Genomic DNA, 288,358 nt, shown 5'->3' with positions numbered 1-288,358 from the left:
TGAGACGGGTTTCATTTTCTCTTATTTACACTCTCGATCTGGTAATTGAGAGAGACACAGAGTGCACCAGGGTCAAGGATGTGTTTTTTTCCATCTCTCCGGTGTGGTGAGGAGAGACAAACATCCGGTGTTGCATTGAAGAGGTAATCACCTTTATCCGTTCTGCCACATAACCCTCTTCACGTTATTGATAAACAGCCAGTGCTCATTACCTCTCACCGGAGGTTCCTTTCCGTCCGCTCTGCCTGATGAAACAAGGGACACCTTAAACACAGAGACCTACTTTCTTGTATTTGGGCTCGAATGTCTCTTTAACTTAATCTGGGCTGTCAGAAAGGGAGCTCTTGTTTGGCTAAAGACAGAGAGGGATCTATCCGAGCTTTTTTGGGGCTGGGTGCGGCGCGGGTCAGAGCAAATGTGGATTTGTGCTGGCCGGCCCTGATGAAAACAAGATAAACCCTGCAGGAAGAGCCTCCTCCACAGACAGATGGAGAGAACAATCACTCAGCTCAGCTCTTGTGTAGCAGGAATGCTTTTTCATTAGTCTTTGGGAATAAAGCTCTCACAATACCGTGTTGTGATATTAATTTCTCGCACCAAAGCCTCATTCTAATGTTCCATAAGAATTTGCTTTAAAATAAATGATTCTAAGAATGAAAAACATCTCAATCAATTCAGACTGTGTGTAAATATCCTATTAATATATAAACAAATGCAAATGAATAAATGCTAACTTTCATTTTTTGTGTCAAAAAACCCATATAGTTAAACAGGTTCAGTAATCTCTGCACTTTATTTTGTAAGTATGACAAAACACAAGCCATCTCACCCTTTTACCACCTCTGAAGTAATGTGACAAATGGTGCCACATCCATCTCATTTTCCCTGTCAGTGATTGCTCGTGTCTTTAAGCCCTGGAGTGTGTTTGATAAGAATTTGATTACTGTTTCTTCTTGCAGAAATTGAACACTGATGGCTATGGGCACCAAAAATTCCTTATCTGGGATTCTGGCTGTGGTCGTGTGCCTATTTCAATTCCCCAAAGCAATGGATCCTGGAAACGTTACTTAAAAAACAATCAAAAATAGATAACATTAATTTGTACAAGCATGTTCAGGGGAGAAAAGGAATGATACCCTTGAAATGAGATATTTGCCCTCAAAATGTAATGATGTTTCGTGTGCAAATTGCATTTTATCGCATTTTCATTTTCACTTTTGAGTCCAGGGGAATGAGAAAAGACCGTAACTAACATTTTTTTTTTTCTTTTGACATTGACCCAACAATAAATATAACTCATTATTAAAGACAGAACCACTTGCATAAAATATCTATTCGTGACCCTGGCCACAAAACCAGTCATAAGGGTCAATTTTTTTAAATTGAGATATATACATCATCTGAAAGCTGAATAAATACGCTTTCCATTGATTTATGGTTTGTTAGGATAGGAAAATATTTTGCCGAGATACAACTATTTGAAAATCTGGAATCTGAGGGTGCAAAAAAATCAAAATATTGAGAAAATCACATTTAAAGTTGTCCCAATGAAGTCCTTAGCAACGCATATCCACTCACAAAAATATTTTTTTTATATATTCACAATAGGATATTTGCTAAATATCTTCATGGAACATGATCTTTACTTAATATAGTAATATCCATGCGACTTAAGACTGGTTTTGTGGTCCAGGGTTACATATATGACATATTTCAATGTTGAAAACAGTTGTGCTGCTTAATATTTTGGTGGAAACCGTGATACACTACAATTCAAAAGTTTGAGGTAAGTAATTGTTTTTTTGTTTTTTAAATGGATACTTTTATTCAGCAAGGACACATTAAATTGATCAAATATGACAGTATGACATTTATAATGTTACAAAAGATTTATATTTCAAATAAATGCTGTTCTTTTAAACTTTCAATTAAAAAATTCCACAAAAAACAAAAAAAAACAAAAAAAAAAACAGCACAACTGTTTTAATATTGATATTAATAAGCAGCAAATCCCGAGCAGCATATTAGAATGATTTCTGAAGATCATGTGACATTGAAGTAATGATGCTGAAAATTCAGCTTTGACAAAAAATATAAAGATTTTACTGTATTTTTTTGATCAAATAACCACAGCCTTGGTGAGAATAAAATACTCTGCTGTGAACGCTGCTGTGAACATGTAAGATATGCTGCTGCATAAATAGACAAACATAAATCCTGTAGCAGATCTAGGCAGGTGGAGCTGGGGAGGTGGAGGGTTTCAGTCCAGCACACTGCAGGACCAGCTTAAAGCAAACACTGAACCAGACTATTTAAATGTCGAGGAAGCAATCTCATTGGCTGCAGGATCAGCAGAGGCTGATCAGCTTGTGCCATGCAGTAATGATATCAGTGATTTTAGCATGCGCCCTCTAGAGTTTCATGACTGAACTACACACAAACAAAGTCTTACCATCTTGTAGCTTCTGGAAACTTAAAGAAGTTTGTAAACTTGATTTTGCACTTGAGAGGTTTGTCATCCATAACAACTCAAAATAGGATAGCTGGAGTATCAGGACAGCTTGTCTCTATTAGAAAAACACTCAGTTAGATCGTGCCTTCTGGGGAGAGGGGATGTGGAGCTCAGTGGTAATAGGTTTGGACACAGTTGTGTGCACAGTACCAAACTCCACAGGCTGTGCTTATCATGGCTGAGGAGATTTGGTTTTGTAGGACACATACGTCCGCGGTTCAGGAGAAGGTTTTTCAGAAGTTTGCTTGTCACACAATGTGAAAGATTACAAGTGCCGAAAAATTTTCCTACACACCACCTGTAGGTTCAAGCCTGGAGGGTTTTATGGGTTCAAATTCAGGCTGAGAACTGAGCAACCATTATAAAATAACAATAAAGTGACAAATTTAAGACAAAACAGAAGACTAATTACATTATTCCACATAACTTATATTTAACTGATGCTCCAGATTGTGACTGCATTTTAAAATATATTAACTTATTCAAACATACATTCACAACGCAATGCATACATGCAATAATTTGATTTATTTTTCTGTATAAAAATTCTAGATTTTTATATTAGTAAAAAATACTGAGGTGGTACAACTTTCATCATATAATCAATAAAGAAAAATAAAAGAATGAAATTCCTTAAAGGATAAACATTTGAGTAATTTATTGGCATATTGTTAATCATAATTTTAAACAGTTTAGTTAAAATATTATGAACATTTGAAAAACATTTGTCATATGGTGCAGAAAAAAACAACAACACAAAACAGGAAATGATATCATTTATAGATGCAAACATAAATTTCATATGTTTAATATCACATGACATGATTTTCCCTTTTTATAACAAATTAAGGTTATAAAATGCTTGTAAAATATCATGTGCATGTGACTCCCAAAATCAATGATACTTATGAATCAATAATTCATGATATTTGGGGGGAAAATTCAAATTTTTGTGTTAATTTTGTGTTAAAAATGGTATAATAGTATATAAACCTAAATACAAATATTACATTTCTAATGATTTAGTGAATGATTTTCAAATAATTTGTAAGTTTTAGTTAACTACATCAGATATCATGTTCTAAAACAAAACTTTATTAATATTAGTTAATTAAATGTTAATAACATGTTAAATGCACATTAATTACAACGTTTACTAATATATTATTCAATTAAAAATCAAACAGCACCTACATCCCCACAAGTAGTTTGGGAGGGTTTCAAGAAAAAACCTCTGCTCTCAGCACATTCAGTTGTCAGACATGAATGGAACTTAAAATGGGACTGGCTTCTGTGGTCAGATGAAACTAAAAAAAAAAGAGCTTTTTGGCAGCAAACCCACCAGATGGGTTTGGTGCACACATGGATAAAAAGTATCCCATGCCCACAGTTAAATATACTGCTGGATCTTTAATGTTGTGGGCCTATTTTTCTGCTGGAGGTCATCATGGATATTTTGTTCAGATACATGGTGTCAAGGATTCTATCAAATACTAACAGATAAAAAAATCAAAACCTGACCGCTTCTGCTAGAAATCCAATAATGGGCCGTGGTTAGATCTTCCATCAGGACAATGATCCAAAACAAACATAAAAATCAACACAAAAATGTGTCATTGATCACAAAATTAAGCTTCTGTGTGAACTGAAGAGAAGAAGCACCAACATGGAGCTGAAATCTGAAGGATCTGGAGAGATTCAGCATGAAGGAATGGTCTCTGATCTCTTCTCAGGTGTTCACTAAACTCATCAGGCATTATAGGTGAAGACTCAGAGCTGTTATCTTGGCAAAAGGAGGTTGCAAAAAGTATTGAATAAAAGAGTGCCAATAATTGTGGCCAACGTGTTTTGGAGAAAAAACATTTATTTCATAATATGATTTTTCTCCCAATTTCAATTCTTTTCCTTCAATGAAAGGTTAAAATTTTTGCTAATTTTTTTAATTAAAGATCAAAAGGATAAACAATGCAGATTTTTCATCTTTGATCATATTTATCAAGGGTGCCAATCATTTTGACCACAGCTGTATATATATACACATATCGTTTTTACGGCATAACATCTCATTATTATGAGAAAAGATGCCATTTAATGGCATATCTCGTTATAATGACATAATTTAGTGGAAAAAATATTATGTATGTGGCAGCAATGCAACAATGCAAGATTTTTTATTTATTTTTTTTTACAAGTGATGCATGCAAATCTATTGTACGAGACTTTACTATAGCATAATACTTATTTAGTGCATTAAATTAGTTAGTGCATTAACTAATGCTAACAAATGGGAGTGTTTCTGATTTTTCTTTATCTTTTATAGTCTTATTTGTGACCCTGGACCACAAAATAAGGGTCAGTTTTTTTTTTTAAATTGAGATTTATACATCATATGAAAGCTGAATAAATAAGCTTTCACCTTTGTCCAAAGTTGTCCAAATGAAGTCCTTACCAATGCATATCCACTCACAAAAATACATTTGATATATTTACAGTAGGAAATTTACAAAATATGGAACATGATCTTTAGTTAATATCCTAATGATTTTTGGCATAAAATAATTTTGACCCATACAATGTATTGTTGGCTATTTCTACAAATATACCGTGCGACTTATGACTGGTTTTGTGGTCCAGGGTCACATTGACCCTTACTATCTTAATCTCTTGCAAATAGTAAAAACACGTTTTAAGTTTTCAGTTCCCTTTTAGTCGGTCACGTTCGACGTACGTCAGTAGTGACCGACGAATTGATAGCCCAAGTCGTCGGTCACTACTGACGTACGTCTCCGTTCCCTCCTTCAGGGAACGAGGGTTACATACGTAACCGAGACGTTCCCTTTCAGTCGGTCACGTTCGACGTACGTCAGTAGTGACCGACGAATTGGGATATCAATTCGTCGGTCACTACTGACGTACGTCTCCGTTCCCTCCTTCAGGGAACGAGGGTTACATACGTAACCGAGACGTTTTATAGAGCTTTCTGTCTATTTTTTTTTTTTTTTATTCATGTAGTTCAGCACGACTTCGTTACTTTTAATTTTCATCCACTTTCATAAATTCATCTGAGTGTGTCCAATCAAAAGCATGCATGCTTGTTTACTTGTTGCAACATGTTGTGGATTTTAGTCAGAATGCATGTGGGCATATCTCTCAGGACAAAGGAGTTTTTTTTTTTCCTTCTAAAAAAGTTTGTTTTTGCTGGGAGCAATCCCTGCTGATGCTCAGTGGGGCTGAGGTTTTTGAACCAGAAAGAACAAAGACCCAAAAAAGGCTGCTCTTGACAAGGAGAGGGAAACAAGGAGCGAGGGAGCGCGAGGGGCCGCACGCTATACTTGGACATGAAAAAGAAGCTGTGCAGATGAGAGGATATCGCTATAATTTGACATTTGCAGTCGGAGATGAGGTTCAATTTAGAGAGGGTTCTTGAGAATCGCAAATTGCACTGCCTCCTTTGGATGAGCTCCCTTGCTCTTTCCAATCCTCTTCCAATCGCTTATTGCTTGCCTCCGGAAAGGCTGGCTTTGGTTTTTCCTCAGCTGGGGATGTTGCGCACTATCTCTTGCAGTCCACACGGCCCTAATGGAAAGCTTTGCCGATGTTATCTAATTCTAGTATAGAGACGGCTACTTTATCCTCGATACAGCGAAGAAATGCGGCCATTCCGCAGACCTGAATTCTCTCTAGGTTTTTTACATTCACCAAATGTAATTGTGATATAATGGGGATTAGAAACTTTCATCTGTTCGCCTCTCCGTTTCGTAATCTGTTTGTTAGCGTGTTTCAACGCAGCCCTGGTAAGACATTAGTAATTAGTGGATGTGGCCGCTGGAGATCCTAGAACAATATTTGATCTCTCTCTCTGCTTTACCTCATCTGCAAACAACCTGGCTACGATAAGCACGTCTCGGTGGGAAAATTGGAGAGTTGTTATCGGAGCAAACAAACGAAACAAAAAAATTCAGGACAATATTGGCAGCGGCGTCAGTTGCTCTCATATGTAATGATGACTGTAAGGCAGATAAGAAGTAATATAGTGAGAATCATGAATGCATTGAAAATAAGACCTTTCTTATTTAAATACTTAAATCACAACAGCACTTTCCAAAACACCCGTTTGTCGGTGTGCATACATTTTATTACATGGTTGCACAATAACAGAGAACTGATAAATAGCCAATATTACATTAAACATTCTATACTGTTTATATAAAACATAAAACATTAAAAACTTAAATAAATTGTTTTCAATGCTACAAGTGAATTTGTCCATTGCACTATAATGTATGTATGAATACTAATTTTGACTTTTGCTAAATATTATGTGGTAAAACTTTACAATAAGGTCCCATAATTTAATGTTAGTTAATGCATTAACTAGCAATGAGCAATACATTTGTTACAGAATTCATTAATCTCTTGTTAGTTAAAGGGATAATTCACCCAAAAGAGAAAATTATCCAATGATTTACTCACCCTCGATCCATAGGTGTTTATGACTATCTTGTTTCAGATGAACACAATCATAGATATTTTTAAAAACAACCTTGCTCCTCCAAGATTTATAATGGTTGTGAATGGGGGGGTGGGGGGGGGACATTTTGAAGCAAAAATAAAATGCATCCATACATAATAAAAGTAGGTTAATAAAGGCCCTTTGAAACAAAGTGATGCATTTTTTTAAAGAAAAATATCTATATTTAAAAGTTCATAAATTCAATTAGCTTTCGGTGGACGACCGTACGCATACTTGCGCAACTCAACTTGCGCCAAATGAGTAACGTGACGTATGCAACAAACTCAAGCTCCTCTTCTCTTATATCAAAATCCTCTGATTTCTATTTAAATTTTCTCATTTTAGACTTTTAATTCATGACCAGTGTTTTGTTTTGCTCTATCCTCTGCACTTCCGCGTTTGCCATTGCATTGGGTCAGGGGTTACTCTTCTGCTGCAAATCGAGGCATATGGTCGTCTGTCAGAAGCTATTTATTATAGTTAATAAAGTTTAAATATGGTTATTTTTCTCACAAAAAACAAAAACAAAAAAAACATCGCTTCACTTCAGAAGGCCTTTATTAACCCACTGGAGCCATATGGAGTAACTTATGGATTTTCTTGGGCTTCAAAATGTGGCCCACCATTCACAACCATTTTAAAGCTTGGAGGAGCAAAGATATTTTTAAATATATCTCTGATTGTGTTCATCTGAACGAAGAGTCATATACACCTAAGATGGCTTGAGGGTGAGTAAATCATGGGATAATTTTCACTTTTGGATGAACTAAACTATCCCTTTAATAAATATACAACTGTTCATTGTTACTTCATGTCAGCTCAGGTCCATTAAATAATACTGCGTTTGATGAGAGGGCATGAACAACTAAATCAATCAACAATATCAACTGATACCAATGAATAATAATAAAAAATGTCTAATATTGGCAGATAAATGATATTGTACCGATCATCCTGTATCATGCATCCTGAATTTTGCAACAAGCATAAATGTTAGATGACCTTTTTATTCAGACAAATCAGCTTTTTGTTGTTAACTAAAACTGAAACTATTAAGTCATCATGAAATCATAATTGACCATTTACTTTGTAAGCGCACATTACTAGTCTTGTGGTGAACGAAAATTTGTTTGTATTGGTAATCTTTAATAGAAATCTGAAAATTTGCTTCCACTCTGGAATGGCATTCCTTCACTGATAACATCTGGGACTTAGGTTGAATATCCTTAACCACTCCCCTCCAAACATCAGTGAGCGAGGCATGGAGAGGAAGTGTGCTACAATAAAAACCTGCACTGTAAAACTCAATAAGTTCAGAATACTCAAAACATTTGAGGAAACTTATTACCTCAAAACGTTTAAGTTAACTAACTTATTTTTTTTAAGTTAGTAGAACTTAATTTTTTTGTGACAAGTGGGGCGGGGCCGAGAGCCATGGAAGTGGAGCAATGCTAGTGTGGTGCACAGGTGTCTCTCATTAACAATCACATCACTGGCATTCCTTCGCTCCCACAGTTCTCAGCCTCGCCCTACTCAAGTACATATAGTTAATTTACATAAACATCACATTCAAATCTTGGTTAAATGTTAGTTAGCAAAAAACACATGCTATTATAATTATCAAAGAGACTGTCAATATATACTTGCATGTATATAATCAAACAACATACAGTATATGTGGTCTTAAAAGTTTTGCAGCCCATCCTCAACCTAACCACACGGTCTACTCTTCACCACAATGGTAACCCTACAAAACTAACATAACAGAACCCCCTGTCAATCCCAACATAACACAACATTAAACACTAACTTATGTCTCCCTATGTCAATCTTATGCAAAAACACACAAAATAACACTTTATTTCAACATTTATACAGTCTGATGCAAAGCATGCTGGGAATTAGAAATCTGCTGCAACTAAAACAGTTTAGTTTACTTGAAATATGTCAGTGCTGTGAACTCAAAAGTAAAAGAAAGTTTTAAATACTCATAACTGTTAATTTAACTGAACTAATTTGTTTAATTTAAGTTTGTCCTACTCAAACGAATTAAGTATTTTGAGCATTAGGGTTTACAGTGTGCCCTTTTTTCAATATTCTGTTTCACTTGGAAATACATCACAACACAGAAGTAAAGTCGGTTGCAACCTTTGGTTCACTGAGACTTTAAAATAAAGCGGAAAGGAAATAAAATATAATTTTTAGATGAAAAACTTCAACTCAAATGAAGATTAGAAATCTTGCCTTGGCAACTAACTGAAATAAGTAGATGTTTAAGTAGTAAAACTAAAGCTGAAAAAGAAAAAAAAAAGAAATATAAAAAACTAATAAGACATATAAACTGACTAATAAGCACTGACTAATAAGCACATAATAAACTGACTAAAACTTAAACTAAAATGAAAATGTTAAATATAAAAATAAAAGCTGATGCAAAATATTAATACCATAATATTATAGAAATAATGCAAAAACAAGACTAGGTTCTTCCAAATTTGCAATGCTGCATCCAATTCTGGATTAGACAGTTGAGTATACAGTGCATAGTATAAAGGCATACTGTTAAGTGTATCATTTGGCACACAACTACTGTTTCTCTAATAATTAATAAAAAGAGAAAAAAACACTAAAAAGCCTATTTACAGTACACATGCATATCTTCTTATAGGTAAGCATTATAGCTTTGCTAAAAAGAACTGGCCAGGTCCTCATAACCAAGCTGTCTTCTTCAGTTTGCAGTAGAGATATATGGCCTAATGCTAAACAAGCTAAACATGACGAGACAGCAGCAAACAAGACCATTTCAGCTCAGGTTCCACCACAGAAACAGAATAAGCAAAAAATCAACAAACGCCTCAACTATACAATCAAATCATTGTTTGACATTAGTAGCTGTTGACAGAAAAATAAGTTGAAAAGTATATTTACAATACATTTATGCATGTGGCAGATACTGTTTTCCAGACTACAGAGTGCTCAAAGTATAGATATTATCAGTATGTTTGTTCTCTGGGAATGAATGGATCCTATGACATTGGCAATGTCTTATCGGTCGAGTTACAGGAGACGGTTAGCATTTATGGCTGAAAGAACGTGATTTGATGCATTTCACCATGCACCATGCATGTGTAATCTGCTAACTTTAGTGAGTTAGCTTAGCATAGGAGGCTAGTTGTTTGTTTTGTTGTTTGTAATGAAATATTTTTGGATATTTTGACAAGAGCTCTGTAAGATATGAAATCTAAGAGTCCTAAAAAAAGATATTACACCCAAAATAAAGAAATGTAAAGATCTACAAAACAAGATTAGCATGAGTTTCCATGTTGGCCTACACTGGTTTATGCTAGTTAGTTTTAGTCAAACTAGCTTAGGTTAGTTTTTCTTTTTACAAACAAGCTCCCAAACAAGACTGTGCACAGTTACTTCTGTAGTTACTCCTCTCTATAACTACACACTGTAAATTTTAGCATCTTCCGCATCTTAATAATGTGCAACAGTCAGATTCCGGAAGTAAAAACATGAATTTTCTCCACAGGGAAATAGATTTTTAACAATAACTTATAAATAAAGTCAGCCCTCTGAGCTACATGGTTATTAAATGATGGTATTTGCTTCTGTTGAAGCCATCAGTTTGCATTATATCAACTCATTTTTTAAATTATCATGTTTAACAGTGGAGTTTGTGGTGAAAAACTACATTACCAATGATGTTGTACAAAAAAATTCCACCAATCAAAGTCAAAACAAGCAATATGCGCCAAAAGACTCTGCCCCCTCGATTGAAGCACTGCGAATGACAGGGAGACATGCTGGTCTCCCTACATCTTTTTAATTCTATTGTGCTGTTATTTTGGTTCTTTCTATCATTAAGGCCATTAAGTGCTTGTACATTTGTATTTTTATCAGATTTTTGCTTCAAATCAAACTTTGTAATGTTGTGATTCTCATCATAGCTGGTTTGTTTGGTTCTTGGCTTAAAAACGCTTTAACCAAGACTTTAAATGGGGGGGAAAAAAATACTTCTGCGCTGAAAAAAGTGTGCAGGCACTAAATTAACTCTTTATCATGTTGAACAAATTAAAGTGGTTAGTATGCACTATCCATGACTTGAAAACCAATTTTTAACGTCTATAGGTCTATTGTGCTTATTCCACAGTTTTGGGTCTCCATTTCTGAAGTAAACAAATTACAGCAGTCATAGCGCTCAATCTCAGTACATCATGCGCTGGAGATCTGCAAACCTTGCAAACACCCTCATATACTGACACTCTCCAAATGTTGAAGCAGTACATTATCTGCCGGACTCCAACCAAGGCTAAAGTGAAAAGATGGCAGCAGGATACAGATATAAAAGCAGTGTCAGAAAAGGAACTAAGGATTGAAAACCAAAGAGAAAGAAACCTGACAGTCTGGAGGCTCTGGGGAGCAGCATGTCGCCTGAATCTGCTGCCAATACTTGGAAAAAAGTGTCAGTATCTTCATCCTTTGACAGCTGTCTCATATCTGACTGACGGGTGGCCCAAAACAAGCAGTAGCACAGATAACACAAAAAGAGATGAAATTTACGGAGATCTCTTTACCCTGAGCGTCAAATTCCTAATCTTACTTGGATAGCGATGGCATTTGCTTTTTGCCTTAGCTTACATTTTTTTCTTACCCGCTTGCTACGTTCTACAAAAGGCCTGTGGAAAACAAAGGCTGCATTTGAAATCTCACAAACCACTTTCTGGCTCAGATTCAGAATAGTGTAGAGCAAAAGATTCCCTTGTGACAAAAACCTCAGCACAAGCATACAGCTGTATAAAGCCTGATAATACAACTCTTTCTAATGCCCAAAGGTGACTTAAGTTTTGACGCAAACACTAGCTTATGCATAAAGCTGAACACATAGCCTTTCAAAGTATACAATACTTCATCTGATAGCATTCACAAACATAAGTGTTTGACACATGCGCACTAGAAAGTTTCCTTCCTGTCAAGTGCCTTCGCTATTTCTCTCCAGAAGTTGAGAGCGATAAAATGTCTTCATTCAATGTACTCATTTAAACAGTGGTGTATAAAGTACTCGCAAACCATACTTGAGTAAAAGTATAGATATCTTACCAGAAAATGACTTTGGTAGAAGTTAAAGTTGCTGTTTAGAATGTTACTTGAGTAAAAGTTTTAAAGTATTTGATATTTTTTGTACTTAAGTACGAAAAGTATATATTTTTTTTATATTAAACGTACTTAAGTATTGAAAGTAAAAGTACAAGTAAATGTAAAATACAAAAGGAGCAAAACATATTATTAAGTTTGAGCAGCAAGGTTGTGTTCATTTTGTTTCTCTAAATAAAAAAAAAAAGGCTAAATGTTTATTGTAATTTTTATACATAAAAAATACTAATATATTAATTATACATTGATCGTTCATGTTAATTCATAATGCATTATAACTAATGTAAGAGACAACTTTAAAATGTTAAAATGTAAATGTTGAAATTATAAATGAACAATACTTTTATTAACCTTATTTAATGTTACAAATGTACTCTTATTGTAAAATGTTACTATTTCATATAAATCCAAACAGTCATGCTTAAAAATGACCATCTTTACACACAAAGGCATAGCATGGGTCCATTATATGTATACTTTCACACATTATATGGCTGTATTTTAGAAAAATCGATGATTATCTAATCAAAATATGTGTTACAGTGCCGATAAAAACTGAAATTGAATAGGCTACATTTCTGATTTGTTATGCTTCTGTCACTGTATGATGAGAATACAGTTTAAATATGCAACTTCGCCAGATAATGAATGCATAACAGCAAACAAATAGATATAAACTAATGCAAATGAATGGTAACAATCGTGGCATACAGTTTTTTTTTGTTTTTTTTTTCACACTTGAGGTACTGCTAATGTTAGCATCCTCTGTGCCTCGACGGCAAACATACTGTTCTCCACTAATGCAGCATCTATTCAACAAACTAATTACTTTATAATGATATGAAAACATGTACTGTAGTGTACACTGTATAACATACCGTTTCTTTGTCCATTTTAAATCGTTTTTGAAGTGACCCGCTCAGTGCAGCACGCAGCCTCACATCACGTGTCAAAACAAACTCTACGAGGCATCAGTGATAGTTTTTATTTCGCCTCTAGAGGCCGCTCTCGTAATGTCTCATAATCTATGCTCGTAATGACAGCGCACTTCTCAGCCGCTCCAGCAATGGACGCAACCCGGAAAATGAAATCAACCGCGGTTGTGCGAGCACTTGTTTGCACATGCTTGCTTGCAGTCTGTGTTCTTCCAACTTTATTTTGTAGTAAGTAACGAAAATACTTTGGGAAAATGTATCGGAGTAAAAGTATACATTTTATTTAGGAAATGTAGTGGAGTAACTGTAAAAGTTGACAGAAATATAAAAACTCAAGTAAAGTACAGATTCTCCCCAAAAATACTTAAGTACTGTAACGAAGTATTATTACTTCGTTACATTACACCACTGCATTTAAACTAGAGTTGTGTGGATTTTATTACCCCCCCACAGAAGCGCTCAACGCGGACATCAACTGTTCACTGTAAACCCTAATGCTCAAAATACTTAATTGGATTAAGTAGGACAAACTTAAATTAAACAAATTAGTTCAGTTAAATTAACTGTTATAAGTATTTAGATCTTTTTCTTTTGAGTTTACAGCACTGACATTTTCAACATAGGCTCATTGAAAAAACATACCTGTGTCAACATTTTTGCAAAAACGCAAAATACGTAACAATATGTCCATATCACTGCAGTTTCTAGCAGAAATGAACACTAGACGCAGTAAAACAGCAAGCACTTTTAATAATTTTTGCATCTTGCACAATATTATGTTATGACCTCAAAACACTTTTTACCATAGTGCATGATTTGTAAACATATATTCTGGAGTTTGCATCACTAAACCAGCTCCAGATATTCAGTTTTACTTGCAATGCGAAGAGCTTGGGTACGAGTCCTGTGAAAGATGAGTCACGGTAAAAGAGCTCAAAGACAGGTTCAAAAACAAGCAAAAATGCCATGGTTACAATTGGGTTTTATGTAACTTTTTGCTTTTGTTAACACTATTGGGGTAGGTTTAGGGTTTAGTGTAGGTGTACGTTATTAAACATGATGGAGCATTAAGCTTTTAGCGTGACTCATCGGACATTTCAATTCTGAACTGCGGTGATACATATAAACTCCAAAGTTTGACATATTCATGTTCATCTGTCCTGAAAAAAAAAAAAAAAAAACTAAACATGCCACTCAATGGAGATTTCACTTTAAAACTGTCGTGAAACGTGCACGACGCAATGTATTTTGTGTTTTGCAGAAATGTTGACACAGGTATGTTTTTCCAACGAGCCTGGGCTGGACATATTTAAAGTAAACAGAACAGTTTAATTGTTTTGAGTTGTATGAACTAATTTCTTTTAATTTAGACTATCTTAAATTTAAACAGGGCTGGGATTTTTCATTTCCCGGCTTTGCCCATATTAAGTGTGCAGTTTTTGTTCAAGATTAGTCTTCAGTAGTTTACTTGCGTTAAAATATTTGAACTTTGCTGGCTAGAATGTTCAGTGAAACCATGAAGCTCCTACTGTATTTATGAAATAGTTAGTCAATATTACGACTTGATCAAGTCAAAACAAGATTGCTTCAAAACAAGGGAGCAAAACCCAAAAGCTCAGGAATCATTGGCTAAAGCATTCAAAACCTATACATAAATAAATCCAAATAGAGCACAGAATAAATCCAAATAGACTAAAAGGAATGAAACATGACCAGCCAGACAGATTGATTAGACAGAGAGAGTGAAAACACAAAATACCAGAAAAACAAGAAATGTAAAAACAAAGACCGGACAGATGTTTCCAGATCCTGACAGGAAACTAAATTCTGCAATAAACCAAAACAAACAATGCCATTTGTATTTTTTTTAAGCAATTTAAAGCATACCTAAAATATTGTGTACATTTGTTAGGTACCATGTACATATATAAGTACATGGTACCTAACAAATTGCAATAAAATGAGCTTAGGCTTTACATTACCAGACTTAAAATATTTCTTACTCTGTGTTCGAATATGGCCAGAAGTCATCTTAGGATACTCTTGTGGAACAAAGCTTCCACTTTGTTCAAACGGCCTGGAGAAAACAAATGCTGCATTTGAAATATCACATGTCTCTCTCTCACAAATCTTTGCGCTTTATGGCTCAGATTCAAAACAGAAGTACAAAAGATTCCCTTGTGACAGAAATCTCAGCACAAGCATACAGCTGTATGAAGTAAAAAATTCTTGCGACAAAGGCTTGAGCAACCCAAGGCATGGAGAATACGGAATTAAATTGCATGAACTTTGTACTCGCAAACAGCTTCTAATTTCAGCCGTGCACTTGATGTGACCTACGCAACATTTTGCAATCTTGTTCCCTTTGTGAGTTAGTGATGATGGCATTGTGCTGGGAAGTTTGGAGCCTATCATCGACTAAGGCCTGGTCTGTGGCAATCACTGGGCGGCAGGGTTTAACAGAGCTCAGTGGTGATTGGAGCCCCCTAAGAGATTAAACCACAGTCTTTACATAATGAACAGTTTAATGATGGAATTACAGAGGCACTTAATGGCATCGTAAATACCGTCATCGCCCATGCCGACTATCCCGAAAACGTATTAACCAACCGTAATTGGGGCATTAAATAATGGTCAGTTTACAAAGCTCATTTATACAATAATGTTACCTGGGAAATCCTCAGAAATGGTTAATTATTGACATTATAACAACCTGTAGTGCATTTAGAGTGATTCTGGGAGTCACATAAAATGGCATTTCTAATGGACATGCCAGCCTCCCTCAATGTGGCCAACACAGCAGCTAAAGTGCTTAAAAAAGCAGCCATCATTCTAATACAGGCTCCTTAGAAGAACGCATCTCTACCTACATGTTTGCAAAACTCCAAAAGTGGACCTATACATACAATTCACAGCAGTTTCCAGTTGAAATGACCACTAGCAGTGGTAAAACACCAACATCTTTTATTTCTTTTCACACAAATTATGGTCAGATTATTGATTCATAAAGACTTACTTTCACACAGTTTGTGCATGTTATGACCTCAAAACACTTTTACCATAGTGCATGACTTGTAAACACATTTTGACGTTTAGCTCATCTGGTACAACACTGCGTTTGATGTGGAGACTTGTAATGTCAAAGCCTTGTTGAAGGAAGCTAAAATAGAATGGTAGCTTTGGAAAAACATTTTATCTCATGTCTGCTTTTGTTAACACTATTGGTTAGGAGTAGGGTAGGGTTTAGTGTATGTGCTATGTTATTTTATTAGTGCCACTCACCAGATATTTCCAAAACGCCAAGATATATAACAAATGACGTAATATATCATTGCTACATTTACGTTCATACACTTAGTTCCACTCACTTGACATTTCACTTGAAATTGAAAAGTGCTGCGAAACGTGCACGAATCAACATAATATCGTTTTGCAGAAATGTCGCCACAGGTACATTGTTCCAATGAACCTGTGTTGCATTATTCATAGCTATTGTGATAAAAGAAAATGGGACTGATTTCGGTTTCAGATTTATACACAGTATAGTACAATCTGTTTCTGTAATCTGTTGTATAAACAGAACTATTCAAGAGTCAATATGGGTGTTTCTTCAACTTTTTCAAAAAGTGCTTGTTTACCAAAAAGACAAGTGAAGAGCATGCTTAAGATGTAAAATGACTTGTAATGTGTGATGAAATGTCAAGAAAAATCAAGGTAAATATCAATCCGCCACCTAAAATTAAGCTTTATAAAATAAGGCTACTTTGATAATCCTATACAGGAAGTCTGAAAAAGTGCCCATAGTTGAAGAAACGCCCAAATATGGCTGTCAATCCCAAACACTACATGGCAATATATGGAAGCTAGACCGAACAAATGTGATGGATGAAAATGTTCAAAAAGGATCGGTTTAGTTAAAGCACTTGCAATAGAAGTTCGATTAAATGAGCCACAAGCCATTCATTTACTCTATGCCACATTCTTCCTCTTGACAACATCTTTTCAGCTCATCCTGCCTCCATTCTTCTCGAGCTGTCTCGCTGCATTGAGTGTGCAGTATGTACCGTGTACGCCTCCAGATATTTTGCCTCCCTGGGGAAATCCGGCTTCGACAACACACACACAACCCTTCCCCTCTGTTCCAGCTGAAATCCTTGCAAGTCGAACCTCAAACAGCTCAGCGCTGAGCGCACGTACATACAGCCGCACATGCAGCTTTTCCAAGGTCAGCGGCTCCCTTCCTTCCGCTCGACTTCAGCGACTTGCGACTGGCAGAATTGAAAAGGTTTGTCAGGCTGATTAAACTCGGAAGGCGTTATTGTAGAAGGTGTCTGATCCCTCTTTGACAGACAGTTAGAATTTTCTTCTATCCTCTCCCCCACTCGTGCTCCACGCTCTTATTTAACAAGATCAGATGTTATGTCACAGCAAGGTGCAATTTTCATTAACCTCCAGCTGCGCTATGATTTGAATGTGCCAGCCCTGCAATTAGTTGATTGTGATTGATTGATGAAGTCAGAGACTTACCCCCCCACCCCCTCACCCCTCCTACTTTAAGGGCTCAGGTAATTCATTCGGACTCGTTCCCTCCTCCCCCTCGCAGCTTGCGCATTATTCTTCGACAGGCTCGGCTCACCAGAACGTTCTCTGGCAGATTTGTGGTCACGGCATGGGGCAAATGCAAACGCTCTCATCACAGCATGGCCGCGACACGCTAAGCGGTAATGAAAGGGGAACAGGTGACATTGGACAAAACGCTGCTTGACATTTGTCGCCTTTTTTGTTACTTTCATACAGAAATGAATGTACGATACAGTGTGAATATATATATAAAACATAACTAATACCATTCATGTATTAATAACAATTAGTTTTCTGTCTATAAATATATCCAAACAGTTGTTCCCTTGCCTAATAAAATGTGTAATATATTAAAGCGTCTTTGGTGTTTCCATGGTTTCTACAAAATAAAACCGGAAACCGAGGGTAACGCGGATATGACGCCATTGACAGGCGACTCCCGTATACGTCCCGGAGCCTTGGTTAAAATTGCAATTTTCTCACGATTTACAAATAGTTGGAAACATTTGTGATATTGTAAGTACTCAACTGAACAAAATTTATAACACTTGCCTAGTGGTTTTTGGATATTTTACTGCGAAAAATCTTACATATTGTAGCTGTAAGGTTGAACCACTGCAGACTTGTCGACAGTTTTAACAATGTCTTTAGTATCTTTCTGGACCTGATTATGGACGAGTCATTTACCTCTCGAATTTCATCAAAAATATTTTAATTTGTGTTCTGAAGATGAAGGTCTTACGGGTGTGAAACGACATGTGGGTGAGTAATTAATGACACTTTTTATTTTTGCGTGAACTAACCCTTTAAGTGGAAACATTTCAGGATTTTCGAAGTCGTCATCTGGTTGGTTGAGTTCTACAGGATGTCCGGGAGACGTGTGTTGCGTTCTTTAACGGTCTGCCTGGAAACAAATGCTGTGATGCCAAACCCCCTTGTGGAAGAAGAATGCCGTCGTATTCGCAACTGTGACAATGAGCACTTATCAAGATCAACTAAACGCTGGATTTTTAAAAGTATGTGAAGTTCGTGGCTCCATTGTTGCAGTAAACTTACACAACATTCTTGAATTAACAATTTATAGATGCACGTCGTCTGTTATTGTAGGGACATCGACTTTACATTTTCAGGCCTCTAAACATGACGCAAAACAAAACGAACGGTGATTGGTCACTCAAACGTCCTCTTGGGGGTTTTTTAGCCAATGAAAGCTACGAAAGAGTCCAGACCTTCTGCTGTCAGCCTGAAGGGCTGGCTACGCAACTGATTTGATGTGCGTTCAACTCATAAATTCGATCTTTCTGATATGAATTGAATTACCATGAATATTCAGGGCACATACAGAGTTCAGGTGCAAAAGTCTCTAAGTGCCGTCTGAAATTTTCTTCTAAAATGAGCATTTTTATCAAGCTCGTATGTTTGGGTTCAGTAATTTCACTTTAATGTCAATTAATAGGTTCCTTTTCATTGCCATTAAAGTGAATTAACTGAACATAAACATACAATAAATAAATTTTATTTATTGTATGCTTGATAAAAATGCTAATTTTAGGAAAATTTAAGAAAATTTCAGATGGCACTTAGAGGCTTTTGCATCTGAACTCTTAGGGCCCTATTTTAACAATGTAAATGCAAAGTGTAAAGCGCATGGCGCAGGTGCACTCAGGGCGTGTCCAAATCCACGTTTGCTATTTTAAAGACGGAAAAACGGTCCGTGCGCCGGGGCGTATTTTTTAAATGGGTTGTCCCTATTCTCTTAATGAGTAATGGGCGTAACATTCAATAAACCAATCAGAGTGTCATCTCCCATTCGCTTTAAGAGTGAGATGCACTCGCGTCATGGCGGATTGCTATTTACATGGCGGAATTTGTTCGCTTTTCAAGCGAAGAAACCGATTTGCTCGTGCGCGAAGTTAAAGCGGGCTTGCAAATGCAGGCTTTCAAATAGCTCCTCGCGATGAGTCAGTTAATATATATTTGTGTGTATTGGCACGATTGTTCAATTAATTAGCCAATTTCGTTCATCATTATAAGTAGTAATAGGCTGAATTAAAAATAGGTAGACTAATTCTAATACACGCAATGACTACTCATCATTACATTTTTGTATTTATGTAGCCTACACAATAATATTCTTTTACACTGTAATCCTTTTGTTTTTAATATTTGGCATGTTTGTATGATGCACATCCCTGTGTGTAATAAGCAAAGTCAATGCGCACAGTGGACGCGCAGTTTCTACCAACGCGCTCTAACAAAAAAATAGTGCGCCATTGACTTTAGACTTAAGACCAGGTTTGAGTTGGTCTATGGCGCAGTCTATTTTCAGCTCCTTAAAATAGCAATGCACCGGCAATGTGCCTTAACACACCTCTTTTTTTAGACCGGCACACCCATGGGCGCACTAACTGGCGCAAATGCATTTACTAATTTAAGGAAGTGGTGCTGAATGGGAAAACGCGAACGGCGCCGGACGCAAACTAGCAAACACACTTGCGCTGCGCCTTGCGTCGCATTGCGCTGGGTGTATTATAGGGCCCTTAATTGTCTAAAAGAGTTTGTTGTTAATTATACTAAACTTTATCTACACTATATAGCCTATATATATATATATAGAAAAGATTTTTAACAGTTATGAATAATACAATGATTACTGGAGTACATTTTTACAAGAAAATACCATTTCAGCCTTTCTAATTTAAAATTTAATGTTTAATTCAATGTGTTTTTTGTCCATTCTTAGACATTTCTAATAAATATCACAAAAAAAATACAGTGAAAATTGTTTCTACACCAATTTTTTTCAGTGCATACTTCTAACTATTGAACAAAATTACAGGTTTTATAGTGACTCATCTATAGTGACTTTTTTCCACAGAGCTCATCGCAATGCATTCTGGGATTGCCCTGTCGATATAAACGATATATGTGACGCTATCTTGGCATTCAGCCAAAATGAGGTATCTTATGATGCAGCATACAGACAGCTCACTAGGATTTGGAATGCAGGGTAGGCCTATATGAAAAAAAAAAAAAAAATGAAGCCAATTTCCATAAAGTATATTGTGTTTAATCCTGCTGTCACAGCTCGGGATGATTTTGCTGACATTTGAATATACAGCCTCAATTTTTTACCTTGCAGACCAGCCTGGTTGCAGAGAACTAAAATATTGAGCGTAGCTACCTTTATCACAGCATTCGATCGATACATCATTGCACAGCTGTCAGATAAGTCATATCAGCCACGTATCTCAGCCAGCTCGTCTGTATTCTTCCCCTTTTCTAACCTGGATTGTTTTCTCTGGCCCCTTTTAAAATTGGAAATAGCTTTGGTAGGAACGTTCGAACTGCTCTAACAAAAGGTGAACCATCATCTAGGTAAAGGTTATCAAACGTGGCGCTCTGCAAAGTTTCTGGCACCCATCCTGAGCGCCGGCCAATTCCAGGCTGAATAAGCAACGTAAAATGTGTCTCCTTCCTGCAAATGCCAAACAATACTCTAGTGCCAATTAGTTTGACACTGTTGTAAAACATGGACGATGTGTCCTGGAAGCACCCTGCTTGCATCATGCTTCATGCATTGGTAATGACAAAAGAACTTAAATTTAACTTCTCTGCTGCCCTTGAAATTTGAAATAGCTTGCTCTGTCTCATTCCATTTGTCTTTCATGGTTCTTGATCGCAGAGTCATACACTCTCAACAATATAAAGTGTTGTAAAAATGGCAATAAATAAAGCACCACATCTGTACAGTGGCCCTAGAAGTATGTTTTTTGCATTCGATACGAAATATCAAACCAAATAGCATAAGCGTGCACAGACACACACACGTTTCCTTTGAAAAGATTTTATTAAAGATAAAGCAATATATGCATTGTTCAAAATTGAGGCAAAATGTGTTTAGCTTATTAGAAATATTCATCATTTATTTGTTTTAGCAAGATGGGATAGGACCATTTTGTACATGATATTAGACTATCATAAGGACCCTTCACATATCCTATCTTGTCAGCAAACATCATTAGCCGATTCACCATGTGGTTTCATTATCATTAATATCGGAACATGTGGTCTATTAGATTAGCTCCATAAGCGTTTTAACATTTAAACTAATGTAAACATACGAATTACTCACAATGCATACAGTACAAATTAGGCTACTTGCTTTTATATAGACCATGTGTTATGTTAGAAAATTAGTTTATGAGGCCTGTTTCTAGCAAGCTAGTTAGATTTTCAAATGTCATCCCTTCATGAGAAATACAAATTTGCTTATTTCCAACAAATATCTATAACATTCTGGCACAGATTTTGCTTAATGACAGTAGCAAACCTACAAACTATCAATTTTCAGTAAAATGTCCAAAAGTGCCTTAATAAAAGATTGGGAAATGGTTTCATCTGACCTCACAGAACCCTTCACTTTGAGTTCTGTGCCTTTTGTGCTGGGTCAGGATAACCTTGAGAGAGGAGACCACACATTATGATGTAAAACAGTACTACCAGATGAGAAATGTAATTCAGATTTAGTTAGTTTGCCAATTAATGTAAGGTTAACGTGATTCTAATTGGCCTTTACAGAATGTAAGAACTGTTTACTTACTGTTTAATGCTATAGCCTATGTACGGCTACTCGCCAAATAAATAATTGATTGGAAATTAAACAAAAAAAGTCCATCATGGCGTACAAAACAATCGACAATCGTCACAACACAATGAAAGCAGCAACACTATTATGTACATTATTATTAACGCTTAAAGCTGCAGTCCTTAACTTTTTTGGGGTAAAATAATATCAAAAATAATTTTTTGAGCAAGTACATAATTAGCTAGTGTTCAAAACCTTAGCCCGATTCACAACGGTAAGCTTGTAACAATGTTTTATTATAAAATAGGTACTGGACTTCAGACTGCGGAGTGGGTACAGAAATTGAAATTGACAGGTAACGCTAATACACACTAAATACACATAGCTGATGTTGTTAACACTAAACAATTTGAGAACAAAGTATAACATTAATAATACTTTGCACCGTTTGATGTGATCTGAGCTAAGCAATCGTTAGATTTAAAGGTACAATATGTAAAATTTTTGCAGTAAAATATCCAAAAACCACTAGGCTAGTGTTATATATTTTGTCCAGCTGATTACAAACAATATCTCTAATGTTTTCAACTACTTGTAAATCATGAGAAAATTCCCATTCTAAACAGTGACACGGGGCAATGCAGTCGCCTGTCAGTGACGTCAGTTACCTTTGTTACCGCCTTTACTGACGTGGAAACCACATGACAACAGTGCCGTGGACAAATGCGGAAGTAGTGTCTAGTGTCCAGCAAACCACTAGCTTGCTTCAAGCAGTTCCTTATTTACTTCTTGAACGTTTTATGGTGGATTGTGTTACTTATTTATGGAACATAATTACTGTTTACCATCTGCCGCTGGATCTGTCGACAAGGACAGCTCCCGTAAACTCATGACCGGAAAAGCGGAAGCGGCGCCGGCGACTGTGTCATAATAAAAGTCCCGCTGCTCGTGAGGCGTGTGTTGATCAATCGCTCCAGCTCCTCGTTCAGCTCCCGCAACACTCGGTCCTGCTCTACTTCATACTACAGTAACGTTAATAATCGCATCCACAAACATGAGTTCTTCCAGACTCCAATCCCTATTCTTTTGCACCGTCCGTTGAGATGGAGACCACATGTCCCAAGTTTCCGCTCTAAAACTTGGCGTCATCAAACTACGCCTTTGTTTTGAATAGGCTTCTAAAAAAATATCACAAATTGTACCTTTAATCACTATTGGCAGGGCGATTTATTGAATTATCCACGCTGAGGAGCCGTGCTAATGCAAAAACCCACGTAAAGATTCCGCAAATAACTGCTATAGCAGGTTTTGAACAAAGATGGTGACAAAGAGGCAAAACTTATGGACTGCAGCTTTAAAGGGGCTATATGTAAGAATTTTCATTTATTGCTTTATCATTGCAAATCTGTGAACAGCTTGTCACAAAACATTTAAAAAAAGCATGACCTTCCCATATTCTTACATAGCCCCAGATTATAGTCTCAAATATACTTTATCATAACAGTGTAATTTTAATTACCCCATCTTTGAATAAGATGATGAATTGAAGACCTTGTGCAAACATATCCACATCGCTATGATCAGATGATTTCTTAACTGTCACTCTCTCACTGCTGTCATTTTTATTGTGTGTTTATGTTGTCATTGAGAGGAAAGTGTGCAGCACATATTCATCTAAACATCGCTGTCAGTCGCGTGAATGGTGTCTGGATGTTCGTTAACAGTATCTTGCTGCAAAGGTATTTCCAAAGAATGGAAAATAACTTCGCCATCTTCAGTCTCAGTTGTATATGTGTACGTCACGAGCAGTAAGTTGCTGGCTGCAGTTCACTTAACAGCCACCGGTGTCACTAATAATGAGAATTCTACATAGCTGCTTTAAGTCCTCTGAGGTAATTTTCACCACAACTGAGGCCTAACTAAGACACAAGATGGTGCCTAACGTGTTTGTATGAAATGAAAGTATGAGTTTGCGGTAATGTTTGAATTATGAGATTCTAGTTGTGTCCAAAATGATGCACATTTACACTATGTACTTATGCACTATGTACTATGTAACCGTATAGTGTATGAATTTTATAATGTTATTTATGTAAGAGTCTGATAACCCCTCCACTACGTAACTAGCTGCAACATTCCACACTTTGATTTTTTGATTAAGTGCATCAGGGTATTTAAACTAATGTGCACTTTTTCTTTTTGGAATTTTCAGTGTGAACACTCAACTACAAAATAGCATATAATAGTGCATAAGTATAAGTGGAAAGCACCTAAGGACTTCTAAACAGTGCTCACATTCTAGTAGAACTCACAGCTTGTCAATCTGAATTACAACTTGTAAATCTCAGAGCTCCGTGTTGCCACAGAAACCCGTAATTCTGAGTGTGAAGATGTGAACAGCTCAGAGTAGAACATCATGTGTTGTCATCTCGTGATTACGGTAATTACGGCATGGCGCGAATGCAGCAATACAGTAAGAAAGACATGAAAGTAACACCGGTTTTCGGTTCTCCGCAAAAGTGCTTGCCAATGACAATGGTGAATATTAATATCCTAACACTGAATGCTGCAACTGACCAATCAAAACCAAGTTATTCTATGAGCCGCATAATAAAATATTGATAAAGTACTTATTTGCAGGTCATCAAAAAGCTCATGTTTGCTCTAGGAATTAATCTTGCATCTCCAAAAAATAAATAACTTAAGCAATAAACTGCAGTATACACTATAATACATTATGTATAATGTGGTATTGAGGCATATTGTCTACTTGTGTAAATATGCTCTTTAAATAAGATCATTTCCATGCCGATATTGTGTGCTGATAAAATATTCCATTTCCACCACAACATTTACAATAAACAATAACAATCTCTGCATAAATGATGTTTATAAAGCATTTTCACACAGTATTCTGTACATCCACTTATATAGGTGCATATGGACCATAAACTCTGTTCTCTTTAATGATTAAAAACCCTAGAAAAGTGCCAGATGGTGTCAAAAAACAGGTGGCTAATTATCTTACCACAGCTTTGCACCTCTGCCTCAGACAGTAAAATGCAAGCACCATTTAGACACAGTTAAGAGTAAGTCAGCTTCTTCTTCCTGTGTGCGGTAATGAGCAATGCAGTGAAGTGAGAGGAGCCTTAAAGATAATGAGAACCTGGGCTCTACTGAAAACCTCCACCAGAGACATTTCTAAAACTCTAGGTGACCCCGTCTACTAGGAGGTACGTGATGTAGACCAATGGCATTTCTTGAAGGTGAAATGCCGTAAACAACTTCAATTAGATGTAAATACATTTGTTGTTGTTGATGAATTACCTTTGCCTGGAATTTCAATGACCGTGAAAAGTTTTAATAAAAAAATGGAAATAATAATTGGAGTCAGAGCTGGCGGCCCGCCGAGCATAACGGAAATGTTATAATCATATCAAAGTAACTTTAATGATTAGGTTGCAGTCACCTGTGGTCTAGATTATTGCTTTAATTATTTTGATCTGCAAGCCAATTTAGAACTTCATAACAGTGAAGCTGTTGCAGCCTATTTTTCATGTTTTCATAGGGACAACCTGAAAAATTCTTTGGAATGGATTAAAACATGATACAAAATTGATTGTAGTGAAAGTATTGATAGCTGAAAGCATTATAAAGTACCGGAAAATATTTAACTAGTCAAAATAGATATCAATTAGGAGCCAAGCACCAAAGGTGCGTATAGGAAACTATTGTATCCGTTTGTTCTTCTTTTGCTCGAGTCTATGGCAGCCCATATACGCGTATGGTAAAAAGTTGTGAAATTTGGCACACAGATAGAGGACAGTCTGAACATTAACCACAACAATTCTGGAGTCTCTAACTCCCTATAATGCCACCAACTGCCCAAATTTGCACTCATTTATGCTAATAACTTACAGTAACCGAATAACTGAACCGTAAGGGCAAGAAGCAAAATTTCCTCTGATTCCTTGGCTCAAGATGATTTGATTGCACCCCTTCGATGTCATTTTCCGTCATGAAGATTTTTTCTAACTCCTCCTAGACCAATGCTCTGATTTTCACGAAAACTGAACCAGATCATCTTCAGACCATCCCAACACAAAAACACGGAATTCAAGTTGATGCAAGTTGGTTCTGGAATAACTGGTGAATGAATTTGACAAAGCGCATGTCAAGATGGACATGAGGATATATTATTTGGTATTCAGACCAAACTTGTGTCTTGTCCAAATACCCACACTTGCGGTCTTGGCCACTTGAGAGTGTGTGCATGCGACAGGAAGTAAGTGCGCAAGACTGTCCCATGTCTTAAAAATGCCCAAGTGCAGTGCACACTAAACCCACACCGTCTTGAATACCGCTTCGGAGCGGTATTCGAGGTTAAGCGTATCCCATCATGCATTATGTTCGGGAACTCCTATGTCCCGAAATCACGAGATGTCAAGGAAAACATTCGCGCATAAGTTAAATTATATTTTACATATAATTTGGTAGTAAAATATAAAGTGTTGAACATTTTATTTATGCAAAGATGAGTAGGCTATATTATTTTGTACATCATTTGCAATTGCTTTTTATTACTTAAAGAAGCGCCAAAATTTTAAAATTGTCTTCTGTTAGTTACATAGAGACCACTGAACAGACATTTAGAAGTGTATTTTAAAATGCTAAGTACTGAAAATAATCATAAAAAAAAAAGAAATGTTCTGTAAACGCTTGCATTTTTTGCAAGGCTATAAGTGTGTCCCATCGGGTAATCAAAAGTTCTACACACACTTGCAGTCTTCATGCCTACTTGAACACTTAGGCCAAATACAGGAAATCATGTAAAGTAGACAAGTGGTCAAGTGCGAAGACCGCAAGTGAGGGTATTTGAACAGGGCATGTGTGTGTGTTATGACAACCATAACCAAAGGATACCTGCACAGTCTTGGCGCAGTGCCACCTAGTGGTCAGGAGATATGATAACTTCTTAGTGTTTTGGCCAGTCACATAACTGGTCTCTTTAGATTTAGTGCAGCATGCCAATTCAAACGATACCCGATTTTCCCATATTGGCTATTTTGGGCATCAGCCATTTTGAATTTTGTCATAAAAAGCAATATTTTATGAAAGCACTGGTGTGTCATCACGAAACTTGGTAAGTGTCATCGGCACTTTAAATGGCTACAGATAGTTCAGCATGTACATGAACATCTTCATGTACTCATTTGAAGTTTTTTATTTGTATTATTCATTTATTTATTTATTTTTTATTTAGGATTTGTTTTAAAATTTCAGTTTTGTTTTGTTATAAAGATATTTTATTTTTTAATTTCACAAAGAAAATTTTGTCTGAGAAATAATAAAAAGACACATTTTCTAAATTATACTTTTTCTTAAATCTCATTTTGTTAAAAAAAAAAAAAAAAAAAAAAATCGAGAGAAAATCGTATTGTGAAACCAATATCGTGAATCGCATTGCATCATGGGTTGAGTGAACTGTTACATCCCTATAGTTGGCCTAACTTCTTGTCAACCATTGCAATTTTCCTTAAAAACCTACTTTTTCGAACTCCTAGACCATTTGTCCAATTTTCGCCAAATTCGAATCAGTTCATCTTTAGGCCATATCGGCAAAAACGTATGGATTTCATATCGATGGATGAAACCATTTTCTTATACCTCATCAATGAATTTGATGCCAAACTACATCTGAGGCTGCATCTCTGGAAAGATTTGACACCAAACTGTGTCTAATTATTACCCAACACTGAGCACACCAGATTAACGTGGTGTCAGTGTCACCTATTGGTCAAAAGTAATAAGCAATTATGTCACATTACAAGTGATTGTTTTTATGGGCTTTCAACCATTTTGCTCAAAATGTCTTTACTCATTTTTGCAGCTGGTCTGATGCTTGCTACCTTGATTTTTAGCTCCTCATTCTGCTTCTGTGGTGCTTCGTCCCTTAATTGCTGCTTGCAGCTTCTATTTATCTTCACTTAATATTAAACTAAAATATAAGATTAAAGAATGCACCTGAAAATGTCATTACTCACTTATTTCATAACAATTTAAAACATTCAGTGCAACTCGATATAAATATTGGGTTGTTCTTCTGCACACAAAGCTGTTGAATAAGTCATTTGGACTATTTTTATGGTGCTTTTAGTGTATGAATGTTTTTTTCTTCATCTTCATCTCTTGACAGTCATGGTCACTTTTGGCATATAGAAAAAAGCTCTGAAAAGATTCCATTAAAAATTCTACTTTTGTTTTCCAGTGGAAACATAAAATAAATAGTAAAATAAAGAGTAATTATTTTTTTAACCATTTGTTAATTTCCTTAAAAAGTCTCTCTGATTGATACTGAGGAAACAACTATTAAAACTGAACAGGCTAAATAACAACATCATGAAAACAACAAATATAGAAGCACAGAAGAGAGTTTCCAATAAATCGTTCTTTAGGCGACATAAAACCGTAAACAATGCTGCATTCAATCTATCACATTTTAGTGTCCATCATGATTCCTTGTTGTAATGTAAAGCACGGAAACCTAGCCTGACAAAACAGCGGAGTACACAATTTCAGCAGAAGGATTTAAAGGTTTAAAGGCCATTTCCGATCCATGGGGTTACATCTCCATAATGGCCTCATTATTCATGACTATGGCCTGAAACACTGGGGTTGAGGTAATGAGCTCTTCACTAGTTGCTGAATATCACCTTTTTGGAAGCATTATGTTAAGAATACACATAGCTTGTGAGTACTACTTAAGAATTCAGGCCAATGGTGACAGTGCTGTTGTAAATGTTCTTTCATGCTTGCTATTAGTTAATTTTGACCAATGATCAGGAATGTTTTCACATATTAAATATATCTGAGAGTCAACATAAATAATGTATTTTTAAACTGTATATACATATCTTCAGCTTCAGGCCTTACACAAACCCTGCATAAACCAGTCTTACACATGTCTATACCAGATGTGACCAATGTCACATCACATCACGGCAAGTCAGTTTGAGATAGTTCACCCTACGAGCTTAAAAAAGGATTAGTTCACTTTCAAATTTCCTGATAATTTACTCACCCTCATGTCATCCAAGATGTTTATGTCTTTCTTTCTTCAGTTGAAAAGAAATTAAGGTTTTTGATGAAAACATTACAGGATTATTCTCCTTATAGTGGACTTCAATGGAGCCCAAATGGTTGAAGGTCAAAATTACAGTTTCAGTGCAGCTTCAAAGGGCTCTAGGCAATCCCAGACGAAGAATAAGGTTCTTATCTAGCGAAAGATCAGTCATTTTAAAAAACAAAAAACAAAAAAACAAATTAAAATTATATATGTTTTAACCATAAATGCTCAGCTTGAACTAGCTCTCTTCTTCTTCCTCTTCTTCTCTATTTGAATTCCAGCAGTGCAGATGCTGCTAAGTGTATTACTGCCCTCTACAGGTCAAAGTTGCACTTGCACAAGCATATTGTATATGACAATTTAGTTCAATTTTGTTTTTAGAAAATGACAGATCGTTTTGCTAGATAAGACCCTTATTCCCCATCTGAGATCGCCTAGAGCCCTTTGAAGCTGCACTGAAACTGTAAATTTGACCTTCAACCATTTGGGCTCCATTGAAGTCCACTATATGGAGAAAAATCCTGGAATGTTTTCATTTCTTTTCAACTGAAGAAAGAAAGACATAAACCTCTTGGATGACATGAGGGTGAGCAAATTATCAGGAAATTTTAACTAATCCTTTAAAAGCTGCAAACCACCACATATCACCTGCGAGATTTAAAGGGTTAGTTCACCGAAAACAATTTTTTTTTGTCATTATGTAATCACCCTCATGTCATTCCAAACTTGTACAACCTTAGTTCATCTTCAGAACACAAATTAAGATATTTTTAATGAAATCTGAGGGTCATTGCACTTTTCAAGGCACAGAAAGGTACTAAAGACATGGTTAAAATAGTCCATGTGACTACAGTGGTTCAACCTTGATGTTATGAAGCAATAAGAATACTTTTTGTGCGCCAAGAAAACAAAATAACTTTATTCAACAATATCTAGTGAAAGGCGATTTCAAAACACTGCTTCACGAAGCTTCGGAGCTTTTTGAATCTTTTGTTTCGGAGCACTGCCAAAGTCGCATGAACCATTGAAATTTCGAAACACTTATGATGTAACAAAGCCTCGTTTACTGAAATCACATAACTTTGGCAGTTTGAGATCGTTTGATACACGCTCTGAACCACTGATTCGAAACAAAAGATTTGTAAAGCTTCAAAGCTTTGTGAAGCGGTGTTTTGAAAGCGCCCTTCACTAGATATTGTTGAATAAAGTTGTTTTTTTGGGGGTTTTTTGCCACACAAAAAGTATTCTTGTCGCTTCATAACATTAAGATTGAACCACTGTAGTCACATGAACTGTTTTAAATAAGTCTTTAGTAGCTTTCTGGACATTTGAAAGTCTAAATTAACTTACTGTCAATGGAGACCTCACTGAGCCATCGGATCAACAATATATCAATTTGTGTTCTGAAGATGAACGAAGGTCTTACAGGTTTGGAACGACATGAAGGGTGAGTACTTGACAGAATTTTCATTTTTGGGTGAACTAACCCTTTAACTAATGTTTTACAGCAGGGTTAAAAAAGACAGTGTCTAACTTTTTTTTGTCTAACCTTTTTTGTGCAAAGAGCGGCAGTTGATGTACTTGGTCCTAACTCCATTTTTTTTTTTCAATTTAAGATTTAGGGAAAGGTAGGCTATTCGTAAAACATAAAGTTATAGTTTTACCATGCCTGCACACTTTGTGCAAAGAAATGCCAGTTACACCTATTTAATCTAGCCATGTAAGGGTACCGAAACACCTGTGACGAATTTGGCACGCCTGCCCGGCCCAGGGTGCCGTCTGCAGTTGTGATAAATATCCCAATAAACAGCGAAATCTCGCAGCCCCCGGAAGACGCGAAATCCGTGGTTGCCCTAATTAGGTAGAAGAACCCCAACTGAACGTATGATCAATAGAGCATCTCTGCACACTGTCACGTCCCATTATCGGCATGGCTCATCATTTACAGCAGTTTTTACCTTTATTCTTCAGCTCGCCGGAGCTCTCAACTGTCATTAGCTGTAAATCAGAGGCAGAGCGTATGGCAGGTTAGGGCGACGCTTTAATTACGCCAGCTACAATGTCGTTTCGGTCCTTGCCTGTTGAGGTCACATGGCAGCATCGCCATCCATCCGCGAGTGCAGCGACGGAAGGCGCTTTCAAGCCCACACGCTCCGTAGGATGACCTGTGCTCTTTCGTACCACATAAACAATCTAATTCAACTCAGTTCATCGTTCTAGTCAAATAAAAGTGAAATAATGAGCAAACTTCTCCAACTCAGAGTTTGAACAATTCTATTAACTTCTCGTTTTCTCCGACAGGTGAGCGGAGAGAGAAACAGTCTGTTGCTGAATTGTGAGCTATTGGTAAAATTAGGTCTAGTCCTTTCTCAAATGGGTGCAGAGGGAGGTTGTCACACCTTTAGTGTGATTAATTAATGTTTGCTTCTCAACGCAAGCTCGAACCACGGAAGGAAAGTGAATGCTTCTTCATTTGTGTTGTCAGGATTACAAAGGGGAAGGGTAATCCAAATCAGCTTCTTGGACGACAGCAGCTTTATCATCATTACAATAGGTTTACTGGTGTCTGTTTGGTGCGATTTCGAACAGTCTACGAGAAATAAATCTATAACGGAAGTTCCCGGTTGTTTGTCACTATTCAGAGACCACTGGGGAGCTACAAGAATAGATGGCCTTTTCTGGATTTAGGTCTACATACGAGCAGTGTGTAATTTTAAGTGCTCGGAAGATTGTGGGGAATCAAGACCTGGAAATATTAGGGAATTTTTAAAAGACTATATCAACTCAAATGTCTTATGTAATTGTTCTTTAGATATTCAATGAGTCTGCTAAACCAGTTCACAATATGGAGTGATTCATTAGCAAATCAGTCCAAATCTTAAATATCTGCAAATTCTGTGAATCATTATCAAAATGGCTGGAAAGATCATGGAAAGGCCATTAAAGTTATTCTTCCTTGAGTCCGTTCTTTTAATGAATTAAACTGATTCACAACCTGGTCTGAACTGAACCAGTGAACCAGTCCAAATCTAAAAAACAAAATGTGCGAATCATCCAAATGTCTGGAGTCGGTTCTTTTTAATGAATCAAACTGGTTCACAACATGGTCTGAATGACAAATACTACAAATACTTTCCATGAAAATACATTGGTTAAAAAGTTGTGAGAACCATGAAAAAAAAAAAAAAAAAAAACCTCAAACATTCACAACTCATTAATATTTCTTCAGAAGTACAAATCTGACTGAATGATATCGATTAGCTTTGAAAACTCCTTTGTTGTTTCACATTTGTGTTTCTTAAAGGTGTAGCTGCAAATATCTTAAAGTCAGAGAGAGTGTTGACAATGGTCATAATTTTAATTTTTTTCATAAGTGAACCTAAAACTTATATCACCCCTTTTAAGCTAAATCACTTGTTATGTACTGTGTGGCTCACCAACAATCTTGAGAGACGCCTCACAGAGATTGTCTTTTTGTCTGTTGGCTTGTGAAATTATACCTCTGTGATCATCACACCAGGGAAAGGAACATCTAAGACCATGCATCATCCTATTTTAGGCCCTCAAAACAAACAACAATAAAGCGTAGATCCTAGGAGAACTGCAGGGGAGGATTTCAAAGCAATAAATGCACCTCCTGCCTTGTAAATATTTGTTTAGTACCTCAGAAAGGACAACACACACACACACAAACACACAAATAGGCAGGACTGGGGCTAGTTGTCACACATAGAAATTTGTGTGTGTGTGTGTGTGTGTGTGTGTATGTGTGTGTATATGTATATATATATATATATATATATATATATATATATATATATATATATATATATATATATATATATATATAATGGGTATTTAGGTACTTATTTGACTTTGACAGCTTTTCAATTACACAAATACTGGTTCCAGTTATGTCTATAATGGCACTCAGTTAAATTTACACCCTTTAATAAAGCTGTCAAAATGTGCTTTGCTTCCTCATTCAGTTGACCTTTTCCACGTCTGCGCTATATATGTCAGACGCAACAAACAACCGACGACCACGTGCCCTTTCAGTCACCCCATGGTGGTTTATAACCAGTTTTTGTCTGGCAGTGAGAATAATAAACCGTTGATAAGTACTCTCTAGTTTCCCTCGGGACTTTTGTTAATGCTCAGCGGTCGTACAGTTGAGGGATTCATTTGCTCTATTGCGCTGTCTTGTCTCTCCTCATTAGATGTGTCACCATTGTTTAGCTCATGTGGATGTGTATAGGAGTGGAAAGTATTTTCCTTGATACATGTCAAATACAAACATTCTGTACAGAAACCCCAGAGAGACCTGAAGGGCCTTAATGTGTGAAGATTTCTTAAGAAAACTAATAGTAAGTCTATAAATACAATGGTTTTGTAATTAATTATAATAATAATAAATAACAATTCATAGGGCTAACAATTTCTCGCATAAGGTCTGGTCCTATTCTAGCCAATAATGACCAACTTTGATGTGAATTTTACATAATATGGCCAACCACAGTTCATTTTGGTTGCATGTGTCATTTAGGGGAGGGCGTATTTGAGCTATCATAAAAGTATAGTCCAGCTCTAATCTGCTCAATGGGACTACTAGGCATAGCAATATTAAGATATCATAAACATTAACATCAAGATTGTCTGTAAAGCTGCTTTGAAACTATGTGTATTGTGAAAAGTGCTTGACTTGAAATTTGCTTGATAAGTTTAGAATGGCATGAAGGTGGTAAATGGTGACTTTAAAATTGAAAATGTTCATTGTTGAGTAAACAATCTCTTTTAAAAGCTCACCAAAAATTAATCAGCTACTAACATCTAATATATTACAGTTTTTCTCCATTGGTTTGGCTGTGTGTGAATGATAATGGTTACAATTTCCTTGGCAGTATGAGTGCAATGTGTGATGTTGGAGGCTACTCTTACCCTAAAATCCTATTTCTTTTTATCAGTTTTATACACAATTGTATTCTGTTAGCTAGACAAAAAACAGTAGAGTTACCATTGTCAACGAAGGACTGGGCTAAGACTGAAAGGTGGACATGAGGGATATTTCAATGGTCCTCTGCCATAATGACAAAACATCTAAACATTTTGACTTGCAGTGCTTACACAATGCCAAAGGGACAAAGCATTTTGGGGGCACTGGCTGTTTAAATGAGAAGGAAATTTAGTTTTGACACATGAGTGAACTGTTTTGGGAGAGATATGAGCTTTTGCAAGCGAGCTATAGTGTTGTGCTGAACTGTAAGACTGTTTTGCCAACTGATCTTAGAGTTTTGAGAATGTAATTTCTGTTTCAAGAAATGAGCCAAACCAATGGAGAAAAACTGTAATATGAAATATTAGCGATATATCTTGTTTTTAAAAAATGTATTCTGTCAGAACGCACAAGTAATTTTGAATGGGAATCAATAGAATAAACCAAAAGGTGTAGTTACAACATCTACCAGCAAGGGAAAACTGATCCATGCAACTAGTCATATATTTCAGGGAAGAGAAGGGTTTTTGATGTCTAGTGTAGCCGAGAGTAAACTAGAGCAAGAGGGAATGCTGGCCGAAGGCTCGTGAACACCTTGACAAAATTTAAGCTGGCAGTGGTGTGTGAGGGAGAAATCTGATGATACACAGTGTGCGTCACCATCACTGTCGTGCTAGACTCCAGGGATATTTATAGAGAGCTGAAAAAAAAATGGTGTGAGACAGAAATTCACTGAACTTCAAATGATTCAGTTCTGTTATGTTTGTAAGGAACTTCTCAAAGCCATGAACTAAATTGGAACAGCATATATATATATTTTTTTTATGAATCAAATGTAAATTTATGTGCATTACTCTTAACATTGACACATCTTCCTTGTTAAATGAACATTACTTTACATTTACTTTACATTACATCAAAAAAGTAAAAAAAGAAAAGAAAAAAAGAAACCAAATACAATTATATTTTGTAATACATTAATAATGTGTTGTAATGTTCTATTTATCAAAACTAAGTCAATCTCATCAAGTTAGTTTTTTTTTTTTTTTGCATTTCTACATTAATTCCAAAATAATAACTAAAGGCTGTAACAATTATACAAAATATTGTATTTGTGTAATGATGTTTTTCTTTTTAATAGTCAACTTAGGCTATTTTGGATCATCAGTCATGCTCCGTAAACACCGTCTGTCACAGACACAAATTGTATTTTTAATTTCACCAAGCTGATTGCACTAAAAACCCTGCAGTCATCATGTTTTCAGTCCATTTCAAGTTTGATTTTGATGTGACATAAAGCAGTAATATCTAACTGGGTGATCTGTTTACATACTTTTCAATTAGTCTTCCCATTGACGCCATCATTTGTTCATTCAAACTGACGCACAAAACACGCACATAAACAAGAGGCGGGATTTATAACACAAACCAATCATATCCAATCATAACCAACTACATCCAATCATAGCGCGATGGAGACATTGCCTCCTCTCGCGTGACTTTCCTCCATTCATTCCCAATTACCCCCCACAAAACCCACCGCACGCCGAGGGTCTAATGGTTTTCTATGAGTGGAAAAGGAGGCATTACTCCTACTGTAACTTTACCAGTGGGTGTCGCTGTTGGGCAGTGTTCCTTTAGAAATACGAGTGACCTGCGCTCCCTTTATTGTCAATAATGCCTTTTTTGAGGAGGCACTGCCTCCTTTGCCTCCTCAGAGGAAACGCACCTGATATATATATATACACACACACACTCAGCGGCCACTTTATTAAGGACACCTGTTCAACTGCTCATTAATGCAAAAATCTAATCAGGCAATCACATGGTAGCAGCTCAATGCATTTAGGCATGTAGACATGGTCAAGACGATCTGCTGAATTTCAAACTGAGCATCAGATTGGGGAAGAAAGGTGATTTAAGTGACTTTGAACATGGCATGGTTGTTGGTGCCAAACGGGCTGGTCTGAGTATTTCAGAAACTGCTGATCTACTGGGATTTTCACACACCATCTCCAGGGTTTACAGAGAATTGTCCAAAAAGAGAAAATATCCGGTGAGTGGCAGTTCTATGGGCAAAAATGCCTTGTTGATGCCAGAGGTCAGAGGAAAATGGCCAAACTGGATTGAGCTGATAGAAAGGCAACAGTGGACCCATCTTCTGATGGCTACCTCCAGCAATTAAAATCATCTCAGACTGGTTTCTTGAACATGTCAGTGAGTTCACTATACTCAAATGGCCTCTATAGTCACCGGATCTCAATAGAGCACCTTTGGGATGTTGGAACAGGAGATTCACACCATGGATGTGCAACTGACAAAATCTGCAGCAACCAAAATCTCTGAGGAATGTTTCCAGCACCTTGTTGAATTTATGTCATGAATGACTAAGGCAGTTCTTAAGGCAAAAGGAGGTTCAACCAGGTACTAGCAAAGTGTATACCTAATAAAGTGGCCAGTGACTTTTTTTTTTTTACCGCTTCTGTTTTTCAGATTTTCATCCACAGTGGTCTGCTTTCGCAGTGATCTATACTATAGATCTGTTATGTTTGTTTTTGTTACGTTCACAACCATGATGCATGTTTGAAATGATCTACTTGCCAGACTGTGTAATAATTTATGACCATAAATTATGAAGTAATCATAGTGGCAGCACAGATCAAAATTCTTATACTAAGCAAAACAAACTAGTATTATGTTGCCTACATATATAACAGACAAAAACGAATATACAGATCAGCTTGTGCACATTTAGTTTACTTGCTACTAAGTGCCTCAAGCAAAAGTATCTTTGAAGATTTGATGCCACTAAATTGGCTAATTTTGGTAAATCCAATACTTGTGTAATAGAGGTCAGCTAGAAAGAGCTGTGCAAGTAAATTCCACTCCCCTGGCCTCAAGAGGCACACTAGTGACTGATGCTACAGGCTGTGGTCTTTAGACTCCTTGTTAGTGGACGCTAATGGACTCTTAGCCCATGCCGGAAACTCCAGTTCGAATCCCACTTGAAGCAGGGTGAAAGAACAGGAGGTTACATTGGTGCCGTGACCCGGATGGGAGTGAGGTTTAGGGGGGTGAATGTAACAGAAGCAAGCTAATATCAGCTGTGCATGTCAACCTCACTCCCCTGGCCTCAAGAGGCAGGGTTCAAATCCCACTCTGAGTGTGTTGAGTAGGACCGGTTACACTTGGTTTCCTCTACACAGGTAAAATACCACAGTTTCAGGGGCCAAGATTACCAAGTTACATTCACTAAGGACTTTATTGTGCTAAATTATTTGTTTTTTGTAAATTAAGTAAAATGCTTCTTGCTTATGACAAAAAAATTATGAAAAATTAAAAAAAAAAAAAGTTAACTGAGAAGTTTACCATTTGATTGATACCACTTTTGCGAGAGAACACAAGCATTTCACAAGCAAACAAAATTGCTTAGGGGAACGCAGGTTTTGTCAGCAAAAGCACTTTTCCTCCGATCTCATCTTTTTTTCACATCACCGTCTCACTCTTAGAATTCTACGGTAGAGGATTAGGGCCAAGCAATAATAAAAAAATAAAACCATCTTGAGATTAAAGTTGTTAAATTTTGAGAAAAAATTTCGAGATAAAATGTTGAGAATAAAGTCATTAAATTATGAGAAAAAAGTTGTTAAATTACGAGAACAAATTCGTTAAATTACGAGAAAAATGTCATTAAATTTCGAGAAAAAAGTCGAGATAAAATGTTGAGAATAAAGTCATTAAATTATGAGAAAAAAGTTGTTAAATTACAAGAACAAATTCGTTAAATTATGAATTTGTTCTCATAATTTAACGACTGTTTTCTCGTAATTTAATGATTTTTTTCTCATAATTTAATGAGTTTATTAAACTGCAAAGTTTATTTATATTATGTATTTTATTTACTTTTTTTTTTTACATTATTTCTGAACGTAATAATAAAATTGAACTTTTACGTTTTTTTCCCCTCTCAACAATGCAATTTTTTCCCGGTGTGACATGGTTAGATACAACTTATTTTCCAGAAAATACAGTCCTGGAAATGAGAAAAAAAGCTGGACAAATAGTATGGCCCTTCTCATGAAATAAATAAAGGACTGCAGATGTATGCAGTAACTTTCCGCAGAATTTACCTACTCCTCTAACATGGTTTCCATCAGCGGTGTGCCAAATCAATACTCTCCTCCTTTGATGAACTGACCACTCCTATACTTAGTCATATTGAGCTTTGATTGCATTCCCGTCATGAAGTCTTCACCCAGAGATGTCTTTCATGTTGAAAACAAATGATTTTAAAAAAGAAACGTGGCCCGAGGCAAATTTGAAAGGTTGTGCATCTGTGAGCCATGTGTGAAGCCTCCAGCAGTCCAGCGCTGGCCGTCCACCTTGTCAACATTAACTTGAAGCGAGACGTGATTCTCTCTGTCATACTGTATCTCCAAGCGCAGGGCCGTAGAGGAAGACCAGCAGTGAGGATCTGACAGTCTTGCGTCAGTGCTTCAGACACAGGAGTGTCGGGCTTCAATGCAGTGCTATTCCTGGAGGACAGGCTATCTCACTTTCTTCGTTCAACTCTCTCACGGCAGGCTGCGGACTCGGAGAGATGAGTGGCAGGTGGGCACGGCCATGTTTTAGATGATTGGAGGAGGCCTGACCCCGTGTTCCACTCCCTGCTGTTGTTTTCGGAGATGGAGAGACAAGGAGAAGGAGTGCTGGAGGAGAGAATGCTTACTAACTTGTCAAAGCAAGTCGGTCTGCTGGGCTTGTGTGAACAAACCACAACTATAGCTATGCTGGACCTCCCAGGATTGGCAGGAAGTGCTTCAGAGGCAATTAGTGAATACACAGAAGTTCCCATCAAAACATGACTGGTCAGATTTAACAGAGTTATAAGCAACTAAAGCCTGGAAAATGGTTGATAAACAATGTTTAGGTTGAAATATTGACATGGATCATTGTACCTACAGCATTTTCTATATTTTCTTGACCACTTTGGTTTTGATGATATTTTAATGTGAGTGTTACAGACTTGAACGTAAAGTGCCCCTATTATGCTTTTTCGAATTGCCTTCCATGCAATGTGTAATATAGCTGTTTGTAAATGTAACAAGCCTGCAAAATTTAAAAAATGCAAAGTCCACGACAAATTAAGTTACTGTCTCTTAAAAGAAAGAAACCTATGGTGGCACTATTAATCGGACGATTAGAAAAAAACATTGAAATCGAGCTTAAACAATTTGGCTTAGTGTGATTATGAAATCACAAAAGCTGCGATTATTTTTTTATGCGTGGCTTGTCAATTAAATACTAATCCATCTGAAAGCACTGCGAGTTTGAATCGCTTATAATGTACATTTGAAAAAGCAACACACGTCAAACATCTTTCCAGACATGAGAAGCATTTATTAACATCAAAAAAAAGGCAACATTTAATAACATCTTTACTCCAAATGATGATGTGGCTTCTTACACAGAATAAGATAGTCGTGTGTATATTAGTCATGTTTAATCAATCAAAACGTTTCAATCTTCTGTTTATTCAGCTACAGTGATAGTATGGGATTTCCTGGAATGACGCATGTTCTACTTCGGCAGCAGGGCATATTTGCAGTTTCTGCGTGGGAGCGCCCTCTAGCTTTCAGATGGAGAAGCATTTACTACTGATCACAGAGCCGTACAGCTCTGACAAGCTGTGCATAAAATAATCGCAGCCTAAGTACAATGTATATCTTTTATTTTGAATATATACAAATGTCATTTCTATGTTTTAGTTTGTCAGGAGATTTAAAGCACCGTTTTTGTAGAGCGCGCATGTGCTTATGTGCTCTAGTATGTCAGAACAAGCATTTGATTTAATCTGGAAATAAAGCAAAACAACTGAGGAAAATAAGAACAAGTCCTCTAATGCCATGCACGTAATTTATAGCAAAAAATCTAGCATTAATTCGATCTCAAACAAATTCATTTAAAGAAGTTATTACTCCACCACCTGCGTGACGTCATTCACCAACGTGTTTGATTGACAGGTTTGCGACAATACGGTTTCGGGAAACAGTCGTGACTAGCTAGTTGATTTGTTCAACGATGCATCGTACTATGGTAGTTCAGCAGCGAGTTACATCGTTGTTCGGGAAACGCACTCCAGAACAGGAGTAGGCTCCCAGAAAGCTGGGAAAGATTTGCAATGTATATTATAAGAAAATTACAGTTTTTTTTTTTTTAACCTTTGAAGCATGTAAAGCTATTTTAGGAGACCTCCAAAACAAAATTAGGAGCCTTTAAAGCATAAAGGGGCACTTTAAAGAAAGGTTTGCTATTCTCTAGGAAATCAAACTTACGTTTGTCACCTGGCGTAAGATAAAACGGGTGAAAACATCATTAAAGATTCACATTGACACTGATCACTGTTTATTTATTTATTAAATTAATACTTTTATCCAAGGATGCATTAAATGGATCACAAGTGAAAGTAAAAACATTTATAATGTGAATACAATTTCTATTTCAAATAAAAGCTGTTTTTCAAATAAATGCAGTATTCATTAAAGAATCATGATCAAAAATTATCATGGTTTTCACAAAAATATGAAGCAGCACAACCGTTTTCAACATTGATAATAATAAGCGATGTTTCTCGAGCAGCAAATCAGCATATTAGCATATGAGAATCATGTGACACTGACTGGATCAATGATGCTAAAAATTCAAGAATAAATTACATTTTAAAATGTATTCAAATAGAAAACGTTTGTTTTAAAATGTAATAATATTTCACAATATTTTGCTGTATTTTTAATCAAATAAACTGTGAACATACGAGACTTCTTTTAAAAATATTTTTAAAAATTCTTACTGACCACAAGCTTTTGAACGGTAATGTCTCAAATATTTTTGCACTAGTTGTGTCGAGAAAAATTGACAAAATTAATACAATATATACCATCAACAAGACAATGCATTTCATGAATGTATTTTTCAAGCTACATGTTCTGTCCCTTTAGAATCATCTGGAAAAATGTTAATAACATAAAATGATACCAATGCAGCTGCACAGCAACACCCTGGCAACCACCCACAATACCTTAGAAGTGTGTTAAGCTTTACACAGTCAAACACCACTGACATTTTCAGAAGGATTAACTTGTGCATATTTTTTCGCATTTACTTAGAGTTGATCACGCCAGAAGATAAATCTATAATGGGATTTCCGTGGAGCTTACAGGTTCATATGACATTAAGAATCTCCAAAATAATGGATATTTTCCTATATTAGCTGTTCCAGTTGAAGGTCTAAGGCCACAGTAGAGCAGTTACACTCTTTCCTTATTACCCTTCCTCTTCCATCCTTCCACTACTATGACCATGAATAACCAATTGTGCTTTTCACAAATGTCAAACAGCACTATAAGTAGAAACCTCCTGATGGGAATTCTGATGGGATCATCAGATCAGGCCAAAGCCTTGGTCTTTTTCGTAACTAGTGATACTAATTACAGAGTGAGAATTATGGGGGGTCTGTGGCTTTGAAAAAGTATACTTAGTAGTTGTCATTACTTTCTCATGATGTTCAAAACTTGTAAGACTTTCTTTTGTGGAACATAGATGGAGATATTTTGAAGAATGTACAAATCCATGCAATTAAAATGGGAAGCTTTGAAGGGGGGTGCTGCAGAAAAAAAGATTTCAGAATTTAAAGTGATCTTCAGAAAACAAAAGAATGTTCATTAAAAAAAAAAAAAAACACACACACACACACAGCTTGACATAATAGGAATTTAAATGCTCAAAGAAATAAATGATCTCTTTCAGGTGGCCTGTCAGTGCCTTTTGAAAAACACATAATTACTTGGACATCATCCACACTTGTACAAATACAGTTAGCACTTATGTTGATGCTTTATGACACCGTCATTAGCAGGAGCACACACTGCATTTTTCCTGTTAGCCTTAATAAAACAAAGAAGAGCATTATTTTTGTGTTATTTTCAAGCAGCAGCTTCAGTGTTGCAGAGCCGCCGTGCATGCTGGGAACAGAATGGTGATCCATATTTTAATAATGTGCATCCAGTATTCAGTGTGGCATAAAAAATTAAACAGCATGTCCTAGGGGAGCCCAGTAATGATGCGAAATATCACCAACCTCTTATGGAGGGTTCACTATAAAAATAGCCAGGAAGAGCGATGTACACCAACCGATCACAGGTTCAAACAGCTGTGGTTGTAAGAATACTCTCTATTATCATTCATTTAACAACAACAACAACAACAGTTAATAATGTATGAATCACAGTTAAAATCCCACATGTGGTGGGAATCCACTTTTATGAAGACAGCGGTTTAAATTAAGGAGGACAACTGGTTATTTTGTGCCATTTGCTTGCTGTCAAGAACGGGTGCGCATATGTAAACAGCTTCAAAGGAAGAATTATATAATACATAATTCAGCCTGGAAAAATCTTGAATAATAATACAAAAAAGATAAAACAGGAGGGGAGGGGGGGGGGGGTGAATTATGATATGCAGGAATAAAGAAACCAATCATTCAAATTCCCAAGATTTTATTCAAGGAAATATGTTCATGCATTCAAGGCCGGAGATATTAGGTCATTCTTATTAATGTTATTATGTTGCCCGGTAACAATCCTCCAAAGACACACAACTTGGCAACGGTCCTGTCACAATTCTAAGGACGATTGCTATGTGTGGAAACTTTCTTGGAATTTGCACTTCCTGTTTGGCTGAATTCCAGGCTTTCAAAGTTGCACAAATGTTAGCTTAATGAATCACTATCATTTGATATTTCTGCAGCGTTTGCTTGCCAGAAATCAAGGCAACAGACATCTGTAATCACAGAGAGACATCTGCAGCTCAGAAAATGCCAAACAAAATCTGAGCAACTGTGTGAGAGGACAATACTCCAGAGCTCTGGTAGCATCCATCCATCTATCCATCCATCCGTCTGTTCATCCATCCATCCATCCATCCATCCATCCATCCATCCATCCATCCATCCATCCATCTGTCCGTTCATCTATCCTTCTATCCATTCTTCTATCTATCTATCTATCTATCTATCTATCTATCTATCTATCTATCTATCTATCTATCTATCTATCTATCTATCTATCTATCTATCTATCTATCTATCTATCTATTCAACCATCTATCTATATAAATATATATATCTATATATCTATATAAAGGCAATGAAATCATTTTCTTTTTATTTCATATTTGCAATAATACTGCACTTTTTTACTGCAATTTTCTGTAACATTTCAAGCTTTCTTTAGCTTCAGAGTTTCTGTGAAATCAGGGTTAATAATTTTCTCTAATAGCTCTGTTCATCCACATATCTCATGTCACTGAGTAAAAGACTGTAATGAGTGGTTGTAAGCACACAGCATACAGCATTTGCACATATGTGGCCTGTCAGCTTACACAGATTTCTAAGAAAATGCCACTGTGTGCTCTTGACATGGAATATTTTTATGGCCCTGGATTTGTTAGTATGGATCCTTCCATCCATCCATCCATCCATCCATCCATCCATCCATCCATCCATCCATCCATCCATCCATCCATCCATCCATCCATCCATCCTTCCCTCCATCCATCCATCCATCCATCCTTCCCTCCATCCATCCATCCATCCATCCATCTGTTCATCTATCATTCTATCCATCCTTCTCTCCATCCATCCATCTGTTCATCTATCCTTCTATCCATCCTTCTCTCCATCCATTTGTCTGTCCCTCCATCCATCCGTCCATCCATCCGTTCATCTATCCTTCTATCCATCCTTCTCTCCATCCAGCTGTCTGTCCATCCATCCGTCTGTCCATCTGTCTGTTTGTCTGTCTGTCTATCCATCCATTCATCTATCCTTCTATCCATCATTCTCTCCATTCATATGTCTGTCTATCCATTCTTCTATCTATCTATCTATCTATCTATCTATCTATCTATCTATCTATCTATCTATCTATCTATCTATCTATCTATCTATCTATCTATCTATCTATCTATCTATCTATCTATCTATCTGTGTGTCTGTCCATTCATTCATCATCCATTTGTTTGTCTATACATCTATTCATCTATCTGTCTGTCTGTTCAACCATCTATCTATATATAAAGGCAATGCAATCATTTTCTTTTTACAAACCCGATTCCAAAAAAGTTGGGACACTGTACAAATTGTGAATAAAAACAGAATGCAATGATGTGGAAGTTTCAAATGTCAATATTTTATTCAGAATACAACATAGATGACATATCAAATGTTTAAACTGAGAAAATGTATCATTTTAAGGGAAAAATAAGTTGATTTTAAATTTCATGGCATCAACACATCTCAAAAAAGTTGGGACAAGGCCATGTTTACCACTGTGTGGCATCCCCTCTTCTTTTTATAACAGTCTGCAAACGTCTGGGGACTGAGGAGACAAGTTGCTCAAGTTTAGGAATAGGAATGTTTCCCATTCTTGCCTAATACAGGCTTCTAGTTGCTCAACTGTCTTAGGTCTTCTTTGTCGCATCTTCCTCTTTATGATGCACCAAATGTTTTCTATGGGTGAAAGATCTGGACTGCAGGCTGGCCATTTCAGTACCCGGATCCTTCTTCTACGCAGCCATGATGTTGTAATTGATGCAGTATGTGGTCTGGCATTGTCATGTAGGAAAATGCAAGGTCTTCCCTGAAAGAGACGACGTCTGGATGGGAGCATATGTTGTTCTAGAACTTGGATATACCTTTCAGCATTGATGGTGCCTTTCCAGATGTGTAAGCTGCCCATGCCACACGCACTCATACAACCCCATACCATCAGAGATGCAGGCTTCTGAACTGAGCGCTGATAACAACTCGGGTTGTCCTTGTCCTCTTTAGTCCGAATGACATGGCGTCCAGGTTTCCAAAAAAAACTTCAAATATTGATCCGTCTGATCACAGTTTTCCACTTTGCCACAGTCCATTTTAAATGAGCCTTGGCCCAGAGAAAACACCTGCGCTTCTGGATCATGTTTAGATAAGGCTTCTTTTTTGACCTATAGAGTTTTAGCCGGCAACGGCGAATGGCACGGTGGATTGTGTTCACCGACAATGTTTTCTGGAAGTATTCCTGAGCCCATGCTGTGATTTTCATTACAGTAGCATTCCTGTATGTGATGCAGTGCCGTCAAAGGGCCCGAAGATCATGGGCATCCAGTATGGTTTTCCGGCCTTGACCCTTACGCACAGAGATTGTTCCAGATTCTCTGAATCTTTGGATGATATTATGCACTGTAGATGATGATAACTTCAAACTCTTTGCAATTTTTCACTGAGAAACTCCTTTCTGATATTGCTCTACTATTTTTCGCCACAGCATTAGGGGAATTGGTGATCCTCTGCCCATCTTGACTTCTGAGAGACACTGCCATTCTGAGAGGCTCTTTTTATACCCAATCATGTTGCCAATTGACCTAATAAGTTGCAAATTGGTCCTCCAGCTGTTCCTTATATGTACATTTAACTTTTCTGGCCTCTTATTGCTACCTGTCCCAACTTTTTTGGAATGTGTCGCTCTCATGAAATCCAAAATGAGCCAATATTTGGCATGACATTTCAAAATGTCTCACTTTCAACATTTGATATGTTATCTATATTCTATTGTGAATAAAACATTCATTTATGAGATTTGTAAATTATTGCATTCCTTTTTTATTCACAATTTGTACAGTGTCTCAACTTTTTTGGAATCAGTTTTGTATTTCATATTTGCAATAATACTGCACAATTTTCTGTAACATTTCCACAAAGCTTTCTTTAGCTTCAGAGTTTCTGTGAAATCAGGGTTAATAATTTTCTCTAATAGCTCTCTTCATCCACATATCTCATGTCACTGAGTAAAAGACTGTAATGAGTGGTTGTAAGCACACAGCATACAGCATTTGCACATATGTGGCCTGTCAGCTTACACAGATTTCTAAGAAAATGCCACTGTGTGCTCTTGACATGGAATATTTTTATGGCCCTGGATTTGTTAGTATAGAATGACATTAGGGATTATATTTGATCATGTATTAGAAGTACAGAATATTACTTATCAACTATTGAACAAAAATATAAACCAGTTAGTTTTTGCTTTCTTTTCACAAAACACAACATAAAATGCCAACATTTTCTTGAGTGACAGCTATTGCAACGAGAAGTAGCAAGAGTAGGAAAATGAGCTGGTGAATGCAAAACAAGTATTCATAATACACTGATTGAAAAAACTCCATAGTCTATACTGTAAGGGAACAGGTAGGGTTTTCTCAGGGTTTTCTTTTTCAGAGCCATTCTCATGCCTCACACCCCACTCTCCAGGTTTATTGAGCTCCAGACCTCCTCTGATCTCAACATCTGTAATCTGTCTGGAAGTGATGAATGGCAGCAGGGCCAAAATGCTCACTCCACGGGGCAGATGGCTTATCCTGCAACCCCTCGTTTCCTAATAAATCAATCCTGAAGGTTTTCAGCCCACAAAAAAGTTAGCAAGAGGTGTCACAGTCAAAGAGAAAAACAGTTAGGGATACAAAACTCAAAATGAAAATGAATGAGTCAAAAAAATAAAAAAATACATTTAGCTGTAACAACTGGAGAGAAAACAGATTTAGAAAAACAAATCTTGAGTATTAAAGTGGGACCCCCCCAAAATGAGGCAACTTGCAACTCTTTCACAACCCAAATACGAATGTTTTATTTCAGTATCATGCAATATATATTATATTTCATCATAGGCCTCATCTCTTTGGAGTCACTTGAAGCAAACGCATGATATTTCCTCTGCATATTTCAACGTCATGGCTTGTCTGCCGGTAGTTAGAATTCAGAAGTTATTTTTAGAGGTTACCCTCATTATGCCACGGTCAAAGTGATGCTTTGAGTTAGCAAAATCATGGGGTATTAAATCCTGTCTTCACTGTTTTGAGAAATCTGTGTCTCTGTCTTGTGATGAATTATTCATGCTATGCTGAATAAGGCCTTTGAAACAGTCTCCACTGACATGAGCCATGATTTTTTAATAGCAAGAGAGTAAGTCTTCTTGCTGCACAAGTGAAATGTTTCTCCCGAAAACATTTTTTTTTATTTTTTTTAAGATGAACTCACAACATTCTCACTTATCAGATATTTTGCATTTTGACTGTGTGATGGCACCACCAAACAAGTGCTAAGTGAGATGAGAAAAGACTCAAGTGTGTCGCAGGCTTTTCCCCAAGATGCCAGGTGTCTCTTCACATTTGGAAACTGCCAAGTCTACATGTCTAAATGACAAAATTGATAGGATTACATAATTTCCCTATGAAAATCTGCCAATTTTCACGTGAAATACAAAATTGTTAGAGGAGAAATTGAGTTCTCTGATATATTTCATTTAATAACAATGGATATTACAATGTACCTCAGTGAGATTCTGCCTTTTGTCACAGATGTTTCTTGTAATATTGCTCAGGAGAAACAGCTGATAGAAATGTTCACTATACACTGCTGAATGAGCTCTAAAATAATTTGCTATAGAAAGAATTCAATGACAATGTTTGAACTCTTTAGGGCTGTGTAAAAATACTGGTACTCCAATTAATCAAGACCTTCATTTAAACAATCAACTGTATCACTTCTAAAAATTCTTTAAGAGGTCAATTTTTATGCTATGCCAGTATTTCTCAGCTTCTGGAGCAACAGCTTAATTCCAAAAGAGATCATGTTTTACCTAAGTTTGCAGTCCTAATTGAATGTGATGAGATAAAATGGTGAAATATCAAGAAAACACTTTTTTTTTCTGTTGAGTTGTCCTCACACAATAACATACAGTACATGTCAAGTCAACTTTTATAGCGATTTATACAATACAGATTGTTTAAAAGCAGCTTTAAAGAGATAAACAGAAAAAAAAAATGATTCAATCTTGATCAATGATGCAAACAGGGTTCAATTCTGCTGTAAAGCAGCTCTAAAAAGAAAACTGTCAAATCAATAATATTAATGAATATTAAGTGTCCCTAACTAAGCAAGCCAGAGGCAACAGTGGCAGAGAATCAAATTCCATCAGCTGACAGAAAGGGAGAAAAAAAAACCTTGGGAGAAACCAGGCTCAGTCGGGGGACCAGTCCTTCTCTAGTCAAATGAACCAACATTGTGTGGTTATGATTCCAGGCTGCATCACAAGTCAGATTATGTCACGGTGTAGGTGTAGTAAAGACGAGTCGTTCACAGATTTCCACAATAATAGGAATTTTAAAAACAAAAGAGCAAGGATTACACCAATACAAACACATAGATAAACACAAGAACTGACAAGGAGTGCAGGGAGTGAGTCCAACTTAAAGGGAGTGCTGATGAAGACAACAGGTGCAATGAATCCAGAGAAATGGTGGGAAGACTGACGAGGGAAGTGAGTTCAAGTGTGCAGACAAAGAGGATCGTGGGAACTGGAGTCCGGGAAGGTGTGGTTGTAACAGATTATGAGTTGGTGTCATTTAGATTATTTAATACAGTTTCTTCTGCTTGAAATTGGGATTCATCATGCTGGCATATGGTAGGGAGCAGGGTGTGAGTTACACAATGGCCTTCAGGTAGAGTACAGTTTGACCACAGTGTAATCTGATTAATGAACAAATTATTCTTTTAAACCGGTTCTTTTTAGAGAATCAACAACAGAGCACAACCTTGTCTGATTCACAAACAAATGACTCTTATGAACCGGGTCTTTTTAGTTAAACAACAACATACAGCAACAGCACAATCAGTGTAGTCCAATTAATGAACAAATTACTCTAATGAGGAGGTCCTTCTAATGAATCACTCAAAAAGACCTACAAACTCAGGAGTTAACGTTTTATTCTGCAATAAATTATTCTTTTGAAACAATCTTTCTAGTGAATGAAAAACGTAAAGAGCATCAAGGTAGTCCTATTCATGAACAAATGTCTTTTTTAGTGAAACAACAACAAAAGGAACAACCAAATAGTCAGATTCAAAAACAAATGACTCTTATTAGCCAGTCCATTTAATGCAGTGTTTCTCAACTGTGGGTCACAACACAAAAGTGTCGCAAGACCTTTTTCAATGGGTAGAAAAAAAAAAATCCCTGTAAAATTTACGGTAAAAATTTTTACGTGTGGTTGCCAGAACTTTACCGTAAAAAATATGGTAGCAATGTTTTAGGTTTTACGGGACAGCACTTAGTTTACTGTCTATTTTATAGTTCAAAACTATATAATTTAAAGGTTTAAATTGTAATAATTACAGTTCATAAAAAATCAGTAAAATTTACGAGAAAAAAACTTTTTCATCAAATGCGAAGTGTCACGCAGGGAATTGTGGGAATATTTTTTCACTGTAAATTATACAATGACTTGTTATTTTTCACTTCCAAAAACTGTAAATTTATTGGTATTTTACCATAAAATTACATTAAATGTACCGTTAGATATATTACAGTTATTTACCGCATATAGTACGGAAACTTTCTGTAAACATGTTGGTCAAAGAAACAACATCGCCACCACCACCACCACCAAAACGTAATTCTAAATGTTTTTTTCTAATTTTCTTTTATTTTGAAAGACATGCTTGAAAGTTGTTTAAAGAGCAATTTAAAGAGAAAAATGCATTGTCCTGATTCATTATCTGCGGTCAGATGAGTTGTTGTTAGGCTATATGTCAGTGTCATTATTATAAAATTATTTTTGTAATTTATTACGAAATAAGTCTTTCACCTCAGAAAAATGAATTTCCCTGTCCTGTGAGATGTTGTGTGCCCGTAGCGCGATCTCTTCAATTGCATGCGCAAATGTGAAGGAGCGTGCTGTATCACTTCACTAAAGAGAAAAATAAATCATGAGCATGCAATGTTGTAGTTACGTTGTCAATGAAATAAAAGTAAATTACCAGCAATAAATCACGATGTTCACATTCATCAGGATCAGTGGATCTTGGCTTAATGACCATGGGACAATGTGGGTCCCATGGCCAAACCAGTTGAGAACTACTAATCTAATGAATAATTCAATAAAAACCCACAAACTCAGGTTACTATTTGAATCAGCAAAAAAAAAAAATTTTTGAAACAATGAACAAATTACTTTTATGAGCCGGATCTCCTAATGAACAATTCAAAAAGACTCAGTTCCCATTTTAATCAGACTGAAGGATAGTTCACTGAAACTTTTATTCATTGGAGATCACAGACAGTTTTTGGCCATGTTGATTATTATATCTGAACATTCCACATTAGCATCTGCTACATCAAGTTAAAAAAAAAGGTAAGGCAAGGCAATTTTATTTGTATAGCACATTTCATACACAATGGTAATTCAAAGTGCTTTACATAAAGAGGAATAATAAAAATAGAACATAAGGAATAGAAATAACAGTAAAAACAGAGAATTTTGAAAAAGCACAAGTAAACATACTGCAGCACTACAGATGATCCATATCCTGAATATAGACTGACTCAGTTTTGCTGGGGTGCAGAACAAAGCTATACATCCATGCTCCCAATCTAGTGCCAGAGTGATTTATTACAATGTCTATTTTTGAATAATGTCTTCTGACATCTGCTCCAGTCCTGCCATTTAAATGGAGGTATGGATCTGTCCCGCTCTGTGATTAATTATGAGAAAGCCATGGGTTAACACTGACAGGCAGCTCTGAGCCGAGCTTAATTCGTACCGACAGGACATATCTACAGTGAGATACTAACCCCAGCACTCAAACCCTCACAGACACTCACAACATATATGCACAGAGCAATAGGGGTGAGACTATAGCTCATAGACATTTTAATTAGTGCTGCTTGCTGAGGCAAGCATCACTGTTACGATTGCTCATACTTGAATTAACCCCTATGGCTGAGTATTAAACTTAAGCGCATAACTCTTCACGCTTTGCCTGTGCTTTTGACATGAAGGATACCTCAAATTGCGAAAAATGAGAAGTGTGCTACTACTTTTGTAAGTGATTGTGATTTTTCGCCTGGTGGGGGGTGGGGGTGGGGTGGTTGAATGGAACAAATCACATAGGCTTTTACTGAATGGGCCACAGAACCTATCGTAGATCATAAATGGATAAGGCATCTTGTTTGAGAATCTTCTGCTGAAGATTTGCTGATTTTTAAATCCCAAAAAGGACATCCCAGTAGTCTCTCATGGTTAGCTATGAAAGATTTTGTTTTAAACCGAAATAGAACATTAAAAAAACTTCCCTGCAACATTCTTTGAACATTAGTTAAAGGTGTGTTATGTGAGAATGACAGCTAGTGGTTGAAATAGGTACTGCAGTCCAAATTCAAAATATGACCCCGGCCCCTCCTCCTCAGAGTCGACGCTCACGTGGGTTGCCAGTTTGAGGACACGCAACAGGAGCGAGCTCAATTGAAATTGGAAGGCGAGGAGACTAACACACTGTAAGCTGATTAGTTGATTTATTGATTTATGATGAGTTGGTATCACGTTTTAATATGCTCCCGTTCATAGAGAATTTTAGATAGATACTGAGGCTTCTTAGGTCGGGTAGAATCTGCGATCTCTGACCCAGTTTTTTTTGCTGGCTTCCATGGCTGCAATTCGCTGCATGTGTTTTCCGCCAACTGGCAACCCGGGGTGGAGAAATACTATTGGGTAAATTTGCAATGTGCAGTCTTGCACAGACCAAAACAAAAACAGACATTCTGACGCGGAACCCACATTTGAAAGTAAGATAACTGGCTGTAGCATACTGATGTACAATTTGAACAATTAAAAAAATATGCAATACAATAAAATAATAAGACACTCATTTGTCACCACCTACTGGCATAATTATGTAATCTGAAAACAATGGTCACTGAATGAATCAGTGAATGAATCTGAATTTCATATATTTTTGTTGAATGAATTCAAAAGTCACTGGGAAGAATTAAAATACACACTGTAACCAAAAAAAAAAAACTCCCTAGCAACCACCCAGAACACTTTAGCAACTGCATAGCAACACCCTAGCAACCACCCACAACAGACTAACTTTGTAAAAGCAAGCTTTACATGGATATGCACCCCTTACACCTTGATTGGCATGAACGGCGAAATGAAACTAATAAAACAGAACACCAAAAAACAAAACTTCTGGATCTGGAACTGAGCTTACTTGAACAAATTATGGCAGAATTTAAAGGTGCAATGTGTCAAATTTTGGAGTATCTATTGACAGAAATGCAGTATAACTGTTTTGAGTGGTGCATAAAAACGTTACATAATGAAACGTTATGTTTTTACTTAGAATGAACCATTTCTATCTCATACACCACGGGTTCCTCCTCCATGTCAAGTCGCCATTTTGCACCGGCATGTTTCTACAGTAACCCTAAACGGACAAACTGCTCTACAGATCGCGTTTTGTCACTATTACAGCTTACATCGTCCCTATGTTGAATACGCACAAAGTAGTAGTGGTAGTCGTCTGGTTTATTAGAAGCAGAGGTCGTTCTTTGATTAGAAGTACAAAGAAACCTTATTGCTTCACTGCTAATGTACTCTCTGCTGTCTCAGATGATGACATCTTTGTCTTGTGTTGGCCAGACGGCCACTGTAGCTTCTCCGAAATGGAGGGGTGTGCGCCGTTAGTTGCAGTTTGCAACCTCGCCACAGATGCCACTAAAATTTACACATTGCACCTTTAAACCCTTTGCCAATTGAGATGAATGGGAATGCTAATGGATAACTTTCTCCATTAATACTCCTTAGGCCTTGAGTGAAAGTATCGAAAAAAAATTAAGCTTTTTAACATTAAAAAATCAAACTCGCAAACGGTCTCACAGCAACATACATATTTCTTTAATAAAAATCCAGACTGCCAGAAAAAGTCAAGGGTCAAGAACATGGCTGATGAAAAGCTTAAATAAGTCTGACAGTATCTTTCATTTCTTCTATGCCACATTTACAATAATCATCTGAAACAAGTCTTTGAAGTAGCCTCAAATGCGCTTGATCTGAGCAACCTCCATTATTTAAAGGCTTGCTAAACTTTGCTTTCTCCTCAAACATGGCGAACAACGCAACAGCATTGAATCTAAATGTAAAAAGCGCTGGCAGAAGTGTTTATTTATGAAAAAGGCATCTCTCTGAGTGGTTTGCTCGTTGGAAATGCGCTCTCAGATGATGACCTGTTCTGTGGTTATTTTAATGAGACTCCCAAGTCAAGGCATCTTCTTTCATTCAGTGCTGAGGAAATGAAGGAAACGAGTTGGAATATGAATGGTAACTCACTTCAATATTTAGCCGTCTCACTCTCTCTGATCTGCTTATTAAGAGCACAATTACCACAGACTCAGTGAACTCAGTTGAATAAGAATGCGTGATTGTTTTTTTTTCCTCTGACAGTGAGTGTAATCTCTTCAAAAGCACTGCACATCATTAGCTTCTGCTCCAAAGACGTGTATTTTGTACAGGCAGCGGATTTTGTTTCACTGAAACAACTGTTTCAAGCCCAAGGGACAACTTTAACATGGGGTTAAATTTCTATATCACTATACATTAAAAACAACACATAAAAACAAAAAAAAATTTTTTTTTATTTTCTTTACTTATAAACTGTATCCCACCCTCAGGCAACTCGGTGCAACACATGCTAAATCACTGGCACATGACCTGCAACCATTCCTGGACGACTGCCATTGACTACAAGCTGGAATGGAAGTGATAAAACTTTGAACTGTGGGAGGTAGTACCTGAGCTAACGAGCTCTGATTTTTGCACACAGGAAGTTATTGCAAGAGAATAACAAATATACCCATTTGCAATGGCCCCTTTGCCTTTGACATTATATTATTATACTCACTACTCATTACAACTTATTTGATGAATAATATTAGATGACTCCTGGATTAAATAAATAAATAGATAAATACAATACAAAAAAAAAAAAAAAAATCTTATTTAATTTATTCTTATTTAGTGAAAAAAAAAAAAAAACGTATAAATACTTTTAATCCAATTCAAAACATTAAAATAAAAATATTTAAAAATAAAATATTAAAATAAATAAATAAGTATTAGATAAATTCTAGGTGAAATAAATACATAAATAGATAAATATAATTCAAATTAATGTGTTAATTTATTCTTATTTAGTATAAAAAATAAAAAAAAAATTGTAAAACATTAACAACCATAACTTATAGGAAGCAAATAAGGAATCCTTAAAAGAACAGCAAAAGATGACAAACACATATGAGTCATTTGTTTGTTTTAATTTTATTTCAAAATATAGTTATTTAAATGTTTTTAATTAGAATAAATTAATGTATTATCTATCAGTGCATATATTTATGAATTTATTTATTTTAATAATTAAATTTTGTTTACTATTTTTTTTATTAATTAATTAATTTATTTATTTTAGGTGTCTAATATTTTTTTTTTACATGTTTTATTTGATTTTATTTTCATTTCATTTTATTTTAAAATATTTACATGTTTAATTACAACACATTTATTTATACATTTTATTATCTATCTATTTTCTATCTGTCAGGTTTTCTATTTATGTATTTGTTTATTTTTAATGTTTTACCAGTTTTTTTTTTATTAAATAAGAATAAATTAAATAAGAATGAATTAATTTGAATTCTATTTATCTATTTTTTTCACCTAGAAGTTATCTAGTATTTATTTATTTATTTATTTATTTTAATGTTTTATTTAATTTAATTTTGTTTTTAAATATTTTTATTTTAATGTTTTTAATTGGATTAAATGTATTTATTTATTTATTTTTATTTTTTTTTATTATCTATCTATTTTCTATCTGTCAGTTTATCTATTTCATGTATTTTTTTATTTTTAACATAGACACCAGTAACTTTCTAAAACTGTCTTGGCACAATAGATTCAGCCCATGATATAAAGACCAGAGCAATCGATCGAAGAAAACCAAAGCTTAAGGAATGAGAAGAACTCAATTGTTGTAATATATGCAGTACTAAAGCCACAGTATATTTTATATAGTAATATAGTGCTACTTTTACTGAAGGTTCACAAGTTATTCTATCCTCAATTCATTCAGAATTCTCAATTTTTTGAAAACTTGAATTTTAAAGCAAACCATACTTTGAAAAGAAAGAAAAAAAGGAAGAAAAAACAGGAAAAAAACAGACTCATTTGCAAATCAAAAAATGTAATTACTTTCAAAGAGGCTTTGAATGGAGCATTCCTTTTCCTGAGAAGACACTCTGTTTGGTCCTGATAGGAACAGAGCTTAATTTGAAACTAAAACACTTTGATCACTGATGCATGCTCAGTCGGCATAAGCTTTAGTCCATAAAATGGCTTAGTTTCTCTTTATGAAAGAAATTAGGTAGTATTTTACAAATGACAACAGTGATAACCAGTGATTAGCTGGTTTTGTTTGGTATTAATCTCAGTAAATCCAGAGAGCAGTAAATATCAGCCTTTAAAAAATAATTAACAAAAAATAGCTACATCTACCTGTATATCTTTTCAGTTTAATGACAGCAGCATGATGTTTTCAAAAATAAAATAGCAACAAGCCATTTTTTTCCCATCTAGTTTCCACTGTACATGCTCAGATAATCTGGTCTACAACCCTCACACAAACAACAACAACAACAACAACAAAAATCTCCCCACAAGGTCAAAAATGTCAGGTATGTCACACACACACACACACACACACACACACACACACACACACACACACACACATGTTTGTTTTTGTGAATTGTGGGGACTTTCCATAGGCCGCCATGCATTTTATACTGTACAAACCGTACTTTCTATCCCCCTACCCTACCCCTAACCCTAAACCTAACCATCACAGGAAACTGTGCACACCTTTATTTTCTCACAAAAACATCATTTAGTATTTTTTTTAATTAATTTACATTGTGGGGACCGGTGGCTGGTCCCCATGATGTAGGTGAACTCAGGTTTATATTACATCGTGGGGACATTTGTCATACATACATATATATATATATATATATATATATATATATATATATATATATATATATATATATATATATATATATATATATATATATATATGCACCAATGTATTTTGTAATAGCACCAAAACCAAACCACTATTTACCTCATTTTTCAAGGACAGAGGAAAGCAAAGTGACATCATTAGAGCAGGTACAGTGCTCTTGAATTATTGCTTGGCTTTATCCGTTTTTTGTGATGTACTGAAGCACCCAAAGAGTACAAAAGCTCTTACATGGATAAGTTAGAGAATAATTTGACTGGAACTAATTTATTTATTGAAACGACAGAATGATATAGCACTGCTCCAGTGGAAGGGGGATGAGGCAGGTACAGATCAGGCAACTGGAACATTCAAGAATAAATGACGGTGAGGAACGAGAGATGGGGAAAAACAGCCTCCACTGACACCCACGAGTAAAAATTAATTATTAACAGGTTTGGCGAGTACTGGTGTGTTCAAATCATGCTAGAATTACCATAATTATGAGCTTCAACCAGGCACGTCTTTGTCAAATTTGTAATTATACGTTGCAAACTCTAAATTTTATGAAAGCATCGACTTCTCTAATTACAACTGCTTCAACTGTAAAAAGAATACCTCTACAAATATCTAACAAACCTCTAAAATATCTAAAGATTCTTAAATCTATTACATTTACCAGAGAAGCAACAATGCATAAGACATTTGGGCGTTTTATTTGTATCTTAAAGCTGCAGTCTGTAACTTTTTAGTCAATTTTTGAGCAAGTACATAACCAGCCGGTGTTCAAAACTATCTCCTTACCTTAGCCCAATTCACAACGGTAAGCTTGTAATAATGTTTTATATGGATGCACCGATACCGATACCAAGCTCATGTACTTGTACTCGTACTCGTAAAAATACCCCCGATACCAAAGACCGATACCTCACGTGACGTACACAGGCGGCAGCAGCAGAAACAATGTCAGCCTCAGAGGTGTGGAAATACTTCAGAATTAATGATGAAAACACACACATTGCGAACTGCATGATTTCAATCATTTGTTATCGATTAGTGAAGACGGGATAGGCGGAATCGCGCTAAATGACACAGACCAGAAGCACGCTCTCCCTCTCATTCTTGCGCGCGATCCCAGTTCTCTCAGTTCTCCTTGCGCCTGAATGGTCAAATGCACACATAGTTGTCAAAATGTCCATGGTATGGAGTATCTAATGTAAATACAGTCGGTTATGGCTTAAGTGGACATAACATTTCACCCAAACATTTGGTTGAAAACAGGATATGTGTCAGTATCCATGGATTTGGTCTTAAAGGGACCGTAGCTTATATTTGTCATTAATGTTAAAGGTTGAATTGAATTTATCTTGGCATAGTTAAATAACAAGAGTTCAGTACATGGAAATGACATACAGTGAGTCTCAAACTCCATTGTTTCCTCCTTCTTATATAAATCTCATTTGTTTAAAAGACCTCTGAAGAACAGGCGAATCTCAACATAACACCGACTGTTACGTAACAGTTGGGGTGTACGCCCCCAATATTTGCATATGCCAGCTCATGTTCAAAGCATTAGACAAGGGCAGGACGTCTGGACGTGCACAGCTGAATCATCAGACTAGGTAAGCAAGCAAGAACAATAAGGATTGCTAATGTGTCGTCATCATGACGTATTCCCAGTGGCACAAACATACATAAGGCGCCAGACTTCTTTGCATGGAGGGAAGAATGCAGTGTTCAAGATGCCGTCTACCTGCTGTGTTATACAATAACTTCAAGTTGCTGCAGCAGGCCCAGGTCTTTTTTACAGATGGATGGGTCCAGGACCTGGAGATTGTAAAAGTGGGGCAGAAAACTGTCGTCCGTTCAAAGGTATGCTAATGTTTTAAGCACCACACTCCTCGCTCTCTCTCATCTATCTGCATGCTGTCAAAATTCAACAAACCAGTGTATGTGAGTGTGCGTGTGTGTGTGTGTGAGATTTTGGTTGGGTGACAGTTGTAGGTTACAGTTTGACAAGTTTATAGTTTGACAAAAGCACAATGTTGTGTTTTATTGTGAGTGTACACAAATATAAGTAAACACTTTGCAGTTTGAAAGATGTCCTGTATGAACAAAATGACGGAGTATGTTTTATGTTTCCACTGTTCGATCGCGCCCGCGCCTCTCTCTCTCTCTCTCTCATACACACACACACACACGCTGGTTTGTTGTATTCTGACTGCAGCGACTTGAAGTTACTGAAAACTTTGTGTGTGTATGCACTAACACTTAATATCATGTAGTTGTGTGTGTGTTTTATATATATATATATATATATATATATATATATTTAATATGGGTGCTGGATGTAGGGCAACAGTTTGATGTCCCTTGACCAGTCGCTCTGCTCTTAAGGATCCAGTCCTTTGATTCCCTTTATTTATATCTCGTCTTTGCATTAGGATTTAGTTTTAGGCGGTATGGTCCGACAATGTTTTCTTTAGCCCGCTGCATTTTTGTAGGATTATATTCTGTTTTTCACACTAATTTTTAATTATTTTCATGCCAGAACACTAGCCTGCTATGCCAGCCCATGTAAACGGGCCAAACATACCCATAATTCTTTTCGTTCTGATGACGTTGCCGCCCAGTAGGTCACATGCCTTAGTGATCTCTATAGCGAAAAATGGCAGATGGAGTGATAGTAACTGACATGATCCATGATAACATGATATTTTTTGTGATATTTGTAAACTTTAGGTGCGTCCCAGTTCGCATACTTATGCACTTTTCTATGACGTTTTTAAGTATAAATAGTGCGAGTAGTGCATTCACACTGAAAGTTCCAAAAAGAAAAAGTACACTTTAAATACCCAGATGATGACCTAATTTAATGGAAAAAACTAATTGTGGAAGGGTGGACACTTCATGCACTCAACTGTCGCAGCTTTAATCACGTAGCGGAGGGGAAGTGAGGATCGGACTCTGTGGCGACCAGGGCGGGCGAGAGCCGTGAGGGAACGGCACGAGGCCGGTGGCGCGAGTGTTAATGAGCTTCACCTGGGAGGACCACCGGCCTTGAGTCCCTCACGGAGGAGCTCCGGGAGCATAAAAGGAGGAGCGACTACCGTGAAGGACGAGAGAGGACCAGGCCTGAACTTTATGTTATGGTTTTGTTATGTTTGTGTGGCCGGCAGACGTCCGCGGGGGTCTGCCGGCATTACTTTCGTTTTGTTTGTTTATTTTGACATTAAAGTTTGTTTGAACGTTCGCCGGTTCCCGCCTCCTTCTTCCCACATCTACTAACCTCGTTACATTGGTGCCGAAACCCGGGAGGAAGGAGGGACATGCTGTCGGAGAGCCCTCGCTGCTGAGGGGGATCGCGGTGCTGCGGAGTTCGGGCAGCGCGGGAGTGTGTGTAGACCGCGAGAGGCTGCCCAAGGCGGTGGTGCTGGAGCCTTGTGAAAGGTGGGACGGAGACCCAGATGCCGTGCTCCTGGGACGAGGTGGGGTGGCTGCCGTCCTGGACCTGGAGGGAGCGGAGGAGTCGCCGCTGTCTGCCGTGGGCCGGAGCCTGCTGCCGTCCGCCATGAAGGGGAGGAGCAGGGGACGGGGGACTCGCTGCCGGCTGCCCTCAGTCGGAGGAGCCATCGTCGGCCGCCAGGAGGCGGTCGAGGATCGGGCCGTCCACTGAGCGTCCAGTGCCACTGCATGGCACCGCTCTCTTGGCAGGCTGAGGAACGAGCGGCAGTGTGTCGGGGAACCGGACCAAGATTTTTTTTTTTTTTCTCTTTTTCCTCTCTCCCCTCTCTCGTCCTGTCGCTCCCCTTGCTGCCGTCTCCTTTCTCTCATCTCGTCTGTCCTTACCCCCAGGTGCTGCGGCCACCGAGACAGGCCCCGGGGGGGAGTAGAGCGCAGTCTCGGAGGTACCCCCCGGCCTGCGAGGGGCGATGGGGGTATGTGGCGACCAGGGCGGGCGAGAGCCGTGAGGGAACGGCGTGAGGCCGGTGACGCAAGTGATAACAAGCATCACCTGGGAGGCGCACCGGCCTTGAGTCTCTCATGGAGGAGCTCCGGGAACATAAAAGGAGGAGCGACGACCGTGGAGGACGAGAGAGGACCAGGCCTGGATATTATTTTATGTTTTATTATGTTTGTGTGGCCAGCAGACGTCCGCGAGGGTCTGCCGGCATTACTTTCATTTTGTTTTTTGTTTATTTTATATTAAAGTTTGGTTCAACGTTCGCCGGTTCCCGCCTCCGTCTTCCCACATTTACGAACTGTGTTACAGACTCCGTTGTTAAATGACAAAATAAACTTATACAATTCACGCACTACATGGATGAGTGCATAGTGCACAAGTACATAGTGTATAAGTGCATAGTGTATAGTGCGTCATTTGGGACGCAACTTTTCTAAATGTTTCGTTAACATGTTGCTAATGTACTGTTAAATGTGGTTAAAGTTACCATCATTTCTTACTGTATTCAGAGACAAGAGCCGTCGTTATTTTCATTTTTTTAAACACTTTCAGTCTGTATAATTCCTAAACACAACTTCATTCTTTATAAATCTCACCAACAGTGTAGCATTAGCCATTAGCCACGGAGCATAGCCTCAAACTCATTCAGAATCAAATGTAAACATCCAAATAAATACAATACTCACATAATCCGACGCATGCATGCAGTATGCATGACGAACACTTTATAAAGATCCATTTTGAGGGTTATATTAGCTGTGTGAACTTTGTTTATGAACTGTTTAAAGCAAGCGCAAGCTCCGTGGGCGGAGAGCGTGAGCAATTAAAGGGGCCGCAACATGAATCGGTGCATTTCTAATTATGCCCCAAAATAGGCAGTTAAAAAAAAAAATGAATTAAAAAATCTATGGGGTATTTTGAGCTGAAACTTCACAGACACATTCAGGGGACACCTTAGACTTATATTACATCTTGTAAAAAAACGTTCGATGGCACCTTTAATAAAACAACAAAATATGTTAAATAAATGTATACATGGTAAATAATGACCACTGTATCTGAAAAACAAGTTTATTTAATTTGTATCTCTATAGTATTTGTTGCATTGTTTGTAATGTGTTTGTAAATTTCTTTTTATATAAAAACAATTATATATTGGCAGGGGCGTAGTTTGTGGGGGGGATGGGGGGGAGGTCACCCCCCCAATATTCAAATGCTTCAGTTACAACCCCCCCAATATTTCAACATGAAAATCACAGCAGATCAAATGAAAAATATGTAGAATTCATTTATTTTGTAACAATAATTTTGTTTGTATTCAAATATGAGTTTGTCATAATAAATTAGACAAAAATATTCTCCCCCTCCATTGAACCGATTGGTAACGCCCAACCAACGCGCCTCGCTCTTTCACCAAAACAACGCGAGTGGAGCTGTACTGTTTGAATGAGACAGCGCGGGTAGCACCAAAAATGAAGAGAACCGCTGCCCAGAAAACTATATTAAACCGCTGGTCCGTTAAAAAGAATAAAGCATGTACTGAGAAGGAGGTATAAGAATGTTGTGTAATACACTCATATTTTAGCTAGCTAATCCATTACAATGTAGCCATAACTATCAGTGTAACTGTAACCAGTTACCAAAACAGCCGTCTGTTTTGTTTGTTCATTTTTCAATAGTGTCTGTAATGATCAATGACAAAAATATTCACATCGGTGTTTGTTTTCTTCCTAAATTAATCTGACTTTTGAACGAATTGGCTGAATGAACGATTTAAGTGACTCACTCAATAAAAAAGCGAATCGCTGCCGCCTACTGGCGGTTTCAATATTTAACATAATTTCTTTCTTTTTAGAATCACCGTTATGTTAGAATTTGATGAATGATTATACATACATTTCATAAAGTTCTGATAGATAGATAGATAGATAGATAGATAGATAGATAGATAGATAGATAGATAGATAGATAGATAGATAGATAGATAGATAGATAGATAGATAGATAGATAGATAGATAGATAGATAGATCTTTCAGGTTTGAGGATTCTTAATAGTGCTCTCTAAATATATTTTTCTAAATATATCTCTCTATTAAAATATGTTAAACAGTCCAATACCGCTTTTCTACAGTATTCATCATAAGTATCCATACACCGGCAGCGCTTTCTCTCTCTTCTCTCCGACAGCGCGTTCACGCACACCGCAGATGTACAGAGCCACGCCTCCTGTCACTCACTCAGAGCAGCGGCAGGCCTCGAGACGGTCGTTCGGTCCGGTTGAAGGGTTTTTGTTATGATATAACTACTAATATGTCAACTTTAGCACATTTTTCACCTAAACATATATTCAGTGTTTCCCATTAATGACACTGTGCCGCCGCCACCGTTTCATAATGAACTGAAAATTTAAAACATAGGCTACTACGTTGTATTTTACCAACAAACTAAAATCGGAACCGTGATAAGGCTTTGTGCCTTTATAAAACAGCAAAATACAGTGATTAAGTATATATACAGTCTGTCTGTGCTGCGTGTTTGAAAGAGAAGTGCGCACAAATGCTCACGTGATCAGCTGGTGATCTGGTGATCAAAATAAAAGCTCTAGGATTTATCTTAGAGATTAGTACAAAAGTGTATAATTTCCCAATACTGTTTTGTAAAGTAAGTAACTAATAAAAATTGTCATTTATTTTAGAGTGCATTTGTTACAATATATGGAAATTAGTGTCATGAATGATTATATAGTCTAGTATTAAAACATTATTATTGTCACGGATCCTGTCAGTTCCGGACTACATTTCCCATCATCCCCCCTGTCAATCACATGCACTCACTCCACTCCACATGCACGCACTCAAGCCGCCTGACCTGCCGTGGCTGCCTGAGCCACCTGACCAGCCGTGGCTTCCTGACCCGCCTTGGCTGCCCGAGGCTCCTGAGCCACCACGGCTTCCTGTGGCACCTGACCCACCGTGGCTGCTTGAGTTCCTCCACCCTAGCACACCACACTGATCACCACACCCAGCTGCAGCTCATTATCAGGACTATAAAGGACTCACACTCTCACCACCAGTTTGAACTCGAACTTCAATAAAGCTGCAAATGGATCTCTGCCTCAGTCCCGTTCCGTTACAATTATATTGTTTTATTGTAATAATTGTTTGGCATCCTAAAACACAATGCAGACTGAGACTCTATATCACAACTAAAAAGATGTTTGAACCTTTGTTAATGTCTAGGTACAAGTCAACGCTGTTTTTTTGTTCAATTTACACACTGTATGGGTTTAAGCTCTCAGATTTGAGCTCTCAAAGTGCCCCAGATTGATGCATTTAACCTTAAAATGTACAACATTTTCTTCCAGGGGGGCATGCCCCCAGGCCCCCCTAGAGGAGATACACTCAGTAAAGTTAATTACTTAACAAAAAATAACAGTGCCAAATAATGTACATTTTTGGAACAAGAATACTAATACAAAAGCTCCTTTTATGTCAGTAAAACTGTCAACAGAAAATTAAATGTCATTGGTCAAATATAGATTTGGGCTAAGCCCCGAATGTTTATAATGTCTGGCTCCGCCCCTGGTACAGAGTAATAAGAGTACCAATACTTTTTTTTCTAAAAAAAGTATTGATACTCTTATTACTCTGAATACAGCTCCCCCGGTGCATCCTCCGGACCACCGGAGGGAGCCATCACCCGAATACTGACTCACTACCATCTGGACTCCAATTCCCATAGGCCCGCATTTCTGGGACTGATCACTTCCGCACCTCATCACACTCACACTATTTAAGACACACACACACACTATCGCAAAGTCTTGATTTGCTGTAAGTGATCATTTCTGAACGTTTCTTTGTGGATTGATTTTCTGTTATTACCTGGACCATTTATCTCTGCCGAACCTCCGCCACCTGCCTTGACTACTGCCTGTTCTTTGACCCTGTGATTGTTTGCCGCCTGTCTCAATCCTTGCCTGTGACCTGACTCTGTCCCATTGCTGCCAGCCTCGACCCTTGCCTGTCCCTGTTCACGGTACTGTCTTGCCCCTGTCTGTTTACCATTGCATTCTTAATAAAGCTGCAAATGGATCCACTGTCTACTGACCCATCATTACATACTCGGTCCTTAAAAAATGGTATTGTTTTATAATAAAATGTTTTATAATAAAATCAGTACTGGTGGGTTTCCACAGGAAATTCGAGCATGCAGCCATTTGTCTTTGTGTCATTACGTCACGTCTGTTTACATAAAGAACAAGTCTCAGCTAGTAGGCTATATGGCATGTGAGGATGCTGCAGGGAGTGGATCATTTATAGCCTTTTCTCACAGCAGCTGCAATAATTAAACTGATCATTTTGATGGCAGATTGTAATCCATAAAGATCCAAATGGCAATCATCAGTGACAACTGGAGATGCACCCATAGTCAAAAGCAAAAGACTTTTCCACTACAGAAATTGAAATCTACAGGTAATGCTAATACACACTAAATACACAGTCATGCAATGCTGATGTTGTTAACATTAACAATTTGAGAACAAAGTATAACAAAAATAATAATTTGAACTGAGCTAAGCAATCGTTAGATTTAAACACCATTGGAAGCGCAATTGTAATTGTAGTGAAAATTCTTATTTTGGTCATACTTCAAGACGTAGACTCTGTGATTCCAAAGTTCAGTATCCACACCAATGTGGCGATTGACAGAAAATATTAGATTCATCCGCGCTCAGGAGCCGTACCGATGCACAACCCACGTAAAGATGATAATTCTGCAAATAACTGCAATTGCAGGTTTCAAACAGAGATGGCGACAAAGAGGTAAAACTTACGGACTGCAGCTTTAAATAGTGTGTTTTGTTAATATTTAAAAATAAGTGAAACAAGTCTAAGAAATAAGACAAAATACACACATTAAAGATGCATTCTCTTAAAAATAGTCAATCTCTTATGCAGAGCTGCCTCTCAAGTAAATTTTCAGACATTTTAACTGCAAAATTAGACAAAAACTCTTGCTAAGAATAGGAGAATATTTTTGCAGTGTTGTTATCAGCAATAATGGATCCATTTACTGTACTTTTAAGTGTAGCCTTAGAAACTAAACATTTCAGAAATGTGTTTAATCTTTACAAATGAACGGCAATTTAACCCAGATAGTTTTAGCATATTTTTTAGCCATAGACTATAGCTATATATAAATTTTGCTTAAAAATATGCTTAAAACTGCAAATAAAAAAACATAAAAAATATGTTGCAGACCAAATTGGTCCATCAAACTATTCAAAATTGATTTTGTTAAAACTATTAAGGATTAATACTTTCTATTCCCTAAGCATTCCAAGAAATGGTCAGTGAACCCCATTTTGAGGGTCATTAAATCCAGTTAAATAGATTATATGCTGTAGAAAATCGGCTGGGATGACAGTGAATCAGAGGAAAAGGATTATCCCAGTTCATTCCATTAGTAAAATAATGTTTTCAAAAAGACATAATCCGAGGCGTCAAACTCATACCATGCATATCATTGGTGTGAATGAGCAAGGATGGCCATACAAAAGAATTTCTTCTATTACACTCTGCACTATATCAATAAATGCTCTTTTTGAGTGGCTGCAATACTTCGGCACTGCAGATCCAATACATGGAGCGCATCTTTAATGAGCCTGACCTTTAAAGACAGGGAAGGAAGAGCAGACCTCGACAGGGTGCATATAAATAGCTCTAGCACCTCTTTCTCTCTCTCTCTCTCTCTCTCTGTCCAATATTCCTTCATTTTAAAACATCCAACTACTGTAAAAGACTTTTTGCAACACTGAACTGTGAGTCACCCATCTCCGACACATCTGTAATTTTTCTGACACAATGACAACACACCATCGAGCTGCGCGGAGCACCCCGGGACGGCACCTCCCAGGAGTTCATGGCCTGCTTTTAGCAGCTCTTGCGCAGGACAGCGAGTTGAGTCTGCCGTGGAGTCTCCTGATAATCTACGACATGCAATTCTTTGCCCTAAAACGGGCAAGAGAAAATAACATTTCCTTGCCTCTTTTTTTTTTTTTTTTGTATAAGCATCTCAGTTTGTTTCATAACATACATTTGGACCTTTACCATTCAGTGTGGCAGCCCAGGCACACATAGATATTAAAACATACCGTCTTTAGAGAAACAACAGTACATATGTATTGGTGGTACATCTTGTCCTGATTTGTCCTATCCCGTTCTGTCTATGTTCATCCATATGTGTGGATATATGCATGTCTACACTGTAAAAAAAAAAAAAAAAAAACAGTGAAATTAATTAAATTAAATTAGTTTGTTTCACTCAAATAATAATGAAAGTTCATTTTACTTAACAGAAAAAAAGTTGCTTGAACATACAATTTCATTGTAGTAAGCTGAGTTTAGAATTCCCAGCATGCTTTGCCTAATATTTGACGTTTTTTTAAATGTTGTTGATTTAAGTAGCAAATGAGAATCGATTAAATTAATGTTTGTATTTTCAGACAAAGGTCTTCTTAATGATTTTCAGTTTTGTTCTAGGTAATTCAAGCAACAGTTTTTCAATAACGGAAGAATATGTAAAAGTATGGTATTTGGGGTAAAAAGCCGCTGCTGTTGGGGCAAAAGGCACCATATTAAACATGATAATTAATAGTTTGCTGACTATACCATTTGTTGACATGACATGGTTAGATTCAGATGGCAAATATCATATATCAATCTTAGAGATAATACCCATATTTATAATGAAACAATCACATTTAAAAATATTATCTTAATCATATAATAAAATATTATTTATTGTTACTACTATAAATCTATAATAAATATTATGGGATCTCATTCAATGCTTTCAGAATCTTTACTTTTTAAAGTAATTTTTTTTCTGTATTTTTTTAAATATATCTTTATATTAACATAGGCTTATTTTAATAACAGTATATTTATTGAACAAAAATTAATTATTTTATCAAAATAAACAGAAAATATTTCAAACTTTGCTAAAGTGATTCTTTTCAACAAATATTAACCTAGACATTATTAAAAATATATTATTTTAGCTAAAGTATTTGTATGAATACTGTGTGCCTTTTACCCCATGTGTGGGGTAAAAGGCCCCCCTCACCACCTCATACATTTATAAGATTTTTAAACAAAATTAACCACTTTTATGATTTGTTTTCACACAAAATCTGATGCTCCATCAATGGTCAATACAAACATATATATTTTTCCTGTAATCATACACTTTGAGAGTAGTCAAAAGATCCTGAGGGGAGGGTCTGAAATGCATCAGAGGGTGAAATATGTCAGATATAATGTGATGTGCTTTCTTTATCACCTGAATATTAAACAAAACTGACAACCCATGCAATTTCGCACCCAATACTTTACTGCAGTTATTTACAACCTTTGATAGTGCATTCTTTTGTTTGACCAAACCAACAAATCAATGAAAATGTTAAATTCGAAATTTGGCAAATTTCCGCAGACAATAAAGTCTTTGTTGGCTCATCTTACACAGTCTATCACTATTCTCTACAAAATGTAATTTATCATCGATAATAGTGCATAGGTACTTATAACTTTCGACCAATTCGGTCGAATGATCATCGACAATCGTACATGGGACTGCTTCCTGATTTCGTGACATATCGATGAACATGTTCTTGGTTTTCTCAGCAGTCAGAAGTACATTAACATTGCCATATCCATCCATATCCAATCACCGAGATAGTTGACAGAAAAACAAAACAGTTTATTGTAAGTAGGAATTATATTTATATTCTAAAAAAAAAAAAAAAAAAAGAAAAAGCTGAAACATTGCTGCAAAAAAACTGAAAAACAAACAGCTTAGTGTGAATGCAAATTACTTTAAGATTCTATTTTTGTTGTTGTTATTGTTGGCTGCAAAAACTGAAAAAAAAAAAAACTAAACAGTTTGTAAATGCTAATTATGTTTAGATTTTAGATTTTGTTTTGTTTTTATGAGCTGAATCATTGACTGAAAAACAAAACAGTTTAGTGTAAAGGATATATTTCCCTTCTCAATATATATTTATTTTGTTTTTATGAGCTGAATTGTGGCTGCAACAAACTGAAAAACAAACAAACCAAAAAAACAACAACAACAAAAACAAGATTCTAAATATTTTGTTGAATCACAGCTTTAACAAACTGAAACTCCTTACAGTTCAGTGTAGTGCAAGATCGAATATGCGGAATGGAGAATGAGATTTAGAGGGGAAGGTTGTGGGTTCGATTCCCGGAAAGCACATAAACCGAGGGGCTGTTGTTTACTCAACAACTTTTTATGTGTTTTGGCTGTTAATTTACACAACTGCGTTTTGGTGGCCAGAAAACCCAAACTTTTGAAAATGGGTTTCAAAATGTACGTTTTTGAAAATTATACCGCTAGTCGTCTCTGTGTAAACGGCAAAAACACGACTCTGTGAAAATGGTGACGGCATGCACATGCGTATTACGTGTTTAGTCTATCCACCTTATCTGTCAATGCGGAATTAAAGTTTTTCTGTAAATGTGCCAGACTTACGATTTATAAGCTGATATTGGGAAATAATAAGAACTGTAAAAATTAGATGGATACCGTATGCGCGTTTGGCACGAGTGTGTAATCTTTCTTTACAAAGTGACATCGCCAACTACCTGTCTGGCATGCGTAATACAGCGTTTTTAGACATTTTCACAGATCTGTGTGATGTACATGTAAAAGACATGAAACATGACACATAATTGTATGGACTGTGAACTGTTGTTGGAAAAAAGAATGGAAAGAAGCTGTGTACATATTTGCACAACAAAATAACAGCATACAGGTTTGGAACGACATGAGGGTGAATAAATAATGACAGATTTTTCATTTATGGTGCACTGCTCCCGTAATGTCTTTCTCTCCTCACTGTTGATGGCTAGGTACTCCGGCACTCCCTCAGGAAAAAGCCACTGCGTCAAACACGACTGTGTAATCTAAAGAAACAGTCACAAATGTTCAACACATCCTGACATCTCTTACTTTTCTTCTTTATGGCTGATGAAAATGTATCTTGACATTACTGCTATAAGATGAGCCTATTGTAGTTTTAATGAGCTGCATATCTTATACAGGCCGAAACGAAGACATAATGTCTTAGGGCGTTTTGCTTTGATGTGTGTCCGACAGCAATGTGATTATTCTAGCGATTGTCCTTTCTTTGCATATTTCCACTTGGATTTTCTGTTTCTGTCATGTGGAAAGACCTGGATGCCATAGCCAATCAAACTGTGGCGGTAATGCAAAGTTTGCAAAATTCCTGAGCTCCCCTACCTCAACCGTGCCCTTGAGCAAGACGCCTAACCCCAGGTCGCCCCGAGGGAACCCGACTGTTCGTCGTTCCCAATAAAAATCATCTCTCGCATGTAACCGAGCAACATACTCAGGTGATTAAATTCAAAGTGTGACAGGAAGGCAATTTACAATCAGTTGTACACGTTTCACAGCTCTGACAGGGTGTCGTTTCCGAGAAAAGGCATCTGTCTTCGTGATATCCTCGAGGATGGGCTATGATTGGTCGGCCCGCCTTATAACTCCTTACAAAGTCTGACTAATCCTGACCTCTCATCTCACGGAGTCGCGATCACAGCTGAGCCCGTCAATCAGAAATACCACCGAAATATTCAAAAGCTTAGCTCAGAGATCTGTTTGTGGAAGGCCTTCGACCTACATTGTACATCGATCATTTAACACCTCTGTCTCTTCTGCGTAGGGTGAGAGGGTTCAGGCTAAACTTGGCAACAAGATTGACAGTTCGGGGAAATCAAAAACATAGACTTGTCTGTTTACATCAGGCGTGTTACCTCTCAAAAGTCAACTTTTGAATTTGTGCTGCATCTATCAACCCTGACAACTTTAGAAATGTGCAAGTGTTTACAAAGCCTTTGAGGTTCATAGAACATGTTATTGTATTTCTAATTAATTAGATTGTTGTGTTAAAAAAAAACAACACCATCAAGCCATTTAATACATTTACCTAATTAATTTTATATATATATATATATATATATATATATATATATATATATATATATATATATATATTAAAGGTGTGATATTTAAAGACTGGTTGGAACCATCATGATGGCACATTCAGACTTGTTGAGCTTTGATGATAATTACGTTCATACAAGAAGTGCAAATGATTATCAGGACCATCTGGATTTAGTTTCTAAGTACATTTGCCTCTTTTTTTTAATTAAAAAGGTCTTTTGCTGACAGTTTCTCCTATCATTTAATGATAAATAAGAAACCTGCGATGAGATTTCAGTGCTTCAAACAAAAATCCCACTTCAAACTATTCGTATTCTGCTGCTGTGAACATGGCCTGTATCTACAGATGTACCTTCTTTTTAAGATTCTGCTAGCCTATTTACATATAGCTTAGCTACAGATACAAACAACTAAAGAAATGTATACTTTTATTATCAAGAGTGCAATGAATTGATCAAGAGTGACAGTAAAGCTTTGTAATGTTACAAAACACTTCTATTTCAAATAAATGCTAGTCTTTTGAAAAATCGTATCATGGTTTCCACAATAAATAAATAAATAAATAAAAATTAATCCACACAACTGTTTTCACCCTTGATAATAATAAGTTTCGGAAAGGTTTCTTGAGCGTCAAGTCAGCATGTTAGAATGATTTCTGAAGGATCATGTGACACTGAAGACTGGAGTAATGATGCTGAAAACAGACCATCACATGAATTGATTACATTTTAAAGGTGCCCTAGATTAAAATTTTTAATTTACCTCGGCATAGTTGAATAACAAGAGTTCAGTACATGGAAAAGACATACATTGAGTTTCAAACTCCATTGCTTTCTCTTTCTTATGTAAATCTCAGTTGTTTAAAAGACTTCCGGAAAACACGCGGATCTCAACATAACACCGACTGTTACGTAACAGTCGGGGTGTACGCCCCAATATTTGCATAATGCCAGCCCATGTTCCCAACTTTATGAAAGGCAGCCAGTAACGTCTGGATCTGCACAGGTGAATCAACAGACTAGGTAAGCAAGCAAGATTAACAGCGAAAATGGCAGGTGGAGCAATAATAACTGACATGATGTTTGTAGTGATGTTTGTAAATTGTCTTTCTAAATGTTTCGTTAGCATGTTGCTAATGTACTGTTAAATGTGGTTAAAGTTACCATTGTTTCTTACTGTATTCACAGAGACAAGAGCCGTCGCTATTTTCATTTTTAAACACTTGCAGTCTGTATAATTCATAAACACAACTTCATTCTTTATAAATCTCTCCAACAGTGTAGCATTAGCCGTTATCCGAGCACAGCCTCAAACTCATAGAGAATCAAATATAAACATCAAAATATATACTTTACTCACATAATTCGAAGCATGCATACAGCATGCATGACGAACATCTTGTAAAGATCCATTTGAGGGTTATATTAGCTGTGTGAACTTTGTAAATGTGCTGTAATATAATCGAGAGCTCGTGTGGCAGGGAGCACGTGAATTAAAGGGGCGGCGCGCTGAAAAAATCAGTGCATAGTTAATGATGCCCCAAAATAGGCAGTTAAAAAAATTAATTAAAAAAAATCTATGGGGTATTTTGAGCTGAAACTTCACAGACACATTCAGGGGACACCTTAGACTTATATTACATCTTGTGAAAAAACATTATTGGGCACCTTTAAAATATATTCAGATAGAAAATAGTTGTTTAAAATTGTAGTAATATTACTGTCATTTTGGTCAAGTAAATGCAGTCTTGATGAGCAAGAGAGTTAAAAAAAAACATTTAAAAAATCACACCGACACCAAACCTTTGAATTATAATGTATGTTTATATGCACCAAAAAATAAAATTACAAAATGTTCCCCATAGAAACCCTTCAGATAACTGTTGTCCAGCAGTGTCAGTCAGTGTCTTGTCACAGGGTTTCTTGAGATAATAACAGTTTTAGTACAATAAAGATAATGCTAGTGGGACTCCTCTCATGTCCAATTCTCTGTTCGTTTCCATGGTACCTATGTCGAGAACAGTGAAAGCAGGCATACTGTAATTGACCACACTTGCAGGAAAATCAATCTGCTGTTTGAAGTCAGAACCCGGAGTCCAATCCGCACTCCCTCGTTAGGAGTACTTTCATCCCGGCTCCCATTTCATAGTTATTATCACTCTCTAACTCTGACACTAGCGTGAAAAAAAAGCCTGGTCCATTATTGACTTGAGTGTTTTTTATTCCGTGTTGAAAAGTAGTTTTATCTGCACAAAAAGCCGCAGGCTGGTTAAAACGCACCAGCCGTATGATGAATCTTTAGAATCCACTGATTTATATACTGCAATGCAGCTACGAAACTGACAAACGTCTGTTCGATTCCAGACATTTGGAATAAATTATACTTTACTTTGTTATTATTGATCGTACAATTGTCAAGATATCATTTAGCTGCTTTTTCTTTTGAAATATTTTAAATTAGTGCTGAATAAGAACTGTGTTTCTGAACAAATTAGTAATGCTATACAATAAGGTTATTCATTAAGATTAGTTAATGCTTTAGGCTAATGTGAATGTATAAATATAGGCTACAATGGCTCATTGTTAATTCTTTCATGTTTATGATGGATGGATGTGGATGGATGCACTTTCTTGAGCTTCATACTTCTCGTTCACTGCCATTATAAAGCTTGGATGCGTCAGGATATTTAATAATTAGGGGTGTAACGGTACATGTATTCATTCCAAACCATACGGTACAGTTAGGTGCATGTAATCAGACAATGAATACAGTCGATCCACGCTCCAATCCAGAAGGGGGCATGCACGGTAATGTAGTGCAGTTTGCTAACTGCCACAACAGGTAAAACATCAGAAGAAGAACAGCGTATAAAATGAGGGCTGCGTCCGAAAACCTAGGAAGCTGACTTGTTGCCTTGCTGCCCTATTAGGCAGTGTTTGGGCATGAAGGCACCTCACAAAACTGATTTCAGACAGACTCAGGCAGCGTAACGGTTTAATGATCTACCGCAAAATAGCTTGAGCTTTGGTGATAACTAAACAAATATTTAATTACTACAGTAGTAATTTCTCATTAGAAATGGCATCAAAATGTTGTACAACCCTTAATCCTACCCAATACCTAAACTTAACAACTACCTTACTAACTATTAAGCAGTAATTAGGGGTTTATTGAGGCAAAAGTCATGGCTAATGGTTAATTGGACCTTTAAAGGGTTAGTTGAAAATTCTGTCATCATTTACTCACCCTCAGGCTGTTCCAAACCTGTATAAATTTTTTGCTATGTTGAACACAAAGGAAAATATTTTAAAGAATGTGGGAAACTGAACAGTTCTGGGGCACCATTGACTTCCACAGTATTTTTTTTAGGTGAACTATCCCTTTAAGTAAAGTGTGACCATTTTTTTTTCTATTGTACTGAAATCGTACCTAACCGTGACCCCAAAACCAAGGTACGTACCGAACCATGACTTCTGTGTACCGTTACACCCCTATTAAAGGGTTAGTTCACCCAAAAATTAAAATTATGTCATTAATGACTCACCCTCATGTCATTCCAAACCCGTAAAACCTCCGTTCATCTTCGGAACACAGTTTAAGATTTTAGATTTAGTCCGAAAGCTTTCTGTCCCTCCATTGAAAATGTATGTACGGTATACTGTCCATGTCCAGAAAGGTAATAAAAAACATGGCTGAATGGAAAATTTGCAACAATATGGTTTCAATAATGGTTTCGGGAAACATTTGAAACTAGTTAGTGTATTTCTTTAACAATGCATCGTACTATGGTAGTTAAGCAGCGAGATATGTTCAGGAGTTTGTTCGGGAAAGGCACCCCTGATTTCGATTTGTGTGTCCCATGCCGCTCTTTTGTTTTCTGGAATATCTGCATTGGTTTTTATGGCAATGATATTGTGTTGGTAGGTATATGCCAAAAACAACAACAACATGGAGTGTCTGCAATACAGATGTCGTAAATGTGTAGCCCCCGTGCTGGACTACTGTGTCTTGTGGGGCAGCGGCAGAAACGTAAGAGGCTGGTATGCTCAGGTTGTTCTCTAACCCTAATTCACCCTAATCACATTTCATGTGGTTTTTTTGTTTGTTTATTTGTTTTTTTGCCATTCACACTTGCTAAATATGATCGAATTTCAATCGGATATGCAATAAATCAAATTTTATACTGACAGTCTGACCGAGGCAATGATGTAAACAGTCAGTCTCTAAATAAATAAGTGAATAAATCTGGTGAACTGAATTAAATGATCTGAGCCTCTGGGTAGAATAAATCACATCTACTAGCTCTTAATGCTATTCTGGGAAGTGTAGTAGTTTAGAAATCAAGGTAGTGGATTCTCAACACCTCTGAATCAAAGCGTCAATCCTTTTGGGAGGACTCCTAATCCTACGAATGTCCTAATAATAAAGCACATTAACTAAACAGTTGTGGCACTTTAACTTAATATTTTGGAGCAAACCTGCATCATTCACTAATCTAGGTGTTCAATGCACAAATTGCGTTAAGCAGATTTTTTTGAATGTTACCTGGCTTGCATAATCAGTGTTGCCAAGTCCGCGGCTACTTTTACACTGTTGCCTTAGGTTGTTTTTTGTAGTCTGCAGGTTGAAACGACCCTTGTAAGATGATTGGGCTAGTTTTGGATGAGATTGGGTGGGTTTCGAATAGCATTTGGACTGGTTTTGTCACACAAACCTGACAACCCTGTGCATAATCCCATTAAGGCAGAAACACACCAAGCCGACACTGACAAACTAGTGGCGACGAATGCAGACTGTGGGTTTGCATGGGGCTCATGTCGGCAGCGTCTCTGTCTAAAGTTGGCCTGACACACCAAACAAACGCTCGACAGTCGACGGCCAAGTAGCACGTCTGTTCTGTGCCTGCATAAGATGAAATGCCTTTCTGAACCAGCAGGTGGCAATTGCTGAACAGCATATCAGAATGATCAGATGGCCCGACGAGCTCCGACGCCGATTCTACACGTCGAATCGGCTGAAAAAAAGCCGACGAGGACCAACAAATAAATGCTACCAACAGCGCAATTGACCGTTCGCAAAGACCCGCCCCCTTTAATTACTGTTGCTATGTCCTACAAGCCACGCCGATCTCTCGCCACGCATCATGTTCTCACGCAGTGAAAAATACAACGCCTCGACAGACAAGACAGAGCAGGTTACTTTTGATATGAAACAAGTCTCAATTTTTTTCATTTTGTGGCTTTTTAATGTGTCTTGACATATCTCTGTAGTGCCTCGTGAACCAATCATCTCTTCTAGTTCATTTATAGCATCAAATAAACATGAATGAACTCCCCTGACTGCTTTGTCGGACAAAATGGCGGATTCTGTGTTATGACTGGTTAGATTGCCTGTCAATCAAACTTCTGGCGTAGGGTCAATTTATTGTTAGTGAATTCACCCCTAAGTTTCTTTCTGATAAAGAAACATACAGCATGTGACATCTAAAAACAAATTAAAAGGAATCAGGGAAAAAAAAAACACCTCAACATTGTTACAACCCTCATACTCACTAAAAATCTCACCAGATGTTGTAAAAATTTAAACAAATTGACTTGGGAGGAAAACAGTACATGTAAGTCAGAGGTGTACGTAGTCATGACATGTTTTTCAATGAAAGCTATTTCTGAGGCAGACATAATTAGCATGATTAGTCTGCTTTGAGTGATTTTACACTGCTGGACTGGCTTTTAACATCCAATGTCATTAAAGTTGGGGCCTGCGAAACGATTACTCAGCGATAAACTTTTAATAGCTCGGCCGTCTCCAGGCAGAGATGGTGGCTGCAATTAGTGAATTCAGGGAATACACAAAGCGCCACACAGCCCCATCATTTTTATCTCCTGGAGAAGTGTCACGTACTGTGGAAAAGAAACTCAAATTGAATTCGGCTGTAGCGTCTCCTAATCACCACAATACAATGCGGGAGAGCTCTTTTGAATGGCGTCCATTCAAGTCGTATGTCCTTGATTATGGATGCATTGTTTCACATTACTGGCAGACTTCAAAATACCTCTAGAATCCTAATAGGCAAAAATGGCAAAGGAAAAACTCACATTCATGTCATTCACGCTGCCTTCACCCTCTGCAGGACTCCAGCTGTAATTGTGAACAGCATTACTATGGTTCAGCTGATATTATTATTATTTTTTTTTTTTTTTAGAAATCCTGCTGAGTTTGAGCCTTGCATAATGTATTTATACTCATGAGGAAGCATAACACAACATCTTAAGTTGTGAATATTGTTAAAAGAACTGAAATATAATGCTTTGCACAAAAGTTTGGTTGTATATTTAGCTCTTTCTACCCAGCAAGATGGATATTGCTGAGTCCCTCTTTCCTCATCAAAGGAACCAGCCCCAAAAGTACATCTAAAGATGGCTACCTCAAGGCAACTTGGTTTCCTGTTCTGGAACATAGCAAAGCTGCAGGCTGGGCTGACTGATTATCTTTGGTCTTCATTCCTCATATATATATATAAAATATTATATTATATTATATTATATTATATTATATTATATTATATTATATTATATATTATATTATATTATATTATATTATATATATACATGGGCTGTCAAAATTAATGCATTAATGCATGCGATTAATTTAATGTAAATGTTGAATCATCCTGCCAATTGTAATGCAGGACCAGTTCTCAGTTCTCAAAACCTAGTGAGAAGTCCACATAGGGAGCACTAAATGTCATAAGTGGACTTTCAACATTGTTAAGACCAAATAATAAGGCAGAATTGTATGTATCATGCAGTTGAAAAGAATGGCAGACAAGTTGAAAGAAATGTTGTTTAAATATACCAACCTGATTTAATGAGAAAATGTGAAATGACAAAAAAAGATATTGTATGTTTCATACAAAAGCAAGAATGTGCATGACCCTTAAACCTAACTGCCAGTGTGCGTATCATGGCCATGCAGCTGGTTGAGCTTCAGAAATCTAATAAGGAGGCACTGTTATGGACTGCTGGTCAGCAAACACAACGATGGAGAAATAAGGGCTTAAATATAAGGAGAGGTAATGAGGAAAATACATGAACAACAGGTGAATGTAATCAGTAACCAAGAGAACAAACTAGCACACATTAGGAAAGCTGTGGGTGCTTCTCATTTCTTATTTGTGCATCCTCATTTCCTTGAAGGATGCAAGGAAAGGAAATGAGGCGGAAATTGAAGGAAAGCTTATTTGTATATTAGAATGTTCTTGAATACTCAAGTGTCACTTCACAGCATCATCAAGGTATCTGCCCTTATGTTGTTGAAGTTTGGTTATTTAAGAAATTCATAAATAATAATAATAAAACAAGATGAAAATATTGAATATTGAAATATGTGAGATATATGGTTCATTTAAATGGCAAAGGTAAATCATAAATTAAAATTATTGTGACAAAAGTGAAGGGGGAGGAGAATTTTCAAGTGTGTCAGGTTTTTTGACAAGAAAGACTGGATAGGATACACCTGTGCATCCTCGCTCAGCTCATCAGGAAGCTTCCTCACTCCTCGTAGCGTGTGGTGCAATTAGAGAATTGAGATGTCATAAATAATATTCTATTTACATTTATATTCTCAGTATATGCCTTCCTAGCAAAGTGACTTACATTAAAGTGCACAAGACACATTAAAGGATTAGTTCACTTTCAAATAAAAATTTCCTGATAATTTACTCACCCTCATGTCATCCAAGATGTTCATGTCTTTCTTTCTTCAGTCAAAAAGAAATTAAGGTTTTTGATGAAAACATTCAAGGATTATTCTCCTTATCATGGACTTCAATGGACTCCAAATGGTTGAATGTCAAAATTACAGTTTCAGTGCAGCTTCAAAGGGCTTTAAACGATACCAGATGAGGAATAAGGGTCTTCTCTAGTAAAATGATTGGTCATTTTAATTTTCAACTGTACATGCTTTATAAACACAAATGATAGCCTTGCATGTGCTTCCGCTTTCCGTATTCTACAAAAACATTACGCTGTATGTCCTACGCCTTAGTAAGCCCATCATTTGTTTATAAAAAGCTTATACATTTTTTTTTTTTTTTTCAAAAATTACCAATCGTTTCGCTAGATAAGACTCTTATTCCTCATCTGGTATCGTTTAAAGCCCTTTGAAGCTGCACTGAAACTGTAATTTTGACCTTCAACCGTTTGGAGTCCATTGAAGTCCACTATAAGGAGAATAATCCTGGAATGTTTTCATCAAAAACCTTAATTTCTTTTCGACTGAAGAAAGAAAGATATAAACATCTTGGATGACAAGGGGGAGAGTAAATAATCAGGAACATTTTATTTGAAAGTAGACTAATCCTTTAAATGCCAAGTACCAGAGCAGGTAGCTGATCATGCACAACGCCTGCGAGCCTTAAAGGGATAGAAATTATTCACCCTCATGTTGTTTAAAACCCATATGCGGTAATTTTTTCCTTAGACCACAGAAAAGAATATATTTAATAAGGATGACAGCTAAATAACAGGTAGATAATTCCCTAAATAGCAGAACAAGCACAGGACATTTGTACTACAGGTGTTAAACTTTCATGTCAGTTCAGTTGTCTAACGCAAGGGTTTTCAATGCCTTAAGGAGCCTTCACACTGACAGCAATCAGCAGGGACATAGCATCCTGAAATCATTTATTTTGAATGAGAGTTGGTGACTCAGTCTCCTGTGAGATGCTGTAGTTGAGTGTGGGCAAGACGGAGAAGTTAATGCTACTGTGAGTGATTTCACTGTTCTATAGGATTTGTCTCTGTCCACATAAAGCAATATAACAAACAAATGATTTGTGGAAAACTGTAAGAAACTGTCATCATTCTTTGATTTGTGCATTGATAATCGTTCATCTCGACACTGCTGCAATTTATATACACATGCAATCCCTGTAAAATGTTAATTCTGGTGAGTAACTTTAAGCACACAAATAGTTATTATTATTTAGCTCTCTTTTAATACATTTTTGACATTATAATAATTTTAGTTCAATATCAACCAATACCTGAGAGCCAATACTTTTTTATGCAGGTTTACTAATCAAACACAGAAGAACCAAAACACAAAACAGCTCTAACATGGTCGAATGGAAAGATGTACCAGTGGAACATTTTCGCGAGACGCAAAAATACATACCAATACGTACATATCACTGCAGTTTCCAACACAAATGAACACTAGAGGCAGTAAAACAGCAAGACTTTTAATCGTTTTCATACACAGTTACGATTACAGGGTCAGATTATGGATTAATAAAGACTTGTTTTCACGTCTCCTTGCACAATATTAAGTTATGACAAGTTGAAAGAAATGCTGATTATAAATATACCAACCTGATTTAATGAGAATATGTGAAATGACAAAAAAACATATTGTACGTTTCATACAAAAACAAAAATGCGCATGACCCCTAAACCTAACCGCCAACGTGTGAATCAAGTTGAGAATGTGTTGACAGTCTGTGCAGCTGGTTGAGCTTCAGAAATCTAATAAGGAGGCACTGTTATGGACTGCTGGTCAGCAAACACAACGATGGAGAAATAAGGGCTTAAATACACAAGGAGAGGTAATGAGGAAAATACATGAACAACAGGTGAATGTAATCAGTAACCAAGAGAACAAACTGGCACACATTAGGAAAGCTGTGGGTGCTTCTCATTTCTTATTTGTGCATCCTCATTTCCTTGTAGGATGCAAGGAAAGGAAATGAGGAAGAAATTGAAGCTTTTTGTATATTAGAATTTTCTTGAATACTCAAGTGTCACTTCACAGCATCATCAAGGTATCTGCCCTTATGTTGTTGAAGTTTGGTTATTTAAGAAATTCATAAATAATAATAATAAAACAAGATGAAAATATTGAATATTGAAATATGTGAGATATATGGTTCATTTAAACGGCAAAGGTAAATCATAAATGAAAATTATTGTGACAAATGTGAAGGGGGGTGGAATTTTCAAGTGTGTCAGGTTTTTTGACAAGAAAGACTGGATAGGATACACCTGTGCATCCTCGCTCAGCTCATCAGGATTCTTCCTCACTCCTCATAACGTGTGGTGCAATTAGAGAATTGAGATGTCCTTCAAGATGGCTCTCTTTGATTGGTTTCCAGGGTGGAGGAGCGAGGAATCGAGGAAGCATCAATTTGAGTATTGAGAAGCACCTTCTAAGCCCTGTTAGTGAAACCAGGCCTTAAAAGAATATTTAAACCACTAAAAAGACAAAAATAATCCTAAATCTCTTTTAAATCCATTCACAGATATGTAGGCTATCTTAAATATTTTAGCCTATATATTCACTTTATGAGAATTTAACATATTTCATATTATCTGTTTTAATAAGCATAAATAAATAGACACAACCAGTGAATGGATTTAAAAGGCTGTGAGATGGGATGGATAAAAATGTTTTCTTGTAGGTCTATATGTTCTTACATATTCTTTTATCATTTATTGATAATAACAAACTTCATTTGAATGCTGTCTATAGGCAACATCGTGCGCAATATAATAAATAGGCTATCATTAATTTCTTATTTGCACCCTCATTTTGTCATTATTAGGCTAGTTAAAAATAAATATTATTATAGGCCTATCCATTTCTGATAATTCCAGGTTGATATGGTCACGCAGGTTATTTACGCATTTAACCCGTGGCCATGAAAAAAAGATGCCGTTCCTTCAACATAGGATCTCGAGGCCAGAACATAAGAATGTCATTACCTCGGAAAAATGATCACGTGGCCATGACTTATTGTCATGTTCACATTAATTAATATGACTTTCCCACTAATTAATATTTTGTGGCCATGACATATTTTACGTTAATATGTCGTGGCCTCGACAAAACTAAGTGAACTGAACATGTACCGGTCACCGTACTTTCCAACTATGTTAAATTGTTACAATTTGAGTCAGTGGAATGATTTTCCTTGCATTTCAGCAATTACAGCTGTTCTGAAAATGCGGTTTCTGCACTCGAATTACCTGCTGAAATGGTAAGACTGCTTTTCAAATTCAAATATGACTCAGACCACAAAATTGAAAGTTCTGTGCCACTGTCATTAGGGGATATAATTTGACAATCGCATACGAATGTCGGAGACTACAGAAACTTAAGATGGCAGTTCCCAAATAGGCAGTAATGTTTTGAAACAGAACTCTGATGTTCAGCTGTTTGACTGAATCAGAAAATGGTATTTGTGAATTGTTAAAATCCAGAACAAATAACAAAAAATATGGTCAAATTTGAAATGTAATGCATTAGCGGTGCTTGAAATATTCTAGGAGACGGGAAAGATTCTCCAAATGTAGTTTGTTTCCTCAAATCAAATAAAGCTTGTCTCACAGAAGACAACACTCTAAAAAATGCTGGGTTAAAAACAACCTAAGTTGGGTTGAAAATGGACAAACCCAGCAATTGGGTTGTTTTAACCCAACTATTCAGTTAAATGTTTGCCCAACCTGCAGGGTAGTTTTTTTTAACCCAACTATTGTTTGAAAATGACTATATGGCTGACTTAAAATGAATCTAAAATTAAATTAAAATGTTCATTTATTAAACATATTAATACATGTTAATTTTCAAGATATTTGGGGTTCATTTTAAGTAAGCAATACTGTAATTTTTAAACAATAGTTGAGTTAAGTAAAACTACCCAGCAGGTTGGGCAAACATTTAACCCAACTGCTGGGTTAAAACAACCCAATCGCTGGGTTTGTCCATTTTCAACCCAACTTGGGTTGTTTTTAACCCAGCATTTTTTAAAGTGAAGAATTCTCCACAATAAAATCTGTTCAGGGAAATTACTCTCTTTCAGTAAGTTTTAATCTAAACATTGTTTTTTCTCAAAATCATGATTCAGTTCTTTGTGTAAATGTCTTAAATTAACAAAGAAAGCATCGCATGCTTATTCCAGCGTGACTGATTGAGACAGCCAAGCAACTGCCGTTGATATGAATGGACTGTTATTGTGACTTTCTAATTAAATTAATTTTCTAATTAAAAATTTTCTTTCCAACTATGTTTACATTTGATTCAGCATGAGTTTGTGGAATGATTTAGAAGGAAACCCTTAAATTCAGCAATTACAGCTGTTCTGAAAATGCAATTTCTGCACGGCCATTACCTGTTGGCTTTCAAAGCCAAATATGACTATTATTACCATACTACTTTTTTCTGTACACCACTTAAAACGTCATTGTGTTCACTTTCTGCTTCTGCTGTAGTAGCATTAACTGTTCTTATAGATACAAATATATCGTAGGTAAAGTTTCTGGAGAAATTATGCATAATATACTATCTGCAGGGAAATCATTAAATGATCAACAATAATAAATGTCTCTAAAGATTATAGACACTTGAGAAAATATGTAAAACAAGCTGCCAAAGAAACTGATTAAATTATTTCCGTTAATTTACCTTTGTTCACAAAAGTGTTTATATTCCAGTCTGTACAAATGTAAACAAAGCGACTTTTTAGATTTACTGCAACATAAGCCATATTACTGAACTAAATTAAGATGATGAGGGAGAAAATTATATTTATGCTTTAGCCGTATAGTTAGAGACATCTGAACATAAATTTATAACATTGCTCTCTTCATTTTGCGATCAAATATTTAACAAGCCCAGTCTCCAACACTGTATAGTTTCATGTCTTTTCTAGCACTCTATGGTCTTTCCTTCTCAAATAATAATATAATTACAGCTCAAATCAATATTTCATGGCCAACTTAATGAGTAAATAAATGGACATGTAATAAGCAGGATAACTTACAATAATTTGGCCATTATCACAAAACAAACCCCTTCAGTTTCATACTGATCAATATGTCAGGATTTATTTTGTAACTGTTCATCATCTGTGCATCATTATTATTAACCTTGTAATGTAATACTGAATAACAAACAAGTGCTAGATATTACTTTACATGTGTTTTAGTATGAAAGTCAACAGATAAAAATGTGCTTTGAACATGCTATCGATAAACTTAATTCTCCTACAACAAACATCAGTTCAATCTGATTTGGGGTGTGCCTGAATCAAATCATAATATTCCCTGAGGAAATTACTCAGGATTGATCTCCGTATAATAGTGACAAATTTTCAGAGATAATGCTCATATATCCCTCCATTGTTCATTCTGCAAAGATTCATTCAATTTGTTCGCAATGTCCTGTTACAAGCCAGCAGCTTAAACTGACCTTGGGTTGGACGCAGTATATTCCTCTTGGCACATGCAGAGAATCTGTGCAACTTGCATATTATATTTACATTTATATTCTCAGCATATGTCTTCCTAGCAAAGTGACTTACAGTAAAGTACACAAGACACGTTAAATGCCAAGTACCAGAGCAGGTAGCTGATCATGCACAACGCCTGCGAGCCTTAAAGGGATAGTATTTACTCACCATCATGTTGTTTAAAACCCATATGCGGTTATTTTTCCTTAGACCACAAAAAAGAATATTTAATAAGGATGACAGCTAAATAACAGGTAGATAATTCCCTAAATAGCAGAACAAGCACAGGACATTTGTACTACAGGTGTTAAACTTTCATGTCAGTTCAGTTGTCTAACGCAAGGGTTTTCAATGCCTTAAGGAGCCTTCACACTGACAGCAATCAGCAGGGACATAGCATCCTGAAATCATTTATTTTGAATGAGAGTTGGTGACTCAGTCTCCTGTGAGATGCTGTAGTTGAGTGTGGGCAAGACGGAGAAGTTAATGCTACTGTGAGTGATTTCACTGTTCTATAGGATTTGTCTCTGTCCACATAAAGCAATATAACAAACAAATGATTTGTGGAAAACTGTAAGAAACTGTCATCATTCTTTGATTCGTGCATTGATAATCGTTCATCTCGACACTGCTGCAATTTATATACACATGCAATCCCTGTAAAATGTTAATTCTGGTGAGTAACTTTAAGCACACAAATAGTTATTATTATTTAGCTCTCTTTTAATACATTTTGGTATTATAATAATTTTAGTTCAATATCAACCAATACCTGAGAGCCAATACTTTTTTATGCAGGTTTACTAATCAAACACAGAAGAACCAAAACAAAAAACAGCTCTAACATGGTCGAATGGAAAGACGTACCTGTGGGAACATTTTTGCGAGACGCAAAAATACATACCAATACGTACATATCACTGCAGTTTCCAACACAAATGAACACTAGAGGCAGTAAAACAGCAAGAGCTTTTAATCGTTTTCATACACAGTTACGATTACAGGGTCAGATTATGGATTAATAAAGACTTGTTTTCACGTCTCCTTGCACAATATTAAGTTATGACTTCAAAACGCTTTTTACTAAAGTGCACAATTTGTAAACAAATATATTTGGACTTTGCATCACTTAACCGGCTCCATATGTTTCACATTTCTGACATAACAAGCTTGCTCGGTAGCTCAGCTGGTACAGAGTTGTACTTACACACAAAATCCCCAGAGTTAAATCAACTCTGCTCAGAGTACATATGGTCCCTTTCTACAGAGTGTTAAAGTAACAAGCAGAGTTCAAGTTAATGAGATAATTAAGCAATTAATTAAGTGATGACTGAGTGAGTCAGCTGAAGTTCTTGCGTTTCTCTTTTCTTCAGTGATTCTGCTTGTTAACAGCAGGCGTTCATCACTAATTGTCAGTAATCACTTAATTAATTGCTTAACTATCTCATTAACTTGAACTCTGCTTCAGTGTTACTTTAACACTATATAGAGTGGGACCATTTTACTCTGAGCAGAGCTGATTTAACTCTGGGGATTTTGCTGAGCAGGACGAGGAAGCCTTGGGTACGAATCCAGTGAAAAACGAGTCACGGTAAATTAGCTCAAAGATGAGAGATCAAAAAATATATGTAAGCTAAAATATGTATAAATGATATGTATAAAACCAATGTAAAAAACAAAAACAAAAAAAACATACCATATTCACGTTTATCTGTTCCAATAAAAAAATGAACACGCTTTTAGCACGACTCAGTGGACATTTCTCATTGAAACTGTGGTATTGGTACGTATTTTGCGACTCGCGGAAACATTCTCACAGGTACATTTTTCTAAAAAACCAGGCTCAACATAACGTAGTTACATTTTAGACAATAATTTAGCAAGTGTATAGAGTACAAAGAGAACACTCCCTATAGTCGTTCATGTTTAAAGGCTGAAGATTCCCAGAAAGGAAACAAGATAGTTAATTCAGTCATTGATCTAGATATTGCTTTACCCTTAAGATATCTCAATAACCAATTTATCAGTGGCTTTAGCAGGTTTGGCATGTCTTAAGCCTCGCTGACAGAAAATCAATGGTCCCAATTAGTGTTAGCTGTAATTTCTCTGAGAGATGATGGCTCAAATAATAAGAACCTCTGAGATTAATATCCCAGTAAGTAATACTTAAGGGATTTGTGAACTAGCGACAGGTAAAACTGCAGTTAAAAAGTACTCCTAATGATACAGCAACAGAACTTCCCACCTTTGTGCCATTTAACTAGTTTAATCGGTCTTAAATTTAATTGGCTTCCCTGTTGCCGACACTGACAACGGAATTGTGCATAAATCCTCCTGAATTACATCAACATTCATGCAGATAATGTTTTGACTTAGCTTCCAAAAAGCATAAAATAAAATAAATCTAGATGTTTCAAACCTACTGATTGTGACTATGCATAATTTGCACTGCTTCTAAGCTAGTATGATAATTCTTTATTTAAATGGGATTGGGGGTTTTGTGCACTTCATAAACACCCAGACTCAAAATAAATGCAACAGCGAAGATTATTACTGCCGAGCTACAATGTAAATATGCAGGAGGCAGGGGCATGAGTGGGGTAGTGCTTCATTATCTATCTGTCTGGCCTACACACGGCCCTTCTTCAATCATAAAATATTGCAATTGCTGTCTCATTTCTGGCTATCAATCAACAGAGCCACAGTTTGCTCCACTAATGGACTGCTCTGACTGATTTCTCTCAGTGCAGTCATCTGGGCATGGCAGCATTACGTGTCATGGCAAATTAAATTACTGCAAGCCAAACTTCTCACACTCTCTATTGGGGAAAAGTGACACTGTGGGCCCCGGAGAAATGGGGGTTGTGGGAACGTAGCTTGGATTATTTTGAGATATCATAAATTCATAATGTTCACATGGCCGAAGTGCAGGGGAGTGTATCGAAGGGATACATAAGTCATGTGATTGTCAGAGGCAGATGGTGATACATGCAGTGGGGGTGGAACGCGAGGTGCTTCAGGCAGGGGGTGTGCGCTGTGGTTCGCCGTCAGATAAGGAGAGAGGCCTCCCTAATTCCATCCGCTAGTTTAATGTGTTTTTAATGCAGCCTGTGACTTATGTTCCTGTCAGAGAGTACTGCCGCAGAGGGATTCCCAGACAGTAGTGGGCAGCAAGCAAAGACTTGGAAAGGTGGCAAAGATTAATCGACTAGCAGGGGCAAACGCAACTTGATCAAATGTGCATTGATGAGGAAAAAACACAGAGGGGGCAAAACCTATGGAGTGGAGACAAGACACTACAGTCGTCTCAGCATTTTGCTAAATGGGTCCATTGTTCCACAGTGAATTGGTGCTACAATGCTGATTGACCCCAAATGCTTGCTTTGGGTCCCAAACATGCTAACATCCGCAACCCACATAGGAACTCGCTACCTCAATACACCATTGAGAAGGTACCTTGCTTTCCAAATACACAAAGCATTTTTGATTACATACAACCTTATCTGAACTTTCGAGACTAACTTATACACCTTTTTCCACCGAAATGTTGTTGGTTCTTTTATCAGAGCAAGCGGAAGACTGGAGGAACCACTCTCAGAACTGCACTAATAAAATTAACTGAAGTTTCCAGTGTAGACCACAATTTAGGATCAACTAGTTGTTGTTTTTTTGTTTGTTTGTTTGGTTTTTTTTGCATCTTGTCAGATAGCTGGTTTGAAAACCTTATTTGGAAATGACATTACCCTTCCCCCAATCCTGTGATATTCGAGTTTCCTTTTTTAAGACAAGCAGGAGACAAAAAGGAACAAGTGGAACTTTTAGTACCAGCACCTTATCAGTCAAAAAAGGGAGCAAGTTTGCTGAAAATGGCAGCTTTAGTGAGATCTTGGTCCTCCACAAGGTAAAGTTTACCCAAAATGTTTAAGAAGGACTTTGCTTACCTCTTTGATGTGCCTTCCTATCTCCCCGACCTGATAATACCCTTCCGCTAATCATTCAAGTAGGTGCAGGACGGTGCTGGGTTTCAAGCTGGGTTTTAAAATGCATGTATTCCTCTCTCGAAGGCCCCAGGGATCATCCTTCCCAGGAAGCCAAAAGTCCAATAAAACTACACACAGAGTAATGACATGCATTACTGCGGCCTGCATGCATGTGATAGATCAGCTCCTGAAGGTGAGAGCAGACCAGGAAAGCAAGAAAAAAGACTCTGCCACTGCCCTACATCTTTAAGCCTGCAGCAGTAGCTTTCCAAAGGTGAAGGCTTCCCAGTCAGCTGTGGCTGGCCTCAGCCTTGAGACTGCTCATAAATCTGTACCCATCTCACAGATGACTTCACACTAAGGTGTTGCTAAAGAAAGGTCACTCGCTGGCTGTGGTTTTACGATAGATCCCAAATCTGATACATGAGTGCCATTGTAGGCGAGCACTACTCTACATTACCTCTTGTCTATTATCACTATTATGGCCGAGTCATGATTAGTCATAGACTGATGTACCATAGACTGTAAAAAAAGATGGACGACGCGACGCCGCTTCCTTCCATTGTATTGAACTGAAGCCAAAATGGGCCGATGAATGGGTGCTGACACGTTATGCAATACGTCAAAAAAAAAAAAAAGCCTGGGCATGCGCAGAAGGAATCGTCAGTGGAGCCGGAAGGCGGAGTCGCGGTATCAAACTTCCGCCCAGACGACTGCGTCATCATTCATGTATTTTAAATAGACTATAAAAATTATACACAATTTAAAATTCTACCTATAAAATAATAGGCTATTCTGTTTCTAGAGCAATAATATTTTTGAAACAGCAAATTCAGTAGATAAAATCAATATAATATGCAACTAGAAACAACTCTAAATCGTCAGAAACGGTCCTGCCATTCTAAATCAAGTTCAACTAACGTTACAGGAGATCGACTGCTGTAATTAGAGTAGGCTATCATTAGTTTTGTCCTGCTAATTATTATTTTATACCCATAGAAATAATAAGTAACTGCCAGATAACGATCACCTGCTTTTTCCCGACATGGTTAACATTAGGTGTGTTATCTTCACTAATAACATTTATTAATTAGCTTATAACGCCCACATTTGATGTTACAGAAAAAAAGGTTCAGTGATCCGTCAGATCCTGTAGGTCGGTTGGTACAGTTTATGGCTGAACAACTCATTTTGTTGGTGTGAAATAACACAGAAATCGAAAATTAATAGTTAGTTAATACATCTTCAATCTCCCCTCGAAGCTCCGACAGTCCTCAGACAACCTGTCAATCAACTTCGAATCATGACGACACGCCCCGTTTTTATAGCATCAAATTGCTAGCTAAAATCTAGATTATCACAAAAACGAACAATTGAATATATATCAGCGTGATAACAACTACCTTAAATGACCAAAACCATCTTTCAGAAAGTTTTATTTGAAGCAGAATTTATTTTTAAGTTTTCACTGAAGTCTCATTCGACTGCATTGAGAGGGCGGGGTTAATGACCTGTACTGCATCCAGCCTCCAGGGGGCGATCAAAGAGCCCACGGCTTCACTTTTCAGGACATATGAGACATACCCGTGATGTACTGACTAAGTAGATGGTAGAAACAACCACAAAAAGGTTTAGAATTTCTTTTACAAAAGCATTATAATTCAAGTTGTCCTTACAATTGTTGCAAGTACTCTCTACAAGTACTAAAAAGTGCATTGTAAGTCACCTGCAGGACAACTGCAAAATTACACTACACTTAAAACAATATCAATTATTACATTTGCAGTATTTAATGCAACTTCAATTTCAGAATTATTTTATTAATATTTAATGGCCTTTATGTAATCAATAAATAAAATAAATGGATAAATCCTAAAAAGAGAGAGAGAGAGAGAGAGAGAGAGAGAGAGAGAGAGAGAGAGAGAGAGAGAGAGAGAGAGAGAGAGAGAGAGAGAGAGAAAGTAAATAAAACTCAGTCAACCACAAAACATGTTGTGGTTTAATTGGCTGATCTACATAAAAAAAAAAAAGCATAATCATACAGAGTTACAATGAAACCACATATATATGTGTAATTATAATACAAATCTAGCATAACAATATTCATTTACCCTTGTTTACTTCTATGAAATCTACAAATTGCCACTAATCGTAGGGCCATCAGTGCCTGGCAATGGCTCCTTTAATGTTCCAAGGCCAAATATCAGTTGCCTCATTGGGGAGGGTAATTATGTTTCGTTTCTGGGCCCCATCAAATTCAGTCAAGAACCAACGCCACGCCACCCCTTCCCTCCGCTCTCCGACTGGCTCATCTCTCCACTTATGGGGCATATGCTTCCAAAACCCATCTGAGGTTCAGAGGCTGATGAGCCATGTGGAAAGACTAAGCACAGCCATTCATTTAAAAAGGAAATTACAGAAGCCCAGCGCCCACACTGCCTAGTTCTTGCCATTTTTTTTTTTTTTGGAGCCAAAATGTGTCTGAGCATTTCCATAATTGGATTATTCACACCCATTTCTCCACTGTGATATTACATTTGATCTAATGGTCAATGCAGAACTGCAGGTTGCATATGGAGTATGGTAAAACAGACAAGCTCAGATGAATTTGTGAACAGCAGAAGCTTTTGAAGTGGGATTGCATGTGTGTCGGGGCAACAGTGGTGATGGGAAGGCTAAAGGTTACAAATTGGCCATGTGTGAGTGTTTGTGTGACATCGCTGAAGGCAGTTGATCCCAGTGCTGAAATACAAACACTTTTTCTTTTGTTGTTTTCCTGCTTTCATATGAGAATGTGATATTTGTGTTTTATTGATGTCTTTTTTCCTCTGTTTTACCCCTGCTGACCTCCTGGGACAGCACAGTCAAACCTGCCTGCATGCATAATTCAGAAATAGTAGCTCCAAAGGCCCTGTAACCAAGGTTTGCTTAAGAGTAAGAGTAAATGTCTTCCGAAAGAAATGTTGGTATCTGTAGCATAATTGTAGCTATATATAATGTGACAACACTTAATAACTGACAATTGAGAAACATTGAAAATGCGCACAGATCTCAAAGCTTTATGGACCACAAAGAAAATAACTGGATAGCATTACTTTTCTGCACCATTAGTCCAGTAACATCGACATGCTAATAGTTCTAATACTTTCAAAGTGATCTGATTTTTTTTCATGGTATACATTAAAATGACAACAAAATCCCATAGACTTATACTGATGGAGAAATCTGAGCCATTAAAATATCACAGAGACTTGGCAGTCTCTCTTTTAAGCCCCGGGAGGCCAATTCACACTACTCCGAGAGACACCGTCCAACGCTGCCAACGTCACTTCTCAGATATTTCACGACCCGACAAATACTGATTCAACCTATTCAGTCGGTGAAAACGAGAGCTGAACAACGCAGACAGGGGCAACACACTGATTCAACAAAACCCGACAAAGTGTCTGTTGCCATCTGTCAGTGCAGTGTGAATTAGCAAACTAGAATACTCTAGCAACTCTGAACACCTTTGCATCCACATAGTAGTACCCTGACAACCACCCACAACACCCTAGAAATAATAAATCTGATAATGAAATAATTTGCAAATCTAGCAATAATTTAGCAATAATCTCAGTAACTACTTAAACTACTCACAGTTTACTCCAGTGCTAATATAGATAAATTAACTAAATTAAAGGTGCCATAGAACGTCTTTTCAAAAGATGTAATATAAATCTAAGGTGTCCCCTGAATGTGTCTGTGAAGTTTCAGCTCAAAATACCCCATAGATTTTTTTAAATACATTTTTTTAACTGCGTATTTTGGGGCATCGTTAACTATGCGCCGATTCAGGCTGCGGCCCCTTTAAATCTCTCGCTCCCTGCCCTCCCGAGCTCTCGACTATAAGTGCAGTTATACAGTGCATAAACAAAGTTCACACAGCTAATATAACCCTCAAATGGATCTTTACAAGACGTTCGTCATGCATGCTGCATACATGCTTCAGATCATGTAAGTATAGTATTTATTTGGATGTTTACATTTGATTCTGAATGAGTTTGATGGTGCTCCGTGGCTAACGGCTAATGCTACACTGTTGGAGAGATTTATAAAGAATGAAGTTGTGTTTATGGATTATACAGACTGCAAGTGTTTAAAAATGAAAATAGCGACGGCTCTTGTCTCCGCGAATACAGTAATAAACGATGGTAACTTTAACCACATTTAACAGTACATTAGCAACATGCTAATGAAACATTTAGAAAGACAATTTACAAATATCACTAAAAATATCATGGATCATGAATCATGTCAGTTATTATTGCTCCATCTGCCATTTTTCGCTGTTGTCCTTGCTTGCTTACCTAGTCTGATGATTCAGTTGTGCACAGATCCAGACGTTAATACTGGCTGCCCTTGTGTAATGCTTTGAACATGGGCTGGCATATGCAAATATTGGGGTCATACATATTAATGCTCCCGACTGTTATGTAACAGTCGGTGTTATGTTGAGATTCGCCTGTTTTCCGGAGGTCTTTTAAACAAATGAGATTTATATAAGAAGGAGGAAACAATGGTGTTTGACACTCACTGTATGTCATTTCCATGTACTGAACTCTTGTTACTCAACTATGCCGAGGTAAATTCAATTTTTGATTCTAGGGCACCTTTAATAACTATTGATTCTTACAACGGAATGAATCAATACTGAATTTACTTCAGATGGATAATGACGCCATTTTCCTTAAGAGCTGCTGTGCAGCCAAAATTATATACCAGTTTATCACTGTAAAGCTGCTTTGACACAATCTGCATTGTAAAAAGCGCTATATAAATAAAGGTGACTTGACTTGACTTATATATATATATATATATATATACAAATGTGTCTGATTTCTCAACTTCCTTGAGACAAAACCACAGCAAACAAGCAGATATGATGGGACAGGGTTGGATCTCAATTAGGTCAGTTCTTGAGAATGTTTTAGATAAGCATTGTGAAAATAAGCAAGTGGATATTCATATATTCTCTTTGATGTTCAACCTCAGGGGAGAATCAAACCCCACGATGGCATATTTTGAGTTCACTGACGGAATGTTGCGCATGTTTTGTGTAACCCTGGAAGTCTATAGCTAATGAGTCACAGGTGAGCTCAGCCCCAACCCCCTTCGCTGTCACACGTTACCATGGTTATTTCTGGAGGTTAGGGCACATGGACATGCACACAGTCATTTTTTAACTCTAACACAGTCGCACACTCAAAAAACACTTATTGACACGTATTTATAATGGAACATCACAGAGTGACTCACAGCTGTTTACACATTTCCCAGCTGTAGTCACCCTATCACCCAGCACAAGTAATGTTTAATTACTCTAAAATAACTGGTCAGTCAAAGGTTCAGGCATCATTACAAGGTGACTTTAGTGCCTTTCAAAATATTGTTTCATATTTCAAAGCAGGCTAATTGATTTTTTTAGGTGCAAAAGGAGACATCTCAGATGTCTTTCACAGAATTCTACCCAGAAATCCATATTTCAAGAGCTGCTGGAAAGCTGAAAACTTGCTGTATTGCTTTTCAGATCGACCTCCCTGCTTCTTAACTTTGTACAAACCTAATAGGGACTTATCTACATGTGGATAGTGTTGCCTTGCCCTTGCGGATCTCACAGAGCAATTGCCGATTTTGTGAAGGTCATATCCTCACCTATTACGGAAAATAGTGGATAGATAGATATATCACTGTAAATAAGAAGACCAAACTTTGTAGTCTTTCACAGTTTGTAATACATGTTGTCTGTTAGCATACACGTGATGGTGAATTACAGGAAATGACTTATTAATGAAACTGAATGATAATGAAGAACAACAAACAAAACATTGGTTTTGCATCACTGAACTGTTTGAAATTAAATGGCGTTTGTCCTGCGTTAATGCATTCAACTGCCTGAATTTATGACTGATGGACCAGTCAGCCTTTCTGCCACGAATGGCAATAATGCATTGATTATGCTGAATAATCAAATTATTCATTCAATCAACTGCTGTTGGCAGGCAGATATGCTTTCATTTACCAAGAATTAAGAATTCTGCCTTGAGCAATATTGCATATTTATGGACTAATCACAAGATTATGGTTTGCATGCATTCCACAACAAATAAATAAACACATACATTTTCTAGGTATTACAGCCAAATTAGCATAAACAAACACAATGTATTTCATATTCATATTAGATGTCAGACATCCCACCCTGCAAAATTATTGTGCTGTCAAATAGATTAATCATGATTAATTACATCTAACATAAGTGTGTATATATGTGTGTGTGTGTATATATATATATATATATATATATATAAAATATTTAAAAACTTTTGTTAGTTGTGATAAATCACGATTAATCAATTTGACAGAACTAAATATATTATATTATATAAAATGGTTAACACGATTTCTTTGTATCACTACACAACACCCTTAGCAACCACTCTTAGCAATGTAAACTGTTCTCAATTGATATTGTTCATTGAAGCTTAGTGTATTATGTAGAACTAGAAGAGTGTTCGATTGAGCGAGTTTATTACCTGCATTCAGATTTAGCATTTTCCTTCAGGTCAGTCCTATGCTCATAATAAGAAAATATGTTAAAATGTCCAATGTATTATCTTGTCCTTTTAACAGTTAAGGGGTTTTCCTGTGACTGACAGCGCTAATCAAGGCATTTGTCAGTTGCGTCTTGTTCTGTGTTCACAAGAGTTCAGTCTTTTCAATGTAAAAGTCTTCGCTGCTGACTGACACACTCATAAAGACAGTCTTTGCCGCCATCTAATGGCGTAATAATGTAACTTCTGTTGCTGTTCACGGTCAGGGACTATTTTTTCTGGTGGAAGGAAGCTTTTAGTAAAAGTTTTAGTGATACATATTATTGGCTTTAATATTTGTATTGTGTGGTAACCGTTTTATAAAAGCAATAAGATACGGCTAGACCATTTGGCTGACCATTTTTAATTGGATCACCGAAAATGCATCTTAATACCAGGTGGAAACAAGGCTTCTCTCTCGCACGCTCAGTTTCCAGGATATGGGCGCCAGGGAGCCGTTATGAATACACGGAAGTATTTTAAATAAAGTTTTGTTTATCGCCTACTTTGTGAGTTTCTAATAAAGCACAATATATAAGCCTAATTCATAAATAAATTAAGAATGCATGTCCATGCTGAAAAAAATAAGTATGGTTTAATTTAAATATCACAGTGCAATCCCAGAGGTGGTTGGAGAGTAAAGTTGAGCCGAAATAAGCGTGCAAGTGACGCAACCATTGCTCATTCAGAGGGAACGTTGTAAGCTAAATTTAATTTGCATTTCTCTCCAGCAGTCACTACTTGTGTCTCCATTCAGTCCTAAGATAAGTTGAAAAATATTTAATTTCACGCCTTTTACAAAGCCAAGAATACAGTCGAGGACATGTTTCATCATTTTAAGGTTTCACATCTCTGCTTTTGAATTTCTATCTGAGTTCATTGTAGCATTTCTCAGTTGAGTGTTTGTTCATTTTGAATGCACTCACTTCAGGCAGACGTCTGGAAGCTTGAACGGTGCCATCTGTTGAGTCAGCAGCATGGAAACATTCAAAATGCAGAGACTGCAGCACACGACTCTTCAACTGGAAAGTCGGGAAGCTCAGCTTCGTTACGTCAATATGATTAGTTTAGAATCATTTCCTTTGGTAAATGTGGGACACCCAGAATGATTTACCTTCGATTGCTCTATAATGAGAAAACAAGGTCTTCACTAGCTGCCTGAATGACAATTTGAATAAGACCTTACTGAATCCCTCAGCACCACAGTAGGCAACATCTATCAAAAAATGTTCTTTATATCACTCCTTATAATGAGTCTACTACATTTTAGATGATGGGAGGCACTTCCAGTTTGGGGAAGTTCCAGTCAAATGACTGAAACAAATCATTTCAAATCACAGGCTGTGCTACAGATAATCCATATCCAACTGTTTGACTGAATGACTATTTATATGCAAGGGCAAACAAGCTTAACAAGTAACAAGACACACCTGGGGAGAATAATCAACATAAAAAACTACAATGAACTACAAACATGGCACTAGGACAGGAAATACATCAAAGGTCCTGACAAGACACGGGGAATATATGACAAGTGGATATGGACAAGAAAATAAAAATCTTTTTTGCAAAGGAATTGAGTCATTGCAATCCACTGGGTGACGTCAGACATTATAAGGTGAGAAGACAGCCCATTAGTGTAAAATTGAATGGGAAGAATCATAATTCCCACCCTGTCCGCAGTTGGAATAACCAATAACGTATTTGATAATCAAAGTCCTGTTCTAAAGTTAAAAAACCCAATTGTTTAAGCTAAAAAGCAAAATATAATGACAATATATGACATTTAAACATAACATTTACTAACTGTTATCTTTTGTGTTTGTTTTTTTCCTTTCAGTCTTTTCATTTTGGCAGGAGCTGTAATGACTGGAAATAGTTGAACTGCCAAGTGAACTGACTTGCTGCCTGAATTGCTGTTTAATCATCCAACATCAACATTATTCCAATAGAAGTAAAGTTATACTGATTAAAACATCAACCTGCATAATGCAAAGAACCTGTTTTCACTCATTCATTAAGTCAAAGAAACCTGATGTGAGATTTCAGATTTCTCCTGTATTCACAATAATACTGTGCAATAACTTTCAGCAAAATGCAGGAAAACATACACAATTAACGAATTCAGACAAATCAAATTACATTAAAATCAATATAATACATAATGTTTATCGACACATTTTTTCAAATTTTAAAAATCTAGCATATATGATGTAAATGATTTAAATATAATTTTTAATTTAATAATGTTTTTTTATAGCTAAATGATGGTAATCATGAATTCATAATGTATATAATTCAATATTTTATAATCAATCATCAGCTATTGGTCTTATTTTTCCTCATCAGCCAACATTTCCATCACAGGATTAATCAGTAGAGGGAACATAAAGGAAAACATCTGAATTTCTTGAAATAAAATCCTTCAAAATAGCATCTTCTACCGCATACTTTTGAAACTGAATTAATAATTGAATCTTTTTCTCCTCATCCACTCTCCTCTGCCCTAATCACTCAACTCAACAGGTGTCTTAGCACTTTTCTCTCAACAAGATGGCCGCCAACTGAGCACAACAGGACCACTGTACAAAAAAAAAAAATCGCCCTCTAGAGGTAAATAGGGTTACTGCATTTCTTCCCCACTTTTACTGTCAAATTTAAAGGGCTACAATTTTACATCTATTTGCTTTGAAACCAGATTATCTAGTGCTCTCCTAAAAGTTAAGAAACTAATATATTGCAGAAATAGACATGCATTTTGATGACTTGTTTTATCCAATCAGAAAGTCATTCTCCCTAATACTACCTGCATCTGACTAACAAGTAGCAAACCATGATGGTTCATGGCTGTGCCTGTGACAAAACTTGGTAATCCCTTTTAGAAATCTGCACTCATCACCTGATTTTATTATGCATTTATGCTTAGCAGAGAATAGAGAAAGACCAGAAAAGAATTGTGTATTAAAATGTCATATACTGCCGTTGGCAAGCCATCTCCCCAATGTTTGACTGCAGGCTATTAATAATGTGTTGAATAAGACAACTTTGTTCATTAATTCATATGTTGTTACCATGGCATATGTCTTGTGGGATCAAGATTTTGATAATTATTTATTATATTTATTTATTTATTTTTAGAAAAAAAAAAAAAGAAAATGGACCAAAAAGGTTTAGATATGGGTTAAATCTTAAATTTAAAATATTATATACAGTCAAACCAAAAATTATTCAGACATTTTTTATATTTTTGATATATTTTTACTAGTGGGTGCAGGAAACTATTTCATTTATGTAAGAGAGAATAGCAAAATAAAGTGCAACTTATTATACCCAAAAATTCTTCATACAGTGGACTATCAGCAAAATTGATACAAATTTGGGACCAAAAATTATTCAGCCACTTTGACCTGACCATGTTTTGCTTAAGTGTTATCTGACATAATTAAGATTAATTATGCATATGTATATATATTTATAAATAAACAATATTAAAATGCAAATTGCATTTTGAATAAAGCACAATCTATAATACTAAATGAAAAATGCTGCACTTGTGTAGTGTATTTGCCACTGTGTGTCTTATTGATTTTCATTGATTTCAGTTTGCCATTTAACACAACACACACTCAGGCAAAATATAAACCCTTCTACAGCTGAATCCTATGAGCAGCAAAGAATCATTGTCCATATAGGACTTGTGTTCTACCATTCTTTGCAATGAGTCCCCCAGGCCTCTGTACTAAGTCCAGTTCTGTTCACATTCTGACCCTAGAATGCCCTGCTCAACATTAAAGCATACCATCATTAACATTTCCTTTCCAGAGGTATTGGACTCATCACCTAGAATGAGATGTTTACTGCACTACTCCTGAATTTCAGCTTTCACTTCAAGTCAAACACATCTATAGACTGCGTTTAACTCTACTTTTACGCTTGCGAACTTCCCTAAGCACGTTCCCTCGGGGGAATCCCCACTGACATTTTGAAGTGCATTCAACTTCATCAAGTTTATTTGAACAGACCCTCGACTCCTCAATTTTGATCCTACTCAGTATGTTCACTTCAGGCAGATCCATAGACCACAATGCAACACTATTGTGATGTCACAGCAGATTGCACTTAATTTACCCCCACCCCACATAACTCTATATGAAATTGGAGTTATTTTGACATTTAACTATGTAATACTTGTAGCCACCCAAAGCTGACTGTTTTTTTACAGTTATACTTAATTGTATTGTTATAATTTTCTATAAATTTCTCCAAGCATACAGGTCTATAGAATAGAGCATAAAACAAATTCATAAGGAAAAAACTGTAAATGATAAACTACATTATGGATTCCAAGTGATCAAGGGCTTAGGCACATTTATCTTGGGCACTCGTGCAACGTAAATGTGATCAACACAATGTATACAATTGTTTTCTTTCTTTTCCTTTTTCTCTGAATATGTATAAGTTCAATGATTGCATTATTTTATTGTGCTGATGTGAAAATTAACAAATGTATATTGATTTTTTTTCCCATATCAATATATGGATGCGAAAGCTGGACTCTGCTGAAGAAAAAAATAAATAAAACTGACCGTAGAAGGATTGACGCCTTTGAATTATGGTGTTGGAGAAGGGTACCATGGAGGATACTATGTACACCGAGGGTTTCCAACAGAGGAGAGCATCAAACCAGAGATGTCGCTGGAGGAAAAATGACCAAGCTGCAGCTCACCTATTTTGGCCATGTGATGCGAACAGCTTCACTAGAAAATGCAATGACGCTCGGCATGGTTAGCGGAAAAAGGAAAAGAGGCCGCCAAAAAACACGTTGGCTCGACACCATCAAAAATGACACTGGCTTAGGCATAGAACAGCTGAAAAAGAAAGCAGAAGACCAGAAAGTATGGCAAGAGCTGGCCCATCGGATTGCCAAGAGTCGGATTCGACTGAATGGCTAATCATCATATTGATTTATATAGACAGAAGTAAAAAGGACTCTTATTTTGATATTCTGTCTGGAAAGTCACAAACGGACTGGTGAACGGTGCATGCTCCCTCATATCCACAGAGGTAAACTGTAATCTGTCTGACAGGTCTCCGTCGGTGGGGCCTGCAACAGATTCTTGGGGGCTCGTCCGGGATCCACTCCACGTGACACTTGGAGGCGGATCCAAAGATTCCAGATCCGTTGGAACCAGGCGGTGTTGGGGCTAGAGGCCGGCGTCTGCTACATCTGCAGTCTGTGGGGTGGCTGTCTTCATCCTGAGGTCGAGGCTACCATGGAAGAGACAACAGAGAGCAACAGAGGAAGCGGCTGGAGTGGGACATTGAGAGATTTAATTTCCTTACCTGCAGACGAACTATTCCGCATTGCCAAGGTTTCCGGGCCAATACCTGGACACGGCACCAGTGAACAGGATCTGTCTGACAGGTCTCCGGAGGCGGGGCCTGCAACGTAAACGATGACATACATGCGAGTGAACCAGGCAGAGGGAAGGGCATAAAAATGGACTTAAACGTAGCCCTAATGTCACTGGGTTAGGTTGCAGAACAATGATAGCACTAAAATGCTTAAACACAACCTACAAATTGCTTATACACTGTTGACTCAGGAAATTGAATTGTCGCGTAAACGATTGGCCCTCTGGCTTGTCAATCACTGACATTGTGAGAGACGTGCGCGGATTGGCCATCTGGCTTGTCAATCACTGCCATGACGTTCCTTATGAGAGAAGCGCGGCTGCACGCTCTAGTAACTTTCCACACTCTAAATGCGCCGCATGCAATGTTTTTGTCAGGAGACAGGAGTAACAACTGCAGATTATGAGTTACCTGCGGTGAGTCCGACATAATGAATCCACTAAGTGTGTGCGCGGCTTAAGGATTGTAAGGCCGATTATGAATGTAAATTGATACTTATGACTGATCGCGCTCAAACGCGTCCAGTCAGAGCCAGTTGCGTTCAGTCTGCGATTACAGTCGGTCTTCAAATTCCATGTGAAAGTATATAAATCTGCTTCAGGAGCAGGAAACTATCGCTGTATGTTGAGCACAGTCAGAATGTTTTAGCTAGTCGTAAAATGTGTGCTCGGCTTAATAACACAGCGAATGCCGGTGGTAAAAAAACAATCGTGCATGAATTTTGGGAGGCGTTCACTTGAAATGAGCTGTGAAGGAGGGGGGCTGTTCTTTTCAAAAACTCAGTTGACGAAAACATCCTCTGTACCACCTTTAATACTGGCTGCACTTGTGTAACGCCTTGAACATGGGCTGGCATATGCAAATATTGGGGTCATACATATTAATGATCCCGACTGTTACGTAACAGTCGGTGTTATGTTGAGATTCGCCTGTTCTTCTGAGATTTTTTAAACAAATGAGATATACACAAGAATGAGGAAACAATGGTGTTTGAGACTCACTGTATGTCATTTCCATGTACTGAACTCTTGTTATTCAACTATGCCAAGGTAAATTCAATTTTTGATTCTAGGGCACCTTTAATTAAAAAATGCTGAATCAAATAATATAATATATATAGTACAAATAATATATTTTGCACTAAGTGTATCTTGGGAAATTTTTTTTTTTTTTTTTTTTTTTTTTTTCTGGAGAATGAAATTATTTTTTCACTGACCTTTTTTCCTCATTTCCCTTCACGTGACCTGTGATAATTAACTACACACAGCCCTCCAGAGACATACAGATGTACGCTGTTGATTTTGCGCGCTTGTTTTTTGCTTGTTCTATTGGTAGTGTGGAACAGGCTGTAGGCAGCCGGCAAATTAGAAATCCTCTGTAAGCTCAATAATTAGCTGTACACCCTTGAACCTGAGGAAAAGTCCTCAGTGACATGAATGAATTGAAGTTATTTCCAGAAATCTTACCCAGAGAGTGTGGTGCTCTGCGAAGGAGAACCAACAGATGCCAGTCAAAACTAAGCTCATCGAAACATTTCAAGGACATCTGGACATAGCGGTATGTGCTATAGCAGCTTGGAAATGCTATATGGAGTGCATTGTTTTATTCAAAAGAAACAAACAAACAAACACACAAATGGTTGAACAGAAAATATAACATGTAGTTGAAGCTTTAGAAAAAAAAATGCCCTATTAGAAATATTATTTTACTCCGTCAGAAAGGTGAGGATGGGATTTACAAGCCTTTGGTACAATTACCCAAAAATGTGAAATATATAGAGAATATTAAGAAGAAAACATGCTCCGAGTGGAAGTTTAATATAATTCTGAATTGGATTCCAATATAGAATTACACGAGGAAATGTAATGAGGGTTACATACTGCAAGCTAATAAGATAAAATCAATATTTCATGTTTAATTTATTTGGTAGTCCTAGTTATCAGAGGGATAATTGATCAGATTGATCATGTTTTGGTTAATTCATACGGTCAACCTGTTTGAATAGCAAGCCAGCTATGCTGAATTTTCTTTTATAATAATAATAATAATAATAAAATATATTCCACTAATTTAAAGACTCAATTTTGCATCATTTCAGTTTAATGCAATTTTAAGTCGTTTAATTTTAGCCCATATTTTGCTATTCCAGTTCCATATATTCCCTTAAAGCTTCCTCAACTGTCCTCAAGTAAGGTTGTTGTTAGAAATCACTTTTCCTATATCTTACCAAAATGCCACTGTGGTTTGCTTAGGGTTTTATTGTACCTCTTCATCAATGCTGCCTCTTTGAGATAGGTTGCTCTCAAGGTACTCAGTTTAACAGTAACTTTCCCAATTTTCAACCCTCTTTGTATTGTTACAATGTCGATAGTATATGTAAATGAACAATGTTTACACACTCTGTGTTACCTCGACCAAGAAATGTTAAGTTGTCAGCAAAACTTTTGACAGCTCCAAGGCTTTCGTGAAAACTACAGATTGTACTTCCGCATTTTTGGACAGTCGGATTGACAGAAGGTTATCAACAGAACAGTTATTGTAAGGGTAGGTTTATCTTTGAAAATTGTAATGTACTATGTGTATTCTTTAAACAGCATTACGGTACAAACGGTACGCAACAGCGCTTTGCTTCAGGAAGTTGTGTGGAATGACGGTTTCTTTCCGTTTTTTTCTCCTATGTTTGGACTAAAACACAACATTTTGAAATGTTGACTACAAATACAGAGGTTCTCCAGATTTTCTGTCACGCCATTGTCTCCATATTTAAGATTCTTTGCAGCTTTTAGTGCGCTGGATCCTTCACTGAAAACTGAAAGTAACACACTTCCGCTAAATGTTTACACATTGAATTCTTGCTCCCAGGAACAATACAAGTCAGCACCATTATGACTTAAAGTTTGCTAAGAAGTATTTCCTACTAAACCAAGGCGTTATTTCACTCTGATCAAGCCTATCCAATAGGAGCAGACTGGTGGGATTGGCCTTGAATGGCAACATGCCTAGTGCCTAGTGGGTTTTCCTGCCTATTTGGCAAAAGAAAAAAGACAACAGCCTTTCTTTTTCTCTCCATTTTCTCTAGTCAGGTAGCACTGATTCAAAAAAAAAAAAAAAAAAAAAATATATATATATATATATATATATATATATCCCTTAAATGCATGACTGTTTCGCCAATCATTCTTACATATTCGGGTCTTTATCGACCCGGATCTATATCTAACACTGATGGATCTCTATCTGTCGCTATAATATAAAACTCCTCTGATATTAGAGTAACAATTACAGAAGAATAAAATAAAGCATATTTTGTTACCTTTTGGAGCTTGAAAGGGCTCCGTTTGAGCAGATGTTTTATGCCATCACCACTGTCCTCGTCAGAGCTCTTTTCCCAGTAAATTCAGCAAATAATAGGCTAGTTTTATGTTTGAGGTCACGAATATCAGCCCATTCGCGATCTCAAACATATTCTCAAAACTATATAATTTTCAACATCTTCAAAATCAATATTTTGATCGCTAACAGCTTCACCAGATTCATCCAGTAACAGTTACAGTCATATTTGATTGCATTCAGTACTTGTTCTGCAGTAAATCGCTGAGCCATTTCATGTTTCTCTTATTATTTCGTTTTCTGTCTGAATGAGTCGTCACTTCAGCATTGTGTATCAGACATTGCCACCTTGTGGAATAAAGGTGAATTGCACTTATTCCGTCATCTAAGATTCAATTATTGTTGTGAAGAAAAAATATACATACACTCATACACACCTCGGGTCGTTTGTGACCCTATACAATTTTTACAAAAAATGAATACAAAAATAGGCATTCTTTTATAATTTTATTATTTTTTTCTTGTTATATTCTTTATAATGAATTGATTGAGGAATACCAAGAAGGTTGATGTCTAACTTTAAAAAATGAACGAGGAAGAGGGTAGTGAATGACGTCCCGGGTCACTACAGACCCGAGGTATGCATTTAAGGGATATATATATATATATATATATATATATATATATATATATATATATATATATATATATATATATATATATATATATATATATATACAGGTTTGGAACAACTTGAGGGTGAGTAAATGATATTCATTATATTCATCGAACTATTCATTTAAATGGAGTAACATGTTTCTTAATATGTAAAAGACAAGCAAACTCAAGACATTAGAGATTATGAAAAAATGTTCAACATCAGTTTTAGCTGAAGCACAAGAAACTCTTTGGATGATTCTCAAATGATGATGAACATAATCATCAGATTTTATGCAAACTGTTCATACAGCTTGAGTGCTGCTGTCATTAAATTAAAAAGGGGAGCAAAACAAATACATTCTGAAATGCATGTAAAATTCTCAATTCAACACTATAATTAGCATGAAATCATTTGTATTAAATTAAAAAGGAATGCAAAGTAGCAGCATTTTCACTTGACTTTTGGACCCCACTGTAAATAAAAATGCATCAATATGCTGAAAATATAAAAGATCCTGACCTCATGAATCTCTATTCTGCTGGAGATAGAAGAGCAGCCCTGCTTTAGCTCTGGCTCTGCTGATACCTTCGCTTTCTAAATTGCAGTGGTGATAATGGGAGCGGATGCAGTCGTTTTCAAATGGACTTGCACTTATCATATTTTCGTTTGCTAGAGATGTTGCTTCTTGCATTGTCATTCACCTCGCGCGTCAGTCTGGTGGGCTTTTGATCGCTGGGCTGTGGGCCAGGTCAGAGTGTGCTTTAAGGTTTCTTTCAAAGTTTAAGAACTCCCGGTACATTGGATTTTAGTGTGCCGAGAACTACTGGAGGTCGTCCGTGTGAAGAACGTGTTGTGTGCTGATGTATTTATGCCAACTAACACATCATTAGAAATGCACTCCACACCGATGAACTTTGATAGATGGTTTTAATAAGCAATAAGCTACTCGGAGCCATGCATTACAATGAATTTTACCACAGTTTAGGGCTGTTAAAACCCCCCTTAATCATGGTAAAAATCAATGTAACATACGGGTTCAAGTGCCTTATGGCTTTCATTAAACAGAAGCAATGGCAGCATGATAAAAGACATCGATGTTCAATAAACCATTAAAAGAACTAATAATGCCAATAAACAATTGTTTTTGTTGGTGTAACTAGGCTGTTTTCAGTTGCCAAGCAACGTAGTAACTTGGCACATTAATATAGACATCAACTGATATGCTCACAGTTGTGTGTGCATATATATATATATATATATATATATATATTTTTTTTTTTTTTTTTTTTTTTTTTATTAACATTTTCTTTCATTATCATTTTCATGTTCATTCACATTTTCTTAAAATCCTAAAATTCTTTTAGAACTCCCTGGATTCAAGTTATTTTCATCTATTTGGAAATATATATTGGATATGTAAAATTATTTAATTTTCAATTGTCATACTTGTGAATCTTTAATTTTTTTACTGTTAATTTAGTCATGTGGGCTGTAGATTCTGACCATTAAATCAAATCACACTCATAATTTTATGACATCAATTACTGCTTTATTTATTCAAATATTTTGGTTTTTATTTTATTAGTCTAACATCACCCCCTACATAAATAAGACCAGTTTTTGTGAATTTGTATTATACTAATTGTTTTTAGGCTACTGTTTTTCGTACAAATACCATGGATTTACCTGTGGTTAACATGATCCAAATACTATGGAAGACCAAATTTTACCCTATAAAATTTTAACCTTTTAAAAATGAGGTTGTTACAATTTTTACAGATGTTACTATTTTTGTTAATGAACATAAATGTACATCTACACATCCCAGCTAAAGCTTCTGCTATTGTCAACTCAAGGTGCTGTCAAATGTGCATTTCTGAGAGAAAAAAACATGTAATATTAATTTGTGAATGCGAATGAACATATACAGGATAGCTTTTTCCAGAATTTTATTTTTATTTTAAAATTTTAAATTGGAAAAGCATGTACTCTACATCTCAAAAAAAAAAAAAAAAAAAAAAAAAAAAAACTTTGTAAATATAAATCATCATTTCATTATTGTTCATATTATTGTACTTAAGTTTATATCACAATTTCTTTTTTTATTAATTTTAATTAAAAGTAATTGTATCAGAAAAAGAGAGAAATTAGCTTTTTCACATTATTGATAATTAGGGAAGCTATAGGGGATGTGGTTAATTGTTATAAAAATAATATAACAATGTAAACATGGTTCAAAAATATGTCTAATTTTCTTTATAAAAAAACAAAACAAAACTTTTTGCCCCTTCTTTTGTTTTTGGGGTGAAATGTATCTGCCTTCAAGTCCTCCTGGGAAATCATTATAATATTATGTATTATATACTGTACCTCAAAAATATGCAAACTGAATATAAAATTTATGTTAATGTAATTAACATGATTGCAATTGCAACTTCACAACTGGCCTGTGTACTCAATTCATAAAAAAGATCATTATGATCAAGGCAGCATAAGACCTTGACAGTTTAAATTTTTGGGTTAGTTCACCCAAAAATTCTCACTCACCCTCATGTCGCTCTACACCCGTAAGACCTTTGTTCATCTTTGAAACACAAATTAAGATATTATATAATATAATATTATATAATTATATAACTACGCCTCCATTGCCAGTAATGTCACTGAACCTCTCAACATCCAGAAAGCTACTAAAAACATATTTAAAACAGTTAATGTGAGTACAGTGGTTCTACATTAATATAACGCGACAAGAATACATTTTGTGCGGCCAAAACAAAACAAATTAACAACTTTTCAACAATATCTAGTGATGGCCGATATCTAAACACTGCTTCAAAGCTTTACGAATCTTTTGTTTCAAATCAGTGGTCTAGTGGCGACGAAAGCTTCGTTTACGCAATCCAAACCTAACCCTAAGAGATTCAGCCAATCATATCAGGTAGAGCTGATAAATGTTGGCAGACCTCTGAATGGTAATTCTATGAGGAGAGGGTCACTTTAAAGAGTGATAAACAAAAATGTGAAGCAGTCGCTGGCAGCTTTGAGTAGGTACATCTCAAGATGAAGTTTTTGTCATGCTACAGACCATAAAGCCCCAGGGACAGGAAGCCCAATGAACTGCTCAGCAGGCCAGCATCATGTTCAAAGAGCAGTTATCTTACTTATGCTCTGTAACATGCTGTAAGCAGACACATAGCTGTCAAATGGTTTGACAGTAATCCCATATAAGAGCCACTATGTGCGTGTGTATCAGAAGCTACATATGTCAAATGGTAGAAACTCCCACTGTGTGTGTTTATGTTGCTGCACCTCATGGACTCCATCCATGTTGGGAATTAAACCAACATTGCAAACTATTTTAATCACATGCAGCCAAACTTTCACATGCTCGGTTAATCTCATCAACAAAATGATACCAAAAGCTGCAATGAGTGATTTTAAAATGTTTTTCAGCTTTTCATCAACTAGAAAGGACATTTTCATCAACTGAAGATATATGGCATGTTAGAGTAAAATTGACAAAATATAGACTCAAAAAAAAAAAAAAAAAAAAAAAAAAAAATACACTCTCATGGCAAATCGTAACTATTTTACGTTTTGGCAAATTATTGGCTAATTTGTACAATTTAATTTGTACAACCCACTTTCATGGATAGATTTTGGGGAGGACATTAATGCTTTTTCTTTTTTTCTAAAAATTGTAAGTTTGAATCATAATAACAACGTGTTTGTTCGTTAGCCAGAGGAGAACTTGTTCCCTGACGGAGCCTGATTTCTCCCAAGAATTTTTTTTTTCTTTTTTCTCCATTCTGTCAGCTAATGGAGTTTGGATTCCTTGCCACCGTCACCTCTGGCTTGCTTAGTTGGGAACACTTAAAGGGTTAGTTCACCCAAAAATGAAAATTCGTCATCATTTACTCACCCTCAAGTACTTCCAAACCTGTATGAATTTCTTTGTTTTGCTGAACACAAAGGAAAGATATTTAGAAGAATGTCAGTATCAGATCCACCCAATTGACTATCATAGTATTTATTTTTCCTACTATAAATGGGAGGGCGAGATCTGTTTGGTTATTAAACAAACAGATTATACACTTTATTATTAAATGTTAGGCATTTTATTTCCACTTTTCTAATATTTTCTTCATTTTTATTAAATAAATGGCTTTCTGATCTGATAAGTGATGGGAAAAGGGTCGATCGTGTCAAAAGATACTTCCACGAACCACACTCCCTATGGCCTATGTCACTGCAAATGCTGAGTGGCTTGTTTCTTTTTTTTAATCTTGTGTCCCAACCAGACATTGGTGGGTGGAGTTAGTGTGACTAGCCTTTTTCAGCAAGACAAGCTATTTACACTTAGTGTATTTAGAGCTGCTGTACAGTCAATGAATCATTGACTTGACTTGACATTTCTATATATGAATCACATCGTTCAAATTTATACGAAATCGCCTCCTCCTAAAATGATTTCTCATGAGATTGGGTTGTCTTGGAAGCCATTTTTGACTTAGACTGTTTCTGATTTACTAAGATGTTCTTTTGCTTGTCATAAAAAAGCAATGTTTCACTCAAAAGTGTTCTAAGTACCAACAGATCTCTGTTCATTGTTCATAGCATTTTTCACGCTGGCTGCTTTTCCTCTGTTACTGGTTTATAAAATACAGTCGTGTTTAGCTGCAGCTAGCGTGTGATTTTTCCTGTACCTAGAATCAAAGGCTAAAACCATCCACAGAGTCCAATTCAACACAGTAGGATGCAGCAAGAGGATGGACAACGTCTTTTTCAGACTCCAGGTCTGTCAGATGGCCCCATGTAATCTGTTCGAATGAGGCTGCTGGGGAAAACAACAGTGCTGCTAATAGTTTTAGCATTAAAATGTGTTATTATGATATTATAATGTGAAATAATGTGATATTATGATATTATATAATGTGATATATTGTCATTGTGAGACAGAAGGATATTTCTCTGTGCAAAGTTTCTGCTGATCTTATGTTCCTGAATGCTACTGCAACTTTTAATGGTCTAGATTAAGCCAAATACACTTTCAATGTCCACACGCTCATCAAACAACCAAGCAAACTGGATCAAACCGGATCCAACTGGATCATTTTCACAATATTTCCCTCTTTTTTTTTACCCGTCAAGCACTTTTATCCTAGTGGCGAGAAGTGTGGAATGTAAATGGACCGAATGGGACAGATTGAATTTCAAATTGAACTGCTGTTTTAATGGTTGGTTAGAGCAACTCTTTTGGTTGTGACTAAAAAAAGTATGTGTTCAAGCTTTAGATCCGTACCACAGAGGGAAATGAGAATAGATCCTTTGAACACAGCTGCTCTGTCATAGTTTATTGCTCCACATCGCTGAGAACAATTTGATCACATCAAGCACAGTAGGTTGACTGAGGAGTTTTTAGTAAGCCCAAATGAATAAAATTTCCATTTAATGTGACCCAATAATTGAGTTTAATAGCACAGATGGAAAAAAAAAGCATATGAGATGCTGTGAGATAAAAAAAAAGAAGAAGAAAAAAAAACATTTTATTATAACCTTATGCATCAGCGATCAAATGTGAATTCGAAGCCACACTTGCAAGTTTGAGGCAATCTTTCATTTTGATTTCACTCTATTTCCAAGACATTTGTTGCATATTTAATGCATGTCCTCATTCTGAATGAGGGGAATAGCTAATCAGGATATGAATATTTAATTCCTTCAGTTTATTCACCTTGAATCCCAATTTACAGGGCATGGAAAGACACTGACATGTCTAATAATTTATATAATTCCTGATTTGTAAAGAGAGAGAGGGGGGGACTTTTTGTTGCATGTTTAGGTTGAGATAAAGAAAAAAAAAACAGAAAGCTATCAAGATATGTTTCTGCAAAACAGCCAGGTTACGAGCAGCTTTCCTCATGCACCTGCTGTTTCCATGGTGATTGTGATTGGATAGTTAGCGCTAGGCCCAATCAGGGTCTATTGGTGGGGAGGGGTGCTGTAAGACAGTTAGCCAACACGCGGTTGACACTTCGATAAATCAAACGCCGGGCAATCAAAAAACGATCTGGAACTAATTGCTCTTGGTGAAGAGGAGACATGGAGAATCAATGAATTCTAGCAGTGGATGCAAAAAGCCTTGTTAGATCTAAGTGAGGTTAGCTTAGCATGATTCATATGACTTCATTATGAACTTTAAGTTCAGTCTGTGATGAAGAGCATGCAAACCATCATAGTTTAAGCAAATAATTAGAAAAAAAAAAAAAAAGCTACAGAAGTGGTAGAAATTTGAAAAAGGATACAAATGTATGTTTTCATTTTCACACTGCTGTTTAGAGAAAAAAATAGGGACATTTTCCAGCCTACGTTTTTGCCGATTAGATGACCATGTTGAAATATCATTGCTGTGACTGAAAAGAAAAGCACAATTACTTAAAAATCATTATGAAATCAGAATTGAGATTTTTTTTTTTTCTGCACATTGCAGTAGCCTACTTACACATCTTTTTTTTTTTTTTTTTTAATTCATATCCCTCCTAATCTTTCATCAAAATAACATCCCCTCTTCGCTGGTGATGCGTTTACTGGCACGAGGGCGGGGCAAACTGTCACTCACGTGAGATCGACCAATAGCAAACCGCAACCATTCAAGCAATCCAATCAGTTCCTGATGGACAAAATCAAGGCCCGCCCTACATTTTTATTTGTTCCAGAAGCTGTTTCACTTGGATATATGTCACAGACACAGTATATGTAAAAATTAATATTTTGAGTGCAGCTGAACTCATGGCAGAAGAAATATCATAGACAGTAAAAGAAATGGACACAGCGACCCCATTGGAACTCAATTGAGACAAGTGAAGCCCATTTTTAGCGATTTTTAGCACTTCCGTTTCTGACGCGCAGAATCAAACTAAGCTTGATGACGTCAGCAACCTGTCTGACAGATGTAAATCTTCTAGTAGCTGTGCGTGAAAACTGCCATCGTTAATCTTGCAGAGACGGCGAGCTTGAGCGGGGAGTTCTTTGGCGTGAGTGAGCAGGAGTAAGTATTCTGATTAATTATTTTGTATAGTATTTTAAAATGTAACGCCAGTACGCCATATTAAGTTAATGCATACTATTGCCTGCGAGCTTCTCCTCCTGTCTGTACGGTAATTTCTCTACTGTGCGACAGAGAGTCGAGTGGTTATGACGCAATCGTTAGTCTATTTTTATAAAAACTGTTTCTACGGGCCATAATGTAACATAGAAGGTAATGGAGCCCTTTATACATTGTCGTGTATCTTTAGAAATAAATTATGGACAAATGGAGTCTTTAAACGCCTCAGATGTAAAGTTATTCACTGTCAAAGTGACGCCAAAATGAATGGGAGTCAATGGGATGCTAACGCAAGTGAAGTTCTGCTACAAGATGGCGGCACGCGGCCGACTTCAACTTCCGGTCGACTTCCTTGGGCACTGAGAAATATGGGGGAAAAGGACCTATAAAGAAGAGGGTTGACTTCAATATTGCCTGATTTTGTATGAAACATTTACATAAATATCTGAACAAATTTAAGGACACTAAGTTTTTAGTGTCACATAGGTTAATTTATTTTTATTAATAATAAAAGTTTATAATAATAGTTTCAGCTCAAAGTACCACATAGATCATTTATTATAGCGTGTCAAACTTGTCCCTATTTGGGTGCGAGTGAAAACACGATGTTTTTGTGTGTGTCCCTTTAAATGTGAATGAGCTGCTGCTCCCGACTGCTTTCCAGAAGAGGGTGGAGCTTTAACAGCTCGCGCTTTGGTTGCTCAAACAACAGCAAACAGCAGCCTTGTTCAAACCGGAGTCGGACACTGATGGAGAGACTCAGGAATAAGTTACAACTTTTAGAATGAAACTGGACGTTTCTGAATGGTTAGTGGATGCATTTATGTAGTTGCTGTGGAGTTGATTCAACTCATCGACTAGCATGTGCCGTCATGCTAATCTTTTGTGCAAATCCAGCATTGAATTGACCCTCATTTGTGAAGCAGTTCGGCGTTGCGTTTCTGGGGGCAGGGTTTATGTAAATTTTAGGGTTTGTGATGTCACCAACTTAGGAAGAAGCTTGTTGTAGTCCCTACCAGCCGTTTGTTGTAGTCCTGAAAAAGTGATTTCTGTAAAAGAAAATATCTCCCTTTGCATTTAACTTTGAGCATCATAACTTTGCAGATGTTGTTTATGCTCAAACAGCAACATTACACACTAACTAAAGTTAAAAAAAAGTGAAATCATTATCAACCATCCCTTTAAAAGTTATTTTATTGGTCTTTTCCAATTTATGTATTTTAATCTACAACAGCTGGTGGAAATTTAGAAAATAAACAAAATGCAATGTTTAATTTGTGTGAAGAAAATTTCAGTGACCATCTCTGATTTCAAAGCTTAAATGTTACTATTTTCATATCTTAAAGGGATAGTTCACCCAAAAAATTTAAATTCTGTCATAATTTACTCAAGTTGTTCCAAACCTGTATGAGTTTCTTTTCTCTGCTGAACACAAAAGAAGATATTTTGAAGAATATGGGTAACCAAACAGTTAATGGGCCCCAATGACATCCATAGTAGGGAAAACAAATTCTATGTAAGTCAGTGGGGCCCATTAAATGTTTGGTTACCGAAATTATATCCCTCCGTTGAACTATCCCTTTAAACTTGCTTTTCCCCCATCTCAAGAAAACATTAGCAGACCTGTGTAAAGATCACTCCTGGTCATAATTTCATGATTCCAATAGTAATTTTATCCATTTAACTGTAGTGTTCTCCTTTTAAGTGGATATATTAACTGACAACCCCAGATAACCGATCTGTTTTTCTCCATTCTTACTAAACACAAAACATTCAAAATCTAAAAATACAATGATCATAAAAAGTAAAAATAACTGCTATGGATAAGATGGGCTTATCCAATGTGCAAAATCAGAAGGTAGAGAGGTTCCTCTGAGCACACAGAGAGACCACTGACCCATAGTGGGCTCTGATATCACTTTAATGACAAGCTTCCATGTCAACAGCGCTGGAGAGCACTTGACTGTGAGGGTGACTAAGAGATGCCCTCGAGGCCTGCGCCAGCACTGTGTTTTTCATTTATCTAAATGAGTGGAGGATGCATCGCGCTTCTGAATTTGCATTCCTGCCCCTCTCTGCTGTTCATTAATGGCTGATGAATGCAGCTGTGTACAAAAAAAGGTGTGTTAAAGTCCTTTAGCGCGGCTCATGAATACTTTCTCGCTTTCATTTTCTGTCTCCTCCTCCTCTCATGGCGGTGTCTAATGTAGGTCATCTGTCAACCACCCACCCATTATTCTCTCTTACCTTTATGGCATAGAGTGAAGCAGGAGTTTTCACTCTGCCTCCGGCCAAAGGAAACCTTTAGAGCGGGCTTGACGCCGAGGACCATCGTAGCCCAAACAGTGTGCAAATACCTCCCACATCTACGGCTGCCTGGACTTTGATGGAGCTATTAATCTCGCCATGCATTTACCATTTGGCTTCTGTGCATTACTTAGGCCATTGTTTTTAATTGCAGAAATGTAGAGTCATACAGACTAATAAAATGTAATCTAGGATTTCATTGTTAAAAATTACACTTAAAACAATTAATGACTCTTTGGTAATATTCCATGAGGGGAAAAAAGACAGAACTTGCTATTATCCATTGAGAATTGAACAAAAATCTTCAATATAGGCTTTCAAAAATAAATACAGACTGACAAAATAGCTAATTTTAAATAGTGCAGTTTATATATATATATATATATATATATATATATATATATATATATATATATATATATATTACAGTTCACTTTCAAATCTACACAATAAGAGGACATATACATTCACAACATATTTGTATAAACTGTGAAACATTTTATGACATGCTATTTTCTGTGGCTCAGATACTGTCAGTTCTTGTGGCATCAGGACAGTTTCTGAGGAGCCGATTCCAAAGGTCATTTCTGCCTTCTAGTGGCGGATATAAAGTACTACAACAACAGGGAAGACACAAATTAGCATTCCTCAGAGCATTCATTATAGTTCATCAACAACTAATTAGCATTATATTTGGGGACATTTATAAATGCAACATGGATAATAATAATAATTGTACAAATGCGTGTTTTTTTTTTTAAAGAAATGTATTTTATTCAGCAATGTAGGGGCATTTATAGCATTTTTCAACTTCAAATAACTTCTGTTCTACTGTATAACTACAGTTCATCAACAAAAATCTTGAACAAAAAGTAGGGTGGGTTTACATGGAGAATTGTAGGGATAAACCTTTCTATAAACCGAACAAAATAAAAATTCTGCCATGTAAACGCGTTAAACCGATTACCTTGCGTCGTCGGGGGTCGAATGCAAAATGGCGGCGGCAAAATCAAACTGGAGTAAAACTGAAACAACATATTCACTGAAGGAACTCAGTGTATCATTATGGACGTTCATCCACACGCTTCTGCTTTTCAAAGGAGGAAGGGGTATTGAGATGCTCCTTAGAGAAGCACCAAAGCCACCAAAAAGGTCAGTTTCCTGCGCCCGTCTTTTCCTCATACCTTCCAGCAGTAATATGCTACAAATTCACGCTGTTGCTTGATTAAGAGCAACACTTTACATAAAAATAGCGCGCATAAGAAATAATGGAACTCCATGTTGACAGGAATAAAGGCGGCAAACAGGACATACCCTTACGAAAAAGAAGTTTATTCAAGTGTGCAATTAGTATACTTCTTTTAAACTAAAAATAAGAAAGTATACTTTCAGTCTACTCTTTATATACTTCTCAGAAATAAACTTTATGTACTTCTGATATATACTCAAAATTGCACTAAAGTATACTTGTCAAATGTCTAAGTAGTAGGCTACGTGTTGTTTATGGACTCGATCTACTTTAAATAAAAAAAATAAAATAAAAAAAATTAAACTTACTTATATTTAAGTGTTGATAAAAAGGATTCATGAAGCTACAATAAAATATTTTTAAAATGGAAAGAGTTAAAGTACAGTTCAAGGTATTTCAAGTATAAAAAATAATACCTAGAACATAGAAGTATGCTTAAAGTGCAAAAATAATATATAAAAAGTAAACTATAAGTGTGATGTCATGTTCATTTAAAGAAAACTTAAAAGTATACTTGCACTAAACTAGCAGTTTACTGAGAGTATATTTCAAAGTGTACTTTCGTATACTAAAAATGTAGCTATTACTAGTATTAAAATAGTAAACTACTAGTATAAGTTCACTTTTAGTACAGATGCAGTACAAATGAGAAACATAGCTGTGAACTAGTTAAAGTCTACTACTGTTACACTTATAGTACACTTAAACGTATACTTCAATTGGGCCAATTTAGTCCCAAGCGGTATTAAAATAGTACACCTACAAGTTTACTACTAGTACATTGATATTATACTTACTACATAAAGTATACTTAAAAATATACTTGAACATTACTTTAGTATACTTGATCAAATGAACTTGAAGTATACTAGTTTTTCGTAAGGGTAGGCTAATGTGCGCATGTCACAAAGTCGTTCCGATTGGAAGCGCCGGAGCTTGTAAACACCATATCGGATTAGATAACGTCTCATATAAACAGTCCACTGAATCTTTCAATCGGAATGACAAAAAGTGTAAACGTGGCTGTTTCCATAAATATTAATCAGAACAACTGTTCTCAATATTGGTAATAATAAATGTTTCTTGTGCAGCAAATCAACTTATTAGGATGACTTCTGAAGGATCATGTGACACTGACTGGAGTAATGATCTAGAAAATCACTGAAATAAACTGCATTTTAAAATATATTAAAATAGAAAATGGTTATTTCAAATTGTAATAATATTTTATAATTTTTGTTTAAATAAATTCAGCCTCAGTGAGGACTTGATGATTTTGTTTCATGTCTTACTGAGGCCAGCAAAACATAATCAAAAACTGATTGCATCTTTAAGCAAGTGTCATTTTAAAAGTCAGTTGGACCAAAAGGGCCAGTAGTTGAAACACCCTTATATTTACGTGTTCAACAGCGGGTGATGCAACAAGTTTAATGTTTATTTTGTGTGGATGATCTAGGGCATTTATCAACACAGTATAATGGGAGAATTTAAGCCCCCTTATAATGATTTCTGGTGCCGTTAGTCAAAATCAATGAAAAAAAGTGAAAGAAAACATATAGAGAAGAGAAGACAGCCATTATTTTGTAACTTGCCCTTTGCTTTCTCTTCTGTTATTGTGTAATATGAAAATGGGAATCAAGAAGCTTGATTTCTCTTTTTGTATGTCCCAACTGACAAATGTAAACATTAGATAAACTTTCTTTTCTTTTAGTCAAAATATTTCTTGTGCATGGCAATGGAGTAGGCTAGTCTGGTATATATATATAAAAAAAAAGTCCTCCTTTGGACTAAGTAAATGATTAACTTTTTGATCCCCCATCATACAACAGAGACCAAAACCAGAAAACAAATATAGTTATTTGTGAGATGAAAATGAGAGTTCCAGTACAAATCATCTGCTTTTCCTGTTTCCTATTTTCTGTTACCTTTGTGCAAGGTCAAGGTGAGTTTATTATTTTTTACTATGTAGAATGTTGTACATATTATATACACTTCCAACACTTTTTAAATGACGTAAAGTGGATTTAAAGAGTGTTGACTGGTACATCTTTGTGTGCGTTTGTTTGTGCTTCTCAGAATGTCTTCGATTGGATATTGTAGGCTATATAAAAACATAGAACTAGTTGCGAAAGCTTCATACAACAATGATGAAACAGTGAACGTGAACTGCATGACAGGTTAAATAAGTTTTTATAGGATAAAGTGTAAAAATGGACAGTGGCAGACGTTCATTGCTCTAAGCTGCTCAAGTAAGAAAATTGTCAATATGATGACCACATCATTTCCTCTCATTTAATTAAAATGTTCACTTTTAGAGTAAAACTTGTTTGATTTCTGCAGAGAAAAAGTGTGATCACCCAGGGGAAACATCAAATGGTTATTTTAAACTTAGAGAGGGGAGAGATCATACTTACAGAGCAACAGTGGAGTATACTTGCCAGATAGGGTAAATGTGAGAAAAAAAAAAAAAAAAAAATTCATAATTCCCATCTGTTCTGTTTACTAATTTATAAAGTTCAAATGTGTCCTGTTTGATTTGACACTGTTTCCACTTAAAAAGTTTAAATGCATCTGTTCATAGGTATAAGATGGCAACCAGAATGAATCAGAATACTGCCTGAAAGATATCACTGAAATAACTGTTCTGAGAAATCACGTGATGACATGTGACTGTTTACATAGACTAGGGTGACAGCCATAAATAGGCTAAATGAAAGTAATGGAGCATTGGCCAAATTAGTCAGCAGTACACCGGGATTTTTCCTGACTGACTGTGGGGCTGCAGGCTGTGCACACATCAAAATGTTTGGGTCCAGTCAGGTTCAAAAATAGGCTAGGCTAAATGCCGTTCGGTCGGGTCTGCCTTTGGTTGGGTTTTTCTTTAAATAAAAATAAATAATTATGCATCAGGTTTGGGTAAAAAATGTTTTGGGTCGATTCTGGTCAAGTACAGAATTTAGGACCTGAGCAGACCTCTAGTGTTAATAGGGATTAAAGGTGCCCTAAACCCTATTTCACAAGGTGTAATATAAGTCTAAAGGCAGGAATACACCAAACCGAAGATCGGCAGTCGGGCAGTTTTTGTTCGTCGATCGACTAAGTTTTCTCAGTGTGTTCCGCACCGTCGGCTGAAGTTGGTCCTCGTTGGCTTTTTTCGGCCGATTTGAAATGTTGAATCGGTGTTGGAGCTCGTCGGGCCATCTGATCATTCTGATTGGCTGTTCAGCTACTTCCACCTGCTGGTTCAGAAAGGCATTTCATCTCATGCAGGCGCAGAACTGACGTGCTACTTGGCCGTCAGCTGTTTAGCGTCGGTTTGGTGTGTCAGGCCAACTTTGGACACAGACTTTGCTGACGTGAGCCAACCCCGCAGTCTGCTTTTGTCGCCACTAGTTTGTCGGAGTCGGCTTGGTGTGTTCTGGCCGTAACCCAGAATGTGTCTGTGAAGTTTCATCTCAAATACCCCATAGATTTTTACTATACAATGTTTTAACTGCCTATTTTGGGGCATAATTAAAAATGCGCCGATTCTGTGCTTGTCCCCTTTAAATGCTCGCGCTCCCCGACCCCAAGCTCGCGACTCTATAATACATTGCATAACCAAAGTTCACACAGCTAATATAACCCTCAAAATGGATCTTTACAAAGTGTTTGTGATGCAGCATATCAGATAAGTATAGTATTTATTTGGATGTTTACATTTGATTCTGAATGAGTTTGACAGTATGCTGCGGCTAATGGGGCTAAAGCTAACATTACACACTGTTGGAGAGATTTATAAAGAATGAAGATGCATTTATGAATTAAACAGACTGCAAGCGTTTAAAAATGAAAATAATGACATGGCTCTGGTCTCTGTGAATACAGTAAGAAACAATGGTAACTTTAACCAAATTTTACAGTACATTAGCTTACATAAGGAGGAGGAAACAATGGTGTTTGAGACTCTGTATGTCGTTTCCATGTACAGAACTCTAATTATTCAACTATGCCAAGGTAAATTCAATTTTAAATTCTAGGGCACCTTAAAGATATATGTAGTCCAGCTTTAATATACAACTAAATGCAGTCAATGTGTGAAAATAGTTTCTTTATTTAGTTTGCGTTGTGAGTATTTGCAGCACATGTATTGTCAAACTGATGAAGATGTTTTCTTAATTTGCTGGTGTATTTTTCTGTTTGCATGTGTTTTCTTCAGTTGTAGTTTGAGCTCTTTAGGCCACAGTACTTTTTGCTATACAAAACTGGTAATGTTACAAAAAAATATGTTTTGCATCACTATGTCTTTACAGTAACTTGCCGGCTTGAGTTGACCGTATCTGGAGCAGTAAGAACCATACCAGAGGGAAAAACAATTTTCAAAGCTGGAGAAATTGTGGAAATTATCTGCTCTGACAAAAACCAGGTCTTTTACAAGCAGAAGATATTTACATGCACAGATAATGGGAAGTGGGATTACAAGCCAACTTGTGAGGGTAAGAATGTAGAAGAACACTTCTGGATTTGGTGCTGAATTCCTTGTACATTATCAAAAGCATGTGAGTCTTGTTTCAGAGATTAAATGTGAAGTTCCACACAACCAGCATGTATATCTACCAACATATTACTTCAGTGGAGATCTGAATTTGAATGTAAAAAGATCTTACAATTGTGAATCTGGATATCGTAAAATGGCAGTCCAGGCCACATGCAAACAAGACGGGTGGACGCCAAAACCACTGTGTGCTGGTATGTTTTACTGTAGAGCATTAAAATCTTTGCTACTCACAAAATCACTTCATATAAATTCTATGATTATGTGAATGTTTGTTTTCTAGAAATTATGTGTGACCAACCAAACATCACAAATGCAGAGATTATGGGAGGTCAGAACCAAAAGTACAAAATCTCTTCAAGAATACAATATAAATGTCGTCCTGGATTTGAACCAGAGGAGCTTGTACGAATCACCTGTGATTCCCAGGGCCAATGGACAGACATACAGACCTGCACTGGAAAGTTACAGTTTTGATTTTATTGTATCATAAATTTATATATCATTTATATATATGATTGGATTATCCCTTTCCAAGCCATAGTCAATAGCTGATATATGTTTATATTAAAAATAATGTCCATATAAAAAGTAAGACAGACACTACGGTTCTGTTAATATATTGTTGAGTATTCAAATATAAATTATCTTCTTATATACAGATGGTACTTGTCAGGAACAAGAACTCAAAAATGTAGAAATTCTCTTTGGACATCCAGGCATCACTTCACCTTATAAACCTGGGCATATCTTAGTTTTTCGATGCACTAATGTCAACATGAGGTTTTACGGACAACGGGCAATTGAATGCCAACCAGACGGGAGGTGGAATTATCCATATCCACAATGTGGAGGTACAGACATATATCGACTACATGATTATATTTATATTAGTAGAAACATTTCTATAAATCAGTCTATCTATAAATCTTTATAATTAACTAATAGTATTTTTCATATAATTCTTTGTATTGAATTGTTCCTCTAGGCATAGTTCAGTGTTCTCAACCAACAACAAACTTGCGATTTGTGACACTGTCAGATGAGAAAACTGTGTTCAGCAACTTTGACATACTGACATACAAGTGCAATGAACCATACAATGAAAATGCAGGAGGAGTTTTGATGTGTCAAAATGGAAAATGGAACGGAACGTTTTTCTGCAAAAGTGAGTCTCCACAAAATCTTGCATTCACATTTAATTACTCAGCAGCAAATCCAACTTGAACTATGATGATTCAATCCCAAATGTGGATTATGGGTGCATCAAAAAATGTTACCATTGTAAGGTTCATGTCTTGTTTGTCACAACACCGTTTTCAACTAAAAACAAAAAACTTTTTTATATATTCAATGATAATGCCATTTTAGGGGCCTTAAAACACGTTTAAAGTGCAAGTTTTCAAAACAATACTTTTGTAATATCATGCTCATGCGTATTATGTGTTCATTCTATAGGCGCATAGTGTTTCCTTACAAAGTGACATCGCCAACTACTGGCCTAGCAGCATAAAGCAGCATTTTCAGTCATTTTTTGTGTTTCCGTATGAATGGAGATCATTTTGACAATGTTGTCTGTACGTGAAACTTTTCAAAAACATAAAGGAAAAACATTGTTTCATGCAAACATGTAAACAAAACGTCAACAATAATGTACTTAAAATGGAAATGTTTTTTTCCTCTGTGTTTTTCATGTCACAACTTTGTCAAAATGATCTCCGTTCACATGGATCCGCGAAAACGATTAAAAAAATGTTCCAGGACAGTAGTTGGCAATGTCTCTTTGTAAAAAAACACTACGCGCCTATAGACTGAACATGTAATACGCATGAGCGTGAAGTCACCGTTTTCACAAATTCCCATTTTTGTAGAGACAGAGACAATAACGGTATCAAATTCAAGAACTTGCACTTTGAAACCCGTAGGCGCGTATTTCTTCTTTACATAGTGGAATCACTATTTACCGACAACATAATATGTGTGAACGGAGAATGTTTTGACAAGGTTTTCCCTGTCACTGTTTTATCTGAGTTCTAGTTCATAGTTTGCTTCTATGGTTTCTGATTGCTGCACACCTGTTCTTTTATTAGCATCCTTTGTGTATTTAGCTCTTAGTTCCCTCAGTTCATGTGTGCTGCTTTATGAAGCACACACACACACACATACATATAGTCACTCAGAGACCAGAGATCATGCTTCGAAGCACAGAAACTTGTGAAAGCTGCCCCAAGACTTTTATAAGTGCAATTACGGACACTAAACTCTGTCTAAAGATGTATGTAAATGTAATATTTTTATTTGTTTAGGTGAGACCTGTCCACCACCTCCATATCTTCAACATGGAGATTACAGCATCATCAAGAGTACGGAAAAAAATGTGATTACAGAGGTATCTTACACTTGCCAGTCTTACTATGTATTGGATAAGCAACAGGAATCTTTTAAGTGTGCGGATGGAATATGGGAGGCTCCTCCGAAATGTCTGAGTGAGTCATTATAATATATAACAAGCAAACAAGGGGCAAGTATCTAATAGTTTTATACAGTTTTTCACTGGATGCTGTCTCTCTCATAGGACCTTGTGAAATTAATGACATAGTTGAGAAGTACAATCTGCAGCTCCCTACAGAAAAGGTTTATATAGCACATGCTAACAAGTATAGACTGAACTGTACAGCTGGATTTAATACTGGAAGTGAGATAAGAGCGTATGTGGACGTGTCGTGTTCTAATGGATATCTACAGATTGACGAAAGTTGTGAGTATTTGTCTCGTTTTCAGAACCTGAATTAGTCATGTTGGTGTTCTGGACATTTATATATTTGTTTGTTTCTTTCTTTAGGTGATACACAAAATAATTGAATGTAAACTGGAGTAGTAATTGAGGTAATGTAACCCAGTAAGATTTTAGGAATGACTTTTCTTTCAGATGTTTTTAGCACTTAATGTTGATGTTAAAAAATGACTATTGTCAAACCCAAACTGATGAATATTAACATTTTTCAGTGGCCTAATAATGTAAAAATGCAGAATGTAATTATGTGTTTGTGAAGACGGAAACACACACAGCTGGTACATATTCTCATTCATCTACAAATTCTATAAATCTCACAGTATTTTAATTTTTTTTTTGTCAACATTGCTTTAACAACCCTTGTGATTAAAAACATGTTAATAATTAGACCGACTTTGGTGTGGATTTTAGTTCAACATATTTCTTTCTTGCATTGTATATATGCATGTAGTCATATGTCCCACCAGACATGGAGTGAAGTAACATCTCACAGCAAGAACTGGCAAATCTGGTCCAGCAGTCCATGAGGATGAGATCAACTGTAGTACTTAAAGCAGCTGGTGCCATAACATATACTGACTGCTATGTTGATATTGCCAGCCTGAGTTTCCTAGTCATAAATACGATTAGAGAGGCTGTTCATGTCCATGTATTTAAACTAATATTTAAACTACTCAATAAAAGAAAACCAACCAATATTTAAATCTCTTAATTGCCTTGAATGCTCTGATATTCAGCATCACAGTAAGTGAAATTTAACTTGGTTTTATCAATTGTTACAAATATTGTAGCAGTGATTCTTTAAGTTTTGCCTTCAACCCTGTTATCCAAGTTTTAAGAAAATGTGACTTAATCAGTGGTGTTTTGAAATGAGAAAATAAACAATGTCCTCAATGATAATATCAGGTACTGTTTATGTGCTTTATTTAATGTTAAAAGTGTCTAACGTGAGTTTGAGTATCATTCTGTGTTCCCAGCTTTTTAGCTGTAATGAAAACAACATGTGCCCATTTATTTATTTACAAGATCTGAGGCCAAAGAACGTTCAAACTGTCAACTCAATGCGAACAAACAAGTGCACTCTATGCCAAAGATTGGTTCAGTCACACTGTATGTACTTCAAACAATGTTTAAATTGTGTAATATTTATGAATTTTATTATGTGTCAGATATATGAATCAGATTAGGGTTGGAGAAAAACTGCAGAGCTGTGTCACTTCAGGCAATGAGTTTGAGACCACTGCTTTAGGGGCTCTGCTCTATGAGCTCAAGAGAGGCGCGGAATCCCACCTTAACTTTACCTGCAGGTGTCGCTGTTGGACAGTATTCCTTTAGAAACACCAGACACTTGAACACTTTTTATTGACACATATTTTTGTAATATAGTTTGTTATCTCATCCTAATTTTTGAGAAGCCGCTGCCTCCCTTGCCTCCTCGGAGGAAACACCCCTGGACCAAATAAATTTGTTTTTCAGATCAGGTCATTACAAATCAACCTTTTGTATAAAGCTACTGTGAGGTTTAATTGTATGCTAAATGTACAGCCCTGTATCACGGAACACGAAGGCTTATAAGCATGAACAAACTAAGGATATTAATGAGTTAATTAACAAGACACAGGTGAATATAATGACAAATCAGACAACTCAGGAAAACTAGGATAGTCAATGGTGCAAACAATCACAGAAGACAAAATCCAAAATCACACAGAAAATATGACACACATTACAGCCTGTTGCTCATTCTGGATTATATTTATTTTTATCTTATGAATTTTGATTTTATAGGCTATATATATATATATATATATATATATATATATATATATATATATATATATATATATATATATATATATATATATATATATATATATATAATATGTAAATATAATATATATATATATATATATATAATATATATATATATATATATGTGTGTGTAAATATAATATATATATATAAACTCTGTTTTTTAAAATGTTTAAATTTATTGAATATGCCAAAACTCAGCTTCCACATGACAAACATTTATATATAAAGTTAAAGACCTTTGAGTTTAACATTTCAATGTTTACCAAAAGTCCACACTGTAAAATCCAGTAAATGACATCCAGTATTTACGGTTTAAAAAGGGATTTTTTTTTTTTTTCAGTGTGAGATAAGGAGGATCATTTAGGTCATTTACACAACTTGTTTTTCAGTTTTAAGCATGTTCGGATACTTTAAACTCTTTGTCTATCTCAATGCAGTGGCAGTTATATATTTTGCAATGTTTGAAAGGTTGATTTGTGAATATTTTGAAAACTTCTTACATCTCACTCATTGTAGTTTTTTTTTTTTTCTTTACATTGTCCCAAGGGACAGATTAATTAATCTAATAATTTTCTTTTTTTAAATGTAATTAACACTAGTCAGTGAAAAAAAAAAAAAATCTAACGGGTTTACCTGTAAAGCACAGTAGTGAACACATAAAATATTTTGGAACTTTCTTTTTGCTTCCTGGTTACATAAATGTGATTTAAGAAGTTTGTCTTTTTGTCCTTTAATTTGTCCAAATGACAGAAAAGCTACTTTTGATGTGAACCCAAAATGAGATTTCTGTAAACATTCTTGGCTTTTATTTGTCTTTTGGTTGTTTTTCTTTAGTTGTGCACAAAGTGAAGTTATTATTTTTGATGATGTTGTTGTTCATTTTAATGTCAATTACATTTTATTGACTTGAATTTAAATCTCATACATATTATAAAGCAGATCCAAAACTTAAATCCATTTGTGAAATACACTCATGATGAGACTGAAAGTGAACTGCATGATACAGTAGATTATCACTGTATTTTGATGTGTTCAGTTAACATCAGACAAAAAATACTTTTCTTTTAAACAAAATATCCTTCTGCACGCCATAAAGTGGATTGGTAGAAAAGAGTCTTCCTTTTGACTTAGTAAATGATTAACTTTTTGATCTCTCATCATACAAAAAGAGACAGAAAACAAAAGTTTCAGTCATTTGTGAAATGAGAGTTCAAAATGAGACTTCCTGTACAAATCATCAGCTTTTCCTGTTTCCTATTTTCTGTGACTGTTGTGCAAGGTCAAGGTGAGTTTATTCATTTTTAATATGTGGAATATTATCCATATTATAATCACACCTAAAATTTACCTTAAATGATTTTAAAGAGTGTTGACTAGTACATCTTTGTGTGACATTTGTTTGTGCTTCTCAAAATGTTGTTGAGAGGATATTAAATATGAAAATAGAGAAACAGTTTAGAAAGATTAATATACAATGATGATAAAACAGTGAACGTGAACTGCAGGTTTTGCTGGATTGTATAAGGGGAATTTACTGCTGGCAAAATGGACTTTCAATAAAAAAATTTCTGCCTATTCAGTAGAAAGGAAGGGAAAAAATGAAATCGTTGATACCTGACTAGAGAAAAAGGCCATGTCTTCCTTTTTGCCAAATAGGAAAAGTTTAACACCCATAATGCACCGGGCATGTTTTCGTCAGAGTCAAATAACACCTTAGCAGGAAATACTCCTTAGCACATTTTTAGCCATAATTGTCTAAAATAAAAATTCCCCCACAAATGATCTTCCTCATTTTGTCGAACACTGAGGTTCTGTGATAGTATTAGTCCTGTGCAAGAATGATCACCTGCACTGAAAGATACTGGATCTTTGTTACAAAAGAAATCGTCAGGGTAAGATTGTAGAGAAACACTTCTGTATTAGGAGCTGCACTTACTGTGTTATTAAAATATTGTGAATCTTGTTTTAGTTATTAGATGTGAAGTTCCACGTGACCAGCATGTGTATAACCCACACTCTTACTTCAGTGGAGATATGACATTGGGAACAAAAAAATCTTACTATTGCTATGATGAGGGTCAATATAAGAGAGGAGTGGCCACATGCACACGAGACGGATGGACTCCAAAACCACTGTGTGCTGGTATGAACTGATATTACTAATTTTTTTTATTTATATATATATTTTTTTGTGCAAATTATTAATCATATAATATTAATTCTAATTGATGTGATGGATATTTGTTTACAGAAAAAACATGTGCAGCACCAAACATCGAAAATGCAGAGATTTTGGGAGGTCAGACACAAAAATACTCCAAAAAATCAAAGATAAAATATCAATGTTATCCTGGGTTTGAACCAGAACAGCCTGTAGAAATCACCTGTAACCCCCAGACTGAATGGACAGGCATACGGCCATGCCATGGTATGGTAGTTATATCACAGACCTTTTTCAATATTCAATCAAAACACTATATATCTACACAATAACATCTCAAAAACATATAGTCAAAGAGGTGGACATTCCAGGGGTCAGAAAGTAAAAGTCCTGCCATATTTTTATCTCATCCACTGAAGCATTAATGAGATAAATAAGTGATTAATTGAGTGATGATTGAGCATTATTGAAGACACCTGATGATAACAAGCAGAATCACCAAAGGAGAAAATCACAATTTTTAAGTTACCATCATTGAGGTCAGGGTTTGTTTTAGTTGAGCTCTTGACCCTTGCCTTTTTAGTTTTAGATTTTGTTTGGGCAGTTTTAACTGCAGTAAAGCTAACTAGACAAGCAAAGTTAAAAGATGATCAGGTGTTGGTTGGGTCATTATTTGGTCTGAATCACTGAACTCATTTAGAGTTGTGTCTTTGAGAGAAAAATGTCTTTGAGAGAAACCTGGTCTCGGTATATTTGGCATGCATAGGTATAAATATGTAACTTTCAAAAACACAAAACGCAAATTTTTGTACATTTAGAAAGGTGCTGAAATGTACAATATCGACGTATTTATAGCACTAAAACATAATACTTTTTTTTCAGCAAAAAAACATTTAAAAAATATTATGACTCTTTCATGTCATAAAGATATGTGTAATTTCCCTTTTATCATTTTGTAGATAAATGTAATATCCCTAAACCCCATCCTGAACCTAAACAAACTACCCAACTAAAGGAAACACTGATCACCAAAATGGTGACCAAACATTTTCAATAAAACGTCAACATTTAAATCTCTGTTAATTCTCAGAAAGAACTTCTGCTGAGATCTTGCAAGATTTATTGTTTTCTTTTATCTTCTGTTGATTTCAGGCTGTGTGGTTTTAAGTCAGTTGTATTTGTGTTTCATTTTCTGAGAGTGTAAGCATGATGTTGAACCAATGTCACATTGTAACATTGATTCAATGCCATTACCATATATTTTTTTGTTGAAATGTCAACATTTTTTCAACATTAATTTCGGATACAAAAGTTATATTGATTCAATGCGTTTAACGTTGACACATTAACATTGATTTAACATTATTTTGATCATTGCTTGCTATGGGAATGACATGCTCTTATTCCATTGAAAACAAATTTAGTCATCCTCATCCTCAACTTAAATTCTGAGAAATGTTTGGACATTTAACTTACCACTCTAAAGCTGACTCAAATCTATAAATGCACACTATCAGCAATCATAATCCCTATTCGCACAGGGTTAGTATTACCTGGTGATCTCTAGTCATTTGTAGTAATTACGGAGGTTGTCTGTGTTTGTAATCCAGTGCACAATGGCCATGTCTGTAATTTGTAAAGAAAAAATTACCCTGCAAATGACCTACCACATTTTTGCAGAATACCAAGGTCTTGTGATAAAATTAGTCCTGTGTGAATCGGCATCTCTGTGATTTGGACAGGATTTGGCGGTCTCGTATATCATTTTTTCAAGGTTTTTGTTTCCTGTGCGCCTTTTATCCATCTTTCATGAAGAATCACACTCCTCTCTCATGCACAGTAGTACACAGCGCATACAGGCGTCAAATTCAAGATTATAGCAGACAAACAATCCAAACTGCCAATTCCTCGAGTGGCTCCTGCTCATAAAATAAAGACGGGTAAACGGAAAAAGACAGATGACGATGATAAAAAAGCCAAAAAGAAAGAATTAGATAGAGCCTGAAATAAAATGAGGGTAAATATCGGAGCGGCTTTTCCGAGGTGGAGGGAGCTACGTGTCCTGAAAGGATTAAAAACCGATGCAGAGTCAGCCACATTTCTGCTTGACAAGTACGTATCCCTGCTTGATTTGTTTCGTTTTTTAAGAACTACACAACTAAGATAATTTCAAAACAGGCCTGCCCGTCCCCTGCCTGACGCTTCCTCTTCTCCCCGCCTGTTGACTCCTCGAAGTCGCTGTGGGTGTGAATTCCTCGTCGGAGCCCATTGACTCGGTGTCAAAACTCTAGCCGCATAACATACAGATGAAATGTCACACACTGTGCAAAGCAACTATTGAAACCTACTAATTCACTGGCTTGTCATGTTGCTGAAATAATGTACTAGCAAACTTTATTTAGCATTACATATCGATAGAATAATTACTTGCATACTGTAATGTTAGTTAACGTTATATTATCATACTAGCTATTTATTACTTATAGAAATAGTGCAACGTCATATAGTTACATTACATGTATTGCAAAATACATCATGTTTTGAGAACCAAGTTTGTAGTCAAAGTATGAACAGGCCATAGTCAATGTAAATCATATTGATGTTTCGTCTGTACCAGTGAATGTGCCATAACTGTTTATCTGCCTTACTAGCCTGCGCGTTCACGGCAGGCTCCGCTGTGATGGGGGAGGAGCTGTGGAGGGAGGGCTGTAGCGCAGCATAGAGCAAGGTGGAGTGACCTGTGAGTTGTGCTTGTTCAAATTTTTTTAAGGCTAAGTCGGCGTTTTCTAAAAAGTCCCTACAGCAGCTTTAATCATGTGTTAAATGATGTTTTATAAAGCCAACTTCTTGGTGTACTCTACAGACAAACTTTAAATCTTAATAATTCATAAATGTTTAGGGTTATGCCGCGTAACGTTACTCGAGTTCATGATCAAAAATAGAGATGCAGTAGTCTGGTCATAAATCCAAAGGTTTTTTAGTTTTATTTTGGTCTTTATTCCGGGCTTGCAAACAAAGTGCTTTGTAATAATTTCCCAAAAATTCAGGAAATATTTACTAAGCCTGTCAACAGGACGTTAACACGGGCACACGCTGAATACGGACACAATGAGAACAGACGCACCAGCAGAGTATTTACTGCACCATGCACAGGCTCACTGTTCGCCAAATATAGGAAGAATAATACAAATATTGAATTGGAGTTGATATGAATGCATCTCTGAAGGGAATTGTCTTCAGAAAGGTTTTGATGGCTTTTCCTCTTATCTCCAGCACAGCGCTGCATTGTGTATAGCTAGCTGTAACCATGGAAACGCTATATCACTGCTGTTCCACAAGCGCCACCTACTGTCAGAGAGTGAATTTACATTTCATTCAGTCTGTCTGCTGATTGTGTTTTGTGCAGGTGTCTTATGTAGCATAATTTCACACAGCTAAAGTCAGACCATGCTGTTTTTGCTGTTAATCTGAAATTATATAATAATTTAAATGAAAAACAACTGATCATGCTCATGTTCATAACATCTTTGTTGGGACTTTGATAAAAATCCAGTGTTTGCCTCTAATATCAAAGAGCTACACATATTTTTTTAACAAATAAGCAACAAATAAATTTGCTTTAAAAACAATCTGAAACCAGTATCAGAATCTGTCAATTTGCTTATATTGGCCATGAAAAATCAAAATAGGTGCATCACTAATAATAATTAAAATAAATAAATAAATAAAGTATTATTTAAAAAATCTAATATTTTTGTTCTTTGCTGTTTGTTGTTTATATGGTTAATATTAATGCAGCTATCAGTGCACTAAGGTTAAATATTAGTATAAACATATTTATACTAGGGATAGTTCACACAAAATGATCATATGTTTTTTCCAAACCTGTAAAATGTGGTGGTGGAGAGATGCAAAAAACTGTAGGAGTCAGCTTTGAATATAGGCCTTCTCTCGAGATTATTGGGTAGATCATTTAATTTCATTTCATTTTCTTGATATACATTCTAAATGTTACAAACTTTGTTAATAAAACAATTTAAACCACTGTGTCAATTCGACTCTATACACCTATAAAACAACCTTTATTATTAACAACATTTTATTGCTATTTAATATTTTGTAATCCCTCTGATGCACATCTTTACAAATATAAAAATATAATTTAGGAATGATATATCACTAGTAATTATATATGGATGTGATGTTAAAAGAAACAAATATTTTCATAATTTGTTTATCAAGATATTGAAATTCTTTACCAACACATAGGTTATGTCTAATAAATTGCAGATATATATTTTGTAACTGATGTTAAAAATACAATTTAGTGGAAAACCAAATCCTGGTGGGTAGAGGTCATTTTTATTTACAGGTTGTAAACTTAAAACATAACATCAAGTTAATATGGTCATTTGTGTTAAGTATTTCAAAGTATTTCAAAGTATTCCAAAGATTAAGTTACTAAACTTGAATAATGTAACGAAATACGTTACAGATTACTTTTTAAAGCATGTATTTTGTAATCTGTAGTGAAATACATTCTAAAAGTAACCTTCCTAACCCTGCTGGTATGTTAGTTATATCACAGAACTTTTTCGATATTCAATCAAATCACTATATCTACACAATGATGTCTCAAAAACATATAATCATAATTTTGAAGTCTTGAAAATGTTTCCTCACAGCAAAACAAAAATTGTGCCCTGATCCATCTGTGGAAAATGGGTTTCACACCCTCTCCTCCAGTGAGGAAGAAATCTTTTACACCTGCAACACGGGTTATAAACCATTCAGTGGGAACTGGTGGGATTCAGTGACATGCAGCGGAGGCTCTTGGTCTGAAGAACCTCGGTGCATCCGTGAGTTTTATTATTGTCAGTCTCAGGTGTTAGACGAATGACAGGTTACTGAAACATCATCTGTCTTTACAGGGGAGGAAGAGTGTGGTGCTTTTCCCAGTGTTCACCATGGAAAACTACAGCAAACAAAACAGACCTACAATGATGGAGACAAAACAGAATTTAAATGTGATCCAGGGTTCAAACCAACTCCACGCTTCATAAGATGTGTCAGTGGTACATGGGAGACACCAGTTTGTGAGGGTGAGCTTCTCAAACTCTTATTATATTTTTGTGAGGAGCAGCGACAGCATATAGTGGACAATAGAATCTATTGATAATTTTAACCTCATTCTTACTGGAGTTCATGAATTTCCATACGCTTCTTTTTTTAGTGGATGGACGTTGTGACATTCCTCCAAAGGTGAAAAATGCACTCATAACATCTAAACCTGAAGAATTTTATGGAGATGGATCGAGTGTAACATACGCATGTCGAAGCTCATTCTTAATTAAAGGGAAAAGCACAGTTTTCTGTCGCAGTGGAACTTGGGAAGAAGCGCCAACATGTAAAGGTAAGATTCTGATTGGTGATGATAACTGTCTTTTAACCAGAGGTGTATAGTCCAGGGGTCAGAAAGTATACTGCCATATTTTTTATTCCACCCATTGAAGCGGTGTTAAAGCTAATGAGACAAATAAGTGATTAATTGAGTGATGATTGAGCATTATTGAAGACACCTGATGATAAAAAGCAGAATCACCAAAGGAGAAAATCACAATTTTTAAGCCACCATCGTGGAGATGAGGGTTTGTTTTAGTTGAGCTCTTAACCCTTGCCTTTTTAATATTAGATTTTGCTTGGGCAGTTTTAACTGCATTAAAACCAGCAAGAAAAGGAAAATTAAAAAATGATCAGGTGGTATTGGTTATGTTTTTACATAATCGTAATTTGACCTGAATTCATTTAGAGCCCAATCTCTGAATTAGATTTACATTATTGATTACTGCAGTACTGTGATTCTACAGCAGAAGATCAGCTTTATCAATACAATCTGAGGGATTTTGCAAAAGGTGTTCTGATCAAAAAAATAAATAAAAAAAATGCTTTCGTTTAGAGACAGAGACATCAAGAATCATCCTGTGAATCTCAACAGTGGTGGCCATCATAAAGCATGTTGCAATGCATTCTGGGAGCCACCAATCAAAATTCATCCACGGCTCCCATCGTGCATTGCTGTATGAATAAATTATAAGCTTAATTGTCTTAATAATTTCCTTTATTCTCACTATTTTAATTTTTTTTCTGTGACTTTTTAGTAGCTTGGTTTCTAATGTTCAGAGTTGATCTGTTGATCAGAATATGTTGCTTGTCACCATTGTTGAGATTCACAGGCTGATACTTGATGTCTGTGTGTGCCTAAAAGAAATATCCTTTTTTTGTTTTATTCAGAACAACTTTTGTGAAACCTTTTGGATTAATTTGATAGAGCTGATCTTCTGCTGTTATTAATAATGTAAATGTAACTCAGAGATTGGGCTCTAAATGAGTTCAAGTGATTCTGATCAAATAATGATTATGTGAAAACATAACCAACACCTGATCATCTTTTCTCTTTGCTTGTCTGGCTGTTACAACTCCGGTAACATCGAAAATAAAGTTAACATTAATAGTTAATGGTCAAGAGTTCAACTAAAGCAAACACTCATCTCCACAATGGTGTCTTAAAAATAGTGATTTTCTCCTTTGGTGATTCTGCTTGTTATCATCAGGTGTCTTCAATAATGCTCAATCATCACTCAATTAATCACTTATTTATCTCATTAGCTTTAACACTGCTTCAGTGGGTGGAATGAAAAATATGGCAGGACTTCTACTTTCTGACCCCTGGACTATACACCTCTGCTTTTAACTTCTTACAGAACAAAACAAAAACAAAGATAGATCAGAGATAGATCTGTTGTTCACATGGAGAATGCTTGATTGATCCAATCTTTCTGTTTTTAGAGGTAATGTGTGTTGCAATGCTGACAGAGAACATGAGATCAGACGTCACTGATGACGAACACCCGGGGCCTGAGATTTCAGTTAGACCTGGACGCACAATAACTCTTTCATGTGTTGGGAGGGGAGTGAAATTACAGGGAGATAAAAAAATCAGCTGCTTGTCAAATGGACAATGGAACTCCCCATTCTCTAAATGTGTATGAGGTAAGGTCACATGCTTAATTATTGAGTTTTATTAGCAGTGTTTACAAGCACCACTATTGCTCATATTGAAGTAAATGCTCAACTTTGGTACATAATACATGAACACACAAGTCACTTTTGACTTGGGATAAGAAGCAATGTCCTAGCAACCTAGCACTGTGATGGTGAGTTTTACATGGATAACCACAACATTAGACACAAATTAAAATCTAGTTATAATTTATTGTATAGAAAAATCCAACCCAGATCTTTTTAATACAGAAAGGCATTTTTAAAGCATCTAGAAAAATGAACACAAATTCTTGAAATTAATGATGTGCATTAATAACTTTAATAGCATGTTCGATTAGGCCATAAAAAAGGCATGTGGCTGATATTGAGATTTATTAATGCCATATTTTCTTGGAGATCTAAAAATAACCTAAAAATTAAAAATAACTTTGCTTTATTATCCACCACCACATGTGAACTTTGCAGATACAACAGAAATGACAAAAAAATTATATTCAGAGGGGAGAGTTGAATACACCTGCTTTAATAAATTCACACTGGTTCAGAGTCACCCCTACTCCAAATACTTGACCTGTGAAGACGGAGAATGGAGAGAGAATATTAAGTGTTTAAAGGATTAGTTCACTTTCAAATTAAATTTTCCTGATAATTTACTCACCCCCATGTCATCCAAGATGTCTTTCTTTTTTTCAGTAGAAAAGAAATTAAGGTTTTTGATGAAAACATTCCAGGATTTTTCTCCTTATAGTGGACTTCAATGGAGCCCAAACGGTTGAAGGTCAAAATTACAGTTTCAGTGCAGCTTCAAAGCGTTCTACACAATCAAGAAATAAGGGTCTTATCTAGAGCAGGGGTGTCCAAAGTTTCTTAAAAGGGGGCCAGATTCGATGTCGTGGACACATCTGGGGGTACCTTTTCTATTATATATATATATATATATAATCTGTTATGTTTTCAAGAAACAAAACATGTAAGCCTAGTATATATATATATATATATATATATATATATATATATATATATATATATATATATATATATATAGGCCTACATGTTTTATTTATATATATATATCTTGAAAACAACAGATTTGACAAAAGCTTGGGCTGAGTAGTTTGAGATAGGACACAGATGCAAATTTAATACACAAACAATAGCTATAAAACTTAACCTTGCTTTTAAAGGGTGAAATTTAAATATTATTACAGAGTTAGAACTCTATTCTTATTTAAATTAAAAGTACTCTAATTAGATCACCGCAGGTAAAACCACACATGGCACATCACTACATGGTAAAAAGTAAAACTATTGTTTCTATATCTAGAATGGCTTTGTGGCATTTAGTTTTTAAACACATTTAATATAAATACGAATGCACAAAAATAGTCTGTAATGTGGCCTTATTGGCATTTAATACAAGTCTACATTAAAAATGAAATAAAATAAGATATTAACCTACATTTCTGACAATATACCACGGTTACAGTTAGTGTTACCACAGCAGAGGTGGGTAATCCAGGGGTCAAAGAGTAAAAGTCCTGCCATATTTTTATTCCACCCACTGAAGCGTTAATGAGATAAATAAGTGATTAATTGAGTGATGATTGAGCATTATTGAAGACACCTGATGATAACAAGCAGAATCACCAAAGGAGAAAAATCACAATTTTTAAGTTACCATCATCGAGGTCAGGGTTTGTTTTAGTTGAGCTCTTGACCCTTGACTATTTAATATTAGATTTTGTTTGGGCAGTTTTAACTGCATTAAAACCAACCAGAAAAGCAAAGTTAAAAGATGATCAGGTGGTGTTGGTTATGTTTTCTCATAAACATTATTTGATCTGAATCACTGAACTCATTTAGAGCCCAATCTCTGAGTTAGATTTACATTATTAATTACAGCAGCACTGTGATTCTACAGCAGAAGATCAACTTATACAATACAGATTTTTTTTTTTTTTAAAAGTTGTCTTTATCACAAAAAAATATATATTTATATTTTAGGCACACACAGACATCAAGAATCAGCGTATGAATCTCAACAACGGTGACAAGCAACATATTCTGGTCAACAGATCAACTCTGAACTTTAGAAAACAAGCTACTAAAAAGTCACAGAAAAACAGCAAAATTTTAATAGTGAGAATAAAGAAAATTACTGAAACAATTCAGCTCATAATTTATTCATGCAGCAATGCATGATGGGAGGCATGGATGAATTTTGATTGGTGGCTCCCAGAACGCATTGCAACATGCTTTATTATTCTCACCACTGTTGAGATTCACAGGATGATTCTTGATGTCTGTGTGTTTAAATGAGCTCTGTTTTTTTTTTTTAATCATAACTGTAAAAAAAAAAAATTGTATTGATAAAGTTGATCTTCTGCTGTAGAATCACAGTGCTGCTGTAACCAATAATGTAAATCTAACTCAGAGATTGGGCTCTAAATGAGTTTAGTGATTCAGATCAAATAATTATGTGATAACATAACCAACACCACCTGATCATCTTTTAACTTTGCTTGTCTGGTTGGTTTTAATGCAGTTAAAACTGCCCAAACAAAATCTAACACTAAGAAGTCAAGGGTCAAGAGCTCAACTAAAACAAACCCTGACCTCGATGATGGTAACTTAAAAATTGTGATTTTCTCCTTTGGTGATTCTGCTTGTTATCATCAGGTGTCTTCAATAATGCTCAATCATCACTCAATTAATCACTTATTTATCGCATTAATGCTTCAGTGGGTAGAATAAAAATATGGCAGGACTTTTACTCTTTGACCCCTGGATTACCCACCTCTGTACCACAGTAAATCCATGATAAATGTTGTTGGTTGAAGTATTCTAAATGGATCGCTTCAATCAATGTTTCTCCTGATTTGCATGTTAGTGTTGTTGATTAAGTCAGCGCTGTTTCAACTGGCTTTAAACTGAATTACTAAATCACAGAGAATTAAATCTAACACACCTGATTCAAGTCATCAGCTAATTAGTAGAGACTGCAAGAGTTGAATTGGGTGTGTTCGATGAGGGAGACGTGCAAAATGTGCCGTGGTGGGGGGTCCCCAGGACAGGTTTGAGAACCACTGTGCTAGTGCAATAATTAGTTTAAACTTTGACCTGTGGATCATGTAGAACGCTTTCAATCTGCAATGAAACCGTAATTTTGACCTTCAACCATTTGGGCTCCATTGAAGTCCACTATATGGAGAAAAATACTGGAATGTTTTTATCAAAGACCTTAATTTCTTTTCGAGTGAAGAAAGAATGGAGATCTTGGATGACATGGGGGGGTGAGTAAATTACCAAACAAAAACTAATATTAAAAAGGCAAGGGTCAAGAGCTCAACTAAAACAAACCCTGACCTCGATGATGGTTACTTAAAAATTGTGATTTTCTCCTTTGGTGATTCTGCTTGTTATCATCAGGTGTCTTCAATAATGCTCAATCATCACTCAATTAATCACTTATTTATCTCATTAATGCTTCAGTGGGTGGAATAAAAATATGGCAGGACTTTTACTCTTTGACCCCTGGATTACCCACCTCTGCTCTTACATTACAATTTATTTGTAATTAAATAAACTTACGTTTCGCCAGATTGGCCCCTCATTCGAGTCCTCTCATAGCATCAGTATTCTTAGTTAGCTGTTCAGTAGCTTCAGATCACACGCTGAATCACGCATGCGCAGTATCATCAGCTCATCGGTGCTCAAATTGGACACGTCCGAAAGAAGTGGTTCTTCGGTTGTGTACTGATGATCCGAAAACCGTTGCAACCGATTCTTGACTCGAGAATGAGATTGAGATTCGAGAACCGCGAGAGCGATTCAAAAGGAGTCGCTTGTTTGCTCTCGCTGTAGTTTGATTACGTCATTTTTTTATCTTTATATCACCTTGTTTAGAAATTAAATAAGATGTCCATGGATTATTTATGAAACAAATAATTGTTTCCAATCTTTAAAAAAATTAACTTGAAAGCACAACTGCACAACTTTTACTATATTGCTTTTTAAATAACATTAATATAGAAAAATAAATTTGTAGAACTATTTCTGAACATTAGTTTGATCTGTGTACAAAATATTATGTTCATGTTGGCATGTAGTTTATTATGTACAGTATTATGTACAGTATTTTATGCTATTATGCTATTAATCTGGTGTATTTGGAAAAGCACAATAAACGTTTTGTATTTATCAAGTCATAAACATATTTCCAGTATGTTTTATATTATCACACTGTCCGATGTTCAACAAAACTTGACTAATGCTTTTCGTTCTCTTGGAAAATTACACGCATGCGCAGTGTCATCAGCTCAGGGGCGTAGTTTGTGGGGGGGATGGGGGGGAGGTAACCCCCTTAATATTCAAATCCATCAGTTACAACCCCCCCAATACAATACAACCATACCAACGTTCAGCCCCCCCAAAGTTGAAACCAAATCTACGCCCTTGCATCAGCTCATCGGTTCTCAAATCGGACATGTCCGAAAGAAGCGGTTCTTGGTTGTGTACTGATGATCCGAAAACCGTTGCAACCGGTTCTTGAATCGAGAAGGAGAACGGTGACAGGCCGTGTAAGTTCGTTCGAGTGCGCCACACATGCTCGCTCATATCAGCTGCTCTGCAGCTCGTGCCCATCATCATCAGTTCTCTCTTTACAGCAGGTTAAGTCACTGTACTGTTGGAGTAACTGAATAACCACGGGATGTTGGTTTATTTCGAGAGGTAGTGTCAGGCACGTCAAAAAGTGAGTAACTTTAGTAATTTGTGGATTCATGTTTGCTAACTGGAGATGCGAACTGTTTGGAACGATTCAGACCGATTTGGTGAATTGGTTCGACCGGTTCACTGAAAAGAACCGGTTAAAAAGAACGATTCGTTCGCAAACCAGACATCACTATTCTTGATCAATAAATATAAAATACCCATGAAACCAAAAAATAGATATAAAAACAGATCAGTGAATTAACCAAGTCCAAGATGATCACAGCATCATCAGCCAAAAAAACCTGATCAACTTCTTGTTGGCTTTTATTACAAATGTGTTTTATAAACACTCAGTCACAACAGCCAGAGAAAGCTAATGTTAAAGAGTCAAAAGTCCAGCTATATCAGACTCTGGTCACCATGATGGTGACTGCAAACTTCAATACATTTTTATTTTCAATAAAACATCCAAATCTGTTAATTCTCAACAAGAACTTCTGTACATGTATGAAAGAAATAATGTCAAACTGGTTTGTAAACTGGTTTCACAAAGTGTGTCTTGGAAGTCATTTGTAGTTCTTGTGTTTCTGCTCATCTCTTATCTTTTTTCTGGTCTTGTTTCTCTGTCCTTCAGTGATTCTGCTAATCAGGTGTTCATCAGTGTCTGAATTCACTCACTACTTTTACTTAACTCTCTCAAGCGGACTATATTAGTAAACTAATGTAGGGAATAGTGAATGAGGGTATAGGGTGTAGTATGCATTTGAAATGGATTTATTTCATACTAAATATAGTTAAAAAACATTAACATATTTACTGACATATCGCTTGAGACTTATTGATATACAAATTATAATTACACTTTATTTGACGTACTACTTGTGCCAACACGATCACATGAAAATGCGTATCAATACAAGTTTGTAATCTCGTAGAATATATACGCCAAATGAGTTTTGGCGTGCGTATGGTAAGCAGTTTTTTTTTTTTTTTTATGATATGCACTTTATGGCGTGTATATGACACGCTTTTGGGTAGGATGGGGGTGGGGGGGGGGGGGGGTTTCGTATATAATACACCATAAAGTGCGTATCATATGCACGCGAAAAACTGCGTACCATACGCACACCAAAACTCATTTTGGCGTATATATTCTACGAGATTACAAACTCGTACTATTGATACGCATTTTCGTGTGATCGTGCTCACTTGTGCACAATGTACATTTCTTAATATTAAGCCTAAAATGTGTTTTAATGTCAATATTGATAAGTATGAACTGTAGAATCTTTTAATGCAAGAAATTAAAGTGTACCTAAAGTATACTTGCAATAGTTCCACTTTAGCACAATCAATCACATATACAGTACAGTCCAAAAGTTTGGAACCACTAAGATTTTTAATGTTTTTAAAAGAAGTTTCGTCTGCTCACCAAGGCTACATTTATTAAATTAAAAATACAGTAAAAAACAGTAATATTGTGAAATATTATTACAATTTAAAATAACTGTGTACTATTTAAATATATTTGACAAAGTAATTTATTCCTGTGATGCAAAGCTGAATTTTCAGCATCGTTACTCCAGTCTTCAGTGTCACATGATTCTTCAGAAATCATTTTAATATGCTGATTTGCTGCTCAATAAACATTTATGATTATTTTCAATGTTGAAAACAGTTTTTTTTTTTTTTTTTTTTTTCAGGATTCCTTGATGAATAGAAAGTTCAAAAGAACAGCATGCATTTATCTGAAATACAAAGCTTCTGTAGCATTATACACTACCGTTCAAAAGTTTGGGGTCAGTAAGAATTTTTATTTTTATTTTTTTAAAAAGAAATTAAAGAAATTAATACTTTTATTCAGCAAGGATGCATTAAATCAATCAAAAGTGGCAGTAAAGACATTTATAATGGTACAAAAGATTAGATTTTAGATAAACACTGTTCTTTTGAACTTTCTATTCATCAAATAATCCTGAAAAAAAATATTGTACACAAATATTTTGTACAATTGTACACATTAAATGTTTCTTGAGCAGCAGATCAGCATATTAGAATGATTTCTGAAGGATCATGTGACACTGAAGACTGGAGTAATGATGCTGAAAATTCAGCTTTGCCATCACAGGAATAAATTACTTTGTGAAATATATTTAAATAGAAAACAGTTATTTTAAATTGTAATAATATTTCACAATATTACTGTTTTTTACTGTATTTTTAATTTAATAAATGTAGCCTTGGTGAGCAGACGAAACTTCTTTTAAAAACATTAAAAATCTTAGTGGTTCCAAACTTTTGGACTGTACTGTATCTTTAGTTTTAATTAAATCAATTAAATCAATCAATTAAAGTGCATCAAGTACAAAATTAGTTGTTCCAATTTAGCAGACTCAAGTATATCAGTTTAGTATACCAAAAGTACAATTGCAGGGTATTTTTAGTACAAAAATGTGTAAATGTATTTGTAGTTGTCACGATTGGATCCCCTGCCCCAGATCTCTCGGGCCACCAGAGGGAGCCCTCTCCCGAGTATTAGCTTTCAATTGGACTTCATTTCCCATACACCCACATACCTGGGACTGATCATCCACGCACCTGCCGCCAAACACACACTCAAACGCAGTTCTTTGTGAAGTCTTGATCAGCCACGGATATCATTTCCAGAGGTGGACATTCCAGGGGTCAGAAAGTAAAAGTCCTGCCATATTTTTATCTCATCCACTGAAGCATTAATGAGATAATGTCCATCTCTGATCATTTCTGAGCATTTATTCCTGTTTGCTTACCTGTTATCGATTGGACTGTTATTCTGGACTCTGATTCTTGCTGCCTGCTTACTTGACTGTCTGCTATTGTTTATCCCTGTCTGCCGCTTGCCTCAACCCTCTGCCTGTTATCTGGTTTATGATTCCTGTACTGCCCTTTTTGTTGAATAAACTGCAAATGGATCAATATACTTCTGAGTCATTACAGTAGTATACTTAGCAATGTGTTTGAAATACATTTTAGCATATTTGTTTTTCACTAGTGTATGAACTTTTGAAGTAATCTTGTTGTTGTAGTTGTACACCACTAAAGACATGCAAAGATATTCTCAATGGATTTTTCTTTTTAAATTTGTTATTTTGATGTAATCTTGATGTTGTAGTTGTAGTTCTAGTTCTGATGAATCAATGAATGGATTCTGTAACACTGAGAGTGAAATGTTGGGTTTGTTTCAGAGCCCTGTTCAGTGTCTGTGGAGGAAATGGATGAAAGAGGCCTTGAGGAAAAGATATTCTCACCACATGGGGATAGAATCGAATTTATGTGTCAGAGTGGCAAATCTTCAATAGGCATTGACCTAAAACAAACATGTAATGATGGAGTGATGATTTTACCTCTGTCTGTGTGACAGTGAATAAAACATCACTGAAGCATCAGCTGTTCTACTAAGCAAAAACAAATGAAGCCGATCAATATAAAACATTTTTTTTCCCAATTCAGTTTCTCTGTTTTGGAATTCTTACAATTAAAACTAAATAAATGATAAAAGCAACCTGTTTAAAATTGTGCTTGTATGAAAACGACATTAACTAAATAAAGTTAATGCTAATGCCAGCTAAGTGAGCATATGTGTACACTGTCAGAAATAAGGGTACAGTAGGAGTCCATTTCTGTCCGTTCTAACGTACCCCATAGGGCTTATTATTGGACGTCAAGGTACATGTTTGTACCTTTTTGAGGGTCAAAAAGGTACATATATGTTCCCAAGCATTAAAAGGTACATATATGTACCGTTTCTTTTGAAGGTTAAGGTACAATATCAAGAGACAGCCTCTGCTAAGCCATTTTTTTTTTTTTTTTTTATATAAATGATATAAATAATATTTCATTAAAGATTTTAATGATATATAAAGTTGTTGTTTAAAGATTTTAATGATATATCATTCAAATCTTTTACAATAAAATAACTTTTACAAAAAAAAAAAAAAAAAAAAGGCTTAGTAGAAGCTGTCCATCTTGCCGGGTGTTAAAAAAGTAACACTGAAGCAGTGTTAAAGTTAATGAGATAATTGATTGATGATTGAGTGGTGATTGACAATTAGTGGAGACACCTGATGATAATAAGCAGAATCATTGAAGGAAAGAGAGAAAAAAGGTGTTAATTAATGTTTTATGGAATGTTTCAGTTCAAGTCACCATGAACGAGGTCAGCGTTTGCTTTAGTTGGTCTCTTGACTCTTTACCTTTTATTATTAGTCTTTCTCTGGCTGTTCCAACTTTGTGTTTGTAAAGCACATTTGTTGGTCAGAGATCTAGTCACAATTTAATTTGATGATAAAATCATCATGTGATGGCCTGATGTTGTTTAGAGTCTAAATCTCTGACTGTGTGCTTGATATTTAGCTTTAATATTAATGATTGATTACAGTTTGAGACCCAACAGCAAGATGACTTTTTGTGTTTGCTTTTTTTTTCTTTTTTTTTAGAATAATACATTATGCACTGAAGCTTCAGAGTTTAAACACACACAGACATGAAGAATCAGCATATGATTCTCAAGAACGGTGATGATAAATAAATACAAAATACTGACAAACAGATCAACTCTGAACATCACAAAACAAGCTACTGTCACAACAAAACAACAGAAAAATAAAAGCAAACATGAACAATCTACGAAAATTACTACTACTTGAGAATAAATGAAATTACTAAGACAATCCAGCTCATAATTTATTCATACAGCAATGCATGATGGGAGCCATGGATGAATTTTGATTGGTGGCTCCCAGAATGCACTGCAACATGCTTTATGATGGCCACCACTGTTGAGATTCACAGGATGATTCTTGATGTCTGTGTGTTTAAATTAGCGCTTTTTAAAACAAATAAATAAATCAGAACTCTTAAAAAAAAAATTGTATTGTAAAAGTTGATCTTGTGCTGTAGAATCACAGTGCTGCTGTAATCAATAATGTAAATCTAACTCAGAGATTGGGCTCTAAATGAGTTCAGTAGAGGTGTGCGATACCGCTAGATTTGGTATCGATCCGATACCAAGTAAATACAGGGCCAGTATCGCCGATACCGATACCAATACCGATACTTTTTAATAATTAAGGTGGATGCGTCTTCAACCTAAATCTAAATGAATTTTCATGACTTTTAATTTGTTTTTGTGATTTGCATTTTGGGTTATTAATCAGTACTACAAAAGCTTTTGTTCAGAAACAACTTTTGGTTACTTCTGTTTTATTTAAATAAACAAAGTTACAAAATGATTAGTTCACAAATATAAAAAATGTAAAAACAAATTCTCTTTTCAAGTAGCATGTTAACAAAAAATGTTTCTCCTCTTTAGTGCACTTCTTTTCAGGATTTTTTTCTTAAATAAACAAAGTCACAAAGTTTTACTTCACAATAAATATAAAAAATGTAAAACAAATTCTCCTTGTAATACGATATAATGAGTACAAAATAACGTTTCTCCTCTTTAGTGCACTTCTTTTCAGGGTTTAAAAAAAATAAAATAATCATAAATAAAAACCAATTACTGTAAATACAAAATATAAAAATTAAGCAACACCCAAAGCCTTCAGTTGAAAGAAATACTCCCAGAATGCCCTGTGGTCCCTGTTCCCCTGTGCAGAAAAGAGGTTTTGGTTAGAGGTTTTTGTTCAGGAACAGAATCATGTTCACATTTTTTGCCTTTATTGCAGATCGCCTGTGACTAATTAACTGTCCTGCCTTTGAAAAAATCCTCTCAGCTGGCATTTGCGTTGCCTGCGTTGTAACTGCTGTTAGAAATGCGCGCCTGACTGCTGGTGGTAGCGCTAGTGGTGAGGGGAAGCAGTGTCGAGCACGAGCAGCACTCTTGAGAGCTTGCTCTGCTCTGTGACAGCAGCAGCATTTTGACAAACACGGCCAGGTCGCATAACGAGAGAAACTGAAACTTAAGGATCGATATTTTCACGTTGGTATCGATCAATACCGATACCAACGTTGGTATCGATATTATCGATATTAGTATCGATCTGCCCACCTCTAGAGTTCAGGACAAATTACAATTATGTGAAAACATAACAAACACCTGATCATCTTTTCTCTTTGCTTGTCTGTTTGGCTTTGATGCAGTTAAAACTGCAAACAAAATCTAATATTAAAAAGTCAAGGGTCAAGAGCTCAACTAAAACAAACCCTGACCTTGATGATGGTAACTTAAAAATTGTGATTTTCTCCTTTGGTGATTCTGCTTGTTATCATCAGGTGTCTTCAATAATGCTCAACCATCACTCAATTTATCACTTAATTATCTCATTAATGCTTCAGTGGATGAGATAAAAATATGGCAGGACTTTTACTTTCTGACCCCTGGAATGTCCACCTAGTTTTTTAAGGAATTCAAACAATAAAAACCGTTTTCTTTAATGTGTTGTGACCATGGTCGTGACAGATTGCTGTAGCGCCTCAGCTCAAGAGGCTCATAAACCGATCATCTCTTACTACGAGTCCATTTATAGCAGCAAATAACCATGAATAAACATGAGAATCAATGTTGTTTCAAACGCAGAAAGATGTCAATATACAAAATATAATATACAAAAGTTTAACTGCACTGAGGTTAATCTTCTAACTCCTATCTGCTTTGTCGGACAAAATGGCGGATTACTTTTAGTCATTTGCTGCGTCCCAATTCGCCTACTTATACGCCCTAAAAGTATGTAACGTACTCTTTCTGTGAACAAAAAGTACTTACTTTTGAGTGTGTAGCAAAAGAGTAGACAAGCTTTGGGACATACTAACACGTCATACAATCGCGTCTTTTCTCTCTGTCGCATCCTGTCACCGTAAACTTCCCTGTCAATCATCTTACATCCTCCACATTTCATTTAGCTAATTTCCTACTGTATCGGAGAGAAATGCAGCACGTTGATACGGATCCACACTTCGAAAATCTACCGGAAGTAATAGACCATCCGGGGACTTTTGGCATACTCTTTTCAACATACTATGCTTTGGGACACACTTATTTTAATCTAACATACTATTTAATATGGATAGTATGGACATTGGGACGCAGGGACAATTTGGGTATCTCACATATTCTGAATGTCTTCGGCAGAATTCAAATGAGCCATTTTAATCTAGATTAATCTAGATTAATTCCAAAATTAATCTAGATTAATCTAGATTAAAAAAATTAATCTATGCCCACCTCTAATATGTATATATATATATATATATATATATATATATATATATATATATATATATATATATATATATATATATATATATATATATATATATATATATGTAAGTCCTGCCATATGTTTCATCTACCCACTGAAGTGTTAAAGTTAATGAGATAATTAATTGAGTGATGACTGGCTATTATTGAATACACCTGATAATAAAAAGCAGAATCACCAAAGGAGAAAAATCACAATGACAAGTCACCATCAGGGTTCGGAGCCGGTGTCAGATCAGGGGTTGCTTTAGTTGAGCTCTTGACCCTTTTCTCTTTGGTATTAGGTTTTATTTGGCCGCTTAACTGTGTTATAACAGCCAGATAAGCAAAGAAAGAAGATGATTAGGTGATGTTGGTTATGTTTTCACAATCATTATTTGACCTGAATCAACAAACTCAGTCTCCTTTGGTGATTCTGCTTGTTATCATCAGGTGTCTTCAACAATGCTCAATCATCACTCAATTAATCACTTATTTATCTCATTAATGCTTCAGTGGATGAGATAAAAATATGCCAGGACTTTTACTCTTTGACCCCTGGATTACCCACCTCTGGTGGTTGAGCTCTTGACCCTTAGGTTTTATTTGGCTGCTTAACTGAGTTATAACAAAACTTATTGAACTACTGCATTGCTTAGACACACACAGACATCAAGAATCAGCATATGAATCTCAACAATGGTAATACAAAAAAAACGCTTCACGCTTCAATGCATCCTGGGTATCACCATAGGACAAAACTCCCATCATGCGTTGCCGTATGAATAATTATTGTCACCACTGTTGAAGATTGTATGCTATGGTTTCATGTATAAGCCTGAGCTGGAACAGTTCCTAATTTTCAGTATTGAAACATTATGCTGGCATTTAGCATTTGGATTTATTTATTTTTTTTTTTTTTGCAGTAGCTGAAATTCAGTCAAGAAACAAAGGAGAAAGAAATCTCTTTGTGATGTTCATTTGAAATGAAAAGTAAGAAAATTCATGACTACTGCTCACATCTATTCATAACTTTTTGTTGTTGTTCTTGTATGTTAACCAAGGGTTCAGGGTATGGCTGGTTAATAATCATGTATTCTGAAAAAAACTGCAGACAATCTTTTTGCAGTCAATACACCAGAAAAAAATGGTGTATATTTTAAGATAATAAATGATCCAAGAATGAAAAAAAGATCTGCACAGATCCAAAATCAGCCAAAAAGCTTGTATCAGTTTATTATACAGAGGCCAGATATACATCAAAGTGGAAAAAAAGTGCAGAAGTGCTTTTATCTTCTATTAAAAGATAATAAATACAATCACAAATTTAAACTTCACACAGGGACCACTTGGTGGTGCAATTGATCAAGGGACTTTAACATTTATGTTCACAGTTAACATTTTCTGAAGGTTAGGCACTCTTGTTTCTTTCTCTCTCTCTCTCTCTCTCTCTCTCTCTCTCTCTCTCTCTCTCTCTCTCTCTCTCTCACTCTTCAATATTTCTTTAAAAAAAAGGAGAAAGGAATACAGGCAGGCCCTGTTTTGCAGAGGTGGACATTCCAGAGGTCAGAGAGTAAAAGTCCTGCCATATTTTTATTCCACCCACTGAAGCATTAATGAGATAAATAAGTGATTAATTGAGTGATGATTGAGCATTATTGAAGACACCTGATGATAACAAGCAGAATCACCAAAGGAGAAAATCAAAATTTTTAAGTTACCATCATCGAGGTCAGGGTTTGTTTTAGTTGAGCTCTTGACCCTTGACTATTTAACATTACATTTTGTTTGACCAGACAAGCAAAGTTAAAAGATAATCAGGTGGTGTTGGCTATGTTTTCAATTAATCATTATTTGATGTGAATCAAATTTACAGCTCAATCTCTGAGTTAGATTCACATTATTGATTACAGCAGCACTGTGATTCTACAGCACAAGATCAGCTTATACAATACAGAATTTTTTATTTTTTTTAAAAAGTTGTTCTTACAAAAAAAAAAAAAGCACACACAGATGTCAAGTATCAGCCTGTGAATCTCAACAATGGTGACAAGTAACATATTTTGATTATGTTACGGCCAAAGCCTTTGTATGTGTTATTTAGTGTGGTGTGTATTCTTTCTTTATATTAACTTGTGTCTTTCTCTTCCCCCGAGGGTGAGCTCCGCCCCGTGCACCTGCGCCTCATTCATTTACGACGTGCTGGGTTCAATATAAGACGGGAGCGTGTAGACACGGGGTGGTGCTGTTGAGTGTCGAACTTGTGCTGCCTCCATCATAACTCCAGTCGCCAGGTCACCACTGCCGCTGTCTTTATACCACCTGAACAGTTGCCTGTGATACGCTAGTGCTGCGGCATCAATAAACGGATAAATTGTTTCTTTTGTCTCGCGTGTCCTTTTATGTTGCTTACCCCCTTCCCTAGCGAGCTCTTTAGAGGTGGGGTTCGTAACATAAATGGGGGCTCGTCCGGGATCCTTTGTAAGTATGGTTTCCCGAGAGTTCAGCTGTTAGTAATTAACGTGATTTGTTTGGTGTGGAGCGGATCAGGTTTGTCCTACACATTCTCCGGTTAGTCAGAGTGAGCCAACAGGGCTGTGCTTAGCGCCAGTTCTGGCTACGGTTTACTGTTTGTTGTTTTCTTTATTATTTTAGTTTATTTTGTTTGGAGGTATTCCGGGGGAGAGAGCAATCTCTTAATCGGTACCCTCCGAAGACTAGCTATAGGAGGTAGTTAGACTTCTGGTTAGGTAGGTAGGTCCGGAGTGTGTGTGGATTTTCCTTATTTGTTTCCACACCGGTTTTGTAAAAATGGCAACTTTTGATTTGAACAAATTCATAGATCAGCCTAGTGTTGAGGGGTTAGGGGCGTGTCGAAAAAATGATCTATTTCTGATCGCTCAGCGCTATGAGATTTCTGTTTCTAAAACACAGCGTAAAGCGGAAATAAAAGCCTGTATTGTGTCTGCTTTGGTTGACAAAGGGGTGTTTCCTTCGTTGGAAGCAGTTTCTGGGGAAGCATTTGGTCCCGCGATAACTGCTGCAGGAAGTCCTTCACGAGTGCCGGTTGGTGATCAGTCCACTCCAGTGACTACTGGTGCAGGGGTGAGTGCACCATTTTCAATGCCTAAATTCGAACCGATTTCTCTTTCTACTGAGGCATCGCCTGAAATTCGTTCGGATTTGCGTTTAAAAGTTCGTTTAGCTCGTCTACAATTAGAGACTCAGGATCGAGCTCAGGCGAGACAAGATGATTTAAAACGCCAGATTGAGATGTATCGAATTGATGCTGATACAAAAGTGCGACTTCGGCAGGTGGAGTTGCAGGCTGCTCAAGATCTCTCTAAACAAACGATTCCTAAAACATCTAGTTTGAATGATTGCTCTGAGGCAGCTGCTGGTCCATCAAATTCGAATATTGTCTCTAGTAATTCTGTTCCGTCAGGTAATGTATCCGAGTCTGTAGTTGTATCGTCTCCTCATTTCGACGTGGCTAAAAATATCTCGATAGTTCCACCTTTTCGGGAGAAAGAAGTGGAAGCTTACTTTCAAGCGTTTGAACGAATCGCGAGTGCTCTGAAGTGGCCAACTGAAGTTTGGGCTTTGATGTTACAGTGTAAACTAACAGGTAAGGCAAGACGTGTGTGCATCTCTTTCGTTAGAAGAGAGCGTTCAATACGAAGCCGTGAAAAATGCGATTCTGAGAGCGTATGAGTTGGTCCCCGAGCATTACCGACAACGTTTCCGTACCACGAAGAAATCCGCGTCTCAAACTTATGTTGAGTTTGTTCGTGAGAAAGGAATGTTGTTTGACCGCTGGATTAAAGCGTGTAAGGTCGCGGACTACATTTCTCTGCGAGAGTTAATGTTGATTGAGGAATTTAAGAACTGCGTTCCAGAGCGCACTGCTTTGTATTTAAACGAACAAAAAGTTAGTACGGTGCAGCAGGCTGCTGTATTAGCAGATGAATATGCTCTGATGCACAAAACGGTGTTTGTTAAGCGTTCAAGTGATTCTGGAGGTTCAGTACCAAAGGAGAATGAGATGGTCTCTGATGGTAAAAGTAAATGGGTTCCTAATGCTCCGAAGTCCCGTAAAGAGTGTAGCTATTGTCACAAACTTGGACATGTAATGGCTGATTGTCACAGCCTAAAACGAAAGCATGAGCGACAAGAGTCTTTCTCTGTTCAACCTCGAGGTACCGTTTTGGTTAAAACTGTCTCTTCCTCCGGCACTACTTCTATTCTGGATCCCTGTTTCCAGCCTTTCGTGTTTGACGGTTTTGTATCTTTGAATGGTGTCGAAAGTCGTAAACCAGTGCGAATTTTGCGTGACACTGGAGGATCTCAGTCTTTTATATTGTCGGACGTTTTAGAATTTTCTGCGGGCTCCGCGTGTGAAACCAGCACGATTGTGCAGGGTATTGAAATGGGGTTTGTAACTGTTCCTCTTCATCGCATATGGGTAACTTCTGAATTGGCATCTGGGTGCTTTGAAGTCGCAGTTCGCCCATCTTTGCCTGTGAAAGGTATTGATTTTATAATGGGGAATGATATCGCTGGTGGCCAGGTTATGCCGGTCGTAAAAGTGACTGATGCTCCGTGCAGAGATACGCAGTCTGATGTACTTGCTGAAACTTTGCCTGATGTGTTTTCCATAAGTGCTGTTACAACACGAGCACAAGCAAAACGTGACGTTCAAGATACTAACCTTAGTGACTCTATTTTTTCAGAGCTTCTAGGAGATGATGTATCTCCAGAATCTTTGGATGAGGCTAAAGTAACGCAGAGTTCACACGCTTACTTCGATTTGGCTGCTGATGCGTCAATCTCACGTGAAGCCTTGATTGAGGCGCAGAAAGACGATCCGACTTTACAAAAGTGTCGTGCCAGTGCTGAGAACGGTTCGTTGTCGCCACGTAATCAAAGTTTTTTCTGGAGTGACGCAGTGCTGATGCGCAAATGGAGTAGTACGTTGTGTGCTGAGCAGGCAGATGATTGGAACGTGGTGCATCAAATTGTGGTTCCCTCGCAATTTCGACAGCAGGTATTGAGGTTAGCTCACGATCATCCTTGGTCTGGACATCTAGGAATTAATAAAACCTATAATCGAGTGCTCCAACATTTCTTCTGGCCAGGATTAAAAACTGATGTCTCCAAGTATTGTAAAACATGCCATATTTGCCAGGTTGGGGGAAAACCTAACCAGGTGGTGCCACCCGCTCCCCTCTGTCCTATTCCTGCCGTAGGAGAGCCGTTTGAGCGCGTTTTGGTAGACTGTGTGGGTCCACTTCCCCGCGCCAAGTCTGGTTGTCAATATTTATTGACGATAATGTGCGTGGCTACTCGGTTCCCAGAAGCGATTCCTTTGAGAAGCATAACTGCTAAATCTGTGACGAAGGCCTTAACAAAATTTTTCACGACTTTTGGGCTTCCAAAAATTGTCCAAACGGATCAAGGATCCAATTTTTTGTCTCGCATATTCCGTAATGTGTTAAAAGCTCTAGGAGTGTCTCACGTGGTTTCGAGTGCCTACCATCCTGAATCTCAGGGAGCTCTGGAACGTTGGCATCAAACGTTAAAATCAGGTCTGCGTAAGTATTGCCTAGAGACTGGGAACGATTGGGAAGAGGGAGTCCCTTTTGTTTTATTTGCGGTGCGCGAGGCGCGACAAGATTCGTTGGGTTTTAGCCCTTCTGAACTAGTGTTTGGACATAACGTGCGTGGGCCTTTGAAAATGCTGAAGGAAGAACTTCTTTGTTTAGGTCCTTCTGAGAAGACTAATGTAATCGATCTGGTCTCTCGTATTCGTGAACGTTTACGCACAGTTTGTACTGTGGCTAAAGAAACTCTTGCTCTGTCGCAGAAGAAAATGAAGCGCTGTTTTGATCGGAAGGCAGTTACGCGTAAGTTTCTACCAGGAGAGAAGGTTTTAGTGTTAATTCCTACTCCTGGATCTGCTTTTGCGGCGCGGTTCTCAGGTCCTTATGTAATTAAAAGCAAGGTAAGTGAGACGGATTATGTAATCCATACTCCTGAGCGAAGGCGAAAAACTCGCTTATGCCATGTAAATATGTTAAAGCCATATTTGTGCCGTGCTGCTAAGGACGAGACCGCTGACGTTTCTCCTGAGACCGCTGATGTTTCTTTATTTGAGACGGTGACCGAGTCAAGAGAGCGCGTTTCGTTGCTCACCCGTACTCTGCCTACAGATGATGTGGATGATGGGTTGGAGGCTTCCATGGAGGTCGTAAGGGGTAGTAGTTTGAAAAACTCGGAGGTTTTGTCAAATCTTCAGTCCCAGCTTTCTTATTTGTCCAGTGAACAGCAGCAGGACATAAAGAAATTGTTGGATAGTTTTCCAAGCTTGTTTAACGATGTCCCTCCGGGTACTAATATCATTGCGCATGATATAAATGTTAGTAGTGCATTACCCATTAAGCAACATGCATACCGCTGTCCGGTAAGTAAACGGGAAGAAATTAAACGCGAGGTAACGTATCTTTTGCAAAATGGTTTTGCTGTTCCGAGTACCAGCCCTTGGAGCTCGCCATGCATTTTAGTGCCAAAATCTGATGGGACCGTCCGTTTTTGCACTGACTTTAGGAAGGTTAATTCTGTCACTGTGCCTGATGCTTTTCCATTGCCGCGCATCGATGACTGTATTGATAATCTTGGAGTAGCGAAATATATCACAAAATTAGATCTATTAAAAGGTTATTGGCAGGTGCCTCTAACCGAACGCGCTTCTGAGATCTCCGCGTTCGTTACTCCAGATTCGTTCCTTCAATACACACGGATGGCTTTCGGCCTGCGAAACGCACCGGCGACGTTTCAACGTTTGATGTCCATGGTTTTGGGCGAAGTGCCCAAGTGTAACGTCTATCTGGATGATGTAGTCATCTATTCATCCACCTGGGTTGAACACTTGTTGACTTTGCACGATGTATTTCATCGCTTATCCGTTGCATCTCTTACGTTGAATTTGAAAAAGTGCGAATTCGCTAAAGCTTCGGTCACATACCTAGGAAAACAGGTAGGAAACGGGCAGGTTCGGCCTTTAGATGTAAAAGTGACTGCTGTTCTTGAGTACCCGGTACCTACTACGAGGCGAGAGCTGCGTGGATACCTTGGAATGGTAGGATACTACCGGTGTTTCTGCAAGAACTTTTCGAGTGTTGTTGCTCCTTTAACTCATTTGTGTAGCCCTAAAGTGGATTTTAGTTGGACTAGTGATTGCCAACAGGCATTTTTGTCTGCAAAATCTCTTCTGTGCAGTGCTCCTGTTCTCTCGGCTCCGGATGTGACTCGGGCGTTCCAGCTGGAGGTAGATGCCAGTGCTGTCGGAGCGGGAGCTGTTCTTCTACAAGAGGGTGCTGACGGAATAGCTCATCCAGTATCCTACTTTTCGGCTAAGTTTAACTGTCATCAGCTTAACTACTCGACAATCGAGAAGGAGACCTTAGCACTCTTACTGGCATTGCAGCATTTTTACATTTACGTTGGAGCCAGTATTTTCCCTGTTATAGTTTATACGGATCATAATCCACTAGTCTTCCTCAGTAAGATGTACAATCACAATCAGCGCTTAATGAGATGGGCACTAATGGTGCAGCCGTATAACCTAGAGATCCGTCATAAAAAGGGATCTGAGAATGTGGTCGCCGATGTCTTGTCACGGGGCTAGGCTTTATCTTTTATACTCAGAAGCAGTTTTTTTTTCCCTTGTCTCTCCAACAGGATATAAGGAGAAAATAGGAAATCTGTTTCTGTTTTTAGGGGGGGAAGTGTTACGGCCAAAGCCTTTGTATGTGTTATTTAGTGTGGTGTGTATTCTTTCTTTATATTAACTTGTGTCTTTCTCTTCCCCCGAGGGTGAGCTCCGCCCCGTGCACCTGCGCCTCATTCATTTACGACGTGCTGGGTTCAATATAAGACGGGAGCGTGTAGACACGGGGTGGTGCTGTTGAGTGTCGAACTTGTGCTGCCTCCATCATAACTCCAGTCGCCAGGTCACCACTGCCACTGTCTTTGGCTTTATGTGAGCGTGGTGCGCACTTGGGAATTCCCCATGACTGCAACATCTGTCGTGTAGCTGCCACTGCCACTGTCTTTAGCTCTACGTGAGCGTGGCGCACACTTGAGAGAGGGCTCGTGTGGTAAGCTGACGCGGACGGCCAGTTGTGCCTGACGAGCTCTGTGTGCGTCCTTATGGCCCGCCGATGTTATGAAGCTGTTTGTTTTGTTTTATTTTGTTGATCTGTGTGTTTGTTTGTTTTATGTTCATTGTTTCAGAGAGCTGTCTTTATACCACCTGAACAGTTGCCTGTGATACGCTAGTGCTGCGGCATCAATAAACGGATAAATTGTTTCTTTTGTCTCGCGTGTCCTTTTATGTTGCTTACCCCCTTCCCTAGCGAGCTCTTTAGAGGTGGGGTTCGTAACAATTAACAGATCAACTCTGAACAGTAGAAAACAAGAGTCAAACTGCCTAACTGAAGTAAGCGCAGACCTCGATCATGGTGACATCAAACCAAACATTTTATTTTTTTTTATTTTTAGATGTTTTTTCAAACATCTAAACCTCTGGTAATTCTCAATAAAAGCTTCTGTAGATGAATGTCAGAAATAAAGTCAGTCTGGTTAGTAATAAGTGAAGCTGGTAATGCTGTTTGTGGAGATGTTTGATCAGATCTTCAGTGATTTAATGTCTTTTATCTTCAATTGATTTCATCGAAGGTTGTGGTTGAAGTCATAGTTGTTTCTCTGTCCTTCAGCGATTCTGCTCATTATCACCTAATTATCTAATTAACTCCAGCATGTTTCTGTGTTACATTTAACAGCCTGTGTGCACACTGAGCAGTGTTCAGTTCATCTGGGCTAAACCATGTGGGGCCTCCATGGAAACCGTGGACAAAAATGTCTGTGCCCGGTTGCATAAAGCACCTTAAGTGTAATTTTCCCTTAAGATCGCCCTTATGTTTCCCTTAAACTTAAGGGTGTTGCAGAAAATAACCGTTAAGTGTTACTTAAGGGTTTCTTTAGGCGAAACGTCATAAACCCTTAAGAATTTCCCTTAAGTATATATTTTTCACTTAAGTAATGCGTAAGTGTTGCATAAAGCCCCTTAACCTTCATTTCCCTAAGTATATCGTAAGGTTCGTAAAACTTCACCTTAAGTGTTACACAGAGTGAGCAGGTTCAATCCAAGTCGTATAACGTGCCACGATCGGCCGCTTTATATGATAGACAAATTGTACTTTAGCGGTTTATTCACATAAACATTGATGAAATATAACATATCTTATATGGTCAACGGAAGCGCAAACGTGCGTGCATCACACGCAAAAACAAACCTCATTGGTTCTTGCGCGCACATTTGAGCTTCCGACACAGCCGTAATCATATGGATGTCTTTCAATAAATGGACATAAATGATGAGAGAATATTAAAAATATCTTTATTTGTTATCCAAAGATGAATGAAAGTCTTATGGGTTTGGAACGACATGAGGGTGTCAGGGTGAGTGAATGACGGCAGAAATCTCAATTTTGAGTAAACAATCAATTTGAGTTTCTCGTCTCTTTCATATTTGGTTTTCTTTTTTGTTTTCCTTATCCATATTATGTTGTTTTCTGTGAAAACTTACCACGATACGTATTAACAAATAACATGTCCATGGCAACAGTAGAATTTTTTAACGGCAAAACCTGGGATGCTGTCGTTAAACACTTAATGGTTTCCCTTACCTAAGAGAACAGTTTAAGAGATTATATGCAACACCCTTAAGTCATTCCCTTAGTTAAGGGGAAATCACGCCTTAAGTGAAAAACTTAAGGTGCTTTATGCAACCGCCCAGATAGCAACACTGTGTCGGCCCAGATCCGGCCCACATCTGGCACATGCGGAATGATGATCTGGGCCACATGTGGCAGAAATGATGGCACTTGGGCGGACCGCTCCTGTTTGCCAGATCTGGACCACAAGCAGGCCACAAAAATGCCAAATGTCAGCCAAGAGCAAAGAACTGGACCTTATCTGATCCACAAAATCTGATGTAATATTTACAGAGTCATTTCAGCATTAACAAGCCAGTTTTCAAGCAGAATCACTGAAGGAAAGAAGAAAAAAAAGAGATGAGCAGAAACACAAAAACTACAACTGACTTCAGTCACAGCCTTAGAGGAAATCAACTGAAGATAAAAGACATTAAATCACTGAAGATCTGATTAAACAACTCCACAAACAGCATTACCAGCTTCACTTATTACTAACCAGACTGACTTTATTTCTGACACACGTCTACAGAAGATCTTACTGAGAATTAACAGAAGTTTAACTCTCATGTTTGTTTCATTTAAGGTTACCATGATGGTGATTGATGCTTCAATTAGTTGGGCTCTTAACTTTATACATATATTACCGTCTTTTCTGACTGTTGTGATGGTGTGTTTATCAAACACATTAGCAGCTGCAGAAATTGAAATCAAATCAGATGTTGGCTGTTAGCAGTTGATGATTTTACTATAATGATGTTGATGAGATGAAAAGAACGGTTTTGCGCTATTAAGACACTAACATTACAAACACGGTTTCTGTGGCTTGAGCTGTATTGCAGAAATTTTTATTTTTATTATTTTTTTTTAAAAAGGCACTTTGAGATGACACACTAAGACATCATGAATCAGCACATGATTCTCAACTATGGTGACAATCAAAAGCATCGTGTAGCCGCAATGCATGCTGGGTACTATAGTATAAAACTCCCAGAATGCATCAGAGCATTATGCAGCTGATCTGATTGTCTAAATATTTTGTTTATTGTCACCATCGTTAAGACACATATGCTGATTACTGATATCTGTGTTTGTCAACATAGTTTTCCTTATTGTGTTTCTATTTATTTTCATCTTCCAACTGATTTCTGCAATATATCTGAATCTCTTTTTGCAGTAACATTTATATTCAATTATTATGACTTTAGTGAAGCAGGCTACTTCATGATGATTACAAAATCATCAAGAGTTAATAATGATCACATGATCATACTTCAGTTTTCTTTGCTACCACTAATGTGTTTGACAGACACACTACCACAGCAGACAGAGAAGACAAAATTTATGTTAAAAGTTAAGAGCCCAACTAATGGAAACATCAATCACCATCATGGTAACCTTAAATGAAACAAACATGAGAGTTAAACTTCTGTTAATTCTCAGTAAGAGCTTCTGTAGACGTCTGGCAGATATAAAGTCAGTCAGGGGTGCGTTTCCCAAAGCGAACTATGGTCGCAAGTTCCGTCGTTACCAATAGAGTTCAATGGGACTTACGACCATGGTTCACCAACGATGCTTTCGGGAAACGCACCCCAGGTTAGTAATAAGTGAAGCTGGTAATGCTGTTTGTGGAGTTGTTTAATCAGATCTTCAGAGATTTAATGTCTTTTATCTTCAGTTGATTTTATCTAAGGCTGTGGCTGTTGTAGTTCTTGTGTTTCCCTCTTTCCTTCAGTGATTCTGCTTGATAACAGGATTGTTAATGCTGAGATGACTCTATAAATAATATATAAATATTTTGTGGATCAGATAAAGTCCAGTTCTTTGCTCTTGGCTGACATTTGGCATTTCTATGGCCTGCTTGTGGTCCAGATCTGGCAAACAGGAGCGGTCCGCCCAAGTGCCATCATTCCTGCCACATGTGGCCCAGATCATCATCCCACATGTGCCAGATGTGGGCCGGATCTGGGCCGACACAGTGTTGCTATCTGGGCGGGCACTGGGCCCCAGTTAGGCTGCCCAGGTGACACCCATCTGGGCCCCACCATGCTGTGTTGGCTGGGATCTTTCTTTCAGGACCACTATCATCAATGATGATTGACAATAAGCATTTCCTGCCCATCCATGCAGCCTAGCATAGATTAGAGCAGAGCTCACTGCATGAAAGACCTGGGGCCTTTCCATAGATTTCATCCTCAACATGTGCATACACACAAAAGCCAGAACTCAAAAGTTTTCAGATTTATAAAACCATTTGCATGCCATGTCCTGCGCAAAATTCCCTTTATAAAACCCCAGTCAGCGGAGGATTGTGCGTACATGCATCTCCACCCTGTCACCTCCCCGAAATGTCCATATTTGGAGCTTATAATGCCTAGTTTTACCATGTATAATGTCATATATAATTTCCATATGAATAGTTCCATCCACCATACCATGTTCAGCGGTACAAGACATTAAGAAAATATGACTATAAATGCCAATTTTGCCATCACATTACATGACTAAATATCATTCACACACACACACACACAGAGAGACACGAACACATACAAGCGTGTACGTATATTCTCATTCAGCTACAAATTCCTGATATCTTATAGAAATTATTTGCATTTTTTATCTGTCAACATTCCTTAAACAGCTATTTAAAATAGTTTTGTAAAATCCAATAAGCTGTACAGATGTTTACTGGAAAGGGTTTAAACAATGAATTTCATGCTTTGTTCACTGAACCTTAAAGGGGACGTATATTATGCAAAATTCACTTTGTCATGGTGTTTGAACATAAATGTGTGTTGGCAGTGTGTGTACACAACCATCCTATAATGATAAAAATCAGAGGTGGACATTCCAGGGGTCAGAAAGTAAAAGTCCTGTGATATTTTTATCTCATCCACTGAAGCATTAATGAGATAAATAAGTGATAAATTGAGTGATGATTGAGCATTATTGAAGACACCTGATGATAACAAGCAGAATCACCAAAGGAGAAAATCACAATTTTTAAGTTACCATCATCGAGGTCAGGGTTTGTTTTAGTTGAGCTCTTGACCCTTGCCTTTTTAGTGTTAGATTTTGTTTGGGCAGTTTTAACTAAGTTAAAACTAAACAGACAAGCAATGTTAAAAGTCAATCAGGTCTTGGTTATGTTTTTACACGATCATTGTTTGATCTGAATCACTGAACTCATTTAAAGCTCATTCTTGTAGTTAGACAAGACATTATTGATTACAGCAGCACTGTGATTCTGCAGAAGGTCAGTTTATACAATACAGAATTTTTTTTTTCTGATTTTTTTTTTTTTAAAGAAGCACTCATTTAAACACACAAACATCGAGAATCATCCTGTCAATCTTAACAGCGGTTGCCATCATAAAGCATGTTGCAGTGCATTCTGGGAGCCACCAATCAAAATTCATCCATGGCTCCCATCATGCATTGCTGTATGAATAAATTATGAGCTAAATTGTCTTAGTAATTTCATTTATTCTCACTATTAAAATGTTGCTGTTTTTCTGTGACTTTTTAGTAGCTTGTTTTCTAATGTTCAGAGTTGATCTGTTGATCAGAATATGTTGCTTGTCACCGTTGTTGAGATTCACAGGCTGATACTTGATGTCTGTGTGTGCCTAAAATATACATATATATATATATATATTTTTTTTTTGCGATAAGGACAACTTAAAAAAAAAAAAAAAAAAATTCTGTATTGTATAAGCTGATCTTCTGTAGAATCACAGTGCTGCTGTAATCAATAATGTGAATCTAATTCAGAGTTTGGTCTTTAAATGAGTTCAGTGATTCAGATCAAATAATGATTTTGAGAAAACATAACCAACAACACCTGATCATCTTTTGTCTTTGCTTGTCTGGTTGGCTCTAATGCAGTTAAAACTGCCCAAACAAAATCTAATACTAAAAAGTCAAGGATCAAGAGCTCAACTAAAACAAACCCTGACCTCGATGATGGTAACTTTAAAATAGTGATTTTCTCCTTTGGTGATTCTGCTTGTTATCATCAGGTGTCTTCAATAATGCTCAATCATCACTCAATTTATCACTTAATTATCTCATTAATGCTTCAGTGGATGAGATAAAAATATAGCAGGACTTTTACTTTCTGACCCCTGGAATGACCACCTCTGCTAAATGTCAGTGTTTGACATTAAATTGATGTTGGCTTCAGATGTTGGCTTAAGTTTGAATTTCAGTTAGTTAATACTACAACCTAAAACCAACACGATGTCTAATGTCAAATGATTTTGGAATTTGAAATTGTTCAGGAATTACCATTATGATGGTAAGGAGACATTGGGTTTTGGTTGCCATACCTGACGACTAAATGTCAGTATTTGAAGTCATTTTGACGTTGGTTTAAGACGTTGATTCGATGTTGGATTTTGGTTAGTTAAAACCACAACCTAAAACCAACAAAATATCAATGTCAAATGACGTCGGTATTGGACGTCAAATTAATGTTGTTATTAGACGTTGGTTTGACATTGAATTTTGGTTACCAGACGTCGCAACCTAAATTTAACCAAATACTAACGTCTTATGACGTTCTGTGCCTGCTGGGGTAGGTTAGCTAGCTAGCTAACTCAGCACATCATTGCTTGGAAATAATGACAGTTCTTTGTTCATAATGCATATATTTGAATGTAAAATAAGATGATTAAAGGCAAGATGGAGTAGCCTGGCGCTATAAAAATATGGTCAGGCTAATGTCTTGTGTTTATTCCACAAGATTTATGGATAAGCTGTTTGATTTATAAATATTAGGTTATTTTCACAAATTTCACTTAACTTGCTGTGGATGAACAAAGCTGTTCCTCAATTTGTGTGTTTCCAATTTGAATGGTCAGCGTATGAGGCGGCTGCTGCTTGCGCTGAGACCTAACGTTATAGGCTTTAGCTTCAATTTTGATCAAATTATTTTCTAATCAGTTGCATATTATGTCGTGGATATTTCCCTCGAATGCATACTGCAGTCCCTTTTGTCTTGCTCTCTCAGATATTTCACCTGTTCGCCAAAAATGACTAATTATCTCCTTGGAAATGTCTGACACCGTTACACACTGTAATAAACTTAATAGATTGTAATAGTCTGGACTTTGTCACATCATGGCACACCACACACTATTGGAGCATAACGGTTAATTCTAAGATTTTTTTCTCCTCAGGTTTGTGGTCTCTCACATGTTGAAAATCTTATAAGATTTTAAAAAGCTTTTAGTGTGTTCCCAGCATAAAGGAGTACTGAAGGCTTGTAGGCATGAACAAACAAAGGGAATGAATGAGCTAATTAACAAGACACAGGTGAATAAAATGATAACAAGACAACTCAGGACCAGGAGTCCATCACACGGAGACGCATAGCTGTATACGTACAAATTTTGTATCTTATTGGCGATTCGTCCAGAAAGATCTGGCATTTTGGGAGCCTGAAACTGCTATTTTTTGAAACCAAATCCCAGAGTGGATCAATCTGAAAACAACAACCTTGCATTTTTGTGTGTATAGCCAAGCCAATCCGTATATTTTGTGAAGAGGTGATTAGGTTAAGTGTGTATATATATATATATATATATATATATATATATATATATATATATATATATATATATATATATATATATATATATATATATATATATATATATATATATATATATATATATATATATATATATATATATATATATATATATATATATATATATATATATAAATTACTAAATTCTATAAAAAAAACTCTATAATCTATTTTTAAAAATGTTGACCCTATTCATTGAATTTGCCAAAACTCAACTACCACATGACAAACATTTACCTTTAAAATGAAAGACCTTTGAGTTTACCATTTCAATGTTTACCAAAAGTCCACAGTAAGATCCAGTAAATGATATCCAGTATTTACGGTTTAAAAAGGCAAACTTTTTCTTTTTTCAGTGTGAGATAAGGAAGATCATCTAGGTCATCTGGGAGACAACAACAGTTTCAGTCATTCAGTTTTAGCTTGGATACTTTAAGGGTGGAACTCTCAAAGTTATTTGTTTAGCAATATTTGAAACATTGAAATATGTTAATATTTTAAAACTTCTTTCATCTCACTCATTTCTGTAGTTTTTTACATTGTCCTAAGGGACAGATTAATTAATCTAATCATTTTCTTATTTAAATGTAATTAACAATAGTCAGTGGAAAAAAAAAAAAATCTAACGGGTTTACCTGTAAAGCACAGTATGTGAACACATGAAATATTTTGGAACTTTCTTTTTGCTTCCTGGTTACATAAATGTTATTTAAGAAGTTTGTCGTTTTGTCTTTTAATTTGTCCAAATAACAGAAAAGCTACTTGTGATGTCGACCCAAAATGAGATTTCTGTAAACATTCTTGACTTTTTTTATTTGTCTTTTGGTTGTTTTCCTTTAGTTGTGCATCATCTTTGTGTTCATCTTAATGTCCTTTTCAATTATTTTACTGACTTACACATATTATAAAGCAGGTCCCAAACTCAAATCCATTTGTGAAATAGACTCATGATGAGACTGAAAGTGAACTGCATGATACAGTAGATTATCACTGTATTTTGATGTGTTCAGTTAACATCAGATAAAAATGACTTTTCTTTTAAACAAAATATCCTTCTGCACGCCATAAAGTGGATTGGTAGAAAAGAGTCTTCCTTTTGACTTAGTAAATGATTAACTTTTTGATCTCTCATCATACAAAAAGAGACAGAAATCAAAAGTTACAGTCATTTGTGAAATGAGAGTTCAAAATGAGAGTTCCTGTACAAATCATCAGCTTTTCCTTTTTTCTGTTTTCTGTCACTGTTGTGCGAGGTCAAGGTGAGTTTATTCATTTTTAATATGTGGAATATTATCCATATTACAATCACACCCAAAATTTACCTTAAATGATTTTAAAGAGTGTTGACTAGTACATCTTTGTGTGACATTTGTTTGTGCTTCTCAAAATGTCTTTGAGAGCAGCCTGGGCTGTGTTCAGCCCTAACAAAATGTTTTTTTAAATGGAAACAGTGGTGCATTTACGTTCTGATGATGCAAGAGTTGCAACTATGGCAGCTGAGAAGGACATTCTTTGTGTTCTTTTCGAAGGATTTTTGGAGCCTGATGAAATCTGTATAAATATGTGTTCAATACTACAAAATATGCTTGATATTACAGTCACTGCCCTTGCCGTCAAGAATAAAAGAGAACATCCCAATCGAGTGAAGGGATTTGTGGGCTTTCTAATTATTGTGGTCCAAAACATTTTCTCGCATTTCAGGATGAAAAGACAAACATTTCAGGTGAAGGATAATCCACTTCTTACCTCCGAGACTGTGTTATGATCTATGACCTTATTATTTTTATTGTGAGTATTAGGCTTATCTTTATTGCTGATCACTGTTGTTGTGATATGATATTGTGATATTTACCATTATATGATCAGAGGATAATAGAAAAGTTTATGAAAGTGTCACTCCAAAATACAATAGCAAAATATATAAACAGAGGTGGGTAATCCAGGGGTCAAAGAGTAAAAGTCCTGCCATATTTTTATTCCACCCACTGAAGCATTAATGAGATAAATAAGTGATTAATTGAGTGATGATTGAGCATTATTGAAGACACCTGATGATAACAAGCAGAATCAACAAAGGAGAAAATCACAATTTTTAAGTTACCATCATCGAGGTCAGGGTTTGTTTTAGTTGAGCTCTTGACCCTTGCATTTCCAGTATTAGATTTTCTTTGGGCAGTTTTAACTGCATTAAAACAACCAGATAAGCAAAGTTAAAAGATGATCAGGTGTTGTTGCTTATAATTTGTCAAAATCATTGTTTGATCTGAATCACTGAACTCTTTAATAGCTCAATCTCTGAGTTAGATTTACATTATTGATTACAGCAGAATTTTATTTTTTCACACAGCAGGGGACTCCTAGGCAGATCCGCGTGACTGTCACATTCGTTTTGACGCCGCCCAGAGGATCAGGTCCGCATCGGGGCGACGCCATAAATTCTACTGTCAATCAGCGGACGCGCACGCGCCTTTACTGTAGCGGATGTATCAATTTGCGGGTCCCAAACAGACCCGCCGCGGAGGTAAGGTTTTAATCGCGGATGCGGCGCGGAGTCAAGGCGGGAGTTACAGATGTCGTGTTCTCTATCTTAAAACGTGGGTAAATAGCACACAAAACACCCGTGGACTCCTCACTAGCCATGCATTTATTCAACTAACTCAACAACGCCCCCTCGTGGGTGAAACACCATTCAGCGTTCAAAGCATGTAATGCATTATGTAGTTTCACTACATAGAATATCCCACATCTCCCCTTTTAACAAAGAGAAAACAATGAAAACAAAGCATTGAGACATTGACATCTTATACTTAATAACATGACTTAGAACACAACTCAACAATGAGCAATAAACAAAATCCTTTGCACAGATGAACATTACCTGGATACTGTTCACTGGGAAAAAAAACATTATCAACAGTTACACCTAACTACCAGTTAAGCGTATATACTTTCCACATTTTCTGTAACCTTACTCCCCCTTTTGTTTTTCTTTTGTTTTTTTTAAAGAGTAAACCGCCTGATTAAGGTTACAGTAGAGTGACTACAAATTCAGTCTTTTAGGTTTCATGACTGGCCTCCCAGATCTGGTTCTAGTTACTCCTTGTGGACTAGCAGAATATGTTTGAGATGTCAGGGCATTTTGTGTCTCTGTAATATTCCCAGACAACTGCGAACCAGCCTGGGTGTCACAACCACCCTCCATGGGAATGAGGAAATGACGGTTCCTCCGAACAGTTCCATGAGGCACATCCACCTGGTAAAAACGTGGTGTTGGATGTTTCTCCACCACAGTTCCTGTCACCTTTTGATCCGTGACCCACACCTGATCGCCAGGTGCGAGCTCGTTCAAATCATGCACTCGATGACGGTAATTGAAGTATCTCATGTCAACACTTCTTTTCTTTTTCTCCTGAACACGTAAGGTGCTGCTGTCAGGCAACACCGGGTCCAGAAGACTTGGGAGAATTGGCACCGTAGTACGAAGACGGCGTCCCATGAGCAGCTGGGCAGGGCTGTACCCGTTGTGAAGTGGAGTTGACCTGTATGACAGTAAAGCAAGGTAAGGATCTTGCTCTTTTTTGAGGAGGTTTTTTACAGTCTGTACAGCCCGCTCAGCCTCACCATTGCTGCGTGGATGCTTCGGGCTACTAGTGACATGTTTGAAACCGTAAGTAGCTGCGAACTTCGAGAAAGTGCTTGATGAGAACTGTGGCCCATTATCGCTCATTAATGTCTCAGGAATGCCGTGGCGTGCAAAGATAGACTTTAGATGTGTAGTAACATCTGCAGAGCTGGTGAGTGATAAATTTGCCACCTCGACATACCGTGAATAGTAATCCACAACTAAAAGGTATGTTTTCCCTTTCAGGACAAACAGATCTGTCCCTAACTTTTGCCAGGGCCTTTCAGGAAAATCTGTTGGAATTAATGGTTCAGTGTGATTGGTGCGCTCCTTAATGCAAGCACTGCATTTCAGAACCAGCTCGTTCAACTGCTGGTTAAGTCCCGGCCACCACACACTTTGCCGTGCACGTTCTTTGCATTTAACTACTCCTTGATGCCCTTCGTGCAGCCTGGCAAGGACATCATTCCGCAATGCAGAGGGAATAACAAGTCTTGTACCTTTTAGAAGAAGGCCATCGTGAACAGATAGATACGCTCGTTCAGACCAGTAAAGCTTCTCATTTCCTGTGCACCGACTGGACTCAGGCCACCCGTCCTGACACAGTCTCATGACATTTGAGCAAACACTGTCTGATTTGAGGTGCTCTCTCAGGTTATCCAGGAAATTTTGGCTTGCTGGTAGATGCTCCACAATGCTGTCCACATAAATGTTAGTGCTTTCCATGAGCTCGTCATTTATGTTTTCTTTATCGGCAGGTAGTGGAGCACGCGACAGAGTGTCTGCAGACCATAAGCTCTTCCCTGGAACATGAGAGATCTTGTATGAATAGCGCATCAGTCTCATAAGGAAACGTTGGATGCGGGGAGGAAGGGCATCCAGTTCCTGGCCACCTAGGAGACTCAACAATGGTTTGTGATCAGTTTCCATCTCGAAATGTTGGCCAATCAAAAAGTCACGAAATCTCTCACATGCCCATGTCAGTCCCAGGGCCTCCTTTTCTATCTGTGCGTATCTTTGCTCCACAGGAGTAAGAGACCGTGACGCATAGGCCACGGGTCTCCAATCATCACCCTCCTTCTGCAGCAGGACTGCGCCCAGTCCGTACGACGATGCGTCTGCAGATACTTTGAGTGGCTTGTTTGCATCATACAGGGCCAACACTGGTGCAGATGACAAGTCTTCCTTCAGGTTCTTAAAGGCTCTAACTTGTTCTTTCCCTCAAAACCAGCAGTTTTTCTTGGACAGAAGATCTCTGAGGGGTTTATCTTTTTCTGCCAGATGCGGAATGAATTTCCCCAGCTGGTTGACCATCAGAGGTGGAAAGTCCAGGGGTCAGAAAGTAAAAGTCCTGCCATATTTTTATTCCACCCACTGAAGCATTAATGAGATAAATAAGTGATTAATTGAGTGATGATTGAGCATTATTGAAGACACCTGATGATAACAAGCAGCATCACCAAAGGAGAAAATCACAATTTTAAGTTACCATCATCGAGGTCAGGGTTTGTTTTAGTTGAGCTCTTGACCTTTGACTTTTTAATGTTAGATTTTGTTTGGGTAGTTTTAACTGCATTAAAACCAACCTGACAAGCAAAGTTAAAAGATGATCAGGTGGTATTGGTTATGTTTTCACATAATCATTATTTGATCTAAATCACTGAACTCATTTAGAGCCCAATCTCTGAGTTAGATTTACATTATTGATTACAGCAGCACTGTGATTCTGCAGCACAAGATCAGCTTTATCAAAACTTTTTTTTTTTTTTTTTTTTAGAGATGTCCTTATCACAAAAAAGCTTTAATTTAGGCACACACAGACATCAAGAATCAGCCTGTGAATCTCAACAATGGTGACAAGCAACATATTCTGATCAACAGATCAACTCTGAACATTAGAAAACAAGCTACTAAAAAGTCACAGAAAAACACCAAAATTTAAATAGTGAGAATAAAGAAAATTACTAAGACAATTTAGCTCATAATTTATTCATGCAGCAATGCATGATGGGAGCCGTGGATGAGTTTTGATTGGTGGCTCCCAGAATGCACTGCAACATGGTTTATTATTCTCACCACTGTTGAGATTCACAGGATGATTCTTGATGTCTGTGTGTGCCTAAAAGAAAGCTTTTTTTTTTTTTTTTATCAGAACAACTTTTAAGAAATCCTTCATATTTTATTGATAAAGCTGATCTTTTTCTGTAGAATCACAGTGCTACTGTAATCAATAATGTAAATCTAACTCAGAGATTGGGTTCTAAATGAGTTCAGTGATTCAGATCAAATAATGATTATGTGAAAACATAACCAACACCACCTGATCATCTTTTAACTTTGCTTGTCTGGTTGGTTTTAATGCAGTTAAAACTGCCCAATCAATATCTAATATTATTAAGTCAAGGGTCAAGAGCTCAACTAAAACAAACCCTCATCTCCACGATGGTGTCTTAAAAATTGTGATTTTCTCCTTTGGTGATTCTGCTTGTTATCATCAGGTGTCTTCAATAATGCTCAATCATTACTCAATTAATCACTTATTTATCTCATTAATGCTTCAGTGGTGGAATAAAAATATGGCAGGACTTTTACTTTCTGACCCCTGGACTTTCCACCTCTGTTGACCATGCCAAGAAAACTCCTGAGCTCGGTGACGTTTGTTGGCTCTGGCATCTCCCGGACCGCTGCTGTCTTGGTTGGGTCTGGTTGCACTCCTGTATCTGAGATAATGTGGCCGAGAAACTTGACCACACGCTGTGACAAGTCACATTTGTCTAAATTGAGTGTGACGCCAGCATTTTCCATCCTTTGGAGCACTGCGTGAAGGCGCACATCATGCTCCTCTTGAGAACGCCCCCACACAAGCACGTCATCCATATGACAGACCACTCCATCCAAGCCTTCCGTGACTTCAGTTACCATACGATTTTGAAAGTGCTCAGGTGCTGATGCGATACCGAAGGGCAGCCGGTTAAAGAAGTACCGCCCAAAAGGTGTAATAAAAGTCGTCAGCTTGGCGGACTGTTCGGCTAGCGGAATTTGCCAAAATCCCATGTTCGCATCCAGCTTGCTAAAAACACAAGCTCCCGCTAGCAATCCAAGGGTCTGTTCAACCGAGGGAAGAATAAATTTCTCCCTTCGCACAGATTCATTGAGCTTTGTTAAGTCAACGCAGATGCGTGGATCGCCAGACTTTTTAGGTACTACAACAATCCCCGCACACCACTCCGTGGGTTCTTCCACCCTGCTAATGACTCCCATTCGCTCCATGCGTTGTAGCTCATTTTTAACTTTTGGCATGAGTGGGAGTGGAATGCGGCGTGGAGTTTTGAGGGAAAATGAAACTGCTCCTGGGCTCAATTTAATGGTATATGGCCTCTGTAACAGTCCCAGCCCACTGCACAGCTTTGGATAACGTTCCTGTAGAGTGTGAATGCTTATGCCATCAACACGTGTGACAAGACCCAGCTTGGTGATGGCGGGTCTGCCTAGCAGTGGCAAATGAAGACTCTTAACAACATACACGTCCTCAAATGTACGTTTGTGTCCTTTCTGAAGCAACATGTTTGAAACTCCAATCACACTGAGTGGTGAGCATCCGGGTCCAAGCAAAGGCGTGGTCACTCTCCGGAGTGTCGGTTTGTTGCCTTCTTTGAATATGTCCTGGAACACATGGTCTGGCATAACAGTCACATCAGCACCTGTGTCGATTTTGAACTGTATTTCACAGTCCTTTATTTTAATATCAATCAACCAGGGGTCACCCTCAGCAACTACTGTGCCTAAAAATATGCCAGGGTCTTGTTCTTGAATTTCATTCACCTTTCTTGATGAAATACACACCTTTTGGTAGTGACCCCGTTTCCCACAGGCATGACACAGTACTGTATTTGCAGGGCAGTGCACTTTTGGATGCGATGGGCTTTTACCACACTTGTGACATCTTGATTGTGGCTGTTTAAACTTTTCTTTTGCTCCATAAGCACTTTTGACTCTCTGCCTGCTTTGAAACTGCTTGCCTTTGCTTATGACTCTGTCCACGGAGCCAGGCGTTTTAGCATTAACACAATCACTACGCAAGTTACTCTGCTGTTGCTTCACTGCTTCAGTCTGTCTTGCCATATCGATGGCTTTTTCAAGCGTTAGATCTTTGTCTAACTGCATTCGCTCCGACAGACGTATGTCATTCAACCCGACGACTAACCTGTCTCTGATCAATTCGTCGTGCAATGGCCCATATTTGCAGTGCTCAGCCAGTGAGTACAGTGCAGTCACGAAGGAGTCGACAGGTTCGTTTTCCCCTTGTTTTCTCATGTTGAAACGTGCTCTTTCATAGATTACATTTTTCTTCACAACAAAGAAAACTTGAAAACCCTCCTTCACTGCGACATAATGCTTCATATCTTCGTCAAGTTCAGCCCTTTTAAAATGTCGTCCGCTTCATCACCCATACAGTACATGAGTGTATTTATTTGATTTACTTGCGTAGAAGTGTGGAGATTACTGGCCTGACGGAAACGCTCGAACCGTCGAATCCATTTCTCCCATTCGTGAGGTTTTGAGAAGTTAGATGGCTCAGGTGGCTGGATGCTGAACGTAACACAGGGGCCCGGCGCGGGCGGCTCTCTCCCCCCGGCAGCTGCATCACCTGGAGTGCGCTGACTTCTCCTCGCTTGTTCCATGACTTTGCGACTTCACCTCACCTCAAGCTAAACTTGCCCCGAAACAAAACTTCTTCCGCAAGCTTATTAGCGTATCCTACTCTGACACCATGTCGTGTTCTCTATCTTAAAATGTGGGTAAATAGCACACAAAACACCCGTGGACTCCTCACTAGCCATGCATTTATTCAACTAACTCAACAACGCCCCCTCGTGGGTGAAACACCATTCAGCGTTCAAAGCATGTAATGCATTACGTAGTTTCACTACATAGAATATCCCACAACTGATCCGTCACTGCGCGCAAGTGGGCTCCGATACGGGTCCGTTCGCGGCAGAGGTGTATAGTCCAGGGGTCAGAAAGTAAAAGTCCTGCTATATTTTTTTTTCACCCGCTGAAGCGCTGTTAAAGTTAATGAGATAAATAAGTGATTAATTGAGTGATGGTTGAGCATTATTGAAGACACCTGATGATAACAAGCAGAATCACCAAAGGAGAAAATCACAATTTTTAAGCCACCATCACAGAGGTCAGGGTTTGCTTTAGTTGGGCTCTTGAACCTTGACTTTTTAATATTGGAATTTGTTTGGGCTGCTGTAACTGAGTTGTAACAGTCAGACAAGCAAAGACAAAAGATGATCAGGTGGTGTTGGTTATGTTTTCACATAATCATTATTTAATCTGAACTCATTTAGAGCCCAATCTCTGAGTTAGATTTACATTATTGATTACAGCAGCACCGTGATTCTACAGACGATCAGTTTTATCAATAAAATATAAAGGATTTCTTAAAAGTTGTTCTGACCCAAAAAAAAAAAAAATCCTTTTTTAAGGCACACACAGACATCAAGAATCAGCGTATGAATCTCAACGACGGTGACAAGCAACATATTCTGATAAACTGATCAACTCTGAACATTAGAAAACAAGCTACTAAAAAGTCACAGAAAAACAGCAAAATTTAAATAGTGAGAATAAAGAAATTACTAAGACAATTCAGCTCATAATTTATTCATGCAGCAATGCATGATGGGAGCCATGGATGAGTTTTGATTGGTGGCTCCCAGAATGCACTGCAACATGATTTATTATTCTCACCATTGTTGAGATTCACAGATTGATTCTTGATGTTTGTGTCTATACAAAAGCCTTTTTTTTCTTCTAAGAACAACTTTTGATGATTTAATTATTTTGAAAAAAAAAAATGGATCTTCTGCTGTAGAATCACAGTGCTGCTGTAATCAATAATATAAATCTAACTCAGAGATTGAGATCAAATATTGATTATGTGAAAATAAAACCAACAGCACTTGATATTTTAACTTTGCTTGTCTGGTTGGTTTTAATGCAGTTAAAACTGCCCAAATAAATTTTAACATTAAAAAGTGAAGGGTCAAGAGCTCAACTAAAGCAAACCCTGATATCTGTGATGGTGTCTTAAAAATTGTGATTTTCTCCTTTGGTGATTCTGCTTGTTATCATCAGGTGTCTTCAATAATGCTCAATCATCAATCAATTAATCACTTATTTACTTCATTAACTTTAACACCGCTTCAGTGGGTGGAAAAAAAAGATGGCAGGACTTTTACTTTTTGAGCCCTGGACTTTCCACCTCTGCGCGATACCTCCGCGGTGGATCCGCCACGGAGTCCTTTTACTGTGTGGGGTAGTATTACCTGGTGATCTCTAGTCATTTGTAGTAATTGCGGAGGTTGTCTGTGTTTGTAAACCAATGCGAATTGGCCATGTCTGTAAGTTGTAAAATTCCCCCAGAAATGGCCTACTACATTTTGCTGAACACTGAAGTCCTGTGATAATATAGTCCTGTGCAAATCAGTATCTGGACAGGATTTGGCGGGGTCGTATATCATTTTTTCAAGGTTTTTGTTTCCTGTGTGTCTTTTTATCCATCTTCCGCGAAGAATGGAGGCTGTGTTGGAGTGTTTTTATAGTATTTTGGGTGCTTGATCATATTGCTATACACCATACAGGAGAGACCCCTGATTCGATTGTAAAGAGCTTTTGGTGTACAGTAGTACATATGAAAGCACTATATAAATGCATCATTCATTCATTCATTCATTCATTCATACAACTATACAATTTTGAAACAAAAAAGGATTGATTAGATAGATAGAGATTAGATAGATAGAGATGGATGACATGTTTATGATATATCATACAGCTAGATCTATAACTAGACATTTCCAAGCAATAGCCTATTCAAAATACTGCAAGTGAGGGGGTTCACAGCATAATTCAAGATTAATGTGTTACAAATAAATCAAGTGTAAAGCTTGAGCAATTAGATTTTAACCTGGTAAAATGTAAATGACACAGGGCAAAAAACTATATTTGTTTTTTCTTTTTTTTTGTTTTTATCCATCCAACCAGACCATACGCAAAGCATTGACATCATATCCTGGAGATAAGTTAGTAAATTTGAAAAAAATCACAGACTTTGCACTCAAAAAAAAAATGATTCTAGCTGCTTGCTCAGTTTATATAAATAAAATAAGCTGAACCAACACAAATCTTTAGTTTTTTACTTAATTGGCATTTGCACTCTTGCAAATTGTTAGGTTAACCTAAACCATTTGTGTTGGGACTACACAAATCATTTATGTTGCATTGATTGAAACTGGGTAGTGGATTTCTAGTTCCCAGCATGCATTGCGTAGGGATAGATCGGGACAGTAAATGTTGAAATTAAGTGCTATTTAATGTGTTTTTTTAGGAAAGGGAAATACCTTTTAAAGTTTGATGTTCAGTTATATTTGACATTTAAAAGAGTTTATGTTATGTCAATTTTTATGAGGTTACCATTATGCTGAAGTGTAGACCTTGTGGTTAGGCTATGGGTGGCTACATGAAATAAATCTATGTTGTTCTCAACAAGCTTTAACTGTGGTAAAGCCTGCTGACTGAGAAGTTCTTTACCTGATCATTTCATGCATGCTACAAATGTTTCACAGAAAACTTGAGCAACTCTGTACAAGGGCACCAGTTTGAATTGCAATAGCACTGGTTAGATCAACAAGAGTGAATTATGTTCAGGAAACATTCACAGAATACTTCAAATGAAACTGGTGTGATCTCATTCAATTAGGATGAATTTTACTCATCAGTACAATTAACCTAGATTAAGTTCAAATAAATCAGTCCAACTGTGTGGAAATAGGTGTCATAATTGAATTAAGTTAGACCAACAAGTTATTTTTTGAGTGTGCTTGTCCCTTGTGAACGCGCCATACAAAATTCAGACACAAGGTCCCCTGAAAATACTAATCCTGTATGAATAGGGCTATAGTATAGTACAATTCTCATAGCAGTGGAATGCCATTGAAACCCTTTGGTTTTGTTTCCTAGCTTCTAGAGTTCATGGTCAATTAGGGTGACTCCCATTTCCTTTGAAATTCTGAAACTTCTACATCTCTTCACTCATCTTCTATCCTCCTGTCCCCTTTATTTTCAAGTCTTCTTACAATTTATCCTCTTATTCACTTTACAAATCTCTTCTCCCACATCTTTTCCCTATTCTTCCTATGCCCTCTCCTTTTCATAATCTCTCTCGTCCTCTCTCATCATCTCTTTCTACCTGTTCCACTCTTCCTCTCATTAAAACAATTCCTCAACTCTTTTCACCACCTTCACACCTCTTTCTTTGTCCCTTCTCAAGCTTATTCTTGTACAGAAAAATTTGCATTTCCTGTGATGTGTGTATTATTAACCCAGAAGATAACAATTTGGTTCCATTCCATGTGCAACTGAGAAATAACAAATTACAGAGTTTTGTCTGGGGAAAAAATGTACATTAATAATTCATATGGGAAACAATATTAAAATATAACTGTCTATAGACCCTTCGTAATGTCAAAACATCAGTGGTGTCACTCGTGAACTGAGATATAGTAATAATACATAAAAGTGCATTCAATATATTATATGTGGAATTTTATCTATTCACTTTTGGAAAAACACAGAATTCAAATTAATTTTTACATATTTTTGATTTGATTCTTATGCAGAAGTAACTTGTGAGCTTAAGTCAACAAGATTTGGAGTAAAGATCAACCCAGAGGGAAAAACTATTTTCAGAGCTGGAGAAAGTGTGGAGATCACCTGCACTGAAAGATACTGGATCTTTGGTACAAAAGAATTCATCAGATCATTTAAATGTCAAGAGAACGGGGAGTGGAATCATGAGCCTGTTTGTGAGGGTAAGATTGTAGAGAAACACTTCTGCATTAGGAGCTGAACTTACTGTGTTATTAAAATATTGTGAATCTTGTTTCAGAGATTAGATGTGTAGTTCCACGTGACCAGCATGTGGTTAACCCACACTCTTACTTCAGTGGAGAAAGGACATTGGGAACAAAAAAAACGTACTATTGCTTTAATGGGTATGATTATGAGAAAGGAGAGGCCACATGCACACGAGACGGATGGACTCCAAAACCACTGTGTGCTGGTATGTGCTGATATTAAATATATGTTTTTGTGAAATAAAAAAAAAGTTCAGTGCAAATTATTCATCATATAATATTAATTCTAATTGATATGATGGTTATTTGTTTACAGGGAAAATGTGTGCAGCACCAATAATCCCAAATGCAGAGATTTTGGGTGAACAGAGACCAGAGTACAAAATCAGTTCAAGGATACAATATAAATGTCGTCGTGGCTTTGAACCAGAGCAGCCTGTAGAAATCCGCTGTAACTCCTGGACTGAATGGACAGACATACAGCAATGCATTGGTATGTTAGTTATATCACAGAACTTTTTCAATATTCAATCATATCACAAAACACTATCTACAAAATCATATCTCAAAAACATAATCATTATTTTGAAGTCTTGAAACTGTTTCCTCACAGCAAAACAAATATTGTGCCCTGATCCATCTGTGGAAAACGGGTTTCACACCCTCTCCTCCACTGAGGAAAAAATCTTTTACTCCTGCAACACGGGTTATAAACCATTCAGTGGGAACTGGTGGGATTCAGTGACATGCAGCGGAGGCTCTTGGTCTGAAGAACCCCGGTGCATCCGTGAGTTTAATTATTGTCAGTCTCAGGTGTTAGACGAATGACAGGTTACTGAAATATTGTCTATCTTTACAGGGGAGGAAGAATGTGGTGCTTTTCCCAGTGTTCACCATGGAAAACTAAAGCAAACAAAACAGACCTACAATGATGGAGACAAAACAGAATTTAAATGTGATCCAGGGTTCAAACCAACTCCACGCTTCATAAGATGTGTCAGTGGTACATGGGAGACACCAGTTTGTGAGGGTGAGCTTCTCAAACTCTTATTATATTTTTGTGAGGAGCAGCGACAGCATATAGTGGACAATAGAATCTATTGATAATTTTAACCTCATTCTTACTGGAGTTCATGAATTTCCATACGTTTCTTTTTTTAGTGGATGTACGTTGTGACATTCCTCCAAAGGTGGAAAATGCATCCGTAACATCTAAACCTGAAGAAATTTATGGAGATGGATCTAGTGTAACATACGCATGTCGAAGCTCATTCTTAATTAAAGGGAAAAGCACAGTTTTCTGCCGCAGTGGAACTTGGGAAGAAGTGCCAACATGTCAAGGTAAGACTTTGATTGGTGATGATAACTGTCTTTTAAAACTTGTTACAGATTAGAAAAAAACATTTCTGTGGGTGAAAATTATGAGAGATTATTTGATATTTGACAATCAATAGGAATAACATCAAGGCTCCAAATAGTGAAATCACAAAATAAAAGAGATAATAGCAATTTTTTTTTTTTTTAATAAACAGTAGGGACGCCTGAATTTGTACAAAGCTGTAAATGAGGAAAACTTAAAATAATAAATCACAATAATGACACCACAGTTTCTCTTCACATATATTTTTTCTTAAATTTTTTTTAGAATTGCTTATAAATTGTGTACAAAAATAAAAGAATTCTGAAATACAAGTGTATTGAGCCATACAATGAAATTCCAGAAAGATTGAAACGTTTGTGTGCACAAGTAAGTCACTTAAAATTAAATTAATCTAAAATTATATTTACTTACCTGGTGGATAAAACATTGACTAGATAATGAACATCAGCTGGGAATGATTGTGAATTAAGTGGAAAAATGCAGAGGTGGGTAATCCAGGGGTCAGAGAGTAAAAGTCCTGCCATATTTTTATTCCACCCACTGAAGCATTAATGAGATAAATAAGTGATTAATTGAGTGATGATTGAGCATTATTGAAGACACCTGATGATAACAAGCAGAATCACCAAAGGAGAAAATCACAATTTTTAAGTTACCATCATCGAGGTCAGGGTTTGTTTTAGTTGAGCTCTTGACCCTTGACTTTTTAATATTAGATTTTGTTTAGGTGGTTTTAACTGCTTTAAATTCAACCAGACAAGCAAACTGAAAAGATGATTAGGTGGTGTTGGTTATGTTTTATCATAGTCATTCTTTGATCTGAATTATTGAACTCACTGAGCTCAATCTCTGAGTTAGATTTACATTATTGATTACAGCAACACTGTGATTCTACAGCACAAGATCAACTTTTACAATACAGAATTTTTTTTAAAAAGTTGTCCTTGTCACAAAAAAAAAAATATGTATATATATATATAAATTAGTGATGTGTCGTTCTTGAACGATTCGTTCATTTTCAACGAATTTTTAATGTGACTCGGGAAGAGCGAGTCGTCTCGGGGGGTGATTCTTTCAGTCGCGCATGTGCAATATTCTACAGGTTCTGTAGTAGTTCACCTGATGATTCAATTGATTAGTTCATTTCATGAGTCTTTCGGGTTTTTGAGTCGTTCCTTAATCACGTGACAGACCCATACGCTACCAATGCATTCTGAGCCGGAAAGAGAATTGATTAGTTCTTTTTATGAGTCTTTCGGGTTTATGAGTCCTTCCTTAATCACGTGACAGACCCATACGCTATGCTGTGTGACCCAAGCACATTATATTTATTAGTAAATAACGTTAACTCTCCAGTTTTGTTTAAGTTTGTGTTACAACTGTTAAAGCTGAAGTTGTCATAACCTTGATGTCTTAAACTAACATTAATAATTCAAATTCAAAATGTTATTTGCTTTTAATTTATGTCATTATGTCCTTTTTGAGCAATCTTCTTATACATATATTAGACTAATATGTCAAGTCTGACTAGGAAAAGCAATTATAACAGCAAACTCAAAATTGGAGTAAAAATGAACAAACTAGGCTATAAATACTTTGTATTGTAGGCTTGGATTATTATATAGCCTAGTGTTTATTTACAGATAGACAGTCAACAAGATAAATTAATCAATACTTTATTTATAACAGGGCTTTATTTATTTATAATAACACACCACAGATCCCCAAGAAACAGTAACAAAAACAGTGACAGAAATGTCAGAAATAGCGTATGGGTCTGTCACGTGATTAAGGAACGACTCAAAACCCGAAAGACTCATGAGATGAACTAATAAATTCTCTTACCGGCTCAGAATGCATTGGTTTAGCATGGGACTGCCTGTCACGTCATTAAGGAACGACTTAAACCCGAAGACTTGTCAGACAAGAGGTGAGGTTAGTTTAATCAGCTTGTCATAAACTGAAGACCCAAGTAATGAATTAATCATTTCTGAATCTTATAGCATTGTAGTTTTGTATTGTTTGTAGTGGGATGAACGTTTGCATAAGTAGTAGATGTGTTGGGGAAGAAACACGTAACATTTTAATTACATTTTGCTAAAATGAACAAAATGACTCGAAAAAAGATTTGTTCATTTTGTTAAACAAGACTCAAAAGTCCAAGTCAGTAAAATGATTCGAACTTCCCATCACTAATATAAATATACACACACATCAAAAATCAGCATATGAATCTCAACGACGGTGACAAGCAACATATTCTGATCAACAGATCAACTCTGAACATTAGAAAACAAGCTAAAAAGTATTGATCTTGTGCTGTAGAATCATAGTGCTGCTGTAATCAATAATGTAAGATTGGGCTTTAAATGAGTTCAGTGATTCAGATCAAATTATGATTATGCAAAACGTCTCGGTTACGTATGTAACCCTCGTTCCCTGAAGGAGGGAACGGAGACGTACGTCAGTAGTGACCGACGAATTGGGATATCGCTAGAGAGCCCCTATCAGCTTCGAGAGAACTAAAACAAGCCAATGGAATTGGCGTGCGATATTTGCATAATGCGCACCTCCCCTAACAGGTGGATATAAAAAGGGGGGCAGATGCAATCGCACTCTGTTTTTCGCTGAGGAGACAACCGGTGTCCGCACTGCAGCGAGGGTACAGAAACTGTGGCGACGGGACGTACGTCTCCGTTCCCTCCTTCAGGGAACGAGGGTTACATACGTAACCGAGACGTTCCCTTTCAGTCGGTCACGTTCGACGTACGTCAGTAGTGACCGACGAATTGGGATCCCAACTAAAACGCCACAGTTACGAAACCCCTTCCAGTGCCCAGCGCAGGCTCTAGCCGCCCGTCGCACCAAGGGGACGGAGAAGGGGGCGAGCTTACGCCGGGAAGTCTACTGCTGTTCCGATATACCCACTAAGTAAACTAGACTACACTGGGGAAGCGAACCCGTAAGGAACGCTGCGGAACCACTACCTACCCAGAGGGGAAGGAATTTACAATGGAAAACATATGGACTGGCCCGCAGGGCAGAACGCATATGAGTCCCTGGGATGGCTCCACCTGAGTAGGGGGAGACTCATCTGACAGGAGAAAGCAGAAGCTCTGCTAAGGGAAAGACACGGGCTCACCGTAGGGAGTAACCGTGGACAATACACATATGGAATCACTCACGTAGAGGGATTGCAACATATGGAACCCAACCAACAGACAACATCGAAGATGGATGTTGGTCTGGCATCAGACACTCCGCAATGCCCGAGCCGAAGGTGGAGGTGGAGGAACTCGACAGGGTTCACCGAACGGGGAACACGACTGGAGTCAACAGATGCACATATCCTGCCCAGGGGGCGGGAGTGGCATTGCAAGCCGACACGAGCACAGGTTCAACGCGTCTACCGGCTGGTGGAAGCGAGTACACGGGAAGAACCAGCTTACACGTAAGCTAAAAACCCTAGCAAACGTGTTGGGTGTCGCCCAGCCCACAGCTCTACAATCTGTCAGCGAGGCGCCATGAGCCAGCGCCCAGGAAGAGGCCACTCAGGTGGAGTGGGCTCTCAACCCGAACGGGCAAGGCATGCCCTGGGAACATAAGCCAGGGCGATGGCATCCACTAACCAGTGGGCCATCCTCTGCTTGGAGACAGCCTTTCCCTTCTGCTGGTCTCCGTAACAGACAAAGAGCTGATCTGAGGTCCTAAGCTTCAAGTTCTATCCACGTAAACACGCAGGGCGTGAACTGGAAAGAGCGAAGCTAGGGCTGGGTCTGCCTCCTCCGAAGGCAGCGCTTGCAGGTTCACTACCTGATCTCTGAAGGGAGTGGTAGGAACCTTGGGCACATATCCAGGCCGGGGTCTCAGGAAGACGTGAGAATCCCCAGGCCCAAATTCCAGGCACGATTCGTCGACCGAAAATGCGTGCAGGTCCCCTACCCTCTAACATGAGGCCAATACAACCAGGAGGACGGTCTAAGAGACAGTACTTTTAACTCGATTAATTGCAAAGGCTCAAGGGAAGACGCCGAAGTTAGCTAAGAACTAAGGTGAGATCCCTAGAGGGTAAGGAGGGTGGGCAAGGAGGAATCAGTCCCCTCACCCCCCTCAGGAACCTGATGGTCAGACCGTGTTTCCCCAGGGCTTGCCATCAACTGCATGGAGATGTGCAGCGAAGCGGCAACAAACACCTTGAGGGTGGAGGGAGACAGCCTTCGCTCCAAGCCCTCTTGCAGGAAGGAAAGCACAGATCTGACCGAGCATGATCGGGGGTCCTCTCGTCTTGCGAGAGGAGCACCATTCAACGAATAGGTTCGACTTCAACGCATAGAGGCTCCTCGTGAAGGAGCTCTAGCGGAAGTGATGGTGTCTACGACCGCCTGCGGGAGATCACCCAGAACCTCCGCATCCCGTCCAGGGACCACACGTGGAGGTTCCACAGGTCAGGACGCGGGTGCCATAGGAAGCCCCATCTCTGAGTCAGGAGGTCCTTCCTCAGAGGAATCGGCCAAGGAGGGGCTGTCGTGAGGAGCATTAGGTCCGAAACCCGGGTCCGAGTGACCAATATGGAGCCACTAACAAGACCTGCTCCTCATCCTCCCTGACCTAGCACAGGAGCTGTGTGAGAAGGCTCACTGGGGGAAAAACGCATATTGCGTAGGCCCCGGGGCCAGCTGAGTGCCAGGGTATCCGTGCCGAGCGACTCGCCGGTCAGGGAAAACCACTGGCCGAGGGCAGTTCCTGGGGAGGCAACAGGACTACCTGGGCCTCGCCGAAGTAGTGCCAGATCAGCTGGACCGCCTGGGGATGGAGCCGCCACTTGCCCGCAAGTGGAGGCTGCCGTAAGAGCTCGTAGGCTGCACGGTTAAGCACACCTGGGACATGAGTGGCCTGAAGCGACCTCAGATGCTTCTGACTCCATAGCAAGAGATGGCAGGCGAGTTGCGATATGCGACGGGAGCGTAGACCAGCCTGATGGTTGATGTACGCAACGGCCGCCGTGCTTGTCCGAGCGGACCAGTACATGCTTGTCTGACAGCAGCTCCTTGAAGCGGCCCAGTGCAAGACATACTGCTAGCAACTCGAGGCAATTGATATGCCAATGCAGTCGAGGCCCCGTCCAAGACCCGAACCACATGCCCGTTGTACATGGCCCCCCATCCGGTGGTAGAGGCATCTGTGTGGACCACAGCGTCCAAGGGGTACTCCCGCCCGCAGGAACAAAGGGTCCGAGCACCGGATGAGGGTAGGGCGGCAGCTCCGTGTCACGAGGACACTGAGCGTGCTGCGCTGCCATGGCCATCTCGGGACCCAGTCGCGGAGCCGGTGTTGAAGCGGCCTCATATGGAGCAACCTGAGCGGCGAAACGCGGCTGCAGACGCCACATGCCCCAGGAGCCTCTGAAGTCTTTCAGTGGGGCCGCCCTCCTGCGCTTGTGCGAACTCAGGCAGTTCAACACCGACTGGACGCGCTCCTCAGAGAGGCGCACAATCCAGGCGACCGAGTCTAGCTCGAGACTGAGAAAAGAGATCCTCTGCCCGGGGGCGAGTTTGCTCTTGTCCCAGCTGACCCAAAGACCCAACAGGCTGAGGTGAGCTAAACCATCTCCCTGTGTACGCACAACTGCTTCGCGAGCTGGCCAGGAACAACCAGTCGTCGAGGCAGTCGAGAATGCGAACGCCCTGTTCCTTGAGGGAACAATGGCCACCTCCGCAACCGTGCAAGGCGTGGAGCGACAGGGCCAGCCCGAAGGGTAGGAGTTTGTACTGACATGCTCGACCCGAGCGCAGAATCGAGACATGAAAGTATGCATCCTTCAGGTCGAATGCTGCAAACCAAACCCCGGGGATGGACGCACTCGAAAATGCGCTTCTGCATGAGCACCTTAAACGGCAGCCTGAAGGTACCGGTTCAAGACGCGCAGATCCAGGATTGGCCATAGCCCACCGCCCTTTAGGGTACAATGAAGTAGGGCTGAACCTGACTTCAAATCGGCTGGAGGGACCGGCTCGATTGTATCCCTCGCCAGGAGGACAGCAATCTCCACTCGGAGAACAGGTGCAATGTCCAACGACACCCTAAGTGAAGTGGACACCCCTGGACGCCGGAGGACACCGGGCGAAATGAATCGCATAGCCGAGTCTGATAGTACGCATGAGCCAGCGGAACGGGCTGGGGGCACTAACCAGGCCTCCAGACACCGAGCCAGCAGAACCAAACGCACCACAGACGTACCGGGGTGGGGCAGCGAACCAGAGTACGGGGACCCGACTCGGGCGGCGTGGTAGCGGCCCAGAGTGTGATCAGACTCTGCGAGGTAGCAGTGCGTATGGGAGACGGCACACGGGGCGCGGCCTGCACCAACACACTGACACCTGCTGGCGAGGTGAGAGGGGGCTGGGAGTAGCAACGCGGGGCGCTGCACATCGCCAGCCACACTCTTGGGACGTAGAGGATCGGAAAACAGTTCTAGTGGGTACCGCTGGACTCCGGAGAGCCAGCGGCGGAACAGACCAATTCTCCACCCGGCCCTCCTCCGGGGAGAAAGAACCGTTTACGTCAGCTCCAGGTCGCCATATCTCCAGGACCGTCTCCCGCTAGTCAGGTGACTGCGGGTTGAGCGGGTTGGGTTCAAGGCCAGTTTGTGAGATGAGCGCATCGAGAAAGCACACTTTGACGACGGCACATCCCAGCAAGACTCGCCAGGGGTGTTTCTGGACCACCATGGTGGACATTGTCTGGCCAGGGGCCTGCGCTTTGATTTGCATCCTGCGTAGCTCAACCCCGACTCAGAACTACCCACATGCAATGAGTGCTTTGACCTACTGCAGACTTGCCAGGGGCCAAGACTCATGCAGGGCAGAGGTGGTGTGCCCGTAGCACTGCCACCCCACCCTAGGGGGTAGTGAGAGAAAAAACTTGTAGTGCAGATTATGACCCTCTTGGCGTTCCATATTAACGCCAAAAAAGGCCACAAACTGCCAAGTTTTTTCATGCACATCCGGGCTAATCCAGGGGGCGCGGCAAGGCGAGTACGCGTCGCACAACACCCCCGGGGGCCCGGGAAAGCATGGTTGCCAAGTCTGAATCCGATTCAGCATGAGCACGCCACAACCGTGGGACGCTCAGCCTCATCTTCATGTTCAGAGCCCAACAATACTCTCTCCAATGTAGCAGTCGACATCTGATCCTCTGCTGGAGCCCTGACTAAGATGTTAGGTCCTCCATATTTATTTTAAGGAGGACCAGCAACACATGCAGAAGCTACCAGCCATGTTGGACAGTGAACGTGGCCGCCCAACTGGACGACACACGGCACCCTGGGCACCGACGTGGCCATGTATCTAAACATGATCCACCCACGAACATAGTCACAACATGTTTGCGATGCACTAGAGGAGTGGGGGCCCACGGAGAATGGCTCGGCGGGTATTGCCCCACTGTGATCCTCTGGTCACCCAGGCTTATTAACCAAAGTAGCACTTTTCTGATTCAGAAAAATAACTAGATCGGGGAATAAGTGAGGGGACTCCACCTCATTAAAAGGCAGCCGAGTCTCGACCGTGCATCTAGAGCGCCAGACAGCGCGCAGGGTTGCCGTGGCAACGCGCGCTGTCAGCCGGCAATTCGACGGCACACGGCGCGCTGAGCGCTCAAGCCCTTACGAGAAAGGCGAGCAAACAACGCGCCGACGTGGACATATTTCCATAAGAAAATATGACCACCCACAAACACAGTCTCAGCACGCTAAGCAGACATGAGAGAAAGTGATCGTGGCCGTCAGAGAGGATAGGAAACGACCGCCTCCAGAAACGCACAGACAGAATGACATCTTGAAAAAGACGCAGTGTCTGTCTGTGAAGCTCTTTTTAGAAGGGAAACTTCAGCTCTTTTGTGTCGAGACACACAGGGAGCGTCACGACGTGTTTAGAAAAACACAGGAGGAACCAGACCAAATCGCAGACCAACCAGTGGAATTACAGCGGAACGCTGGGAAAACATTGGATGTTTCCACCCGGCTCACTCCAACTCGCGACCTCGCTGCAGGCGTCGTCACACCAACACAAGCGCCGAAACTTCTTCAGAGGCTTGAAGTTCAAACAGCCGCAGGACACCAGGTAGGCTCCGAAGCGAAAGACAGAGTGCGATTGCATCTGCCCCCCTTTTTATATCCACCTGTTAGGGGAGGTGCGCATTATGCAAATATCGCACGCCAATTCCATTGGCTTGTTTTAGTTCTCTCGAAGCTGATAGGGGCTCTCTAGCGATATCCCAATTCGTCGGTCACTACTGACGTACGTCGAACGTGACCGACTGAAAGGGAAACATAATCTTTTAACTTTGGTTGGTCTTAATACAATGATCATATTATTTTATTGCTTGACTAACTGTTACAACAGCCCAAACAAAATTTTATTTTAAGTTGGAAAGGATCAAGAGCTCAACTAAAGCAAACACTCATCTCCACGATGGTGGCTTAAAAATAGTGATTTTCTCCTTTGGTGATTCTGTTTGTTATCATCAGGTGTCTTCAATAATGCTCAATCATCACTCAATTAATCACTTATTTATCTCATTAATGCTTCTGTGGGTGGAATAAAAATGTGGCAGCACTTTTACTCTCTGACCCCTGGATTACCCACCTCTGGAAAAATGTAATTTGTTTAATTTATTTATATCACAAATCTCACACAAGCTAACAGAGCTTAGTCAGTATATGCATCATACTCAATTTATCATGAGGTTGTTAGGGATAGATGAATACCCCATTTTAAACTCAATACCATATGACAAAACTGTAAAAGTAATGCTAAACCACTACTCATGAGAAAACAGTGACTCCAAAGCACTGGGCCACATAAGGTATAAATGATTCTGTGAGGATAAACATGTGATCAAATGTCTGCTTTCTCTAGAGGCAACGTGTCCTCTAAACCCAGCAGATGAAGACTTAATAATGAAGCAATTCCCTGATATTGAGGGTCCAGTCAAACCTGGACAAAAGTTAATATTTTCATGCAATAGAGAAGGGCTGAAATTAGAAGGACAGAGAGAAATCACCTGTCTGTCAAATGGAGAATGGAGCAGCCCTTTTCCTAAATGTGAAGGTAAGACCACAGACGGTAAAAAAAAAAGAAACTTGGATTAAACAAAGATAGATCAAAGATAGATCTGTTGTTTACATGGAGGATGCTTGATTGATCCGATCTTTCTGTTTTTAGAGGTAATGTGTGTTGCAAACCTGAGAGTGAACATGAGATCAAACGGACACCCGGGGCCTGAGATTTCAGTCAGACCTGGAGCCACAATAACTCTTTCATGTGTTGGGAGGGAATCAAAATTAGAAGGACAGAACAAAATCAGCTGCTTGTCAGATGGAGAATGGAACTCCCCATTCCCTAAATGTGTAGGAGGTAAGGTCACATGTTTAAGTATTGAGTTATTTAACAGTGTTTACAGTCATCATTATTGCTTATACTAAAGTAAATGCTCAACTTTGGTACATAATTCATGGGTACATAACTCACTCTTGACTTGGACCAAGGAGTAACGTCCTAGCAACCGCCAAGAAAAACCTAGCAACAGCATAGCTACACACTAGCACTATGACGGTGAGTTTTACATGGATAAACACAACTTTAGACACAAATTTAAATCTGGATATAATATATTATATAGAAATATCCAACCCAAATCTTTTCAATACAGAAAGGTATTTTAAAGCATTTAGAAAAATGAACACAAATTCTCAAATTAATGATGTGCATTACTAACATTAATAACATGTTCTATGGTTTAAGGCCATAAAAAGGGCATGTGGCTGATACTGAGATTTATTAATGCCACATTTTCTTGGTAATCTAAAAATTGCCTAAAAATAAAAAAATAACTTTGCTTTCCCTCAGGGAAATGTGGGCCACCACCAAATGTGAACTTTGCAGATACAACAGAAATGACAAAAAAGGAATACAATTCAGGGGAGAAAGTTGAATACAGCTGCTTTAATAAATACATACTGGATCAGCGTCACCCCTACTCCAAATACTTGAGCTGTGCAGACGGAGAATGGAGAGGGAATATTAAGTGCTTAAGTAAGTACCCTAGTAAAAAAGTAACATATTTAAAATACATTTATTTCATACTAAATATAGTTCAAAAACATTAACATATTTACTGACAGAGGTGGGTAATCCAGGGGTCAAAGAGTAAAAGTCCTGCCATATTTTTATTCCACCCACTGAAGCATTAATGAGATAAATAAGTGATTAATTGAGTGATGATTGAGCATTATTGAAGACACCTGATGATAACAAGCAGAATCACCAAAGGAGAAAATCACAATTTTTAAGTTACCATCATCGAGGTCAGGGTTTGTTTTAGTTGAGCTCTTGATCCTTGACTATTTAATATTAGGTGTTGTTTGGGCAGTTTTAACTGTATTAAAACCAACCAGAAAAGCAAAGATAAAAGATGATCAGGTGTCATTGGTTATGTTTTTACATAATGATTTTTTTAATCTGAATCACTGAGTTAGATTTACATTATTGGTTACAGCAGCACTGTGATTCTACAGCACAAGATCAGCTTTATCAATACTTTTTTTTTTTTGTTAGAGTTCTGATTTTTTTAAAAAAAAAAAGCAGAGCTCATTTAAACACACAGACATTAAGAATCATCCTGTGAATCTCAACAGCGGTGACCATCATAAAGCATGTTGCAGTGCATTCTGGGAGCCACCAATCAAAATTCATCCATGGCTCCCATCATGCATTGCTGCATGAATAAATTATGAACTGAATTGTCTTAGTAATTTTCTTTATTCTCACTATTAAAATTTTGCTGTTTTTCTGTGACTTTTTAGTAGCTTGTTTCCTAATGTTCAGAGTTGATCTGTTGATCAGAATTTGTTGCTTGTTGAGATTCATTATGTAAAAACATAACCTACAACACCTGAGCATCTTTTTTCTTTGCTTGTCTGGTTGGTTTTAATCAGTGGTGGAAAGAGTACTAAAAATTTGTACTCAAGTACAAGTACTGTTACATTGCTGAAATAATACTCAATTACAAGTAAAAGTACTGGTGTCAAAAAAGTACTCGAGTAAAAGTACAAATTACTCTTCTCAAAAACTACTCAAAGTACTAAAATTACTAGTTACTTTTTAGCCGGCGATATTTAATGAATTGCCCAACAATATCAATCAGTAGAAAATAGCTACTTTTTAACAAAGCACTTTCACCTTATTCATGAAGTGCATGAATTAGTGGTCACAATACTGGAATTTCTAACTTCAATACAATACAAATTATCAATATTCAGTATCATTTTAAATACCAATAATATTGATCAATTACGTTACAATAATGTCACTTAAATATTTGCTCACTCTGTGTATTTGTGTCTTTACAGTAGGGTAACTTTGTTGCAGTAGCTCACATGCAGCACAAGAAAGCTTGATTTCAAACTGAATTGAATTTACAAAAAAAGACAAGAAAACAGTCAGTAATAAAATAGGAACAAAAACAAATTACCTCAATTCAGTTGAGATATATGAAATATAACAACACTGAATTTGTATATGCCCTGTATCTTAAAGGGTTAGTTCACCCAAAAATGAAAATTCTGTCATTAATTACTCACTCTCATGTTGTTTCAAACTCATAAGACCTTCATTCATCTTCAGACACAAATTCAGATCTTTTTGATGAAAACTGAGCGCTTTCTGACCCTCTATAGACTGCAACGTTATTACCACTTTTTATGGCCCAGAAAGGTAGTAAAGACATAGTTAAAACAGTCATGTGACAACAATGGGTCAACCCTAATGTTATGAAGCGACCGGAATACTTTTTGTGCACAAAATAAACAAAAAAACCCACTTTATTCAACAATTTATTCTCTTCCATGTAAGTCTCTGACACTGTTGACGTAGTAAACACAATCGGCTCATTTTATTGGCCGGATTCTGTGTCAGCATCACATGCATGCGCTGCGGTGCTCACACGAACACCGTCAGAGAGTGACACGGAGAGAGGAAATTGTTTAATAAAGTCGTTATTTTTGTTTTTTGCACACAAAATGTATTCTGGTCGCTTTATAACATTAAGGTTGAACCACTGTAGTCACATGGGCTATTTTAACAATGTCTTTACTATCTTTCTGGGCCTGCAAAAGTGGCAATTGCGTTGCAGTCTGGGGTCAGAAAGCGGATTTTATCAAAAATATCTTCATTTGTGTTCTGAAGATGAATGAAGGTCTTACGGGTTTGAAATGACATGAGGGTGGGTAATTAATGACAGAAATTTCATTTTTTGGTTAAACTAACCCTTTTAAGAGCCATATAATATGTTATTTAGATAAAAAGAACATCAGAATGGTTTGACCTATAATGTCTGTATATAGTGATGCAGTTACACAGACTAGGTTATTTATATGTAAAAATCATATAAATGCCCCATTCTGAAACATACATCTAGGCTACATTGTAAAGAAATTAAAGATCCACCTTTGTTTGTTGAGACTGTAGCATTTTCATCGGCCAGGCATGGTCTATTATGATTGTTTTATAACTTTTGACAACGTTTAATTTAAGAGCACGGAGAGATTCGCGATTGCACACTACACAGAGCGCGCGCCCTGCAGTGGAGAGGCAGTTCACTTGTTTATTTGAGAGCTCGCGTCGTTTTCGGCCATTACATGAATGCGCTCTCCACAAACCTGCGGGTATGATTAAAATTATGCGCAATACCTGCAATCCTGCGCTGTAACTGAAACGAGTGACAGGAGGAGGAGGCGTCGGGGAGATTTTGGGGAGTTTTCATTGGTCCGTTTACGATCGGATAACTTTATTGGCTACCGATATGCTGGTCAAAGCAGAGCCATATGGTTTCAATATTAATTCAAATTGTTGGCGTACTCAGTAACGGAATGTGATTTTACAAGTAGCGAAGTAGATTTCTAAGCTGAATTTGTACTTAAGTACAAGTAAAATTACAGATTAGAAAATGTACTCAAAAAAGTACAAAAAACCGAAAAAAAATCTAATATTAAATAGTCAAGGGTCAAGAGCTCAACTAAAACAAACCCTGACCTCGATGATGGTAACTTAAAAATTGTGATTTTCTCCTTTGTTGATTCTGCTTGTTATCATCAGGTGTCTTCAATAATGCTCAATCATCACTCAATTTATCACTTATTTATCTCATTAATGCTTCAGTGGGTGGAATAAAAAATATGGCAGGACTTTTACTCTTTGACCCCTGATTACCCACCTCTGCTTACTGATATAAAAAATATATATATAATTAAACTTTATTTGGTGTATTGTGCACATTGTACATTTCTTATTAAGCCTAAAATGTGTTTTAATGTCAATATTAATAAGGATTGTATAAACTGTAGAATCTTTTAAATGCAACATATTTAAAGTGTACCTAAAGTATACTTGCAATAGTTCCACTTTAGCCCAATCAAATATATCTTTAGTTGGACCTCAGCACTACTTCTGCACAATTAAAGTGCATCAAGTACAAAATTAGTCGTTCCAATTTAGCAGACTCGAGTATATCAGTTTAGTATGCCAAAAGTACAATTGCAGGATATTTTTAGTACATAAATATGTAAATGTATTTGTAGTATACTTAGCATGAAATAAATGTGTTTCAAATACATTTTAGCATTTTAGTTCCACTAGTGTATAAATGTTTGATGTGATCTTGTTGTTGTACACTGTTAGACCTTGCTGTAGAAAAACGGCCAAATACTGACAGTAACAAAATATTTTCCATTAAAACAGTAATATACTGTACAAAATAATGCATTCTGGTTAATTTTTGTCATTTTCGAGAAAATAGCCTGCAGGAATATACTGTGAGTTAACGTTGCTCAAAGTCGACACTCAGAGGCTGTGTTCAAATCACACCCTATACCCTCATTCACTATTCCCTACATCAGTTCACTAATATAGTACATTTGACAGAGTGAATGAAAAGAAGTGAGTGAATTCAGACACTGATGAACACCTGATTAGCAGAATCACTGAAGGACAGAGAAACAAGACCAGAAAAAAGAGAAGAAACACAAGAACTACAACTGACTTCATCCACACTGAGTGTGAAACCATTCGACATTATATCTGTGGGATGATGATCTGGGCCACATGTGGCGGGAAGGATGGCACTTGGGTGGACCGCTCCTGTTTGCCACATCTGGACCACAAGCAGGCCATAGAAATGCCAAATGTCAGCCAAGAGCAAAGAACTGAACCTTATCTGATCCACAAAATATTTATATATTATTTATAGAGTCATCTCAGCATAAACAATCCTGTTATCAAGCAGAATCACTGAAGGAAAGAAGGAAACAGAAAAAAAGAGATGAGCAGAAACACAAGAACTACAACTGACTTCAGTCACAGCCTTAGATGAAATCAACTGAAGATAAAAGACATGAAATCTCTGAAGATCTGATTAAACAACTCCACAAACAGCATTACCAGCTTCACTACTAACACTAAAACTACAACACATTAGCAGTAGCAAAGAAAACTGAAGTGTGATCATTGTTAACTATTGATGATTTTGTAATTATCATGAAATAGCCTGCTTCACTGAAGTCATATTAATTAAATATAAATGTTACATCTATATAAATAGATGAGATCTAGATATATTGCAGAAATCAGTTAGAAGATAAAAATAAATAAAAACACAAGAAAAGAGGCTATTTTGACAAACACAGAAATCAGTAATCAGCATGTGAATCTCAATGATGGTGACAATAAACAAAATATTTAAGCAATCAGATCAGCTACATAATGCTCTGATACATTCTTGGAGTTTTGTACTACAGTACCCAGCATGCATTGCAGCTACATGATGCTTTTGATTGTCACCATAATTGAGATTCATGTGCTGATTCTTGATGTCCTAGTGTGTCATCTCAAAGCTCCTTTAAAAAAAAAAAAAAAAAAAAAATTTGATTTAAAACAATTAGATGCAGCATTGTTTCAGTACTCAGTTATTTAGAAGAATATAAAATCACATAGTGCATAATACATTTGGAGCTCCAGCATAATTTAGACACACACAGACATCAACAATCAGCACATGAATCTCAACAATGATGACATTTATAAGTTTAATGTTGCAATGCATCCTGGGTGCCAGCATAGTACAAAACTCCCAGCATGCACTGCAGCATGAATAAATTATGCAACTGAATAGTCCTTTTTATTGCCACCACAGTGGATATTGACATGCTGATTTTTGATATCTGCGTGTGTCTAAAAAGACACTGAAGCTTTTTTTTTTTTCTACTCCATTGTGTTCAAAAAAAATTCTTTCAATGCAGTTTTTTTTTGTTTTAACTCATTGTCATGGTAAGGCCAAACTTAAGGTGCTTAAAAATATAACACAAGGGATTAAACCGTGTCAGATCATTTATAAGTTATTATAATCAAGTAGCTGTCACGGTTACTTCATTATTAGCACTGAACTGTCATCTTTTTTTTCTTCCTCATATCAAACATGGCTTGTAAAAATAGTTAAAATTGCCAGAGTGAATGAAAGAAAAAAAGACTGATGTTAAGATCTTAAGGGTCAAGAGTTCATCTAAAGAAAACGCTCCTTAATGGTGACATCAAACCAAACATTTTCAGTTAAACATCAACATCTAAACTTCTGTTAATTCTCAATAAGATCTTCTGTAGAAATAAAGTTAAACTGGTCAGTAATAAGTGTAATAATATTTAATGGCTGAAAAACAGTTGTAGTTCTGCTCGTAGTTGTAGTTTCTGCTCATATTTCTTCCTGTTCTTGTTCCTTATTTCAGTGGTTCTGCTTGTTAACAGCAGGTGTTCATCATTCATGCTCAATCATAACTTAAATATTAACTTAATTATCTCACTGCAACACAGCGTCAGTATTACTTTTACTCTGTAGTGTGTACACTTAAGGATGTCCCTGTGGGGTTGAAAGGGTTAAAGGTGTAAGATAAAAAGTCACACCCACAAAATGTATTTTAACAGTTACAAACTGTAAGTTAAAAAACAGTAATAGACTGGCAACACTGTTGCCAGTAGTTTACTGTAAAATTGAGTTTTTGGGTCACCATTGTGCTGAAGAGTAGAGCCTGTGCTTAAGTTTTATTTAACAGACGGTGACAGTATGGATGTTGGTGCAGTGGAAATCTCTTTATCTAAAATGTTTTTAGTGAATTCTAATGAAATAAGTTCATAGTGATAATACGCTCGCATTGTTAGCATGCAATAAATATTAGTTGGTAAATTTAAATGGTAGCTGGTTTCTGCAAATGAAATAAGCTAGCACGAGTTTTAATTTAGTGCATGGTATCTTTACGGTAACATACTGAAGATTACAGTAAATAACTGTACAATCAACAATAAATTACTGGCAACAGTGTTGCCAGTATTTTACTGTAAAAAAAAAAAGCCCAGCAAGGTCTAACAGTGTAGTTGTACAGCATTAAAGACATGCAAAGGCATTCTCACTGGATTTTTCCTTTTATTTTTGTCATTTTTATGTAATCTTGTTGTTGTAGTTCTGGTTCTGATGAATCAGTGAATGTATCCTGTAACACTGAGAGTGAGATGTTGGGTTTGTTTCAGAGCCCTGTTCAGTGACAGTGGAGTTAATGGATGAAAGAGGCCTTGAGCTGCGATGGCGTGGACGGGAAAAGATATTCTCACCACATGGTGATAGAATCGAATTTAAGTGTCAGAGAGGCAAATATTCAGTAGGCAGTGACCTAATACAAACATGTAATGATGGAGAGATGACTTTACCTCTGTGTGAGTGACAGTGAATAAAACATCACTGAAGCATCAGCTGTTCTACAAAGCAAAAACAAATTAAGCCAATCATTATAAAACATTTTTTTTTCAATTCAGCTTCTCCTTTTTGGAACTCTTGCAATTAAAACTAAATAAATTATAAAAGCAACCTGTTTAAAATTGTGCTTGTATGAAAACGACTAACTTTTTTAATGCCAGCTAAGTGAGCCTATGTGTATTTTACTGAGTACAATGAAAGACTTTTCAAAAATTGATTGCAAAAACGTTTAAGACTAAAGAGAAAGTAGCATATAATCAAGTATTTTGTACTGTCACACTAATATGTGGCAAATGCATGTGTTATTAAATTTTCATTCTACTCTGGGTTTCCTGCTGATTACAAATGTGACCACTGACATGTTTATATTATTAACCTAATTTATAGGAGACATAATAATGATAATATTTAATTTATTAATAATATTAATAATTATATATGTATGTGATATAATAATACATAATAATTAACCTTTATCAATCTTTTTACAATCTAATGGACACATTTATCAAGACTTGGATCACTTTTTTAAAAACATTTCACAAGCTTGCCTAATGTCACATTTCCTAACCATTGATTAGGAGACTATACAGATTCATTCAAACAGTCTTTATTAATATCAGAGGTGTATAGTCCAGGGGTCATAGAGTAAAAGTCCTGCCATATTTTTATTCCACCCACTGAAGCATTAATGAGATAAATAAGTGATTAATTGAGTGATGATTGAGCATTATTGAAGACACCTGATGATAACAAGCAGAATCACCAAAGGAGAAAATCACTATTTTAAGTTACCATCATCGAGGTCAGGGTTTGTTTTAGTTGAGCTCTTGACCCTTGCCTTTTTAGTATTAGGTTTTGTTTGGGCAGTGTAAGCAGAAAAAAAGGGCATGGATTCCGATTTTCACAGATCGGTTTCAGGCCTCATTCATATGTGGTTATAAATCAGATATGAATCGGATACGTGCGTTTGCGCCTGCAGTGTAAGCGGACAGATCGGATATTCCCCTGTAAATGCGACTCCTGCGTCATTGAAAAGTGAGGGTTTTTTAACATTTCGAGGTACAGACATACCTATAACAAACGGAACATCTCTAGTTGACTGGCAGATTATTAATTGCATTTGTTTGTGTTAAATAAAAGGCGATCCAACTCTTGAAATCACACTGAGTTTTCGTTGTCGCTGTTGTCAGTGACGACGGCTCGTGCACAGAGCAGACGCGCGCTTCAGTCCCTATTCGTTCCATTGAAACCACAAAATAAAAAGCACACAAACTTGCAACTGCCCTTGATATACAATCACTGATGAATGCATTTGTTTTAATGACAAAAAAAAAAAAAAAACTTTAGTAAAGGATAGCGGATTCGAGCCCATGAAGCTGTGAATATCTACCTGTGCACGAGTAGTATTCAACTCACACGCTTCCAGCGGAGCTGCGTACGTATACTGTCGTGAAGAATTTGTATTATTTTTATGCAGGGATGTAACTATTGCATTAAAAGGGTTTCTATATGAATTCACGTCAATAAATTAAGCTCAATGTACCATTGAAATTGATTTGTGATGTCAAATAGGCTATTTTTGGTACGTTTCGCCAAGTGCAGTGTAAAAAGGACACATCCGATATAGGTCACTTTTAAAAGAAATGTAAGCATGTCGTCCGAAAAAATTAGATATGGTCAAAAGATCGGATCTGTGCATTAAGACTTGCAGTGTAAATGCGGCTGAAATGAGTTCAATAATTCAGATCAAATAATGATTTTGAGAACACATAACCGATACCACCTGATCATATTTTAACTCTGCTTGTCTGGTTGGTTTTAAAGCAGTTAAAACTACCTAAACAAAATCTAATATTAAATAATCAAGGGTCAAAAGCTCAACTAAAGCAAACCCTGACCTCGATGATGGTAACTTAAAAATTGTGATTTTCTCCTTTGGTGATTCTGCTTGTTATCATCAGGTGTCTTCAATAATGCTCAATCATCACTCAATGAATCACTTATTTATCTCATTAATGCTTCAGTGGGTGGAATAAAAATATGGCAGGACTTTTACTCTTTGACCCCTGGATTACCCACCTCTGTCATCTATAGATGAGACACAACAACAGTTAAACAGTCAGTGGAATACTTTAAGAGTCAAACTCTTCTGCATCTGTTTTTTTTTTTTTTTTCAGTTCAATAGATTGCTCAATTTCTTACAAATATATTTCACAATGACCTGACTTTTGCAATGTTTGAAAGTTTGAAAGTGTTCTGAATCCTCTTCAATCTCAATAATTTCCAATGCTCTATGTGAGAGATTCATTCACCACATAATCATACTTTGTAATTTGATCAAGAAGAACATGAGCCAGTGAAAACATTAACAGAATTAAACTACAGAGTTCAGAGGTGAACATGCCAATTATTTTAGACACTACTCTTTGCTTCCTGCATGTGTTGCATAAATATGACTCAAGAAGTCTGACTTCTCTAAAGTAACTTATCTTTTTTTTTTTTTTCTTTTTTTTTCATTTACAGGAAATTATACTTGTGCACAGAGTGGTCTGATGTAAGAAAGACCTCTTTTTTTGCTGTTTTTTACTTTAACGTTTTTTGTTGGTTTCTTTATATTTATTTTATTTATTTTTTTATTTATTTTTTTTACATGTATTAGCTGCTATGAGAAGTCAAGCCCTAGCACAGATTTGAGTGTGACTGCATCAGGCAACACAGAAGAGGGACGTTACTATGTTATTCACTTTGAGTGTGTATCTGCTGCATAGCTGGAGTTTGCAGAACAGAGCCAATGATTTTGTCTGAGCAATAAATACTTTTTTTTTAAAAAATTTTTATAGAATTTATATTTTATTATCAAATCAAAGAAGTCGTGTCTTACTATCTTACTTTCAGGACCACCGTCATTAAATATGATTGACAATAAGCATTTCCTGCCCATCCATGCAGGCTACCCAGGCAGCAGAGCCATGTGGGGCACAAATGGGTTTGACCTGGGCTATCTAACTGGGACCCAGCCAGTTTTGCACCCAGTTTCCATGTAGGCCCCACATGGATTTGCCCAGATGAAATGAACACTGCTTAGTGTGCACACTACAGACTGTTTAATGTAACACTTAATCAGTGTTGGAGGTAATGAGATAATTAAGTGATTGAATAATGATTTTGTATTAGTGAAGAACACCTGCTGTTAACAAGCATAATCACTGAAGGAAAGAGAAACACAAGAACTACTTCCAGCCACAGCCTTGGATGAAATCAACTGAAGATAATATACATTACATCTTTCAAGATCTGATTAAACAACTCCACAAACAACATTAGCTTCACTTATTACTAACCATACTGACTTTATTTCTGTCAGACAGAAGTTTGTATTAAGAATTAAGAAGAGGCTTAGATGTTGATTACTTATTTGAAAGTAATAGTTTGATTTGATGTTACCATTGTGGCGATCAGTGTGTGCTTTAGTCAGACTCTTGACTTTTTAACATTAGTTTTTCTCTTAACAGCTGTGTCTGTTTGTTATGGTGAGAACAGCAAGAGAAAATTTAATCAGATGCTGTAAGCTGATTGATGATAAGAATATAATCATCATATATTGGCTTAACTCATTGATATTATGTGGGAGGTTTGTATGGGTAGTATGTTATTAATTCTGTTTTATTGTTATGATTCTACAGCAAGAGAATAGTAGAATTTAATCAGAACATAAAACGATTTATAACACACCATTTACATATTTTGGGCTCCTGTGAGTTTTACTCGCACACAGACATCAAGAATCGGCGTATGAATCTCAACAATGGTGACATGCTTCATGGTGCAATGCATTCTGAGTGCATCATATGAAACTTATCCATGGCTCCCAGAATGCATTGCACCATGAAGCATGTGACAGTGTTGTCTGTTCCGCTATGGGTGTGCTGGTCTGTTCATTTACACGACAACAGAGTTTTGGTGGCCTGAAAATGAAAACATTTAAAAACATTTTTTAAGTTGCGAATTTGAAAACAATACCATTTTCATCTCTGTGTAAACTGCAATGACGTCACCAACAACTTGTCTGGCATGCATAATACAGCGTTTTTTTTGTCATTTTCGCAGATCCATGTGAATGGGGATAGTTTTGAAAACATTGTCATCTGTACAAAGAAAAAAAAATTCAGTTTTTAGTACATCATTGTCTTGTAAATGTTCCCTAAGAGATTCTTTGAATAAAACTGGCGTTTTTGGTGCTGTTGATTGTTGATTGAACGAACATGTTCCTGCCGTCTTCACGACTTCACCAAAACCCTTTTCTTTCGTTTTTTTTCCTGTGAATTTTCTGTCAAAATCATTCCAAACACTTTAATCAAAATTTCTTCCTGCCTATCATCTGCCATGTTTATTCTGAAGTCTAGAGAGAATTTGTGAGATTTCCCGTATTCACAGTCGGGACTTTGTCATGGCGAACAACACACTATAGAAGAAAAATGGTTAAACTTACTCGGTTACTTAACGTAACCTTGGTTCCCTGAGATATGGAACGAGTACTGCGTATGGGGGAATAGTCTCCCGGTTGACGGAGCGGCTTTGCTGCGCGGCCTATGGCGACAAAGCCCTATATAAGTGAGCATTTCGCCATAGGCTACTCAGGCCATATCGACTGAAGCAATGACACTGAGCTGCAGCCTAGTGGCATGGCAAGTAACGCAGTACTCGTTCCGTATCTCAGGGAACCGAGGTTACGTTAAGTAACCGAGTAAGTTCCCTTTCGATACTTCACTCGTACTGCATATGGGGGAGCGAATTCAACCACGCCATGCCACTGCTGGGGAAACGACTGGACTTGTCCAGACACCGCGAGGGGACCGAGTGTCAAGTGGGAAGGCCGAAGCCGCCGTAACCCTTGTGCACTACGAGGGAAAAACTCCCGGGTTTTGTGTAAAACGCAGAACTATAATGGCCGCATATTTATGCCGAGTGGACCCGAGCCTGTAAGGTCGGAACGTCCAATTGATAAAATCTGGCAAAAGTGGACAGCAAGGACCAGCCGGCCACCTCACAAACGTCTTTAATGGAAATTCCACTGGACCAGGCCCAAGATGAGGCCATACCCCTAGTGGAGTGGGGTCTTACTCTTATGGGGCAAGGGGTCCCCACCGAGGAATAACAGAGCGTAATAGCGTCGACAATCCAACGCGAAAGACGTTGCTTTGAGACCGGAAACCCTTTGGTGCGGCCGCCAAAGCAAACAAAGAGCTGATCAGACTGCCGGAAGGGTTGTGATCGCTCAATGTAAATGCGCAGTGCCCTGACAGGGCAAAGTAATTCCTGCTCCTGATTGCCCGGCATAGGGGGAAACGCGGAGAGCGAAATAACCTGAAAGGTGTAGAAAGCACCTTCAGAACGTAGCCCACCTTAGGTTTCAGCACGACTCTAGAGTCATCTGGCCCAAACTCAAGGCATGCAGGGCTAACAGAAAGGGCCTGCAAATCGCCAACACGCTTGATCGACGCCAGTGCAAGAAGCAGGGCGGTTTTTAGCGTCAGGGGCCTAAGGTCTGCTAGGCGCAGTGGCTCAAAGGGCGGGCCCTTTAGAGCTCTGAGGACCAAAGAGAGGTCCCAAGAAGGAACCGTAGGGGTCCGTGGTGGATGCAACCACCTGGAACCCCTTAGAAACCTCACAACAAGGTTGTTCCGACCTACTGACTGGCCAGCGATAGGAGCGTGAAACGCTGCGATGGCTGCTACATAAACCTTCAGCGTGGAGGGGGCTCGCGCCGCGTCCAGGCGTTCTTGGAGGAAGGACAGTATAGCGGCTATGCCGCATTTCTGGGGGTCTATGCTGCGTGTAGAACACCAGCTAACAAAGACCGCCCATTTTTGAGCAGATGGCTCCCATCAAGGGATCACAGGTGCAGAGCCCACAGCTCCGGCCGTGGGTGCCAGATTTTTCTGTTCATCTGAGAGAGAAGGTCCCGTCTCAGGGGAATCGGCCAGGGGGCTTTCATGGAAAGCCTGAATAGCTCCGAGGTCCAAACTTGGCACCTCCAGAGCGGGGCCACTAACAGAACTCTGTGTTTGTCTTCCCTGACACGCCTGATCACCTGAGGGATCAGAGTGACCGGGGGAAAAGCGTAGAGAAGGGTGTTGGGCCAAGAGTGGGCCAGCGCATCGTCCTTCTTTGAAAAATAAATTGGGCAATGAGAGTTGTCTTGAGAGGCGAAGAGGTCTACCTCCGCATTTCCGAAGAACTCCCAAATGGTGTGAACTATCTGGGGATGGAGCATCCACCCGTCTGAGGAGACGTTGCTCCAGGACAGCATGTCTGCTCCCAGGTTGTTCTTTCTGGGGATGTGGGTCGCTCTGAGCGACCGAACCTGTGAAGAAGCCCATTCTAGCAGTCGTTTCACCAGAGCGCATAGGCGGCTGGACGAAAGACCCCCTTGGCGGTTGATATATGACACCACTGTCATGCTGTCCGATTGGACTAAGCGATCCGTCAAATGAGTCTGAAAGGCCTGTAGGGCTCGAATCACTGCCAGCATCTCGAGGCAGTTGATGTGCAGATGGCTTTCCTCGTGGGACCACGAGCCGAAGGCCGGACTGCCCTCGCATAGAGCACCCCAAACCCAGGATGGACGCGTCAGTGGAAAGCACCATCCTCCGCGACACCGCCTGTAGGGGTACACCAAGACTGAACCAAGAGGGGTTCGTCCAGGGCTTCAGGGCTGCTATGCAGGCCTGATTGACCTTGAAGCGCAGGCGGCCGTGCCGCCATGCGTGAGGAGGGACCCGAAATTTCAGCCAGTACTGAAGAGGCCGCATTCGTAGCAGGCCTAGCCGCAGCACAGGGGAGGCGGAAGCCATCAACCCTAGCAACCTCTGGAACAGCTTCAGAGGGAGGTAGGCTTTGTTCTTGACGGAAGCCGCAAGCTGCTGAATGGCCCACACAAGGGCCGTAATTCATTGCAGCATGTGGGCCAGATCATCATGCCACATGTGCCAGATGTGGGCCGGTTCTGGGCCGACACAAAGTTGCTATGTGGGGAGTGGTGTGAAGTGTGCAGTGTGCAGGCGGCTGAATACGGGGCGCACCATGACTTCGCCAGTTCCTGGTGAACCTCAGGAAAGAACGGAGCCGAGCGCTGTTGAGGAGCTTGACGGCAGCCTGGGAGGAACCACTAATCCAGGCGGCTTCGTGACGGCTCCTCTGGTGGAGCCCAGTCGAGGTCCAATTCCTCCACGGCTTTTGATAGGACGTGGAAAAGCTCAGTGTCCATACCTGCGCCGCGATCAATGGGCTCGAGGGGGGGCAGAGGGGCGGGGTCGTCTGACTCGCCCGGCCAGTGCTCCGGTTCAGAGGCTGTCAGAGACACAGAGTCGTCGAGCTGCTCTTCATCGGAACCGCCGAAGGAAACAAGGTTGCTTGCATCAGCTGAGGGACGTTGTTCAGGGCGGGAGAACAGAACTGGGGACTGTTTTCTGCTGGGAGAGGGCGAGGCACGCAGGCAATGGGCTGACGTGAGCTCGCTCAGCGCGCTGGGCCGGTCTTCCCCGCTGTCTCTTCCTAGCCGGCTCGCAGGAGGAAGGAGAGAGGAGGGCACGATCGGCAGGGTCACTTCCCATGAAGAAAGCAGCCCGTGAGCGCAAGGATGCCAAGCTCATAGACTCGCAGTGTGAGCATGAGCCTCCAGCAAGCGCGTCGTCTGCTTGGGACTTGCCCAGACATCCAACACACTCACAGTGGCCATCTGCATCGAGCAGAGGGGCTCTGCACATAGTGTAGTGGAGAGGCATTGAAAAATGCCGGGGCGCTGTGAAAACGGTGATTGTGGTGCTCTTAGACGGTGAGGGCCGTAAGCGGTGAAAACCGCTGTGGAAAGTGCTCTTAATGCGGTGTGGAACCGCGGAAAAATGCTCTATTAGGCGCGCCGGATGGCGGCAGGAGACGCGCTGAGACAGGGCCGGAAGCAGGAAGCGGGAGGCGGCGGCTCGTTGATGGCGCGAAGGTGGCAGTCGGCGAGGGCGAAGGCGCTGGCGAATCCGGTGACTCAGCTGGGTCCGCTGCAGGGCCTCTTCGACGGCAGCAGAGCTTCTTCCAAGGCAGCGAGCTTCTTTCCAGGCAAGCAGGCTTCTGCGAGGATCAGCGAGGAGAAGACGAGTCGTCGCTGAAGGAGAAAGAACTGAGTAGCCTATGGCGAAATGCTCACTTATATAGGGCTTTACCCCGCCCCTTTCGGCGGGAAATCTGCACTGCATTATTAAAAAGGCTTCAGTAGCAGGGAAAAAGGGAGACTTTTCCCCCATACGCAGTACGGGTGAAGTATCGAAAGGGAATCTAAGAGTATTGTCCTCATGTTTGTGGTCTCTCACATTTTAAAAATCTTTTAATGTGTATCCAGCTTAACCTCTTAAGGGAAAGGGAATGAATGAGCTAATTAACAAGACACAGGTGAATATAATGACAATTAGACAATTCAGGAAAACTAGGAGTGCATCCACACGGAGATGAGTTTAGTTGTATAGGTAAAAATATTAGCGATTCATCCAGACAGATCCAACGTTTTGGGAGCCTGAAACTGCTATTTTTTGCAACTGGGTCCCAGAATGGATCAATCTGAAAACAACATCCTTGCATTTTCGTGTGTATAGCCAAGCCATTCCATATATTTTGTGAAGAGGTGATTAGGTTAAATGTGTATATATATATATATATATATATATATATATATATATATATATATATATATATATATATATATATATAGCCTATATATTATATTATATATAAAATTCTGCTAAATTCTATAAAAACTCTATAATCTATTTTTAAAAATGTTGACCCTATTCATTGAATTTGCCAGAACTCAGCTACATGACAAACATTTACCTTTACAATGAAAGACCTTTGAGTTTAACATTTCAATGTTTACCAAAAGTCCACAGTGTAAGATCCAGTAAATGACATCCAGTATTTACGGTTTAAAAAGGCAAACTTTTTCTTTTTTCAGTGTGAGATAAGGAAGATCATCTATGTCATCTGGGAGACAACAACAGTTTCAGTCATTCAGTTTTAGCTTGGATACTTTAAGGGTGGAACTCTCAAAGTTATTTGTTTTGCAATGTTTGAAACATTGAAATATGTGAATATTTTAAAACTTCTTTCATCTCACTCATTTCTGTAGTTTTTTACATTGTCCTAAGGGACAGATTAATTAATCTAATCATTTTCTTCTTTGAATGTAATTAACAATAGTCAGTGGGGAAAAAAAAAAATCTAACGGGTTTACCTGTAAAGCACAGTATGTGAACACATGAAATATTTTGGAACTTTCTTTTTGCTTCCTGGTTACATAAATGTGATTTAAGAAGTTTGTCTTTTTGTCTTTTAATTTGTCCAAATGACAGAAAAGCTACTTGTGATGTGAACCCAAAATGAGATTTTGGCTTTTTACTATTGGTTGTTTTTCTTTAGTTGTGCACAAAGTGAAGGCAAGTTATTATTTTTGATGATGTTGTTGTTCATCTTAATGTCAATTACATTTTATTGACTTGAATTTAAATCTCATACATATTATAAAGCAGGTCCAAAACTCAAATCCATTTGTGAAATAGACTCTTGATGAGACTGAAAGTGAACTGCATGATACAGTAGATTATCACTGTATTTTGATGTGTTCAGTTGACAGCTGTTAACATCAGATAAAAATGACTTTTCTTTTAAACAAAATATCCATATGTAATAATTTACTTCCTTTTTAGTAAATTATTAACTTTTTGATCCATCATCATACAAAAAGAGACAGAAAACAAAAGTTTCAGTCATTTGTGAAATGAGAGTTCAAAATGAGAGTTCCTGTACAAATCATCAGCTTTTCCTGTTTCCTATTTTCTGTCACTGTTGTGCGAGGTCAAGGTGAGTTTATTCATGTTTAATATGTAGAATATTATACATAATCACACACAACATTTACCTTAAATGGTTGTAAAGAGTGTTGACTAGTACATCTTTGTGTAACATTTGTTTGTGTAACATTGTTCGCTTCGCGAAATGTTGTTGAGAGGATATTACGAAAACATAGAAACAATTGGATAGATTCATATAATGATGGTGAAACACTGTGAACTGCTTAGCAGGTTTTACTAGCATGTGTAGATTAAAGATACTTCACGGCTGGCAGAATGGGCTTTCAATAAAACTTGGCTGCCTATCAGAGGTGGGTAATCCAGGGGTCAAAGAGTAAAAGTCCTGCCATATTTTTATCTCATCCACTGATTAATTGAGTGATGATTGAGCATTATTGAAGATACTTGATGATAAACAAGCAGAATCACCAAAGGAGAAAAATCAAAATTTTTAAGTTACCATCATCGAGGTCAGGGTTTGTTTTAGTTGAGTTTGTTCATTGTTTTTCTGTGACTTTTTAGTAGTTTGTTTTCTAATGTTCAGCGTTGATCTGTTGATCAGAATATGTTGCTTGTCACAATTGTTGAGATTCACAGGCTGATACTTGATGTCTGTGCGTGTCTAAAAGAATTTTTTTTTTTTTGTGATAAGGACAACTTTTGTTAAAAAAAAGTCTGTATTGTATAAACTGATCTGTAACCAATAATGTAAATCTAACTCAAAGATTGGGCTCTAAATGAGTTCAGTGATTCAGACCAAATAATGATTATGTGAAAACATAACCAACAACACCTGATTATCTCTTAACTTTGCTTTTCTGGTTGGTTTTAATGCAGTTAAAACTGCCCAAACAAAATCTAATTTTAAACAGTCAAGGGTCAAGAGCTCAACTAAAGCAAACCCTGACCTCTGTGATGGTATCTTAAAAATTGTGATTTTCTCCTTTGGTGATTCTGCTTGTTATCATCAGGTGTCTTCAATAATGCTCAATCATCACTCAATTAATCACTTATTTATCTCTGTTACGAATTCCACAAACACAGCCTTCGGTCATAACATAGAGAGCGACACATTATAACGTGTCGCCCGGAGTCCCGTCTCCTGCTCCCACAAACACCACAATGTCACCAGTTGAGTCAGAGAGGAAGTTTGTTTATTTCTTAAAGAAAATTAAAGAATGGCTTTAAGTCTCCCTTACCTCCCTGCTAACAGAATAAACAGGAGAAAAATAGTAATTAAACAAAAAAGGGCCTCCCACTAACAAACGGTCTGCATGGGAAAGGGCAATTGAACATTTACCAGCCTATACCGCTAATAATTTGTACTCCACACCAGGATTTACTTTAAAGGTTAATCCAGCAGCATCACACACACTCGGCTGGTACAACAACAGGAAGCAGGAGAGGAAACTCATCGAGCAGTCTTCCCTCCAAGCTTTTATCCACTGAACGATTCCCGGCTCCACCCACATAAACAGCTGCACCTGTATTCACAACAATTAGCATGGAGCAACAGGGGGAGAGCGAGAGAGAGAAAGAGAGCACTTCACACACAACTATTGCTCCACACAACAATGTGACACGACACAAGTATACACTCAGCAATGTTCAGACACGTAACAATCTCATTAATGCTTCAGTGGGTGGAAAAAAAATATGGCAGGACTTTTACTCTTTGACCCCTGGATTACCCACCTCTGGTCTTCCGGACATAGCTTTGTTCAGTGGGATAAAGTCAAAATTTAGCAAAAGTATCTATTAAAGTACACGAAAAACAAGAAAAATTAACATCTGGTTTAAATTTTTAATTTTTGCATTTGCATTGTAGGCCTATAGTCTGAAAATTGGGCCTATAGTCTGGGCCTATAGTCTTGGGCCTTTTTTTTTTTTTATCAATTCAATAGATTGCTCAATTCTGCAATGGCAGTTACAAATATATTTCACAATGTCTGTACTTTTGCAATGTTTGAAAGTTTTAAGCCAAGCATAGATAAGAGCAGGGAGAGCTCACTGCATGAAACAATCCATGCCATATCCTGTGCAAAATTATGTTGCTTTCAGTTAAAACAGCTCAAATTGACTTTATTTCTGACATACATTGTTGATATGAGCCACACCCTGTTTCATTAGGAAATGCAACTTTTCTATGCTTGTACTTTCAGCTTATAAAGAATAATGATGACAACACAACTGAGAATTAAGAAGAAAAAAACATTTATTGAAATAGGTGATTAAGTAATGATAATGACAACACAACTTTGACTTGAAGATAAACAGAAGTAAGCTGTTTATGAGGTACAGCTATCATAAAGAGATACCTTGGAGGAAGAAACATGTTCAATGACATATTTGTGTAAACAAGTGAAAAGAAGTTAGCTGTTCATGAAGTACGGCTGTTATGAGAGATATATAGATAACTTGTTTATGGGTAAACAATGAAAGAATTGGAAGAGATAACTTTTATATAAAAACAAACTGTTGCCCACATAGCAACATTGTGTCGGCCCAGAACCGGCCCAGATCTGGCACATGTGGCATGATGATCTGGCCCACATGCTGCAATGAATTACGGCCCTTGTGTGGGCCGTTTCTGTCTGCCAGATCTGAGCCACAAGCAGGCCACAGCAATGCCACATGTCAGCCAAGAGCAAAGAAATAAACCAGAACTGGACCTTATCTGAGCCACAAAATCTGTGTATATTAAGTATAGAGTGATCTCAGCCTTAACAAGCCTGTTAACAAGCAGAATCATTAAAGGAAAGAAGAGAACAGAAAAAGAGACGAGCAGAAACACTAGAACTACAACTGACTTAATTCACAGCCTTAGATGAAATCAACTGAAGATGAAAGAAGACATTGAATCTCTCAAGATCTCAACAGAGGATGATTAAACAACTCTACAAACAGCATTACCAGCTTCACTTATTACTAACCACATTGACTTTATGTTAGACATCTACAAAAGTTGTTATTGAGAATTAACAGAGGTTTAACTGTTTCATTTGAAGTCACCATAATGGTGAATAGTTGTTCCATTAGTTGGGCTCTTCACTCTTATTATACAATTGTCTTTTCTGTCTGCTGTGAAAGTGTTTTTGTTAAACATATTTGCAGTAGGAAAGACCGCTGAAGTAAAATGAAATCATATGATGAAGGTTATCGGTTGATTGTTTTGTGTGATCATGAAATGGTCTGATATCATTTGAATCTAATAATTGTGCTTTGCTATTAATGTACATTATAACCCTGAGTTACTACATAATGAATTACTGCACCAATCAGAAGATTTTTTATTTATATATATATATATTTTTTATTAAAGGTACTTTGAGATGACACACTAAGACATCAAGAATCAGCACATGAATCTCAACTATGGTGACAATCAAAAGCATCATGTAGCCGCAATGCATGCTGGGTACTATAGTACAAAATTCCCAGAATGCATCAGCATTATGCAGCTGATCTGATTGTCTAAATATTTTGTTTATTGTCACCATCATTGAAATTCATATGCTGATTACTGATATCTGTGTTTTTTTCAACACAGTTTTCCTTCTTGTGTTTTTATTTATTTTCATCTTCTAAGTGATATCTGCAAAACCTCTGGATTTCATTTTGCAGTAACATTTATATTCAGTTATTATGACTTCAGTGAAGCAGGCTATTTGCTAACTAATTGTAGGATACAGTGTTGTTCACAGGCTATGTGATGATTACAAAATCATCAATAGTTTACAATGATCATGCTTAAGTTTTCTTTGCTACCTCCATGTGTTTGACAGAAACACTACCACAGCAGACAGAGAAGACAAAAATTTATGTTAAAAGTTAAAAGGCCAACTAATGGAAGCATCAATCACCATCATGGTAACCTGAAATGAAACAAACATGAGAGTTAAACTTCTGTTAATTCTCAATAAAAACTAGACATGTGACAGAAATAAAATCAGTCTGGTTAGTAATAAGCGAAGCTGGTAATGCTGTTTGTGGAGTTGTTTAATCAGATCTTCAGAGATTTAATGTCTTTTATCTTCAGTTGATTTCCTCTAAGGCTGTGACTGAAGTCAGTTGTAGTTCTTTTGTTTCTGCTCATCTCTTTTTTTCTGTTTCCTTCTTTCCTTCAGTGATTCTGCTTGATAACAGGATTGTTAATGCTGAGATGACTATATAAATAATATATAAATATTGTGTGGATCAAATAAGGTCCAGTTCTTTGCTCTTGGCTGACATTTGGCATTTTTGTGGCCTGCTTGTGGTCCAGATCTGGCAAACAGGAGCGGTCCGCCCAAGTGCCATCATTCCTGCCACATGTGGCCCAGATCATCATTCCGCATGTGCCAGATGTGGGCCGGATTTAGGCCGACACAAAGTTGCTATCTGGGGGGGAATTCCCAAGAAGATGACATCAAGTGGTCAGATATAGTCTATAAAAGGCTGGACCATGAAGAGAGCAAGAGGGGCTGTTTCACACCTGAGACTGTACCTCCGACACCAGAACCAATGCTGATCACGCCTCCATTGCTGATATTGCCTTGACTGAAGAACTTTTTAAAACTTATACTTTATTTAATTACTTGTATAGAATTTTAGTAGAATATATGTAATGCTAGTAGTATTAATGTAATAAATAAATGAACTTATAACTTTATAACTAAACTCGGCCTCATGTGGCATTAATTTAAGTCGTTGAGCCTGAACAGACCATGGAGAAGTCTTCTGTCTGATTGTAAGTATTTTTAAAATGCTTATAATTTAAGTCAGATTTGACTTTCTTACCTAACCTGAGAATAATAAAAATAAGGTAAAGGTGCTTAGAGACGCCTCGAAAAACAACATCTACAAAAGTTGTTATTGAAAATTACCAGAGGTTCAGATGTTGACAGAGGTGTATAGTCCAGGGGAAAGTAGAAGCCCTGCCATACTTTTCATTCCACCCACTGAAGCAGTGTTAAAGTTAATGAGATAATTAAGTGATTAATTGAGTGATTATTGAAGACACCTGATGATAACAAGCAGAATCACCAAAGGAGAAAATCACAATTTTTGAGGGTTTGCTTTAGTTGGGTTCTTGACCCTTGACTTTTTAATATTAGATCTTGTTTGAGCTGTTAACTTAGTTGTAACAGCCAAACAAGCAAAGAGAAAAGTTGATCAGGTGTTGGTTATGTTTTCACATAATTATTTGACCTGAACTCATTTAGAGCTCAATCTCTGAGTTAGATTTACATTATTGATTACAGCAGCACTGTGATTCTACAGCAGAAAATCAACTTTATCAATTCAATCTGAGGGATTTTGCAAAAGGTGTTCTGATCAAAAAAATCGCTTTCATTTAGAGACACATAATCATTATTTGATCTGAATCACTGAACTCATTTAGAGCTCAATCTCTGAGTTAGATTTACATTATTGATTACAGCATCACTGTGATTATGCAGAAGATCAGCTTATACAATACAATCTGAAAGATTTCTTAAAAGTTGTTCTGATAAAAAAAAAACAAAAAAAAAACAACTCTGAACATTAGAAAACAAGCTACTAAAAAGTCACATAAAAGCAGCAAAAAATAAAATAGTGAGAATAAAGGAAATTACTAAGACAATTCAGCTCATAATTTATTCATGCAGCAATGCATGATGGGAGCCGTGGATGAATTTTGATTGGTGGCACCCAGAATGCACTGCAACATGCTTTATTTTTCTCACCACTGTTAGATTCACAGGATGATTCTTGATCTCTGTGTGTCTAAATAAGAGCCTTCCTGCTTTTTCTTCTTCTTGGTGAAACCTTTGAATTATTTAAAAAAAAAAAAAAAAAAAGGATCTTCTGTTGTTGATTAGTGATGGGAAGTTCAGATCATTTTACTGACTCTGACTATTGAGTCTCGTTCAACAAAATGAATGAATCTTTTTTCGAGTCATTTCATTCATTTCGTTCATTTTAGCAAAATGTAATTAAAATGTTACGTGTTACTTCCCCAACACATCTACTACTTATGCAAACGTTCATCCCACTACAAACAATACAAAACTACAATGCTATAAGATTCAGAAATGATTAATTCATTCTTTACCTGGATCTTCAGTTTATGACAAGCTGATTAAGCTCACCTCACCTCTTGTCTGACAAGTCTTCGGGTTTAAGTCGTTCCTTAATGACGTGACAGACAGTCCCATGCTAAACCAATGCATTCTGAGCCGGAAAGAGAATTGATTAGTTCATCTCATGAGTCTTTCGGGTTTTGAGTCGTTCCTTAATCACGTGACAGACCCATACGCTATTTCTGACATTTCTGTCACTGTTTTTGTTACTCTTTCTTGAGGATCTGTGGTGTGTTATTATAAATAAATAAAGCCCTGTTATAAATAAAGTATTGATTAATTTATCTTTTTGACTGTCTATCTGTAAATAAACACTATATAATAATATAATAATCCAAGCCTACAATACAAAGTATTTATAGCCTAGTTTGTTCATTTTTACTCCAATTTTGAGTTTGCTGTTATAATTGCTTTTCCTAGTCAGACTTGACATATTAGTCTAATATATGTATAAGAAGATTGCTCAAAAAGGACATAATGACACAAATTAAAAGCAAATAACATTTTGAATTTGAATTATTAATGTTAGTTTAAGACATCAAGGTTATGATAACTTCAGCTTTAACAGTTGTAACACAAACTCAAACAAAACTGGAGAGTTAACGTTATTTACTAATAAATATAATGTGCTTGGGTCACACAGCATAGCGTATGGGTCTGTCACGTGATTAAGGAACGACTCAAAAACCCGAAAGACTCATAAAAAGAACTAATCAATTCTCTTTCCGGCTCAGAATGCATTGGTAGCGTATGGGTCTGTCACGTGATTAAGGAACGACTCAAAACCCGAAAGACTCATGAAATTAACTAATCAATTGAATCATCAGGTGAACTACTACTAGCAGTACATAACCTGTAGAATATTGCACATGCGCGACTGAACGAATCACCCCCCCCGAGACGACTCGTTCTTCCTCAGTCACATTAAAGATTCGTTCAAAATGAACGAATCGTTCAAGAACGACACATCACTAATTAACAGTGCTGTTGTAAACCTCAATGTGTCGTCACGAGCCGCAGGGTTCAATTTGGATTTGTCTGTGCATGTTTTTTTGACTCTCATAGATTTTGTTCCCATTGACATGCATTATACGACCAACAGACGGTAATGGTTGGAAAAAATCATAATTTATGTTCTAGTGAAGAAACCAAGTCACCCACATCTTGGATGCCCTGTGCCTTTTTGGGTGAAATATCCCTTTAAGCATGTTCAAATTCTTTAATGGTCAAACTCATTGTCTACCTCAATGCAGTGGCAGTTATATATTTTGCAATGTTTGAAAGGTTGATTGTTTTGAAACTTCTTTCATCTCACTCATTTCTGTAGTTTTTCTTCACATTGTCCCAAGGGACAGATTATTTCATATAACAATTTTCTTCTTTAAATGTAAATAACACTAGTCAGTGAAAAAATATCTAACAGGTTTACCTGTAAAGCACAATAGTGAACACATAAAATATTTTTGGAAATTTATTTTTGCTTCCTGTTTATGTTACATAAATGTGAATTAAGAAGTTTGATTTGTCTAAGGTAACTTGTCACTTTAATTTGTCCAAATGACAAAAAGCTACTTGTGATGTCGACTCAAAATTAGATTTCTGTAAACATTTTTGGCTTTTATTTTGATTTGTTTGTTTTTCTTTAGCTGTGCAAAAAGTGAAGGCAAGTTATTATTTTTGATACTGTTGTTCATCTTAATGTCATTTTCAGTTACATTTTATTGACTTTATTGAATTTAAATCTTATACATATTGCAAAGCAGGTCCAAAACTTAAATCCATTTGTGAAATAGACTCTTGATGAGACTGAAAGTGAACTGCATGATACAGTAGATTATCACTGTATTTTGATGTGTTCAGTTGACAGCTGTAAACATCAGACAAAAATTACTTCTTTTTTTTTAAACAAAATATCCTTCTGCATGACCATAAAGTGGTCTGGTATAAAAGAGTCCTCCTTTTGACTGAAAGAGTCCTCCTCCTTTCCTCCATCATACAAAAAGAGACAGAAAACAAAAGTTACAGTCATTTGTGAAATGAGAGTTCAAAATGAGAGTTCCTGTACAAATCATCTGCTTTTCCTTTTTTCTGTTTTCTGTCACTGTTGTGCGAGGTCAAGGTGAGTTTATTCATTTTTAATATGTGGAATATTATACATATTATAATCACACCCAACATTTACCTTAAATGATTTTAAAGAGTGTTGACTAGTACATCTTTGTGTAACATTTGTTTGTGCTTCTCAACATTTCTTTAAAAGGAATATTACATATGAAAACAGAGAAACCGTTTGGAAAGATTCATATAATGGTGAAACAGTGTACTTGTCACATTGTAACATTGATTCAATGCCATTATCCTTGATTTTTTTTTTTGAAATTTCAACATTTTTTTAACATTAATTGTGGGTGCAAAAGTGATATTGATTCAATGCAGTTAACGTTGACACATTAACATTGATTTTACATTATGTCAGTCATTGCTTGTTATCTGGGTATACATTAAAGGGCTACTTCACCACTGGCAAAACGTCAAGAACGTTCTCCAAATATTCAGTTTTGGTTCTGGGAATGTAAAAAACGTCCAGTTAGAGTGATGTTAGAGGAACGTTTTTTATGAGGTATAATGTTCCTCAAACATTCTTTCAACTTAAATTTGATAAAAAAATCAACATTGTAGGAACATTGATTTGTAACATTCCAAGAACATAAAAATGTCCAGTTTCCTTAATGTTAGTAGAATGTTATTTAAAGGTTAGTAAGATGTTTCTGAAACATCCATGAAATCATCCAAACACCTGCTGTGAACAAACACTGAAGAGAAAGAGAAAGAGAAATAAGAACACAAACTACAACTTTCTTCAGTCACAGCCTTAGATGAACTGAAGATAAAAGGCATTAAATCTCTGAAGATCTGATTAAACAACTCCACAAACAGCATTACCAGCTTCACTTATTACTAACCAGATTGACTTTATTTCTGTCAGACATCTAAAGAAGCTCTTATTGAGAATTACCAGAAGTTTAGACGTTTCGTTTGAGGTCACCATCATGGAGATTGGTGGTTGCTTTAGTTGGGCTTTTGACCCCTGACTTTTGTTGAGATGTTTCTTTATCAACAATTGTAGTTGTTTTCAGAAAACGTTTTGACATGTCTGTTTTAATAATACACAAACAAATGCATTTAAGCTGTTTAAGGAACTGTTTTCTTTTTCTGTAATTGTAAACTCAACCAATGTGAAAAATACCTTTTGCAATGCTGTTATTGTTAATTTTAGTTTGTTTAAAATATTGTTTTGTGTCGTTTATACACTAAGACATCAACATTTGGCATATGAAACACAACAATGGTGACCTACTTCATGTCAGCATACAAAACATATTCATGGTTCCCAGCATGCATTGCGACATGAATAAATTATGCATTCACCATTGTTGAGGTTTGTATGATGAGTGCTGATGTCTAAGTGTTTTTAAATTCTGAACAGTTTATAAACAATTATTAACATAAATTAGTTCAGTGTTAAATTTTTTTTCATTTTCACATAACACCTTAAGAATCAGAATGAGCTTTATTGCCAGGGATGGAATGATTGAATTTGTTGAAGTGATAGAAGCTCAACAGTGTAACAGAATGACAGTGATGAGACAAGACAAAGATAATAAAAAGAACTTTCTCAGTTGGTAGAGGAAGTACAGCCTCTGCTGTAAAGAAAAGTAAAAAAAAAAAAAAAAAAAAAAAAGTTTATTAAACCACTTTAATTCAGTTGTTTTTCTGTTATAAAAACAGACTGCTTTATCAATGCAGAAATGTTTTCTGAAAGGAGTGAATTTTCTGTCTTACTTTTTGGCAAATAGGAAAACTTCAACACCCATAATATACTGGGCAATGGCATGTTGCCATCAGAGTCAGATAACACCTTGCTTTAGCAGGAAATACTCCTTAGCAATTTTTTTTAGCCATAATGGTGTCTACTTGTATAGTTCCTGGGAAGAAGTGTAAATGTTTAGCAGAAGTGAGTTAATTTAGGTTTCTAGACCATTTAGGGTTCTAGATTTGAATCCAGGCCAGAAGAAACGCGCTGAAACGTTTTCGTGACTCCCAAATGTCCTGACAGAGGATGTTCATGAGCCAGTTTCAAAACTTGCAAACGATACCCAGTCGGTAACACAATCTGATATCTCACCTGCCAATCTGCCGCATCAGAATGCGGAGGTTTCCATTTGCGCATGAGAACTCCCTCCTCCCATTAATAAGCTGTATTTAATTCAGAGATCTCATTTAAGTCAAGTCAAGTCAAATTTATTTATATAGCGCTTTTACAATTGGTAATTGTTTCAAAGCAGCTTTACATATTAGAAGCACAGAAAAAAGGGAAGTGGTTAAAAATAAGCTGTACAAACAAGCGTGGTAATATGTTGGCTGACTTCCAGGGGTGGAAAAAACCCCCTAGGAGAAAAACCCAGCGTGCTAGCACTGGGAAAAAAAGTCCTAGGAGGGAAAAAATCCCTTGGAAGATATATATAATATATGTAAATGGATATGGAGATCAAAATCTGAATTCTACATTTTTATTATAGAGATTAAAAATAGATTATATATAAATATATGTTAGCGGATACGGGGATTAAAAATCTGAATTATAGATGCAGCCATAACTGGATCTGTAGGCCCATTGTCTCCTGGGATACGTTGTAGTCAGGTCCAGACACAGGTTCTCCATCTGATCTGGATACGGCCTGGATCCAGCACCCGGCAAACCTCAGGATAAGCAGAGACAGATATTAGCATAGATGCCATTCTTATTCTGATGTACAGGTATATCTAGTGTAATAGGAAATGTTCTCGGTTCCGGCCGACCTAATTATTGCAGCGTAACAATCCTTTAACGGATTTGAAAAATGTTAATGCATTGATAATGTGTTATGTGTATGCAAGAGCAAAGAGATGTGTTTTTAGTCTAGATTTAAACTGACAGAGTGTGTCTGCTTCCCGAACAATGCTAGGAAGATTGTTCCAGAGTTTAAGTGCTAAATAGGAAAAGGATCTGCCGCCTTCAGTTGATTTTTACATTAACTGCCACCTCAGAACAATTTTGCAGCATAGGATCAGCCTTCTGGGCTAGAGATAACTGATCTCGACCCACCTGTAAATGAACTCCCTCGGTTATTGGAATTTCTGAACCAGACTTTACTTCAGCCTCTACAATCAAGGGATTTTTTCCAGACTCACCATCAACACCAAGGAAAGAGTCAGAGATGTCAATGACATCGTTGAACTTCTTCAATTGCGACCTTGTTACTGCACAAGCTGGAAACACCGTAGGAAACTGAGCAGACAAATCACACTGAAAGAGGCAGGCATCAGGTCTATTAGCCACCACTGGGCAAGGTAAAACGTTAGCCCCAGCGAGATCATTCACAAGAATTATACCAACCCCGTCCACAGGTAGTTTTGGGTGCACACCCAACTCAACAACAAGATCAGTGAACATTATGGAGGGGAACCTGGGCCCTCATTTATCAATGGTGCGTACGGACAGATTTGTGCATAGTGAGTGCGTAAGAACAGTTTCACGCAAAGTGTGGGATTCACCAACTTGTACTTAAACGTAGAAATGTGTGTAAATATAAGCACACCTCTGAGCATGCTTACGCAGATAATCTTTTGGTAGAATAGTGACACTACACACAAAAAACATTTAAGAGTGTCACAGTATGCATTAAGCAATCCACATGTCGTGTTTCCTTTATTTATAAAACACTCAATTTATCAATTGTCTAGTTTTACACACAGTGCGTAATTGGTGTCACTGTAAAAAAAAAAAAAAAAATTATGGTAAGTAAATAATACAAAACAAAAAAACAAATGCAAGTTATTTAGTATAGTACTCAATTTAAGCTTGTAGAAATTAAAGTGTAAATATCAACATTATAAAATTAAGTAAAACTACTTTTCTACTTTTCTGATACTGGTGTTCCCATCATGCACTGGGCCTTGAATAATTAATGAGGTCAATGTTTTGCTGTTTACCAGCTGTTTTTACACTGTTGTATCATTGCTTTTGTGGTAAGGTTTAGTAACTTAACATTTTGTGACATTTGGAGCTCATTTTCTACTCAAAATGCCACAATCACACTCAAAAATGTTCCATCAAATGTTACAGTCATTGTGTGTTGTGTACCAAGTATTGAGGTCTCTGTGTTCAACTATAGTGTTACTTTTAATATGTAGATATATTTACACAATATTTTTCGTATTATCTGTTTAGATGTTTCTAAGTAAAAATATACACATCAATAGCATGGTTTCATTCAGTGTTATATTGTTTGTGTAAAATGTATTGCAAAAGAGTTTTAAACTAAATAGAAATTACTCAACTTTTTATTGCTAAAGTTAAAATTGCTTATAATTTTACTTATCTTAGCTAAGTAGAGTAACTTAAACCCATATTTGAAATTTACTTAAATAGTTTATTTGTGCTAAAAATTAAGTGAACTTTATCTTTATTTTATTTTATCTTACATTATTGGAAGACTCTGAAAACAATGTGCTCCAGAGAGCACGTTTTCCAAGATCATGCTGATCTGCTTGGCAAGAGCTCTGTTTGCTATTATTGCGGTGAGGAAAAAACACAATCACGTGACTTTTAAAGGGAAGTGTTGTCACCATATATGGTTCATTGGAGGCGTTTCTTGAACGTGAACGTGAACGAGCATGGCACTTCCGCACATGTGGGATTTATCAACAATGATTGCTTACTTATGTGCGTAAGAACTGCGTGCGCACGTTTGATAAATGCGGCTTTTCTTGTACTTAGGCACATTCTAAATTTCATTTGTTGGACAAAATATAGAACCTTTTCTACGCACTGTTGATAAATGAGGGCCCAGGAGTCAGAAAGTAAAAGTTCTGCCATATTTTTATTCCACTCACTGAAGCAGTGTTAAAGTTAATGAGATAATTAAGTGATTAATTGAGTGATGATTGAGCATTATTGAAGACACCTGATGATAACAAGCAGAATCACCAAAGGAGAAAATCACAATTTTTAAGCAACCATTGTGGAGATGAGTGTTTGTTTTAGTTGAGCTCTTGACCCTTGTCTATTTCACATTAGGTTAGTTTGAGTTCTTAATTGAGTTGTAATAGCCAGACAAGCAAATAGTGAGAATAAAGGAAATCACTAAGACAATTCAGCTCATAATTTATTCATGCAGCAATGCATGATGGGAGCCATGGATGAATCTGTTGAATCACAGTGCTGCTGTAATCAATCATGTAAATCTAACTCAGATATTGGGCTCTAAATGAGTTCAGGCAAAAGTACAGTTATCTGAAAACATAATCAATACCTGATCACCTTTTGTTTTTGCTTGTCTGGCAATTACAACAGCTCAAACAAACCTAATATTCAAGGGTCAAGGGTCAAGTGCCCAACTAAAGCAAACATAGTCCGTGTACTTTTGGGTCCATTCCTTTTTCGTTTTTTAACCACGTCAAGAAAAACAAAAAACGAATGGTTGTTGTATTTTTAAATGCTATGGTGAATACCAAAATTTAAATTAAATAAAAACCGAATACACAAATTCCATGTGCACAAAATAAATATTGACTTATTTTCAGATTTTGTTTATTACGTTTTGCATCTTTATAAACCAAAATTAAAAAAGGACAGATTAAAGTCGAAAAAATGTCAATTTACAAGTTTCCTTTTGTAAAATTGTTGTTTCCCCCACACTTTCGAGAGCCATGTCTCTGAAATATGATAATACATGACTTAAGGTGACCACCTGGCTATTGATCTGTTGCAAGACAGTAGATGTGATTTTGACAGATACATTTACAGCTATTACGCTATGTAAATACTGATTTACATTTGTTGGCAAACTTGGCATATGCGCCAATTAATGTTTCTGCTGGTGGGTGCCCACACTATTTGAGCAAGCAAATGTGATATCTGAGCATCCAGTTTTGTGCAAGGGAATCCGCCTGTGAGCGGAGAGATTCCTGCTCGCACAGATGCGCTCTCGCGATACAATAATGCGCTCTTGACATTTTTCATTGTAATAACGCCACAAAACCCGCATTAAATGAACTATTAACGTGTGAAGAAAGTCGTGTCTGAATTTCGCAATTTTGTATTGGTTAAAACAAATGGAGAATATCTCGTTTTTATGTAGTCTAGGTGCTCGACCATTTCCGTGCGTGGCGCTTGATCGCTGCAGTTCGTTGGAAATATTTAACATCAGGATGGATGATTACATGCTTTAATCCCCACCTAACAGAGCCAGATGAAAAAGTCACAGTAATTTAGATGTCGTTTTGGCCTTTATTCACATAAAAATGACGGGGATTGGGACCACAAGCGGAACTCGATCATGTTAGAGCGCGAAACAAGAGGCTTAAGGTTTAGAAATGTAATGTTTAGGTTAAAATATAAATGTACAAATAATAATAATAGTAGCTGGCTCTTGGAGTCATTGTATTGACGCCAAAGGAACAGGCACTAGAGGGCGCTTTAGCATCTGTGTGTATGACGCAAAACACTGGAAATTACATGTAGTATTTTTACATATTAAATAAGGTCCGTGTATTGCTTCACAATTCAATTTTCAGACCATACAATGCAAATGCAAAAATTAAAAAATTGAAACCAGACGTTAATTTTTGCTGTTTTTCGGTTACATCATAAATGGATATTTGCCATTTTTTCCCCCTTTTTCAATTTCACTTTTGCAAAATGATGACTTAAAAAACAATCATTTGAATAAACGAAACTAACCGATTTTCTTTTTTTCCATTTTCTGTCTTGTAATTGCGGCGTGGGCTGTACCATTAGCACAGGGGTGTGGCCACGGACTGCTGTCATCTCACTGTAACTGCTTTATTTACACTGCATGCATGTTGAGGAGTAGTTTAAAAGAATGGAGGATGACCTTTTTCACCCAAAGTGCTATCAGTTTTAATTATTAATATAATAACTGTGCTTAATATAGACAGTCCGGACTGGCCATCGCGAGCAGCTGGGAAAAGTAAAATCCCGGTGGCTTGGCTGATTTGGCACGTTGCCCAGCTTGTTTGTATTTAATTACTTATTCGTTATTACTTTATTTTATTAATATACAATACCCTTGGTCAGGGGGTGCATTTTACTTGTACAACCACGAGATCTCAGTTCATTTTCAGTGGGATTGGCAGCAGATGGAGGGCAGCTCAAGCAGCGCTTCCCAGATAGCAACACTGTGTCTGCCCAGATCCGGCCCACATCTGGCACATGCGGGATGATGATCTGGGCCACATGTGGCAGGAATGATGGCACTTGGGCGGACCGCTCCTGTTTGCCAGATCTGGACCACAAGCAGGCCATAGAAATGCCAAATGTCAGCCAAGAGCAAAGAACTGGACCTTATCTGATCCACAAAATATTTAAATATCATTTATAGAGTCATCTCAGCATTAAAAATCCTGTTATCAAGCAGAATCAGTGAAGGAAAGAAGGAAACAGAAAAAAAGAGATCAGCAGAAACACAAGAACTACAACTGACTTCAGCCACAGCCTTCGATGAAATCAACTGAAGATAAAAGACATTAAATCTCTGAAGATCTGATTAAACATCTCCACAAACAACATTACCAGCTTCACTTATTACTAACCAGACTGATTTTATTTCTGCCAGACGTCTACAGAAGCTCTTATTGAGAATTAACAGAAGTTTAACTCTCATGTTTGTTTCATTTAAGGTTACCATGATGGTGATTGATGCTTCAATTAGTTGGGCTCTTAACTTTTAACATATATATATTCATCTTCTCTGTCTGCTGTGGTAGTGTTTCTGTCAAACACATTAGTGGTAGCAAAGTAAACTGAAGTATGATCATATAATCATTATTAACTTTTGATGATTTTGTAATCATGAAATAGCCTGTTTCGCTTAAGTCATAATAATTGAATATAAATGTTACTGCAAAAAGAGATTCAGAAGTAATGCAGAAATCAGTTAGAATAGAAACTACTTTGACAAACACAGATATCAGTAATCAGCATATGTGTCTCAACGATGGTGACAATAAACAAAATATTTAGACAATCAGATCAGCGGCATAATGCTCTGATGCATTCTGGGAGTTTTATACTACAGTACCCAGCATGCATTGCGGCTTACACGATGCTTTTGATTGTCACCATAGTTGAGAATCATGTGCTGATTCTTGATGTCTTAGTGTGTCATCTGAAAATGCCTTTTTAAATAAATAATAAAAACAAAAATTTCTGCAATATAGCTCAAGCCACAGAAACAGTGTTTGTAATTTTTTTTTTTTTTTCATCTAAACAACATCATTGATTCAGACCATTTCATAATGATAGTAAAATCATCAACAGCTAACACCTGATTTCATTTCAATTTCTGTTGCTGCAGCTGCTAATGTGTTTGATAAACACACCATCACAACAGTCAGAAAAGACGGTAATATATGCATAAAGTTAAGAGCCCAACTAATGGAAACATCAATCACCATCATGGTAACCTTAAATGTATCAAACATGAGAGTTAAATTGAACTGTTAATTCTCAGTAAGATCTTCTGTAGACGTGTGACAGAAATAAAGTCAGTCTGGTTAGTAATAAGTGAAGCTGGTAATGCTGTTTGTGGAGTTGTTTAATCAGATCTTCAGTGATTTAATGTCTTTTATCTTCAGTTGATGTCCTCTAAGGCTGTGACTGAAGTCAGTTGTAGTTCTTGTGTTTCTGCTCATGTCTTTTTTTCTTCTTTCCTTCAGTGATTCTGCTTGATAACAGGATTGTTAATGTTGAAATGACTCTATAAATAATATATAAATATTGTGTGGATCAAATAAGGTCCAGTTCTTTGCTCTTGGCTGACATTTGGCATTTTTGTGGCCTGCTTGTGGTCCAGATCTGGCAAACAGGAGCGGTCCGCCCAAGTGCCATCATTCCTGCCACATGTGGGCCAGATCATCATTCCGCATGTGCCAGATGTGGGCAGGATCTGGGCCGACACAGTGTTGCTATCTGGGTTGCCAAGATCCAATATAGCATGAAAGATAAAAATACTACCAAGCGAAAATATACAAAACATTTATAAAAAAATACACAAAACATTGTTAAGTTTTTAGCTCTTGTTTGTAATACAATATTTGTACAGTAAACATGCAGATGTTTTCTTTAGCGGGCATCGTTTTTTACCACGGCAACCGCTTGAGCTTCCGCACTTCACACGCTTCTCATTCGCTTAAAATAACCTTAATTCCAATAAATTTATTTATTAAAATTAATTTTAATACAAATACTTTGATTTGGCACATTGCCCATCTTGTTTGTAGTTATTTATTGACCTATTCTGCATTATTTGTTAGCTGTGGTGTACCCAAATGATTACTGCGAGAATCCAGCATTCGATAATGAACAGAAATAAATCTTATAAGCCTATCTTAACAGCGCTATAGCTAGCCTATATAAAATATTTTAGGCTAGGCTAAAAACGAGAGCTAAAATCTAACAATTTTTTTAAAATGATGCTCAGTTTTTTTTAAATATATTTTCGCTTGGTAGTATTTTTATCTTTCATATAGGCCTATTGACGTGAAGGATCTTGGCAAGCCTGCCCTATCCCACTGAAAATGAACTGGGATCTCGTGGTTACTGTAGTCTACCAAGTAAAATGCACCCCCTGACCAAGGCCATAATGTATATTAATAAAATAAAGTAATAACGAACAAATAAATATAAACAAGCTGTGCCAAATCAGCTAAGCCACCTGGATTTCACTTTTCCCAGCTGCTCGCGATGGCCAGTCCGAGACTGCCTTATATTTAGCACAGTTATTAATAATAAAAATGATAGAGTGAAAAGATTGTCCTTTATGTTCATTCTTTTAAACTACTCCTCAACATGCATGCAGTGTAAATAAAGCAGTTACATCTGTGGGGGGCCACACCCCTGTGCTAATGGTACAGCCCACGGCACAAATTACAAGACAGAAAAAAATGAAAAAATAGAAATTCGGTTAGTTTCATTTATTCAAATGATTGTTTCTTAAGTCATCATTTTGCAAAAGTGAAATTGAGAAAAGGGGGAAAAAATGGCAAATATCCATTTATGATGTAACCGAAAAACAGCAGTTTTTCATTTTTGCATTTGCATTGTATGGTCTGAAAACTGAATTGTGAAGCGTTACACAGACCAAATAACAACTTGTATATCATTTATGTTATTTTTAATAAGACATTAATCTTGCATAAAGAAAATTGGCTTGTATCTGCTAAAGCTATTCATCAATGTTAAAATAAAAAACAAAGAAACTGCATTTACCATATTTCATTTCTGGTTTAAAAAAGGAAAAACGAATGGACGCAAAAGTACACGGACCAAACACTCATCTCCACGATGGTGACTTAAAAATTGTGATTTTCTCCTTTGGTGATTCTGCTTGTTATCATCAGGTGTCTTCAATAATGCTCAATCATCACTCAATAGAGTGCCTCAGGGATGACGCGTTTTTGTAGGCCAAACCGGAAGTTAGCGGCACACGGGTTCCCTCGACTGAAAGCCTATGCATTTTTCCCATAGACTTTTGGAAAATCGCAGAAAATAAGCTCTGTGTTTAACAAAGGGTTATGACACTTACATGTTTTGTCTATCAAGATAATCTTTACAAGTTAACACAACATATAGATTTTGAAGCCTAAATAAAGTCGTCAGATATAAAAGGCTATAGTATATATGATATATGTAGGCTATAAACGGACTACAGCACACCATGGCCGCGGATCAACATCGTCACCACCAAGCGTCCTCAAACTTTATTTAGAAAGCAACTATTTAAAAACATGCTCGCTGATTATGATCTGTGCTGTGTATGGATACTTATCCACTTTTTCATGAGAAATGCTGTCCAAATGTCCCGTTTTTAATGATGACGTCTAAAGTCCCCGCCAAAGAAAGTAGTCCTTTTTAGCAATTTGTTAGCAACTGCCGATTTTAAGACACAGTAAAAGTTTAAAAAATCACAAGTGGGTTATAATTGGTGTGTTTTATGTCATAGATCAAAACGTGAAAGTATTTAGAGGCTTTGTTAATTACAAACCCATAGACTTCACGGCGTTGGAACCGGAACTCCTAATATGCTAACTCGATTCAGGGTTTTGCCTACAAAAACGCGTCATCCCTGGGGCACTCTATTAAACACTTATTTATCTCATTAACTTTAACACTGCTTCAATGGGTAGAATGAAAAATATGGCAGGACTCTTACTTTCTGATCCCTGGTCTATACACCTCTGAGCTCAATCTGGAATTTTTTTTTTTTTTTTTTTTTTTTTTAAATGAATTTTGATTAATATAAAAAAATCAAGGTTTTTATTTATTTATTTATTTTTACAAACTTTGGAAACAGCATTGCTAAAATTGAAAACCTAATTTAAAATGAACATAAAATAAAATAGCTCATATAATCTTTAGTTTTACATTTAGGTGCAATGTATTTAAAAAATGTTGACCCTATTCATTGAATGTGCCAAAACTCAGCTACATGACAAACATTTACCTTTAAAATGAAAGACCTTTGAGTTTAACATTTCAATGTTTACCAAAAGTCCACAGTGTAAGATCCAGTAAATGACATCCAGTATTTACAGATTAAAAAGGCAAACTTTTTCTTTTTTCAGTGTGAGATAAGGAGGATCATCTATTCTAGGTCATCTGGGAGACAACAACAGTTTCAGTCATTCAGTTTTAAGCATGTTCGGATACTTTAAGAGTAATCATCAAGTTAAACTCTTTGTCTATATTAATGCAGTAGGAGTTATATATTTTGCAATGTTTGAAAGATTGAAATATGTGAATATTTTAAAACATCTTTCATCTCACTCATTTCTGTAGTTTTTTTTTTTTTTTTTTTTTTTACATTGTCCTAAGGGACAGATTAATTAATCTAATACTTTTCTTCTTTGAATGTAAATAACACTAGTCAGTGAAAAAAAAAAATTCTAAGTAGTTGATCCTGTAAAGCACAGTAGTGAACACATGAAATATTTTGGAACTTTCTTTTTGCTTCCTGGTTACATAAATGTGATTTAAGAAGTTTGGCTTTTTGTCCTTTAATTTGTCCAAATGACAGAAAAGCTACTTGTGATGTCGACCCAAAATGAGATTTCTGTAAACATTCTTGACTTTTTTTTTATTTGTCTTTTGGTTGTTTTTCTTTAGTTGTGCACAAAGTGAAGGCAAGTTAATTTTTTTGATGATGTTGTTCATCTTAATGTCCTTTTCAATTACATTTAATTGACTTGAATTTAGACGTTACACATATTATAAAGCAGGTCCCAGCAGATTATAAAATCCATTTGTGAAATAGACTCTTGATGAGACTGAAAGTGAACTGCATGATACAGTAGATTATCACTGTATTTTGATGTGTTCAGTTGACAGCTGTAAACATCAGACAAAAATTACTTTTCTTTTAAACAAAATATCCTTCTGCACAGCCATATATATCTGGCTGGTAGAAAAGAGTCCTCCTTTTGACTTAGTAAATGATTAACTTTTTGATCCATCATCATACAAAAAGAGACAGAAAACAAAAGTTTCAGTCATTTGTGAAATGAGAGTTCAAAATGAGACTTCCTGTACAAATCATCTGCTTTTCCTTTTTTCTATTTTCTGTCACTGTTGTGCGAGGTCAAGGTGAGTTTATTCATTTTTAATATGTAGAATATTATCCATATTATAATCACACCCAACATTTACCTTAAATGTTTTTTTAAGATGTGTTGACTAGTACATCTTTGTGTAACATTTGTTTGTACTTTGCGAAATGTTGTTGAGAGGATATTAAATATGAAAATAGAGAAACAGTTTAGAAAGATTCATATACAATGATGATAAAACAGTGAACGTGAACTGCAGGTTTTGCTGGATTGTATAAGGGGAATTCACTGCTGGCAAAATGGACTTTCAATAAAACTTTTCTGCCTATTCAGTAGAAAGGAAGGGAAAAAATGAAATCGTTGATACCTGACTAGAGAAAAAGGCCATGTGTCTTCCTTTTTGCCAAATTGGAAAAGTTTAACACCCATAATGCACAGGGCATGTTGTCATCAGTCAAATAACACCTTGCTTTAGCAGGAAATACTCCTTAGCACATTTTTAGCCATAATTGTCTTGACTTTACAACCTCGAGGTTTACAGTGAACATTTCAAACTGAATGACCACAAACACAGTGTTTTAGGCCAAAGGAAATCACCATTTCGCCAGTTCTGCCCCAACTAACAGAATTCTGTTATAAGAACATTCTCTAAATATTCAGTGTTGGTTCTGAGAAAATTAACCTCTTAAGGCGAGACACTACAGGTGAATAGGGATTTTTTTTTAATTAAAAGATATCACTGTGAAACTTCTCCAGATTATTACTGGCATAAACATAAGAAAAAAATGTATTACAAGTTTTGTGTAAATGTATGTTTTAATATGCAAATGAGGCCTTATATACTTAAATATATGCTAATTTGCATACATTTCCAAAAACAAAATCTGAAAATTGGAAAGGTCCAGGTTTAAAATTTTTGGTTCTATTTGTTGACATATTAGATGAAAGGGCTTTTACAGAAGGGATTCTGGATATCTTATTTTGTGCTTTAGTAAATTAGAGAACACTGACAATAGCCTTTAAAAAAACCTATTTTCGCCATGTTTTTTTGAGTAAAATGACCTGTAACTCAGGATAGGAATGATATATCAACAAATCCCTCTGTAAAAGCCTTCAGAATATAGCTAAGTATAAGTCTGGAAAGGTTGGTGCTTGTAGGTGCTACTGAAGTGGAGATATCTGACTCTGAGTGTGAGAAAAAACTCATTTTGAGAAAACGGCCTTTAAAGTTTTTATATTGTATAATTTCATTTATTTCTATTGAAACCCAACCTACAAACAAAATATATATTCAGTTTATTAATATCAGTATTATTTAATATTTAAAACACATGGAAATTGATAAATGAATAAATTATTAATAACAATAGCCTTAAGCTGAAGAGAACTACCATAACAAACACACATAACAGCAGTCACAAAAACTGCAAACTTCTGCAGTACCTATCTCTCTCACACAGACTACACTCCAGCAACACACTACTACAAAACCCACGATTCTGTGGATCGATGTTAATTTTCAGCCCTGATCCAGCACAGTTAGGACAACATAAACCACTGACTAATTCATACAATCGTGTGACGTGAATTATGAGCCATTCCTGTGTGGCGCGGCTGTCATTCCCAATCCCTCCAACACACTCTTTCCCTTTCCAAACAATAGGTTACGCGATGAGACACTCGCTGATGGGGTTTCATCGTCTAATCTGTTGTTTACTTTCTTTTTTACTAGCTTTTGCAAGTGACAGCTGTTGCTGTATTTTCAGTGAAATTTTATGAATTGATTTCGGTGCTGTCGTATTTTCTCTCAGGCGCAGAATAAACAAGGAAGCGTGACGCCTGAGAACCAATCACGTAGACGGAAATTCACATGATCAATCAGATGTGGTTTTCGGCTGTAGATTCCCCGGCAAACTTTCGCGGTTGGTTATTTCTACAAAGGAAATGTCCATATTTGGATTAGACAGCGCTGTTAATGAGACTGAGAGCTTTACAATGATACAAGGCATGACATGTTTCTGTGAATGGAGACGGCACAGGAGCTCGAGTTAGAATGCTAACTTTTGGTGATTTCCGATAGAAATCTAAAGGCGCAAGTTGACAAAATATAATGAAATAACCACCTTAATGTGTAAAGCTTACATGTTAAGGGAGCAAACTGGCCCAAAATCTCAAAATTGACCACTGCATGAAAAAAAATTATGTTTTCACCTGCCGTGTCTCGCCTTAACTGTCACGATCCCGCTGGCGGGACGCCTCTCAGCCAGCACACCCATGTAGGGCCCACATGGTTTAGCCCAGATGAAATGAAAATTGTTCAGAGTGCACACTACACACTAATGTAACACTGAATCAGTGTTGGATTTAATGAGATAATTAAGTAATTAATTGAGTGATGATTGAGAATTAATGAAGATAGCTGCTGTTAACAAGAAGAATGAATGAAAGAAAGAAAGAAACAACAAGAACAGAAAAAATCGAAACACTAGAACTACAACTGAGTTCAGCCGCAGCCTTAGATGAAATCAACTGAAGATAAAAGAAGACATTGAATCTCTCCAGATCTCAGCAGAGGATTAAACAACTCCATATACAGAAGCTCTTATTGAGAATTAAGAGAGAGTTTTTTTGTTGTTGATGTTTTATTGATTTTTTTTTATGTTACCATCATGGTGATCAGAGTTTACTTTAGTTGAGTAGTTTGACTTGTTTTTATAATGTCAGGGTTCCCTTTCGATACTTCACTCGTACTGCGTATGGGGAAAGGTCTCCCTTTTTCCCCGCTGCTGAAGCCTTTTTCAATAACGCAGTGTAACTGCACCGTCATTGGTTCACTCATAGACAAGTTGTTGAACCAATGGCGGCGCGGCATAGCTGCGCAGCCTATGGCGACAAAGCGCGCGAATATTCCCGCCGAAATGGGCGGGGTATAGGGCTATATAAGCAGGCGTTTCGCCATAGGATTTCAGTGTTTTCTCCTTCAGCGACGACATCTACTTCTCTTCGCTGATCTCCGCCTGAAGCCGAAGAAGCTCGCCGCCTTCTGCTCTCGCCGCCGTCTGAAGAGGCTCCCGCAGCGGACTCGCCTGGACTCGCCGGTGGAAGAAAGCGCCGGCGCCCTCGCGGACTGCAGCTTCTAGCGCCGTCGCCGAGCCGCCGCCTCCCGCTTCCCCGCTTCCGGCCGCTTCCTGTGCGTCCCCTGCCGCCATCCGGCGCGCCGCCTGAGAGCTTCATCCGCGGCTTAAACGCCGCTCTAAAAGAGCGATTTCCAGCGGTTTTCACCGCTTTAAGAGCTTCCGCGGCCCTCGCCGCTCTAAAAGAGCCACCCAATTGCCGTTTTCACGGCAGCGGCGTCTCACGATGCCCCGCCACTCATGTGGTACTTGCAGGGCCCCCCTGCACGACGACGATGGACACAGCGAGTGTGTCGCTTGCCTGGGCAAGCCCCACGCAGACGGCGCGCTCGCTGGAGACTCATGCCCGCACTGCGAGTGTATGAGTCTCGCTTCCCTGCGCTCGCGGGTCGCCTTCTTCACTGAGGGCGATCTCGCCGCTCGCGCCCTCCCGTCTCCTTCCTCCCGCGGTCCGGCGAGGAAAAGACAGCGGGGTAGAGCGACTCAGCGCCAGGAGTTGAGCGAGCTCACGCCGGCCCAGCCCCGCGTGCCTCGCCCTCTCCTCCCAGGGAACTCTCTCCAGTTCTGTTCTCTCGCCCTGAGCAGCGTCCCTCCGCAGAAGCGAGTGACCTCGTCTCATTCGGGGGAACAGACGACGAACAAGACGACTCCATGTCTCTTGCGGCTTCCGAAGCGGAAGGATGGGCTGGCGAGCCGGAAGACCCCGCTCCACCGCCTCCCTTGGAACCCATCGAGCATGGCCAGGGCATGGATGCCGAGCTCTTCCGCATCCTGTCTAGAGCCGTTGAAGAGCTGGACCTCGAGTGGGCCCCTCCAGAGGAGCCGTCTCGCAGCCGCCTGGACGAATGGTTTCTGCCAGGCCGCCGCCAAGCACCTCGCCAGCGTTCAGCGCCCTTCTTTCCTGAGGTCCACGAAGAGCTGACGAAGTCGTGGCGCGCTCCTTACTCTGCCCGCCTCCACACTACGCACCGCTCCGCCCTCACCGCCGTCGACGGCGCCGAGGAGAAGGGATACGAGCGCTTGCCACCCCTAGATGAAGCGGTGGCTGCTCACCTCTGTCCTCCCGCGGCTGTGGGTTGGAAGACGAAGAGGGCCCTTCCTTCCAAGCCCTGTCGGACCACCTCTACTCTGGCTGGACGGGCTTACACCTCGGCGGGCCAAGCTGCCTCTGCGCTCCACACCATGGCCATATTTCAAGCATTCCAGGCCAAACTCCTCCGCTCTCTGGATGAGTCTGGAATCGACGCGCCAGCCTTCAAAGATCTCCGCAGCGCCACGGATCTTGCCCTGCGAGCTACGAAGGCTACGGCCCAGGCCATCGGTCGTTCCATGGCCAGCCTGGTCGTGTTGGAGCGCCACCTGTGGCTCAACCTAACGGAGATCAAAGACCTAGACAAGACGGCCTTCTTAGACGCCCCGGTCTCGCCTTCTGGTCTCTTCGGGCCTGCAGTGGATGGCTTCACTGAGCGCTTTACTGCCGCGCAGAAATCGTCTCAGGCTATGAGGCATTTCTTGCCTAAGCGCTCCAGCTCCGCTTCTGCGTCTAGCCGCCCCAGGACTGCGCCGGCTCAGCAGAACAAACCAGCCCCACCTGCAACACAGGCAGCGCCGCCCCAGGAGCATCGCCAGCGCTCGCGCCCTGCGAAGCGCCCTCCCTTCCCGAGGCGCCAGGGACCCCGGCCCAGGATTGTGCTGGACCCGGTGCCTCCGAAGTCGTCCTGATTCGTCGGACAGGAAGAGGATGGGGGACCGTCCCGTTACAACCGGACCACCCCAAAAGCTCCCACGGGTAATTTCCCCTCCGCCTCGTTTATTTCCGGGCGTGGGAAACATACTCCAAGTGACAGCTGGGCCCACACCTGTTGCGCCCACTCCAAACGCCGTTTTCACGGCGGACAAATTTTTACCTCATCACAAAAAGAGCAAATTTCCTCTTCCACCCCTCGCGGTGTACGACCCTCTCAACGGCGGTCTGTCACCCAACATTATTCAACCCCTAGCCACTCGGGCCGAGGCCTGGCAGGCCATCCCCGATGTGTCAGAATGGGTCATGGGGATCGTAAACCAGGGCTACTCGCTCCAGTTTGCACGACGGCCCCCCGCTTCGCCGGGGTGCTTCAAACATCGGTCAATCCGGACGACGCTCATGTCCTCCGGGCCGAAGTCATGTCGTTGCTGGAAAAAGGAGCTGTGGAAATGGTTCCTCCGTCAGAGAGCGAGACAGGCTTTTACAGCCGCTACTTTCTGGTCCCCAAAAGGATGGCGGTCTCAGACCCATCCTAGACCTCAGGCTTTTGAATCACTCCCTCATGAGACGGAAGTTCAAAATGCTGACGCTGAAGCAGATCCTCGCGCACATTTGCCCCGAGGACTGGTTCTGCTCGCTGGACCTGAAGGATGCGTATTTTCACATCCAGATAGCCCCCCGTCACAGACGATTCTTGAGATTCGCATACGAAGGGGTGGCATACCAATATACGGTCCTGCCCTTCGGGCTGTCTCTGGCTCCCCGCACTTTCACCAAGTGCATGGACGCGGCGCTTTCCCCTCTGAGACAGATGGGAATCCGGGTTCTGAATTATCTCGACGACTGGCTCATCTTAGCCCGTTCGCGAGACGAGCTGGAACGCCACAGATCCGTGCTCCTCAGCCATCTACAATGCCTGGGTCTCAGGGTCAACTTAGCCAAGAGCTCGCTATGCCCCACTCAACGAATCTCGTTTCTGGGAGCGGTTTTCGACTCGGTCCGTATGACGGCAGTAGTCTCGCCAGAGCGCGCCCTGGCAATTCAGCAGCTCACGGCATCTGTCACGAACAAAGCCTATCTCCCTCTGAAGTTTTTCCAGAGGCTGCTAGGGCTGATGGCTTCCGCCTCCCCGGTGCTGCAGCTAGGCCTTCTTCGGATGCGGCCTCTTCAGTACTGGTTGAAGTTCCGGGTTCCTCCCAGCGCATGGCGGCACGGCCGCCTATGTCTCAAGGTCAATCGGGCCTGTCTTCTAGCCCTGAAACCTTGGATGGATCCAGTATGGTTCCAACGCGGAGTCCCTTTACAGGCGGTCTCACGGAGGACGGTGCTCTCAACAGACGCCTCCAACTTGGGCTGGGGCGCTGTGTGCGAGGGCAGACCGGCCTTCGGCTCGTGGAGCCACGAGGAAAGCCATCTACACATCAACTGTCTAGAGATGCTAGCAGTGATGAAAGCCCTTCAGTTCTTTCAGGCTTACTTGACGGGACGTCATGTTCTAGTTCGGTCAGACAGTATGACGGTGGTGTCATACCTGAACCACCAAGGCGGTCTTTCGTCCAGCCGCTTATGCGCTCTGGCGAAACGTCTGCTGGAATGGGCTCTTCCGAGGCTTCAGTCGCTCAGAGCGACTCATGTTCCTGGCAGGAACAATCTGGGTGCGGACATGTTGTCACGGAGCAACATCCCCTCCGACGAGTGGATGCTCCACCCCCAAGTGGTCCTCACGATCTGGGAGTTCTTCGGGAAGGCAGAGGTAGACCTCTTCGCCTCAGAAGACAACTCTCATTGCCCAACATTTTTCTCGAAGGAAGTAGATGCTCTGGCCCACACATGGCCCAGCACGCTCCTTTATGCTTTCCCTCCGATCGCACTGATCCCCCAGGTCATCAGGCGTATCAGAGAAGACCAGCACAGAGTCCTTCTGGTGGCCCCGCTCTGGAGGAACCAGGTTTGGTCCTCAGAGCTATTCAGGCTCTCTCTAAGAGCCCCGTGGCCGATTCCCCTGAGACGGGACCTCCTCTCTCAGGCAAACAGAACAATCTGGCACCCACAGCCGCAGCTCTGGGCTCTGCACCTCTGGTCCCTCGATGGGAGCCGACTAGCCTCCCCGAGGACGTCCTAAATACCATTTCTCAGGCTAGAGCCCCATCTACGAGGCGCCTCTACGACCAGAAGTGGTCAGTCTTTGTTGATTGGTGTTCAACACGCAACATAGACCCTGTGGAGAGTGACGTATCTTCCATACTGTCTTTTCCTCCAAGAACGCTTGGAAATGGGGCGCTCCCCTTCCACGCTTAAGGTTTACGTAGCAGCCATTGCAGCGTTCCACGCTCCTATTGCTGGCCAATCGGTGGGACGAAACGGGCTCGTGATCCGTTTTGAGAGGTGCTAGGCGTTTGAATCCTCCTCGCCCTCTCACTATTCCCTCCTGGGACCTCTCGTTGGTCCTCAGGGCCTTGAAAGGAGCCCCATTTGAACCAATGGGTTCAGCCGACCTCAGGCCCCTAACGCTAAAAACCGCTCTGCTACTAGCACTAGCATCGGTAAAGCGTGTTGGCGATTTGCAGGCCCTCTCCGTGAACCCTGCGTGCCTCGAATTCGGGCCTGGTGACTCTAAGGTCGTTCTGAAACCTAGGCATGGCTACGTCCCTAAAGTGCTCTCAACTCCGTTTAGAGCTCAGGTCATCTCGCTCTCTGCTCTTCCTCCCTCGGCGGACGAACCAGAGCTGCAGCTACTCTGCCCAGTCAGGGCATTGAGGACCTACATAGACCGATCACAGTCTTTCAGACAGTCAGATCAGCTCTTTGTTTGTTTTGGCGGCCGCACCAAAGGGTCTCCGGTCTCGAAACAACGCATTTCCCGTTGGATAGTGGATGCTATTAACCTGTGCTACTCCTCACTGGGCACTAATTGCCCCATAGGAGTCAGGGCCCACTCCACTAGAGGAATGGCTTCCTCGTGGGCCTGGTCCAACGGAGTTTCCATCCAAGACATCTGTGAGGCGGCCGGCTGGTCTTCGCCGTCCACCTTTGTCAGGTTCTATCACCTCGATGTCCCGACCTTACAAGCTCGGGTCCTGTCGGTGTGATTAGCGGCTTCCAACAGGTCCCGCTTCACGCCACCATAGGAAGTATCTTCCTTCAGTGTAACCATGGGTTCGGTTAGGCTTTGCCTCCGCTTGTCCTTTTTGCCCCCCTCTGGGTGGCCAAATGCAAGCTATATCGTTCCCAGCCGTGGCACGGCGTGGTTGAATTCGTTCCCCATACGCAGTACGAGTGAAGTATCGAAAGGGAACGTACTCGGTTACTAACGTAACCTCGGTTCCCTGAGATACGGAACGAGTACTGCGTCACTTGCCGTGCCACGAGGCTGCGGCTCAGGGTCGTCGCTTCAGTCGATTGACACTGAAATCCTATGGCGAAACGCCTGCTTATATAGCCCTATACCCCGCCCATTTCGGCGGGAATATTCGCGCGCTTTGTCGCCATATGCCGCGCCGCCATTGGTTCAACAACTTGTCTATGAGTGAACCAATGACGGTGCAGTTACACTGCGTTATTGAAAAAGGCTTCAGCAGCGGGGAAAAAGGGAGACCTTTCCCCATACGCAGTACTCGTTCCGTATCTCAGGGAACCGAGGTTACGTTAGTAACCGAGTACGTTTCTCTGGCTGCTGTAACTGAGGTAGTTATGGCAAGAAAAACAAGAGAAAACTCTGATGCTGTGACTGCTTCATGATAAGAATATAATCTCTGCGCCGTGGCTTAATTTACTGATCTTATAATTGAGTTTAACATGAGCAATATCTTACTAACTGTGTTTTAATGTGATTCATGCAGAGGTGGACATTCCAGGGGTCAAAAAGTAAAAGTCCTGCCATATTTTTATCTCATCCACTGAAGCATTAATGAGATAAATAAGTGATAAATTGAGTGATGATTGAGCATTATTGAAGACACCTGATGATAACAAGCAGAATCACCAAAGGAGAAAATCACAATTTTTAAGTTACCATCATCGAGGTCAGGGTTTGTTTTAGTTGAGCTCTTGACCCTTGACTTTTTAATATTAGATTTTGTTTGGCCAGTTTGTACTGCATTAAAACCAACCAGACAAGCAAAGTTAAAAGATGATCAGGTGTTGGTGGTTACATTTTAATATTATTTGATCTGAATCACTGAACTCATTTAGAGCCTAATCTCTGAGTTAGATTTACAGAATATTTACAGAAGATCAGCTTTTACAATATAGATTTTTTTTTTTTTAAATTGTCCTTATCAAAAAAAAAAAAAATAAAGTCTTTTAGACACACACAGACATCAAAAATCAGCCTGTGAATCTCAACAACGGTGACAAGCAACATATTCTGGTCAACAGATCAACTCTGAACAATAGAAAACAAGCTACTAAAAAGTCACAGAAAAACAAATTTTAATAGTCAGAATAAATTAAATTACTAAGACAATTTAGCTCATAATTTATTCATGCAGCAATGCATGATGGGAGCCATTGATGAATTTTGATTGGTGGCTCCCAGAATGCACTGCAACATGCTTTATGATGGTCACCACTGTTGAGATTCACAGGATGATTCTTGATGTTTGTGTGTTTAAATAAGCACTTTTTTTTTTTTAAATCAGAACTCTTAAAAAATAATAATAATAGTATTGTAAAAGCTGATCTGTTGTAGAATCACAGTGCTGCTGTAATCAATAATGTAAATCTAACTCAGAGATTGGGCTCTAAATGAGTTCAGTGATTCAGATCAAATAATGATTATGTAAAAACATAACCAACACCTGATCATCTTTTAACTTTGCTTGTCTGGTTGGTTTTAATGCAGTTAAAACTGCCCAAACAAAATCTAATATTAAAAAGGCAAGGGTCAAGAGCTCAACTAAAACAAACCCTGATGATGATGGTAACTTAAAAATTGTGAGATTATTACATCACTATAACAAAAGTATGTAGTATTTCTTTACCGTTTTTATGGGCATATATCGTAATTTATACATTAATTTATACATTTACTATTGCGCAATGGCGGCGCCAACGACCTGTTCGTCTTGAAAATTAACGCTTTGCGTTGACACAGTTAAGCAGTTACACGCACCTGCTGAAATATACATTTGATTACATTTTGGAGAACCGACCGAAGAAGATCCGTCAATGATCTTCTTGATCATCGTTTGTGATCATTGTTTGTGTCAAGGTCAGATATGAGCGCGAGCACATGTAAAGAGTTTTCTCTCTTCTTTAAAATGTAACGTTAGCTGTATACGTTATTAATATAGTAAAGATACATTCGGGTTACAGATGCTAGAAATAATGCTTGTCTCTTCTATGTTTGTTTGTTGCAAAGATATCTAATTATGATAATAAATTAAATATCTATTTAAATAATAAACATTAAATATGTGTGTGTATATATATATATACTTTGGTATATATATATAATAAAAGTAACTAGTAACGAGCTACTTGAGTAAGATTTTTATTGGACACTTTTTTACTCTTACTCAAGTAACTATTAGGATTATTACTTTCACTTTTACTTTGAGTAAATATTTCTATAAGTACTTGTACTTTTACTTGAGTACAGTTTTTGGATACTTCTGACCATGAGCGAGGTCAGTCTTTGCTTTAGTTAGGCAGTTTTGACTTTTTTAGTATTAGTTTCTCTATGGATGTTGTAGCTGTTTGTTATGGCAATAATGACAAGAGAAAATGGGGTCAGCTGCTTTATGCTAAGAATATAACTGTCATATAATGGCTTAATTCACTAATCTAATATAGGAATAAAATGTTACGTTTGTATTAAATCTCTTCTAGAAATACAACGATAAAACGGTTTTAATCAGAAAAAGCTGAATGAGTTTTAAAACATATTGTATACTAAACACTTTAAAACTCCAGCAGAACTTCCTCACACACAGAAATCTAGAATCAGCATATGAATCTCAACAATGGTGACATGCTTCATGCCACAATGCATTCTGGGTGCATCAAGAAGAAAAAAAAAAAAGCAGCTTTGTGGCCTGAAGCATGTCACCATTGTTGAAGTTCTGCTGGAGTTTTAAAGTGTTTACTGTATAATGTGTTTTAAAACTCATTCAGCTTTTCTGATTAAAAGCAACTGACAATAAAACACAGTTAGTAAGATATTGCTCATATTAAACTCAATCATAAGCTCAGTGAATTAAGCCACTACACAACGATTATATTCATATCACGTAGCAGCCACAGCAATTTGTGCAAATAATATGTGCAAATAATTTGTGCAAATAATATGAATTCAAATTAATATGATTGATATTTTTATTTTACAGGGAAATAACCCGACCGACCCTGTCAGTTTAGGACCGACTTTTTTTTTTTTTTGCTTTAAGTCCAACCGACTTGCTGGTTGTAAATTTGCGTTAAGACCGACCAATTTTTTTTTTTTTTACTCTTCAAACAACTAATGCAAAAGCAATAAAATAATATTAATTATATTTTAGTAAGTATTGTAAATATATAAATAGCCTAGGCCTACATACAAACGAAGGCTACGTTCTTTCTTTTAAAGAAAAACCATCATCTATGTTTACACTATTGGTTAACGGATGTCACACTATGGCCGGTGCGTTCGCTTCGTCTCAACCCGTTGAGAGACGAGACGTGCTGACAGATAAAATAATTACATGATTGTGATAGCCTACGTATATTTCTCTGATTTCTTCAAGCCGTCGTATTTACCATGTTTACTATGGTAATAGCGCGCTTAGTCTTGGTGATCAGATTCCACAACGGATCACAAACATTTAAAAGTTATTTAACCCCCCTCTATCAAAAGGCAAGTAAAGCAAAGAGAGCCTGAGACGAGGGCGTTTGTTGTTCCAAATAAAGTTGGAAAACGTTTTTCTCATTAGAACAAAAAAAGTAGAATGTGGGGGGAGGGGGATGGATTGAAAGAAATATAACAATTTGGGTAAGATAGACATTTTTAATATGGACTCATATGGAATGTTTAAAAATGTGTTTAAAATATTTAAAATTGTTTTTCAGAGTTGATCTGTTTATCAGAACATGTTGCTTGTCACCGTCATTAAATCAGGGTTTGACCTGTAATGTGATGCAGTTATAGGTTACATTTGATAAATATTATTAAATTGTAAAGAAATGAAATATCCATTTTTGTCGAAAGAATTCCAGGCGCAGTTCACTCTCAGCCAATAAGACTCCACGTATCATTTTCATGGATCAGTCGTCTCTTCTGATTGGTTGATAACTTTTGACAGCATTTAATCCAAAAGGCATATTAATTTCTGCAAGAGCACAGAGAGATTCGTGAGCGCACAGGTGCAGTTTGAGCATGCACACGCAATATTTGAGCGAGAGGAGAGGAAGTTCATAAGAGAGCACTGTATATTTGAAAGTGCGAAATCCACGCGCAAGCGGACAGATTTGCGCGAGAGCAGAGGAAATCCGTGCGCGTCACAATAATGTGCTCTCGACATTTGTCAGTAAAATAACGCCATAGACTGGATGTTTTTAATGTTCCCAGAACCAATACTGAATATTTAGAGAACGTTCTTATAACAAAATTCTGTTAGCTGGGTTGAACTTTTTCAATATCCAATGAAATCATTATACTCCTGCACAATGACAACTCAAAAACATATGAAATCAGAATTTTGAAGTTTTGAAATTGTTTCCTCACAGCAAAGCAAAAATTGTGCCCTTATCCATCTGTGGAAAATGGGTTGATACACACCATCTCCTCCAATGAGAAAGAAATCTTTTACACCTGCAACACGGGTTATAAACCATTCCGTGGGAACTGGTGGGATTCAGTGACATGCAGCGGAGGCTCTTGGTCTGAAGAACCTCGGTGCATCCGTGAGTTTAATTATTGTCAGTCTCAGGTGTTAGACGAATTACAGGTTACTGAAATATCATCTGTCTTCACAGGGGAGGAAGAGTGTGGTGCTTTTCCCAGTGTTCACCATGGAAAACTACAGCAAACAAAACAGACCTACAATGATGGAGACGAAACAGAATTTAAATGTGATCCAGGGTTCAAACCAACTCCAAGCCCCATAAGATGTGTCAGTGGTGCATGGGAGACACCAGTTTGTGAGGGTGAGCTTCTCAAACTCTTATTATATTTTTGTGAGGAGCAGCGACAGCATATAGTGGACAATAGAATCTATTGATAATGTTCACCTCAGTCTTACTGGAGTTCATGAATTTCCATACGTTTCTTTTTTTAGTGGATGTACGTTGTGACATTCCTCCAAAGGTGGAAAATGCACTCATAACATCTAAACCTGAAGAATTTTATGGAGATGGATCTAATGTAACATACGCATGTCGAAGCTCATTCTTAATGACTGGGAAAAGCACAGTTTTCTGCCGCAGTGGAACTTGGGAAAAAGCGCCAACATGTAAAGGTAAGACTTTGATTGGTGATGATAACTGTCTTTTAAAACTTGTTACAGATTAGTAAAAAAAAAAAAAAAAAAAAAAAAATCTGTAGGTGAAAATGAAGAGAGATTATTAGATATTTGCAGAGGTGGGTAACCCAGGGGTCAAAGAGTAAAAGTCCTGCCATATTTTTATCTCATCCACTGAAGCATTAATGAGATAAATAAGTGATTAATTGAGTGATGATTGAGCATTATTGAAGACACCTGATGATAACAAGCAGAATCACCAAAGGAGAAAATCACAATTTTTAAGTTACCATCATCGAGGTCAGGGTTTGTTTTAGTTGAGGTCTTGACCCTTTACTTTTTCATATTAGTTTTTTTTTGGGCAGTTTTTTTAGAATCACAGTGCAGCTTTAATCAATAATATAAATATTTGTCAGCTCTTTTACAACAGCCCAAGCAAATCTCTAATGGTCAAGAGCTCAACTAAAGCAAATCCTGATTTTCTCCTTTGGTGATTCTGCTTGTTATCATCAGGTGTCTTCAATAATGCTCAATCATCACTCAATTAATCACTTATTTATCTCATTAATGCTTCAGTGGGTGGAATAAAAATATGGCAGGACTTTTACTTTCTGACCCCTGGACTATACACCTCTGAATCTCACACAAGCTAAAATCATACTCAATTTATCATGAGGTTGTTAGGGATAGATGAATACCCCATTTTAAACTCAATACCATATGACAAAAATGTAATTGTTATGCTAAACCACTACTCATGAGAAAACAGTGACTCCAAAGCACTGGGCCACACAGAGGTGGACATTCCAGGGGTCAGAAAGTAAAAGTCCTGCCATATTTTTATCTCATCCACTGAAGCATTAATGAGATAAATAAGTGATAAATTGAGTGATGATTGACCATTATTGAAGACACCTGATGATAACAAGCAGAATCACCAAAGGAGAAAATCACAATTTTTAAGTTACCATCATCGAGGTCAGGGTTTGTTTTAGTTGAGCTCTTGACCCTTGCCTTTTTAGTGTTAGATTTTGTTTGGGCAGTTTTAACTGCAGTAAAGCTAACTAGACAAGCAAAGTTAAAAGATGATCAGGTGTTGGTTGGTCATTATTTGATCTGAATCACTGAACTCATGTAGAGCTCAATCTATGAGTTAGATTTACATTATTGATTACAGCAGCACTCTGATTCTACAGCACAAGATCAGCTTTTACAATACAGAATTTTTTTTTTTAATATTTTAGGCACACACAGACATCAAGAATCAGCCTGTGAATCTCAACAACGGTGACAAGCAACATATTCTGATCAATAGATCAACTCTGAACATTACATTAGAAAACAAGCTACTAAAAAGTCACAGAAAAACAGCAAAATTTTAATAGTGAGAATAAAGAAATTACTAAGACAATTTTGCTCATAATTTATTCATACAGCAATGCATGATGGGAGCCATGGATGAATTTTGATTGGTGGCTCCCAGAATGCACTGCAACATGCTTTATGATGGCCACCACTGTTGAGATTCACAGGATGATTTTTGATGATTGTGTGTTTAAATGAGTGCTTTTTTTTTAAAACAGAACTCTTAAAAAAAAAAATAATAATTAAATTGTATTGATAAAGCTGATCTTGTGCTGTAGAATCACAGTGCTGCTGTAACCAAAAATGTAAATCTAACTCGGAGATTTTAAATGAGTTCAGTGATTCAGATCAAATAATGACTATGTAAAAACATAACCAACAACACCTGATCATCTTTTAACTTTGCTTGTCTGGTTGGTTTTAATACAGTTAAAACTACCCAAACAAAGTCTAACACTAAGAAGTCAAGGGTCAAGAGCTCAACTAAAACAAACCCTGACCTCGATGATGGTAACTTAAAAATTGTGATTTTCTCCTTTGGTGATTCTGCTTGTTATCATCAGGTGTCTTCAATAATGCTCAATCATCACTCAATTAATCACTTATTTATCTCATTAATGCTTCAGTGGATGAGATAAAAATATGGCAGGACTTTTACTTTCTGACCCCTGGAATGTCCACCTCTGGGGCCACATAAGGTATAAATGATTCTGTGAGGATAAACATGTGATCAAATGTCTGCTTTCTCTAGAGGCAACGTGTCCTCTAAACCCAGCAGATGAAGACTTAATAATGAAGCGATCCCCTGATATTGAGGGTCCCGTCAAACCTGGACAAAAGATAAAATTTTCATGCAATAGAGAAGGGCTGAAATTAGAAGGACAGAGAGAAATCACCTGTCAGTCAAATGGAGAATGGAGCAGCCCTTTTCCTAAATGTGAAGGTAAGACCACAGACGGTAAAAGGCTCGGAATGGACAAAGATAGATCTGTTGTTCACATGGAGGATGCTTGATTGATCCGATCTTTCTGTTTTTAGAGGTAATGTGTGTTGCAAACCTGACAGCGAACATGAGATCAAACGGACACCCGGGGCCTAAGATTTCAGTCAGACCTGGAGCCACAATAACTCTTTCATGTGTTGGGAGGGAATTACAAGGACAGAACAAAATCCGCTGCTTGCCAAATGGAAAATGGAACTCCCCATTCCCTAAATGTGTAGGAGGTAAGGTCACATGCTTAATTATTGAGTTTTATTAGCAGTGTTTACAAGCATATATTGATATATAACTCATGTACACACAAGTCATTTCTGACTTGGGCCAAGAAACAATGTCTTAACAACTTCCCACAGTAATCTAGCAACAGCATATCTACACACTAGCACTGTGCTGGTGAGTTTTACATGGATAAACACAACTTTAGATGTAAATTTATATCTAGTTATTGTATATTATTTAGAAAAATCCAGCTCAGATCTCTTAAATACAGAAAGGCATTTTTTAAACATTTACAAAAATGCACACAAATTCTCAAATTAATGATGTGCATTACATTAATAACATGTTCTATGGTTTAAGGCCATAAAAAAAGGCATCTGGCTGATACTGAGATTTATTAATGCCACATTTTCTTGGTGATCTAAAAACCAGAGGTGGAAAGTCAAGAAGTCAGAAAGTAAATATCTATATCTTTACAGCAGCACTGTGATTCTACAGCAAAAGATCAGCTTTTTCAATCTAATCAAAAAGATTTCTTAAAAGTTGTTCTGAAAAAAATAGTTCTTTCAGGCACACACAGACATGAAGAATCAGCGTATAAATCTCAACAACGGTGACAAGCAACATGTTCAGATAAATAGATCAACTCTGAACATTAGAAAACAAGCTGCTAAAAAATCACAGAAAAACAGCAAAAAATAAAATTGTGAGAATAAAGAAAATTACTAAGACAATTCAGCTCATAATTTATTCATGCAGCAATGCATGATGGGAGGCATGGATGAATTTTGATTGGTGGCTCCCAGAATGCACTGCAACATGTTTTTTGACAGTCACCACTGTTGAGATTCACAGGATGATTCTTGATGTCTGTGTTAAAAGAAAACCAATTCTTTTACATTTTTAGAACAACTTTTGTTTTGTTTAATGTAAATTGAGCTCTAAATGAGTTTGGTGATTCAGGTCAAATAATGATTATGAGAAAACACAACCTGATCATCTTTTTTTCTTTGCTGGTTTGTCTGGTTATTATAACTCATTTACTGCAGTACAAACAAAAGTTACTGTTTGAAAGTGAGGGGTCAAGAGCCCAGCTAAAGCAAACCCTGTCCTCGATGATAGTGACTTAGAATTGTGATTTTTCTCCATTGGTGATCCTGCTTGATAACGTCAGGTGTCTTCAATAATGCTCAATCATCACTCAATTAATTTCTCATTAACTTTAACGCTGCTTCAGTGGGTGGTATAAAAATATGGCAGGACTTTTACTTTCTGACCCCTGGACTTTCCACCTCTACTAAAAACTGTCTAAAACATGTCTTTGCCCTCAGGGAAATGTGGGACACCACCAAATGTGAACTTTGCAGATACAACAGAAATGACAAAAAAGGAATACAATTCAGAGGATAGAGTTGAATACACCTGCTTTAATAAATACACACTGGATCAGCGTCACCCCTACTCCAAATACTTGACCTGTGAAGACGGAGAATGGAGAGGGAATATTAAGTGTTTAAGTAAGTACACTCTACAACACCAAATACATCAAAGACATGTAAGGATAGTCTCATTTTATTTAACTTTTTTTCTTTTTGTAAGTTTGATGTGTTCTTGTAGTTGTAGTTGTAGTTCTAGTTCTGATGAATCAATGAATGTATCCTGTAACACTGAGAGTGAGATGTTGGGATTGTTTCAGAGCCCTGTTCAGTGTCTGTGGAGAAAATGGATGAAAGAGGTATAGAGCTGCGATGGGGTGGACGGCAAAAGATATTCTCACCACATGGGGATAGAATCACCTTTAGTTGTAAGAGAGGCAGATCTTCAATAGACCTAATACAAACATGTAATGATGGAGAGATGACTTTACCACTGTGTGAGTGACAGTGAATAAAACATCTACAAAGCAAAAACTTCTGCAATTTCTGCAATTAAACTTAAATAAATGATAAAATTCAACATATTTAAAATTGTGCTTGTATGAAACCCACATTACCTCATTTAACGCCAGCTAAGAGAGCATATGTGTATTGTACAGAGTACAATGAAAAACTTTTCAAAAATTGATTGCAAAAAGTCTTTGAGACCAAAGAGAAAGTAGCAATTAATCAAGTATTTTCTATTGTGCAAATATGTGGGAAATACACGAGTTATTAAACCTTCTACCCTATAGGTTTCCTGTTGATTACAAATGTGACCACTGTTTATATATATTATTGTTGAAATTTCAATAGAAAATCAATGGTAATGGCACTGAATCAATGTTTACACTCTCAGAAAATGAAACAACTATAACTGCATAGCTGTGATATATGACAAGAGCTGCCTGCATCCGTCTCACAGCCAAAGCACGAAAGCTCAGTTTGAATCTAGCAATTATGTGACGCTACACAGTCTGAAATCAACTGATAGGCAATAAATCTCTCAAATAGTGATGTCCGGATCGCTAACGAATCGTTCTTTTTAACCGGTTCTTTTCAGTGAACCGGTTGAACCAGTTCACCAAATCGGTCTGAATCGTTCCAAACAGTTCGCATCTCCAGTAAGCAAACATGAATCCACAAATTACTAAAGTTACTCACTTTTTGACGTGCCTGACACTACCTCTCGAAATAAACCAACATTCCGAAATTATTCAGTTACTCCAACAGTACCGTGACTTAACCTGCTGTAAAGAGAGAACTGATAATGATGGGCACGAGCTGCAGAGCAGCTGATATGAGTGAGCATGCGCGACGCACACGAACGAACTTACACGGCCTGTCACGGTTCTCGTTCTCGAGTCAAGAACCGGTTGCAACGGTTTTCGGATCATCAGTACACAACCGAGAACCGCTTCTTTCGGACATGTCCGATTTGAGAACCGGTGAGCTGATGATATTGCGCATGCGTTTAACTTTTCAAGCGAACGAAAAGCACGTTAGTCAAGTTTTGTTGAACATCGGACAGTGTGATAATATAAAACATACTGAAAATATGTTTATGACTTAATTCAAAATACAAAAAGTTTATTGTGCTTTTCCAAATACACCATAGCAGATTAATAGCATAAAATACTGTACATAATACTGCACATAATAAACTACATGCCAACATGAACATATTTTGTACACAGATCAAACTAATGTTCAGAAATAGTTCTACAAATTCATTTTTCTATATTAATATTATTTAAAAAGCAATATAAAAGGTTGTGCAGTTGTGCTTTCAAGTTATTTTTTTAAAGATAGAAAACAATTAGATTTATCAAACTAAACATTTATTTGTTTCATAAATAATCCATGGACAGCTTTAATTTCTAAACAAGGTGATATAAAGATAAAAAATGACGTAATCAAACTACAGCGAGAGCAAACTGGCAACTCCTTTTGAATCGCTCTCGCGGTTCTCGAATCTCAATCTCGTTCTCGAGTAGAATCGGTTGCAACGGTTTTCGGATCATCAGTACACAACCGAAGAACCGCTTCTTTCGGACGTGTCCGATTTGAGAACCGGTGAGCTGATGATACTGCGCATGCGTGATTCAGCGTGTGATCTGAAGCTACCGAACAGTAACATCACAGCACCGGCTAACTAGGACAACTGATGCTATGAGAGGACTCGAATGAGGGGCCGAAAGTACCGGTTCGCGGAAAAGAACCGAACTTCCCATCACTACTCTCAAAATCTCAGCAGAACTTCTTTGAGAATTAACAGAGGTTTAGATGTTTTATTGAAAATGTTTGGTAACCATTTTGGTGAACAGTGTTTTCTTTAGTTGGGCAGTTTGACTCTTGGATTGTACTTTCTTGTTAAAGATCAGGCATTTTGAATCTTAACTTTTAAAAAGCACAAAATATCTGATCTTTAGACACAGACATCAAGAAATGGCATTTAAATCTCAACAATGGTGAGCTGCTTCATGCTGCAATTCATGTTGGGAGTCATGAGTTGTATACTATGGTGGCTCCTAGCAGTTGCTGTGGCAAGAAGCATGTCACCATTGTTGAGATTCATATGCTGATTTTTGATGTCTGTGTGTGTCAATTTTTATTTATTTTTTTTCCATAGTTGTTTTTATAAAATTCAGAATGTAATCTGTGGCAAGAAAGCATTAGAATATATATTTAGCCACTTTTAGTCAGGAAAACTGTTTTGCGAGGCAGAATAATATATCACTCAATCATTTTGTTTCTAGTTTTCTTTGCAATAAATGATGTGTTTTGGTAAACACTGTTACAAATATCACAAACTCACACAAAAAGCCAAGAGTCAAACTGCCCAACTAAAGGAACCACTGACCACCAAATGGTGACCAAGCATTTTCAATAAAACGTCAACATCTAAACCTGTTAATTCTCAAAAAGATCTTCTGCTGAGATCTTGAGAGATTTATTGTCTTCTTTTATCTTCAGTTGATTTCGGGCTGTGTGGCTTTAAGTCAGTTGTAGTCGTGTTTCATTTTTTGAGAGTGCAAGCATGATGTTGAATCAACATCACATTGTAAAAATGATTCAATGCCATTACAACTGATTTTTTTTATTTTTTATTATTTCAACATTTTTTCAACGTTAATTGTGGGTGCAAAAGTGATATTGATTAAATGTTGACAGATTAACAATGATTTAACCCTCCTATTATCTTTGCGGTCTATTTGGCAAAAAAAAAATATGGTTGACAATTTTTTTTTTTTTTTTGCTTCATATTTAGTAAATATCTGTCATTTAATGGGGACAACTGGGTAAACATACATTTTTCACAATGACATCTGTTTTCTGTGTCCTGTACACAATGTAGAATCAGGCTCATTTATCTTTTTAAAACATATTAGAAACATAAGCAATTTACACACACACTTAAAACCTTGCTGTAGAAAAACTGCATATATTACTCCATTAAAACAGTAATATACTGTAGAAACACTGCATTCTGGGTAATATTTGTCATCTTTGAGAAAATAGCCTACAGGAATATACTGTGAGTTAACGTCGCTCAAAGTCGACACTCAGAGGCTGTGTTCAAATCACACCCTATACCCTCATTCACTATTCCCTACATCAGTTCACTAATATAGTACATTTGACAGAGTGAATGAAAAGAAGTGAGTGAATTCAGACACTGATGAACACCTGATTAGCAGAATCACTGAAGGACAGAGAAACAAGACCAGAAAAAAGAGAAGAGATGAGCAGAAACACAAGAACTACAACTGACTTCAGCCACACTGAGTTTGAAACCAGTTCACAAACCAGTTTGATATTATTTCTTTCATACAGAAGTTCCTATTTAGAATTAACAGATTTGGATATTGATTTATTGAAAATAAAAATGTATTGAAGTTTTCAGTCACCATCGTGGTGACCAGTGTTTGCTTTAGCTGGACTCTTGACTCTTTTTCGTTAGCTTTCTTTGGCTGCTGTAACTGAGTGTTTATGAAACACATTTGTTATGGCAGGAAAAACCAACATGACATTTATCAGATTTTTTGGGTGTTGTGATGATGTTGTCATCATCTTTTTGTACTCATCAATTTGTTTTGTTTTTTTAACAGTAAATTTATTGAGCAACTTAAACAAAACGCACATGAATATAAACCATAGTCATTGAAGAAGGAGATGTATAGAAGAAAATAAAGGTAACAATAAACATATTTATCCTAGCTCACTAAAAAGGAAAAGAAAAATTAGATACTTGAAAATTAAATGGATAACCACACTAAATACACAGTGGTAGTACAAAACAAAGTTCAAAAATTCATGCACTCACTTGGGGTACATGAATCGGAAAACCCTTCATCAAGATAGTTGACACATCAATCCCTAGCTTACTGATTTAAGGCTTCCAGACATCTGATCTGGATGATCATTTACAAAACATTTTAAATATTCCAATGGGATTAGTTCCATTAAAATCTTGTGCCACCCAGATATGGTTGGAGTCTTATCACTTATCCATCTCAATAATATGTTTTTCCCGGCTGCAAATGTGAGAAGATTGTAAAGTCTCTTTTCATCTGATAAAGTCAAAGCTTTATCCGACAGACCGAGGATCAACAATAGAGGATCCAGAACCAACTCCTTATCAAAGATTTTACTCATTTCAAAGTCTAAGTTTTCAGGTCTCAGAAAAACTCAAAGAGTCAAAGTTACAGGTCTCTGAAGTATTTAAAGGGGTGGTTGCATGCGATTTCACTTTTTTAACTTTAGTTAGTGTGTAATGTTGCTGCTTCAGCATAAACAGTATCTGCAAAGTTACAGCACTGAAAGTTCAATGCAAAAGGAGATATTATCTTTTAAAGTTATGGCAGTTTATTGCCTACAAAAACGGGTGGTTTGGACTACAACGAGCTTCTTACCGGGTTGGTGACATCATAAACCCTTGCTATTAACATAAACACTGCCCCCGGGAACACGCAACAAAGTGGGCGAGGCCATGTGGCGCAGCATAATGAAAGCGGAAGAGTTGTTTACACCGAACGCGAGCTGCGCGACGCGACGCGTCAAAAGATATATAACCCATTATAATCTGTGATATTTTCTACACTGAATGCGGTGCTGAAGACAGCTTCCAGAATCTACACGAGTTCAATGCTGGATTTACACAAAAACTTTTACTGAAAGATGAAGCAGTTCCCACTTTAAAAGCAGAAGCTGCTGTTTATCAGCCCCAAACTGTAAGTACGTTTTATTGTTTGTCTTTTAAACGTAATGTTATAGTTCTGTTGCTATTTTTAATGCATCTAGGACGTATACAAAGAGCAACTCGTTTTTGCTTGCTAGTTAGCTAAATTCTAGTGCAACAAACACCAACAAACTTCTATGTTCATAGACAAACAGTTGTTCATGCTATAAATTAAACGCTACCTTTACAAAAATGCGACTACTCAGGCATGTATTTACTACAGTAAAGCTTTAATCAGGATAAAACTGTATATTGAAAGCTAACAAACAGCAGTGACAGCATATCTAAACACTTTGACACAAATACTAAATGAAATACCATTCATAAACATCCTTCAAAAGCCGCGATTGCAGATGTTCTACTTTTTCCTCTTCTGGGTCTGATTTGGCTCAATTTGATACAGCAATGTAGGCGCTATTATTTACTTTCCACCTAAGCGCGTAACTACGAATGGTAAGGGGCGTGGCGTTTCCGGACGCTTCAGCGAATCACGACAGACTGGGCCAGTAACCAACCTGCTGACCAATCTGAGCACATTGCGTATGTCGGAGGGAGTGGCTTCATAGAAGCAGGAAGTCAAACAAGCCGTTCATATGACAGTGGAAACAGAGGTGTAGAATTAAGATAAAATATATGAAAAATACAGCATTTAAAAAAAAACGAAGCATTAAGACATGTTAAACTGTGCCCCCAAAACACAGTCAAGCCAAGAAAAAAAACATGTAACCACCCCTTTAATTTTATTGTCAAGCAACAAAGTGAGATGCCAGCTCTGCATCTGAGGCTCCCTTAGTCGGGGCACAGTTTTATACATTTTTCTTATCTCTTAAAAACACACCAAATTAATATCATTGGCTTTTTCTTATCTCTTAAAATATACCAAAGTAATATCATTGGCTGGTAAGATTCACCCTAACATTTAATTTCCATGATATCATCTACGGGGGCTCTTCTCCCACACCTCCTTCCGATGTACTCCCCGACCTTTCTGCCATAGTAATTGCAGGTGTTTCTTATGTAAGAGAATTTTCTTAGTAAGGGTGACCAGCTTCCAGCTACTGTACATCTTCTGACTTCATTTCTCATGGGCCTTCTGCCAATTTGATGGTCAACCCTTTTCCCATTGGCCAAATGAAACATTGTATCAAAACAGTCAACACTCCCCAGAGGCAAGAAGCCTTCACCTGACACCCTTAATAATGGTCTTGTTCAGTTCACAGCCACCTGTTGTCTGGTGGAAAATTACCAACAAAATATGCTCAAATAAACTTGTTTGACCCTTACAGTTACAAAGGCCAAGAGGGCCTCGCAACACTTCTAGCTTTTATAGTAAGCAAACAAATTCTACAATTGTTTTCTATTGGATGGATAAAATACTCCATCACTGATTACAAGACAGTGAGTGAGTGTGCCAACTTGTGTTTTGCACTTAAGGCATAGAGGTGAATGGGTATTGTTAAATGCATGTCTACAGTTTGGTGAAATGTGCATTATGTGTACAATTTTAAATTGTATTGCCTTGACACGATTGCATACTGAAATGGATTTGGCATACTTCCAAATATTACCCCATTCTTCCTCACTTAAAGAGATAGAAAGTTCCCTCTCCCAGGCACGTCTACTATTTAAAGCTACTTGTCCACACAGCAGGGGACTCAAGTCGCCAAACCCGCGTGACTGTCACATTCGTTTTGACGCCGCCCAGCAGAGGCGGATAATCCAGGGGTCAAAGATTAAAAGTCCTGCCATATTTTTATTCCACCCACTGAAGCATTAATGAGATAAATAAGTGATTAATTGAGTGATGATTGAGCATTATTGAAGACACCTGATGATAACAAGCAGAATCACCAAAGGAGAAAATCACAATTTTTAAGTTACCATCATCGAGGTCAGGGTTTGTTTTAGTTGAGCTCTTGACCCTTGCCTTCTTAATATTAGATTTTGTTTGAGTAGTTTTAATTGCATTAAAGCCAACCAGACAAACAAAATTAAATGATGATCCAAGAAAATACAGTAAGTGAGTTGTGTTGCTTAACCCCTTAACTGTCACAGTCCTGCTGGTCGGACGCCTCCCAACCAGCACACCCTTGTTTAGCACATGGTTTAGCCCAGATGAAATGAACACTACTCAGTGTGAACATTACAGGCTGTTAAATGTAACACTGAATTGGTCTTGGAGTTAATGAGATAATTAGGTGATAACGAGCAGAATCACTGAAGGACAGAGAAACAACAAGAACTACAACTTCAGCCACAGCCTCCGATGAAATCAACTGAAGATAAAAGACAATAAATCACTGAAGATCTGATCAAACATCTCCACAAACAGCATTAACAGCTTCACTTATTACTAACCAGATTGACTTTATTTCTGACATACATCTACAGAAGCTCTTATTGAGAATTACCAGAGGTTTAGATGTTGATGATTTGTTGAAAATAATAGTTTTGTTTGATGTCACCGTGATCGAGGTCAGTCGTTGCTTCAGTTACGCAGTTTGACTCTTAATTTTTTTAGTGTTAGTTTTACTGTGTAAAATGTACACATGTAGTGGCTTATTTGATCACTGATCTAATGATTGAGCTTTATATGAGTAAAACATTAAGTTCGTGTTAACTCTTCTAGAAATACAATGATGAAATGGTTTTAGTCAGAAAAGCTGAATTAATTTAAAAACACATGGTACACTAAACACTTTAAAACTCTGGCAAAACTTCCTCACACACAGAGATCTACAATCAGCGTATGAATCTCAACAATGGTGACATGCTTCATGCCACAATGCATTCTGGGTGCATCCTGCAAAAAAGAATGCATTGCAGCATTAAGCATGTCACCATTGTTGAGATTCATGCGCTGATTCTTGATGTTTGTTTTTGAGTATCTCTCACTGTAGTTTAAAGTGTTTAGTATACAATCTGTTTTAAAACTCATTCAGATTTTCTGATTAAAACTGCGCTGAATCTTTACATGAATCACAATAAAATACAGCTATTGCTCATATTAAACTCAGTTATAAGATCAATGACTTAAGCCACTGCGCAGAGATTATATTCTTATCATGAAGAAGTCACAGCATCAGATTGTGTTTTCGCTTGCTTTTTTTGCCATAACTAATTCAGTTTCAGCAGCCAGAGAAACTCTGACACTATAAAAACAAGTCAAACTACTCAACTTAAGTAAACTCTGATCACCATGATGGTAACATAAAAAAAATCAATAAAACATCAACAACAAAAAAACTCTCTCTTAATTCTCAATAAGAGCTTCTGTATATGGAGTTGTTTAATCCTCTGCTGAGATCTGGAGAGATTTAATGTCTTCTTTTATCTTCAGTTGAATTTCATCTAAGGCTGCGGCTGAACTCAGTTGTAGTTCTAGTGTTTCGATTTTTTCTGTTCTTGTTGTTTCTCTTTCTTTCATTCATTCTTCTTGTTAACAGCAGCTATCTTCAATAATTCTCAATCATCACTCAATTAATTACTTAATTATCTCATTAAATCCAACACTGATTCAATGTAACATTTAACAGCCTGTAGTGTGCACTCTGAACAATGTTCATTTCATCTGGGCTAAACCATTAATGAGCAGAATCATTGAAGGACAGAGAAACAACAAGAACTACGACTTCAGCCACAGCCTTCGATGAAATCAACTGAAGATAAAAGACATTAAATCACTGAAGATCTGATTAAACATCTCCACAAACAGCATTTCCAGCTTCACTTATTACTAACCAGACTGACTTTATCTCTGACATTCATCTACAGAAGTTGTTATTGAGAATTACCAGAGGTTTAGATGTTGATGATTTGTTGAAAATAAGTTTGGTTTGATGTCACCATGATCGAGGTCAGCGCTTACTTCAGTTAGGCAGTTTGACTCTTGATTGTTTTAGTAATAATGTTTCTTTGCCTGCGCTTGCTGTTTGTTATGGTAAAAAAAAGACAATGTGTTTAGCTGTTGTCAGCTGTTCAAAGATATGAATCTAATTGTCATTATTTTATGGCTTTGTTCACTGATCTAATGGCTGAGCTTTATATGAAAAAAAAATTATTAATTTTGTGCTGGATCTCCTCCAGAACAACTGAAAAAAAAAAAAGTTACAAAAACCAGAGCAGAAGAATAGATCTGAAAAATACGATGTACATTAAATCCTTCAAAACAGCTGCAAGATTTATTCACACACAGACATCAAGAATCAGCGAATGATTCTCAACAGTGGTGACATGCTTCATGCTGCAATGCATTCTGGGTGCCTCATACAAAACTCATCCATGGCTCCCAGAATGCATTGCAGCATGTCACCATTGCTGAGAATCATATGCTGATTCTTGATGTCTGTGTGTAAGTGAATCTTGCAGGAGGTTTGAAGTGTTTAGTGAACAATATATTTTTCCGACTTTATGATTAAAACATTTTTATTGTTGTAACTCAAGAAAAGATCCAGCACAAAGTTAATCACATTTTGCTCATAAAAAGCTCAGTCGTTAGATCAGTGAATTAAGCCACTAAATTACTATATTTTTGCTGAAGCAGACCATAACAAATAGCAAGAGCAGACAGAGAAACACTAAAACAGTCAAGAGTCAAACTGCCTAACTGAAGTAAGCGCTGACCTCGATCACGGTGACATCAAACCAAACTTATTTTCAACAAATCATCAACATCTAAACCTCTGGTAATTCTCAATAACAACTTTTGTAGATGAATGTCAGAAATAAAGCCAGTCTGGTTAGTAATAAGTGAAGCTGGTAATGCTGTTTGTGGAGATGTTTAATCAGATCTTCAGTGATTTAATGTCTTTTATCTTCAATTGATTTCATCGAAGGTTGTGGTTGAAGTCATAGTTGTTTCTCTGTCCTTCAGCGATTCTGCTCATTATCACCTAATTATCTAATTAACTCCAGCATGTTTCTGTGTTACATTTAACAGCCTGTAGTGTTCACACTGAGCAGTGTTCAGTTCATCTGGGCTAATCCATGTGGGGCCTCCATGGAAACCGTTGACAAAAATGTCTGGGCCCCAGTTAGGCTGCCCAGGTGACACCCATCTGGGCCCCACTATGCTATGTTGGCTGGGACAGAGGTGGACATTCCAGGGGTCAGAAAGTAAAAGTCCTGCCATATTTTTATCTCATCCACTGAAGCATTAATGAGATAATTAAGTGATAAATTGAGTGATGATTGACTGATCAGCTTTTACAATACAGATTTTTTTTTAAAAGTTGTCCTTATCACAAAATAAATAAATATATATATATAGGCACACACAGACATCAAGAATCAGCCTGTGAATCTCAACAACGGTGACAAGCAACATATTCTGATCAACAGATCAACTCTGAACATTAGAAAACAAGCTAATAAAAAGTCACAGAAAAACAGCAACATTTTAATAGTGAGAATAAATGAAATTACTAAGACAATTTAGCTCATAATTTATTCATACAGCAATGCATGATGGGAGCCATGGATGAATTTTGATTGGTGGCTCCCAGAATGCACTGCAACATGCTTTATGATGGCCACCACTGTTGAGATTCACAGGATGATTCTTGATGTTTGTGTGTTTAAATGAACATTTCTTTAAAAAAAAAATTTGAAAAAAAAAATAATTATATTGTAAAAGCTGATCTTGTGCTGTAGAATCACAGTGCTGCTGTAATCAATGTAAAATTAACTCAGAGATTGGGCTCTAAACAAGTTCAGTGATTCAGATCAAATAATGTTTATGTAAAAACATAACCAACATCTGATTGTCTTTTTACTTTGTTTATCTGGTTGGTTTTTATGTAGTTAAAACTGCCCAAAAAAATCTATTACTGAAAAGGCAAGGGTCAAGAGCTCAACTAAAACAAACCCTGACCTCGATGATGGTAACTTAAAAATAGTGATTTTCTCCTTTGGTGATTCTGCTTGTTATCATCAGGTGTCTTCAATAATGCTCAATCATCACTCAATTAATCACTTATTTATCTCATTAATGCTTCAGTGGATGAGATAAAAATATGGCAGGACTTTTACTTTCTGACCCCTGGAATGTCTACCTCTGCCTCAGGAAGAGCTATAGTTGACGTCACCGCCTCAGGAGGATCTGTAACATTCGCCACCACCTCAGGAGAAGCTGTAGCGGTCACCACCACCAGCTGTGAACATTTGTGCAGCCCAAACACATAAGATGGCAACTGCCACTACAGGAAGTAAAACTGATAGTGGTAGGACTTCCTGGACTTGGGACCATCAGACTTGGATGTGCTGAGACCACTACCTAAATTGGATGTGCTGGGACCACAACCCAGATAGCAAGCAAATAGCATCGAAATAATGTTAAATCAATGTTAATGTGTCAACGTTAACATCATTGAATCAATATCACTTTTGCACCCTCAATTAATGTTGAAAAAATGTTGACATTTCAATAAAAAAATCAATGGTAGTGGCATTGAATCAGTGTTTGCACTCTCAGAAAATGAAACACAACTACAACTGACCTAAAGCCACACAGCCTGAAATCAAATGAAGATTAAAGAAGACATTAAATCTCTCAAGATCTCAGCAGAAGCTCTTTTTGAGAATTAACAGAGGTTTAGATGTTGATGTTTTATTGAAAATGCTTGGTCACCATTTTGGTGGTCAGTGGTTCCTTTAGTTGGGCAGTTTGACTCTTGGCTTTTCGTTTGAGTTTGTGGTTTTTGTAAGAGTGTTTACCAAAACCTATCATTTGTTGTAAAGATATCTGAAACAAAATGATCAGAAACTTTTACAAAAAAGTTTTTGAGATACTGAATTTGGTATTTTCTTTAGTTGTTAGTTATAATCATCAAAATCAAAAGAAATAAACCTTTGAAATGTTTCAGTCTGTGAATAACGAATGAATATAATGTACAAGTTTTATATTTTGAATGGAGTTAGCGAAATAAATCAACTTTTTGATGATATTCTATTTATATGACCAGCACCTGTAAAAGTTCTGCTGCTTGTGAGGCGTGTGTTGCACCTCGTTCAGCTCCCACAGCACTCAGTCCTGCTCTGGTTCACACTAAATAACCTCATCCACGAATGTGATTTGTTCCCGAGTCCTATCCTTATTCGTTTGCACTGTCCGTTGAGATGGAGACCACATGTCCTAAGATTCCATGCTCAAACTTGGCATCCTCAAGCTATGCCTTTGTTTTGAATAGGCTTCTAGCGACCTCTAGCAGCCAAAATTATTACATATTGTACCTTTAGCACAACATATGGCACAGGAAACTAGAATCTAGAATGCAAAATAAAAGTCCAAACAAACAGGGAACATGTTACTGTGTTTTAAGGTAATAAATACAATCATACATTTAATCTTCACGCAGGGACCGCTTTGTGGTGCAGTTGATCAAGGGAAAAAAAACAAATAGTGATATTATTTGGACCCGCATGTCAGGAAATAATCTCATTCCATTTTCTCATTTTTTTTATTTCTTTTTTTTTTTACAAATAAAGTAATTGCATTCAGAACGCTCAGACATCAACTCTGTTACTCTAAGTATTTTACGAAAAGAAAAAAAAAATCAAACATATAATATTCCCTAGAAAAAAACTGAAATAGGTTTATCAGTTACTACAAACCAAGCTTTGATCCAAAGCTTTTTAATCTAATCTAATTTTGATTTTTATGCTTATTGTTATAAAATAATCTAATCAAATTAGGTATTTTTGTATACATGTGTCTTAAGTTTGGTATAGAGTTGCAAAAATCACAAACTTCAAAAAATATAATATATCTCAAATATAATATATAAATCTGTATATCATGTATAAAAACATGAAAATATGAATATAAAAATATAACTTATGTCCCCGGTTTCAAAGACAAGGCTTAGTCCTAGACTAAAATGCACATCTGAGCTGTTTTAACTGAAAGCAACTGTCACTGTCATTGTTTTGTCTCAAGCTGCACAGACCAGTAATGTCTTTTTCAAGGGTACATTTATAAAAGCTCCTTAATTACCATAACTGAACTAAAGTCTAATCCTGGCTTATGCTAAGCCCTGTCTGTGAAACTGGGCCATAATATAACAACTCTACCCAGCCAGCAGAGCCATGTGGGGCCCAAATGGGTTTGACCTGGGCTATCTAACTGGGACCCAGCCAGTTTTGCACCCAGTTTCCATGTAGGCCCCACATGGATTTGCCCAGATGAAATGAACACTGCTTAGTGTGCACACTACAGGCTGTTTAATGTAACACTTAATCAGTGTTGGAGGTAATGAGATAATTAAGTGATTGAATAATGATTTTGTATTAGTGAAGAACACCTGCTGTTAACAAGCATAATCACTGAAGGAAAGAGAAACACAAGAACTACTTCCAGCCACAGCCTTGGATGAAATCAACTGAAGATAAAATACATTACATCTCTCAAGATCTGATTAAACAACTCCACAAACAACATTACCAGCTTCACTTATTACTAACCAGACTGACTTTATTTCTGTCAGACATCTACAGAAGTTCGTATTAAGAATTAAGAAGAGGCTTAGATGTTGATTACTTATTTGAAAGTAATAGTTTGATTTGATGTTACCATTGTGGCGATCAGTGTGTGCTTTAGTCAGGCTCTTGACTTTTTAACATTAGTTTTTATCTTGACAGCTGTGTCTGTTTGTTACGGTGAGAACAGCAAGAGAAAATTTAATCAGATGCTGTAAGCTGATTGATGATAAGAATATAATCATCATATATTGGCTTAACTCATTGATATTATGTGGGAGGTTTGTACGGGTATTATGTTATTAATTCTGTTTTATTGTTATGATTCTACAGCAAGAGAAAAATAGAATTTAATCAGAACATCAAACAATCTATATCACACCATTTACATTTTTCCTGTGAGTTTTACTCGCACACAGACATCAAGAATCAGCATATGAATCTCAACAATGGTGACATGCTTCAATGGTGCAATGCATTCTGGGAGCCATGGATAAGTTTCGTATGATGCACTCAGAATGCATTGCACCATGAAGCATGTCATCACCATTGTTGAGATTCAATGAGTTAAGCCAATATATGATGATCATATTCTTACCATCAATCAGCTTACAGCATCTGATTATATTTTCTCTTGCTGTTCTCACCATAACAAACAGACACAGCTGTCAAGAGAAAAACTAGTGTTAAAAAGTCAAGAGCCTGACTAAAGCACACACTGATCGCCACAATGGTAACATCAAATCAAACTATTACTTTCAAATAAGTAATCAACATCTAAGCCTCTTCTTAATTCTTAATACAAACTTCTGTAGATGTCTGACAGAAATAAAGTCAGTCTGGTTAGTAATAAGTGAAGCTAATGTTGTTTGTGGAGTTGTTTAATCAGATCTTGAGAGATGTAATGTATTTTATCTTCAGTTGATTTCATCCAAGGCTGTGGCTGGAAGTAGTTCTTGTGTTTCTCTTTCCTTCAATGATTATGCTTGTTAACAGCAGGTGTTCTTCACTAATACAAAATCATTATTCAATCACTTAATTATCTCATTACCTCCAACACTGATTAAGTGTTACATTAAACAGCCTGTAGTGTGCACACTAAGCAGTGTTCATTTCATCTGGGCAAATCCATGTGGGGCCTCCATGGAAACTGGGTGCAAAACTGGCTGGGTCCCAGTTAGATAGCCCAGGTCAAACCCATTTGGGCCCCACATGACTCTGCTGGCTGGGTATATAGTATTTACTTAGACATTTATATTCAGTCAACATTTTCTGAAGAAAAAAAGGTCCTATTTTTTTAGTAGAGTTTCAGGTCCTATTTTGAACATATTCATTGAATGTGCCAAGAATCTGTTATCACATGACAACCATTTGCAAATAAAGTTGAAGACCTTTGAGTTTTTTTGAGTGTTTACAAAAAGTCCACAATGTCAGATCCAGTAAATGACGTCCAGCTTTTACATTTGCAATTTTTTTTTTTCAGTGTGAGATGAGGATCATATTGTCGCATATTGTCATATGAGACAACAACAATTTAAGCAGTCAGTCAAATACTTCAAGTGTCATACTCTTTTTCTGCCTCTCTTTTTTATCAGCTCAATAGATTGCTCAATTCTAATAGACACATTTTGCAATGGCAGTTACAAGTATATTTTGCAATGACTGTACTGTTGAAATGTTAAAAAATTCAAAAGTGTTGTGGATCTTCTTCAGTCTCACTCGTGACAGATTCATTAACAACATAATCAAACTTTATCATTTGATTCAAGAAGAAAGCTACAGAGTTTAGAAGTGAACATGCCAATTATTTTGGATTCTTTGCTTCCTGTTGCATGAATATGACTTTGAAAATTGACTTCTCTAAAGTAACTGGACTTTGGTGTGTCTAAATGGAATTGCTGCATCATTTACAGGAAATATTGAGTGGTCTGATGTAAGAAAAAAACACTTTTTGACTTTGGTAAATGATTAACTTGTTGATCCCTAAGCAGGCAAGAGTATCAGAGACAAACCAAAAAAAGATAACTGTGAACTGAGCTCAAAATGAGAGTTCCAGTAAAACTCCTCGGCTTCGTCTTTTGGTTGTTTTTCTTTAATTGTGGGCAGTGTCGAGGCAAGTAATTTTTTGTTGTTATCTATTTGAAAGTCTTTTTCATTTAGATTTTATTGACTTGAACATAAATGTTATATTATATGCATTTTCCAAACGGTAGCTTTAGAGACTGTTGACTAGTTGTTCATGTACTTCAGCATTTAACATGACAGTTATGTCTTTGTGTAATGATTGTTTGTGCTTGTCAGATTGTCTTCGAGAGGATATCAAATATGAAAACACAGAACCAGCTGCGAAAGCTTCATACAGTGATGGTGAAACAGTGAGACTGTACTGCATGACAGGCTTTACTGGCGTGTATAGATTAAAGTGTGAAGAGGGAAAATGGAAGACAACCATTGAGCGAAAATGTGCAAGTGAGAAAATTGTCAATATGATCACCACATCATTTTATTGGTAATTAAATTATTGCCGTTTATGCAGAGTAAACCTTGTTTGATTTCTGCAGAGAAAAAATGCAGTCACCCAGGAGACACACCGAATGGTGATTTTAAACTTACAGCAGGATCAGAGTTTGTTTTTGGAGCAACAGCATTGTACACTTGCAAGAAAGGGTAAATGTGCTTTATGCATTTTATTCTAATGTATAAAATGTATACTATTCTTTTAACATTCTTTGTACTTGTAAAAAGTGTAAAAACACTGTGTTCACAGATTTGAAATGACAAGCAGAATCAATCAGCGTACCTGCAGAGCTCAAGGATGGGATAATACTGTCCCTGTCTGTGAGGGTAAGCTTTCTTGAAAGTCAGGATTTTTTTTTCTTTTAATTATCTCCGTCCTTCTGACAGTGACACATACGCTACATTATTCAAGAGAATTATCATTTTAGTGATATGTTTGTTGGTTTCTTTTTTTCATATTTATTTATTTTTTGGCTAGCTGTGAAATGTCCAGCCATTCGCACAAATGCGTTTGTGACTGCATCAGGCAACACAGAAGAGGGAAGTTATGGTGATGTTATCCACTTTGAGTGTGTATCTGCTGACAAAAAGATAGACGGAAGTAGTGACATTCACTGCACAGAGACGGGCGACTGGAGTGACTCTGTTCCAACATGCAAAGGTTCATTCTACTGTTTAATTTTTGTTGTTGTTGTTTTTCCGTATCTTCACCCAGTGATCACAGATTTCTGTGCTTTTTTAAAAGCACCACTTTAATTATTCTTGTTTCTCTCACTTTCCACACAGAGATAACATGCACAGCACCTGTTATAACAAATGGTTTTGTTGTTGAGCCAGCGCAAGAATACCAGAAAGATGCCATATTAAAATACAGATGTTCACCAGGGTTCAAGGCTAGAGAGGGAATTCCCAGATGTGCTAAATTTGGCTGGACTCTGAACCCAGAATGTGATGGTAATGTATCACTGTTAAATAAACAATTAATTTGGGAAATAATACAAAAATCCTTCTATCCATATAGCGTACCCTGTAGTACACTGAAACATTCTAAAATTAGACAAATTCAAATTCAATAAATTCAAAATGGAAAAATCAAGGACAAAATTGCAAGTATGTAGTTCCCAGCCAGCAGAGCCATGTGGGGCCCAAATGGGTTTGACCTGGGCTATCTAACTGGGACCCAGCCAGTTTTGCACCCAGTTTCCATGTAGGCCCCACATGGATTTGCCCAGATGAAATGAACACTGCTTAGTGTGCACACTACAGGCTGTTTAATGTAACACTTAATCAGTGTTGGAGATAATGAGATAATTAAGTGATTGAATAATGATTTTGTATTAGTGAAGAACACCTGCTGTTAACAAGCATAATCACTGAAGGAAAGAGAAACACAAGAACTACTTCCAGCCACAGCCTTGGATGAAATCAACTGAAGATAAAATACATTACATCTCTCAAGATCTGATTAAACAACTCCACAAACAACATTAGCTTCACTTATTACTAACCAGACTGACTTTATTTCTGTCAGACATCTACAGAAGTTTGTATTAAGAATTAAGAAGAGGCTTAGATGTTGATTACTTATTTGAAAGTAATAGTAATAGTTTGATTTGATGTTACCATTGTGGCGATCAGTGTGTGCTTTAGTCAGGCTCTTGACTTTTTAACATTAGTTTTTCTCTTGACAGCTGTGTCTGTTTGTTATGGTGAGAGCAGCAAGAGAAAATATAGTCAGATGCTGTAAGCTGGTTGATGATAAGAATATAATCATCATATATTGGCTTAACTCATTGATATTATGTGGGAGGTTTATATGGAGCCCAGGAGCCCAAAATATGTAAATGGTGTGTTATAAATCGTTTGATGTTCTGATTAAATTCTACTATTCTCTAGCTGTACAATCATAACAATAAAACAATTATTAACATACTACCAGTATAAACCTCCCACATAATATCAATGAGTTAAGCCAATATATGATGATTACTTTCGTATCATCAACCAGCTTACAGCATCTGACTATATTTTCTCTTGCTGTTCTCACCATAACAAACAGACACAGCTGTCAAGAGAAAAACTAATGTTAAAAAGTCAAGAGCCTGACTAAAGCACACACTGATCGCCACAATGGTAACATCAAATCAAACTATTACTTTCAAATAAGTAATCAACATCTAAGCCTCTTCTTAATTCTTAATACAAACTTCTGTAGATGTCTGACAGAAATAAAGTCAGTTTGGTTAGTAATAAGTGAAGCTAATGTTGTTTGTGGAGTTGTTTAATCAGATCTTGAGAGATGTAATGTATTTTATCTTCAGTTGATTTCTTCCAAGGCTGTGGCTGGAAGTAGTTCTTGTGTTTCTCTTTCCTTCAGTGATTATGCTTGTTAACAGCAGGTGTTCTTCACTAATACAAAATCATTATTCAATCACTTAATTATCTCATTACCTCCAACACTGATTAAGTGTTACATTAAACAGCCTGTAGTGTGCACACTAAGCAGTGTTCATTTCATCTGGGCAAATCCATGTGGGGCCTACATGGAAACTGGGTGCGAAACTGACTGGGTCCCAGTTAGATAGCCCAGGTCAAACCCATTTGGGCCCCACATGGCTCTGCTGGCTGGGAAGGACCCAACTGATGTTGATTTCTTTTTTTATAATTAATATTATTATTATTTGATAACTTCAAATTAGTAACTACTTACTACAATGATTATCAATTCAATAGATTATTACAAAATAGTGAGAATATTTAAATTCAAATTTAGATTGAGAAGGTAAAGAACTTTATTTTCTATTTTATGACTTCCACATATCTGTTTTTACAACATTTTGTTTCTTCATCTCTCCTTACCCTTAGGCAATGTTCACACTGTTAGTCCAAATCTGATTATTTGTGAATTCAATTGGAATCTGATCTAAAATTATTGATGTCCAACACTGTGTGGCACAACTATTCATATCCAATTTGTGTCTATATGCCACTCTTTCATATTCTGGATTATCTGCATTAGTTTCTATGGCAATGACGTTGCTTATATGCCAAAAACAACAACTGCAACACAGAGGGGTTTGCAAACTTTCTTCTTTCTGCAGGAGACTTTCAGTATGTTTCCTATAACAACAGCTGACGTTTGCATTTTACGCGTCCTGACTCATGAGAAAGTCACATAAAGCATGCAAAATCTGAGCGGTCAGAAGGAACCGGATTTCTAGAAATGCAATTTGAATAGGATTTCAAACCACATATACAGTAGCTTGAGATGGATTTGTAAAAATTGCATTTCATGTGATTTTTTTTGCCTTTTGCAAATCTGATCGGATTTCAATTGGATATACACAAAAATTGGATTTGGACTGACAGTGTGAACGTAGCCTTAGTTGTGCATTATTATATCTTGTACAGAAGTAACTTGTGAGCTTAAGTCAAGATTTGGAGTACAGAAGATCAACCCAGAAGGAAAAACACTCTTCAGAGCTGAAGAAAGTGTGGAGATCACCTGCACTGAAAGATACCGGATCATTGGTACAAAACAAATCACCAGATCATTTACTTGTCAAGAGAATGGGGAGTGGGATCATGAGCCTGTTTGTGAGGGTAAGATTGTAGAGAAACACTTCTGCATTAGGAGCTGAAATTACTGTGTTATTAAAATATTGTGAATCTTTTTTTAGTTATTAGATGTGAAGTTCCACGTGACCAGCATGTGTATAACCCACACTATTACTTCAGTGGAGAAATGACATTGGGAACAAAAAAATCTTACTATTGCTATGATGAGGGTCAATATAACAGAGGAGTGGCCACATGCACACGAGACGGATGGACTCCAAAACCACTGTGTGCTGGTATGAACTGATATTACAAATTTATTTTTTATATATATATATATATATATATATATATATGTTTTTTGTGCAAATTATTAATCATATAATATTAATTCTAATTGATATGATGGATATTTGTTTACAGAAAAAACATGTGCAGCACCAAACATCGAAAATGCAGAGATTTTGGGAGGTCAGACACAAAAATACTCCAAAAAATCAAAGATAAAATATCAATGTTATCCTGGGTTTGAACCAGAACAGCCTGTAGAAATCACCTGTAACTCCCAGACTGAATGGACAGGCATACGGCCATGCCATGGTATGGTAGTTATATCACAGACCTTTTTCAATATTCAATCAAAACACTATATATCTACACAATAACATCTCAAAAACATATAGTCACAGAGGTGGACATTCCAGGGGTCAGAAAGTAAAAGTCCTGCCATATTTTTATCTCATCCACTGAAGCATTAATGAGATAAATAAGTGATTAATTGAGTGATGATTGAGCATTATTGAAGACACCTGATGATAACAAGCAGAATCACCAAAGGAGAAAATCACAATTTTTAAGTTACCATCATCGAAGTCAGGGTTTGTTTTAGTTGAGCTCTTGACCCTTGACTTCTTAGTGTTAGATTTTGTTTGGGTAGTTTTAACTGTATTAAAACCAACCAGACAAGCAAAGTTAGAAGATGATCAGGTGTTGTTGGTTATGTTTTTACATAATCATTATTTGAGCCCAGTCTCTGAATTAGATTTACATTTTTGATTACAGCAGCACTGTGATTCTACAGCACAAGATCAGCTTTATCAATACAATTTAATTTTTTTTTTTTTTAAGAGTTCTGTTTTAAAAAAAAGCACTCATTTAAACACACAATCATCAAAAATCATCCTGTGAATCTCAACAGTGGTGGCCATCATAAAGCATGTTGCAGTGCATTCTGGGAGCCACCAATCAAAATTAATCCATGGCTCCCATCATGCATTGCTGTATGAATAAATTATGAGCAAAATTGTCTTAGTAATTTCTTTATTCTCACTATTAAAATTTTGCTGTTTTTCTGTGACTTTTTAGTAGCTTGTTTTCTAATGTAATGTTCAGAGTTGATCTATTGATCAGAATATGTTGCTTGTCACCGTTGTTGAGATTCACAGGCTGATTCTTGATGTCTGTGCGTGCCTAAAATATTAAAAAAAAAAAATATTCTGTTTTGTAAAAGCTGATCTTGTGCTGTAGAATCAGAGTGTTGCTGTAATCAATAATGTAAATGTAAATCTAACTCATAGATTGAGCTCTACATGAGTTCAGTGATTCAGATCAAATAATGACCAACCAACACCTGATCATCTTTTAACTTTGCTTGTCTAGTTAGCTTTACTGCAGTTAAAACTGCCCAAACAAAATCTAACACTAAAAAGGCAAGGGTCAAGAGCTCAACTAAAACAAACCCTGACCTCGATGATGGTAACTTAAAAATTGTGATTTTCTCCTTTGGTGATTCTGCTTGTTATCATCAGGTGTCTTCAATAATGCTCAATCATCACTCAATTTATCACTTATTTATCTCATTAATGCTTCAGTGGATGATAAAAATATGGCAGGACTTTTACTTTCTGACCCCTGGAATGTCCACCTCTGTATAGTCATAATTTTGAAGAGTTTTGTAACTGTTTCCTCACAGCAAAGCAAAAATTGTGCAAATATCCATCTGTGGAAAACGGGTTTCACACCCTCTCCTCCACTGAGGAAAAAATCTTTTACTCCTGCGACACGGGTTATAAACCATTCAGTGGGAACTGGTGGGATTCAGTGACATGCAGCGGAGGCTCTTGGTCTGAAGAACCTCGGTGCATCCGTGAGTTTAATTATTGTCAGTCTCAGGTGTTAGACGAATGACAGGTTACTGAAATATTGTCTATCTTTACAGGGGAGGAAGAATGTGGTGCTTTTCCCAGTGTTCACCATGGAAAACTACAGCAAACAAAACAGACCTACAATGATGGAGACAAAACAGAATTTAAATGTGATCCAGGGTTCAAACCAACTCCACGCTTCATAAGATGTGTCAGTGGTACATGGGAGACACCAGTTTGTGAGGGTGAGCTTCTCAAACTCTCAAATTTATATTTTTGTGAGGAGCAGCGACAGCATATAGTGGACACCCACCTAACTGAATTTTGTTGTAAGAACGTTCTCTAAATATTCAGTGTTGGTTATGGGAATATTAAAAGCGACCAGTTTTCTTGACGTTACAGGTACGTTTTTATAAGATATAATGTTCATCAAACGTTCTTTCAACTTAATTTTGATTTTAAATTCAACATTCTAGGAACATTGATTTGTAACATAAAAAGTCCAGTTTCCTTAATGTTAGTATAATGTTCACGCATGCACATGTGCAGTATCATCAGCTCACCGGTTCTCAAATCGGACACGTCCGAAAGAAGCGGTTCTTCGGTTGTGTACTGGTGATCCGAAAACCGCTGCAACCGATTCTACTCGAGAACGAGATTGAGATTCGAGAACCGCGAGAGCGATTCAAAAGGAGTCGCCTGTTTGCTCTCGCTGTAGTTTGATTACGTCATTTTTTATCTTTATATCACCTTGTTTAGAAATTAAAGCTGTCCATGGATTATTTATGAAACAAATAAATGTTTAGTTTGATAAATCTAATTGTTTTCAATCTTTAAAAAAAAAAAATAAATAACTTGAAAGCACAACTGCACAACCTTTACTATATTGCTTTTTAAATAATATTAATATAGAAAAATTTGTAGAACTATTTCTGAACATTAGTTTGATCTGTGTACAAAATATTATGTTTATGTTGGCATGTAGTTTATTATGTATGATATTATGTACAGTATTTTATGCTATTAATCTGCTATGGTGTATTTGGAAAAGCATAATAAACGTTATATTTTCTGTATGTTTTATATTATCACACTGTCCGATGTTCAACAAAACTTGACTAACGTGCTTTTCGTTCACTTGAAAAGTTAAACGCATGCGCAATATCATCAGCTCACCGGTTCTCAAATCGGACATGTCCGAAAGAAGCGGTTCTCGGTTGTGTACTGATGATCCGAAAACCGTTGCAACCGATTCTTGACTCGAGAACGAGAACGGTGACAGGCCGTGTAAGTTCGTTCGTGTGCGTCGCGCATGCTCACTCATATCAGCTGCTCTGCAACTCGTGCCCATCATTATCAGTTCTCTCTTTACAGCAGGTTAAGTCACGGTACTGTTGGAGTAACTGAATAACTCCGGGATGTTGGTTTATTTCGAGAGCAGTGGTGTAGTCTACGTGATACGCAGGTATACGCCGTATACCCACTAGGAATGTTCAAGGATTTCCGTATACCCACTTAAAAAAGCGCGAGTATACGTAACGACATCGTTTTGTGACAGAACTTTCACACATTCATTCATAAATTCCATTCATTCATAAATTCACCTCGTCTATGTTGCCATTGGGGCGCCGCTGCCGTGGCACGTCACCTGGGTCTGACGTCACCTTCATTGATTGGCGGTCATTTTCGGCGCGCAAGTTAGAAAATTATGAATGGAATACCTATACTATAAAACGAAACGAAAAACATGAAACGAAAACAAAATCAAATGACACTCTTTCAGTGTTTTCGTAAGCCTGCCTCTGAAGCTACTGCCGCTTCTTCGGGTGACGCCGCAGAAGACGTTAATTTGAAAGAAACGACAGAAAAAGAGACAGTTTCTGTCCTTCGCGGTGCAGAGCCCGATGTTATCGCAACGTTACCTGGTAAGTAAAAGTCTCTGTTAACATTTACATAACTGTAACAGCAGGGGATTGTTGGTATATTGAATTGTATCTAGAACTTAATTACATTAGTGTGGTTGATAAACCGCGTGTGCGTGTGTGCGTGTCTCTCTGTGTGTGTACATGGAATAAACAAAATGTTTATATCTCCTTGTTTCAGATGATGAGAGGGATGAGAACTCCTGGCCAGCATTGTGGACTGAAAGAGATGCAGAAAAAAAATAGTTCACAGTATTGTGTCGTCTTCAAGCAAGTTGTCTGTTCTCATTGATGAGGCAACATCTCTCAGCCACAAATCTGCCATGATTGTCAACTTGAAAGCCTCAGTAGATGGAGCTACTCCTGAATTTGTGTTTCTGGAGCTGGTTGAGCTGGAAAGCCAAAAGGCAGAGGATATAGAAGAAGCTCTCCTTGACTGTTTATACACTGCAGGCTTCAGTGAAGATTGGCTTCAAAAGAACTGGGTTTCATTTGTTTCTGATGGAGCCAGTGTCATGTTGGGCAAGAACACTGGTGTTGCAACCAGGCTGACGGCAAGATACCCTAACCTCTTCACATGGCACTGCATGAACCATCGTTTGGAACTGGCTGTATCTGATGCTGTGGATGAGGTTCAGGCAGTCAACCACTTCAGAGCGTAATATTTTGTATTTGATTTTTCACCTGTAAATACTTTGTTTGCATAATAATAATAATTTAAAAAAAAAAGATTTTTCTCATGTTAAATGTTAATGATGCTTATAATAAATTGCCATGTTGATAACATAAGTTCTTCAGAATGTTCTGTTACATGTAGATGCATTATGCATTAGTGAATGTGGTGGTGCTTATGGGGATTTGCTCTGGGATGGGTGAGTATGAGTGAGTATGCGGCTGGGTGGAGAAAATCACAGTATACTCACTACAAAAAAGTAGACTACACCACTGTTCGAGAGGTAGTGTCAGGCACGTCAAAAAGTGAGTAACTTTAGTAATTTGTGGATTCGTGTTTGCTTACTGGAGATGCGAACTGTTTGAAACGATTCAGACCGATTTGGTGAACTGGTTCAACCGGTTCACTGAAAAGAACCGGTTAAAAAGAACGATTCGTTCACGAACCGGACATCACTAGTGGTTTAATTAATTGCTTTTTTTTTTTTTTTTTTTTTTCTTAATTTTTTTTCTTTTCATTTTGTGTAAAAATGAAATAGGCTGAAAAACGTGATCAAAATAATTTTTAATATTAAAATGATTAATGTTAGATTTTCCAAAACTATTTAGAAGTTAAAGACTGGGATGGGCAGATCGATATGAAGTATCGATATATTGAAAGTATACTCAAATTACAATATCGATACTAAGGTGTGTTTTTTTTAACCAGTGATTTTGTTTATTTAACAATAAATTTAATGCATAAAATATGCATTGGATTGGACAAATAAGCGAATAATTTGTAGTAAAAGTATTTTCCTGCTCATATGAACACGCAAATGCTGCAAGTCAGAACCAATTGATCACAGAACGTTCGCTCACTGCCGACACTACATTCAAACAGCTGTAGGGCTGCGTTTAGTATCGTGAGAAACCACTGATGCTTTTGGGAAACGCAGCCCAGAACAATGCTTAACAGAAGACAGAAAAATATAATATTATTATTAGTTATTTCACAATAAACAAAATGAAATAGCCTACATAGTTTGTGCAATTACATTTATTTAAAATGAACGTTAAAAGTTCATATTGAAATTCTGTCAGAATACAAATGTTTCATTTAATGGGTGCAAAATCCTGTCAATGGCAGTCCCTTATGACCATAGTGACCATAGTTCAGCTAGGCATTTAGTAGGCTTATTTGTAGATTTTCCATACCAAGTAAACATTTTAACCATGTGTAAACAAAAATATAATCTAATATAATATTAAGTGTTAAGTATTAATCTTCAAAATAATGTTAAGTGGGTATCATAACCCATTTAACTCTTAGTAAATCAATAACTGAATAAACGTCAAAATCTAAAAGTTCATATTAGAGGTATCGTATTGGTATTGATATCAGTGATATTGAGCTTGAAAGTATCGGTATCGTATCAAAAATACATAATTTATTCATGTCGCAATGCAAGCTGGGAACCATGAATGTGTTTTGTATGCTGCGTTTCATATGCCGAATGCCGAATGTCTGTGAGTGTATAAATGACACAAAATGTTTTAAGGAAACTGGACAATTTATGTTCTTGGAATGTTACAAATCAATGTTCCTACAATGTTGAATTTTAAATCAAAATTAAGTTGAAAGAACATCATACCTTATAAAAACGTTCCTCTAATGTCAAGAAAACTGGACATTTTTTAATGTTCCCAGAACCAACACTGAATATTTAGAGAATGTTCTTATAACAAATTTCTGTTAGCTGGGCAATAGAATCTATTGATAATGTTAACCTCAGTCTTACTGGAGTTCATGAATTTCCATACATTTCTTTTGTTTAGTGGATGTACGTTGTGACATTCCTCCAAAGGTGGAAAATGCATTCATAACATCTAAACCTGAAGAATTTTATGGAGATGGATCTAATGTAACATACGCATGTCGAAGCTCATTCTCATTGAATGGGAAAAGCACAGTTTTCTGCCGCAGTGGAACTTGGGAAGAAGCACCAAGATGTGAAGGTAAGATTCTGATTGGTGATGATAACTGTCTTCTTACAGATTAGTAAAAACAACAACAAAAAACAAAACAAAAACAAAGATAGATCTGTTGTTCACATGGAGAATGCTTGATTGATCCGATCTTTCTGTTTTTAGAGGTAATGTGTGTTGCAAACCTGACAGCGAACATGAGATCAAACGTCACTAAGGACGGACACCGGGTGCCTGAGTTTTCAGTAAGACCTGGAGACACAATAACTCTTAACTGTGTTGGGAAGGGAGTGAAATTACAAGGAGAGAGAGAAATCACCTGTCAGTCAAATGGACAATGGAGCAGCCCTTTTCCTAAATGTGAAGCTGAGACCACAGACGGTAAAAAACTTCCCATTCCATAAATGTGTAGGAGATAATTTCACATGCAGAATTATTGAGTTTTATTAACAGTGTTTACAAGCATCACTATTGCTCATATTAAAATAAATGCTTAACCTCTTAACTGTCACGATCCCACTGGCGGGACGCCTCTCAGCCAGCACACCCATGTAGGGCCCACATGGTTTAGCCCAGATGAAATGAACATTGTTCAGAGTAGGGGTGGGAATCGGAGGGTACCTCACGATACGATACGATCACGATAAATGGCTCACGATAACGATAATATCGCGAGTCAGCGATTCTGCGATAATCGATATATTGCTAGACAATCCTATAATGATACATCGCGATATTGGTCTTAACATGAAAACAAAATGCACGTGAAAAGGTTAAGTGCATGTTAACAGATAAATCCGAACTTATATGTACATTTAATAGAGTTCACGTCACCGAAAGCAAGAAATATGAGGTGCATTTTATTGACCATCAGTTAATTTCAAAATCAAAGACTGCAATAGGAGAGAGCGGCAACAGCACTGATACCAGTGCTGGTCTCATTACTCTTAATGAAGATAATTGTGTGTAATGCGTCTGCGACTTACTTTCACTTTCATATGCGGCAGTTTGCGCGTCAGCTTGCTGAAGAGATCTGCGGCGATGTGTGATGCAGTAGCGTTGTCATATCTGACTCTCACATGTTTTAGTATTTTTGGGAGAAGTAAAATTTACATATGTAGTTTCAACAACCAGATGCATTTAGACTGAGCATAGACAGTTTTGACTGGAATGCGTCCCAGACCATCTCCTGAAATGGTTTGAGCGATCGGATTTAAATCCGTCTCAAATGCATTTTTAGGCATTTAGGCATTTAGACCTGATCAGATAGCTATGCGATCAGAGAAAATGCATGAAGTCACCAGGTGCAAACAGACCCTTTGACGTTCTTCAAGCGCTTAGATATACACGGGAGCGTTCGAAAGCAGGCGTCTATCAGAGGATCCCTAATATATGCTTTCGAACGCTCCCGTGTACATCTAAGCGCTCGGTGAAGAACGTCAAAGATGTCTACGACTGTCACATCAATGGTATAAAAGTGCGTCAAGACTTTGAACTTAAACGTGGCTGGGGCATCTATTTTACTCACACTGCTGTCCGCCATCCTGTTAATAACCTCTTTTTCTTAGGCTAGTTAACTTAAGTTCACGTTTCCCTCATTCATGTGTTGAGCGCCGCCTTGAAGTAGGACGTTTTGAGCAAAGAAATCTATATATAGCGCTTTATTTTTTTAAATTAAAATATCGATATTTGGCGCAGCGATACGATTCTCGTATCGCACAGAGAAGGATGACGATATATCGTCATATCGATATTTTGTCCCACCCCTAGTTCAGAGTGCACACTACAGGCTGTTAAATGTAACATTGAATCAGTGTTGGATTTAATGAGATAATTAAGTAATTAATTGAGTGATGATTGAGAATTAATGAAGATAGCTGCTGTTAACAAGAAGAATGAACGAAAGAAAGAGAAACAACAAGAACAAAAAAAATCGAAACACTAGAACTACAACTGACTTCAGCCGCAGCCTTAGATGAAATCAACTGAAGATAAAAGAAGACATTAAATCTCTCCAGATCTCAGCAGAGGATTAAACAACTCCATATACAGAAGCTCTTATTGAGAATTAAGAGACAGTTTTTTTTGTTGATGATGTTTTATTGATTTTTTTTTTTATCTTACCATCATGGTGATCAGAGTTTACTTTAGTTGAGTAGTTTGACTTGTTTTTATAATGTTAGGGTTTCTCTGGCTGCTGTAACTGATTTAGTTATGGCAAAAAAAACAAGAGAAAACACAATCTGATGCTGTGACTGCTTCATGATAAGAATATAATCTCTGCGCAGTGGTTTAATTCACTGATCTTATAACTGAATTTAAAATGAGAAATATCTTACTGTGCTTTATTGTGATTCATGTAAACGAAGATGAGATTTACTCACAAACATACATCAAGAATCAGCGCATGAATCTCAACAATGGTGACATGCTTCATGCTGCAATGTATTCGTTTTTGCATGATGCACCCAGAATGCATTGTGGCATGAAGCATGTCACCATTGTTGAGATTCATACGCTGATTCTAGATGTCTGTGTGTGAGGAAGTTTTGCTGGAGTTTTAAAGTGTTTAGTGTAGAATGTGTTTTAAAATTCATTCAGCTTTTCTGACTATAACAGTTTTGTCATTGTATTTCTAGAAGAGTCAACACAAACTTAACATTTTATTCATATAAAGCTCAGTCATTAGTTCAGTGAAATAAGTCACATTACATTTTTCTTATTATAAAGTAGCTGACAGTAGCTGATCACATTTGTCATTACTGCCATAACAAACAGCTATAACAGACACAGTAACACTAGCGCTAAAAGAGGTAAGAGTAAAACTGCCTAACTAAAGCAACGACTGACCTCGATCACGGTGACATCAAACAAAACTATTATTTTCACCAAATCATCAACATCTAAACCTCTGGTAATTCTCAATAAGAGCTTCTGTAGATGTTTGTCAGAAATAAAGTCAGTCTGGTTAGTAATAAGTGAAGCTGGTAATGCTGTTTGTGGAGATGTTTGATCAGATCTTCAGAGATTTAATGTCTTTTATCTTCAGTTGATTTCATCGAAGGCTGTGGCTGAAGTTGTAGTTCTTGTTGTTTCTCTGTCCTTCAGTGATTCTGCTCGTTATCACCTAATTATCTCATTAACTCCAAGACCAATTCAGTGTTACATTTAATAGCCTGTAGTGTTCATTTCATCTGGGCTAAACCATGTGGTAAACAAGGGTGTGCTGGTTGGGAGGCGCCCGACCAGTGGGACTGTGACAGTTAAGGGGTTAACTTTGGTACATAAATCACGGGCACACAAGCCTCTCTTGACTTCGCCCAAAAGGCAACATCCTAGCAACCGTCGAGAATAACCTAGCAATAGCAAAGATATACACTGTTATTGTACAGCAGAGAATCAACTTTATCAATATAATCCAAAGGATTTCACAAAAGTTGTTCTGAATAAAACAAAAAAAAATATATATATATATACTAGGCACGCACAGACATCAAGTATCAGCCTGTGAATCTCAACAACGGTGACAAGCAACATATTCTGATCAACAGATCAACTCTGAACATTAGAAAACAAACTACTAAAAAGTCACAGAAAAACAGCAAAATTTTAATAGTGAGAATAAAGAAATTACTAAGACAATTCAGCTCATAATTTATTCATGCAGCAATGCATGATGGGAGCCATGGATGAATTTTGATTGGTGGCTCCCAGAATGCACTGCAACATGCTTTATGATGGCCACCACTGTTGAGATTCACAGGATGATTTTTGGTTTCTGTGTCTCTAAATGGGAGCACTTTTTATTTATTTATCAGAACACCTTTTGCAGAATTCCTCAGATTATATTGATAAAGCTGATCCTCTGGTCAATAATGGTCAATCATCACTCAACTTATCACTTATTTATCTTATTAACTTTAACACTGCTTCAGTGGGTGGAATAAAAATATGGCAGGACTTTTACTTTCTGACCCCTGGACTATACACCTCTGGTCCAGAAAGGTAGTAAAGACATCATTAAAACAGTCAACGTGACTGCAGTGGTTCAACTTTAATGTTATGAAGCGTCAAGAATACCTTTTGTACTCAAAAATAAAAATATTAGCTTTATTCGACATTTTTTTCCTCTTCCCTGTCACTCTGCTATGCAGTAAACACACAAATTTAATTTTAGGGTGAACTAACCCTTCATATCTATATTTATATATAATCTTATTAATATTATTATTATTATTGTTATTATATTTGATAATCAGTAGGAATAACATCAAGGCTCCAGATAGTTTTGTGGTGGTGATGACAATAATTACAAAATCAATTTGCTTTGAAGACCCAGTGAAATCAGAATTTGAGTTTTGGTATGAAATTCCAGAAGGATGATGGATGTGTGAAAATGCAAAATAGAGTGAAATGTTTGTCTGTACATGAGAGTCACTTAAAAATTAAATTAATCTAAAATCACATTTACTTACCTGGTGGATAAAACAATGACTAGATACATGATGAACATTTGCTGGGAATGAAAAAAATTTAATTTGCTTTATTTATATCACAAATCTCCAGAGGTGGACATTCCAGGGGTCAGAAAGTAAACGTCCTGCCATATTTTTATCTCATCCACTGAAGCATTAATGAGATAAATAAGTGATTAATTGAGTGATGATTGAGCATTATTGAAGACACCTGATGATAACAAGCAGAATCACCAAAGGAGAAAATCACAATTTTTAAGTTACCATCATCGAGGTCAGGGTTTGTTTTAGTTGAGCTCTTGACCCTTGACTTTTTTGTGTTAGATTTGGTTTGGGCAGTTTTAACTGCAATAAAACCAAACAGACAAGCAAAGTTAGAAGACTATCAGGTGTTGTTGGTTATGTTTTTACATAATCATTATTTGATCTGAAACACTGAACTCATTTAGAGTCCAATCTCTGAGTTAGATTTACATTATTGATTACAGCAGCACTGTGACTCTAAAGCACAAGATCAGCTTTAGCAATACATTTTTTCTCATTTAAACACACAAACATCAAGAATCATCCTGTGAATCTCAACAGTGGTGACCATCATAAAGCATGTTGCAGTGCATTCTGGGAGCCACCAATCAAAATTCATCCATGGCTCCCATCATGCATTGCTGCATGAATAAATTATGAGCAAAATTGTCTTAGTAATTTCTTTATTCTCACTATTAAAATTTTGCTGTTTTTCTGTGACTTTTTAGTAGCTTGTTTTCTAATGTTCAGAGTTGATCTGTTGATCAGAATATGTTGCTTGTCACCGTTGTTGAGATTCACAGGCTGATACTTGATGTCTGTGCGTGCCTACATTTTTTATTTTTTTTTGTGATAAGCACAACTTTATTAAAAAAAGTAATAATTCTGTATTGTAAAAGCTGATCTTGTGCTGTAGAATCACAGTGCTGCTGTAAATAAATAATGTAAATGTAACTCAGAGATTGGGCTCTAAATGAGTTCAGTGATTCAGATCAAATAATGATTATATGAAAACATAACCAACACCTGATCATCTTTTAACTTTGCTTGTCTAGTTAGCTTTACTGCAGTTAAAACTGCCCAAACAAAATCTAAAACTTAAAAGTTAAGGATTAAGAGCTCAATTAAAGCAAACCCTGACCTCTGTGATGGTGGTTTAATAATTGTGATTTTCTCCTTTGGTGATTCTGCTTGTTATCATCAGGTGTCTTCAATAATGCTCAATCATCACTCAATTTATCAATTAATTATCTCATTAATGCTTCAGTGGATGAGATAATAATATGGCAGGACTTTTACTTTCTGACCCCTGGAATGTCCACCTCTGCAAATCTCACACAAGCTAACAGAACTTAACCAGGATAGACACCATATTAAATTTTTCATGTCATGGATAGATGTATACTCCATATTTAACTCAGTTTTCTTGGTTGTAATGCTGATTCTTTAATACCATATGACAAAACTGTAATTGTTATGTTAAACCACATTGTAAGTTAGTAGCATATTTGCTCTTAAACACTGGGTCACATAAAGAATAAATGATTCTGTGTGGATAAATATGTGATCAAATGTCTGCTTTCTCTAGAGACAACATGTCCTCAAAACACAACAGATGAAGACTTAAAAATGGAGCGATTCCCTGATATTAGGGGTCCCATCAAAACTGGACACAAGTTAATATTTTCATGCAATAGAGAAGGGCTGAAATTAGAAGGAGATAAAGAAATCACCTGTCAGTCAAATGGAGAATGGAGCAGCCCTTTTCCTACATGTGAAGGTAAGACCACAGACGGTAAAAAAAAAAGAAACTTGGATTAAACAAAGATAGATAAAAGATCTGTTGTTCACATGGAGGATGCTTGATTATCTGATCTTTCTGTTTTTAGAGTTAATATGTGTTGCAAACCTGACAGACAACATGAGATCAAATGTCACTGATGACAAACACCCGGGGCCTGAGTTTTCAGTAAGACCTGGAGACACAATAACTCTTAAATGTGTTGAAGGAGGAGTGAAATTGCAAGGACATAGCAAAATCACCTGCTTGTCAGATGGGCAATGGAAAGTCCCATTCCCTAAATGTGTAGGAGGTAAGGTCAGATGCTTAATTAATGAGTTTTATTAACAGTGTTTACAAGCATCACTATTGCTCATATTAAAGTAAAGACTCAACTTTGGTGCATAATTCATGGGGACACAAGTCTCTCTTGCAGAGTTGGACATTCCAGGGGTCAGAAAGTAAAAGTCCTGCCATATTTTTATCTCATCCACTGAAGCATTAATGAGATAATTAAGTGATAAATTGAGTGATGATTGAGCATTATTGAAGACACCTGATGATAACAAGCAGAATCACCAAAGGAGAAAATCACAATTTTTAAGTTACCATCATCGAGGTCAGGGTTTGTTTTAGTTGAGCTCTTGACCCTTGACTTTTTTGTGTTAGATTTTGTTTGGGCAGTTTGTACTGCATTAAAACCAAACAGACAAGCAAAGTTTAAAGATGACCAGTTGTTGGTTATGTTTTTACATAAACATTACTTGATCTGAATCAATGAACTCGTTTAGCTTTATCAATAAAATTTTGTTTTTTTTTGTTCTGTTTTAAAAAAAAAAGCGCTCACAAACATCAAGAATCATCCTGTGAATCTCAACAGTGGTGGCCATCATAAAGCATGTTGCAGTGCATTCTGGGAGCCACCAATCAAAATTCATCCATGGCTCCCATCATGCATTGCTGTATGAATAAATTATGACCTAAATTGTCTTAGTAATTTCATTTATTCTCACTATTAAAATTTTGCTGTTTTTCTGTGACTTTTTAGTAGTTTGTTTTCTAATGTTCAGAGTTGATCTGTTGATCAGAATATGTTGCTTGTCACCGTTGTTGAGATTCACAGGCTGATTTTTGATGTTTGTGCGTGCCTACAAATTTTTTTTTTTGTGATAAGGCCAATTTAAAAAAAAAAAAAATCTGTATTGTAAAAGCTGATCTTCTGCAGAATCACAGTGCTGCTGTAATCAATAATGTAAATCTAACTCAGAGATTGAGCTCTAAATGAGTTCAGTGATTCAGATCAAATAATGATTATGTGAAAACATAACCAATACCTGATCATCTTTTAATTTTGCTTGTCTGGTTGGTTTTAATGCAGTTAAAACTACCCAAACAAAATCTAACATTAAAAAGTCAAAGGTCAAGAGCTCAACTAAAACAAACCCTGATGATGATGGTAACTTAAAAATTGTGATTTTCTCCTTTGGTGATTCTGCTTGTTATCATCAGGTGTCTTCAATAATGCTCAATCATCACTCAATTAATCACTTATTTATCTCATTAATGCTTCAGTGGATGAGATAAAAATATGGCAGGACTTTTACTTTTTGACCCCTGGATTACCCACCTCTGAATGATACCATGTTCTAAATTAAAACTTGTTTTACCTCATTTCATTTACAGAAACCAACTACCTCAAAATTTACAAACTAATATTTATTATATGCTAATAATGTGAGCAAATTAAAATTATGAGTTTATTTCTTTAGAGTTCATTAAAACATTTTAAATAAAGAGATTTTCACTGCATCATTAACTACACAGTCACCATCTGTTAAATAAAACAACATGCAACATATCATCAATGTCTCTTGATCTTCTCCTGAACTTAAACAAAGGCTCTACTCTTCAGCACAATGGTGACCCGCAAAACTCAATTTCACAGTAAACTACTGGCAACAGTACTTTACTGTTAAAATACATTTTGTGGGTGTGTCTTTTTATCTTACACCTTTAACCCTTTCAACCCCACAGGAACATCCTCTAGTGTCCACACTACAGAGTAAAAGTAACATTGACGCTGTGTTGCAGTGAGATAATTAAGTTTATATTTAAGTGATGATTGAGCATTAATGATGAACACCTGCTGTTAACAAGCAGAACCACTGAAAAGAGGAACAAGAAAGGAAAAAATACAAGCAGAAACACCAACTACAACCAGAACTACAACTGTCTTCCAGTCATTACATATTATTACACTTATTACTGACCAGTTTAACTTTATTTCTACAAAAAATCTTATTGAGAACTAACAGAAGTTTAGATGTTGATGTTTAAGGAGATCAGCGTTTTCTTTAGTTGAGCTCTTGACCCTTGAGTTCTTAATATCAATCTTTTTTCCTTCATTCACTCTGGCTGTTTTAACAATTTTTACAAGCCATGTTTCATATGAGAAAGAAAATAAAAAAAGATAGTTGAGTGCTGGTACTGATGTAACCATTACAGCTTCTTGATTAACTGATCTCATACTGTTTAATTCCTTGTGTAACATTATTAAGAGGCTTAAGTTTGGTCTTACCATGACAGTGATAGTGATGGAAAGTTTGTTTCTTTTCCACAAACCGGTTCTTTCAGACAGTTCGATTCAATAAACCGGTTGAAAAAAACGGTTCACCGGTTCTTTTACGCTCCGACGTAATGACATCATCCGCGATGACGTCTATCGCAGGCCGGGTTGAAAAAACAAGTGATTCAAATATATAAAGTTAGTAATCATAACATCAGTCAACTAAAACATTATAATCTGAAGCGTTTCTTACAATTTAGTTTTGCATCTAAAGCATCCAAACACATATACAGGCAGTGATGTGCAAACAAAGTTTTACAGTTATAAAGTGAATAAATTAGTCTTCATCATGATCCTCTTACATTATGATTAAATAAACTTACGTTTCGCCAGATTGGCCCCTCATTCGAGTCCTCTCATAGTATCAGTTGTCCTAGTTAATCGGTGCTGTGATGTTACTGTTCGGTAGCTTCAGATCACACGCTGAATCACGCATGTACAGTATCATCAGCTCACCGGTTCTCAAATCGGACACGTCCGAAAGAAGCGGTTCTTCGGTTGTGTACTGGTGATCCGAAAACCGTTGCAACCGATTCTACTCGAGAACGAGATTGAGATTCGAGAACCGCGAGAGCGATTCAAAAGGAGTCGCCTGTTTGCTCTCGCTGTAGTTTGATTACGTCATTTTTTATCTTTATATCACCTTGTTTAGAAATTAAATAAGTTGTCCATGGATTATTTATGAAACAAATAAATGTTTAGTTTGATAAATCTAATTGTTTTCTATCTTTAAAAAAAAAATAACTTGAAAGCACAACTGCACAACTTTCACTATATTGCTTTTTAAATAATATTAATATAGAAAAATGAATTTGTAGAACTATTTCTGAACAGAGGTGGACATTCCAGGGGTCAGAAAGTAAAAGTCCTGCCATATTTTTATCTCATCCACTGAAGCATTAATGAGATAAATAAGTGATTAATTGAGTGATGATTGAGCATTATTGAAGACACCTGATGATAACAAGCAGAATCACCAAAGGAGAAAATCACAATTTTTAAGCAACCATCATCGAGGTCAGGGTTTGTTTTAGTTGAGCTCTTGACCCTTGCCTTTTAAGTGTTAGATTTTGTTTGGGCAGTTTTAACTGCAGTAAAGCTAACTAGGCAAGCAAAGTTAAAAGATGGTCAGGTGTTGGTTGGTCATTATTTGATCTGAATCACTGAACTCATTTAGAGCTCAATCTCTGAGTTAGATTTACATTATTGATTATAGCAACACTGTGATTCTACAGCACAAGATCAGCTTTTACAATACAGAATTTTTTTTTTTTTTTTTAAAGTTGTCCTTATCACAAAAAAATATATATTTTAGGCACGCACAGACATCAAGAATCAGCCTGTGAATCTCAACAACGGTGACAAGCAACATATTCTGATCAACAGATCAACTCTGAACATTAGAAAACAAGCTACTAAAAAGTCACAGAAAAACAGCAAAATTTTAATAGTGAGAATAAAGAAATTACTAAGACAATTTTGCTCATAATTTATTCATACAGCAATGCATGATGTGAGCCATGGATGAATTTTGATTGGTGGCTCCCAGAATGCACTGCAACATGCTTTATGATGGCCACCACTGTTGAGATTCACAGGATGATTTTTGATGATTGTGTGTTTAAATGAGCGCTTTTTTTTTTTAAACAGAACTCTAAAAAAAAAAAAAAAAAATTAAATTGTATTGATAAAGCTGATCTTGTGCTGTAGAATCACAGTGCTGCTGTAACCAAAAATGTAAATCTAACTCAGATTTTAAATGAGTTCAGTGATTCATATCAAATAATGATTATGTAAAAACATAACCAACAACACCTGATCATCTTTTAACTTTGCTTGTCTGGTTGGTTTTAATACAGTTAAAACTACCCAAACAAAATCTAACACTAAGTAGTCAAGGGTCAAGAGCCCAACTAAAACAAACCCTGACCTCGATGATGGTTGCTTAAAAATTGTGATTTTCTCCTTTGGTGATTCTGCTTGTTATCATCAGGTGTCTTCAATAATGCTCAATCATCACTCAATTAATCACTTATTTATCTCATTAATGCTTCAGTGGATGAGATAAAAATATGGCAGGACTTTTACTTTCTGACCCCTGGAATGTCCACCTCTGTTTCTGAACATTAGTTTGATCTGTGTACAAAATATTATGTTTATGTTGGCATGTAGTTTATTATGTATGATATTATGTACAGTATTTTATGCTATTAATCTGCTATGGTGTATTTGGAAAAGCACAATAAACGTTATATTTTCTGTATGTTTTATATTATCACACTGTCCGATGTTCAACAAAACTTGACTAACGTGCTTTTCGTTCACTTGAAAAGTTAAACACATGGGCAGTATCGTCAGCTCATCGGTTCTCAAATCGGACATGTCCGAAAGAAGCGGTTCTCGGTTGTGTACTGATGATCCGAAAACCGTTGCAACCGGTTCTTGACTCGAGAACGAGAACGGTGACAGGCCGTGTAAGTTCGTTTGTGTGCGTCGCGCATGCTCACTCATATCAGCTGCTCTGCAGCTCGTGCCCATCATTATCAGTTCTCTCTTTACAGCAGGTTAAGTCACGGTACTGTTGGAGTAACTGAATAACTCCGGGATGTTGGTTTATTTCGAGAGGTAGTGTCAGGCACGTCAAAAAGTGAGTAACTTTAGTAATTTGTGGATTCATGTTTGCTTACTGGAGATGCGAACTGTTTGGAATGATTCAGACCGATTTGGTGAACTGGTTCAACTGGTTCACTGAAGAGAACCGATTAAAAAGAACGATTTGTTCGCGAACCGGACATCACTAGACAGTGAGTTAAAAGAAAATCGGCTGCATTGAAGGAATGTTTTTGAAAACAAACAAAAACACACACACAGAGCTGCAGCACCATATAGACATAGACACAGACACAGACACACACACAGACACACACAGACAGACAGACAGAGACACACACAGACACACACACACAGACACACACAAACACACACACCTAGTTTAGGTTTTGGTTCCTTGTGGGGACATTGGCGTAAATTCCATAGGCGTAATGCATTTTATACTGTACAAACTGTACATTCTATCCCCCTACCCCTAAACCTAACCATCACAGGAAACTGTGCATACCTTTACTTTCTCACAAAATCATCTTTTAGTATGTTTATTAATCCATTTTCCTTGTGGGGACACAATCTGTGTCCCCACAATGTGGTCGAACTCAGATTTATATTACATCGTGGGGACATTTGGTCCCCACAATGTAATATAAACAAACACACACACACACACACACACACACACACACACACACACACACACACACACACACACACACACACACACACACACACACACACAGAGAGAGCTGCAGCATCATATAGACACACACACAGATATAAAATAAAATAACATAAAATAACACACAGACAGACACACACACACACACACACACACACACACACAGACACACACACACACAGACACACACACACAGACACACAAACACACACACACACACACACACACACACACACAGAGAGCTGCAGCATCATATAGACACACACACAGATATAAAATAAAATAACATAAAATAACACACAGACAGACACACACACACACAGACACACACACACACACACACACACACAGACACACACACACACACACACAGACACACACACACACACACACACACACACACACACACACACACACACACACACACACACACAGAGAGCTGCAGCATCATATAGACACACACACAGATATAAAATAAAATAACATAAAATAACACACAGACAGACACACACACACACAGACACACACACACACACACACACACACACACACACACACACACACACACACACACACACACACACACACACACACACACACACACAAACACACACACACACACACACACAGACACACACACACACAGAGAGAGAGAGAGAGCTGCAGCATCATATAGACACACACACACAGATATATAATAAAATAAAATAAAAAAAGACCTTTCAGCTGCATAATTGATTCATGCTGCAGTGCATGCTGGGAGTTTTGTACTATGCTGGCACCCAGGATGCATTGTGACATAAAACTTTTAAATGTCACCATCATTGAGATTCATGTTGATTGTTGATATCTGTGTGTGTCTAAGTTATGTAGCAGCTCCAAATGTCTTATGCACTATTTGACTTTAATATTCTTCTAAACAACTGACTACTGAGATATTGCTGCATCTCATTCTTTTGAATTACAGACATAGAATAATCAATAAATATAAAATACCAATGAAATCAAAGATTAGACATAAAAACAGACAGAGATGTATAGTCCAGGAGTCAGAAAGTAGAAGTCCTGCCATATTTTCCACTTTCATTTAGAGACACAGACATCAAGAATCATCCTGTGAATCTCAACAGTGGTGGCCATCATAAAGCATGTTGCAGTGCATTCTGGGTGATTTTTTTTTTTTATTATTATTATTCAGAACAACTTTTATGAAACCCTTTGAAATATATTGAAAAAGCTGATCCTCTGCTGTAGAATTACTATCAATAATGTAAATCTAACTAAATGAGTTCAGGTCAAATAACAATTATGTGAAAACATAACCAACACCTGATCATCTTTTCTCTTTGCTTGTCAGGCTATTAGAACTCAGTCAACAGCTCAAATAAGATTTAATATTAAAAAATCAAGGGTCAAAGAAAGAGCTCAACTAAAGCAAACTCTCATCTCCACGATGGTAACTTAAAAATAGTGATTTTCTCCTTTGGTGATTCTGCTTGTTATCATCAGGTGTCTTCAATAATGCTCAATCATCACTCAATTAATCACTTATTTATCTCATTAACTCTGACACCGCTTCAATGGGTGGAATGAAAAATATGGCAGGACTTCTACTTTCTGACTGCTGGACTATACACCTCTGTATATCACAAATCACACACAAGCTAACATAGCTTAGTCAGTATATGCATCATACTGAATTTTTCATGTTACAGATAGATGTATACTCCAACTTTAACTCAGTTTTCTTGGCTGTAACTCTGATTGTTTAATACCATATGACAAAACTGTAATTGTTATGTTAAACCACATTGTAAGTTAGTAGCATATTTGCTCTTAAACACTGGGTCACAAAAAGAATAAATGATTCTGTGTGTTTAAATATGTGATCAATTATCTGTTTTCTCTAGAGGGAATGTGTCCTCTAAACACAACAGATGAAGACATAATAATGGAGCGATCCCCTGATATTGAGGGTCCCGTGAAACCTGGACACAAGTTAATATTTTCATGCAATGGAGAAGGGCTGAAATTAAAAGGACAGAAAGAAATCACCTGTCTGCCAAATGGAGAATGGAACAGCCCTTTTCCTAAATGTGAAGGTAAGACCACAGATGGTAAAAGCCTAGGATTGGACTAAGATAGATCAAAGATAGATCTGTTGTTCACATGGAGAATGCTTGATTGATCCGATCTTTCTGTCTTTAGAGGTAATGTGTGTTGCAAACCTGACAGCGAACATGAGATCAAACGTCACTAAGGACGGACGCCGGGTGCCTGAGTTTTCAGTAAGACCTGGAGACACAATAAATCTTAACTGTGTTGGGAAGAAAGTGAAATTACAAGGAGAGAAAGAAATCACCTGTCAGTCAAATGGACAATGGAACAGCCCTTTTCCTAAATGTGAAGCTAAGACCACAGACGGTAAAAAACCTCTCATTCTATAAATGTGTAGAAGGTCATTTCAAATGCATAATTATTAAGTTTTATTAACAGTGTTTACAAGCATCACTATTGCTCATATTAAAGTAAGTGCTTAACTTTGGTACATAATTCATGAGTATGCAAGTCTCTCTTGACAACAGCATAGCTACGCACTTAGCACCATGACGGTGAGTTTTCCCTGACAGCAACATAGTGTCGGGCCAGATCCGGCGCACATCTGGTCCGCATGTAATCCACATGTACCAGATGTGGGCCAGATCTGGGCCACACTATGCTGCTGTCTGGATTACCTGGATAATATGGATAATATATTATATCAGCCTAGTCTCATTGTTAATGCATAGGTATTAACACGTAACTTTTACGAAGAAAACATACATTTTAATAGGCTTGGATAGATGCTGAAAGTACATGGATGTATTGGCAACATTTAAACGTAAGCATTATTATGTTTTTAAAGCAAAAAATTATCAAATATTTACAAATCTTTTACATCATAAAGATACAGTTCAAGCATCAAAAATAATCTTTAACTTAAACAAAAATAACGACTTTATTCAACATTTTTTCCTCTTCCCTGTCAGTCTGCTATGCAGTTGGTACTGTACTGTATATTTCTGGTGAATTATAAGTGTAAAAGAAGCTCTGTGTTTTGTTCTCAAGCTGGTTTTAAGTAAACCAGGCAACTCTTGAAACTCCTGGATAAACTTTAATATTTTTGTGTCCAAATGAAAAACGTTTAGTTAATAGCTGTATCCATTGGTGACATGTAACTTTTTTATTGATATTATTGTTTTTTTTTTTCTTCAGATCAGCTACAGAAAAAAATGAAAAAAAGCACTGAGGTAAAAACTATGAAACATTTTGATGATGTTATTATCCACATTTGATTTACAAACATATATTTTCTGTTTTCAGTATTTATTTTGCAGTGCAAAATTTGAATGGGATAAAAATCCTGTAATGATTATTAGTGGATAAGTGTCTATGGCCATGTAAACTGATTAAAATCAACATTAATGTTCACAAGCCTGTACCTCTGCCTTTATCATAGTTTTCTGTATGAAGATCTGCTGATCCCACTGATGTGAATGAAGATGGACAGACACTGCGGCATGAGCAACACACACACACACACACACACACACACACACTTGCTTGATGCTTCAATGTTCATGCTCATGCTACAGTTATATGGCATTGTTAACACTGCTTCAGAATAAAGCTTAACGTTCAAACTATTACTCTGGTGTCTTTTTAAATCTCTTTCCGCCTAATTTATTTAAGTAGATCTGTTTAACTAGCTTAACCCATTTTAGCCCACCGGCAACTATAGTTGCTGCAGTGTATGGTTGTCATTTTCCTTTTGTACGTTTTTTTTCTAGATGTTTTCCATGTTTTATTTCTCAATGACATGCAAGAAAACATCTAAATAAAGGATTTCAAGAACAAAAAAAAGGTATTCACTTATTTCCTGTGACATGAGGCTGTCAACTTCCTACCCCTACTTCCAGGAAGCATAGTGAAGGCAAACCCTCCCAAAGAAAAGTCATTTTCATGTAAACATTAGAAATTTTTTGTTGACATATATATATACGTAATCATCAGGGTCTCTGGAATCATCCAAACAAAACAAATCTTACAAGAGATCTATAGTTTTTTGTATACTTAGTCAAAAGTCCAAGCGGCAACTATAGTTGCCGGTGGGCAAATGACTTGTAAGTACATATATAATGGGGAAATGGGGTATACTGTGTTTAATGGGTTAATAAATCAAGGTTATTGGTCTTGTTTAGTGCTTTTTGCTTTCATAATATTTTATATTGTTATATATTATATATTGTTATTTGTTAATTAATTAATTTTTTAATTAATTTATTTTTTGTTTGTTTGTTATATGTGACCCTGGACTACAAAACCATTCATAAGGGTCAATTCTTTGAAATTAAGATTTATGCATCATCTGAAAGGTGAATATATATAAGCTTTCCATTGATGTATGGTTTGTTAGGATAGGACATTTGGCCGAGACTCAACTATTTGAAAATCTGTAATCTGAAGGTGCAAAAAAATTGAAATATTGAGATAATTGCCTTAAAGTTGTCCAAATGACGTCCTTAGCAATGTATATCCATTCACAAAAATATTTTTTTATATATTTACAGTAGAAAATTTACAAAATATCTTCACAGAACATGATCTTTACTTTATATCCTAATGATTTTTGCCATAAAAGAAAAAAAAAAACAATAATTTTGACCCATACGATGTATTGTTGGCTATAGCTACCAATATACCCGTGCGACTTCTGACTGGCTTTGTGGTCCAGGGTCACATATAGATGTATTTTTTTCAAATTAATGATTTGAATTTAACTTTTTTGATTCACAATGCTCTGTTAGAGCAACTTAATGGCTGGACTTTGTTCGGCACTATGTTCCACCACTTTAAGACTAATGGATTTGTTGTTTGATGTGTTTTTATATTCAAGAAATTTTAACTTTTTTGAGTTCACATTGAATGTTTCAACGACTTTGATTGATCTGTTGAAAGCAGTTATTTTTAGTTAGATGCATAAATGTTATCCTCCTATTAAAATTTTACATCGAGGGGTGCATACAACATATTTGCCCACCGGCAACTATAGTTGCCGCACATTCAAACACGTTTTTAAGAAAAAAAAAACAAAAATCTGGGAAAAATAAATGCAGAACATGTTCACATAGGACACTATTAACAGGACTATATGCATGAAACCATTCAGAAAAATTTGGGCACAAATGGGTTAAAAGAGTTTGCATTGAATAGAATTTTACATCTAATAAGCCAATATATTCAAACTGCCTAACTAACGACTGACCTCGATCATGGTGACATCAAACAAAACTATTATTTTCAACAAATCATCAACATCTAAACCTCTGGTAATTCTCAATAAGAGCTTCTGTAGATGTTTGTCAGAAATAAAGTCAGTCTGGTTAGTAATAAGTGAAGCTGGTAATGCTGTTTGTGGAGATGTTTGATCAGATCTTCAGAGATTTAATGTATTTTATCTTCAGGTGATTTCATCGAAGGCTGTGGCTGAAGTTGTAGTTCTTGTTGTTTCTCTGTCCTTCAGTGATTCTGCTCATTATCACCTAATTATCTCATTAACTCCAAGACCAATTCAGTGTTACATTTAACAGCCTGTAGTGTTCACACTGAGTAGTGTTCATTTCATCTGGGCTAAACCATGTGCTAAACAAGGGTGTGTTGGTTGGGAGGCGTCCGACCAGTGGGACTGTGACAGTTAAGGGGTTAAAGCTCAATCCCTGAGTTAGATTTACATTATTGATTACAGCAGCACTGTGATTATGCAGCACAAGATCAGCTTTTACAATACATTAAAAAAAAAAAAAAATCTGTATTGTATAAGCTGATCTTCTGCAGAATCACAGTGCTGCTGTAATCAATAATGTAAATCTAACTCAGAGGTTGATCTCTAAATGAATTCAGTGATTCAGATAAAGTAATGATTTTGAGAAAACATAACCAACAACACCTGATCAACTTTTAACTTTGCTTGTTTGGTTGGTTTTAATGCAGTTAAAACTGCCCAAACAAAATTTAATACTAAAGAGTCAAGAGATCAACTAAAACAAACCCTGACCTCGATGATGGTAACTTAAAAATTGTGATTTTCTCCTTTGGTGATTCTGCTTGTTATCATCAGGTGTTTTCAATAATGCTCAATCATCACTCAATTTATCACTTAATTATCTCATTAATGCTTCAGTGGATGAGATAAAAATATGGCAGGACTTTTACTTTCTGACCCCTGGAATGTCCACTTCTGGAAATAAAGTATACTTATAATACAACGTATATTATAACAAAAAATATACTTATAACACAAATTAAGTACACTTTAATATCACTAATCAAGCATGTAATTAGTCCCTACACAGACATACTTAAAGTGTACTAAGTATACTTGAAGTTGTTCCAATTTAGCACACATAAGTATACTAAATATAGTTAAAGTTGTATTTTAATACTACTTAATTTCAACTTAAATATACTTAGTACAAAATTAGTTGTTTCAAAATAGCACAATTTAAATGAACTAATCATTAACACACTTGAAATATACTAATAATTAGTCTTGCTGCAAGTATACTTAGTATACTTTTTTTTCACTAGGGTTATCAACCTTACACTCAGAAGAGGTTAGATATCAATAAATTGCGAAACTGCAGAAGGTTCAACTAAGTGATTTTATTTTGTCTAGGGATTTGCCTCATCTACCTTCAAAAACATCAATTCCAGAATATTTGTATTTGATGTTCCCATCCAAAGATCACTTCATGTTTGCACAGAGTATTTGCTTTGCAGTGGTTCAGTTTGCTAAGTGTGTAAATTGTGATACGACAGCACCACAACAGTTCCAGGGGTCCTAAGCTCACATTTGTCAATGTTTTGAAGTTGGACATCACACACAGGAGAGAAACATTACAGAACTCCCTCAAGTGGTTGTTATTGCGAATGTATATTTTTCTGATCTCAGACTTTTTTTTTTTTTTCAGATTTTATTTACATTGTATAAATGAACGTAGAAAAAAATCAAGGCAATTTCAGTGTAAAATTTGTAGTTACATTTTTAGTTTAGTTAAAAAAAATAATTCTGAATTTTAAATAAAAAAATAATTCTGAATTTTAAATAAACAAATTCCATTATTAAAAAGTCAAGGGTCAAGAGCTCAACTAAAACAAACCCTGACCTCTGTGATGGTAACTTAAAAATTGTGATTTTCTCCTTTGGTGATTCTGCTTGTTATCATCAGGTGTCTTCAATAATGCTCAATCATCACTCAATTAATCACTTATTTATCTCATTAATTTTAACAGCGCTTCAGTGGGTGGGAAAAAAAAATATGGCAGGACTTTTTCTTTCTGACCCCTGGACTTTCCACCTCTGCTGCGAACGGACCCGTATCGGAGTCCACTTGCGCGCAGTGACGGATCCGCAACGAAGGCGGATCACGGACCCGCCTTGGCTCCGCGCTGCATCCGCTCCGCATCCGCGATTAAAACCTTACCTCCGGCGCAAATTGATACAACCGTTACAGTAAAGGCGCGTGCGTGTCCGCGGATCCGACATAGGTCCGCTCAGGACCCGCTGATTGACAGCAGTGTTGCCAGATTGGACTAAAGACTTCCAGCCCAACTACAGCTTAAAACCCGCCCATTTAAAAAAATACCAGCCCAAAATACATACTGTTATTAAAACTGTTATAGAATAAAACACACAATTTTTTTTTATTATTATTAAACAACCAGACTAACACATCGCACATTGGAGAGCACCAATGTTTATAATATATATCATTATTAAAATTATTATTATTATTTAACTTATAGACCACTGGGCGATTCAACATGAATTCTCGTTTTTTTTTCCTTCTTTTAATTTTAAATAAAATAATGACTGAATGATACACTGAATCGTCACTAGTAGGGCTGCCCCCTAATAGTCGACCGTTAGTCAACTTGAAGAGGCTTGGTCGACCAAGATTTTATTAATCGGTTAGTCGCAGAAAAAAAAAAATCTCCACAGGAAGTGGCGAGGTCACGCAGTCCTATAGGCACAGATCATTAACTGCAGGAAATCCAAACATTCACCTATCATTTATCGACCTCAAATATGCCTTATCACTTGAAACATGTAAGTCGCAACTTTAGTCCATTCTCTTTAATGTTTGCCTATAGATAAATGTGCGCTATTATTTGGCATATCCAAGTGTTTGTGTGGAGAGCGTGTTTACTGCATGACATGGAGGCGTCGGTGTAAAATACTTAAAATACTCCGTCATTTTTGGTCATAGATAAGAGTAATGCAAAATGTAAAGGGTCTACTTTTATTTCTGTAAACTCACAATAACAGCAAAACGTTGTGCTTTTGTAAAACAATGAAAGCAATCAGGATGCGTTTTCTGATCTCGGTCTCGGTGAACTTGAGCTCGTAACAAGCATGAACCGAAACTCATCGTATAGGCTGCTTTCCTCACAGACACAAGAAATATATCTATAGCTTGGAATGTCTACTTTTAAACGAGCCAATTCAAATGGAAAATAAATATTCTCAGATTATGTAATCCATATGAAACTTGTATATAGGCGCGTCCACTACTGTGGAGATGAGAGATGAGTCAGCATTGTTGACTCATCCGCTCTCCCATTCCTTTAGGACTTTTTATATTTACCCCACTTTGGCATGATGATGATGATGAATGATGATCACTGATGATGATAATGCAGTTTTGACGATATAACGAATTAGCCTACAACAACCCGCCAATCAAGCTTGAAGTCTGATTGGACAGGATTCCCCTGAACCTTATTGGCTAACCTGAACCATACCTTATTTAAATGTCATCCTAAATTATATAATTTATTTTATAGTTAGTTTTCATTAAAAAAATAATAAAGAATACTGTTTATAGTCAAAAATAAAAACCCGCCTGTTGCATCAAAAACCAGCCCAAATTTTAAAGACCCGCCCAATGCATTTTTTTCCGGTCGGACGTGACCAAAAGGAGCCCAATTGGGCGGGAACCCGCCCAATCTGGCAACACTGATTGACAGTAGAATTTATGGCGTCGCCCGGATGCGGACCTGATCCTCTGGGCGGCGTCAAAACGAATGTGACAGTCACGCGGATTTGGCGATTTGAATGCGGATCCGCCTAGGAGTCCCTTGCTGTGTGGGACTAGTTACCACACTCACTGTATTTTTTTACAATACATCCCATCATTTTTAAAATATCGGCCTCTACCAAATGGTTGAGATGGCACTTAAAGGTAAAATAAAAAAATTCATACACATACTATGAAATTCAGAAAATATGAACTATAATACTAATTTATTTAAAACAATCAAAATAAAATAGATTTATATATTGAATCTTGTTTATTTATTGAAATATTCTATAAAATATTTCAGATTTTCATTTTATGACAGAAAATTACATGTTTTCTAGTTTTTTTAACAATAAACAAAAATAAATAACACAAATAACTAAAAGTAACAAAACTAAAGACATTACATTCTTTCTGCATTCAAAAACTAAACACAAAATAGCAAAAGAAAGTAATATAATGGCATTTTAGGCTTTTATGATTCAAGAAACGCCATCACGTATGGTAGTGCAACAGGATATTTCTTTTTTTTTTTTTGACATATGAACATTTCTCTTCTCAGACAGGGTGATAATTTGGACCCTCTATTGCAGTGGCGGCTGGTGCAAAAAAATGTTGGTGGGACGCAATTTATTTATTTATTTTAAGAAATCCTGGAATGAATAGGCTAATTGTTAAATAATCATTTAACAAGTGATATAATAATGTATCATTACTGCTTATCTAAAAAATGGAAAATTCAGTATTTAAAGCATGCCATAGGGCTGCTTTTAAAAAAAAAAAAAATATATATATATATATATATATATATATATATATATATATATATATATATATATTTCACATTCTGACCAATATTGTCCTAGAAACAATGTTCATATTGAAGGCTATAAAAAACAAACATGAATGTAACTGTAGTATATGCTATATTATGTGCAAAAAAGGGGTCAAATCGCATTAGGCCTAGGCTACATTCTAAAATTGTAACTTTACAATCTAAAAACAAAATGTTTTTAAAGTAGAAGTTAAATACACTAAACTAAAAATGAAAATAAATAAAAACAAAAGAACAGACTAATTATTATTATTTTGATTACACTATTAACAGTCACTTTACACAGTTACTGCTATCATACAAATACACTTAGTTGTATTTTCGAAATTCTACATATGGCATAATTATGTTCGCCAACAAAAACAAATTTTAAACAACAAATATTTTTAGCAAAATGTATTTGACTCAGATTGAACTCCGCCTGTTTGGCGCGCATGCTTGCGGCTGCGCTCGTTCACGGAAGTTTGTGCTTGCTGAAGGCTCGTCCGCGCCTGGCTGCAAAATGGAAATATTTTCTCGACTTTCTAACATTTGCAGATGGAGAATATACCTTTGAAATGTAAATATGCACTGTGGAAATTATTGGATGTCATTTTTCAAATCCGTTAAAGGATTGTTACGCTGCAATAATTAGGTCGGCCGGAACCGAGAACATTTCCTATAACACTAGATATACCTGTACATCAGAACAAGAATGGCATCTACGCTAATATCTGTCTCTCTGCTTATCCTGAGGTTTGCCGGGTGCTGGATCCAGGCCGTATCCAGGTCAGATGGAGAACCTGCGTCTGGACCTGACTACAACGTAGCCCAGGATCCCCGTATCCGCTTACATATATTTATATATAATCGATTTTTAATCTCTATAATAAAAATGTACAATTCA

The 288,358-nt window shown here is 37.3% G+C and overlaps 4 protein-coding genes and 1 long non-coding RNA gene across 26 annotated transcripts in view; 4 read left to right on the top strand and 1 right to left on the bottom strand.

The window, feature by feature from the left end:
- Nucleotides 1-15,287, bottom strand: part of LOC137029748 (uncharacterized) — a 35,303-nt gene extending 20,016 nt beyond the window's left edge. Inside the window, exon 1 of the long non-coding RNA XR_010896322.1 lies at nucleotides 15,121-15,287. This is a non-coding gene — a long non-coding RNA (uncharacterized lncRNA). The remainder of the gene's footprint in view (nucleotides 1-15,120) is intronic.
- Nucleotides 15,288-115,941: 100,654 nt separating this feature from the next.
- On the top strand, nucleotides 115,942-122,596 carry LOC137027794 (complement factor H-related protein 1-like). The gene is made up of 9 exons (XM_067396320.1): nucleotides 115,942-116,323; nucleotides 118,674-118,856; nucleotides 118,936-119,109; nucleotides 119,199-119,375; nucleotides 119,578-119,769; nucleotides 119,904-120,083; nucleotides 121,222-121,401; nucleotides 121,491-121,673; nucleotides 121,758-122,596. The coding sequence occupies exons 1-9, from the start codon at nucleotides 116,248-116,250 to the stop codon at nucleotides 121,775-121,777; spliced, it is 1,365 nt and encodes a 454-aa protein (XP_067252421.1). The 5' UTR covers nucleotides 115,942-116,247; the 3' UTR covers nucleotides 121,778-122,596.
- A 2,137-nt stretch (nucleotides 122,597-124,733) lies between these two features.
- On the top strand, nucleotides 124,734-152,025 carry LOC137027796 (coagulation factor XIII B chain-like). Of its 6 annotated transcripts, none has more exons than XR_010896088.1 (9): nucleotides 124,734-124,809; nucleotides 125,494-125,667; nucleotides 125,776-125,952; nucleotides 130,371-130,544; nucleotides 130,617-130,787; nucleotides 130,919-131,098; nucleotides 132,532-132,735; nucleotides 145,606-145,672; nucleotides 151,958-152,025. XR_010896088.1 is itself a non-coding variant. In XM_067396323.1 (8 exons), the coding sequence occupies exons 1-7, from the start codon at nucleotides 124,740-124,742 to the stop codon at nucleotides 132,732-132,734; spliced, it is 1,149 nt and encodes a 382-aa protein (XP_067252424.1). In that variant the 5' UTR covers nucleotides 124,734-124,739; the 3' UTR covers nucleotide 132,735; nucleotides 146,836-146,965. The 6 variants fall into 6 exon arrangements, 4 of the variants coding, with proteins under 4 accessions (XP_067252424.1, XP_067252423.1, XP_067252425.1 ...); XR_010896087.1 differs by lacking the exon at nucleotides 151,958-152,025 and adding an exon at nucleotides 146,836-146,967; XM_067396323.1 differs by lacking the exons at nucleotides 145,606-145,672; nucleotides 151,958-152,025 and adding an exon at nucleotides 146,836-146,965.
- An 8,970-nt stretch (nucleotides 152,026-160,995) lies between these two features.
- Nucleotides 160,996-220,643, top strand: LOC137027791 (complement factor H-like). Of its 16 annotated transcripts, none has more exons than XM_067396309.1 (14): nucleotides 161,198-161,842; nucleotides 163,217-163,387; nucleotides 163,477-163,613; nucleotides 164,435-164,587; nucleotides 172,367-172,558; nucleotides 172,636-172,809; nucleotides 172,920-173,096; nucleotides 173,217-173,390; nucleotides 173,463-173,633; nucleotides 173,765-173,944; nucleotides 182,903-183,094; nucleotides 183,209-183,400; nucleotides 183,893-184,078; nucleotides 190,613-191,479. In XM_067396309.1, the coding sequence occupies exons 4-14, from the start codon at nucleotides 164,536-164,538 to the stop codon at nucleotides 190,801-190,803; spliced, it is 1,881 nt and encodes a 626-aa protein (XP_067252410.1). In that variant the 5' UTR covers nucleotides 161,198-161,842; nucleotides 163,217-163,387; nucleotides 163,477-163,613; nucleotides 164,435-164,535; the 3' UTR covers nucleotides 190,804-191,479. The 16 variants fall into 16 exon arrangements, 14 of the variants coding, with proteins under 14 accessions (XP_067252403.1, XP_067252417.1, XP_067252416.1 ...); XM_067396306.1 differs by having other exon boundaries at nucleotides 162,402-163,387; XM_067396307.1 differs by having other exon boundaries at nucleotides 161,198-162,575.
- LOC137027788 (complement factor H-like) lies at nucleotides 200,666-281,201 on the top strand. Of its 2 annotated transcripts, none has more exons than XM_067396294.1 (26): nucleotides 200,666-200,741; nucleotides 234,091-234,267; nucleotides 234,340-234,510; nucleotides 234,642-234,821; nucleotides 236,941-237,132; nucleotides 237,228-237,413; nucleotides 238,740-238,925; nucleotides 239,105-239,212; nucleotides 254,842-255,009; nucleotides 255,102-255,207; nucleotides 255,308-255,384; nucleotides 255,536-255,718; nucleotides 255,844-256,011; nucleotides 258,469-258,660; nucleotides 258,738-258,911; nucleotides 259,039-259,215; nucleotides 260,588-260,761; nucleotides 260,834-261,004; nucleotides 265,172-265,351; nucleotides 265,487-265,702; nucleotides 271,409-271,600; nucleotides 271,710-271,913; nucleotides 279,426-279,617; nucleotides 279,724-279,939; nucleotides 280,771-280,805; nucleotides 281,015-281,201. In XM_067396294.1, exons 1-26 carry the CDS (start codon nucleotides 200,672-200,674, stop codon nucleotides 281,024-281,026), a joined length of 4,107 nt encoding a protein of 1,368 aa, XP_067252395.1. In that variant the 5' UTR covers nucleotides 200,666-200,671; the 3' UTR covers nucleotides 281,027-281,201. The 2 variants fall into 2 exon arrangements, with proteins under 2 accessions (XP_067252395.1, XP_067252394.1); XM_067396293.1 differs by lacking the exon at nucleotides 200,666-200,741 and adding an exon at nucleotides 221,408-221,542.
- The last annotated feature ends 7,157 nt before the right edge of the window (nucleotides 281,202-288,358 follow it).

Source organism: Chanodichthys erythropterus, chromosome 10 (genome assembly GCF_024489055.1).
Source record: "Chanodichthys erythropterus isolate Z2021 chromosome 10, ASM2448905v1, whole genome shotgun sequence".
Lineage (NCBI taxonomy): Eukaryota > Metazoa > Chordata > Actinopteri > Cypriniformes > Xenocyprididae > Chanodichthys > Chanodichthys erythropterus.
Note: the sequence above shows the minus strand (reverse complement) of the source record. Positions and strands in the feature narration are given on the sequence as shown.

Excerpts from the sequence above, each read along its gene's own strand:
- LOC137027788 (XM_067396294.1), top strand. The coding sequence starts at position 200,672 with ATGAGAGTTCCTGTACAAATCATCAGCTTTTCCTGTTTCCTATTTTCT. Across the intron at positions 271,914-279,425 it reads ATTCCCTAAATGTGTAGGAG|AGGGAATGTGTCCTCTAAAC; the intron begins GTAAGGTCAGAT and ends TGTTTTCTCTAG. Across the intron at positions 279,618-279,723 it reads CCCTTTTCCTAAATGTGAAG|AGGTAATGTGTGTTGCAAAC; the intron begins GTAAGACCACAG and ends TTCTGTCTTTAG.
- LOC137027796 (XM_067396323.1), top strand. The coding sequence starts at position 124,740 with ATGAGACTTCCTGTACAAATCATCAGCTTTTCCTGTTTCCTATTTTCT. Across the intron at positions 124,810-125,493 it reads GACTGTTGTGCAAGGTCAAG|TTATTAGATGTGAAGTTCCA; the intron begins GTGAGTTTATTC and ends ATCTTGTTTTAG. Across the intron at positions 130,788-130,918 it reads GGAGACACCAGTTTGTGAGG|TGGATGGACGTTGTGACATT; the intron begins GTGAGCTTCTCA and ends TTCTTTTTTTAG.
- LOC137027791 (XM_067396302.1), top strand. The coding sequence starts at position 161,244 with ATGAGAGTTCCTGTACAAATCATCAGCTTTTCCTTTTTTCTGTTTTCT. Across the intron at positions 172,810-172,919 it reads TCCAAAACCACTGTGTGCTG|GGAAAATGTGTGCAGCACCA; the intron begins GTATGTGCTGAT and ends ATTTGTTTACAG. Across the intron at positions 183,095-183,208 it reads CCCTTTTCCTAAATGTGAAG|AGGTAATGTGTGTTGCAAAC; the intron begins GTAAGACCACAG and ends TTCTGTTTTTAG.
- LOC137027794 (XM_067396320.1), top strand. The coding sequence starts at position 116,248 with ATGAAAATGAGAGTTCCAGTACAAATCATCTGCTTTTCCTGTTTCCTA. Across the intron at positions 121,402-121,490 it reads GGCTCCTCCGAAATGTCTGA|GACCTTGTGAAATTAATGAC; the intron begins GTGAGTCATTAT and ends TCTCTCTCATAG. Across the intron at positions 121,674-121,757 it reads TCTACAGATTGACGAAAGTT|GTGATACACAAAATAATTGA; the intron begins GTGAGTATTTGT and ends TTCTTTCTTTAG.